This window comes from Gavia stellata, chromosome 9 (genome assembly GCF_030936135.1).
Source record: "Gavia stellata isolate bGavSte3 chromosome 9, bGavSte3.hap2, whole genome shotgun sequence".
In the NCBI taxonomy this organism is placed as follows: Eukaryota; Metazoa; Chordata; class Aves; order Gaviiformes; family Gaviidae; genus Gavia; species Gavia stellata.
In genome coordinates this window covers 22,496,597-22,784,954 of record NC_082602.1, presented here as the reverse complement: position 1 = coordinate 22,784,954, position 288,358 = coordinate 22,496,597, and the positions used below count along the sequence as shown (strand labels likewise).

The window sequence follows — 288,358 nt, the reverse complement described above, 5'->3', positions numbered from 1 at the left end:
ATTTTGATGGAGCGGCAGCGGCTCATATGGACCACATCATCACTGGGCTGTGAGACTACAAGGGCTCATTCATTTTAAACATAATTTTTTTTCAATTTTTTTTTACTGTGAGGGTGACTGAACAGTGGAGCACATTGCCCAGGGAGGTGGTGCAGCCTCCATCCTTGGCGATACTCAAAATCCCAAGGGACACAGTCCTGAACTCTAGCTGACCCTGCTTTGAGCAAGGGGGTTTGGACTACACAACCTTTCAAGGCACCAGATGTGCGCATCAACCTCAGCTATTCTATGACTCCCAAACAACCCTGGGTTGAGTAGAAGTTTGAATGAATGACTGGGACAATGAAACTCCTTGGTGCTGCAATAATCATCTGTTTTATGGCATAGGTGCAGGGGTAAACGATTATTACAATGCACTTAAGAGTTGGATCCATTTCAGAAGCTGATAAAGTAATTCTTATCTATTTTTTATTAAACCTTCTCAGAAGGAAAGGAACAAATGCAAGTTTATTATTTATTGTGTTACTTCCTTTGCACTAGCTTATATTAGCTTTAATTACTTTATTGCTAGACAACTTAAATCCTGAATTAAGATCTTAAAAGCTGTTTTACAGAATTAGCATTTTTACAGAATAAAAGCCATCAATATGGATTTCTGGTTTGATTTAAATCTACTTTTTTATAGCTTAAGCAGTACATAACTGCTGGCACAGCTATGTTAAGATCAAACTGGGATAGACATCACCAGGCTGTTCCACGTGCAGTACCCAGGAATCCAGACTGACGTCTTTTCCGCCTGGGCTCTGCAGAGCCCTTAGTGCTGCCCTTAGGTGAGGCGAGGAAGGGCTGGTTCAGTTCCAGGGCTCCCTGGGTTTGTATTACTTAGTTCTCACTAAACCTCCAAGAGGCAGCGGTGTTTCAAAAAGCTTATTAGGATATCTCAGTGGTGGATAAAAGAAATGATATGATAGTGGATAAAGTTCTTATAATCTCATAGAAAACTCCCACGGTTCTCCACAAAACTCAGATAATCACTTTGTCGTTTGTGCCTGTTTCTGTTAAGAGTTTCTGAAAAGCCACTCCAAGGAGTCAGAGACAGCATGTGCAGGCAGGGAGATGGAAACCAAACTCCAAAGGATTTCTCACCAGGCACACAGACCCAGATCAGTGACTCATTACAGTACTTTACTAAGTACCTGTCAGGTCTGTATCTCAACCTATGATGAAGCATTGGCTTGTTCCTGGCATTTATAATGACAAAAAACATCTGCCTAAATTCTGGATGAGGATGAGAATATTCCTCCTTTGAAAAGAGTAACCCAAGACCAAGAAAACTCTCTTTGTGGAGAGTGGTGACTATGCAGGAGAAGGTGGCTCCCTCTCTGTGCTTAAGATATTACGGAAACCAGATAAATACCATTCTAGCTGGTGCTGCAGTTTAATTTTCAATGGTCCAATTGCCCCAGTTCACTAAAGCTTTTTCTTACGGACTTTGCACTCAGGGAAGATACTATAGGAGGTCCTTACTGCTCTACTGTTGGTTGCAAGCTGGCAATGTGCTGGAGACAGGAACAGCTAGTTCTGTGCACAGTATTACACAGACGAGGCTTAATCTGTACTTGAAAGGGCTGCATAAAACATTGACCTGTCACATTTATGCAGCTACTTAATTTTCCAGTCTAGGGCAGCATGACTACAAATTACATTTGCCTACTGGTTAGTCTGGGCAGCTGCAACTGCTCTGTCATTTTGGAAGTGCTCTCCTTATTCAAGAAGAGGGTTGTACTTTACAAGCAGAACTTGGAAGCTCTCAAGCTGAGACAAGCCTGGCAGTTTGACCAGGAGCAAACAGAACACTTTATGTATCTTGGCATAAACAAACACTGCCCTTGGATGTACAAAGCCAGACATGGGGGTGCACAGAGGGGGTGGTTGCAGAGTCTCTTTGAAACTCTCTACAGCACAGTATTTGGCATTGTGGCACTTAAAAATTTTACTTTGGGTTTCATAGTGGCAGTATTATAAAATAATCTGCATATTTTAACAAAGTATAGAAACAAATGGCCAGAAATCATAGGAACTCACTACATTTTGTTCTGTGTCTGTACTACGGACTAAATGTTTTGGCTCTGGTTTTCTCCACTGAAGACTCAAGTTATCCAGCTGCTTCTGCTGCTGCTGTCTACAGAAGTAACTCGCCTAGTGACTGCGAAGATAGGCCTTTTTGTGGGTGCATGCGCTCTGCAAGCCTGCTTCACGCTTGTTGGCCAGCGGATGTGCCAGGTCTTCCTCCTAGAGACCTGCAGGATTGCCACCCCAGGATGGCTGGTGAGAGGCAGAATTTCCACTGCTGTCTTTCACCAAAACTTCTCTGGAGAAGGACAGCTCTAACTTTGTATTGGTGACTAACGGAACAGTGACCTGTAAAAGATGCCTTGGAGTACAGAGAAGTGGAAGTTTCTTGGGAAAACAGCAGGCTGCCTGGTTTATTTCCACCTCCCTCTCTAAATTAAACCAAAGTCTGAGGGATAAGGAAGTGCATCAGGCAAAAGCAACTTCTTAATTAAGGGTGTCTGTTTAGGAAATTTTGCTGGCCTGATGTTCCCCTTTGTGGGACATGCAGCTGCCATTGCATCTCCACAGAGGAAAGATTTAGTAAAGCTTTCAATATAGACTTTGAAGAGGACTATGCTGATAGGAGCTTTAATAAAAGTAGTTTATATCTAGTACAGCAGATATTTACTTATTTTCTTGGGTTATAGCAAGAGTTGAGATAATGTAAATCTTTAGAAAGAATTAATCCTGATTTCAACACAAACTTTTAAATTTATTTATTTTCTCTTTTTTAATAATTGATATAACACATCTGATTTTTAGTTAAGAATAATTTTTGAAATAATTCTGGTCGTATTAATCAAATGCTGGCTCCAAGATAATGAAATACTTATGGCCTCTGGTGGGTTAGCATGGACTATAAAATGTGCTAAGTCAGAGGCAAGGAAAGCTTGAAATAGCTTTTATATGGTGGCTTGAGGGAAAGCTTGAAATCATTTGTGTGAAATAGCTTGTATTTACCATTTAATACTCATTTTGCTAAAGCTATAGATCACATTTCCCCTTGTTAAGAATAAACACTGATTAATTTATGCAGCGAAAAGGTTAGTGTGAGCATAAATCTTCTGTAAATAGAAATTCCTCCCTAATTATTGATTGATAAGCTCAACTTGCTCAAATGGGAAGAATTTCAGCATTTGAAATTTATTCTGCTTCTTTTTCTCTGTACTCCTTGATGGGTAAGGAAAAGGGGCTACTCTGTATTTCTTTGCACCAGCTCCCCTTTCTAATTCCCCTGCCCAAAGACATAGGCGGCATTGTTTAAGGAAAACATACCACGAGAAGGTGGTTAAATGATTTTTGTACCCTACTAACAATCCTGTAAGGCTTTTCATATGCACACGGAATGACTAAATCGCCCACCAGGTTCCCAGCTCCGTTTTGACCTCTATGAATGCAGTTGGTGCAGGCAGCAGCTCTTACACAGAGAGATGCTGCTGCTGCCACTGCTGACATGGCAATTAAACGTTAATGGCCCCACTGAAGGAAAGCCGAGCTATTTAAATCGGTGAGGAGATTGGACCAGTAGGATTTCAAACTGTGACACACAGAATACGGAGAAGCTGTAATAAAAGCTCCATTATCTCCGTGCAGATCCTGCCTATGAACAGGCTGATGAGCCGATACCGTGAGGTATCAGTCCCGTGTACAGTAACAGCTATGTACTTTTATTTCAGGCGCTCAGATGACGCAACAACTTAGCGTCATCGTTTTCCACAGTTTTATTTCCTCGCAAGCGCAACACCTCAGAAAGTTGGTCAGCAGCAGCCGCGGCCTGTGCCGCCCCGCAGCGCGCGGGCCGCCGAGCACCCCCACCCCCGGCGGCACCGGCCGCGCCTAACGGTCACCCGGTCGGGACCAGCCCCGCTCTTCCCGCCGCTGCCCCGCGCCTCTCGACGGCGAGATGAGAGCTCCCCCTCCCGAGGCGCCGTAGCCTCGCTCCTCCCCGCCGAGCCCCGGCGCGGCCCAGGCCCCTCGCCCGGGCAGAGCTCTCCGCCGCCCGCGCCGCGTCCCTCAACAAGGGGCCTCCGCGGGCTGAGGGGACGCCGGTGAGGAACTAGCAAGGTGCTGCCGCCTGTCCTGGGAGGGGCGTTTGGCTCTCTCTTTCTGGGCGTTCAGGCAGGTATCTGCCGTGGCAGGGGGACTGTCACACCGGCTGTTTCTAGGCGGGACCCTGACTATGGAGGTGTAAGCCGCGACCTGGTACAGCCCCCCCCGCCCCGCGGGTGTAGGGCGCTCCGGCGCGGGGGGGAGGAGGGAGGGAGCCGGGCGGCACTGGGCGGCGGCACCGCATGCGCAGGAGGCCAGGTGCCTGCCGGCTTGCGAGGAGCCGGTAGCATCGCTGGCAGCCCGGCGTCCTCATGGTGCTGTGTCAGGGTGGCGACGCCGCCGCTGTTCCGGCAGCGGGCGGGAAGGAGCCGGAGGTGCCGCTGAGCCGGGAAGACGGTGCGGGTACGGGGCCGCCTTGCCTGTGCCCGGCGCCCGGCATGGAGGCGGCGGGCGCCGAAGAGCGCCGCGTTTGTGGCTGCTGCTCGGGCTTGTCCTGGCCGCGCTGCTGCAAGGCACCCGGTGAGGAGGGGCGGTCTGACAGGCGGGGCGGGGGGGGCAGCGCCCTGCTGGCTGGGCTACCCGCTCTCGGGGTCACATTGCCGGCGGGGCGGAGGAAGAGGAGGCGGCCCCGAAGGCGCCGGGGCTCACCGCACGCGGCGGCGGGGCGCGGAGCGAGCCCGGGCGGCCGCAGAGGGCGCCTGGCACCTGTGCCGGTCCCGCCGCCGGCTGCCTGCGGGCGGCAGGCTGCAGCCTCGCCGCCTCCGAGCCCTCTCCGCCTGCGGCGGCTCCCACCCGGTGCCCGGCCGGGGACACGGGGCCGGCCCCCTGCGGGCGTCTTCGGCCTCGCTCTCTTCGACCCCTCCGCTTCACCGGACAAGCCGGACCCTGGTGAAGCGGCAGGCGCGACTTCCTCCGTGGCGCTAGCCCTTCTGCTTGTACGCCGGGCTCGGCTTGGGCCGGGCCCCCGGTGCCCGTCGCTCCCCCCCTCCGGGAGCGGGCAGAGCGCTCGGGGCCGCGCACCGCTCGCTCCCATCCCGAGGGGCGGGCTGCTGCTCGGTCCCTTCTACACGTAGGGTTGTGAGAGCTTCGGTAGCGATTATCCCTCGGGAAAACAGTACTTCCTGTTGTCAGAGTTTTGAAGTAAGACTGGACGTGTTTGGGTAGACCGAGGTGCCTTCTAGCAGCGTGAACTTCTGGCACTGTAAATGAGAAGGGGCATGAGTGCTGTTCAACAAGTCCGTATACTTGCAACTATGACTTCCTTGGTAATTCTTACCTTGCTTTAGTGTGAGTGTGCTCTTTATTTTGTCTTAATCTGTGCTTCACTTCTTGGACATTTTGAATTGTTAAAGCCACAAACTTACTGTAAAATATGCAATGTGTTTTTGTAAGTTTAATGTGGCTTCCTTTTAAAGTATAAATGCCATCTTAAAATAATTTTTTAAGTTGTTATCTGAAGTACTTCAGCACGTGTATTTTTTAAACAACTTCACTGAAAATGTGTTTCTCATTAAATATGGACTGTAATTGATTTTCCAGCAGAAAATGGATAAAATGGCAATCTTGGTTAGCTGTTGAGCCATGGAGAGGCTAAAAGAGTGTACTTCACCAGTGAAATTCACATCAGTATCACGTCTGAGGCAAAGCTTGGGAAAACCCCCAATATTTGAAATCCTTAGAAACTTGCATTTATTCACCAAAAAATACTTTATTTTTTGTTAGTCTGTCTAGCGAAATGTTAATTGAGTCAATGGCTGAACTTTATGAATCATGCCTAGATCTTGTCTGCACGATCATGGTTAGTTCATATGCAGGCTGTTGTGCTCCTGGCGCTTCCCTGAAGTCTGAAAGCTGTTCTTCCTATGGTGTGAAGAATGGATCACCCTCTTCTGGCTTTCCTGAAGGTCTGGGAGAATCATCTTCTCACTGACCACCGTCCCCATAGCCAGTACTCTTCTGCCTCTGCTGCTATGCTCAAGATGCATGTGTGTGAGAAGTGTAATTTTCTTCACTCTGCGTTTTGCAAGTATAAAAACTGTTTGCAAGAAAGCATGGCATTCAAATGCAAACAAAAAGAATTTACACATAAAATGGTGTGCAGTGGGACGCATTTCAGTAGGACTTAACAACAGGAGTGGAAGATTGTTTGAAAGCCTTACTTGTGGACTTAGCCAGGGAATAAAATTGGAAAACCAAATCTCAGATCTGTAGCCACTCAGAAAAGAGGGCTTGGGCACTACTTGAAACTTTTCAGACTGCTACACTTTTTTAAAAAAGCATGCGTGCTTGAGTATTTTGATGGCATTGGGCTAGTGTTTGGAGGCTTACTATTTTGTGGGGTGGGAATGTTATCTTAACCTAACTTGCCCTTAGAACATATTTTGAAATAAGTACTCTTCAGAACTGCAGTTCTTGGTTTTGGTGGAAGAACTTGTACCATTTTATTTTTGAAAGGAAATAAAAAACTTTCTTATTGCACTGAGTACAGTGCATATTTGGCAATATGAGATGTTGATGGTTTAAATTCTAGAATTGCAAGATGCTGTTTCTGATAGGCATGGTGTATCAGGTAGCTTACAAAAATTAGTTCCTTCTGGTTTTTCTTTTATTCCTTGAAATCCAAAGCTTAGCTCTGCGTATAAGATCCTTTCAGTTTACTTTGCTTTAATTTGATTGGTTTTCCATTTCAACACTTCCATTATTTAGATTGGCTTTGTTCTGTAGTAATCAGACAAGCTATCATGCCTGAAATAATAGTTCTGTTTGTGCTGTGTTCATCCATAAGCCAGCCTGGGTTTGGATTTCCCATTTCAGTTATAGGTAAGCCTGATTCTTCTTGCTTTAATATTAGAGATGTTGTTGATTTTGTAGTTCTGTTGTGTGACTGCATGGATTAGGACATCATGTAATTCATGAACATTTTTTAAATCCACTCTGTTTCATAGTTTGTGGATGTCCCAGTCCAGTGTTGGTTGGGGGTAGTTTTTATAGACACTTTTATGTAAGTGGCTGTTGCTAAATAGAAATATTTCTACCTAGTAGAAACTGTCATTCATTTTCAGCTGTAGTGTGGCTGGATTCCTTGAAAAGCAGGCCTTCAGCCTACTTTAAATTCCTATGGCAGTTGTAAAGCCTGGGTCTCTAGAACTGTTGAAGCCAGAACCAATGCTATACACATGGTATCAGCCCACAGTCTTAGGTAGTAAGAAGCAGTTTCTCAGCCTTGAGAGCTGATCTCAAGGAGGATCGAAATGGTTTGTGACAAGTTATGTTAATTTTAAAAAAAACACACACCCAAAACAAAACAAAACCTCCCTCAAAACCATATTTAGTTGCTAAGCAACTTACAGCAGTGCCCTGCTGATTATGTTTTAGAGGATCCATAAGGCTCACAGGCTCCCACACTAATGTGAGACGAGGCACCCTTTTATCAAAACACTATTTCAGGGACATGGAGTTCTCGCTCTTATCTTTAGAGGGTGTTGTAGAAGAAAAGGTAACTCCCAATGTTTTATGCAGACAGAAATAGATAGTGAGGTAACATTCCACTCAAATTTTTCATGGGTTCTCTTTTCCAAGGTGTTCACCTCTAGGTCCAGTGGCAAGACTGTTCCTTTTATGCAGCAATGCAATAACAAAAAAGGCTGGTTTCTTTGGAGACGGTGTTGAGCTCAGCAGCAGTTCACCCTCTCTGTTTGCTTTCCTTTTTTTTTTTAATAGTTGAGCATGGAGAAGATGAGTGGAATGAGGAAGAGTATGTCACTGAAGAGGGCCTAAGGCAATGGGGGAGCTTGAATAGAAACCATTAGACTTGGGAAACTACTTCAGGAAGAGAAAGTCTGATAAATGAGCATAAACTAAGGTGAAACTAAGGTCTTCATGGAACTGTGATAGGTATCAGTACTTTACACAGGCCTAGGTGTTTTAAAATCAGTCACTTAAATTTCTGCTGCTTAAAAATGTGTATTTGATGTTTATTTGAAGAAAATGTTTATTTTCTTACAGCAAGATAAAAACATTATATAAAACTTCTGTAGGTTTAGGTCAAATTTAGGGTGATTTAGCTGCAAAATAAACATGAGGTATAACACAAGTGAGGTTCTGTACACATTTTCTACGTGTGTGTGTTTGTGAGAAAGGAAATTAAATCGTTGCTTAGGAACCTTAATTAACTTACTCAATAATCAGATGATTCCCAGGTAATAAGTTTCAGTGTTTCAGAATCTGACCGTGGACCATTTTGCAGTCAGTTGTATTTATTGGTCCTTCGGTGGTGGTCAGAATCATACAACTAGTCTGATGCCTCCAAGAAGTAAGCCTAGTAACTGTGAGAAGTGTAGGAATGGTTTTGTATCCAAAGTGTTAGAGTTCTTTTCTTATCTCCTGTTTTAAGAAAAAAAGGAGAGTCGTGGTAGACAGTGAAATGTATTTTCAAGGTAGGTCTGGTAAATACATGTGGTATTTGCATTTGTTTCTTTTGCTTCCCCTGTCGTCTACCACAAGAATATCTACAAATGTACAGAGCACTGCAGTATGTAGAGCCGCCTGATCTGAGAAGTCTAATAGATCATTATTAACTGTAGTTTATCTGTTGCAGGAACAAAGAAGAAAGCTGCCTGTCCAGGACTTGGTCTGTTTTATACTGTACTGTCTGCCTTCCTTTTCTCAGTGGCCTCTTTATTTCTTAAAAAAATAGAAGATGTACATTCAGTGGAAGTGAGTGCGTTTCGATGTGTTTTCCAAATGGCATTTGTTCTTCCTGGTTTAATATACTACAAGTAAGTGTAGCAAATGTTTAAATTTAAAATTATTTATTAAAAATAGATCTAGAATTATCACTCACTTAAATCAGATTGCAGTATTATTTTAATTCAGACTTCAATTGCATAATGGCATTGTTTTGGATTACTTGAGAGTTTCTTCATACAATTCAAAAAACTGAAAATCTTTGACTCCTTGAATTGCAGAGGTTTCTCCAGGAATTATATCAAATGTATTGATTTTCCATGAAGTGGTGTTCTTAACAACAACAACAACAACAAAAAAGTAATGTGTAGATACTCTTGGGTTATTTTGCAAGGAAGAGATTCATAGCTAGAAGAATAGGTTCTGGACTCTGAATGTGATTGGGGGTGGTGATGGGAATAAGTTGGTCTGTGATAAGTTAAAAATATTTTGATATTTGACATAAGTCCCTTATCTAGAAAGGTGTGCACAATTAAATGTGATTGGATATTGGTCATGAAATAAGCAAGCCAGTGACATTAATGTGACATTTCTGTTTTTCAGAACAGGGTTTTTGGGACCAAAAGGTAAAAGAATTTTTCTCTTCTTCCGAGGATTCCTTGGCTCTAGCGCAATGATTCTTCTCTACTATGCTTTCCAAGTCATGCCACTAGCTGATGCCACTGTTATAACTTTTAGCAGTCCTGTTTTTACATCATTGCTGGCATGGATCTTTCTCAAAGAGAAATACAGTATTTGGGATCTTCTGTTTACCCTCTTCGCAATCACTGGAGTGATTCTTATTGCCAGACCACCGTTTCTGTTTGGGTCAAATGTTACGGGGATTGAAGGAAGTTACACAAATCACCTTAAAGGAACTGTAGCAGCAATTACAAGCACAGTATCTGCAGCTTCGACTTTTGTTATACTAAGGAAGGTGGGAAAATCTGTGCATTATTTTTTGTCAATTTGGTATTATGCAGTCATTGGTTTAATTGGATGTGTTATAGCATTGTTTGTTATGAATGAATGGCGTTTACCATATTGTGGTAAAGATAGGGTTCTTTTAATATTAATAGGCTTGTTAGGGTTAGGAGGTCAGATATTTCTCACAAAAGCGTTACAAATAGAGAAAGCTGGACCTGTAGCCATAATGAAAACAATGGATGTCGTGTTTGCTTTTATTTTACAAATTCTTTTTCTCAATCATCTACCAACTTGGTGGACTGTGGGTGGTGCCCTTTGTGTAGTAGCTAGCAGTTCTGGAACTGCCATTCGTAAGTGGCGACAAAGCTTGAAAAAAGCTAAGCAAAATGAAATCTAATAATACAGACACTAATTCATTACAGAAACAAGCAATCTTGAAATATATATACAATATTTATTTTTATTTATTTTAAATATCTCATTTACCAAATTGTAGTACCAAGTTATATCCAATAAAATAAGTTGATCTTTTAAAAAAATAAAATTGGAGATGTTTTAACAACTGATTAGGTATATGATTTTCTTTCTCATATTTAGGCATGCAAATATGAGAAGTAGAAAGACATTTAAAAACTGCTTGCTTCCTGTCAAAAGTGGACAATAGTTTTTTGGCTTTTATTTTCCTAAAATTCCTGATTTCTCGCTTCTTAGACCCTTTCCCTATTCTTCTGAGCAGCGGAAATCAGTCTCCCAGGCTTATTTAATACTATTCTGCGCTTGATTACCAGGGGGATTGCAGTACAAAAGTTAGAAGGGAATGAAGAGTTATAATCCTGTAAACATCCAGCTTTTCTAGAACAGCGAAAGCTTGCACATTTGCAAGCTTTCTAATTCTTTTTTTTTTCACAAAACAGATGCCAAATGGGGATTTGTTATTAATTTGGATTCTAAAAGAACAAAGGCTATTTCATGTTTCCAAGTAATATAAAGAGAAAATTAGCTTGTGAAAATCATCTGTCAGCTTTGCTTTCTTTTAAAAAGAATTTTAAATGTTTGCACTTGCTTTACAGACATAATGAAACAACCTAATCCCTTTTTTAATGTGATTTTCCCAATAAACATGTCTTTAGTTGCTGTAGTCTCAGTGATGAGAGACGACAGTTAATTGTATACCACTCGTAAATTAGCCATTTCTTGTGGTATGGAATGTTATGCTGTAGCTGCACTTTTCTTTATTCTATGCAAAAGATTATATTTTTTAGGTATTTAATATAGGTTATTTTAAATGCTGCTTATGACCCTTTTGTTTAGATTCTTTTGTACAAAAGTTCTTTGAGACCAAGTTTAAGTCATCTTGGCCTTCGTAAAGTTGGGAGGATTTACAATAAAGCATTTGCCTATTTCCTAAGAATTTACAAGAGTGCAGAGTAATTGCAGTTTCACAGAAAATGCAGGTTGACCAAGGTCATAACAGAGATTATACAGAACAGGTTTGAGGAGAGCTTGGTGGGAGGGTGGAGCTATGCATACACATCTCGTGACATACAGGCATCCACACTACATCAGGAAGTGCTAGTGGGCAGCTTCAGCCCCATTTCTCCAGCTGGCCCTTTTAAATCTGCACTTAGTCACTTCTCTTGCACATCTTCTCACTTTTATAGGCTTTATCTTGTTAGCAACAAATACTAAGAAAAAAGGCTTGTGTCATTGATCTTGGCGTCCTTCATGTTTGAGGAGGAATATACATTTAGTATCAGGTAGGGGGATTTTTCCAAATGGAGTTTTGGGTCTTGTCTTGGTAGTGCTTAACAAAAATTTTAACTTGGATCTTTATTTGGTCCTTTGTATCATGAGGCGGTTTTCAGTTACTTACCAACTCCAGTATTTTTCTAAAGGAGAATGGTGTGTTCTGTAGACTTGATATGTGTTTTTTTCAAAATCATTAAAGGTGGTGGATGTTTTCTTATTTTGATTTACAGATGTATAGTCACGTATCTTTTCTTTTGCCAATAAGCATTGCATCCTGGCAGGAAGGACTGGAATGTATATAGTACTTTGGGATGCATCTGGATGTGAGGAGCCATCTTTGTGCAAGATTCTGTACGTAAACCAGCAGTCTGAATCCATATATGTTTATGGACACGAGCAGATTCTACTTGAGTGAAAGAATCAGTTCCTGCTTATAGCTGCCTATTCTCTGCTTCTCCTGAAAGCTGAAGTTCAGCTACTGCTGACAAGGTCAGGAGTAGTATGAAACTGCTTTCACATCTCTTTAAAGCCTGATGTATTAATAAAGTTCCAGTTTGGCACCCATTTCACTTAATACTTGAAATTGTAAACTGGGATTGTTTCTTCTGCTGCTCAGCCATCACTGCTGTTGAGCAACAGCTTTCAGGGGGAAGGAAAATAGACTGCATTTTTTTACTGCTTCACTTCATGATTCATATGCATGTCTTTGAATTGACACTTAACAAAGGTGTGGTTCCAAAGCAGTTCATACTGATGTAAACTTGGGTTGTCAGCTAGTCCTGCTCCCTGCCATTGGCTCAGTGCTCCTGCTTGTGTGGTTATGCGCTGAGCTGGCCCTGGGAGCTGATCCAGCTACATAACTTTTTTGTAAAGTTGTTGGAGAGGGCAAAACCAGAGTGGCCTGAACTTGATGACAGTGTGAAAACATTCAGAAGGGGAATTAGATAATAGTTTAAATTACAGCATATGAATGCTGCTTTGTCAGTACAGAATAAAAATAACGTGGAAGCTTGTATTGAAAAATCTTTAGGTCATATGATCTCAGTGAATCTTGTTTACACTTAGTAGAGAAGAACAGATGACTGAAGGAAGGACTGTTTTCTTGCCCTTAACACATAAGTAAGTGTAGAAAATAAGCTGATCTGAGATCAACAACCTGATACAGTGATTGGTGATTTTTCTCTCAAGTTCTTGCAGAAACTCTGTTGATACATTTCCATACCTGCAGTGCCAAAAACCCCAGATTATTATTTTTTTTCCCAAACCTATAGGGTTTCCTTATGGTTCCATCTACTTAATTCCTTTTCTGTTCCTAAACCTTCCTAAATATTTAAATTGTTAAAATAATAATCTAAACAAGATCCTATGTTGGAGACCATTGCGTTTTTTGGAACATTATTTTGATTTTGATCTGTATTTTAGAGAATTGTTTAACTAGTGTAAGAATGAAGGACTTGGTCTCTAGTCATAAAGCATGACAAGCTAGCTTCTATAACTAGCTTTTCCAGATGATTTTGGGAAAGGAAGACATTTAAGCTTTAAGTTTTTTCAACAACCTCAAGTTTTTAATTTTTCTTCCTCTCAAATGTAGGTTGAAAAACCTAAATTTTAGGTGGAAACCTTGAAGAGAATGAAATTATACAAAAGTATACATACTCTAAAATGTTTTGGGGTGTTTTTAATTAAAAATATTTCTTACAATTCCTGTTAAGATGGTAAAACTTCTTTTTTCTTCCAGAGCTTAGCAGTTTGAGTATCTGAAATTAAACTGGCTGAGCCTTGATTCTTTCAGAGTCTTGATTTTTTTCCTTTGTTCTTTTTTTTTTTTCCCCTTTCCTTGGATAGATTTTTACTTTTGAAAGATTTTTTAGGTTTTTAAGTTTTAATACAGCAAGTTTCTCAGGGTCAACTGTTATTTTTCTAAGCTTTGAGTCAGAAATACATTATTAATGTTCATCACCTCTAGTGTCCTCTTGTCATCTTTACAGTATTTTTAAGTTTGATAAATGTACTTTTCTAATAGGAAGTCCTTCCTTTGTAATATGATGGAATATTGTTGCATTGCAATTGCTGTGCTATAAAGTTAAGTTTCTCTTGAATTGTAACATACTAATTCAATGTACTGATTTCAGTGGATCCTCAATAGAAAGAGTAATAATTGTTGGTTGTTTTGCACATAAACACAGGGTAAAAAGATTTAGTTGTTACTGATGCCTCATAAGCATGTTTCTTATGTTCTTTACTATGCAAAAACACTGTAATCATCTGTTGTCTTCAGTGGGTCTTTAGAGCCTTAAAGCCTTATGTACCTGACTCTTCTATATAAAGCTGATAGCTGAAAAAGCTATCTCCTATCACTGTGCAGCAGCCAATTTCTTTCAGGTTAAGTTGGTTGTCAAAGTCTGCTCTAAAAGCTCTCAGAATACATCTACACTAAGATTTTTTACAAGCTTATTGTGTAGACAAGGACAGTCTACATAATTAAAATTGATTTCCTGCATTTGTCTAACACTAGGCATTAAGTAACAGTGTAACAGCATTGGTGAAATAACTAGTTCAATGTGTCGTTTTTGTTCTGAAACCAGGCTCTTTCCCAATTCCAAAAACTGTTCTAAGATGGCTCTTCCTGTAATTAATAATGACAAGATGGATAGTACTATCCTTGATCATCATTTAGTATATTCACTTCCCTGCCCCGCAGTATTTTCTCTTCCTTGAGCTTTTGTTCAAAAGCAGTCTGTTGGAAGAAAATTTGTTTCTAGAGAGGCAGCCTCTTAAAAGTTATTTCCTTGCTAACTAGCAGTAGTTAACCAGGAAGAGTCTGTTTTTCAGTTCTCTAACTATGGTAACCATGGTAGGCTCATCTGTGGCATCAGTCCCACAAGGGTTGTAGAAGCATGATATCTGTACCTGCATGGACTCAGGGTTGACAATGCTGACAGCAGATGTGCAACACTGATTTCAGCAGGACGTTGGCAGTTACCAACAGAATGTTTTTGTGGTCGTAACTGTCTGTCCATCCAAAGAAAAGTTGTGGCTTTATGTTCCTGCAGATGCAGGTAACTTCAGGGTGGAACATACATAGAATTCTATGGTGATAACACTTCTGTATATCAGAATGAGTAATTTCCTATGTTATGTGAGTTATTGTTTGACAAAAAGGGGGTAAAAATACCCTCAGCATTGATAAAGGATTTTTACTATGTCCTATATATTGTTATATATATGTTGAATTATATGTTTTGTAGAAGTTACTGGCTTTGTTATGTAGTAGTATATTTTTATAGACAATTCTTATATATTGAAATGTTAAGAATATTTTCGTAAGAGATTTATATTCATCATTGCTAATAAAATGACCTGAAGAATTAATCTCTGGTTTTGCATTGATTAGTAGAACATACTTGAACGTAGTGATTGTAAAAGCTTTATGAAAGAACTGTTAATCAAACAGGCCCTGTTAAATATGAACATACGCCTCAAATTCTGCTACTATTAGCATGCTGTGTCACTTTTTATGCCTTGCAACAAGCTAGAGATGAAAAGAAGCTCCATCAGCTTCCATACAGCAGTTTCTCAACTGGAAACACTGTGGCATTGACAGGTCAGTAAAGTTAAATTTTCCTGTGTCTAAATGGCAATTTGTTTTTGTGGGTTTTTTCTTTTTTCTTTTTTTTTTTTTTTTCTATACATCATGATGTGAATTCAAGTCTTCTCCCTTCTGTCACAAGGTGATACTTAATTCATCCCAGTCTTTCCCATTATCTGATGTTTGAATAATTAACTTTTCACCAAAGAGGAAAAAGCAGAAAAAAAAATGATTATATAATTTGCAAAACCACCAACATTGCTAAATATTACAAAAAGATTGTAGCAATTTTTTTATTATCATTGTAACAGTGCTTCCTCCTGCAGTGGTGTCTGGATTTGTAAGAGCAGAGGATAACAGAGCTGGACAAGGGTATTAACCTACTTGAGTGCTTTGTGCACGTAATGAATACTTATTTCTGGGTGTGACTTGACTTAGCATTATAGAGGGGAAAAATAGATGAGGGAAGATGAGTTACATAGTGGGGGAATTACTAGCAGTGTTAGCCTTCTATCCAGCATCCTCTTCTTCACTTTATATGCTCAAAAATTAACTTGTTGTAGGATGACTTGGCACCATCTGTTTCTTGGGCTCTAAAGTAAAGAAAAAGCAAAGTACTTCCAAGAGAGCTTAGTGTGCCAGGCATAGGCAGGAGAGGATTAATTGTGACAGAATTTTGTGGAGAAACTTTGCAAATTTCTCTTGGCAGTTCTGTAGGTTCTTTGGAACATCTATAAATATATAGAAATTTAAGCTTAAAGGGGAGGGGTAAAAGAGCTTTTTAGATAGGCAACATTAAAATCCTCCTTATTTACAAATGGGCAGTGACATAACACACAAAGAGATGAGGACTATTATATATTATATATAATATAAATACTAAGACTCTTGAAACAAAATTCTAGACTTATGTCTACCCACTCAAAAAAAAAAAAAGGCAAAGGGAAAAGGGATCAAAGGATTTAAAAGGAAAAAGCATTTCCGTTATTACTTGGAAAACAAACTTCATTAAAGTCGCAAAATACGTAGGGGATAACTTGCACTGCTTGTTATTGACTTGTTAAAGCGTTCTTACAATCCTGAGCACAGGAAGCAGTACATGCAATATGATATGCAGATGAACCATTCAAACAGGTTTCAGCTGATTCTTTTGATTCCTCAATTAGCTTTGTATTGAATTTTATTTTCTGACACTACTGAATGAAGTTCCTCCATTATCCTGTGAAGTAGCAGTAAATTCTGGACAGGATAATGAGAAACTACTTTGATCTTACCTACTGAGCAAAGGGAAAATGAGATTTGAGTTCTTGCCCTGCTTAGTATAAAGTGATTCTGAGGTCTGTGTGAGAGGTGGAAAGAAAACCCATGTTTCTGGTCAGTGAGTATCAAGTTCTTCGATTTTCACTCTGTACTGTGACTGTTCTGTCAGTAGGTGGGGCTATCTTTCTTAATTTATTCCTTAATGTGTAAGATTAAACCCTGTTAAAAATCCAAATCCACAGTTTTAGACAATAAAAGTTTCAATACAGTGTGATGTACACAATGTAAATACCTGAATTTAAATAGGAGTCCAAATGCTATTGAAGCACTTCAATGACTATACAGAATGCTTCTCAGCAGACCCCTGAATAATCTCTTAAACTCTTCTCTGATGTTTTAAACTACATCCTGCACCCCTTCTCGGAGCAAAACATTCTAGAGGGTACAGCAGGACTTCAACACTGCTCTCTCTGAAATTCTGTAAGTTCTGTGTTGCCCCAAAACAACTGGGAAAGCCAGGGGAGAGTGGGCCTGCCACCTTCATGTGAACGTCAGTGAGTTGGGAGGGGATGTAATGAAATTGGACCTCTCATCAGTAATGATGTTGCTGGATGTGATATGGTCTGTGTATCTAGCGTATGTTCTAAGCATTCTCTAAAAAAAAAAAAAAGGAAAAAATATGACAAGTACATTCTTTCTATTAAATTCTTTGAGGTAATTTGTGATGACTTAGGATGAATTTAGGCTAATAGTTCTAATTTTGCACAAAAATAGAGTGCATACACTGTCTGAGCAATGTTGTAACTATTGCCCCTTGTTTTCCTCCTGTTTGACTGGGGGATTTACAAAAATATTTTCTGTTCCACTCTGGTTTTTATTTTGGGGCTGGGGTGAGACCCCTACGTAGTTCTTGAGCAGGTTCTTGATGCAGGTGCTGAGGCAGGGAGGCCCTATACATCTTCTACCACCTCATCCCCGGGGCCCTACTGCCAAATATTTCCCATGCCAGGGTTTCCCAGTAACTGTGTTGCTCTGGTCACCGCAGCACAGGGGTATGGACAGGACCAGGTGTGCTGGAAGACCCTTCTCAGTCAGACCAGCTGATTGAATGGGGAAGTTGTGCAAGTCTTTGAGCATAGATGTACCACGCTTGAAGCCTGGTGGAGTTGGGAACTATTGTTCAAACTTCAACTTAATTTAAGGGAGGGAAGTGTTAGAAAGGGAGGAGGTGATACATGGAACTACTACAGGGACCTAGAAAAAATACTTGTCAACTTGTTTTCCATTGGAAGGTTGGCTGGAGGATTTTTTTGCTGGTGTTAGCTAGCACTGGTTCGTGTTGTTTTATTTAATAGGAAGTACTGGACAGTTTTTGGGAAGCTAAGCAATGTTAAAGGAGAGAAAAATCTTTTTAATATTACTTGGAAAGGCTATGTGACTAATCCATTTTATTTCATATAAAGTGCACTGTGAATCAGATTTTAATATTTACTTTCTACTTTCCCATTTGTAATTTATTTCTTAAAACAAATATTCCTCTATATTACCGTAAAAACTCTTCAGTCACTATTGAGTTTTGATCAGGAAGTGAAGGCAAAAGCTGTACGCTTTTAAAAAGTAATCCTGATTGTGTCCTTTTTTCACTTTACCAGAAATATTTCATGCCAACCAATGCCTTGTAATAGATGTGTGTTCAATTTCTTCATTAAACATCATCTTTATATAATATGAATAAGGCCCTATGTTCTACTATTTGTAGTAACGTATGTAGGAAGGCCATATGAAAACACTTAGCCGACATTCTTGCCATATGGCAAAACATTTTCTTCATTATTAAAAATGGAGAGTGGTAAAGAAATACTACGATCTGAAATCTTCTATGGGAGGACTACAAATAGCAAGGTAGCCTTTCCTACCCCAGAAGCCTAGTTTGCTCATGGGATTCATCTCGCTATGCTGCTTTACTTGTTGGAATCACACAGCTGTATTTCCCTTGCAGTTCGTTAGTTCTTAATCTGTAATAAAGGTGACTAATTTCAATTTATGATGTTATCAGCACTGTTAGGCTACGTTGTATTTTCAGGGAAGGAAGGAAGGTGTGAAATATTTATTTATTTATTTTTAAGCTATGCGACCTGTAAAATTTACAGATTAATCATATTTCCTGCATCAGCAGAACTTGTAAGTTTTATTGTACATGTCTGTCATAAATCATCTCGACCCAACTTTAGAGAACAGCCTCTTGTATCACTGTTCATGTGGAAGGGGGAGGGGAGAAAAGGGAAAGGAAAAGTGTGGGGGAAAAAAATCTTTGTTCTCTCACTGGCAAGCACGCTGTAGCAAAACTGTCCCGATGAACCCTGTCCATGTGATTGGGTACAGATTTAAGGAAGAGAAGGAACAGTTTGTTCTCTGATGATTATATAAGAATACCCTTGACAGTGTGTTGCTTGCTTCAGATTACAACTTGTATCCCAGGGTTAGCATGGAATGAAATAGGAAAACGGGTGTTAAACCCACAATTTTATTTCTTTAGTGTGCCTTTATTGAAACCTGGAAACCTTGGTTTTGGGGTAATGGCTGCTTGTTTATATTAGCCTGTAGCTCTCTAGATGTCAAGAGTTTTGATCAACAAACTTACACACTGTTTTCCTTGAGAAGAATATACTTGCCAGTTTGATTCAGTTCTCTTAAATTTTCTAGAGGACTCTTTGCTGTTGCCAAGTTTTGTGATTCCACAGATATTTTGAAGTGTGTTTTTCTAATTTGCCTTTTGTCTCCTTTTATTGGAGCTTCATTTCAGGATTGAAAACATTTATTTGCAGTAATCGCTGATAATTTTTTGCGAGAAGACAGATTTCCCCTTTCATATGCAGACTTACAAATATGTTCCAGGTAGGTAATTGATGAAAAAGCATTATTCACATTTAATTTCTTCCATTGAAATGTTCTTAGTGCGTTTGGAACTTCTAGACAGAAGCATGAAGGACTACGCTGCACTTCTTAAAATTACAACCTAGTTCTCTGTCTCTTGAAGGTAATGGATATTTTTAGGCCCCCTAATTTTTATATACATCGTACTATGCTTACATACAATTTACAGTAAAGAACAGCGGCTACCGTCAGTTTCTCAGTTGTGCTTAGACTGTCATCTGTCAAACGTGGAAGTGAGGGTGGCTGCTACGTTTGTACCCTCAAGGGGACAGGAGTATTGGGTGTGCAGTGACTGCACAAAAAAGGGAATACACCACTACAGATTGGTCAGGACAAGGCAAAACTCTCCTAATCCTGTATATAGTGAAGATTAATGTGATTTGGAGAACATCCATCTTATGCTCTCTGTTCCCTCAAATGCTCCCATCGATGGACTGGTCACTGGAAAGCCAACGACATTGACGACACACTAGCAACTTACAAACTCGAAATCAGGAGGAGATACCAACACAGTACTACCTTCAGAAATACTAGAAATGTATGTTTTGGACAAATGGTTTATCAAGCTCTTCTCATACCAGCCCCTTTCCCAAACAATTTGGTTCTTCAGCAACAGTTTTACTGTCATAATCTGGATGGCAACTTTTCTGCAGGTGTTCTTAGTTCATTAGTTTAGAATGTGGTGGTGCTTGTGTTTAATTTTATTATTTATAATTTTTTTCTTTACCACTCAATTTTATTTTTTCAACTTTTGTGATAATTTCAGGTGTATTTATATTGGTATGTTATCACACTTTGAGGAATTTTTGGCTAGGTTCCTCGTCTTTTCAGTGTTAGATGCCTCATAACCACATGTATTTATTTTCTTAGCCTTAGCATATGATTCCAAGTTGTAATTAGTGACTCAGTGTTAAAAGTGTACCAACATGTCTATAAAACACAGCATATGGATATTTTGATGAAAGGAAATTGAAAGATACTGCTTTTATAAACCTGAAAGCTGCAGAGCAGATGTGGAAGGAATTACTGCAAAGAATCTCAACTGGCATATAAAACAGAAGCTGAAGTTTATTTTGCTTTTATTATAAAAGAGAACACTGTACTAAGGTTCTGTTGTATTTAAGGTTACACAAAATCGAGCTGTTCAGGACTAGCTGTGAAACTTTGTGCGCTGATGTGATACTTAATGGAACAAGGCAATTTTTTTTTGCTTTAAATATTTAGTACTAGAACTTTATGTGTTGGTTGTAAAATATGTATTTTTAGAATTTACGGTAAATTTAATAATGTTCCCTTTTGGGGAGAAGGCTATAATAGACATTGCAAAGTTCATGTCCTTTTTTTAATTTCATGAGCAAAGAGCAAAATAATGATTACCCTTTTTGCAGTCTGATTGTCTGGCTTCTTTCGTGGAAAGTCCTGGTCATATATACTCATTTCTGAATAACTATTAAGATTAACCACAAGTATTCCCATACTCTGACATTTTCAACACTTAATCAGCCAGCCTCACTTTGTAGAAAACAGTAGATTATTATTTACTTATCTTTTATAGATGTTAATAAAGCGTTGAAGTCCCTACCAGGCTAAAACATGGGTGCTATAACAGCTCTAAAAGATTTTTCTTACTTTATTTTCCTTTTCAATCAATTTGTTAGTGTAATGCTACATTAGAATTGCAGTGAATTACTTTTCAGTGTGAAATGCTATTCATGACCTTTCAGAATAATTTGGGTGGATAATGGACTTATTTCCTTTTCATAAACTTACTGTTTAGAGCAATATGCTCATTATTTTTTCATTCTATTGTTAACACTTCTAAAAAGAAAGAGGATGTGGCAAAACCACATACGTCTTTTATGTCCCTAAGTATCAAAGAAATTATGTTGAATTTATGTATCAAATGCTGCTGGTAGTATAACTGTATGTTGCTATGACAAACAGCATGTACACAAGCACAGTGTCAGCAAAAGTCAATATATTAACAGAACTACAAAGAAATTTAATCTAAAAAGTGGATTGCTTTTAAATGTAAAATTACAGAATGTAGTCTTCCATCATTGATGGAAAAGATGGATCCTTCAACATCTTAAGTGTCAGATGCTTATTCTTGAGCTTTTTTTTTTTTATAGTATCAAATGTCGAAATAGTGGGCAAAGCGAGACCTTTTGTTACATGTCCAGAATTCATGTGCGCTAGCAAATGCTAATCAAAGCTGGCAAAAAAAAAAAGGTAATCGGTTACACATTGGAATATCTGAATAGTCCAATCATGAGTTTTCTTTTATAAAATTGATTCAGTTTTATTTTTGCCAGATTCAATAAACTAACAGTTTAAATACATGTTGGAATCTACTTCAGTTCAATAGCTTTTAATGAGAAAAACATCACTGAAGAACTACATTTGAAAAAGACACACGAAGGGCCAGGCTCTTTTAAACACTGTTGTATAACCAAAACTGCCTTGGTCTCCTGAACATTGTCTGAACTATACTTTCTATTTGGAAGCCATCCATCTGCAATAGAACTGAGGGATCCCAAAATGCAAGAGTGACAAGGATGAAATTGCCTCTGTGTTATGTGACATGGGAGTGAGGCTTCTAGCCTAAGGTAACTCCTCGTAAGATGTACTTCACGTATTGCCCAGCGAAGACTGAAGATTGATCTAGCCTTATGAATGATGCTCTCACTTTCAACTCTCCTTTAAATTTAATCACCTACTACTCACCTTGTCAATGTATTTCCTTTCCCCTGTCTAAACACTGTTTTGTTAACAATTGTACAAATCTCTGTGTGTGTATTACCTCTTTTTCTAGGATACTAGTTCCCAAAAACAGTTATTCAAGTTTTGTGTGCTGATTTCTGAGTGCCCATATTCCCGAACACATCCATTCCCCAAAATCAAATGCATTGTTAGGAATCCTTCAGCCAACTAGTGGTGTTAGTAGCAGATCAAATTGCGTTACATGTAAGGTCATTCCTCAAAACTTGTAAGATGTCTTCTTGCAAGTATTTGCATAAGGTAGGGGAAGATAATAAATATGAAACAAACACACGATGAAGACATTCGGAGCATGTGAATTCTGAAATACGTTTTTACTAGATTGAACAGCAAAAGTTGCCAGTTATTTTTATTTAAACTCTACCCTAATTAATAAGAATGATCTAAAAGCTTATATAACTCATTTATCTTTAGACTTTATCACAGAAAATATAATGTCCCAGTGTTAGACTGTAAAAAGCACTACCTAAATGTCTACTTTCACGATGAGGCAAACTTTCAGTTGAATTGTGTATGCCAACATTATACAAAACTTTGGTCTGCAGCCTTTATACGTTAGTAATTCCAACAACTTGAGGTTTTTATTGGAAAGCTAGAAGTAACTTAGATATGCTTGGATTTTTTTATAAGGTTTATAATGTCTCTTCTCAAGTAGTCTTGGAAGAATCAGGTAATACCCAGGTTTGTACTTTGAAACAGATGTCAGTTTCTGCAAAATGTACTTTTATTGTGATGTTACTAATTTCAAGAAGGTTGTGTATTATACACATGTAAAAATCTCATATTTTGATGCTAAGACTGTATAGCATTAGGAAGTAGGATTTGCTTATTTCAGGCATTAAAATTGTAATTAAATATTAATCTTAGTCTTGAGCTGATAATCTTTCATGTACAGGCATATCCTGTAAGAGTATCTAGAGAAGCAGCAGAAAATAAAATGGCTGTGGACATTAAAATTTGTATGTATGTGCAATAAATAGATAACACATAATATGGCCTCATTTGGCTACAGTAAGAATACATGTTTTCTGTAGCACAAAAGACAAATTATACTAATATCAAATAGCAGAATTAAGTCCTAAAAGAAGAGCAGCCTATTGGAAAAAGGCAACAAAATTCTTGGCAACTTTATGCAATTCTCTCCCCATATCCTCCATGTTTTTAATAATTAAATCTCTTGGGGTGTGTGTGTATAATGTGTCTGTGCAAAGGAACAATTTTTGCCAAACTTCACTGCAAAGATTTTGAGTTAAACTTTTTATGTAGGGGGTACTTTGAATCATCCAACATGAAATGAAGTATCTTAACAAAAATACTAACATACTTTGTTATCTATGTGTTTTCTAATATTATTGCCCACTGTGTTGGCACCCAAATTTTTCAGCCATTAAAAGAAAAATAAACAAATGTTTAAAATATCTTATGGCTTTAACAGTTCTGGTCAGTTACCTAAACAAATTCTTGTGTTGGTTCTTGGATTTGGTCAAATGTATACTATGGTGCCCGTAAAGGAACTGAATGTTAAATTGACCCTGTAGACTGGTTGTTGTTTAGACACGAGCACTAACGACAATACAGGTGTTGCAATTTATTACATGAATAACTCATTGTCCTGGCTGCTTGTTTAAAGTGATGACAGAGCACGGGTAAGTCAGCTCATTTGTTGGTTTGTGGAGGAAGTGAATCCCCGAGTACAATAATAATTTGGTATTCAAACTAAAGGCACAATTCTGAGAACTGCCTTTTGGTAAAGCTTCCTTGAAAATGTCAATCAGGAGAAACAAGCCTAGAAATCAAATACTGTTCAAGAGGATTAATCAGGTGAACCTGAACAGTTGATGGGATTATGCAAAGATAGATACATCTAACGAGCTTAGATAAATCAGACCTTATTGTTTAGATGCTCAGGACAATATTCCATGCTGGTTGGACCATGTAATTTCATTCAAGAAACAACACATTTTATCATTATAATGTATTAAAGATTTTACTGTGCACCTGAGGAACTTTAAATCTGAGACTATACGAGGAAAGAAATAAAGCAGGCTTCTCAATACATTTTCATTATGGCTGTATAATTTGATTTGGAATGTCAGTGTTTATTACTTGCCACTTTAATATTGCTAATATTTATGTACTATTCTTGACACCCAGATTCGCATAGATTAATTCATTAATAGATATATATTTTCCATCTTCTGTTTTTTTAGGGAGAATTAACAGAAAATTATGGTGTAGTATTCAATTTTATTCAATTTATTAACTTTATTAAATTACTAGTATTAATACTTTGTTTGACTTCCATTGTGCCTGAACTGTAATATTAAGTAAACAAGAGTTACTCCTCCAGTGTTTTGAAGACCTGCGTTCTAATATAGTCTCTAACTTTTAATAAACAGTCATGAAATAATGGTGTAGCAAAAATCGATACTAAAAATATAGCTAAGTTTTATGATGGGAATGCAGTTGAGGCATAAAAGGCTTCCTTTAATTTGATCTATATCAGGGGTTACTCCACTGAAATATGAAATTTATCAAGACTAAAAATTGTATAGCCAAAAAAGCAATAATGCAATTATTCCATATTTATAATTAATTATCCTTATCAGAAATATTCTATCTTAGAGATAGTTGAAAATAATGTACAGGGTTTTTTTAAGTTTACTCCAAAACCTTTTGTATCTCTTCCATAGACTAACTGGAAGATGACTTTACTAATGATTTGAAAGTTGAGCAGCTGATGTCAATTCTAAAACTGTAAATTAAGTGTTTCAGCTTATTAGTCTTTTTAGACAGTTATTTATTTTATCTAGTTTATTTTTTTATTCCTAATTGAAATGTCAGGAAGTCTTTGAGCATGTTCATTAGGCTTTCAGAATTGCCTCCATGACTGCTGGTGTTTATAATAGTCAGATGCGCAAAATAAGACTTCACATCACATAAAGTGACTTTAAATCTTTAATATAGTTACAAAGCCCCTGGAACATTTATAGAATAGCAGGCTTGATAAGAAACCTCCAGTCCAGAGTTAATAATTTAAAAACAATTTCTGAAATTCAAGTAGTTTGTCTTCCATATGTTTATCATTTTGAATCAGTACAGAAATTGTACTGGTTTTGATTATTTATCTAGTAATCACAATAAAACAGTCTCAAAATCGGGCTTTTACTAAAATAATAGTTGTCTTAACTGAAACTGCCTCTCTGTAAAAACTCTTCTCATAGGGCAGAATCACCTTATGATTGAAATATAATTGTGCTTTATGGGGAGAGCTGAGCTGCCCGGACAGAGCAGTCGCTACCCTACATCCACAGGCTGTACTTGTGTAGGATGATAATTGGTCTAATGGAAGGGAGGAATTGCAGATAAGGCCTATGTGTTCTTTCACAAGAAAAATTGCTATCCATTATTAAATCAATGAAAATTTTGCTGAACTGAAACCAGACTGCAGTTAAGAAAACACTCTCTGTCCTTATTTTCATGTGTTTCTGATTTTCTTTTAGAATTTCTGTCTGCATGTGTGTGAGCATGCATGCATTTTCTTCGTCCTAGCTGAAGGGTGACTTTTGGAGCAAAGCCCAAGGAAAAACCTTTTGGCTATTTTTTTAAATTAAAAGCATATTTTAAGTGTTTTATGTAATTTGTTAAATAAATTGTTTGGAAATATTGCTATAGAATATCACGATTAAAGACAAAATATTCCTTTATACATAACACTGCAGGGTTTAGGGAAGTGATGTATAGCTCAGACTGAGCGCAGAAAAAACCCCAGGTATTCTTGTGTACTGATCCTACCATTGGTGCTACTTTTTCTTCCTGACATTGGGAAAATTGCCCGAGTAAACTCACATTGCTTTAGTTTCCCCATCTGTATAATGTGGATAATACTGTCTTGCAGGAACGTGTGGAATTTAATATTTACGCATCACTTTGAAATTCATCTCTAAATCAATTTTGTAACCCAAACTCCAAAATCCATGGTCAGTAGAAGACTGTTAGCTGGTAAGAGCTAAAAGACACATCAGTATTTTCTGAAAGTTCTATATTTTTCTCTACCTATGAATACTATATGTAGAATCCTAGATTAGTGAGACTTCCTATCTGAATCTCCACCTTGAGCTTATCTGTTCACTTTGTGCTGCTAGTCAATCTAGCAATATGGTAAACTTAGAGCTGGATGTGTTGTCTTTCTGTATCGTCAAGTCTGATGGAGTAGGGCACAGTGTGATGACTAACAGCTACTTCTCATGAAAACACGGTGGACACTGATGTGCAACGAGAGAGAAAAGAAAATTGAAGCATTCTCCAAGCACTTTCTGCTTGGTCGAGAATGTTAAAAAAACCCTGTGACCCACGAGTCAAGTCCAGTGCAGCAAAAAATAGTTTCTTCATCTGTATAGCGCTGAGGTCATCAAGCAGCTCAAAATTCACTTCTGCAAAACTCAGGCCTCAGAGTCCCCCGTGGTGAAAACGGAGTCCTGGATGCTAATGAGTGCCTGCAGGCTTCTCCCACCTCGGGAACAAATTAGTTTTGAAAGAAGGTCAGTGGCAGAGGAAATGGCCTCAAGTTGTGCCAGAGGAGGTTTAGACTGGATATTAGGAAAAATTTCTTTACTGAGAGAGTGGTGAAACACTGGAACAGGCTGCCCAGGGAAGTGGTGGAGTCACCGTCACTGGAGGTGTTCAAGGATCGTGTGGATGTGGCATTGTGGGACATGGTTTAGTGGGCATGGTGGTGTTGGGTTGATGGTTGGACTTGATGATCTTACAGGTCTTTTCCAACCTTAGTGACTCTGTGATTCTGTGATTCTGTGACTTTTGTTGAAGGGAGTTACTTTTGTTGTGTGTACAACCAGGAAGAGAGGTCCAAAACCGATGAATCTCACAGTCATGGAGGCAAAGAGATTACCCGGGTAACTATTCTAACAGGCAGCTTTCCATCATGTCACCAAGGAAATGAGGTTCTTCCCAAGTAAATTTGCTTGTAGCATCTCAGATGTACTTCTGTTGGAATGGAAAGAAGCTGGCTTGTCTCAACCATAAATGTGTAACTCGGATGCAATTTCATCTGTCTCATGATCTGCGTATAACTTCTGACTTGTTTTTAAAGAAGGAAATCACATTAAAAATACTAAGTAGCAACTTATTTTGTTAGATATAGCTAGGCACATTATTCCTTCATATTGAAATTTTTCTCAGTCTTCAGTGCTTCTCAGGGATGCTATTTCTGAACTATCAATTGCATAAATACATTTTAGGAAGGCAGCAGCTACGTCAGCAGTCCTGCAGCTTTGTAATTTTGGTAATTTCTTCTTTCCTACAGTATTCAGAGCAAATGAGCATCTACTTATTTTGTAGAAAGCACCTGTCACCATTGTATCTGACTTATAACTTTCACATTGTTATAAATTGTTTTGTATCTTCCATCATCATAGTGTTTGAAAATCTTACCGTTATTAAATAATCTTCCAATGTTCTGCTGAAACGTGGAAGTCTTCAATTTACAGGTGAGGAGCTGGATCTCAGGGATGAGATCCTTAATGCAACAAATTGCTTGAGCATGTTATTGATCCCTGGTATGCTAAGTTGTCCCACTGATGTGTGCCTGAAATTAGATAGATGCCTTAGCCTTTTGTTGAGTCAAGGATACGGTGATTTCTCCAAATTTTCCATTCTGTAAAATGTATCACTTTATTTTCAGTACAGGATACCTTTCATTGTTGGAGTTTTGCAAGCTGAAAAAAATAAAGTGTGAACACGTTGTGAAGGAAAATTTGTATATATTTTCCACTGGAATAATGTGATAATAACTTTCCAGCACTCTTTAAAACAGCTGGAAAAGCAGAGAGAAACTGGAAAAAGCTTCCGTGGAAAGGTTCCTGTTGCCTGTGTGTTTAGAGGATAATTAATTGTCACTGTTGTAGTGCTGAAAACCTATTGCATGATTTGTTATGAAGTAGTTACTATGCCTCAGACACTAACAAAATGTAAAGTACACTGAAGTATTATTAACTGCCTGTATTTTGGGTCAATTTTCAGTATATGAATATATGGAAGTACTGAAAAATAGACAGATAGACAGAACATGAATTGGAAAAGAAAAGACTGACTACTCAAGTTTTACTTTTTGCAAAATATTCTATTACGGTATTTTTGGGGTACTACATGCCATGAGTGAAATCCAGGCCATGCTGGAGGCAAAGGGAATATTACATTTTCTGTAGGACCCAGATTTTATCCAATACATACTGTATTTCAATATAGAATGATCAATATTATGAGTTAATTAACTGAATTAGTTCAGACTGGCCAAGACTCACGTCTCCTAAGCAATAAATTATTTTGATGTTGCACTGCTAAAAAGATCAAGGTGCTTTACCTTAGTGGATGTATTTTCTTTCACTACTCAAAACAATCACAACCTGTAAGCCACTGAAAGAGCCAGAGTAGATACTAAATGTAAAGCCAGGAAGTAGTAGGTGAATAAATATAATATATATAGCACTGTATCTGACCCAATTTGTTAAAAAAAACCCTCAAAATACAACTTTTTGAAAATACATAACTTCTGTAGACTTTCAGTGAGTAACTTCATTGACTTTCTTGATGTATTTGTTGAACTGCTAATAGACTTTCTCTGCTGTGATTACTATCTACAGGCCATCAATACTGTTTATTATCCTCACAAGACAATTATTGCAATGAGGTGCAGAGTGTTTGCTGAGGTAACAGCGTAGAATATATAGTAATAAATCTGGCTTTCAAGCCTTTGGATTTGTTCTTCCCTTAGAAAATAGTACGACAAGTTCCTTACGCTGGAAGAGAATGAAGTAAATTAACTCGTTAAGTTTTACAACGCTGTACTGGGACACAGTCTCCGCATACCTTAGTTATGAGAATCGGTGCCCTTCACATAAAAACGTCCAAAATAAACCCTGTTATCTACGGCCAACTTTTGCCTGCTTAAAAAATGCGAATGCTTCCTTTAAGATGAAAGTTTATGAGCCCGCTTTTCTTCTTGTACTCTGCACGGAAAAGATGGCACGCAAAGATGCACAGCTGAGTCCCCCGCAACCGCCTTTTTCCGCAGCGCCGATGGAAACTGCGCAGCATTTCCCCCTGCCCTTCCACCGGCTCCGCGCCCTCTTCCCAGCGCGGATCCTGGCTGGCAGCGGGGCAGGGGTTGTGCGCTGCGCGCCTCAGCCCGCTCCTGCATCGAGCCGCTCTTCCCACCGCCGCAGCCCGCGCTCCGCACCGCGCAGCGGCGAGGGGGCTGCGGGGCAAAAATCACCTCGTGCGCCGCCGCTGCCGGGCGGGCGGGCGCGGAGCGGCGCGCGGGGGGCGCGGAGCGGCGCGCGGGGGGCGCGCGCCGGCATTCCAATGCGGTGAGACAGCCGCGGCCCGGCCCGCCCCCGCCCCTCGCTCGGCGGGCGCGCGCGGCGATGGCGGTGGCGCTGGGCCGGCTCCCGCTGCGGGGGACGGCGCCGTTACTCAGCGGAGCGGAGGCGCGGGGCCGGGGCGCTTAGGCGACGCCGCCCGTTGGCGGGAGGTAGGAGGAAGATCTTCCGCGGGTGACTCCAGCTGGCAGCTGCCCAGCGGGGAGGCGGGACCCGGGGTGCGCTCTCCGGAGTCGGGGGTCTCCTCTGCGGGCGCCGCCTGGTCTTTTATGAGCGGTCACACACACACCGGGGGGGGGGCAGTGGATTTTGTCGTGTAGGGGCACCGCTGCCGGCAGGGTCGCCCGCCAAACTTGCAGGACGTGGAGCAGTTCAAACGCCGCCCGCAGCGGGCGGAGCGGCGGTGGGTAGCCGCCGCGGACCACGCATCCCCCCGAGGCGCCGGCAGGCGCGGTGCTGCTGCGGGGTGCGCGCTCGGCGCGAGCGCTTCGCCTGCGGAGGGGCTGCAAAGCCACCCGCGCCCCCCTCGCCGCGGTGCCAGCGCGAGCGCGGGGCTGCCTCGGGGCAGGACGAGGAGGAGCTGCCCGCGGCGGGCTCGCCCGCGTCCCGCCTGTCTCGTGTGTGGCGGATGATCCCGCGGGCCGGCTCGGGGGCAGCCGCCCGGCGGGAGGATCCCCCTTCCCGCCGCCGAGGAGGGGCGGTCCCGGGGGAACCCGCCCCGGCGGCCCCGCGCCCTCGCTCCCGGGCTGAGTCAGCCGGCGGCGCTGCCCTCCGCGGCACCTCCCTCCCTCCTTCCCCGCTTCGGCCCGGCGGGGCGGTGCGCGCCCGCTGCCCCCGCCCCCGGCCCGCGGGGGTAGGCGCTTCGCTCGCTCCGCCGCCCTGAGCAGCGGCGGCTGTGGAGCGCTGGCGAGGCGGGGGCCGCCCCGTCCCGCAGACCGCTTCGCCGCCGAGGCCCCGCCGCTGCTGGAGTCACCGGCCGGCCCGGGGAGGAGGATGAAGATGCCGGGGTGACGCCGAAAGGTGCGTCCTTTGCTCGCCCCCGCCCGCTTTCACGGGCTCCTTCCCCAGCTCCCGAGCGAGGCCGGCGCTTCCCCCGGGGGGTCGCTGGGCCAGGGCCCCGGCAGCCCCGGCGGAGGGCGTGGAATGCTGCCCGCTTCGGCCGTGCCCGGGGGCGGGCGGGGGCTCAGCTTTCGGCCATGTTCCGCAGCCGCGGGCCGCCGGCGGCAGGACCCGGTGGCCCCCGCTGCCCGCGCCCTCCTGCGCCCTCCCCGCCTGACCTTTGCTTCGGGGCTCCCCCTCTTCCTCCGGGAGAGGTCAAGACAGTCCCAGATGCATAAGCAAATTGGAGTGGGTTGCCCTTATCCCACGTGCCCTTATCCCACGTCCCAATTGCTACAAATTCATCCCTCGCTTTCCCTGTTCTCTTTTATTACCCGTTGTGACTGTACAAGCAGTTATTTTTCTACATTAAAGCCTGGCTAATCGTAATCTGACAAAAGCGGTGTAGTTCACGGGAGATTTGGCGTCGGAAGGAGGTTCTGGTTGTAAGCGGCAGGGATGACGCCGTTTCTCCCCCGCCGCTCGGTGGGTCTCGGCGAGCTCCTCTTGTGGCTTCTAAGCACTCTTCGTGGGCACTGCAGGCCCTGGCGCCCGGGCGCGGGGGGCAAATGCATTCCTTCCAGCTCCAGACTTCTCTTTGGCCCGCTCGATGAAGCGTAGTTGAGTTACAAAGACTCCTAAGTCTGTAAACACTTAGAAAAGTAGTTTGACTGAAGTGTTTGTAGGATCAGGACCAAAGTGACTGGGTGCGATGCTTATCGGTTCTGCTGCACGCTCTTGGGATGCCACCAGTACAGGCGATAACAGAGAAGAGCCGATACAGGTGGCTGCGAACTAGGCTTCTGATAAAGGACCTGCAAGAGCTGTGCAGAGTGGTAGAGAACTGCATGAAGGATCAGCTGGACTTGAAGGGAACGGTCAAATGTTTCGTGTTTCATAGTGAGGCACTTGTGTGAGGAGCAGAATTTGGCTTGCTGTTGTATTTATATGACAAAAGTTTGCTAAATATTTCAATCCTGTATGTTTTATATACTTGTGTATTTGAAAGGGGATCAGAGAACCTGCCAATTATGAAAAAGCCATTTAGCAGCTATTGCAAAGCGGTGAACATTATGCGGTTTAAGAAGTCATGCGTTTCCAACTACAGATAATCATCTTTGATCGGTGGTATCTACTCCTGTGAAAAGTCAATGGCAAACAACCGATGTTTGTTATCGTTACAAAAATAAAACAAAAACACCTAAACAAATCTGGGAGCAACGAAACGAACGAGGTGAAACCAGAAACAGACGCGACATTTTGTGTATTAGGAAGTGCTTCAGAGGGAAATGCTCGTCATAAAAGAGCATGTCCAGTCTGTACATAAATTTGCAAAGGATTACTAAAATCTTTCTTAGTCATGTAAATAGAATTTATTCATGTTCTGCCATATTGAAGTATTAATCTAGTATACTGTAATGAGTTCATTCCTATTTTCACACATGCAGTGTGTGAAATATAACAATTTAAGACTTTGTGACTGCAGACCAGGCAGCGCAGTTCCTGCCTTCTTGATTTGCATTAATTTAATGTGATGCATCTTAACCAATAAAAGTGTGGGGTTCAAGCCAGACTTCCAACAATTTAATAAGGAAAAAAAAAAAGTTTAAGTTCAAGAAATGTGAAAACTCTACTGCAGAATAAAAAAATTCTGAAAACTGTATTTATTGGAAATCGTAGAACAAGTTCATGAAAGAGATGATACGATAATGTGAGGTTTGGGAGATTTATAAAATGAGAAAAAGAAATTCTCTATGTTTAGGTTATCCAAAAGAATGTTGTGAAATAATTTGAGCACTATTTGTAAGTACCCATAGAAGAGAGTATTTCTTGTATCAAAGGGCTGTTCTATTTAAGAGAAAATGTATTAAGACCCAGTGACCAGAACCTGCACCAAAATCCAGTTTAGAAGCAAGGCACGTATTGAAAAGTGACAGTGGTAACTGTTCATGAAGGATTGGGGTAGATTATAATGGTTGGAAACATTTAGCTCAAGTTAGCAGCTCTTCTTTTTTGGAGAAGAGCAGCTGTAATTTAGCAATAGTTCTTGGATTTGAAACAAGAATTAGTTAAAGGAAGACTTGAGTTATAAAGGAGGCAAAAAGCAATTAATTTATTATTTCCTTAGAAGTTCATGATTTGCATAGGGATTTTTCATTAAACGTGACAACTAAGGTTTTTTTAGCGATCAGCTTAATTTACTTGCATATTTACAAAAGTATTTCTTTAAGATTTTCTTCTTCTAAAACACTAAAGACTGCACTTTGGAACAAGGGTTGTCTTGTTTTGTTTTCTGTTTGCACAGCACCTACCACAAAATGGATATTGGCTCATGACTATGAGCCCTAAACTTTATAAATGACAATGATAGTGTTATTAGAAATAACTCACATCTCTCTTGTTTTACCTACTTTTTGAAAATACCAGTAACTGAAACATTGGAACAAGTCACGCAGCTCCAGCACGGACACAATGCAGCCATTGATGGTTTCATTTGAGTAATGGGCATCATTTGATTATGCAGACAGCAGGTTAATGGCTGTCTGTACCTTTACTATGCAGCCTGATTAATTTTTAAATAATACTTTTCATCATGGCTCTGTTTTAGAAAGCTATTAGTATGCTAACCTGAAATGCGTGTTTTTCCTTGGGTTAGTTCTGTCCCTTCTTGAGCCTTCTTAATCTCGTTTAGAAGAGAGTTGTTGCACGTGTACTTGAGGGCCTACATGACTAAGTACATATTATATGAGAGCAGTCCAGCTTACTCTGCATACTGCTTTATTTGTCTTGGCAAACCTATACATATATCTGCCTGTGGGTGGGGTTTCCATAATCATGGTTCTGCCAGATATGGGTCATATTTCACTCTGATTTTTTTGAGCAAAACTGAAATGTTTAAGAGCTGAGGATAAAGTGGTGACAGTTTTTCTTTGCATTTCCTATACTGGGAGCTCTCTAATCTTTTTCTTCTGTTATTGAGGCACAGAATTTTGATCTTACTTGAAACAATGGAGTTAATTTGTACATATGTTGCTGTGGGATCAAAGTCTGGTCCTTGCTGGTTTCATATACTCTGACCTACTGACAACTCTGTGCAAGACTTTAATTAATGTCACTGATTTTAAACTAGGTCATCCACAATACTCTCTTCTCAACTGCCCGGTCGTTCATAAATAATCCAACATGTTCAAAGAAAAGCTAGATGTACCATCGGTTACCAAAAACTGGTAAACTACAAGAGCTAGAAGGAATGAGCTCAACTCCCCACCAGAATTATCCTTCTTCCAGAGCCTGCTACATTTCTCCAATTTATCAAGTTTCACTGATGGTGCCACAGGTAATACCAGCTCTTTCAGTGAATGATTTAAAGTAGCAGGGACACACACCTTGTGGAATACGTGATGTGCCGCAGGGAGCTGCCTCCTGCGTTCTTTGCGTCCAAAACTCTTGCACACTCCAGCATAACTTTGAAGTATGGAGGCAGTGCAGGCTTGAGTCTTGTACAAGGAAGTGTATTCGGTAGGCCAGTATATTTACCATAATATTTTACTCACAGTAGTCAGAGGCATATCATAATAGTTTAAATAGGCTCTCCACTCTGGGATACTTTTATTCTACATTGCTATCAGTAAGTAATATTTAATAATTTGTTATGACATTTTCAGTGGAGTCACCTCATTTAAAAAAAAGTAAATATATTATTGTATTTTTCAATTGTAACATTTCATAAGTAATTAAAAATTAAATACTCAGGTATTTTCAATATTCTTTATGTTAACTCATTTGAATATTTTAAATGAGATACAAAAAGTGGAAACATTGAGTGCAAAGTTGAAGCTACCATTTGAAAACATTTATTTTTGGGGTAATGGTTTTATTCTATTAGTATGCACAAGTGCTGCATAACTTGCATCTAATAATAGTGTGTTTTCTTAAACAGATGACTCTCCAGTTGCATTGACCTTGCCTTGTGTAGTAGGACCTTGCTGTCTGCTGTTTCAGACAATGCTCTGATGTGAGACCTCTCCTCCCACAGTATTTTTCTCTGTCTGTGCTGCAGCATACAGCAAGAATGCTGCAGTGATCTCTGGTATTTGAGGTTTTTGTTACACTGCATCTTCTTTCTAACATTTTCATAATGCATTCCTTTACTCAAGTACAAAACTCTGTTGCTTGGAATAGGTTAATTTATTTCTGTAGCAGTGCAAGTATCTTTCAGCAGTATTTGGGGAAACCCAACTTGGTTTCCCTTTGGAATCTAGCAAGATAAAAAGGGGCCATGTAGCAGAGTAGCTACTGCTTTGTGCACTACCAACAGTTCACATTAAAGAACAACCTGTAGACGTCCTCTTGAGGAACTTTATTGATGTGAATGCCTTCTTTTTCATTCCTTTAGGGTTGCTACGATTGTTTTGGATTACAGCTATGTACCAAATTGCAAGGGAAAAAGAGAACCCAGTGTTTTAATATCCAGGCTGAATTGCCTTCTGAAGACAGAATTCTGCTTCTGGTCTAATTTTAGGTAATTTTCATACTCTGTTATTTTTCAAAGACATATTTTCTACCAGTTAGTTATTGTTCAGTTAGGGCAAGTGTGTTAAAATGCATTTATAAGCAGACTGGTGGGCAGACATTTCTAAGAATTGGTTAGTATTTTTCTAACTTTTACTAGAAAAAACAATCACACTTTCAGTGACTTTCAAATATATCAGATGTTCTGTGAGAATATGCATTGTTTCTACTGAAAGCTGTGGAAAAATAATCTAATTGCAGGTATTTCTTGTGAAAGCTTCAAGTTTCTGCTCACTCTATGTGCAGCTGTTTTAGTTCAACAGGCTATTGGGAAGCAGTAAAAGTAGAGGAGTATCTATCCAAGGCTGCAACCCCCTAGATTTCTGACTGTAGGAGAGGCTGACAAACCTGCCTCCCTGTTTGGTTCTGTAATTCACATTTGCTCTTCAGCTATGCCAAGGGCTGCTTTTCTGTAACATCTTGAGTGGCAAAGGCGTCAAAGAGTACCAGGTAGATAATGCTTCTTGAAGTCTTCTGTATTGTGGTACTTCTGCATTTTTTAGGTGAAAAATATTTCTTAATGTGGCTCCTTTAGAGCCCTTGAAATTTTTCAATGTAGCTGTTACTTTTGTGAATAGTCTGTTGTTTGCATTTTTCCCCTAAAGAACAAAGTGGACATACAAAAAGGGGAGAATCTTGCATAATTACCTTTGCTTTGTTGTGATTGCACCTTTTTTGTTTGTTTTTGCTTTTCTTAATAGTGAATTTATGGAAGAGACAACAAAAATAGAAACAATAAAATCAAGCAGTTGGACAGCTGCTTACGTTGGAAATATTTTAATCTTAATAACCACTGAAAATGTTGCTATTATAATTTGAATATACGTCTGCTTTTATTTTGTGCGTTAATTCAGCAAAGTATAAACAAGAAATCCCACTTTGGTGGTGGCGTTCACTCAGTAGACATAGAAATGAGATGTGGCGAAACTTATAAAAATGGACGGTTTTATATGTGTCATTAACTAAAGCCTCCGTGGCAATCCCCTTTAGAGGCATTCCCAATATCATTAGCCTGGGTAATTTAAATATTGGTAAGTCCAATTATAGGGCTTTTTTCTTTATTTATTTTATTTTTGTAGGACAAATTTAGAAAGTAATTATCACTACTTTGTCATCCGTCACTGTTTAACAATGCCAACAAGTTATACCATCCAAATTAAGTATACTGTTCCTTTGAATAGTTTTGATATGTCTACCAATATGTAATAGGTACACTTAAAGGTTCCGTTCTGTGTGTTTGGTTTTGTTTTGCTGGCTTTCAAAATGATCCGTTTTTCTTGTAAGATATGGCTGTTGGAGGACACTTTTGGAGGACGGTAATTACTGTTCACTGCTTCCTGCCCACCAGTAGTTCATCCAGTTTCAAATTTTGCTCTTGCTCTAGATGTTTTCGAGTTTCCTCTCCTTCTCCATAGTGTTAAGTCTTGCGTGCTCTTGCCTAGAGTTAGGTTGTAAGAGGGAGTGGTTGATACTCGGGGAGGGTGATACCATTTCATTCTTCTATGTCTTTGGTACTTCTGGTTTGACATAACTGTGGTATGGTATTAGCATATTGCCAGTTGTTACCTGATACTGTAGTATGTGGAGTTACAGATTGCATTCCACTAGAGAAAATTCAATGGTTGCATGCTTTCAGTTCCCTGCAGTGCGAGTTTATGTGCATGGAAGCAAGGAATATCTCTATTTTTAGGGTGTGTTCCTATCAGAGATACTTGTCTCAGTGAGAGTACCCTTGTATTCCTGCAAACTGGACACCTGCTGAAGCTACGTATCAGCTGAAAGGGTCAAATCAAATAAAACGTTGACTGTGTTTACACACATCAAAGTATACTCATCCAACAAGTGTATTGCTTAACAATCCTGTTCCCTTTCTCCCCACCAGACCTCTTGGTGAGCAGGTCACTCATGCCTTCTCCTCCAGTGTTACATGAAGTCTGCAGTGTTTCTCAAAAAGGAGAATTATTGTAATGTGCTGATAAGGGAAAACTACAGAGTTTTTTCTTTCCTAAGAGTTAAAACTGCTCTGTCTGTACTCCTGACTCATACCTAAAGGCAGTTCTTTGTCTTCTATACCTTCGAAAAGACAGGCTTTTCTGAGTATACCATGTCATAGAAACCTATATACCTTTCCTACATTTTGGTTATATATTTTATGTAATATGCCTCTGTTACAGATAAAATGGTGCAATAGTTAACATAAAGATGTTACCATGCAACTAATTAAGCGGAGATTTTAAAAAGTCAGCTGCATGTATAGTGTTACCTCATATTTGAAAGGTTTCCTAACTTTGGAAAAGTCATGATGCTGGCTTTATCTTTTAAGGAACAGTAAACCTTGGATCTGAAGTATATCTGTGAGGGTATTTCTGGATAGATTCTTCTTCCTTCTAGTGAAAATTCTATTAACTTAACCCAAATCCATGTAACATTGGATGCTGTTGTTTTTATTGCGTTACTTATTCCATGTTGGCAGAAATATGATGTGTGTAAAAATATAGATTTGCTATCCAGTTGCCTTTTGGTCCCCTATTAAAACAGATTTCAGAGACTGTATTACAAGATTCTACTACATGGTTGAACTAACTTGCAGTATGAAACATAAATGTTTATTGAATTTTTTTTTTTTTAAATTTTTTTTTTAAGTGTGTGAAGTTGAAGGAAAAGGTTTGGTTGGTTGGTTGGTTTGTTTTTTTTTTTTTTTTTTTTACCTAAGCCAAACTAGCCTTCTTGGTACTTAACCAGGAAACATTTGTAGATGAAGATCTAGAGTTTAAACTTGTTTGGCAATACAGTTGATTCCCAAAACGCACTATTCAATTATTTCCATTCTCATCTAGCTTTCCTGAAATAAAGTGAAAGTTAAGTATATACACAGTACCCTGGTATCGGAACGTTGTGGTCATTAAAAATCTAGCTTTAGTGGACAATTTTGCTATAGAGAAAGAGTATAATGTTAATACTGTTCTTTCTTGTTTGTGTTAAGCAGATATTGTCAACTACCAATGTAGTTGCACAGGTTAAATTTGTTTCTATGTAGTTATGGAAACATTTTGGATTTGCTATAAAGAAAGAATATTCTTTTAAAGTGTTAGTTTAGGGCCATGAGTAAGAGGGGTTTATGAGTCTCTTAAATTATTAAATGCCCTTTTTTTTTTTTTAGTGGTCAGCTGAAATTTTTCTTGTTCCAACAAATTCTGAGCTATAGAAAATGTTTTATTTTTAACTGAATTTGTGTGTCATTCAGTTGTGAGCATTTTTTGGAAGAAAGTTTTGCTTGTTGTGATTATGTTCGTGCAGCAAATTCTGGAACTCTGTCTTAAAAGTTCTTACTTCTGTGTAATAGGAAATGTAATGACTTGAGGAGATCAGGGAAAATAGGAAGTCTTCATTAAATTTTTGTAGATTCATTTGTATAAAGGAATAGGGATTTCTTGGAAATCAGCAACATTTTGGGATGTAAATGGTCCTTTCTACTTTTCCAAGATAAGAAAAGACTAAAATTTTAGATAACTCTGGTAGAATCAGAAAAAAGAATGGGTAATTTGTGATATTAATAAATGGATAATATCTACAATTGACATCTATTTTCACAGATTTTTCTAGTCACTCTAATCAAATCCATTCTGGGGGCATGCCAACAAACTGATTTTATTATGAAAACTGTGTTGTCAGCACCAACTGTTCGGTGCATCAAGTTCCAAATCCTCATTATCCTCATTAAGACCAGTTGTTCTCCAGGTACCCAGCCCCCTGAGCTGGAAGACAGGGTCGGGGAGCGGAATGAAGCCGCCACAATCCAAGGGGAAATGGTTAACGGCCTGCTACACCACTTAGACACCCACAAGTCTATGGGGCTGGATGGGGTCCACCCAAGGGGACTGAAGGAGCTGTTAGAAGTGGTCACCAAGCCACTTTCAATCATTCATCAGCAGCGCTGGCTAACCAGGGAGGTCCCAGTTAACTGGAGGTTAGCAAGCGTGATGCCCATCTGCAAGAATGGCTGGAAGGAGGATCTGGGGAACTACAGGCCTGTCAATCTGACCTTGGTGCCGGGGAAGGTTATGGAGCAGATCATCTTGAGTGCCATCGCGCAGCATGTACAGGACAACCAGGTGATCAGGCCCAGCCAGCATGGGTTTATGAAAGGCAGGGCCTGCTTGACCAACCTGATCTCCTTCTATGACAAAGTGACCTGCTTAGAGGACACGGGAAAGGCTATATAGTCTACCTAGATATATACCTGGATATATAGTCTACCTAGACTTTAGTAAAGCCTTTGACACCGTTTCCCACCGCATTCTCCTGGAGAAACTGACTGCTCATGGCTTGGATGGGCGCACTCTTCGCTGGGTGAAAAACTGGCTGGATGGCCGGGCCCAAAGGGTTGTGGTGAATGGAGTTAAATCCAGTTGGCAGCCGGTCACAAGCAGTGTTCCCCAGGGATCAGTATTGGGGCCAGTTTTGTTTAATATCTTTATCAATGATCTGCATGAGGGGATCGAGTGCTCCCTCAGTAAGTTTGCAGACGACACCAAGTTGGGTGGGAGTGTTGATCTGCTCGAGGGTCGGAAGGCTCTGCAGAGGGATCTGGACAGGTTGGATCGATGGGCCCAGGCCAATGGTATGAGGTTCAACAAGGCCAAGTGCCGGGTCCTGCACTTGGGTCACAACAACCCCATGCAACGCTACAGGCTTGGGGACGAGTGGCTGGAAAGCTGCCCTGCAGAAAAGGACCTGGGGGTGTTGGTTGACAGCCGGCTGAGTATGAGGCAGCAGTGTGCCCAGGTGGCCAAGAAGGCCAACAGCATCCTGGCCTGTATCAGAAACAGTGTGGCCAGCAGGAGTAAGGAGGTGATCGTGCCCCTGTACTCGGTGCTGGTGAGGCCGCACCTTGAATACTGTGTTCAGTTTTGGGCCCCTCACTACAAGAAGGACATTGAGGTGCTGGAGCGTGTCCAGAGAAGGGCGACGAAGCTGGTGAGGGGTCTGGAGCACAAGTCTTATGAGGAGCGGCTGAGGGAAGTGGGGTTGTTCAGCCTGGAGAAGAGGAGGCTGAGGGGAGACCTTATCTCTCTCTACAATTACCTGAAAGGGGGTTGCAGAGAGGTGGGTGTTGGTCTCTTCTCCCAAGTGACTAGTGACAGGACGAGAGGAAATGGCCTCAAATTGCGCCAGGGGAGGTTTAGATTGGATATTAGGAAAAATTTCTTCACCAAAAGGGTTGTCAAGTGTTAGAACAGGCTGCCCAGGGAAGTGGTTGAGTCACCATCCCTGGAGTTATTTAAAAGACGTGTAGACGTGGTGCTTAGGGACATGGTTTAATTGGACTTGGCAGTGTTAGGTTTACAGTTGGACTCAATGATCTTAAAGGTCTTTTCCAACCTAAATGATTCTGTGATTATCCTTCCCCTTCTATGATTAGTTTTGCTTTAAAGTGATAAATGTGGAACCTTCCTTTTTGTCTTAAAATTCTTAAGCCTTTATTGTTCCTGTTTTCCTCTTGTTTTTATAATTAAATGGTCTGTTTTTAAAGCTGAGATTATGAGTAATTATATAATGGTACAACTAGGGCCTTCTAGAAAAACAGTGCCTTTTCTGAGTACGTGACTGTAAGTATTAGCAACACTGTGAAGTCTGTTTAGAAATTAGTTCTCCATACTATTTGAACTGTGATTCTAGATTTGCAAGCCAGGTTCAGTAGTAGTTTGTAGAAATAAACAGTTCCCTAGACAGCAGGCTATAAAACAGGTCAGCACTAAAATATGCAGTAACATCTTTCAAATGGCTATATAGTATTAGACTACTATGCCTGCCGAAGTTGTCTTTCAAGATTCAGATCATAACATCTGTTGGAGTTTTGTTACCTGATAGACATAGGAATGGTAGAGACACGTAGACAGTAACAGGTTTTCAGGAGGTCTTCACGTCCACCCTTCCAGAAGAGGCAAGTTTGTGTATTCTCTTAAAATTTCCAAATGTCATTCTACTTTGCAAAAAGCTTACCTCCATGTTTGTGTTATAATTTTGTTCCATATACTCTTTATTATATTATGCAAATTGATAATGTAAACGTTCATCCTTAACAGTTAGTTGTCCCGTTGACTAGGTACATAAGTTGCTGAGGCTAAAATTTCTGAAGACAAAAGGTAATGTACCACAGTTATAACGGTACAGCACAGTATTATCCTGTATAACATCTACACCCCCCTGAACTTCATCTCAACCGCATGCTTTATTGAAAGCAGTATGGAGTTGACTTATGAGTTGGTGGGAGAGCTGTAAAAATATTTGAGGAAGGTGTGTGCACAGATTTAAAGCAAGGCAAAATTGTTTGGCATAACAGTATTCGAACTATGATGGCTAATAAAGTATCTAATCTGTACATGAGTCACCCTGCTCTAAACTTGTGTGCATTCCTCTGACTTGACATGGTGCTCTGATTATTTTCCTTTTGCTTTATAATGTCACTCTTGGTCTTTTATCAGCTTTTCTCCGTTCCCTTGAGCTCTGAGGACACTATTGAGAAGAGCAGAAAGTCCCAAACAAAAAATAAAAATGAGCCTTCACTTGCTATTCTTGCTTGAATTTACACTTACCAAAACTCTCCAATGTATTGCAGGTGCCTTTGACTTGATGAAATCAATGGATAATTTTAAAAAAACCCAATAGCCTCTGTCTCCTGATTTTCCTCCTTACCCATCTTGCTTACAGTAAAGCTGTACTCTGTTAGCAACCATATGCATCCCAATAAAGGTTTTAAAGTTTGAATTGAGACAGAGCCTGTCTCAGCTCTTGGCCAGCAAATGCAAAGAAAGTTGGCCATGTTCCCTCTACTTGCCAGAAAAGCATGAAAGCTGGGGCCCTTCCTCTGTCAAAGAAAAAGGGAAGCTCTGATCTTTCTGCATATAGATTTTTGCAAGTATTGAGTCCCTGACCTATTCTTGGAAGGACTTGTCTGTCTCTTGCTTGCTAGATGTGGCCCAGAGCCCCCAGAAAAAGATCTCTAATGTGCAGTGAACTTGTATAGATCAACCTGGGCTTTTTCCTCTGATTATCAGTTTGACTGTACTTTTTCCCCTCTCTTTACTGTCTTAAATAGCAACAAAAAAATCCCATCTCTACAGTAATACAGTGGCTTGTCTCTGTTATTCTTTCTACTAAATCTAAAGACCTGTTTGCTTAATTTTTAAAAATATTTGATGTACATAGAAGTGTATAATTAAAAGAGCATAGATGTTGTTGTTGTCATCTAGTATTTATCTATTTATTGTGTGTTTGGGTGTAGGCACTTCCAGTACTTGGTCCTCTCATACAGGGCTTTAAAACTTTTAGTATTCAGATAATCTGACAATCCATTGAATGATGTGTGACTATATAAAATAAAGTAAGAATATTAAGTTACGAAGGAAATTATCAGTAAAATTTACGCTTCTTTTTAATATGTACTGGTACAGTTTTACAATATTCTTTATTGTCAAATAGTTGAATTTAAAGCATTAAAAATCAGAATCTTGAGTTTAAAAGTAGTACAGTAATAATACCTCTTGCACATTCTTCTTACCATAACTGTACCTAAGACTATATAGAGGTTGCAGTGTAATTTTTTCTGGTGAGTGGATCATGAAAACCAAGTGTTTTGGTTTTTATGGTTATTATAGGCAATAATTATGCACACCTGAATTATGTACAACTATTATACAGTTAGGTAAGTAATGTACACCTGACGGTTGGCTTTTTCTCTATAGTTACGGTATATTTTCTGAAGTGGGTATAATTTTTATTTTTCAGAAGGTCACATGTAAAATAAGAAGTGATGAAAAGCATATCTTGTATTTTCAAAACTATGTTGAAACATTATAGTACTATTAGCATTATTGCTTCCATAGCTGTGCTTTTATAACAGCGTTAGAATGCTTAGATAAAAACAGACAGCATTAGTGAACAGTTAAAGCCAGAAAACTATACAGAATCCATGAATACCTTAGTGTGGGGAGTGTGCTGTCTGTTTCTAATTTAACCTGTTCTCAGATTACTCTCAGGAACCGTTCTAAGTTTGTCAAATACTTTGAGAGGTCTACAGTAGATTTTGCTTTTGAAGGTAGAGCTTGCCTTTCCTAAATTAAATGTCAATTCTACTGATTTTATGTTTCTTAAAGGTAGGTAAAAAGGGAAAGAAGTATTCAATAAATAATTTTTGATAGCTTTGGAAGTCAGTAAAAAGACGTTTTGAATATAAAGGGAGTCTGAGTGTGACAGAGTCCCTGCTAAATTAACAGGAGCAAAAGAGCAGGTCTAAGGAGGCACTTAACAGTTTGCAAGATAAGTTCATAATAAAACAAGAGGACTACTGATTTAAAAAAAAAAAAAAAGCCCTAGAACTTAAGGGATGTCGATTGATTTGGAAAAGACAGAAATGAAAAAGATCTGAAGGAGCAGGAGGTAACTGTTCTGAGGTGTGGCAGTAGCATACCTAAGAAGACGGATGAACAATATTTGACTTGAATTCTCAAAGGACAGGTTAGTCTGCTTTCATTTATGTATGCTGGTTTTATATGTTGTTTCTTCATAGGTCATCTACTCTTATCAGTGCGCTTTATTCTATGTGTGTATGTACTATTTTTTTTTTCTCCTCACCTCAGTTCTCACACATGATCTGCTTCTTCCTTGTTGGCTTCATAGCAACCAGAAAGTGACATACGGGAAAGCAATACCATCCACATTAGAAACTGTTGTTATTTAAACAAAGAACTCCATATAATATGCAAGATATTACTTGGGAAAATGGAGAGCTTCAGACTGCCTGTTGCACCTTCTGAGTCCTGGTACAGGTGACGATACCCTTACTGAGTTACCATTTAGAAATGCTTCCTCTATGTATCGTCAGTGAACTTGACCAGTTGTGGCAAGCCACTGATACGCATCGCCTTACAAACTGTCTTGAAACAGTTTTTTGTTTTCACACTGTTTTGAAACATTACACAGGTTTTTGTTGTACGCAGAGCACCGTTGCTAGCATCAGCCGTTGTTTTGTTCAAAACTCTGTAGATTGCACAGACTATTAGTTTTCATTGCAGCTTTGCCTCCCCTCAGGGATCTTTTCTCATGCCAGTTATTACTTCATAACACGCTCAGCTGCCTGCTAAGGTCATCGTTGAACGATCAGTCCTGCAGGTGAGCCTCTTGCATCTAGTTTACAGGTTTTTCCCCTCAGCAGGATGAAGTCAGTGTTGTCATCTTGCCCAAGAGAAGCCTGATTACAAGACCTTGGGCTGCTCCTTATCTTTCAGTTTGCTGCCTCAATACTGGCCTGATAGTGTTTGATTCAGCGTTTCAGAGTAACCTCCTCGTCCCTGCTCTTGGCCTTTCTGGCGACATGCAAAAGTCTATATTCATTGTGCTGTTCGGGTGTTACTTGATCATTAAATTTCCTCAACTTCTTTTTATCATTTGCGGTGAGAACGTGGTCGTGGCTGACGGTGAGGCCAATGATCTCCCTCGTCGGGGAGCCGCAGGAGGGGGCAGCGGGAGGACGAGCCAGGGGCTGAGGCTGTGCCGCAGCCTACTCATCACAAGACCGGCACCAGTGGATGAGTCAGGTCCAACGTCAATCTGACGAGTCTGGTCATAAGGTCAGGAGCAGCGAAGGACAGGGCCTGGGCCCAGAGCTGTCAATGATGTAGCTCAGCCCAGGACTGGGGGGACAGTCCTGAGCTGAAATGGCTCCTGGGCCCATTGGTGGGGGTTGCAAGTGGGGCCAGTTATGGCATTTAAGGACTTGGTGTCCTCAGGGCCCTGACAATCCTTCTGAGAGACATCTGCAATGATCCTGTCCTGGGTTAACATTGCATATCGTTGTGCTAGTTGCAGCATTGGTTTGTTGTATCATGCCCAAGTACATTACAGAAAACGGAGTAGTTTCATCTTCAACTGTTACAGCAGAAATAACCTTGAGCGTTTCAGCATGCGTTTGCTGGTTCGTTATGTTTTACAGTCCTTTTGTGGTTGGGTTCTTTGGCTTGTTTAACTGTGGCACTGACTGTTTCCTCTCTGGTGCTTTCCCTTCTCTGCTCAGTCTTAGGGTATATGTCAGGCATATGTGTATGCTTCCTCCCTTCTAGGACCTTTTTGAGCTAAATAGAAGGATAACAAGTAATGTGATAGCAGCAGGGATGAACAATCAAACGTATGCAAACTCATCTTTCTGCTTGACTGAGAAAGTGTGGCCTGGATACGTAACACAAATTTTTACATAATATGTTATTACTGAGGCATATGAATATTGGAATGTATGTGTATCTAGTTTAGGGTAAAAAAACCCAACAAGATGCCCTAGTAGCATTTTCAGATTTTAATGAAGCAGTGTTGTTTGGATACTAGCAGAGTGTCTGGCACATACTGTGGCTTATGTCAAAATAAAAAAGGGTGTTCCAGAGAAGGAAGTGTCCTTTTCCAAATTATGACTGCATTTTTTAGCCTGTTTTCTTATGGAAACGACTTTGCCAAGTCCCACTGTGTGTCTGTATGTCTTTTCCAACTTGGCCTATAGTAGAGCAACTTCTCAGGTTTATTACAAAAGTGCAGATCTCAAAGATGCTAAAGACGGAACAAATTTCATGGAAATGTTACTCAGGTACAGAAGAGAAGTTCTGTAAATCGTTCTGGCTGTGAAGAAGTTGCTCTGCAAGTTCACACATTAGCAGAGGGTCCATATAGGAGAAAGTCCTTAGTAATACCCCAACTGCAAGAAAAGCTTCAGTTGGAACTGGCATCTCCTTAGACATCACAATTATTCAGAATTTATTACTTCTAGGAGTAACTAAGGTATATAATGCTTGGTTATCATGTGTTGCATTGTTTTTCAGTGTACCTTTAGCTACTAAATACTCCACATGGACGTTAAATATCCTCTGAAATAGTTATCCATTAATTTTGCCAACAACTTAACGGTGTTAAAATTGCATTCCATCTATTCAACTGAAAGTACAAGAACTTTTTTAAGAAATGTAACAAACTTGAACAAGTGATTGTTTACATTAGATAAGTATAGAATTAGCATTTATCACACATTCTTGTCCCAATTAACTATATTGTGAAGACTGAAGACGACTAAAAATCTGGGATAAAGTCCCGTATTATCAAGGGAGCAGATTTTCATGTTTCGAATTCCAGATTCTTACTATTCTTGAAGCAAGGAGCTCGACCGTACTACCTAAGAGTGAGTTGTTTTATGACGACTGCACTTAAGTTGAATACTTGCTGAAGGTTTTGTCCCAAAAGAAAGGGTACAGTCCAAACGCACAGTTATAAGCCACAGGTTCTAAACAGGAATTTCACAAGAAATGTTTAATGAACTGCTTTCATAGAGGCTCTGAAAGATAACCAAGAAAAGCAAATAAATCTGCATTTGCTTAGCAAGGATATACACATTCATTGCAATCATTTTAAAGATCCTCAAATAAAGGATTGCCTAAATGTGTCATAATCATATATGGAGACATGCTATGTTGATTTTCAGGCATGTTTCTCCTTCAAATAAGTTAAGTTGTTAAAGAAATGCAAGTGGAGCTTAAGGAACATGGAAGTTGCTGTGAACATACAGTTTTCTCTGTGTCTGGTTCCATTGATCTTAGAAGACATGACAGTATCTTATAAAAAAAACCTCCTAATTTTGACCCTGGGTGTATTTCCATCCTGTTTATTTATTGAATAAGATTGAATTACTAGTATTTATAATGTGAATTACAATGATGCCTACAAGAGTTTTAAAATATTAAAACATTTAATTTAAAACGATCACTTAAAATCGATTATGTTGGTAATGACCTCTTATGTTAACATAGTAAATATCTTGCAACATCTCGAAAAACTAATTTGCAGTTATGTGATGACTTGCTGCTCACACATTTAATTCTGGCAAGAGCCAACATCGTAGAGATTACTTCATGGCTTGAATGAGTCAGATCTCTCCCAGAGAATGATGCAGTTGATAAAGCCATCGTAGGCAAAAAAATGAACATATTGTTGATTTGCTGAGCAAATATTATTTGCTGTATTTGATTAGTGCTGTTTTCAATGTCACAGTGCTTAATATCTAGAATTATTAGAACAGTAGTAGTAGTGTAGAAATTTTTTCATGTATTTTCAGGGATGCTTGATCAATAGTCTTCTGAAAATGACATATTTCTCAAGCAGATAATTAATTACCCTCTAAGCAAAAAAACCTGTTTTTTTCTCTTGCATTCTCTGTTACACATGATAATAAAATGCAGATGAAATAGCGTAAGTTTAAAAGAGAAAGTAAAAATAATAAGAGAATAAATATTATGATTCCTGAATGAATGGTATGAATAGGTCAGGAATGTTATACAAAGAAAATGTATTTTGAGAAAGTGCAAGAGTCGTGCAGTAATTTAATAATAGTCTTCAGCATTTGAAATATTTTTCTTTCCTTTTTTTTAGTTCTATAAAGTGTAAATTCATAGATTGACAAATGATCAAACTCTTGTTAACATACAGATTAGCTTTTCATTTTTATTTGAAACATATACTGGGGTTTCAGACTTACTCTTGTTGCAGTTATGACAGCTGAGCAATAATGTATAAGTTATTACTTAAGTAATGTTTTTAATAGGACTACTGTGGTTTAGCGTGTTGTGAATAAAAGCGTTAGCTTGGGTTTACAGAAGATAAACTTGCAGTGATGTATGCGCCTCTAACATACCATCAGACATTTTAGTAGTCAGAAATATTTTTATTACAGGTTTGTTCTGTTCTCACCAGCGTGGCTAGAATTACAGCTAATGCCGGACAGTGAGAGAGAGGGAAATGAGAGAAGACTTGGGTGCTCACACAAGAAAAATGCCGTGAGGAAGAATGAACAAGACAAGGAACCTGAGGTGTTCTTGTTGCTTATTGTGCGACCTGGTTCGGAGTAGTTTTAAAACTTTGGCGAGGTGACAGTTTTTTATGGCAAGGTGCAATGGCAGTTTGTTGAAATATATGTCAGTGTGCCACTTTAAGTCCGGTAAAGGCCTGGTTTCACATTGGGCAGAAATGTTAGATGTGGTCAGATGGAAGGCTGCCTACCAGTGGCGCTTTGTTATTAACTGGAACTAGGTAAGAAAGGGGATTGCCAGGCCTGGAGATTGCTGCTGGAGGGGCAGGGATTTCTGCCTTGTGATGCTAACCTCTCTAGTATTAATTTAGGAAAAGGGAGAATGAGCGGTAACGGTGTTAGGATATTTGGGAAACGGTTCTTCACCTCGAGGCTGAACTGTCACTCAGTTACAAGCTGCTGAGGTAAGGTTTGTAGATCCTCCGAGTTAGTACTTGTTACTGCAGTGTCCAGGTAAATAAACCTACTTCTGTAGAAACTGATGTGCTGGTTTCTGTCACTGCTGAAGCTTGGATCCCAATGCAGGGAGAGAAGCCTTGCTGGGAGGCATAGGCGGTGCTTCAGGTAGGGCATGGAGTGTGGTTGGCATGCTGTGATGTCTGAGCCCTGTCCACTAGTCTGAAAGGGTCAACCTGCTGTAGGGCTGGGCCAGTGGCTGGCTGACCAAGCCTTTAACTTCTAAAGGCTTGAAGCAACGGCCTTAGACAAACAGTATCCCTTGGTCAAGGTAGCATCTCTGAAAGCATCTTTCACAGGTGTAGTAGGAAGAGAATGGGATCAGAGCATGAAACACCCAATTCTGTCAGTGGTGTGCCATTGTGAATCTGTGGTTGGATGTTTTTTTGCAAGTGAAGGCCTGCAATCAATTTCCTACTTTCCCTTTGCATTCAGTAACTCTTCTGGCTTTCAAATAATGTAATTTTTCTTGCTTACATACCGAGTTTATAGGTGATAATGATTCTTTGAAGAGAGAGTTTGATAGAAACTAGAATGGAGGGAGTATACCATGCTTACAAATGACATTAGTATGTAGTGCCGGGTTACTGTTGACTTTTTAGAGCCGTAAACAGTTCATGTTTCAAAGTGGCAGATTTTGAATGTGATAATGAAGTTCTCAGAACAGTGACATTTGTATGTAAGCATTCCATTTTGTATTAACATTTTAAGGTCACAGAAGTCATTGGCAAATGACAGGAAATGCATACAATAATTTTCCCCGTATTTATTATTTGTATTTTGATGACAAAAATGATTTTCATTCATATTTTGACAGAAACACAATTTGCAATATTTTAAAAATTATTTTTAATTTAGATTCATTGTGCACAAAACCCCTCCACTTCTGCTTCTTTGCTTCTGTTTGTGGGACCTAGAGTCCTGATTAGCAGAAGATCCTCCTGTTATTTTCCAACATACTTAACACTGGGCGGCCTTAGTGAAGGAACTTAGTGTGCTTTATCGACTGAGGAGAAATGGCATAAAATGACTGAGGAGAAACCATGTGAATGAAGATGTGTGTGTGTAGAACTTGAGAACTTGTTAAAGGATAAAATGAAGGTATGAATGATGGCATTGAGTCTAGTGGAACTACAAAATCTACAAAGGTGGACAAAGCCTTGAAATGATGGATGGCTAAATCATTTCCCAGTTTGAAGCTGTAGGTGATTCAAAGGGTCTGAATGATTGATTGTTGGTACTCAAATACACACAGAACATGTGGGCAGTGCTGTGAACATGCTATTTGGTGTTCACTGCAGATCTGTACAAAATCCTCGGTGGGCCTGAGTGGTGCAGTTCTGACCTTGTGGGAAGAGTGATGCATTACTAGGCTCAGTTAATCCCCATATTCAATACTGAGCTACCTAGGTGAACACTTGCTTGGGGATGGAAGAGACAAACCTGTTACTTGCCCTTGTCTTTTCATGTTGTGTCCAGTGCGTATGTTCCTTCATAGCAATTCAGTTCAGGGCTAAACTGAAGCTAGAATGAAATTAGAAAAAGGTAGTTTGTACAGAAGCTGGAAAGGAGCATTGGGGTTTCTGGTGTTTTCACATTGAAAAAGACACCCTCCCTTTCCTTAGGCTGGTAATCATGCAAAGAAGGAGGGCAATGAGGACCCTCTAATTGGTGTAGGGATCAACTGCGGAAGGACAAATCACCATCTGCATAGTGCAAGTTATTGCCAGTCATTGCCAGGTGAAAAGGTTAATAAACTGGCTACCCAATTAAACCATGTCCCTTGCATCTTGTTTTTTATTTCTGCATGTCTGAGACTGGTTTCAGCTGCTGCTTAGTTGCTTGATCTCACATTTGACTTCAAGGTGACTATATGGATGGAAAAAATAGGTATTTTTTTAATCCTGGTGGATATAGTGACCATAAGATATGGAGGGTGATGTAGGGGGTGTTGACCAAAGCTTTTCTGAACAAGTCTTGCTAGTTGACTAGGTGAAAATGTGTTTGTGAAACTGTAGAGAAGTGGTCCTGCTCAGCTGATACTGCTTAAGCTGTTAAAGAATTCAGCTCTCTCATCTAGGATTCCTTTCTGCCTTTTTTATCCTTTGGTTTTACAAGACACTTTAATTTTATCATAATTCTCACTGTTGATCAAGAAGGTTACTTTGTTTATTTTGCTTTACTGAATGGCATTTTCTGTTTTTATTTGTTTGTTGGAGGTGTTTACAGCCTTTGTTTCTTTTCTTCTAGCAGGAATTCCCTACATCTTGATTTTTAAAGCTTTGCCTGGCTTATGATACATCTTCCCTATTATGTTTTCAGCTGAATTTCCTGTAGTGAAAGTGCAACCTTGTAAGAAAGTTAGAATTACAGTCTTCCTTTTGAGGACATACTCTCTTTGTTTAGATGATCAGGTACTCTTAAATCTGTGCAGCAGTTGCACTAGAGAAATTTTGATGATTAAAAATCGAGAGAGTGTGGTTAAGCTGTGTAATTCTTTTATGAGCTTTAAACAGATTTAGCTCTAATTTAATGATGATCTGTAAGGAGCAGAGAAAGAATTGATTCATTTAGTGACTATACTTATTAACTCTGAAGAATGTAACTCTGGACAATTGAGTTGATGCTCCTGGTTTTCAAGATCACAGTGGTACATATTTGGTTTTGGTAGTGGAGTTTTCAAATCTCCTTCAGAGCAAGATGATTTTCTAGCTGTGTTGAAACTATAAATAATAACTTCTGTGAGTAATTCCAGTGAAGCAGAGGATAACATCTGAATTCTGAAAAATGGTTGAACATTTCAGCTAGTACCAATCTTACTGTTACTACATTTAAGTAATGGAACTTTCCTTATGGTCTTTGCTTTGTTGTGTTTTATCTTATTTGTTAGCTTGTGTTGCCTTAACCTCTTAGATTTTTATACTTACATGTCTATGTTCCTATAGATTAATTTTTAGGATGTATTTTGATGACTCATTAAAGCATCTCAATGTGGGATGCTGCAGATACGTTTCCACTTTGGTCTTGGATTCTCCCTCTGGTCTCCACCCTGCTTTGTGCTTGCGCTGTCTTTGTCAACTTGTATGATTGTGTTGTGAGTGGCATCAGATAATCCTGCCTGAAGACTAGTCTTTCCTTTTTCCTGGGTTAGTTTTGCTCTGGATCAGTTGACTCCCCTCCCTGCAGGAGTTCCTGTTTGGGAAATGGTGAAAATATCTCACTGAAGGTGACAAGGAATGACGGATCAGCTACTTTGGCTGCAGCCGGCCAGTAAATTGGCTTAAACCTCAAACCTCATTTTTAATCTTGTCCTTTTTTGCATGGTTTGTATGATTCCTTTTTGAATTCTCAGGTTTTAAAATAAATCCTGATGCACTGTTCCATTTGTCTTTTACCTTTTTTTTAAATGTTTATTTCTTACTATATTTCCTATTTTTCTTCTGCGTAAGCATAGTCTTTGTCTTTTATATATATAATATCTTTTATTAATTGTTAGTTATTTTGTGTTCCTTTATAGTTTATCTAATCTTTCCAAGAGATTCTACTTACCAGTATCAAGTTTGTTGAATTATGTACTTTGAAGATTTTTTGTGCTCCCTTTTCCTATGAGTGTGAGACTCCGTGCTCCAAAATCTTTTTCACCCATTTAAGACAGTTTTCACAGTTCTTCAAAAAGTTATGGAAATTATTGCAGAAGTACTTGTTCAAAGATGGAGAAGGATAATCCCACCTTTAATGGTTAGAATTGTCATGCATCTCAGATAGAAGGACTTGTTTGTCTAAGTGTCAGTGATGAAATTGCAGCTTTCAGATAAGGTCACTTAGCATGAAATTCAAATAACCACTGAACAGAAAGTTTATTTAAACAGCTTATTGCACATCAGATCTAGAAAGAAATAAAGAACTGACCCTGAAAGTAAGATAAATTCAATATTGGGTTCTCTCAGTGCATCTCATACAGAAAATGATTTTTTTTAAAGAAATGAAGAGTGGAGCTGGTATCTGGCGGTAGCTTCAGATTCTGCCTGATGCAGTGATGAATGATGAGGCAATTGAGAGGGTTCACGGTCTGACAGACATTTGCATAGTTTGAGACATCTAACACTTGATCATGTTTAGATAAGTATTCTAGAAATTAGAAAAAGGACTCTAACTTGACAGGATATATAAATACTATCGTTATCTTAGTTATCTGAGATTTTTTTGTTGTTGAAACACAGACACTGGTGGTACGTCTGAGGTTCCGCATGATGCTCTGTGCCAAATAAAATGTTGTTAAAACTTGCTTCCAACTGTTCAAATAGGGTTTGTGCACATCTCGAGTGATTCTTAAGAGTCTGGCTATTTCTTCCTTACTGTTTGCCCATGGTTCCCTGGGCAGAAGAAAGTTTTAGAAAACTGATGATGACACATTGGTGCCCTGTTCTTGTACTGGTATTTTCTGCTTATTTCTGAGATAAGGCACTGTAATGAAGAACTAATAATGTGCGTGATACAGGATATAAAAAAGAGGAGTTAATAAATGTGGGTTTCTTATTCTCTTCAGAAATTGGTCTGGAACAAACTGTAGCTTATTTACTAAAAAAAATGCCCAATAATAAATTTTTTTTAATTGTAAATGGTTAGTTGTAGTATACAAACAACTTTCCTCATGGATCATTTGTTTCCTTACTATTATTGTTTTTATATTGTTTAAACACAGTTGTTGGGGTGACGTGGGATGATCGATAGTTTTGTATCCACTTACTGTGCCAAATTATTTCTGTAGTTTACTGTTTCCCAAGAATCTCTTACTTATTGATTGCTTATGCCTTAGATGCTGTGTAAATATTTATTAACTTGAATTAATTAATATAATTATTTGGTTGTTGGTGGTTTTTTTGTGTGCTGAAACGTATTTTGTTTAGGATAGATAGTCACCATGTATATGTAGCACGTAGGATGAAAGTTGGAGAAATAGATGTCCCAGCGCAGCCAGGGAAGAAGGGAGGATTGTCAGGCTGCCTCCATTTGCCCTTTAGGTGTCTTGAATTACCTTCTGTCCCAGTCCAAGAGCAGTTGGCCCTTGGAAGCAACCAGTATGTGTTTTGTAATGTCATATATCTGTTTGTCAGTACCCCTCATTCTTTGCACCCGTAATCTTGGCCCCTACCGGATATTCACCAAGTTCCCTGTGAAGCTCCCACAGCATCCTACATACTGAATTGCATTTGGCATCTCTTGCAGCATGCCACTTCTCTAAATCCCCATCTTTACCATGAGACCCATCCCTTACTTGCCCCTCATACAGTTGCTGCTTCTTCCCACAGTCCAACCAGCATCCTCAAATATTTATCTAATAATCTTTTCCTTGACAGCCTAGAGTTGAAAGGCTTTCTAACTTACCACATTGTATGATGGTTCTGATCCTTCATATGCCTTTCCTTAGACTAAATAATAGTGTAAGTCTTAGCAAACTCTTTTTTTTTTTTTTCTCTGAAGCAGAATTCCTGCTGGCTTCAAAAGGAAATTAGCCTGAGTAATGAATTGTAGGTTAAACTGATACTAAATTAATACAGTTTTATAGTCTGTGATTATGTTGGATGTTTTACACAGACTGTTGTAGACTTTAATCCCAGATGGCTGGGGAATAAGGAATTACTAAACGTTATTAATTATTATTATTAATACTAACTAGAACCAGCTTGCACTTTAGGTCTTAAAGTATATGCAGCAGTGTAAAAAAAAAAAGTGGAGAAACTAGTTTTATGTCACATGTTTTCAGACTTAATACTTTTTTGAATGTGTGTGCTGAAAGGTTGCCAAATGGTTTATTTTCATTATTCGTTTGTCTTTGTTGGCTGACCTCTGCATCCAGGATGATTCACTAATGCTGGATCTGGTTTCTTATATTTTTACTTTCCTTTACTGATAGAAGGAGCACATTACATTTCTGACATAACTTAAGCCTTGTAAAATGAACCAGTGTAGTTATTAATGGATTTCATCAGCTAATCTAGTGGCTTTAGAAAATGTCAGCATGTGTTGAATACAGTGCAGGCTTAGCTGTCTACTTCACATGCTTTTATATTCAGATTTAACTGTGAATCGGTGTGGTTTGAGTTGAATGTGCAACAGGAAGAATATTATTTTGAATAATTTCAGCATCGTTGTTATATGCAAATGCATGTATATGTTTGTATGAGGATTTTATATGAGGATCTAGGCTTTGGCCACTCATATGCAGATAAGCAAGTAAGGGAAGCCACAGGGAGTGATAATTCTGCGATTTTACAGTAAGTTACAAAATACTGTTTTATTGGTTGAGCTTCTGAGTTTTACACTTGATAGCATTTATAACACTGTGTTAATGCACTTCATAACATGTCTAATGAATTCCAACAGTTTAAGGAATTTGCTGGGCACAGTGAATTGAAATCTGTTTATTACAGTGGAAAGCAGAGACTGAGAAGAGTGTAATGGGGGACACCTGAAACCCTTGTCATCTGTTCAGCAGAGCCACAGCTTCAGATATTTTTGCAGTGTTCCATAGATCAGAGGCTCTACCACCATGGTTTTTACTTGCTATTTCATGAGATTTTAGCATACTTGTACACTAGATAACTTTTCGCTTAGTCTGTTATGTTCAGGGTGCATTTAGATGTAATAGCAAACATGATCTAAACTGAAGCTACTACTGAGACGTGTGGTCCCTACCAGGCATTCCTAGTATTTCCTTTTCATGCAATATGGTGATCACGTGGCCACAAGGTGAGTCAATTCATTTGGATGAAAAGAATAGTTTCCTGACAAATCAGCCAGCTGAATCAACTTTGTGGACTCATGATCTCTAGATGCATGAAATGGGGACCGAAGATCAAGAGTGAGGGGAGGAGGAGTGAGTCTGCCAGCTTTGCTGGCAGCTACCTGCTAAATTGACATAGCTGAAACATCAAATTACATTTGCATATTGCAGAAATGTGTAAACCAACTTAAGCAGCATTTTCCTCCCTTCCCCATGCTGCTCATTTTCTCCCTTATGCTGTTGTAGCACACATGTTAGTACAACCATATATGAACTGGATTGGGAAAATGATCTAGCTGTGAAGTAACTTGAGCAAAAAATTCTTGAGATGGATCAGTTCCCTATCACGTTGCAACAGTCATTAGAGGATGGGAACAGCTGGACATAGACAGGGAGCTTCTTAAGCAGACATTATTCTTGATGAGATGGATTTCAAACGTAGGCACGGATAGATAGAGTGATGCTGTTAGAAATGGGCAGGCATGTAGCCTCTGGAGCTGAGGAGAGAGGTGACCAACAAAACCAGTGATGGGGAAGATTTGAGATACAGTTTCTAGAGAAAAGAAAAAGATCTGAGAGAAGCAGTTTGGGGAGGACACGTGTGGAGACACTTTGGTGTAAGAGAGAGGTGGGAGAATGATATTGAAGGAAGGAGGACTGTGGAAGAGCAGTCCTGGCCTCGGAATGAGTTTTGCGGCCAGTCTTGGATATAAACGGACCTCAGATTTTAGCAGCTTGCTATTTACCTAAGCAAATCAGTGATACTAATTTTTTTTTAAAGTTTCTCCATAAAGAACAATGTAAAAAAATTATGGTTAACATGCCAGTTTTGTGATCTCAAATTCATTGTATGATGTTAAAGTTGCATAATGATATTGTCCTTTTTGCCTTGTGGAGTGATGTTGTTTTGTAAGAACTTCATTTGGCGATCAGTATAATAAGCAGTATATTCTTTGCAGTGACAATCCATTCCATTAATTTTTATTCCTGGCTTAGCAATATTACAGGGAGTACATTTATGAATATATTTTGGTGGCTTGTATTATCATTGGATTGCCTGGAATTTTTCTGATGCAAACAGGAAAGATGAATCAGTAGACTGAGATGTTTTGATAGATGAAAAAAAAAATCAGTACTGAAGACTATTACTAATACATGTACGTGTTTTATACCTTTTACAAGGTTGATATAGCAACAAAGAAACTTAAGAGTAAAAGAACAAGAAAAGAACGGCCACTCCTCCTTCTAGCTCCTCCTAGATCTTTCTCCTTTGATCAGCATCATCGTACGTAGGTTTGGAGTCAAAGGCACAGAATGATTGCCAGAAGAAATAAGATGGAAACATTTCTAGATGGATTGCTTGCAGTTTTCAAGTGTGTAGTGGCACAAAGTTACGTAAGCTGTTATCTGGGGATTTGAAGAGGAAGTAGGACAGGGAAGAGGGATAGGAAATAGCAGAATAAGGTAATCGCTGAGGTACTTGCCTCTTTTGTGTGCATGTGTGCTTAAGTGTGTTGGGTTTTGGTTTTTTGGTTTTTTGTTTTTTTTTTTAAAGTGAAATAGTTAAGATTGAAGACAGTGAACTAAAATGAACTTCAGGGTACAATTTAATGATATAGGGACTATCAGGGACTATGGACTTAAAGAATTGCTTGGGTGTTGGTTTCTCATTGTATCTCCTCTACAGTTGTGCTGTTGCAGTGTTTTCTAGGGTGCTCTGTGACCTGTGTTGGTAGCATGACCCCAGTTTAAGTCCTGGCCCTGCCACTCTATCCAACTACTGCATTCTCCTTCTACACAACTTTTCTAAGAACTGTGGCTTTTATTTTCCTTTCTGGTGCTAAATCTCTCTCTGTACAGGATCTGAGTTTCCCACCTTCACTCTCTCGCTGCTCTTGCATGCACATGCATTTTGTAATGCATGGAGAATGTAAAACTTGTGGCTCTTTGTTCTGTCACTTTCCTTTGCGACCCTCCCTGATCGCTCTTCTGTTGTTAAACCAAAAAATTGAAATATTAAATTGCTGTTTTGTTTTTCATGCATTTCCTGTAGTTACTGTTTGAAGAAAGAATTCTGTTCACTCAATAGCAAACTTTTAAGCCATGGATTTATAGTGAAATGCAACATTTACTAAATTTGTTTTTCCTTTTTGATGAGCCTGCAGGAAAAATGATACATTTAGTTACACTTAGCATTTCATTGTGTGAGAAAATAGCATATTAAATATCCTATTAACTAAAGAATGTGTTTTACCTTTCGATTTTTGCCAAACTGCTTTTGGATGAAGATTAGTAATCTATAAAAATGAAAGCCGGCACTCTAAAATGGTTTAAAATAAAATTGTTAATCATAGTTACTTGAGAAGAGTATCAAACCAAATTTTACACTTCAAATTACTTTCATTATTAGGCTTTCCTGATTTTTATCCCTCCCATCATTCCTAGTTGTTTTATCAACTACAGATGATTTAATTATTATGCTTAGCTAAACTGCATGAACTGAATTGAAGAAGGTAGTCCCTTCTGCTTGTGTAGATAGTGCCTGGGTCAACATTTAATTGATCAGTTTAGTAATCAAGTTGTTGTACCTAGCCAGTAATTTGCTGCTGAAGTTTCAAAGTCATACTTTTTTGCTTGTTTCTATTGAATTTAGACTGTTTTAGTAAACTTAGGCCTTAATACAACTTTCTGCATTTCCCACATTTTTAGTAATACACTTAATGTTTTTAAACATTAAATATGATAAATTGAAATACAAGCATATATTTGTTTAATTATAATTCACCATGATTTATCTGGGTGTATCTCTCTTATTTTTCCATTTCCTTTGTTGAACTACCTGTAACCTCTTATATTCTGAATACAAGATTTACTTCTACCTTGCTGTTTGCAGGGAAGAAGCTGAGAACTAATGGCAACGTTGAAGGGCAGGTTAACTTTTTAGCTTAAGGCATATAAGTAAAGGGATCAAAAAGATTATTGATAATATTTCAGTCTTTTGTCCTACTCTGCCTTCATGCTTTTTCAGTCATAAACTTCTGGCAAAAATACTGTGTTTTCTTCATGCTTGCACGGTAACAACATAAAGTTTAATGAAAACAAAATCCACATGACACCAAAACAATTGTAGTTGTGACAGAGTTCAGTTCTGAACAGGAAACTAATTAGTTTTAAAAGACAGTGTAGGTTTAAAAAAGATTTTGTTCTTCCAAATGTTTGAACTTATCCTGGCTATGAGTTGGAAAAATTATAGAAAAGACATCTCCTTTTTTTCTCTTTGTGTATATCTTGTATGTTCAATTTCAGTGTTACAGCTTCAGTAAAATTAGTTTTCTGCAGTCAGGTAGCTTTCCATACTGAAGTGAAGACAGCTATTTAAATATGTAAAACATGACTGTGATTTCCGCAAATTGTAAAGTGAGACTTTAAGACAGATTTAAATGTGTATTTTGGAATTCTCTAGGTCTCAGTATAATTAACTTCTGTTGTTTTGTGTTCCTTCTCTTTACATAAAAAAAATTTCTTTCTGTTGTAGTTGTGATGGTGGATTTTGTGCCATGGATTCTGTTCAATATTTTTTTTTTTTCCTTTTCTTTACAGAAAACCAAATTTTTGGATGCCCTATGGGGAGATGCATCTTTGACATGGATTATGTGTTTGGTAGTCTTCTACAACCTGAGGCAACAGTGTGTGTGCTACATGTAATGGCATAATTAATTGTGGGAAGAGACAAGCCGAACAGCTATATCACAATAAGAAGCTGGTTTGAAAATGTTTGGATTTCATGCCAGTAATCCAAGGCTGGGAAAGCCTAGTAGCCCACCAGTCAAAAAAATTACTTTTTTTTAAAACCCAGTTCAAAAAGAACAAGTAGTCAATGTATATTTTATCATGCGTTCCCTGATTATTTAACACTGAATCTTTTATTATACTGAAATCATGGTGTGAGGCTTGGTAGACAACGTGCCCCCCTCCCCAACACACCTCTACACAACTAGAGACTGTGTCAAGATGACCTCTGAGGAAATGACAGCGTCTGTTCTTGTCTCTGTGGTACAGGGTAAAGTGATACCTGCTCAGTCAGCTGGAGATGAAAATAGTGAAAATGCTTTGGACACCAGTGTTATAAAAAGACACACTGCCAGTCCGGGAAGGCAAACCACACACGCTCTCTCATACTTACACAGACTTGAAGAAGAAAGTCTTCAGGGCTCAGTGCCCAAAATATTCTCTCTGGCGAAAGAGCAACTGACTAATGACAATAGTAATGAAAACTTCTGGGAGAGGAACAGCTCCATCCCTGATTCAGTGGAATTTCTTAACATTAACTGTAACATTTTACAGAAAAACTACAAGAGCAATATCCCGTGCAGCCAGCTGTATAAATCTTGTGATCCTTTAGCAGGGAGAGAGGCATGCCTGGAAACTGGAATTCCTGTTTCACTGGAAAGAGCCATGCTTGCTGAAATTCAGTTGAAAATGAATGGACCTTCGTTAAGAAGCCAGACAGCAGTAAATAAACATGACAGCAATGATGCTGATAAAGTGGCCTTTTTTCACTTTCATTGTGCTAGTGAAAGGAATATATCAAAGGCTTTGTGCAGTTTACACAACGGCTTCATTTTGGATGACTGCTTGCAGCCAGTAAGCGTTGGCGATGGTAACACCACTGGTTCCCCAGCCTGTACTTGCAGACTAATGGAGTTGACAAATAATTGTGAGAATGAAAATGGGCAGCAGTTGTATGAAAATGCTTTAAGGGATAAGTATTTGTGTCTGGAAAGAGCACCACGAAAGGTTAAAGTGGCATGCTCAGGTCACAACTTCTGTGGAAATAACTTTACTGGAAGAATGCCCTCAAAGCCCTTTCTGAGCCATTTTGAAGACTGTAACGATAACTGTGAAGAAGAAATGGAAGAGGATTTTTTTAGAAACAAAAAGGAACGTTCTACTTTATTAATAAGACGTTTCTGTAAAAATGATAAAGAGGTTAAAAAATCAGTTTATACTGGAACGAGAGCAATTGTTAGGACTTTACCTTCAGGGCACATAGGAACCGTTGCTTGGAATTACATTGAGCAAAGGAGAAACAACAGTGGCTTGAAGCTTTCTAGGATTACAACTGAACAGCTAACTATAATTCAGTCCTTAATAAAATGGGAATTTAATTTCTTACTTGAGAAGTCTTTATGGTATGAGGTAAGCTTTTCATAATGGTTTTGGTTTTTTTTTTTTTTTGGTAAAAGCTTTGATACCTGATGACCTTTTCATTCAAAAAAAAAAAAAGCCTTTGACTAGTAAACACGTAGTAATACTGAATAGGATATTTCACTTAACCAAGTTGAACCTCATGTTGAACACTGCGTTTTAGAAGAATGCATTCTCATCCTTTAAAATTCGTTTTGCTTTAAAATAGGCATGGGGTAAAATGTATAATTTTACATCTGTATAAAAATCTATACATACATTTGCATGTATATACATATATATCTATATAAAATGTATCTAGGTACATATTTAAACATAGATGTGTGTATAATTTTATATCTTGATATATATTTATATATAAGAATGTAATATACATATATACTGATATAAAAATAGATACACATTTTATAGATATTTATATTTTAAATATGTGTTTATACATATATATGTTAAAATCGGTATTAATATATATTATAGATAAACATAGTTGAATATATATGGCATATATGTGTATATAAACATTTGATGGATATATTAATGATAGAATAATTCCATGGAGTAAATTGTATAAAATGGTAATTGGCAGTATTGGATCACAGTGAAAAATTTTGTTGCTCTAAAAAAGAAAGCATAGTATTTTTCCTAAGTTACCGATATTTATAACGCTTCCACATTTGCAAATAATTAAAAAAAAGTCATAGCTGAATAATGTATATTAATGTGCTGATAGTGCCCTGATTTGTATTCTCTTAAATTAAAAAACAAAAAAAAAATCTAAGTTTAGAATGAAATCATGAATGCATAAATTATTATTATAGAAATGACATAGCACATCCTTAATAAATTATTTTAAGTAGTAAAAGTTTTTCTGTGATGGTAGAAATTAAGTAGTTGTCTATGGAATTTATAAAAAAGATTTTGACACTGATTCTCAAGGATTCACCTGAAATGTGACTACTGAGAAAGAAAGGCCAGCAGGATGATCACAGCAAGAGAAACGCTTTCAAGAAGAGAAGAGAGGTTTACTGAGCTTAGTAAAAAAAGGAGGTGTGATGTCCGTCCCCCCCCCCCCCCCCCCCGTTAAAATGTGTGAATAAGCTCTAGGGAGGGGAAGGTAAAGGAGACTGTGGTCAGATAAGGTATGCTTATTAATTGGTCCTGAATAAATGTAGGTTGAAAACTGGAAGAAATTTCTGGCAGTTAGTGCTCAGACTTTGCAACAGCTTCCAGTAGGACTGAAATTGAGGAAAACTTACTTGTATAGAATCATAGAATCATTTAGGTTGGAAAAGACCTTTAAGGTTGTCGAGTCCAACTGTAAAAACGTTGAAATGGATTATATGAAATTTTGTCAGTGATAACAGAAGAGTGGACTTGGTGGCTCAGGAGCTCCATGACAATTGTGGCCTCCAGTAGTATCCTCATATGCTTCTAGAAACTAGTATTTTTTCTGTTTAAATAGTTTATTGATGAGTTCCATGAACCTGTGTTTGTCAGGTTTTTGTACTAGGTTGCAAAGCTTTGTGGTGCTGTTCATTATTGTGATATTCACTATCCTAGTCAGTGGAAGTACAAACTTGCTGGTACAGCACATGCCCTGCGTGGTGCATGGTCATGCTCCCATGAATGAATGAATATGATGAATATGAGCCATGTATTTACCTAACATGGTATCTGCTCAGTACATTTGTATTATCTTTATAAGCTTTTTTGGGGGAGAAAAGGGAGAATGTTTTGTAGCTGAGGTCTAGCGTAGTTTTCATTTATATAGGTATGAAAAGGGAAGGATGTGTTTAGGTTCTTCATTGGTCATTTCCAATTTGACTGGAGTTCCTTAGCTTTTAACATGCATGCCTGTTTCACCACTTCGCAGCACTGCTGCATAGTAATGAATGTATAGCATTTTGGGGTGTGAGGGCTTTAATTTGAAGATTTTTTTTTTTTGTAGTACATATAGAAACTCAGAAATAAATGTAATTTATAAGCATTATAGATGGTTTATACACAAACATAGAAATTAACTCAATGAATGTGACAAATACATGGACCTGTTGAACGTATCCACTGGGTTAAAATAATTTAATGAATTATGAGCATTTGTAGGAAGCTTTCATGCTAGTAATCAAAGAAAGAAGGAGAAAGTAGTAAATCAATGTGGTAATTTGTTCTTTCTTTCCCCTTATCTCACCCTTTGAGCATGCACTCTGTTTGGAACAGCTAAGTGAACAGTAGTTCTGTTCTTCAAGGGGAAAAAAAATCGGAGAAATTAAGTTTTCATAGCAGTGCTGGTGTAACATGGAACAATAGAGACCTTTATGTTTTAAGTAGGAAAATGTGGGTCTCATTTGTGCATATCCCTTACATAAAAATTCTAGTGCTAATAAAGCACTGAACTGTTGTCTTGCTGAATATTTTTTTTCTTTCCCTACATAGGAAGGTGGGACTGAGGCTTTGGATTATATAGAAAATACATGAAATTATATATTTTTAAAGTAGCATATTATTACTGTTTAGATATGCAGATTTAGACTCTTCTGCTCTGCATTTAATGTATGTGTTGTATGAAGAGAGAAGATTTTTATGTTGAATATTTTTTCTAATTTTGCATGTAGTTTTTGCAGCTATATACAGTGCAGTATTTACCCGTATCAGATGGATGTGTGTAACATGGCTGTTGTATCTATTAATGAGAAATTTGCTTGTCCGTGTTGGAACAGTGCAAGCCCCTCACATTGGCACATATTAAAGATGTTGCAAATGCAAAGAATTTGCCACAGAAACAAATAATGAGAGTGCAAGCTTTGGTGTTGGCTTTGCTTGGCCTGGCACAATGTATCCACTACTTGGGTTCAGCTCAGCTGCATCATATTAGCAATCTGACTAATTACGAAAGTCAGAGTTTCTGGAATCATTGAGCCACCTGTGTCTGTGAGATATTAGGTTCATAGTGCTGAAGTGTGCTGCTTTTTTTCCTGGTATCCTGGTGTTTCTGCAGTTGTGGTAATGAAATATGACAAAAGTAGCCAGGTCCACCTTTGACTAAGGTATTAAATTTGATCAGCTCACTAGACTACGATGGGGTGATTGTCTCAAACCAGGTAAGTGACCTCAGGATCTCCAGATGACAGCTCCAGTAGCATAGTTGCAATGCATAGTAGCTGAATTCTTTAGGTAAGCTTATTTTGTAGGCATCAGTACCATTTTTGCTGTGTCATTACATTCCTGCTGCCAGTAGTTTAATGATTTGTTGTAGTAATTCAGGATCTGTTAGCATCAGGTATTTTTTCCGTGTAGTGTCCATAGTGTTTTTATGATTCATGTGTAAAATCAATGTAATGCAAGGATTTTTGATTATGCATGGCTAATGTAAGGAGTCTTATATTAAGATTTCTTGATTTCCATGAAGTTGAGCTATAGTCAGTTGGTGGCATCTGTTAACAAACAGTTAAGGAGAGAAAAAAGATTTGGAGGTAAAAATTTTTTACTATCCTGTTTTATTAATGTGATATCTAAAATAGTCATCTTGGATAATATTTTTAAAGAAACAGAGCCAGGCACAAGTAGTTTTCTGTTTAATAGTTGGTATTTGTCTGAATCTTTTTTTTGGTTTAGAATTGATTATTAATTCTGAATACATTCAGAATTAAAAATAATATTTTGTAATTAATATAAATGTTAATTATAATTCTAAACCTACAGAGAGCTTGATTTCCTCTGCCGCCCCCCACCCCCCACCCCCCCCAGCTCTAGTCAGTGTATCTTTGTGTTGCATGCTTTTGTGGCATTTCTGAAAATATAGATAGATTGAGTATTTCAGTGTCAGTCATGGACATAACATCTGCTTCGACTGTTTTGACAACCAGTTGCACTAACTAAATACAGGAGCACTTTACATCAAGTGCTAACATGTGTTTATGAACAAAAGAAGGGTTAGTAATGCTGTATGTTCAGAACATTTTATTGGTTGCTTTTCTCAAGTGTCGGGTTAATTGTAACCTCAATATTTTGTCAGAATGAATAGTATAACCCTCTTTTTTATCTAGTAGTATCTTGGAAGATAGACTTTTCCAGTATATTCAAAACATAATTTATATAATAGAGGCCTGCGTTGATTCTTAAGAAGTGAAACAAAAACTTGAAAGCATCCGAGTTCCCCTCTGTGCTAACGATAATAATAATAATAATAAGCATGAGAGTCCTTGGGTATATGCTGCGTTTCACTCAGCTGACTGATCAGATTTGGCAGAATAGACACAAAGCTGGTTGGAGTGGCCACATGAAATCACCTGGCAATAGGAGTCTTACTAGTGAAGTTATGCGGCCAAACTCTGTGAGAGTCACAACCCATGAAGCAGCCTAAAAAATTAAATTCTTACAGGCTTTCCTTCTCGGTTCTTTTTAATTTAATGTCTTTTTAATTTCTGTAGGAATTTCAGGTCTATATTTGCTGTGATATCATCTTTCTGTTAGGATTATGTGGTTTTCTCACAGGTTTTTCCTTCTTGCTCCATATTTAAAAAGATGGAATTCTTTAAATGGACTTTTACTCTCTTCCTTAGTTTTGCATGCTTACCTAAAATGTAACACTGCTCTTTATGCTAAAGTTTATGCTATACTTGTGCTGTTATTTAAAAAAAAAGATAGTTTGTGTTTCTATATTGTGGGTTACAGACAGATTTGGTGTTTGAGATTTTTTTGGTTTTCCACTTTGAAATAAAATTTCTAGTCCAACACACTGAAAGGAATTTACAGGAAAAAATTACATAAAGCAAATAATCTGCAAGTGGTTGGGGTTCTCCTCCACTCTAACAATAATTTTTTTTATCTGACTGTGCATGAGTATTTTGTGTGTTGCTAAGGTTATCATGTTTCTAGACATAAAGGTTTATATTCATATGTTAAAGTAGTTAGTAGGTATGGATGAGCTGTTTTTTGTTCTACCTGGACCCTGTGTTTCTTGGTTTTTTGCATAAGAGTTGCAATCTTTTGCTTAAAGAAAAAGTTCATGAGCAAAATTGACTATTTGGAAAAAAATCAGGGAAGCAAAAGAGAAGCCAAATAGGCATGAAGTTATGTTTTTCCTTCAGTAAGTGCTGTAAAAATAAATTCAACTTTGTTAAATGAAGCTCTATACTTATATTTGCTTTGGGTTGAGTTACTCCAGTTTTAAAGGCTAGCTTTAAAAATAGAAATTTTACCCTCTGTCTGTAGAAGTAGTCGGGTTCATTACCATAATGTGTGATAGAGTTAGAGATAAATCTCTTAATACTTTGTATCATTTTGTAGTTGCCTCATAGCTTTAACAATTTTGGGCCAAATTATGAACAATAAGTTTTAGCTGTGAGCACACTTAGGTATTTAGAGCCAATAGTGTGGGAGTCTTGGCAAGAGCAATATATTATGCCTTCAGTTTTTCCACATTTTTACTTTCCTTCTAGTGACTGTTCATTAACTGTAAAGAAGCATGAAGATCTCACTGCAGCACATTAAAGAGTTCATTTTAGAGTGTTAGAGTTGGACACACTTCTAAATACTTTCTCAGTTTAAACTAAGTTATCTCCATTACCTATATGAACTGTTGAAAAGTTTGCGTTGTTTACTCTGGTATGAGTGAATAAAAACTGTGCCATATAAAGATCGCTCTGTTCATGAGTGAATAATTAAAATCTGAATTGGTGAGATTTCATATGCTTTTTAAATTATCTTGCTTTTCTACAGTCTTTCAGGATCTTTTAAAAAGAAGGTTTTCTAAAATGCAATAAGCTTGCGTTGACAATAATTGGTAGGCATACATCTTATTGCTATGGAATTTCAAGAAGGACTTACAGGAAAAATCTCTACTGTAAAATTATACTTGTCACAATATCTAAGGCATCCTCCACGAGATACGAGGCTATTTGGTTTCTGTATTTGTGAAAAGTGATTTGATCTAGTATGGTTATGAGCCTCTGGCCATGAAAAATTTTGCTTGAAAATACACACTGGTGACAGCTTAAAAAAAAAAGGAATAACAATTAAACAAAATACAGCTGTTAGGTACTGTGCAAGTACATATGAGCTGGAGTGTCAAGGGACAGGAGAGCTCTGAGGGTGCTCCCGCACCAACCAAAGCTAATTACATCAGTGCAGCAGTTGGAACCAGCGTGACTCAGGGCAGTGTGACAGCATGCAGGTTTCATCAGGAATGTCAGAAGTGGGGCAGTCCTGGAAACATAACCATTCAGCACTGGCATTTGTAACTACTTTCTTCTTTTTTTTTTTTAATTCTCCTAATAATTTCCCTAGAAAATTATATAGTTAGAAGCTATTCCTTACCTGCAAAACAAATATATCAGACAGTGCTGGTATTGTCCTGCAGATTGTGTGAAAGTATAAATTTTTTAAATATTTTGAACTGTAACCAGATATGATAATTTTTGAACTGAGATTGAAGACTCACTTTTGAGATGCACTCATCAATCTCCTAGCTGAGTATGAGAGAGAAAAAGATGTTGGATTGGCTTGTGATCATTCTTACTTACAGATAATATTCTTGCCTTCCCATTTGTATGAAGTCTGAAGAGTCTTTTAATCTCTGGAATTCTAACATTTATTGTAAAAACTTAAGATTTCCTTAGTATAGCAAATACTCAAAGATAGATACCTACAGAGAAGTCTGCTGTCATAGTATGAGAATGTGCAACAGTGATGACAAAGTTTGTTTTTATCTTGCAATCGGGCACGTGCACTTGTTGCAGGACTCTGAACAACCTAATTAACTCTTGTGAAAACAGAAGATTTTTTTTTTTTCCTCTTAGCTTTTCCTCTTAGCTAGTAACTGTAATGCCTGTTGACTGCTGCCAACATTTGGACTTTGAATCCACAGTAAAATAATGTGAGCTTCTTTTAAGATGATTAAAAGTGATTCCTATGTACTCTTCATTATTATTTTCATTTTATTTGTTTTCAAGAAATCACAACAGATACAGACCTTCATTAATGAAGTGTGGGCAAAACAAAGGATGTATTATTAGCTGCTCCAGTTTCATGTTACAGCAGTCTTAGTTCTTAAAGTGTTTAGAAATTCCCTTCAAGTATTAGAGAATGGGTGAAATCCTGGTCATACTGTAATCTATTTAAAATCTCCTATTGGGATAATGTTACTTGGAGGGAGAAAAAGAAGCATGTGCAAAATGGAGCTATTGGCTTCATGGGAACCATAATTTTACATCAGACATTTTAATAAAGAGACATAGGCCAAACTTATATTAAGCAGTTTTAAAACTATAGTTTTGAACTAAAAATATTGTCTATATAAATGCGTATAATGCATGTAATTCAGATGGGATCATTAACTTGATATATAAAACTTCCTTCAGTACCCTTTAGTTGCATAAGCTGTTACTTACTGTTCATGTTACCACACTGCTTGGAAACCCTACTTCTGGATTTGAATCTGTTGTCCTAGCTGTTTTACAAACAAGTGATTATCTAATTTGTTCTATAGACTTAGAAGCAGTTAGTTGCTAGTGAGCTCACTCAGGTTTTTGCAGAAGATAAACTTCTCCCAAACACTCTCCATATGCTGTGGCTAAATTTTCTTTTATCTCAGCAGGCTTAGTAGCTGTGTGCTGCACTGTAGTCTGCTGAAGAGACATATCCTAAGTTTCCAGTGGGGAAAAAAAAAAAGAAAAACATTTTCCCACCAGTTCCAACTGTTAATATTAGGTAATTTTAGAGTTATATGCATCAGAGCAAAGGAAAAACAAGGTTATTTTTTTAATGTATGTAGCCAATCAACACTGAAATGCTTCTAGGCTGAATAAAGGTCTGAATGATAATTCTGAATAGTTTATCTTTCAGCAAAAACATAAGAATGTATCTGAGCCACGGAGGATTGTTCTAAATGTGATTGTGAGTTGGATCAACAAAAAGACCCCTGAGAGAAAACTGTCATCAATCTTCTCTGTTTTAAATCAAGAATTTATCTTGAGTAACTTTGCAGACTTAGAGCATCATGCTACAAACTTGAGGCCATTATAGTTCTGACCCTGTGCATATGTGAGATATTTTACATTATATAAGCACATTATGGTTGCCCTGGGAACCATAACATTGGACTTCCTGTCTGTTTGCAGTCTTGGGATTGCGCTAGGTGGCTTGTGTGTGTAAATGTAAATGCATATACTTTAAAGGGAAAAAATATTATTTCATGAACATTCAGAATATTTCCCTTTTATGAAATTAACTTGTATTCTGGCTCACCTGTGTGTCCTTTTGAAACTTACCTTACTTAAAATACAGTCAGGGAGAACCACAGGTGTGCAAAATCTCTTCCTATGTGAAGATTTCATTGTCTTCTAGTGATTGGCCATCAGCATAAAGGAGGCTTTGGGCTATTAACACCAAGTCACTCAACAGGTTGAGGCTGTAGAAAAGATAGGTAGAGGTTATTAACAAGCAGGAAACACAACATGGATCATATTTAAAACAGCAGCATATTAATTTTCTTATTCTCTGGCAGTCCAGAAATAGAGGGGTTTTTGTTTCTTTCCTTTTTTTTCCTTTAACCAGCAGGTTGGAGATGGACTTTTGTAATAATTTGAATGCTTCCTTTGATCAACAAAGTTCTTCAGGCTTTCATCTTTAGCAAGCATTTGTGAATCACTGCATATTTAGTTTAGCTTGCACAGTGTTTCTTTGCCATTGGTTTGGAAAAGCTGCAAATCCAGCCTTTGTAAATGATGATCAGTTTTGAGTAATTTTTTTTTGGTTTTGAACACATTTCTCCTCATACTTTAGCTTTGACCAGCTGTTTCCTGTTTTTCCTCCCAGTGGTTTAGCTGCTGAGGAGATAAATGCATCAATGGTTTGTTTCAGAATTAAATTACCTTTATAAAATGATGGAAGATTAAAACAAATAAGTTGGACACCATAAGGTTATGGTGAAATTCAGAAGATGAAATATTGTTTGCTGTACCTAGATATTTCATAGATTACAAAGCTTTTGCTACCCAGGGAGCTCTTTTGATACAAGAAAACTAATCTAGCATCGGAAACACCAGGGTGAAGCTTTGTGTGGGGAATTTGGGTGTGTGTGGTGGAATTTTTTAAGCAGTTCCAAGTTTTTGTGTTCACATGAGACTATTTTGATTTATCCGATCTATGATTTACATAATGACCTGACCATTACATCATATTTGTCCTGTTCAACCTGCCCCCCAGTTTTTTGGCTGATTTTAATAGAGTATGTGTTCATTTTTGTAGTTGTAGAAACTATTTTGGAATTTTAGAACTGAGTTTGTGTCTGTATTTTTGCAGAATAAAGCAGGACAGGTTTACCAGGGAAGACAGGGAAGCGTTGGCATATTACCTATTAGGAGTGGCTTGTGCAGTACACTTTGTTTCTTTTTGTTCATGGTGAACTTACTCCACATCCACACAGCAGCTACATTTTCGTCCTGGCTTCAGACAGCTTTCTTCAGGACCTTTAAGTAAGTTATTTACTAACCCAAAAGGTGTTTATGTAGACAGTAATGAAAATACTGCCCTCTGTTTTCAGGATTGAGGTTGTCACTATGTAGAATTGTGGAAGGATTCTACACAATTGTGGAAGGATTCTACAACACTTGTTGCCCCTTCTTTTTTTATCCTAGTGTAGCAGGCTGTTCTGTGGAATCCAGCATCACCTGTCCCTTGCTCTGCTTTAGTCCTCCCTGTGCCCTAAGTGGTCAGATCTTATTTAGTCTGCACCCTTTTGCATGATAGAAAAGCACACAATCAGAGACAGTTGATAGCATGTCAACTCCCATGGCCAGTGATCCTCCCTGGATTGAGGGCTTTAAATATTCCTTCCCTGTTAGGTCACTGAGTTTCTTATCACCGAGTAGCAGAGGAAGGGCTGGGGTTTTGTCTGTGGTGAAGGTCTCAGCTCCAGAACCTTAGAGCATGCATTCGCTCCCCTGGACAAGGTGCTTTTTATCTTTACCCATTTATAGGCCTTATCCCATACCATTTTTAGGCCCTGCAGACTTCTACAGATGTCAGCCTTAATAGCATTTACCTCAGGGTATGGTCCAGCTGTTGCCGTTTGAAAAAGACTCACCCCTGCAACTTGTGCTCTCTTAATTTCCCTATGGCTTTTCCAGGCTCCTTCTCCCCAGGTTCCTTTTGGTGGATGACTCCAAGATCTGCTCCCTCCTCCTAGGCTTCCTGACCTTGAAAGTCTCCATGGGGTTTCTCATTAAATTCTGTGAGGGGAAGGGGAGAGTGTTCCCCTCTCTGCCTTGAAAACTAGTTTTTTGTAACTCCTCCTAACTAGTTTTGCTCTTTTTACTTCAAGTCTATGAGTAGCTGTCTGTTCTTGTTCCCTAGTGCCATTCTTGAACTTACCTTCAGCTTGCTTAGTATTCCCTAGGCTCATGGTCTTTATGGAACCTTCTTTATCCTTCAGTCTTATATAGAGAACAGACTTCCCAATATATTTCCCTTTAGTTCTCTACTACTAGATAATATTTTTCCATAGTATTCACAATCTACTCTTCAGCCGAGTCTAATAGTTAAGGCTGAAGTTCCTTCTTCATGCAATTGTATGGTCTTAATGGGCACTCCTGCTTTTATTAGCCCTATGTCCAGCTTTGTTGAGCTCACACAAATTTACTTGTGGCATCTGTACCATTTATAGCTATTACATTTTGGTTTTAGCTTTCTTTTGGTCCTCTTCCTTTCCATGTTCTTTTTGGGGATTTTTTTTTTTTCCAGTGACGTTTAGTAAACAGCGTTTAAACTTCACATTGGACGATTGATATGCACATGGTTGTAGTATTACACTCTTAAACTGAAATTGGCTTTCCAAAAGAGCTGGGATTTTTGGCTGAAGTTTAATGTCCATTTCATCAAACTATCATAGAGAATAGTACATTTGTAACTTTTTTCCTGTTGTACTCATCAGGAAAAAAGAAGTATTTGCTAGTTAGTATTTATATTAGGCATTAATGACCAGATTCCTCTGATCCTTGCTTAATTTAAATTTCTCCAGTCTGCAAAGAAACACAAGGAAAACAACAGCCAAGATTAAAGCAGATTCTCAGAAAATACCCATGTGGTTGTGACTCAGTGGATCCAAGAGAATAAAAAACAAAAAAGACCCTTTTTCATTAAGTAAAAGAAGTGGAAATTGATTTAACAGTACTGGGCAGAATTTGCTAATGAGATATGAAAGGTAGTTAACTGAAAGAACTAGTGAAAAAGAGCCAGTGTTCTATGAAAAACTTGGAAGGAAAATAAAAGAGATAGTTGACAAAGAGTTCTTTGAGTTTTGGAACTTCAAAAATGTAGAGAGCAAAAAACAACAACAAAATCTTACTTCCAAACCTAACCAGAACTAAAGGTTTTGCTGTTATTCTGTGGAACTAAGACATATGTAAACCAGTGCTAGTACTATCATGATGGTTATGTACAAAGGTTGCACTTTCAAGTAGAAATATAAAGAAAATTAAAAGAATTTGGAGAGGGACTTTTAGTCATCATCTGATTTCTAAACCATTATGAACTGAGGCACTCTGGCAAGGCTTGGTGTGACAGGGCCAAGCATGTGTGGCAAAGCTCAGTAGTTGGGCTATTTTGCTAGCTTCTTGGGGTTTTAATTAGGTGATGTTTTATAGTTTGGTTTTTTTCTGGGAATATTTTCTGCTATGGAAAGTATCTGATGAAAATAACATGCTTTTTTGAAATGATTGTTGGTTTAAAAAATCCAAATCTGCAAGTAGAGTTACTGAATCTCAGGTTTGATAAAAATCAGTTTCAAATTCTTATCTGGACAACAAATGAAATTAAATAATGAAATAGAATGAAACTTAATTTTGGAAAGCTTAAAATAACAAAGTTTCTTAGAAGACTAAGATGAGGCATATCAGAAAATTCAACACTGCTATTGATATCTTGAGTCTCCGTGCTTTCTAGAGACTTAAAGATTTCCACCTCTCTCCCAGAGAGGAGGGGCAGAGCTCCCAAATTTATCTTGCCGATATATTACAATTATCGTGGCAGCAGCAGTACTTAACATGTGCATATGCAAGAAGAGTTGTTTGGTTGCTTATGTGATGTTTGTGTATCATTGATAGTGTGTGTACCACAGCTTGGAAACCCATGACTGAGTCCATGATTTGGCTGGATGAATTTTTGTAGTTTTTGACTGAGATGAGATTATTTGCTTCATGTTCTGTTGATAAATACTGTGTTGCCCCAAATCTAAGACAATCTAGACCATAAGTTGGTTTTGTTTTTTGAAGAACAGAAGAAAAGGTTGACGTTAAATGTAATTTTTAAAAGGAAATTAAAATGAAAAGCCCCATAAGCATTGTATCGTCATGTAGTCTAGCTCATGCCACTGCCCCAGCCACGTCTATATTGTCCTGTTCACTGCATGCCTCTCCTCTGCCCTACAACCTGCAGTGTAGATAACTTTCAACTTCAGATCTTAAATTGCTACCTTCTTTGCAGTTCTACCATTCCTCTTGTCAGGCATACTGATTTCTTTCAACACTGTGAGTAGCCTGAAGACATTCAAGCCTAGGGTCCAACCCCACTAAAACTATGGTTTGCTGAAACCTTGCTGACCTGGGCAGAGTTATTGCAGGGGCATATGTAAATGCACACACACATATACGTACATAATCAGATCATAAGTAAATGTGAATATCTGATACCATACCCATAATGATAAAATCTTTGTCTTGCTGCAGTCCTTTTGACAATACAACTTCATTAGAGAACCTGGACAAACTATAGCGGTAGGAGAATCCTTATACTATATTTATGCTGGCCCAAATCTCTGCAAGGATAGTTATATAGGTATAATTTTTCTGGTAGAACTGTATTAGCATCTCCTTGCTAGGAGAGAAAAGGCTACAGTTTCAAAACAGCTCACAGATGACTCTGTATTGTAAGTGTGGAAGTGCATTCATTTTTCCATACCTTGATTACAGCACATATTTGTTCATATGTTGAAACTATAAATTCTAAACTACTATTGAAATTTGTACATTAGAAGAAAAATAAACAGGAAAAGTCTGATCTTCTCCCATGTCACCAAAGTTTGACTAGATTTGAAGCAAAATGTGAGGCATATGCCATCTGGTGGATAGAATTATACAGTTTTATTGGTAATCTTGATATATTTAACGTGCAGCTTCTATTAATGTTTTAAATCTGTTTCTGTTCTATGCTTCATTATAACTTTTAATTGGCATTGGTGGATATTTCTTTAGTCAGAAGTAAAGGGAAAAAAAATCTGAAAACTGAATTCAAGACAAAATGGTATTCCAAACTTGGCTTTGGTGTATGATTAGTGAACTGGATGCTTGGAAGAATAACCCCAAAACCCAAATGGAAAAGTAACCATTTCCCTCCACTTAAAATATTAATTTTAAGGTTTAAAAATGTGTGCCAATTAGTCAAAGATATTTTCTGATACACCTTTCTCAAGCCCCTGCCTTATTGCAAATTGTGATCTGTTTGACATGGTCTTTACAGAAAGACTGGGTATTGCTCTGTGTCTGCACTGAGGTGGCAGGTAAGACTGGAGTAGCCTTTCAGAGGCCATAGGCTCATGTCGTACAGCAGCTTTCAGTTTCCTTTGCCTGTGGGTCAGAATTGCTTTTCGCCAGCCATTTGGGGCATGGTTTCATCAATTATCATTTTGTTCAGAAAGCCATGCTTTTAAAATTGTTAGACTGCTAGTAGATGTGAACGTAGACGTGACTTGAGTTTTTTAAAAAAACTAGGTTAGGTAGACACAGTAAAGAGTGTGGCCAGTATTAAATATTTTTCTTTTCGCACAATGGTGCATGGGTGTATGGATTCAGGACATACGTTTCAGGAAATTTTACAGAGTAGACATACTGTGGGATAACAAGTGGAGCAGTCAATGTATATTGACTCTGATAGAGAATTTATCTTATGCTGGTGGATAGTTTTTATTCTTTGCTCTTTTAGTGGACATGGAGGAATCTAACATCCTGTTATCTACTAGAAGACTGATATTGCAGCTCCTTCATTTTTTCTTTAGACTGATCAAATCTAATAATTTTTTTTTTCTAAACTTATTCTTAGCATATTAGAAAAGAATTGAAAAAGTACTTCAATAATGTCTTTCACACTGTGATTTACTACAGATCGGATCAAATAAAGGCAAGTTTGTGCTTATAGTCTGAAAATAAATGAATTATTCAAATACATTGTAATCTATGCAAGTATGAAATGGAATTGTCACCATGTTATGTCATCGTTCCATTAGCTAATGTAATGGGAAGGAGAGAGCTGAAATACAACACAATGGAAAAAACAGGTAATGCTATTGCTTCCACATGCTTCTGATTTCAGAGAGCTAGTTCAGGTGTCTGCACTGTGCTGCACCACATTCCCAGCTCTGAAGGTTTATTAGTTCAGTCATGGTGCACAATCAAGATGGAGATTTAATTGCACATGGAAAAACATTTGTGGTTTGTTTTATTACTAGAAGTAACTGGCTACTTTAGAAGTATTTAAAAAGATTCTTCTTGACAGTAAATTTACTTACAGTAGACTCAACAGACTTACTATATGTGACTCCAAACTTCGTGGCTCTGTTATTCTTCTTGTGACTAATTTATTTCTCAACATTCAAAGATAAATAATGTTTAAAAATCCAAAAGAACAAGTGTTCACATTATTTGCAAAAATTACAGTTGAAATGTTTTTGCACCGTAGTATAACAGGGCTTCTTTCTGAACTAAGCTGCTTTGGCACTTGTGTGTCAAATATTTCATGAAGGAACAGCACGTACAAGCTCACCTCCCTTTTAACTGTTTCACTGGTCGGGAAGCACATGTTCAGTAGAGCATTGCTAAAATGGCTACAGGTTTATACTTCTTCACATGGTCCTGTATTCTTTTGGAACCATACGTATGCTACATTGGGAGTAAATTATCTGGTTTTACTGTGTCTAAAATGTTTTATATGATTATTTACCCTAAAAAAGCCCACGGCACTTCAAAAGGTTCAACAAACACTGGTGTCTAAAGTTGCTTTGAAAAGATCCTTTCCCATCAATTTTTTAAGCATTTTCCACATGCTGCTGTTGTCTTCCCATGAAATGCCGAATTACTCCAATCATATTATGTTACAAAAAAATAGTATTTTTCCTCATCTGATTGAATGATGGTCAGCCAAAGGAGAAATATAAGTGAGTTCTGGCCCAAAACAGGCCAAGAGATTAAAAAAAAGAAAGGGGGGAGGAGGGGTAGACATATTTTCCTAATGTTTGGTGGGGGGAGGGAAGTGTTTTTATGGTATTTAAAAGGTATTCAAGGATTCCTTCAGGCAATTTGTGGTGAAGCCCTCCTCCACTTTCAGTGAAAAGCTGGGCAGAAATTTTCTTGTTTTCATTTCCAACTTAAGAGCACAGTTAGGGAGGCAGGTCTTTTTCCAGCCTGTGGGGCCAAGCAGAAGAGTTAGGTCTTTTCAAAGGCTTTATGATGTCATGTAGGTCATTAGTCTAAATCCCACTTTTTGTTTGGAAGAATAAGGTCCATGATGTATATATCAAACCTTATTTTTCTGAGGGTTTTTTCCCTCCCTTTACCAGCTTGTGAGTTCTCGCAAAATGGTTTAAAGTTGGGGTTTGGTGTTTTGCTGACTTTCTTCTACAAACCAGACAAAATAATCTTTCCCTGAGGTGTATTTGCCCATCATGGAGCCAACCTCTCTGGCTTTTTGTGCTTATATGGCTTGAACAGAGATGATATTTTTCTCTTGGATAGTCTTATGTCATGACAGTTATGTTTATACGAATATAAACAAAAAGAAGATTTATTCTGGGCAAATTATCTGAATATAAAAGATTTATTCAGTTTGCTTTGTTTTGTTGCTTAAAATGTCCTCTGTGTTCACATATATATTTGAAAAACATTTAAAAATCTGTATTTATGAAAATGTTGCTCTTGGCAAAATGATGAAAAGAAACATTTTTTCATGTAAAGAACAGTGCAAGCACAAAATAACATAGATTGTATAAAAGAAAAATTTAAAATTAAATTAATTTTTTTTCAATCTTCACTGCTATGCATTTCAAACATGTTTAGGCTTTAAAGTCAAAATGTTTACAAAAAGTTAGTCAGGCCTCAATACAGCCTGTGAATTTCAAAAAACATTGGAATATTACTTCTTAAAGTCTTCACTAGCAGATTTTTAAATGTTGGCTATTAGATTCCTTGTTGGGAAAACCTGATTGCCCATTTTATGTTCTACTAATTGAATAAGATTGTGGGCAAAGCTTTTTTGCTTGTTTGTACCATTGTCATGGCTATAGAAAACAATTTTCCTACCAGTAGGTGGAATCAGATGAAAATCTTAACTATTAAACACAGTGCATAGCTGTGTTTTCTGATTTGGCCGAAAGAAATCATCTGTGTAGCTCGAGTTTTGAAGTTTGCAAATAACAGCAGCTTTCTAAAAACCATGTAGCTGAGCAGAATACAAATTAGGTAGATATAAAGTTAGCATTTATATTTAAGAATAGTATGGCTTTGATACTGGTTCCGTATGTGCAGTTTTGGAGAGTACTCCTGGATGGGTTAAAAATGTTCTATTATATGATGTTTACCACTATCAGACTGTAAAAGTTCCTCCTGGATGTTGTCTTATAGTCATGTTCTGTTATTTTTGCATTGTCTGAGTGAACGAAAATCCTGTTATTTGTTAATATCCATAGCTGTCCAGTAGGCAGTTTCTTCTAGGCAACTTTTTTTTTTCATAGAAATTTAGAGTTAAAATCTTCAAACTACAAATACTGACCTATATGATGCAAAAAATAAGGTGCCAAAAACTAAGGAACATGTGATCTTTGTGGACACTATTTTAGAAAATCATTCTGATCCTCTTACTAATTTTTTAGAATTAGATTTATTTTCAGACCTCTTCTGAAGAAAGTTGGCACTGTAATTTCTTTTCTTTATATGTCTCAGAAGCATTTGTAAGACCAAAAAAAAAAAAAAAGGAAAAGGGAATGAAGGTTTCCCAGTTACATTGCGTGTATAAAGTTTTGGCAGTGTTGATTCTTTGTTAATTTTATGTATAATTATTAAGATAACAGGACTGTTGTATATTTGTATCTCCTCTGAAAAATCTGAGTTTGTGCGCAAAACTCAGTCTGAGAGTGACTGATTCATACACCAATTCATCTTTACCCAACTCATCAAAAGAGGTATGTAATCCCTTGGAAGGGCCGGGCAATACACAAAGGTTTGTCTGGCCTTGTAATTGTGGCGGTTGAAGGAGAGTTGTTCAGTGAAGAGGGAGATACTGGAAGTTAGAAGTTGCAGATTCTCCTTCAGACTCTTCCTCTGAATACTTCTTATTTTGGAGATGTAATTTACATTCTTATTTTCTCCACTTTGCTGTGTTTGTAAAACTGTAGTACGTACTTATTTTGGGGTATAGTTTTCCCTCCTCCTGGGCATTTTGGAAAGTAAAAGAAAAATTCACCTACCCAGTACTAGTAAAACTTTTCAATAAACTTTAGAAATTAGGAAATACACAGGAAAGAAAATGTTAAGGTCTTTAGTGATGGACATTTCTGGGAAGGCTTTAACACAGACTCTCCAGTTGGTCTTTGTCAGGCATAAAAAGTCCAAGCTAAGCTTCAGTCTGTTTTTCTGAATTCCTCTAAAATGGTCTCCTGAATTTTTGTCTTCCTTCCTTCTTACCAGTAATGTTATGAGCTGGAGAGTTCCCATTTTATGTTCTTGGAGGAAATAATTTTTCATGGGAATGTTTTTCTCCTTTCAGCGAGGAGAAGCTTTCCAGGGATGGTTTGGATCAAATCATTCAGAATATTTGTGATGAAAAGCATAAGTTATTGGAGCTCAAAACATAGCTCACACTTTCTCGGTGAAAGGACTGTAGTACTTAATGTATTGCAAATGCATGTCTTGGTACAGATGCAGGTTCCAAAATGTCTAAGAAGCTAAAGACCTTTGGGACAAACCTACACAGACAAATTTCATGAAAGGTATGCGGGAGAACTTGTAACACCAGAGTTCTGCATCTCGGTTTTTCTGCTTTGGGACAGACTTGGCAAGCAGACCAAAGAGGATATGTTGGATGTTGTCTTAATATTTTTTTTTCTTTTTTCTTTTTTTTTCTTTTTTCTTTCTTTTATTTTTTCTTTTTTTCTTTCTTTTTTCCTTTTTTTTTTCTTTCTTTCTTTTTTTCCCCCCCACCAGGCTGTATACGGTAATACCATTCCTTGCAGATATATGGTCTCTCTAGTTCCCTTCGTGCGGAGAAGTGGAAAGCTAGTGAGATATATATTTAATGATCTGTAGGAAATACAGAGTTTCCTTCCATGCTGTAGCACAAATTTTCTGCTCTTTGCAGTGTCAAAGAAGGTCACTGTGAAATTAAAGCTATTTTATAATTGACAGGCTCTTAATTAAGAGGTCATATAGTCAATCTTCTGTAGAGATGGTTTGTTCTCTTTGGAAGGAGAACAAAGCTGAGTAATAGTGCACCTTCACCTTTTTGTCAAGAAAGTCCTGCAGCTGGGGAGAATGTCGTCTTCTGCTAAAGCAGGTTGCACCATTTATGCCTCATGTGCTGGCAAAATAAACTCTACACTTTCATCCCTCAGGCATTTTGCAGTGGTTTGTTTACCTAAAATTCCTTGACATTATTGAGAAAACATAGCTTTTCTTCCTTGGACTGGAAGAACAACAAATAACAAAAAAGCTGTTGATGTGGGTTAGAGGGAACAACATTGTTCATCTGTTGAATTCCACAGACGAGTGGAATCTCTTGTAAATCTTCCCATGCTATTAGGTCCATATGTTGTGGCACTGAAAAATACACGAAAAGTGTATTTGACAGGAAAAGCGTTTGCTTTCCTTGCTAACCCTGTGCTAAGACGAAGAGAGCAAGGATGTCTTGTGCCTGACTTCTGACTGGTTTAGGCATGTCAACATTTACCTTGTGTCCTGCATGCGACACTTGGAGTTCCTGATGAAATCTTAGAAACAGCTCAGGCCTGAAAACTTAACTGAATGTAGACTTGTCAGCCTCCTTCTCCCAGTCTTTCTTTTTTTGTGTGTAGGGAGGCACTTTAGGGTGCTGTGAATTTGGTTAGTTCGACAAGCCTGTTTGTGTAGAAAAGAGTATGTTCAGGACCATGGGGACATGATGATCTTGAATTCAACTGACAGAGCGCATTACCAAACTATACATGGAATTTAGATAGAGTTTTGTTCTTCTGCACAAAGCTTAAGTCCCCAAAGAGGAAAGAGAATTTCATTGTTTATCTGCCAGAAGTGCACTTAAATTGTATTTGAACAAATCTGTTAGATTTTTGTTTTGTTGGGACTGCCAAGAACAGATTGGCTGTCTTGAAGCATTTCTTTGCATAGTGGATCATGCTGCACATAAAAGAAGCTTAAAAGAGTAAAGCAGTTTCTGTACTAGATGGTATCAGGGTTCACACTATTTGGATAATGACGTGGTCATAGGCGCTTAGAATGAAGATTTTTATTATGGACTCCAGGAGTTAAGAATTTTCAGTTCAAATTATATCTTTCGTTCAGGTGCTTTGTTCTAAATTTTCAAAGAACGCTTTTGCAGCAATTGCAGAGTGGTAGCTATGAAAGAATGTGAAGCTTAGCAGCTTATAATATATAGGTAAAGTTACAGATTCTAGAGCTGCTTAGCTAAATCCATTGCATATTTTTAACTTTAATTGTGTTTCTTATCAACTACCTTTTTTCAAAACCATTTAGCTAACAAATAATTAATGTGTTCTTTAAAATGTCCATAGACTTGAAAATATCAATATGTTATGAACTAAATGCCCATAGGTGTTTGCCAGCAAATTTCAAATCTGTCTTGGCATAAATTCTCTTGTAGTTAAGAAAAGCAACTACTTACCCAAACTTTATTATATTCCCTAGTTTGCTTAATTCAGAACAATTGTTGTTCCCCTACTTTACAGTGGAAATAAAAGCTGCTGCTGGGACTGGAATGATTACAGTAAAGATGGGCATCTTTTCATTAACATCTCCCATGTAAAAGTGGGGCTACCCATTATGAAGAAAGTGGTTTCAATGAAATGAACAGGTTTGTTATGCAAGATGTCCATTTTCTAAATATTAGCAGGTAGAACATCTGTAGATGTTTCTCTTTGTTTCCACTAAAACATTTGGCAGGCCAGCTAAGGAAGAGTAGCTGGTTTTTGTAACTTGTAGTTGCAAGACATGTATAATGATAGGGGATTTCTCTGAGGAGCTAATCTGTGTTGCAAACCTCAGCATGGTTAGAAGTGTATCCAAAATGTTTTCTGCAGGGGAGGTATCTTTAAATATTTATATAAGATGTCTCTATCAAAGACTCTCAATTTTGACAGCTGTTTTTCAACAGAGTTAATCAGTAGCTAGAAAACAGAAAGCAGAGTGTATGTACCTACTACGTTGTCGTTATACCTAGAAACACACTCATTATTGGGCATAAAGTAGACAAAGAGGAGACTACAGCTGTCCCTCTCCCTGATTACCCAAACGGACTCTCCTTCCAGCCTATTTTTTCTGTTGCTCTTTTGCTCAAATGTCATTGTTCTATCCCTGTTTCCAAACAATGTAATGAAATTGGTGTATGTGGAAGAGGTGTTTACCCTGTCTTTTCATGCTTGGGAATTCCATGTAAAGACTATGTCAGTATTGATACCATGAAAAGGGGTTGTCTTCTAGATGCAAATCCTTACAGGAAAAAAGAGCCGAATTTTAGAATATCCTGTAGTCATGCCTTGTCAAGCAAAAGTACGTCTTCCCTGACAATAGCAGGTAAGAAATTTCTTCTGGCTTCCAGCACTTGAGGAAACCAACCACAAATTGGTATTAAGGAATTCTAGGTACCAAAGCGGGTGTTATAATTTCAAGGCAATACCAGAAAATCAGTGATTAGAGATAGACAAGAACTGTTTTCTAAAGAACAGTTCTCCACAGGTAGTTTTTGTATGATATTTCATTACTTTTAGTAAAAGTAAAGATTCTGTAGAAACACAGATAAAACGTATTCCAGAAGGTCTTATTCAACAAAAACATGCATGTGAAATTGTCTTTGCTTCAGTTCTGGAAGAGTGAGAAAACTATTGTAATGCCAGAGCCTACAGTACTTAAAATGGCTGTAATGTACTGATCTTTGGAGCATTTAATGACAAGGTTTTGTGAATTTTTGTAGAATTTTTTTATAGAACTCAGCTATTTCCCGCTATTTTTACATTACTTGCTAGATGATATTTAATAATGATAGTATCTGTTTTCTGTGGATAGAAGTAACGAACAACGGTCTCTGCCATGTACCCTTTTCCTGTATTTGTTGCTGTCTGTCTGTTACTGGAAGAGGACACTGAAGGAAGCTCTCAGTGATAGTTGGATGTTTTGCATGTTGTTTACTTGCGCGACACTCTAGCATGCCGCTGTAGCATATCTTTTCACAGTTTTTCTTCTGTGTTAGTTTTTCCATAACTGTAAGGGAAAGTATTTTAAAGACAGTAAGGTGTGAGTCATGTTATTTAAAATATGTTTTCAGAAGATACGTAACTGTCACATTTACTGCACAGTTTCTGCTACTCAGTGGCTTTCCTACTTTTACCTTTATCATCATTATCTTTATCACACATTTGTTTTTGTACCTTCTGTGACTGGCTATTCTCACCTATTGTTGCTTTTCAGTCAGTGTTTGTCCATAGGTGAAGTTATTCAAGAGCAGTATTTGAGGGTAAACTAAATAGTAACAAGGCCCACTTCTGAGATAAAGTTACCCAGGTTACCAGATACGGATTTATTCAAGTTTATTTGAAGTGTGACCCACTTTAAGGAGTCTTCCTGAGGAGTGTAAGGCCATGAAGCCACAAAATACCCAGTGTGGTGTAGTACTTCCATGTTGGCTCCTTCATCTATGCTTTAATTTAAAAGAAAATGGATTTGTAAGGCTGCTTATTTCAGTTCCTGCACTAGGAAAAATGCTCTTTCATCCACTTTATGTTCCTCTCTGACCCTCTTAAAGTAGCATACAGTCACCCTTGGAATTTTTAGGTTTGCAGAAATTATTTGTAAAACAGGCCTTTTCCTGTCTAAATTGTGCCCCCTTGTGAAAAAAATATGGTGGGTCAACAGAAGAGGACATCTGCAACATTACAGCAGAGCAGTGTGCAGCAACCTCAGCAGTATGCTTGGGAACTGTTTCAAGAGGACAGTAATTAGAAATAATCTTCTTGTGTTTATATAATTTAGCTGAAAGGTTTTTTTCCTATTCATCTGTATATTTTCTCCAATAATATAATTGTATTAGTAGCTTAGAGATGAGAAATCTAATGTGGGAAGAATTATTTTACTTCTGCTTATGGTGAGTTTACATCATGCCAGTGACATTATTGTCTGTATTTAGAAATACATTTTAGAAATTACTTAATTGCTAACATTGTAAAATATTTTTCCTACAAATTCATACAATACCAGGAGTCTAAGGCAGTGCTTTCAGATAAATTTAGCATTGCATCATTTCATTTGCAGTAATGTAAACACAAACTCCAGTATGTCAGCAAAATTAAATATGAAATATTTCAGATTTTATTATCTGTGTGTCTGTGGTTAAACTAAAATGCTTATGGAGTTTTTACAGTGAACAGATTTCCACTGACTGTTGGAAAAGTAGACTTGTAGGAGCTACAGAGGTGAGGCAGCACCATGTGAAATGCAGTGACAGGATTAAGATTTGGCAATGTACTACTTTTCTCTCCAGGCTCTTAGGCAGTCTCTGTAGACGAGAACAGACTGTCATCTTGTATTGCTGAAAGCTAACTTGCAGTTTCTGCTTGTTTCTGCTTGTTTCAATTTTTATACAATTTTGTCATTTTTCCTCCCAGTTGATATGATATGGAAATGATGAAACACAAGGGGAAAAGGTACGGTTCATGCAATATAAAATATAAAAAAGTTTTTCTTACTGCAGGAGTAACAGGAAGGCTTTCCTCCTTCAGAAAGAAGAATGTAATGCTGCAGAAAAATATATTCTTGGTATATTAAGCAGGATATTTCTTACTGGAACATGCTTCTTTTTCAGTCAGTACCTACCCTGCAGATGTAAACAATTAGTAATTTCTAAACGTCTGTGTTGTTTCCTTTTTATTTAAATCAGGCATATTGCATGTGAATGTTTACTAGCTTGTTGTGTTCAATTGATTGTAAAGCCACTTACAGAATTTTAGTACTTAAAGTTATAAAACTGGGATGAACTTCTTGTTTGCTTAGTATTGGGTTCTAAAAAGTAATATAATTACAGGCTTTTTTCCTTACTTTGTTTTGATAAAATACTTAGACACGGTTAATGAAGTCGGCATTAAAACCCCCAATGAATACCTCACTGTTACTGTAAATTGATGAAGAAATATTGCATGTACAGCAAGGATTTATAGAAAATGCTTGCTATTTTTCAGTAAAGTGTATTGAAATCATAAAGTGAATATGTAAGATTTGGTTTTTTGAATATTCAGTAAGAATATAAATGACAGCAAATTCTGTACCTATCACTTCATCCAGTGTAATCAATAGAAAAATGTTCAGTAGAAATACAATCAGGATGACATTAGATTATTATGTGTGTTTTTATCAATACTAAAAATATTGTTTTGTCTTACTCTTCCATCATATGCACATGAAACTAAAATTACAGGCAGCTCACTACACACTAGTGATGACAGTGAGAGAATTGTTCCCTTTTCTCAAACGTATGTTGTACTTTTAAATAGTTGAAAAACGTGAAAATTGTGTAATGTTCAAGTGTACTGGACTAATCTTCCAGTAAAGTTCTATGTTTTGGGAATTTAAACTATGAACAGTGCTTTTGACTTGCCCTAAGCAATTTATTGTGTAGGTTGGTTAATGAGGAATCCAAGTACCTACTTTTAAAAATAACATAATAATGTTCTTTTTTGTATGTAAGCTCTGATGATTAGTAAGAGTAAGTTGTGATGGTTATACTTAATGAACAAAAGCTCTGTATCTCTATGACAACTTGTCTCATTTTCACTTGTATAGCGGGAGGAGTTTTACCTTTCTGATTCTTTTGTAGTTTAGTGTTGTAGCTTTACTATGTTGAAAGCAAATAGGCTGTGCACCTTATGACAAAGCTTTGAGGTCTTCAGTAAAGGGCCCAAATATCTACTTTTTTCTTTGTGCTGCTATGAAGTGATAAAACAAAAGGTAACTGAAGGTTGATAATGTTATGAATAGTGTTAAGTCACGTATACTGTGATAATGTCTGGCAGCATTAGGCTGTGGGACTTATTTTCCAAGGAGCCAAATAAACGCATAGGAAGATAAAATTCCTGTTTTAAAGTGTGTACACAGTGACAAAAAAGGTGAACTGTGGATATACAGATATATTATTAAATGACCATATTGATAAGTAGCATGTATGTGAATATGGGTTTTCATTGATGTATTAATAAATTCAGAGGAGTAATGCCCCCTGAAAGAAGTAAATACATAAATCTTCATAGGCAGGTTTTGTTGTAGAAGAATGTATTAGTACAGTTTGTAGAGTGACTTTTGGAACATAAAGACTCAATTTTAAAATAGATTTTAGAAGTACATGTCTCAGATGGAAATTACTTTTTTTCACCACAGCAATGCCTTTTTCTATGCTAGTATTATAATAGGTTTATATATTTTATGTAGATTTGGGGTTTGATGAGGCCTCTGTTAGTAAAAGCATATGAAAACTTTACCTTCCATGGGAATAGATTGTCCTTGATACGCTACTGAGAAAATAAGGGTCTGGAAGTTATCTCTGCTTGTTTATTCTGTACTACACTAAAGATCCATTAGATCTCTATAACCTTTATAAAGTACTTTTTTCTGGTTTTTGTCCCTGATGCCATCTTATTGTAGCACTATGTGAATAAAAAAGCTTTCTGCTTATTCTCGGAATTATGCTACTGTGACAAAAATGCCCTCTAAAGATCTTAACAGTGTACTTGTCATGTTTAGAGTATTTGAGACTTCAGTAAAATGTTATGCTACTACTGGAGTTTCATGGAAACATACAGTGCTTTCAAGGTTTTTCTGTCCTTCTATGATAATTATTTAAAATAAGAGAGCAAACAACCATTTTTTGCTTGGGTGTTAACAGAAACATCCCCTACAAATTTTCCTCCCTCAAGTACATGAATACTTTATTATGTATGTGAAAACTTGGTGCAGTTAATTCAAAACAAATCTGTACTCAGCTCTCCCAAAGCTATTGAAGGGCACTATTTCTCACTAAGATGAAGCTTTTGAAAAAGTTTAAAAAATCCTAAATTGTGCATGTGTAATTATGGATAAACTAGTTTTTTCAAAACTGGTGTGATGGTATGAAAGAGAAGCTTATCATAGGAATCTAAGTTTTATCCTTCATTTTGAGAGGTTAAGCATATACACAGGTCACTTACATATGCAATTCAGTGTAATATAATTGCAATTTATAAAAATGATTGCTCTGAGCAGAGTGGCTATGAATTTTCATCAGGAATCTGTTGTATATACAAAGTTTAGTTGAAGCTAACGCTAAAGCAAAATAAATCTCATGGATGACTAAACTGTAGTCCCTGGGTCTGTAACAATCCCCAGAGAATACGGAAAGTTAATTTAAAATATTTTTGTTCTTCTGGTCTTAAGCCAGATGCCTTAAATTCTGAAAATCAAGCCTCAAGTGACATTCCGCTCCAGTGGGAAAAGAAAGGAGAACATATACTCTGGTCCTGCAGAGTCGTATTTACTTCATTAATAATTAAAAAGTGTAGTTTAAATACTGAACTAATGCTGTCTCATTCCCACTCCCTTGTTCGGTCACTCTCTCACTAACTCTCATTCTCTCTCTCTTAAAACAAGCATATTTACTGCAAAAACCATCTTTTAGCTGTAGTGAAGGAATTAGAACTTTTGAAAATTGCAGCACATTGGATTATATATTTTGTGTATTTCAGGCAAGTAGAACTAAACGGGAAATACAATTAATGAACTAATGAATTAATGAATCATTGTCCTATGTTTAGATCTTGGAATTGGCTTCCAAACTCTATTTGGAGACAACAAGATAAACTCATCAATTTTAACGTAATCATAGTGTTACCATCATTTCATCTTTTTAGCAGATTTGGATGAAACCTTAAAAACTCTTCCAGTAACAATTACTTCTGTAAATACAGTTTTATTCTAGTCTACAGTTGTCTTAATATGAGTATGACTATTAGTGTATATTAGGTATCCACCATCAAAGTTGTGTCACATACAAAATAAAAATAGGATGTGAAAATTGAACATACTAGGACAGTTATTTAAGTTTTAGTTAGTCAGTTTAAGGCAGCATTTGAACACACCAGCTGAAAACAAGAAAAAGAGGAAATAATTTCTTTAGGTCACTGCATTGTGTATTACCTCTTCATGCTGTCGTCTTATCTTAAACTTTCCTAAACTTTAGATACTTTCTAAAGATACAGCATGGTCTTCGTAGCAGCTAATGGCTAGGGAAGCTGAATAGTGTTGAAGGTACTATGTTACTGATTCAAGATACCAACATCAGTAAAATTGCGTCATTGTACCGTGCTGGATTATTGTGATTGCTTAGTTCTAGCCAAAAATTTTCTTCTAAAAATTTACAAGATTCCTTTTTTTTTTAGGATTGTTACTGAATGTTCATTGTGAGCAGTGATGAATGAAGACTCACTTTTTATCAGTAAATTAAGATTAAATGTGTCATTTAAAAATTAAGTTCATAGTATCTATATTCTGCTGTTACTTTGGGCAAGGAATGGTGCCTTTTCTATTTCTAGGTAATTAAAAAAAACCCTTAAAGTGGAAAAATGCCTCTTTATAGAACAAAGTTATTTTGTTTCATGAAATCATGTTCTATAGCCTGACCTAAAAGTCTATTAAACAATTCAGTCATGAAAACTCTGAGAATTTCCTGGCCCCTAAGTACTATCCAAAATAATCTTATAATTATTCATGTGACCCTGTGAACCCAACAGCTGAAGTACAAGCAAACAAATAGGCATGGATTCAGTGTCTATAAAATTAGAAAATGAGAACTAGATTTCCTGTGCTAAGGAAAATGCTCCAAGTTGTTCCGTTATTAGCTACATGTCATGGGTAGGATGCATAAATTTTACAGCTGTAGCCATATGCCTACTGATCTTTTACAACAATATCAATTACAATTATAATTGGTTATAATGAAAATATTTAGAGATACAGCAAGGTTCTGTTGCACTTTACGTTTATGTAACAGTTAGATCTAAACTGTAGACTGTTTCTGATATATTTGAAAAGAGCCGACTTTCAATGTAAATCCACAATGTATAGTATAATAAAATCCCAATACGAGTCTTTCTTTGATACAAATAATAATAGTGATTGTATAAACATGAAGACAGTTTTATTACATGTACTTTGTCTTTGAGCTTTGACACGTTTAGTTTGAGCTTGAGACCTTCGTAAGCAATTCTAAGCAGTTCCTTTAGTCGCAGGGATGCAACATTGCACTGTGTGAAAACTGAATTAGCCAGTGCTGTGAACTTTAACCCCTGCCATTGATTATCATTTGACTTTTACTATCAGAGACAGAGGAATGGAATAGACTGTATGCTTTCCAAATCAGTTATGTAAGTATATGTATTAAAATAATATTTAAAAAAACCAGGTAAAGCTAGAGTTTTGCAGACGTGGTTATAGTTAACTTTGACAAATAGTTAAGATTGTGGGAAGAGGATGACAGACCGAACATTTAAGGGCTGGTAAGACATGGTCTTCAATAGCCGTAATTTTTAGGTTTTCTGTTTCGTTCTTTGTTTTTTAAGATGGTCTTGTTGACAGGAGATATCTTTTTTTTCTGTACTGTGGGTTACCCCTCAAACTTACTGTCAATTTGTAGTTCAGAAATATGCAACTAAGCTCATCTTTCAAAGTTGTTTAAATAATCAGTTCACATGTGTGGGGATGCAGTTATTTTCAAACGTGTAAGTTCCATGGAAGCCTTTCCTCAAACGGGAAGATTACAGTTGTTTACAGTAAGGTACAAAACCGTACAGATTTCTGCCTGATGCGCGTGGAGTTTTTTGGGGGTTTTTGTTTGTTTGTTTGGTTTTTTTTTTTGTTGTTGTTTCTTAGATAAAATCTAGACTGACTATTGCTCCACATATAGAATAATAGTTGAAAAAAAATAGACATGTGGGAAGGGGGCTGTTTAACTCCCTTGATGTTCCAGATGGTAGGTTCCTCTGCACTGAGTACTTGGTGTTCACTTATCTTGAATGCACCTGTCACACTGTCAGTGTTTCAGAAATGAAACCGATGAACATGATGCCTGTTTGAAACCTTTAATGACCTAATTAAAATAATTAATTTATGTCTACCTTTGAAGAAAGTAAGCATTTAAGGGTGTATTAAATAAAGTTTGTGGTGGCTTTTGTTAGTATTTCTTACTATTTTTTACTTGTATTTGGAAAGCTCAGAGATCCCATTTTAGTAGTAGCATCGCATTACGGTTTGATGTTCCAAAGGCATACAATGAAAGGTGGAATTTACAATGAAAATGTGCATCTTTCTTGAGTTGAAATTATTCAATCATGGCACATCTAATATTCTAACATCTAAGCGGTTTGACTGTGAATTATTTCAGTCTGCTTTCTGACATGAAGTTTTAATCCTACTTCCTGTCTTTTTTAGATAATGTACTTAGCTACAGTAAAACTTCTATTCTCTATTGAAAAGTCAACTTGTTAGTCTTTTTCTTGTTTTAAATACTTTTTATGGCACACCTGAGAAGTTTTACATGAATGGAATATCTTTGTTTTTCATCAGTAAGAGGTATCAAAAGTCATTATTAAAATGTATGTATGCTTTTAGAACAAAAGCATGTGTGGTGCTTATACTTTTATGTTAAAACCTCAGGAAACAATTTTGAAAGCTGATAACTCAAGGAATTCCAGTCCATGTGATCAGGTGTTCAAAGATGTGATCCGCATCAGACTAGTAAAAGTATCATCATCTCAGTAAATAAATAAATAAAGGTGTACGTTAGCTTAGTAGTTATGTTTAGAATAGGTAGTTACTTTTAGAATAAAGTTGAAATAACACAGATGTTTGCATAGAGTATATTGAATGTATTTAGTTACTAAGTCAGCATATTGTTTGTAAGTGAATTTGTTAATAAAAGTTTGGAGGAAGTAAATAAGCACTCATTTAGAAAATAAAAAGAGAACACTCGCTGCACAAAGAATTGACAGGAATAGAGCACTTAACAGAAATTTAGCTCAGAATACTAAGTTTAGAAGTACTAGAAAAGTACAAAAAATGTGATTAAACCAAAGAAGTTAGCAAGAGAACTTAGTAATCAAAAAATTAATAACTGTTAAGAAAAATATTTTTTCACATATACTTTTGTGCCAACAGAAATATAAATAGCTGACCCCACTGACCAGAAAGTGATATTTTTTGCCTTTTCTGGGTAAGATTACAGAAGTCTCTCTCACTGGCAAGAGCATTGTTTCACGTTGCTGAAAAGTGGTGTGAAGAGCTCCTATGTTGTGTTTGGTGTCATCCTTTCATTTTCTTCCTAATCAAATTGAAATTTCAAGTACTTATGAACAATCTTTCAAATGACAGTTAATTGATGTCTTTTGTAAGCCTCTGTTTTATATCCTAAGACGGTTCTTCTTAGTAGTTATTTGGATCTAAAGTGTATTACCTGCCATGAGAAGTAACAAGCACTATTTTACTATTCCTTCTCCTGACGATTCTTTAAGAGCAGGACTTTCTGGGGGTGGAGACGCTGTGGTAAACATGTGCCCCATTTGTATCACACTACTTTTTCTGTCTTCCAAATCTGTGAAGTCCCATTTTTCCTTCAGGAATGGCTTTTAAAATAATTAGTGCTGTTGCCTTGAAAGAAATGGAAAATTAGTAAGTAATAGCAACCCAACTTTTATCAAAAGTGAAATGAAAATGACGATTTCTTAGAAGTTTGGGCCTGCTGTTAAAATTTCTGGTCATAAGTAAATCCAACTCTCAAATGAATTTGTTTTTTTAAAAACTGTTTCATTATTTTCTCATGGTCACAAATGAAAAGATTTCCCTACTAAAGCCATTGGTTATATACCAGCACTGAATGGGGATGGCTGATACAATTTCTGAAAAATGTTGAGTTACGTTTAAGGATTGCTTCTGAAGACGGTTTGATACTCATTAAATTCAGTTTCTGCTCCTTGAAATGATCTCATCCTTAACAGGATGCAATTCTTCAGAAATATTGGCTGGTGAGGTAATGCACATTCTGTAATTGCAATTGAAGTTGTAGAAAGTTCACAGAACATCAGTTAATGAATATTAATATTTGAGCACATCTGTGCTTGTTCACTCTTTTGGCAACCTTCCAGCTGCCATCGATACTGCTCCCCCTGTTACCAGGGTGAACTCATCTGTTTTCCTGTGTGTCCTCTGCTGCTCTGTGCCATGTTGCCCGGTTACAACTTACCGTGTAAAATCTGATACACAGCAAAAATTGCTGTTGAATAAGTGAGCATTATTGCTCTGTAGCACGGTACTCTGTTTTGTGCTCTGTCCTGGCACTGTAAAGATCCACATCTTCCTAATCATTGAAGAGAGAGTGAAAGTTTGAAAAGCCTTTGAGAACAAACATTGCAACAAGGATATTCACAAGACAAATGTGAACAAAGGGGACAGGTCACTGCAGTGTTTTATCTATATTGTTAGAAACTGAAGCTCATTTACAGAAGACCAAAGGAAAACGTGGGCCTCCCACAGTGACTGCAACACTAGTCATTACTAGAAAAGCCATGAGTGAATTAGAATTTGTTGTGCGTATGCTGGAACAAGCATTGACTCCTGTGATGAAGAGGTGCCTGAAGACCATTATTCCTTTCCTGTGATGTGTTCTTTCCTTCAGGTGTGTAAGGGAACTGGACAGACTCTGGTGCACACACCAAATCTGCTGGTCATACACACCCTGCCCCAGGGCGGGCAACTTCCTTTTGACTCAGTAGATTTATTCCTCTAATAAGGAGAAAGTGATGGTGTATGCTAGACTCTATCTTGGCATTGTCCCCCGCCACAGTTTCTGCATGGTGAGGGCATAACATACGGTGTTTGCTTTTACTCACTGCCTGCAATTGTAAATTATGCAAGCAGAGACCTTCTTTTAAAATCACAGTCTTGTTAAATGCATTGAAAAAATGCACACAATGCAAAAACCCCCCACCTTACTTCATTTTACTGCGTTTCCTTTCTTTCCTCTTTTACCTGCTCCTCCTGTTGACTGCATTCAAAGCATCCTCAGTGAAGTGACCTTAAGTTCTTTCTACCTCAGCTATCTACTCAGCAACCCTCCTCTTTGTCTTTCCTGATGCTTCCACGCTGGGCTGCTGCGGCAGTAACCAAACCTTTCCATTTCTTGCGTTCTCAGAGTAGTTCCTGGTTTTCTTCTTTATAGTGTCCCAGACAAAAGATGAACAACACCTGTGAACCACAGCACTCTGAACATGCCTGAACCATCCTATAGTAAATAGTGCGTTTGTCAAGTACTGGGCAAAATTGTAGCGGTATTGATTACTGTGTTTATGTATTTTGAGCAAGGTTTTCTCCCTGCCTCCCTCAAGACAACAGTATTCCTAGTATGTTATGAGGTACGCTTCAGATTGTACTGTGGCACTGTATTCTCTTATTTTTCCGGCATTTTTTCAAATACAAAGCAGCATTTCAGCAGTCTAGGGATATTTTAAGGAATTTTTCCATTACGAAAATTAGCATCTCAGCAGTCAAGAAATTCTGTTTAAGCACCATGTGAAAATACATAGGGAGAGCAAGATATGAGCAAATTAAGATGTAGAGGACACTGTTAACCCCTGATGTTCTGAACAGTCTTTGCACAATTGCATGTATTTCACTGCCAATGTTTGTTTATCGTTCCAGCTTTCTTGCTGATGAGTTGCTACTGCAGCTCTGAGATCACCTGCATACAGATGTCCTGAGGCTATTCTTTGTCATCCTGACATGCTGTAGTGGATGGTGACCATGTCACACTGTGCCAAACCAGTCCTTTACTGCTGTTTCTTGAATACAAATGCAAACCTGTACCAAATGGCTGTTTTTCAGCGAAAGTTCCTTCAGGTGATCACAATTCTTTTTCTCCTGTTGCTAAAGCTGCAGGCAGACTAGATGGCAAGTGCCATTGCTGCAACGGCTATCGGTTCTGCTTTGCAGGGCTGTCGTTGGCTTGCAGAGCCAACTGAAGGATGAAATTCAAACACATATCCAGAAACTGTTGAGTATGAAGAAGGGCATCATGATATGTAACACTTTTTTTTTTTTTTTTAAATCTGGGATGGTTGTTAATACTTTAAGAATGTTGCCCGTTAGCCAAAAAAGATGGATCATGAGATGCTGTGAGAGGATTCGTGGGAATTTCTGTGTTTGACCCCAACTTGCAAAACTGCAGTTGCTTCCACATAGCTGTTTCCATATTTGCCACAGTGCACCTACGAAGAAACTCTGCAATAGAAAGAAATCAGAGAAGCTTGGGATAGGTAGTGAATCTCATGCAAATCTGCGTGGCAGTACAATTTACTAAAGCTTGTGGATGACTATTTGTCGTCATCCACTTCATCTTGAATAGTAAGTTAGGAATGGAATTTAAATGACCACAGATTTTATCCCTTGCCCTACTTTTTTTTAAAAAAAATTAAAATACTAGAACTTAGTAAGACATGTAGCCAAAAGATTTCATCGGCTGTTCTGGTGTGTGCTTATTTGGTCACAGGCTGCCGAGTGCCACCAAGAAGATAATGTTCTAACTGTCTAAATGTCTAACTTTTGTACTCCAAACGCTGAAAAATACTTACAGAAAAGCTCAAATTAGTTTAATTTCTCAAAAGGTTTCTGAAGGCCTCACCTATTTGATGGCTAATGTGAACAAGACATGTCAGTGAACAGAGCTAAGAAATAGTCCTGACAGAGCAGACCTTTTTGCTGTTCACAGCATCATCTCTGTGAAACACAGTAACATCCTTTAGCTTTGAACAACCTGCATAACTGTTTGAGATACAGGGCTCTGGTATGTCTTCTTCAGAATCTTAAGTACATGATAGGAAGAAAGACGCATATATACACACTGTTCTAGACATAACAGACAATGCATTCAGTGTTTAATGCTTTTCAGTTCTCATCACCGATACGTTAATCAAAAACAGATTCATGTTTTAGTCCATGAATTAAAGATTTCCTTCTTCCTGAAAATCAGAAAGGTATGCATACTAAACTTGTGGCACCCTATTCTTTTTCTTCTATCAGTCATGTAGGGGTGGTCAATCTTTGATCTTTTTGAGTGCAGAACATTTGAACCCAATACTTGATCACCTCCAGTCTCTCCCGCTGTTATTTCCTTTATTTTTTAATTGTAATTTTGTAGTTGGAACCCTTGGAATCCATACTTAATGCATAGTAACATGAAGCTTCTGTCCTGAAATAGATTAACTGTCCTGAAACAGACAGGTGGTGTAAAATTGTCCAAAATATGGTAAATTTATCAATTTGTTAAAAAAAAAAAAAGATGTCTATGTTTGCAATTTTGCCAAAGATTTGACTTTTTGCAGGGGAAGTTTGAGTTGTAATGAAGTTGCATACAGATGTTTGTTAATTTGCTGTTCAATATTAAATATTTTTTCTTTTAGGCATGTCTTTCATCTGCGTTTTCTTGCAATTTAAGTAAAATATTTTCCAAAATTTTAATGGATGACTTCAGCAGTAACTATAGAAAATATGATACAACCATTATTGCTGTAGCTTTTAAAGTTTTCTTTTATTGAAAGAGTTTCTCTCCCTTGGCATGGCAAACATCCATCTGTACAGAATCTGATTTCTTGCTGTCGTCTTAACCAAATTTTGTAGTGAATTTCTCTGCAGAGATGCCTGAGCTTTATGAGAGCACAGAGAGGAAGCTGATGAAGGAAGCACTGTAACTAGATTCTGTAGTGCTGGAAGCAATAATCATGCACAAGCAAGTAAGCTTTCTCAGAAATGGGATCTCTGGCAAACACAGTGCTGAGAAACGGGTAATTTGTTTGGAGCTAGCTTAGGTCAGAAAGCTGCAGTGCTTTTCCGGAGTTGGCCTTCAGAGCATCGTCCAAGTGTCTTTGTACCGGTAGTGTTTATTCAGACTAGATAATTGTAAATGAAAAGTGGAGAATTGACTGTACAAAATAGTGTGATTAATTTCTATTTATGCACAGCAGGAATTATTTTTGAAAGTATGAGCTAGATTAAAACCAAGGTTGGTAATTATTCTGTATTGGCTTAGAAATCTGTATGAGTTCAAATGACCTGACTTTAAATCCCAGATCAGTGGCAGACGTCTTTTCATAGATTGGTCTGATTTTCAGCATTTCTGCAAATCCCACTTGGCAGTTGTTTGCTCCAACATCTTTGAAAATCAAGTGGTTAGCAACTTCACATTGTTCGGAGAGTAATTAAGTGACTGGTTCTCTCAGAGTGAACTAGATCAAGGGACAAGTGTTAAAAATAATTATGTCCAATATGGCTTTTGCATTTGTAGCTAAAAGAAATGTTCCTCGGACTATGGCCTCACTCCTGTTTAAACAGAATAATGTTGGGTGGTATTTTGAGATTAATTAGGTGAACAATTTTTCAGGTAAGAATGTTGGGAAAAGTGATTTATTAATAGAAATTTCATTAGGAAATTTGTTTATTTCCACTTTTAAAATAATACCATTTTTTCAAAAGGTGATAATAGTAAGGAATAATAGGAGACTATTCTTTCATTTTTGTTTAAACCCTCCCCCCTGACCCCACAACATCCTTAGAAGAAACTGGCGAGTGACAAGTGCTGGCTCTAGGAGGGCAACATCTTTACAAAAAAGCATTTCGTAATCTATTCTGCATTTGTACTTTAGAAGTGACCTTGGAATGTCATGGGCTAATCAGTGGGGGTATGGTCATAACCTGAATGGAATAAATCTGAGAAAACCCAAGATCCTTCAGAAAATGATGTGACTATCAGCATCACCTCTTTTTGCAGTTTTATTAAATAAATGCTCTGAAGTGTGATGCTGGAGTGCCATTTTTGAAGACATAAAACTGAAGTATTGACTAACTGTGCACTAACGCCCGATTCTTTCGTTCTGAGCAAATTCTTATTCTGGTGTGTTTCCTCTTTCAGCCCCCCTGCCCTCCACCTCTTTCAGCCCCCCTGCCCTCCACCCAACTTCATTTTACATACTCCTTTCTTTCTGCCCAAAGTGCTTTTTTCATAGCAGACTGCTGTCTTATTGCGTGCTATAGATATTTGAATTACACTGTTGTGGAATAAATACATGTAAAAGCGATTGGATCGGTCCTTGGTCATGACTTCCAAGACATCACTGTTAGCTTCATTTGGCTAATGTTAATGAAGGTTTTCTTCTGAAAAACCTGCAGTGCCAAAGTGAAAAATCATCATCAGAATTTACTCATTTTAATTAAATTTTTCGTGGAACAGACCAAATTTGGAAAGAGCAGCATTTCCTGTGATGTTATTAATTGTGTTTAGGCTCGTATGTTCTGTAAAACTTTTGTGTTTGCAAAGGAGATGTCTAAGTCATCTTCAAGACATACTGTCCTGAGAGTTATTACTTCTTAAAATACCATTCTGGTTTACAGGCATTTAAAATTGCTTTAAAAACGTGCAACAAATGAAGGGTTTGTGTCGCAGGAATGCTGCACACGGGCTGTCAGCAGCCCTCCGTAATAGAAATGCTGTGTAGGTAAACAGCCAGGAAATCAGACCGGAATGTATGGTACCAACTGAGCGTGCATATATATATACACAGACACACGTCCTCCATTTCAGTGTTTTATTTTAATCATTCAGGATATAGCGATGGAAGTTTTTTAGAAAGAGTTTGGACAGAAACAATGCGATGAATTATTAAAGCCCCATTAGGGCCTATTTTATGTTATTTTTATATCGTAATAGCAATAAGCATTATTTTTAATGGCTGTTCCTTACAATGAATTTTTTGGGTTCGCATATTCTTTATTACTATAATAAAGTTGGAGTAATTCATCCTGCTTCCTAATAACAGCAATCTTTGGTCCGTTCTTAATTCCAGTTTCTGGGTTTCATATGCACCGAGCAGCTGCTAGATGTTTGGCAAAATGATAACATGCCCCCAGGTTCTAAGCTAAATACCTGAGGCAGAAAAAACATGAAAAGAGAAACAGATAAAAGATTACAGTGAACAGGAGGAGATACATGCAAGTTTAAGTAAGAAATCAGAATAATTATTTTTATGAACTTCTATATCCAATATTTCCAGTACAGCAGCACCCGTGAACTCCAGCTTCATTTTGGGTGAATGTTATAACTGTAGGGCTAAGAATGGCTATGGTGTTTAGATTTCTGCCACTTTCATGCAGTAAACCTACAGTAATGTGTGTGGAGAAAAGGACATAATGCAATTTGCAATTGTAGTGGTGATTAAACAGAAGAAAAGATTATAAGAGAAAAATGCGGAATAGTTTCAAAGCCAGCATGAGTTACTTATTCTTTAAAAATAACTGTAAGAACATCTTAACAAAATATGTCTGTTGTCAGTGTAAGAAAGTTTTATTGCCTGAAGGTTATCAATAAGTTAACTTGCAGATACCATTCTAAGTTACTAGAAGCAAAACTGAGGTTTTTTTAAAGTTTTGGTGATTTATTGCATACGTTTTTAAGAGCTGAAAGATCTATTTTGTTTCCATTTATTTTCCAAATATGGACGTGGTTGTAAAACTACAAGGATGGAATTCTGCCTGTATTTAATCTTTATTTTAATGCTAATTTTCATTTTTGAGTTGGAGGACATGGTTTTTCTTCTGTAGTCTTCTGGAAAATTTTATGTTGCAAGTAATTTTTATATTCTTTTTAGTTACCGTTAGAATCTGTTTGAAAAATAGAAGAAAATAAATATCTATCAAATCCATAGTATACTTTCAGTGGAATAATGCTGTATTAGTATATGGAGTGACCTATTTCAGCTCATTTCTTATTTTAAATGTATCGTGGGGGAAAAAAAAGAGAGAAAAGAAAAAGTATTAGAATGTATGCTTTTATTGTCTAAAGTAAATCTTGAGGTACTGTAGTTGCATATAAATTCTACCATTTACATGTGTGCTCATTACAGTGGTATAGACAAGAAAGTTCACCTTAAACTCCTTCCTGTAAGCATCAGTACTTTGCACTACGTAAAAAGAAATTTGAAGTACGTTTCATATTGCAACGCTTTTAGATCCAGATACTATCCTCAGTTTCTTGTGAATTGCTGCTTGATACGTAGTATGTGGGATACTGCAGCATCAGAGTGCAGGTGGCTTTGAAATGTTTAATTTGATGTGGAAGACAAAAGTGAATCAGGAGCGATATGCCCTTGTGAATCATTGTTTTTTGACAGGTAGCTGTCAGTTTAGTGCTGTATTTTACTCTTTTTGGTTCACATTTATTTTTAATTACATTAATCATTCTTTGGTAGTGATACAGATCAATATAACCACATCTGTCAGGATGAACTATAAGCCCTGGTTTGGAATTAACCTTTTTGTCTTCCAGGCAAGATTAAGTTTCCCCAATTGTCTGGTGCAATCGCACTGGAAGGTGATTTTTTCCCTATCAGTTACCTGAGGGTTATGTTCCCATTCTGATTGTTTTAGTTCTTTTCAGTGGCTGATAAGTATACACATTGTAAGTCTGCATTTTTTCGTAACCTCATCTGTGTGCAGCAAAAGTAACACATTCAGAGCTTCAACGCATCAAAACAAACAGTATTTGAAAATGTTATATGAAGGCAGAGTCTTTGGAGACAGTTAGTGCCCTGAAGTCTACTTTATACAAAAGAGATTAACACCATTATTCTATGTATAATCTCTCCAGCAAAACACTGTCGCCTATTTCTGTCAACAAATGGATTCTTTGCTTTGGCAGCTGAAAGAAATTTTAGTTGTGTAGGCAACAGAACATGCCTTTATAAGTTGCAGAACCCAATTTTAAAAATATTTTGGAAGGTAACTGCAGTTTTGAGAAGTTAGATTATTTTCAATAACTAAATATTTTTTTAAACAAGCTAAAAAGACTAATTATGTCTGCTACATGTGACACACTCATAATCCACGCATAAGGCAGGTTCACTATTTTACAGTACACCTTTTGGAAAGGTGTGTCATATACACATCCCACTGTTTCTTGCAGACGCTTACCTGATTAAAAGCTCTGCACATATCCCATCCAGATAACGTGCACTCTAACAGTACATTTTCTTTCTGAATAAAGGTGGAGATGAGCAGTGTTCTTAGTAGAGAGTCTACGAGTCCATAAAAATGTATACCAAAGAAAAGAAGATAAAGAGGCTTAAGTAAAGGCTTAATATTTCTAGGAGGCTCAGACCAAATACATTTTGGAAAATTTGCAGGGAGGGGAAAAAAAAAAAAAGAAGATAGATACCACAGCATTTCACTGTGTAATGAATCACAGAAGCCATATTTCTAATGGAATTGAGTTATGTAAGTCATAGTCAACATGTGAAAGATTTTTTTTTTTATTTTATGTTAATAAATATGTCAGTGCTCTTTTTCAAATCATTGAATTACATTACTAGTTAATAAATTATTATATTTTGAATAAAATTTTAGTTTTCCCCAATACATTTTTAATACAAGAACTAAAGCTAAGAAATATGAACTTTAAATATTACATTGTATTTGATTTTCTGGTTTATGGAAAAAAATAAGAAGTAAACAATTTTGAATTTAGTAGCTGAATCAAAGCTTTTGCTCTTCTCTGTTTCTTTACCCTCATTCACAACTTCTGTTTGTGGAGGGTGAGATACCTCGTGGGAGGAGGGCATTTGAACGCACCTCACTTACAGGGCAGGGTAAATGCAGGCCTCAGGGCAGAAGTGGACATGTGTGCAGATCTCCATGCCGGGAACTGCTTCCCTGCATGGTTACATGGCTGGGCATATATGTGTCCTGTGGTCAGGGTGCCGGTGCCTCTGACATGTGGCGTGCACATACTGTGCAAACAGTTTCTTATCATTTGACTGAGCACATGTGTGCTTGCATCGTAGGACTGGACGCGATTTCTGCAATGTTGATGGATAACTGTATTTTGTTTGTATGTGGGGAAGGATGGCAACAAGAAACAAGTCATTAATCATAAAAACTGGTCGTTACACCATCAGCTTATTTCTTGTGCACATCTAAGGACTGATGGGGAACAACTGCATGAAAATTGTCTCAGCACTTGTCCTGGTAACAGTTATAATGATATTTCCCAATGTTAATTTTTAGTTTGGTAGTTTACACTCTGTAATTACAAAGCACAGATCATTGAAACGAATTATTAATGTTAATCAGTAAGTCAGCATAAAAGAATGCAAAGAATCAAGTCTCTCCTTGTATACTAAATGAAAAGATTTCTTCCAGATTCTTGCTTTGATCATTAGACTCTTTTAAATAAGCAAACATTACTTAGTTGCTAAGCCACAGACTGAAGTTCATTAGTGTGTTAGCACAAATATTGGAAAAAGAGTACTAAACCAATATTTGATAGAGGACCTGTGCGTAGGCTGGAAGTAATGCAATGAACGTGACACCAGAACACTTTGAAAGACTGCTCACAGTGATTAAAACCATTTCTGTTTGCAAAAACCCGCCCCACTCAGCAAGAAAAAGTGCAAACCCTGAGTAGATCTGTTTTTCTGCTACTGATATCTGTAAGACTTTACTGAAAGTACAATAGATTTAATAGTCTTATGAATAATTTTGTGTATATTCTTTATTTTAAATGCTGACCAGATGTATTGATGTGGCATCTTTTTGTCTAATGGTGATCCTTAAAACTGGTTTTCATTAGAATGTTTTTAACCATAGACTGAAAGCCGGAATGTCATCTTATTTAAGTAGTCTGTGTGGGAATCCAACTCAAAATCTTCACAAATCAGTTTTGGATTCATAGATGTATCAGGTTTAATGCATAAATGCAGTGTTTTAACACAGTGCCTTTTTGCAGAGGCTGTTGAACTTTACAAGACGTCATGCTAGTTTGGAATTTTTTGATGTTCAGCTTATTATCTTAAGCAAATGAACTAACAATTCATGCTTTTGCATTCTTCACAGATCTTCAGTACAGTGAGAGAAGAAGAAGGAGCAGAATATATTTTGGAATATTTTCCTCATCTTCTGAGAAAGCTCCCAACATTTGCTGCAGACTGTATATGCAAAAGTGATGGGTTTTGTGTAAAACCATGTGTAACAGGTGCTTACTGCCAATATCGTGCCACTTTACAGAGGACTGCGCTCTCTAACTATGTAACTGGTGCTTTACTAGAAGCAACTACATCATTAGGAGCAAGAAGTGGTCTTTTAAATATCTTCGGAGGATCAACTGGAAGAACAATGCTCAAAGGTAATGAAGATTTTATTTTTTGAACCCTGTCCACTTTAAGTATAGGGTGTATTGCAAAACATATAATATTATATAATATTCTGTAGTTTATATACTCATATATGAAATTAACAGATAAAAAAGGTTTTAATGTTTTCAAAGATTTTCCTTTGCAGTCATTACGTGTCATAATGATTAGCCATGTTGGTTTAATAAAGTAAAATGCATGCAAAACTGAAAAGATTCTTATTACAAAACAGACATCTTTTCAGTTTTTTTTCTTTTTAGAAATGTTCCTGTCTGCATCCAAAATTAATGCCTAAGCCATTGTTGTTAGGGTGTTCCTTTGTATAGTATTTCTCATTTACCACGCACTCCTGCTCATGGGCTGACTTGGTTCAGGACTTGAGAGAGGAGTATATACTCTAATTAATTATTATTGTTGTCATTATACAACCAACTGTCAGCGTAGCACTGTGTGGTAAGTATGTACAATTCATTACTGATTTATTGTTGGTCTTCTCCCGGCTCCATCATCTTTCTAGTATTGGATCATTTCAAATAATGTGGGTATTGTCTATGCGGAAAATGCCTATTGGAGGATGGATGTCACGTACTAACTTTCCATGCTGATCATCTTCATATGCAATAAGAATTATGTGATTTAGTTTGGTCAGTTTTGGAAGTTAAACAAGACAAAGGCATTCTTGGTACAAATTCATTGCATTAAAACAGGGTTTTGTACAGAATAGTAACTGCATTTTAAATTCATTTTTAATTAATGCCTAGAATATTTCCTAAAGTACTCAAGCATTTGGGGATTTATCGTCATCTGATATACTGTAACAAAAGGATATAGTATCTCAGTTGTACAAGTGTGGAATTGAAGCACGTGGATATTACGGCTCATCCAAAATTTTACAGGAATATGACAAAATCAGTACAGAATTCTCAGTGCAGTTCCTTAACTAGTGCAGATACTGACCTCATTTTTACAGACAAATAATGATGTAGTTTGTGATCAGATCAGGTAGTCTTATTTTTATCCCAAAGAGCGGCCCTTTCTAGTTTAAATTAGTGTCTCGTTAGGTGAATCAAATGACAGAGAGAGGCACTAAAATGGTATAACAACAACAGGTACAGATGGCAAACTGGAGCATCTGAGTGAATTTCAGTAGTACATTTAGCAACATTACTAAGCTTCACATACCCTCATTGACTGTGAGAGAGATATGTACAGTACAGTGTCCTATTTTGGTAGGGTTTTTCCTTTTTATTTTGTTTGGGTTTTATTTGTTCTGGGGACATGAGTGCTTTAGAAAAGTAAACATGTACATGCCTGCAACAGCTCTGGAAGGCAAGGTTAGAACTGAGTTGTGTACTTGGTGGTGCATTGTGGTGGACCTTCTTCCTACAGAGTGGGAGAAGAGAGCACAGCGTTTTGGTGCCCAGACCCAATAGAGACTCCAAGGATGCTCTGCCCGCTGAGTATAAATGGCAGCCTCCCATGGGGTATGTTGCTGCAGTGCCTGAAAAGTCCAGCTGGCGACTGTCACCATAGAGCTGCAGGCTCCGACTGAGTTCTGAAACAGGAAGCAGCAGCAGTAATTAGCTCAGGCTCACTGACATGCTAATATGGCTTTATTTTTTTATAGAGCCTGCGCTAGTGACTGCACATGTGTGCTCTGTGTACCAGCACACTTTGCACTAGTTTGGGGATCTCCGCGGTGCCCGTATTGTATGGTGTATGCTTCTGTTCTTGTATTCTGAGCCCAAGCAGGTGAGACCTTAAAGAAAAGGCGCAAAGGTCTTGAACTTGATTTGCAATTCCATAGACAACCTGTGTAGATAGTAGAGATTTGATTTACTGTAGTAGTCTAGGTATGACTTACTGTAGTGGTCTCTGAGGAAGAGATGTGCTGCAGCTTTAGGATATTGAAGTTTTCTGGGTGTGGAAGGTTCATGTTCAAGTCACAGTGATTCACAGTGGTTCATGTTCATATCACAGTGATTTAATATATCTGAGAAATTACAAAGTTATCAGGAACAGAGTCCTCTCTAAAAACATTTACAGAGTGTTACTTGGCAATGTTATTATCTGAGACATTACTGTTAGCGAGGAACCCAACAGTATTCTGAATTCAGAGCTGCAGTTAATGTTCATGGGTGTGTACCTTTTAAGAAAGAAAATCGTCCTGTCCATGCAGACTGATAAAAAGGTTATTTTCATCTGTCCAACATCCTGTCTTACTGCTGGATTTAACTTCAACCATAAGCTAATTCATCTAAACACGAGAACTTTTAATTGACATCGGTAACAACTCTGTGGTCAAATGTAATGGAGGATTTATCACTGGATACAGCATGTCATCAGAACATTTAACTTAGTAGTTGTTTGGAGGTGTTGAAAAGGGAATATATTGATCCTGGTGTGGTTTAATAGTTGTTGTGGTTTAACCCTGGTAGGCAGCTAAGCACCATGCTGCTGCTCACTTACTCCTCCCCAGTGGGGTGGGGGAGAGAATCGGAAGGGTAAAAGTGCGAAAATTCATGGATTGAGATAAAGACAATTTAACAGGTAAAGCAAAAGCTGCGCATGCAAGCAAAGCAAAATAAAGAATTCATTCACTGCTTTCCATGAGCAGGCAGATGTTTAGCCCTTTCCAGGAAAGCAGGGCTTCATCACATGTAACGGTTACTTGGGAAGACAAACACCATTACTCCGAATGTCCCCCCCTTCCTTCTTCTTTCCCCAGCTTTATATGCTGAGCATGACGTCATATGGTCTGGGATACCCCTTTGGTCAGTTGGGGTCAGCTGTCCTGTCTGTGTCCCCTCCCAACTTCTGTGCACCCCCAGCCCACTCGCTGGCAGGGCAGCGTGAGAAACAGAAAAGACCTGATGCTGTGTCAGCACTGTCCGGCAATGACTAAAACATCCCTGTGTTATCAACACTGTTTTGGTCACAAATCAAACATAGCACCATGCAAGCTACTATGAAAAAAATTAACTGACCCAGCCAAGACTGGTACAATAGTGAAGGTGGTATTTCCATCAGCACTTGTGGTTTGTAGCCCTGCAGAAACGGTTCAGGCTGTCGTACATTGCATCAGGGCCCTACCAACCTTTCGCAGACAAGATAGCAGTATATCTGAGTTAAGAATATCATATGTTGCAGAGAGACCAGGGAGATGAAAATAAATATTTGCTTTGACGGTCAGAGGTTGTGAGTGCCCCTGTAGTAATTTCAGCACTGTGCACTGCCCTGAATTAGTATCAGCAACAGGAAATTAGCATTATATCTTTTAGGTTGGGTTTCTTCGTGTTGCTCAGCCTGTTGAAGAACGGAGGGGAGACCCCTTCTCTGATTTTTTGTTTCTACTGTTTTGGTCAAGAATAGCAAATGTTTCTTGTCACCGTGTTTCACAAGCTGTGACAGGACAGGTTTTCAAATGTTGGCTTGCTTCCACAGAAACTTCAAGCATAGGTTCTCAGGTCTTTGTACTTAATTTATTTATTTTTAAATTTTTGTATTAGAACCTGTCTTACAGTTTTTCCTTTAAAATTGTACTTGAAAAAGGATTTGCAATGTAGGAAGACACCAGAGTACAATCAAAGGTCCAAGCATAAAGATCCTGATGGAAGTGTGGGAGAGCACTGATGTGATGTTGCTTTCTTTCAGAAAGAAATTACAGATGTCTGGTTTGTGCAGGATAGCGCAGTGTAGAGACAGGACCTGCTGCTGACTCGTTCAGATTTGAACTGGAGTATTCTCATGATGCAGGGAAATCCCTTATAGTAGTTGGTTTGAAAACAATATAGGCAGCCCCAATTAATAATCCTTCAAAATATGACTTTTCTGGGGGTGGCACTAGCTGAGATGGTGGTAGTCTGAGCATCATTGCACCACACTTCACTATACAGAGGTAGGCATGCCCAAAAGCAGCAATTATATTGATTACTTTAAATAAATAAAAGGAACCACTAGCAAATGAAAATGTGAACACCAATAGCACTGACATAGGTGGAACTAGAATGCATTATGAAAACAAAACCACCAACAACAAAAACTTATTTTAAAAGATCTTCAAAAGTAAGTTGCAATGTTCTATAAGCATAAATAGAAGAATTGTTGAACTAGCTAGTTACTGTTCTGCCACTCAGAAATTTGAACTCAAACTTCCTTTGTGTCCTAAAAATGTTGTAATACCTAAAAACATTGTAAATAAAAGCTGAAAGAAGCAGTGAATTATTATGAAGTAATTATAGTACAACATTTTCGTGGTGGATCCAGTTCAACAGATTTTTACCTTGTAAAGATGCACTACATAAAGATGCTGTTGAAGACTTGCTGTATTGCATGTTACTATTTACAGTGTCAGACAATGACAAACACTCTTGCGTATTGAAAGTTTACACATCTGAGGCTCTGAACTGATGGTAAGTGGCAATGCCAGCATCAGCTTTCATCGCCTCTCTCTTCCTCCTGGGTTCGTGTTCCTAGAAACGGATTTCACTGCAAAAAATCCTGTAAAAGAGAGGAACAATAAGTGGCAAAGTCACCTTGGCCTAGTCTTGCCACTGAGTGCTTCATTTTGTCAAATCGTGTCCTGAGTTAGAGATCTATAAATTGCCTTGGATATTTGTATATGTATTATGCGTTTCAGTTCAATGAGTTAATAGGACTTCATCAAAATGTTTACCTGTAACATAGGCAAAATACAACTGTGTTTAAAACATGATGTGATTAATATTTTAGTTTTTAATGCCGGTATACATTGTCATGTATTTTATTTAAACATATCATTACCTTTGTGCAGGCATTATGCAAATATATTCTTAAGTGTAAGAGGATTCTATTTTTACTTGATTGAAAAATATGGGTTATCTGGGTAATTCTAGTTTTATTTTGTAAAACGTTTGGGAATAGGCTGGTTGTATATGCATCTTACTCTAAAATTACCAGTAACAAATGATTTGAAGAAAAAGGTCTTTTAATAACGTATATGAAACAAGATTTCGTTTAAATGAGTTATCTTGCAAGTAAACATAAAATTGTAGGCTTCAGTTTACTGGCTTTTAAGACTTTTTTTTTTTTTAAAAAATAAGTATAGTTCTTTCTGTTCCAAATTAGGAGACAGCTTGGGCAAACCTTATTTTCAGGGGAATATTGTCTACTGACCATGTTCTTTTGGAAGTTCTTTCCTTGTGCTGTCACAGAAACATGACATGCTGGAGGAAGCAGAAACTAACAAATGTGTGAATGTACTGAAAGGAAAAGTTAAGTAATCTACCTATGCAATTTTTTCAGTAAGGGTGATAGCTCTCTTGAGAAGTTGTTTCTATCTGAACCTGAAAGGTAGGGATTTTATTCTACTTTTAAAAATAATTATCAAACAAGTTAGCTAATCTTTAGTGGTTTAATATGGAGTTCATTTATAGGCTCAATGTAGTCATGCTGTTAAATGCATGATTGTAAACTGTAGAATAACACTTAATGGGCAGCAAGTATAAAGCCTGGATGCTTCCCCTTATGCCTTTTGGTTTTACGGGAACTGCATTTTTAGTGCCTTTTTTTGGTTGTTGTTTTTTTTTTTTTTTTTTTAAACTCAGTGGTACTTAGAATTGCACCACAGTGCTTCTCTCACGCAAGCTTTTTACTTATTTTTTTCTGAAATTGTGAAAATATACAAAAGTGTCCCAATTTTTTGCATAGAGCATAATGACTTACTTTATCCAAAACAGTTAAAACAGCCAGCAGAGCACAAAGCTCTTTTCCTACCTTCTCATCTAGTCATTGAAGCCCTCACAGGAGCACATGGAGCATGGTGTATGGACCTTTACTATTCAGACTGGGAATAAATGCTTTTTATAGAGGTGAGAGGCTCCCAGGGAAAGTGCTTGAAACCCTTCCTTTTCTCTTTTCTCTCTCTCTCTCAAAAAAAAAAAAAAAAATCTAGTTTGTACACCTGTGTTGATCACTAGTACACCCGTATGAGGGAGAATGAAGTTTTTCTAGTAAGAAGGTCACAAGCGATTTAGAAAGTTACAGCTCAGACCAATAACTTCAGTTCAGTCTTAAAACAGTAGAAAACTGATGCACAAGGGACATAGAGTGGGTGGACTACTGAATTCCACACTTCATGATGTCTCAATTGCTTTAAGGGGCAGCCCACATACAGATTGTGTTGCAGTATATCCAGCCTTGTGCCGAAGACATGTAACTTGCTGTCAAAGTCCATGTCAAGCAGATGTATGTCTTCCACAGGTAAAACCATTCCTCAGCTTTGCTACAAGTTAAACTTCAGTACAGGCATGAAACTGTTGACACAATTAGGTGGTTGTCAACTCTAGAGTAATTATTACTGCACTTGGGATGATTTTCAAGACAGTTCTTAAAAAGCTTCAAAAGTGGAAGTGAAATTGTTTATTAAAACCAGTCTGTATCAGCTAGTCTTGAAAAGATCTTAAGGGCTGTCGGATTTATGTTTGGAGGACCTCTTCTGGACCAGATAACATTCTACTATTTTTCCTTCAAAATGTTTGCAATTCCTGGAGATAAAGTTCAGCACTCTCTTGCATAATCTGTTTAAAGAGGAGCCCATGACTTTAAAGGGGAGTGTCCTTTATGATATAAAAGGAGGACTTCTCAAAACCTTTATATGCTCTGTAGTTAGGGATTTTATTTAATATTTGCCCTGGAAATAGGGATCCTGCAAACACAGAGTCCCTAACGCTGGGATAGTCTTCTGGTTTTATGTCTCCCTACCACTAAACACATTGTAAGCTCTTAGTGTTCAGTCCTTCAGGAGTTATTTAGTGACCTGAGCAATGAACCTTACAGTCACAAGTAGTCCAACTCCAGGAAACACTGTTCTAAGGTTGTGTTCTGTAGCTAAGGACCCTAAATGCTCTGAGTCCCCAGGGCTACGATGGTCTTGTGGGCAGATCAGCTGCCAGTGTTGTTAGTTCCAGAGAAGGCTTCCAAACATACCAGACCTCCGAAGCCAGAATTCCCAGTCACGTGCAGCTGGGACTGAGAGTCTTTAAAAACTCATGTAGGGCCTGCTCTGTAGGAGACTCATCTCTTGGGTCTGGAGCAGTGAGCCTGCAAGCCCTGCTCTCAGATGGCTCACAGAGCTGTCAGGCTCCAACTGAGGAGCTGTGACTCTGGTCCTGGTAGCACAGGGACAGTCTAAGAGTGGACTCCCGGGAACCACAGATGCCTGGAGTTCCCACAGCTGGTCAGTGACATTCACATCCTTGTCAGAATCTTTGTTACTACAGAGAACATAATTTTCATATGAACACTGAAGACATTTCAGCTGCACTGTTTTAGCACCTCTGTGTGTAACTCCAGATTTCAGGTTAGTGAGAAGTTTTGAGAATGTCTTTCAATGGGATTTGGATTGAAACCAGATTTCTTCCCATAGAAAGGAAATCCTGCTTCTCAGCCTGTTTTGTTTCTTACAAATTGATTGTTACAGAAGTTTGTTCATAGTTGTTAACGGGCCAGAACTTTCACTGGAATCATATTTGAAGACTCAGTCATTGTCACAGTTCATGTGGTGTTGACAATTTTTTTACAGAAAGTGGAAAAAATGGTTTGGGTCTTTTTTTAAATATTAAGGAAGTAACTAGGGTATGCGAAAACGTTTGTGGTTTGTATTTGATGCCTGTGTCCAGAGTCATTGCTGGAAAGAACCTTGTACCCTTCCTTCCCTGCATCCCCACCCGTGAATCCCATTACGAGGAGAATTTCTGTAGCTTTGTAATCTAAGAAAAACAAAAGGAAAGTGGGAAGAGGTGTCTGAGGATGGAGCAGACAGCAAACATTTCGTATCAATAGTCTTTTCACTTTAGCATCTTTCAAAGCTGTTTATAAGTCTGATTCCACTTCCTTCAGTGATACATATCAGACTACATCTTTGATTACTGTTGTTCATCTCCCATGGAAAGGTTACTCGGAACTTGTTGAAAAGACAACAAGTTTTGACCAGGAATAGAAGGAAACTAATTTGTCGTGAACATGCAGGCAGACTATATCGATTTTAAGAAAACCTACTTCATTCATCCCTCAGTAGTCAGAGATTACCCTTTTTCTGTAATCAGACTTTGCCATCAGCAAAGATTGGGCAGCAAACAGGACCCAAGTTTCTGTGGCTTTTCCCACCGATGTTTCTTGTACCCTTTGCACAAGGCTTATTCTTACAATATTGGGGAAATTCCAATCCCTCAAGCTGGGGCAGTTGTCTGACAGCTATATGTCAGAAGTCATGTGTGAGACAAGCTTCATGTGCACAGATTGAGGAAGGCCAACATGATTTAGCTGGTCTGTGGTCTGTGTAACCTTTCAGCCCAAAGGTTAAGACCAGCTAGAGTGAGGGATAAACCCAACTGAGCTGAGATTAAGACCTGTCTCAGGCCGAGAATCTAAGGTAAGAAGATGGGTCAGGCAACTCACTGTAGGAGAAGAAATCAAATCCAGGAGATAGGTCAGACAGTAAGGAGATAATGTGGCCTGAGGCAAGGGTGTGGGTCAAGAAACCAAGGGTTTCATGCTGCCTGGTTGGCTCCAGGATGTAGATCAGGAAGACCAGGAACAAGTGCAGGTCATCTGGTCAGGGGCAGAATTAGGAGTGACATGGCAGGAAGCACAGATCAAGGCTGAGATGGCAGAAAGAAGGAGAGCGATTTGGGAAGACAGTTGTAGCCAAGGGACACCTGGGACTGTCTGGAGCTGGCTACAACGGCTGTCTCCGTAAACTGGCAGAAGGGGAAGATCACCGCAGTCAGTCTCCCGGACCTGTCACCATCTGGTCAGGCCTGGTTGCATCCAGGTTGGTCACAGTAAGGGCAGTAGGAGAAGGGCTTAAGGAGGATCCTTGCCAACATTAATTTAACAAAAACGTCCTTCAATCCAACGTGTTTAATACATCGTAGGCACAAAGAATTGAGCTCTGCCAGCACAGCTTGCCTCATCCTTATAGGCCTCTTTCTGTGTTCAGTAAGGTGTATTAACTGCAAGATGAAAAGATACATAATTGATCCAGGCAGTAGATTGAAGTTAACTAGTGTAAGTAATCTAACTAAAAAAATTAAAAATATTTTCATCTGTAAAATTGCTCCTTTGGACATAACAGGCATCATACTTATGGTACAGGAAGGTACATGTTTGTATGGATCTGGATATCCTAACCAGTGTACAGAGCTAAGCAGTTACGAAACAGAACTGAGTTTTGGATGGTTTTGTATAGATTTTAGTTCCAATAATATTATGTGGCAGATTGGTACACTGATGATCCTTTAACTTGTATAGCCAAGTCTCTGCTTACAGCAATATTTTTGCTGGTAGTCTATAGCTGTTGTTTCCACCAACAGAAAAAAGAGTTTAATTCATCAAATGAGTCTGTACTATTAGAGCTTTGTTGTGAGGAAGGGAGTGAAGGACATACTAATGTCTGTGGATGAAGGCTGAGAGCACAGAAGTTTGTGCAAAGTGATGTTAGTTTTAAAATCAAACTTCTTATTTTTTTATGAAGAGTAATTAGTCTTCAGAAAAAATGAAATGGGATTCTAAGGGCAGATATTTAATCCCTAAACTGCTTATTATTGTTTATTATTTTAAAAGTCTGAACTTTTGTTTGAATGGGCCTTGTAAAAGTAGCGTCCATGGGAACTTTTAAAGTGTAGAATGGAACTTTTTCAGTATGTTTATGTTAGCATGTCAGTCATAAGCAAAAAAACCCCAAGGACCTCAAGCCTCAAGATGACTCAAGTCATCTCTCAAGATTCCCTTGAAGTTTTGTTTCTAGGAAACAAATTAAAGAAAATCAACTTTTGTAGGATAATGCTGTTTTATTTATATCCAGACACATTTTTTTTTTGGGTTAAATTCTGAGATACACTGTACAGTTTTCTATGTAGAATCAAGAACATTCTGATTTTTTTCCTTAGGTTTTCAGATATTTGCTTTTATAATTAGTGGAAAATTCTTTAGTATTGACCCTATAATGATGAGAAATGTTTAATCTGATGGTTTATTTTGTATTTTTGTAGGGAGATGGCATTAATAAAATTGATATTTATACATAAAATGAATTTTAAAATTCTACACTGTATCCCCATGGGCATCCTTACATTATCATATTTAACATGAATTCTTCAGAAATCTAAGCATCCTAGTTTTCAGCTGGAAGTTGTCATTCTTCCCATTAAGAAAGAATATGCTGGTATTGTCAATGAAAAAATAATGGTGTGTTGGCTGGGTTCCACCATCGTTCCTCCAGTAGAGGTTTTTCAGACAAGACATATATTCACCGTATAAACAAAGTGACTGTAAGTGTACTGCTCACATTCCAGTTCTGCACAGATTGCTCCCTCAGACTTCCTGGGGAAATGGAGGGAGGTTTCTTGGGCAGTGTATTGTTTTTCAGTCTTGTGTACTCTAGCAAATTTCATAACTTTTCACTGATGTAGTCCTGCTGCTTGTAAAAGTGATGTAAATGGTGTGTAGACAAGGTTAAGGTTAGAATGGAGAAAAGAAGTGATAAAAATGCCTGATACTAACGGCTGCTGGGATCAAGGCAGAGTTTTGGTGTCTGTGTAGTTTACTAACATAGATGCAGCCTTAAAGGCTATGCTGTCTTTTTAAGTCCCTCTGTTTGGAATTTCTTTAAATTAATCACACTTCTGGAAGCCTTGGGGAGGTTTTCTTCTTCATTGCCTCTCAAAGAAACTTTTTTGGATTGTTGCCTAAGCCATAGCCCTTTGTCCCGTTAAAGCTAATGCTATTGTCTTTTATTAGAGACTCTAGTGCAGAGTGCATAATAGCTGTAAAGGTAGGGCTTTTGCTAATAAAGAAACCCATGTTGCGGTTTTTGTAATGCTTCAGCTGAAGTTTCCTAAAACAAAACTAACTCCGTTTATTGCTTTTGGCCTGTTCAAACAACACTGATATAAATATAACTTGTACAAAAGCTTGGGTGTAGGCTAACTTATTTCTTAATATATTTAAAGACAAAAATCCAGCAGAATTTAAATCGCTCTTGTTTATAACTCTGCTGTCAAAATCAAATGCTTTTTGTCTTAGCAGGATGTATGCTCGTCCTTAATTTCTAAACTTCCTTCCATTCGAATCCCAGTGTTTCAGCTTTTATCTGGGGAGGTGGGTAACCTGACCTTCCAGTGAGGCAGCCAAATGCATGTCTTCTTCATGGCTTACGCAAGGCATGTCAGTTATGCATTTTGCCACAGTTTGTAGCTTTAAACTGAGCAGCTGTTGCCTGACTGTTAGTTTGGACAAGTGCAGCGTGCAGACTTTCTGTGGTATTGGAAGTACCTGCTCTTCTGGCATTTTAGGAGGAATCTAAGATTCAATGGAAGACGTGTTTGCTGGTAAGATTTGCACAGTTCTGATTATATGTAGGTAGTTAAAACAAAGTGATAGTTTTATTTCCAGAGCTAGAAGTAGATTGGGTAGGGGTTTTCTAATGTCATGTTGGATCTATAATGTCTGCATTTAATAACAGTGCTTTAAGGACACTTAAAACCGTTGCTAGGTGGGAAATGAAGTGGGGATTTAATATAAACAATAGGAATTTAAAGTCCTCTCTCAGTCTTAAGTGTGTGTTTTGTATTTCAACTTGTTCGAAAGGGAAAGGAATATAAATATTTGTAAGTAATTTAGGGATACTTTGCATTTATTCAGTTCACATTGCAACTATTCTGATATCAAATTATGTTGTGGGACTTCCCTTTGTTTCTTATTCTACAAAAATAAGTGACTGTTATGAAAAATGCTGGACAAAATATGAATGAAAGTTTTCTTAAAAAAACTAGAACCAGGTAATTATGCTCTTCCCTGAAGTTTGTAAATGACTCAAATGTTACAGGTTAGTAACATATTTTTGAATTTAAATCCACTTCTGGTTTTTTTTATTTAGCAAGGTTGTTCTTGGATCTTCAGTATACAAGTTTATAACTTGTAATCAGTTTGTGTTTTGTGAATGCTTAAGTCAGTTGAGTTTTTTTTCTCTTTCTGAATGACACGAGTGCATAGCAGCATATAAAAGAAATGTTTTGCTACTAATTGGCTATAAGGAAACACCTATCTTTACATTTATTTTTTTAAACTGGCATGTGTAACTTGAATGAATGTTCATAATATTTTACTCTGTGAAAGGAATGTCTTTTATGTGCTAACCCTCCCATTTCCCTAATCTGGCTGTTAGCTAAAGGCTATGACAAACATTCACCATTCAAAGAGATTGTATCCCATTGCAATAGAAAGACTGTATTGGTTGTCAACACCTTTATTTTCACCTCAGTGGTTTAGACAGCACAGAAAAAAAAAAAAGCCCTGATATCAAATGTATCTGTATTAATTGCAAAATAATGGTATCTTTAATCCCTTTATTCAGTCAGTGATAACCAATCTGAGATACCTAGTAGAATTACAGGAAAAGGAGGGAAAATTATGTTAGTTAATTTCAGAAATGTTAAAATTATAAATTCAGCTCAGACCCTGCCTTTGATAGGCTGATTTGTGATGTTTTTAGCTTTGAGTGAGGTAGAATGATGCAAGCATTTTCTAGAAAATAAGCTGATAAGAGAATTTTTGTTAGTGCATAATTTGTTTAGTTTTTATTTAAGGGACTTCATTTTGACATAGTTTTCTAGTGTTTAAGTATTTACTTTGGAAATAGTTGTTATGTATAAAAATGCATTACGACATATTTTAATAATTCTGAAATAAGTAAATTACCAGTGAGATTTATCAGGTGCAAATTGAAAATATTTTGCCTACAAAATACTAAAACAACAATAAAAGGACTAGAAATACAATTTGATGCTAAAAGTACCTTTAATTGCTGCTTGTGATTAATTTTAAGGGCTTTGCACAATTGTACAAATTAAGTATTTTTATCCTTCATTTCCCATGGACGTGATACAACAGATTTCATGCACATTTTCAGCTTTAAAGTGTTCAGATCTTCTAGAAAGGAGATAGATCTGATGCTGTTGCATTAGGTCTCCTCTCTTCCCTGCCCTGATCCCTAGCCACCATTTCAATTTCTCTTTCCTCTGATATTTTGGAGTAAAGCACAGATGCATACCTTTTGACTTTGCTTCTGCCTGTGGCAATATGGTTGTGTCTTCTGAGAGTATTTTTCTTTGGGGGGGGGAGGAAATCTCAATCTAGAATAACTATAGTTTTGAATGCCTTTTAATATGTTACTCTTCGTTTTGGAGAAGATTTGATCTGAAGTTGTTCACCTGTATTTGTTTGCTCAGAATTACATTGCAAAGATCTGCAAAGAAATTGAACAAAGATTTCTTTAACATGTATATTTCCTTATAAAAGTGGAGTAGTTATTGAAGTATCATAAATATGTATTACCTTTTCTAAAAATTCTTTTAAGATTTTTTTCAAGTAAATTGCTCTTCTAGTGAGTTACCAGAAGTTTCAGATTGGAATTCAGAAGAATTCAGACGGGAAACACTGTCAGTCTTTGGGCCCTGATCCTGAAAATAGCTATACCTAAAGCCATTAAACTACATGGGGGTTTTTTTGACTACACTTTCTTTTGTAGAATATTTGTAGGTGATACTACCAATTCCTACTACCTCCAGCTATGAAACTGCAGCCTCTGGAGCTTGAAGAAGATTTCTGTAAATCTCAGAAGGGCATAATGTACCAAACGTCCGAATTTATTTTCATGTACTTAACCATCCTGAGCTGCACAAGGTCATGCTAGAATTCATAGGTTAAAGACTTGATAGATCTTTTTAGAGAGCTTTAAAATGTTGTTTTTATTGGTGAATAAATTAAACAAAAATAGTGTTAACAAAAACCACAATAAACCATTATGGCATTAATAATTCAAGCTAAGAAACCAGTACAGTAACTAATTTGAACTTTAAAAGCTGAAAAAATGGTTAGTGTGGTCAGAAAAGAATGCTTTTGCCATATTTGCTGAGAAGAGTTACATCATAGTAATTAGTTCTGGTTTTGTGTCAGTGTAGGCACTTTTTTGACTGAGAAAATGTAATTAATATTTTCTGAATTTATTTGTGGTGTCATATATTAAAGCACCATGAAATAGTTTTGTTATTATTTAAGCTTAACAGCATCTTCAATTTGAGAGAGAAAAATGAACATTGAAAGTAGAACTTTCTTCTAGGTTTCAGATCTTCGTAGTATGCTGTTCTGTAACTGTCTTGAAGTAGAAAGGATCAAATCACATAGTTCTTGTCTACCTCATAGGTAAAGGATTTGTGAATGTAAAACCTCCTAAAAACTGTGAACAAAACATTCAAATATTTGCGTGGAACATAAAAGAGAAAGGTGTGCTGGCTTCAGGTAGTGGTTGTCTTGAAGATGGTGGTAGGAGTTTGCAAACAAGCTTGGTGTTCGGGAGGAAAAAAACAGGAATTTTCAATGACCATATATAGAGTGAATTGCTTTAAAAAAGACAACAGGGAAAAGCTAAAATATATTCAAAATTCCTGTATGCAGAGATACAACTAGAACTATGTCTATAACTAGGATTTCTATTTGCTCCCCAAACCAAAAAATACTAGACTTTTTTTTTTGTGCAAAAGAAACAGCCAACCCCCTCCCCCCCCCAAAAAAAAAAAAACTTCTTTTCAACATCAAGAGGAAAAAATAGTCTTGTTTTGTCTATGTGGAATTATATGATTTAAAAGGAACAAACACAGATCAGCTTCAGAATGAAAAGTTATACTTTTTATTTTGAGAATCTCACTTTTGTAAAAGCTATCAACTGAGTGGCCAAAACATTTGGATAAATGCAATATAAATTAATAACATTTTAGTCACACAAATATGAAATAATTTTATCAAAAATTTTATGCAGAGATTTGGCGTTTAACATGCTTGCTTTTGCAAAAATATGTTCTTTTAAAAAAATATTTCTTTTTATGTATAAAATGCCGTCTCTTTTTAAAAAACGTAATTGTTTTCTTCGCATTTTCCATAAGCCATGTAAAGAGCCTGAAAATGGTAGTTCTACATTTACATTTTATTTGACTTACAGCAGACTCTTGTAGACTATGTTCCTGCATATTTGATCTCTCTCTCATATGATTGAAAGTTAAAGAGCTGCAAGCATGTTGGGTGTCACAAACAAAACAAAACCCCAATATTTGCATAGTTTGGAAATTCTTTGCATTTTTTTAAAAAGAGAAACAAAATTGGTCTTGTTCCATTACTTTTGGCCACCACAATGAATGGAAGTTACAGCCGCTTGTTTGGTGGTAGAATAAGGTTAGTATTATAATATTTTATTTCTCAGTAATAGCTACAATAATAAAATTGAGAGGGTCATGAAAGTAACAGTTTTCTGATTCTACTGGGCAGAAAATTAAATCACTTTTTATGTCAGCATGGGAGGACTGGTGAGAAACAGCCTGAAAAAAAGCACTTGTTGGTTACAGTGCATCACAAGCTGTCTGGTTAAATATGCCTTGTTGTGGTAATATGTTTGCTGTTTTACTGGGTGGCAAAAATAAATCAGTTGTATGTAAAAACCATGCAGTAGTTCTCTCAGTTGTGTCATTGCTGACTGTCCAGCTTCAAGCACTTTGTACAGAGAGAAGTTCAGAACATACGCAATAACCTTCAGATAGATAATAACTACTGTACGGAGAAAGTAAGCCGATGTCTTTTATGACTGCTGGGAGTGGGACAAAAAATGGATCTGAACAGCAAACACCTCACTATAGGTATTGTCATAGAAGGGGGATTTGACAGAGGAGGGGTCCAGTCAAATGGAAGAACTTCTTTTAAATGTCACTTGAAGAAAATGGACACAGGTGATGTTGGCTGGCATAACTAGCAGGACAAAAGCAGCAAAGGTGATGAGAAGAGAGATGTATGTGACTGAATACAGAGGGACTAATTTCAGAAAGATCTTACAGGAAAGGGAGAGCTTGAGAGGCAAAAAAAAAATAGTGATTGCTTGGATGATGGCACATCAAATTTTAAGACAGGAGGGCAATAATGTTGTTTTCGAATGTAAGACAGCTCATACAATTGTAAAGCCTAACGTCAGTGGAGACCTCTAGGTATGGTCTGACATCCTTTTAAGATGTCATTTACTTAAACCCAGTTGTCTCTATTTTAAGCTCAGAAGTTGAAAGGTAGCAGTGCTAATGTACAGCCTTCGGAGGATGCCTTAGAACTATCATCCACGTGCATGGCTTTTTTTCAGTGGTCAGTTATGCTCACAGTCAAAGGGGTGTGACTTATTTCTAGTTTGAGTTTGTCATCAAGGACCAACTGTTTTTTATTGTTATGCCTTTTTTCTGCTGGATTAAAATCTTTAAAAAGTGACATATTTCCCCTGTTGGAGATGCCTACATATGTACTACAGTCAAGTCACTTCTCAATTTTCACTTTATTGAACTAAAGTTAAGCATTTCTGATCTAAATCTGTCCCTCCAGGTCTCACTATTCAAGCCTGGAATAATTTTATAGCTCTCTTCTGCATGCTCTGGGGTTTGTCTGTGTCTTTAAAAACATTGAAAAGATACTGCATTATTGGTGTCATCAGTGATTTATGTAGGAGGACCTTTTTTTGCCACCTCCCACTTCTAAAAACTCATAGAAAACATTTGTTTTTAGTGTCCCTTCTTATTTTTTCAGAGCGGTTGCCTTTGTGAAAGCAGAACTCCATTGCATACACAGGATCTGCATTTCTTGTGTCTAGAATACTTCCTATTTCCAACAGATCTAAAAAGTGTATGCTAACATGACTATTTTTGCTTCACTACTAAACTGATACTTAATGGTTTGTAAGGTAAAATGCTAAACTGCTGTGTAACAATCCTGGAATCATTTGGGTTGGAAGGGACTGTGCTAGTCATTTAGTCCAACTCTGCTCAAAGCAACGCTAATGTGTTTTATTTTCGTAGTTGTTTTGTTTTCTTAATATGTGAACAATATTGTTGCCAAAGTTGGCCCTAATTCTAGTTCAAACCTTAACCCCAGTACAGGTAACAGTGGCACTACAAGGAAGGGAAAGAAAGAGAACTGTTAGTTTTTACTGTGTACTTTTAGAGAAGGAATTAGTTGCTTTTGAAGTCTTCAGATTAAGGAAGATACCGTAAAATCTGAGGAAGTAATCTCAGAAGGCCAACAGCATCCTGGCCTGTATCAGAAACAGTGTGGCCAGCAGGAGTAGGGAGGTGATCGTGCCCCTGTACTCTGTGCTGGTGAGGCCGCACCTCGAAGACTGTGTTCAGTTTTGGGCCCCTCACTACAAGGAGGACACTGAGGTGCTGGAGCGTGTCCAGAGAACGGCAACGAAGCTGGTGAGGGGTCTGGAGCACAAGTCTTATGAGGAGCAGCTGAGGGAACTGGGGTTGTTTAGCCTCGAGAAAAGGAGGCTGAGGGGAGACCTTATCCCTCCGTACAACTATCCTAAAGGAGGTTGTAGTGAGGTGAGTGTTGGTCTCTTCTCCCAAGTGACAAACAATAGGATGAGAAGAAATGACCTCAAGTTGTGCCAGAGGAGGTTTAGATTGGATATTAGGAAAAATTTCTTCACCAAAAGGGTTGTCAAGCATTGGAACAGGCTGCGCAGGGAAGCGATGGAGTCACCATCCCTGGTGGTATTTGAGATGTGTAGATGTGGCACTTAGGGACATGGATTAGTGGTGGACTTGGCAGTGTCAGGTTAACGGTTGGACTCGATGGTCTTAAATGTCCTTTCCAACCTGAATGATTCTATGATTCTTTGATTCTAGGTACTAATTTTGAGTTTGGTTTTGGATAGCAAAATCATTAATTTTGGAAGTTTTCATGTTAGAAAAGGACTGCAAACACCTTTTCCAGTATAATCTGCTAAAGCTAATGACAAAGACACAATTCATTAAAAAGTCTTGTGACTGTTTAGAAGAGCTTTTATGTAGCAAGTGTATTAAACCTTGTGATTATTGTGATAATTGTGAAAACCAAATGGAATAAATACTTTCATTTTTACAAGATAACTAGTTACAACAGTATAATACCTACAGCTATGCTCTGTTTGTTTGAACGCAATCAGTGTTAATGTAGCTTACACTAATTCCCAAATGACATGAACTAAACAAAAACAATTGCAGAAAAGGTTGTAGCAGGATTTAGTCTAGCAGAGCTATAGCAGTTCACTAGTGAGGCTGTAAAAAAGCTTGCATGGATAAGTAAGTATTTAAAGCATGTATATCTGAGGTAGGAAGAAATGAGGGATATTGTGGCAAGTCGTAGATGTTGAAATCTCTTTTACGAAGTTAAGGTTGATTTAATAGTTTGTGTAGCCTGTTGTTTTACTTCTTTCAGCTTCTAGACATGTGCCTGTCCTGTTCTCTGCAGTTTGCTGTATTCCACTAATCCCTCTATGGCTTAAACTCCTGAGTTGTTAAGCAGATTTGACTTCTAAGGCTAAATCACGCAGGCTCCTCCACACTGTAATTTAAATACACCTGAAGGGAAGAAACAAAATCTTTTCAGCTTTGACTTCTCGGCAGTTCTTGTTATTGTGCTGAGTGCTTTTCATTAAGCTACATAATATTTTTGCTGTCTCAGGAGTACAGATCCTTTCTTGGACTTCACAGTTTTATTAAGTACACCAGCACTTCCGTTGAGATAGATGCATGCTTTAGAACAGCTTTTGAGAGCATCAGTGAATTTCAGCGGGCAACTTACTAGTTTATTTGTTTTGTGTCTGTTGGCCTGGTTAAATCATGACTATTGGAATTAACTGAATTGAGAGAGAATTTACTGAATGGCAATTTCATAAGCCAAATAGGCTATTAAGAAGTGATAAAAAAATGGCGGTGTCTAACTGCTAGATCATATTAAGAAATTGTTATTAATCTTGTCTTAAAAATGAAGAAATAACAAATTGAGAGATTAAGACATTTGCTGTAGTTTTTCAGGAAATCTGTCACATTCTCTGAGACCAGGCCTATGCCATTTACTGTAAGACTCTACTGTTCAACAAATAATTAAGCTTGAACTATGTTTTTGCTGATTCTCTTAATAAATTTGCAGGTAAATTTTTGCATACTGGTATATAGCTGTAGAAACAAGTTAACCAAAGAAATTACTTAAATTTACTGGATCTGAATGTTAAGTAATCAAAGAAGCAGTATCCAAAAGAGCTAATGGGTCTTTCATGTTCTGCTCTCCATTATGAGTGCTTTATATGAGTCAATGCATGTCCTTAAGTATATTTGGAGCAGCTGAGAATCTTACGCATATTTTGTTGATTGCTATAATCTACATGAATTTGAGGATTTATTTAAATGGAAATTTTATAAATTCGTACACAGTTGTACATCTATTCTGTCAATAAGTTCTTTGCTTTCTGGTACAGTTTCAAATGTTCTAGTTTGTTCATACAGCTGTGTTTTTCACTTAGTGAGGTTTAGCTTTTTGTATAGGAGTAGCAAAAGTTTCAAGAATTTCTACTAAGCTTAATTTTAGGTCCCACCAGTGTGTTCCATGGAAGTTAAAAGACGCCCTAGCATTTGCAGACTTACATATACAGGTGAATTTTCCACTTGACTTTAGTAATTTTATATGTTTATTTATGAAGATTTACCTGCACATGAACAGTGCATGTTTGCTGACTTTTTTTCTGAGAATATAGCAGAGAAAGCTGGTTTACTAGTTCATCAAGAAAGATGTACAGAAAGATTTAAAGAGTGTAAGACATTGCATTATATATGACGTGGACATTCAAACCAAATGGTATTATGAAGTGAAATATTAGAATTTTATAGAAACTATCTTTTTACTAGGCAAAACATTTATTTTTTGAGTTACTTGTTTGGAATACTGATTATTTCTCCTGGAAATGTATTTTAAATGTATAGTAAGAGCTTTAATTTTATACAGAATACAGGTAATAATTTCACAAATAGAGAAATCCTTTTGACCGGTTATATAATTATAAAGAATAATACATTTTCTTAATGTTTGCTATGTTTCCATTTCTAGACTTCTTGGCTGTACTGTCAAGAACAGTATTTGGTTTGATGAATACTCTTTCTGTCATAGTTGGACATGTTGAACATGAGAATCTGTTGCTGAAAGCATGGATGCAAATTTTGCCTTTGACCTGACAAGTAGCTAGCTCAGTGAGTTACATGTTAACCCAGCTAAACAGCTTCTTATATGAAATTTTACAGTCTACACTAAATTCTGGGTTGCCCTCAGTAAATTCCATGCATACCTGGTAGCTCACCTGGCTGCATTTGTACTGCGTGGCAGTTGTGGCTCTCATTGGAGCGGTGAGGTAGCTCTAGATGGCTAGATTCTTGTCGTTGGTATAGCCACTGAAATTAAGCGACCTTGCATTTGATGTCTTCTGTATGTCAGCAGAAGGACTTTGATCATATTGAGTTGTGTTTTGCTGAATTTTATTTCTCTTTTTCCTCTTAAAATGCCTCACAGCATCCTTTAAACTGGGTTCCTGGCACAGTCTTTGTCATTCCAGAAACCTTGCTAAGAATAGCTGGTTAGTGGCGATACTTTCATAAAAGAAATACTGGCATGCTGTGATACTTATATAACATCACAAACATGACTTACTATGATGGGAAGTTGTAAAATCATGTTAATCTTTTTTAAAAATAGTATATGAATTTCCTTTAGCTTCCCATCATCCTCCTCATGGGAAAAATGAGCTTGTTAAGGGTGCCTGCTGTTAAAACCCTTTTGAAAGTTTTTTGGTAATTGGTGTAATTAGATGTTTGCATTAAAAGATACCTTTTAAAATTACCTTTTAAAATTTTGAAATTGCATTTTAAAATGAGGAATAGCTTCTTTCATTTAGTTTTGTAAACTCATTATGCAATCTTTTTCTTTACTCAGTAAATTTAGCTATGGTAATTGGTCTTTACCAAATAGGTATTGTGCTGCACTGGAAACTTGCATTCATATTGCAACTTAGGAAAACATGTGAGACACGGGCTAACTAAGAGGATTGTTGCTCTTCTAGGCAGAGAGATTGGTTTTACTTTTACAAAGTTAGAGGGGGAAGTAGTCTGCACAAGAAAAGAGCTGAATTGCTTCCCTTCTGAAACAACGCTATGGCAAAAAATAGATTTTATTCCTCTGTAGTTACAGGCTTTCCTTTTCTCAGGCTGGGTTCCTGTGTTACAGTTTAACCCTACAGGAAAAAACCTAATTTGACCTTTTTTTGTACATTTACAGTAATCTAGTTTTAATAGCTACTACCTATTCACCAATGAGCTTGGAGAAAAGACTATGTCTGGAGGAAGAAAAAAAGAACGTACACTAATCCATCGCAAACTAAACAATAAACACGTATTAGGAAAGATGGCTGTGCTTTTCCTGCACTGATCCCTTTGCATGTTGTGTCTTGTAGTTTTATACATGAGATACTCTCCAGGAGTCTTTTGCTGCCTGGGTTGGCAGACACTCGTCAAGGTTCCCACAGCTTTCAGCTAGCGTGCAGCTCCAACTGCTTGTTACTGTGATATTGCAAAATGTATGTCAAAGAAACATGTTACATTACTGTGATATTTTTAAGTTTTTCTTTTACAGTATTTGTTAAGTAACAAACTTTTTGATCTGAGAGCACTTGTAGAACTTAGCCTGTGGTTTCGTATTTCTCAGAGAAAGAGTGAAACCCGTTTCTAGTTCTTTGTCTTCACTTTATAACCTTTTTATTGTTTTCATTATGTCTCTCCATCACAACCAATAAATGTTGAAGACATTTAGCAGTTGTTAAAATCATTTTTAAGGCAAAGTACTGCCTCCAAGTACAGACCTTTGAAACATACATGCTTAACTCAATGAGACTATGCCTGTATAGTCCAACATTGCTTTTACGGTAGTTCATAAATGTGACTGTATTAATACTAGCTTTGAACATAGTCCACACTTAACTCCAACTGCAAGAAAAAAATTTAAAGAATATATAGCATAGAATGGTTCAAAATAGTTCAGTTGGAAGGGACCTACAACAGTCATCTAGTCCGACTGCAATAGCTAGCCTTATAATCTTTTAATCCAAATTTAAGAGATTGTACCTGTGTTTATCTAGAAATATATGTAAGGATTACAGCAAGGACATGGGCTCTGATTTTTCTTCTGTGGTTTTGCGCACTCCAAATAGGACACAGACAAAATAATATTTTGAATGCAGAAACCAAACCTGGGGTAGCATAGCTCTGGATGTGCAGGGGTAGAGGTACCTGACCACCATGACAGCAGACTGTAGCACATGTGAGAAGAGCCATACATCTGCTGCACAGCATTCCCAGTGGATAATGTGGCTGCAGCCTGGTTACTGAGTGGGTCATTAAAGACGACTGAAATTTCCAGGGGTTTTCTTGTCAGTTAATCATGTATTAATTTTCACACCTTAAACGTCCCCTTCTCTTTTTGACCAGTTCCAGTGAATACTCTTTTAGTATGTCTTAAAATACTTGTATGCCATTTCTTTAATAATGAAGTGCAAGTGCTAAAAGGTTGTGATTTGAGAGTATTATCTTTGCCCTTCACACTGTTGTGAAACCCATCAATTTATTTCCAGTTCATCATCATTCTCCATTTTTGGCATCTTTTTTAAACATAGGTGCCCTTGGATCATTCATTTATTCTTGTATGAGAGAGTCTTTTCATTTTTTCCTCTACATGGTGAATTTTGAACTCAGAGGTAGAATTACTGCACTGTAATAACTATTTCTTTATAGCAGTATAGCATTTGCTATTCTTACTAACTCTTTGTTAAGTATCTTTCTAAATTCTGATACTTTCTATAACAGCTCTTCGAAAGGCCATATTGTTCTTGGTAGTTTATTTCTGCTGTACACTGCTGGCATGAATAATATATAAATATTATCACAATAGTTTTGTGATGTTCCAATACATTTTTCTGACTGATGCCTTAGTATATCATGCTGCCTTCTCTGTTATGTCTCAGGGCATTTCTTTGTGTATGTTAAATTTACATTTTTGTTTAAATGCAGGTATATTTCCTGGGTTTTATTTTCATCTGAAATCGAAAAATCTTGGATATAAAATTAAATAATAGCTGATACAATAATTCTCCCATTCACGAAATGTTCTCATCAGGGAACATTCAGTAGAGTGAGTAACAGAACCCTCACCAAAGCTAAGTGGCAAAGGTGTAGATTGAAGGGTTTCTGCTACAGTTATGCAGATAAGAAGTGGGATTTGTATTATTCAAAGTGTAATATTAAAAAAGTGAACAAGGTTCCTTAGCAGATCACACAAAAATATTTTGAACGCAAGTGCACGATCAACAGTATTTGCTGTTAGTGGTTCTATTTGCTGTCCTTTTTCTGTGAAATAATTATATAGAAGACAGGTCTCAAACAAACTAGTATTATGATCGGATTCCATTTAGGTAACTGCTGAAAGCAGGCCAGAATGATGAAACCTCTGAATTGATCAAACAATTTTCAAGTGTATGTTCCTTTCAGATTTCTTCACTGCTAAGCTTCAGGGCTTAAACCGGGAACATTTAATCAAGTGTTGTTGTTTTTACTGGATGTGACTTGGATTAATTTTGTTCCGATAATCAGTAGGAATAATAACCAAAATACCTTATGCAGCAGATTTGCCTCCTTTGGTTTATGTGGAAAATCTGGTAGCATCTTTCATGCACAGGATTGTCTTTTATATGAAGATTCAAAAGGCAAGCGTCATTAATAATAAAGACTGTACGCTTATCAGATCTTTCTTAATTCTTATGTTATTCCTTGACATAATTATACTTAAAATTAATTTCTCAGATTGGCATCTAGTCTTCATCTTGCACTGCTAACATCAATGGCAGTTTTAGTATTTGCTTCACTTGGTATGACACGGAAGCCACAGTGAACGTTCTTATCGTTTTTACCTTAAAGGACTAAACTTAAGGATTCTTTTCCAAAGTGAAACAATTACCATTGAAATAGTTCTTTGAATTTAGGAATTCCTATTCTCTGCAGTATTTGGGTAACTGGACAAGATGGGAACAGACTCCTCTTTCCCCCTATCCTTGAAGGGTCTCTTGTCACATGTGATCTGGCCTTCAGGGTGAGACCAAAGTAAACAAGATGATGTTTGTTACAAAATGTATTTCTGAGGATCTTAAAGCCAAAAATGAAATTTGCGTTTGTGGTAATTGTTAAAAGTTGTGCAGCCGAGGAGCAAACTGCAGCAGATCATTAACTAAATGCAGGGATTGCTGATGTGGAAGACCGCTGCCCTCAGGCTAGAAAGGAATGCTTCAAAGCTGAGGCTCTGAAATATTGAAAATGTCTGTTGTTGCAGTTTTGCAGTTATTTGCATTATGAATGCTATATTTTACTGCAACTACAGTTTGTATAGTCTTTCAAATTTAAAAACTGCCTAACACAGAAAAAGAAAATATGAAATATTGATATCATGAGCCTCTGCTTTAATGGGTACCTAACTTTATATACATGTTCTTTTTAACATACTTGTTTTCCATAGGTATATATGTATTCTCAAATTACTTTTTTGTTTCACTTTTCTCCTATTCTCACTGATTCATAACAGAGTTGTTTTAGTCTTAAAACTGAAAAATTACTTAATTTTTATTTTATGTAAATGGAAAAAAATTAAAATAAATTTAACTTTGATCCGTCTTGATCAAAATACTCACATATTGGAACCTCATCTGAGATTCTTGCACTCTGTTTAACTACTGGATATTTCTTCATTGCAGAATTAACTCGAAGTTGTATGTGTTTTAATTTAATTTTTTTCTGTCAGTGCACAGAAACTCTTGCTTTGATTTTGGACATGCTCTGTATCAATTTTTGTGGGTGAGGTTAAAGCTTAGGTTCTGCTTTAACTCAGGCAGTAACTTGTTCATTTTGCAGTGAGAATTGTACAGTTCTTTTTCTAGAACACTCTCTTCTTCCAAAGTCAACTCATAAATCTTCCCTTTTGACCATTTCTTTCTTATGTGCTGGAATTTATCTGGTAATTTATATATACATTTATTTAGCATTTGAACTTAACATTCCATCTGCTATGCTGTATTTATATCCAATATTTTAAAAGGTCTTGAATACAGATGCTGCATAGAGAATCCTCCGGCTGGTGTGTTGCTCAAGTCAAGATTCTGGTAGACTACCACTGTGACAACCTTTAGGAGAAAGATTTATGAAATGTATGAGAAAGTAGAATATTTCTGAAAACATCTCCAGGAGATTGGCAGAGGAGGGGATTCATTAGATGGGTTTCATTGCAGGAAAATAATGAAAAACCTGAAAACAGTTCAACAGCAAGTGTGGTGGTGTCATAGTAACCTCTTTACAGCCTTTCCACATATCTGTTACTGTGATGTAAAGGTGTAGATTTACAAGTCAGCCATTACTTCCCTTAATTCCTTCACCCAGCCTTCATGATAGTTGCCTCTGAAGCAATAAAATCTTATGTCCGCTCTTACATAGCGTGGGCTGCAGCATGCCACAGCAAGACAGATGGCATGTTGGTATCAAACAGCTTTTGAGATCTAATTTTCAACCAGCCGATCGGACACTCACTGTCCATCTACCAAACTTATAATTAAACCACCTTCTGGCAGGTGTTCTGAAATCAGGATATAGTTTCATAAACTGTAGCAATAGGTGAAGGTCCCCGAAAATAGCAGGGCCCAGGTGGCCCATTGCCAAACATGTAGACTGGAAGCAATAAGGCTGCTTTCTGACTAATCTTGTAGATGGTGGATCTCTTCATACTTTTGGCAATACACACCACTGATTCATCTCTCCTCAATGTCTTTGAACATGTCTATGTTCAGCCAAACCTTGCATAACACTAGGTGCCCTTTGTAGCTGAGGTATCTATTTGCTACCGTAGTAGCCTCAGGGTCATTTGTTAGGGCACAGCCTTCAAAGCCTATTATTGCAGGTGCAGAAGAAATGTTTGCTGGCTGGGGTTAACCCTCAATATCACGCTGATTCTTATGCAGCTATTCTGGAGGCGTTGCTAGTCACCCTGTGTCTGCATGAGGGTGCAGTCCCAGCTCTTTGCTAGTTGCCCTGAAATGGAAAGGAATTGGGAAAACAGCATCAAATGGGATAAATTTTGTTCTGAGATCTGCTAGTATATTTGCAGAGTCAAAATTACTGTTACAATGCTACTATCTGCATCTTTTTTTCCGGTGAGTATACAGCCAGAAGCAAAACCAACGGATCCATTTATTGTGGACAGGCCTGTGATTGTTTCTATCAGCTGTAGCCAGTACCAGCCAAACTGCATACAGAGCAGGAAATGGTTGGTTAAATGTGTTGACAGTATAGGGTATTTCAGAGACAAGCAGCCAAGTTCTTCTTTTGTACGCTGCAAAATATTTCCGTGAATGACTCAGGCTAGTGGAGTGGTAAAAGCCCTGGGATACCCTGCCAGAAATCTGAGCAGCAGTGTAGATGTAATTACACAGGACAGTATGTGGCTGTATGGTGGGGATGATGGGAGGCATGCAGGGCAGTCTCAGGTATGGTGAAATCATACTGATACTTCAAATTCCTTCCATATTTTATGTCAGTGCTCATATATGTAGTTTACAACCAGGATCTTCTGAAACCAACCACAAACAGTTTAAATGGGTTTTCAAGTTCATACTTAGGGGTAGGAACTTCTGAAAAATGTAAGGATTGCTATGTAATTGTTAATTTAAAGTTAACAAATCCTTCATGTTGATCTTCTTTAACTCAACTTTAAAATCTGAATGAATGTTTCTCTGTGCGTAGGTTTTACCCTGTGAGAATGTTTATCCACAACTTTTGTGGTAAAAAAAAATAAAATTCTTTCCCATGCCTCTACATCTCAACTGTCCTGATAAGTATGTCATTTGTTTAGTCAACTTAAATTTGTTTCAAGTCAGAAATTATATAGGCAGGTTGTATCTCTAACTATACAGTACTTTTCAGGTTTTTTTCTGGGATTTCATTTGACTGATGCTATAATTGCAAAAGATTAAAAAAAAAGCACACAATTCAGAGTCTGGTTTTCAAAACTGAACCCTTTGCCATTTCCTAAAGCAAGAAGTGATTTTAGGAGTAAGTGGTGGTTGTTACAAGAACTCCGTATCTTTCTGTTTGCTGAATTCCACTATGCTGGTCAGTTCATGAGTCAGGATTTTGTGATATATAATAGTAATTTAATTCAATTATACCTCAACATGATTGCTGCTTTTTAAAAACATCTTCTCCAGAGGTTTCGTAACTCTATTCAACAATAAAATGTTGGCCTTGGTAGAAATATCTGTGTGTTATTGTTTCATAATGATGTATTTCCAGCAAAATTCTGTTCTACAGGTGATTGCTACCTTTTTCTTTTTTCCTTTGTACTGTAGAAATTATTGTTCTTTTCACCTGGCCCATTGTGATGCCTTGCTGCTGCTCCACCAGAGAAGATAACCTTCTCCAATGTCTTGCTATTACCATAATCAAATTAAACTCAAAGCAGTTATTCTCAAACTAGCTGTGAAGTTTGCTGTTTCTATTCCAAACCTGAAAAAGAACTTGTGCCCCCAGAGTATGTCTGTAAAATTACTTTGTCTAATAAAATATTATTTTCCATATGGACCCTGGCTAAATTAATCTTCCCTTCTTCAAGTCATCATCTGGGAATCTTCCTTTGCTCAGAGTACTGTCTTCTGCTTACTGATGCTCAGGTCATATTGAACTCAAATTTTATTTAGTGCAAGTACCCTGTAGCTCCAGAGCTCCCCTCCTAATAATTTACAACACATGCTGATAGGCAGTTTTAAGAGATAGCTCATATTGCTAGATTTAGGGATATGGAGAGACAGCATGTGCGTCTTCTTATTCTTTGATTACTGGACTCATAAGTAAATTTGAAGAAGAAATGGGATCTATTAATTTCAGTGATTTCTACACTGAAATTAAACTGGAACTTGATCCTGTTCTTGGCAAGCTTCCCACTGAGTTTAATATCAGGCCCTTTGATACTGGAGTGAGTTGTTTGCAGTCAAAATTGATAAAGGTGAATTCATGTTCATTAAAAGAGAGAGAGAGAGATGTTTTTAATTATACGGAAGAGGAACAGGAAATTAACAAAAGCTTGTTGGTTTGGTTATTGTGGTACTGAGATATGTCGCATCCAAGGGACAGCAAAACAATGCTATCCCGGCTATGCTGATCTGTATCTGAAGCTGGCGTTCAATTAAACTGTCATATGTTACATATGTCAGTGTATTCTGTTTGTTTTTTTTATTGTATTCTTCCTCTTTTTTGAACAGAATGCTTCTATATTGTATATGTTGACAGTTGTTCACCTGTGGCTGTTTTTCAAATTTTTTCCATGGTCTGCTTTTATTTTCTCACTGTAAACATAATCCATATGTTCTCTTAAAGCATACGAACAGTTTGTATGATGTCTGTAGCATGGCTTGTTAAAAAAGGCTTCTATTGTAATCCATTTATTGCATTACCTTTTAATAGCAGCTGAGAAAAATAATAGCCCAAGATTTTTGTGTAATTTCAGTCACAGTCTGTTATCAAAAAAGCAACTGAATTATATATATATAATTCTATTCTTACAACTATTGTAATCTGTTTTCTGCTTTAGAACACACAGTTTGTCATAATCACAGGATCTTCCCCCAGCAGCCTTCTAGAGAGCGAGCACTTTTCTAATGATTGTAATTTTCACTTTACTGCTTTCAAACTGCTGTTTTTTGAACGTATAGAGAGAATACTTTTTTTTCTCAAAGTAAGGTAGAAAGAAAAGCAACCTAGAAATAAAACTAAGACACAAATCCGGTTATCTCATTTGTCAATTCATGAAGCTTTGTTGAAAGTCAATCTTCACCTCTTTGGCAGGTTTAGTCTTTTGAGATTGTGCTCACTTAAAAACTACGGTGACTTTTCCCTGGGTGTACTCCCATATGCATGGCACATTCCTACAAGTATCAAACGGTTGGACTTGATGATCTTGCAGGTCTTTCCCAACCCTAGTGACTCTGTGTGATTCTGTGTGAAATGTAAGAGGTTGTTGTGTTTGGGTTGGGATAAAGGTAGTTCTGTAGCACTGTCCTTACTTGGTCACAATTCACATGGAAAGCAATGTGATTTTATCAATGTACAAATTGCACGGTTGGCAACTGTAATTTTACGCAGGATTAGCGCTTTTGACATTGGTGTCATTACAGTCAGGGCTGTATTTATTTTCCTCTGTCTTTGTATTAATTCCACTTACTTTGCTCAAACCCAATCCTGAATTTCTGTTTAGAGAAAATTGATGGCAGCAGCCCAACATTTATATCATACTGTATATTAATAAATTATCTGTGTGCATGATGAAATAAAATTTAATAAATAAGCACCTTTTAATTTTAGCTTTACAAGAAACACGGTAAACATACAGATAATTTTGCTTTTATTATTAGGACGTATCCCATATGTCACATAACTACTATGTTTAGCAGAACATACAAATGTGGAAAAATTCTATGAATGATTACAGGTATTTAACACTAGTCTTCTAGCAGTATTTTTCATGGTTTTATTTATAAAAGTTTCTTTGCATTTTTCTTGAAAGTGAACTCCCTGTTTTTCATATTAAAAAAATACTGAATCAACCTCTTGCTGATATAGCAAACACAAACATAATATGGTTCAATAGAGAAAAACACCAGAAAAAAAAAAATTTTCAAGGCTGTCTTCAAATTTTTTTGTATACACACAAAAATGCACACGCAGTTTTTACACAGTTACATACCTGAAATTTATTTTTTTAGTACAGCTTTTATAGAGCCTATACATAGACAAGATGTATGGAAATTCTAAGTTTTATAGTAATAAAAGCAGAGTTAATTTGAAGTTAATCTGTTGATAGAAAACCTCCTTACTAAACCCTGTAGAAAGTTTTTAAATAAATAAAAATGAGAAATTCTTCAGACAGTGTTTTTTAGAGTTTATGATGAGCCTAGACTGAGTAATATCCTGAAGCAGGCATTCTGTATTTTTCTCCCATTCTTAAATATATTATTCTTTTGTTAGCAAAGATGAGACCTTTTTGTTCCCATGTGTATCAGCAATGATTAAGTCAACCATGAGTCCTTTTTTTAAAAGCTAGGCAGAGGTTATCTTGTTTTGTTTAATTAAAAAAGATTATCTGCTTCAGCTGTTTATCAGAAGGGTAAGCAAAGCTATCAATTCCAGCTTCAGACAGCTTGCAAATGAACAGTCAGGGTCCTCATTTTCTGCCTTAACTCTAATAAAATCTACTGTGATTTTGGCCTGAAAGCAGTTCCATTCTGCAAGTTAATCTAAGGACCTGGTCTCTCTTTGAAGCACAGAAAGATATGATCTATTTCCTGAAGAACATAAGCTGACAACAGAAAACTAGAGGACTTGTGGATGAGACTGGTTTTTAAACTGGGAGTTTTATAGCAGAAACAGAGAAGTGCAGATCAGTTCGTGACGTGAAAAATTATAAAAGTTTTAGACACAAAAAAGAGACAAAAAGTAGTCCAGAAAAAGGACTCGTTTAGTAAAGTCAAATAAAAAGTGAGAAAGAAGAAGGAGTAGACTGTTGTGCAGAGTATAAATCATGGAGGGTGGTGAAACTGAGAATGAGGATCCTGGATTTTCTGTGATACAACACAGAAGACTGGAATGAGGAAAGATAAAAAATCAGAATCTGGAGAGGCGAAATATGTCAGCAACCAAGACTTGCAGAGATGTGAATTATAGATGAAAGAAATACTTATAGGTGTAGAAATAGTCAACAGAAATAAATTATATTTCCACTTCTGCAGTATTTATATCCATACTTTAGCCATGAGTTGTGAGCCTTTATAATTCTGTTTGGCCTGTGCGCCTTTCCTTGGGTATCAGCTGCACTCTTGCTGCAGCAGCTTGTTCTATGGACTCTTACATTAAAGACTTAGTTCTTCCAGTTTAATGGAAAATTGAGAAATGCTAGTTTGAAATTAATTTTTTCAGATCAGGAAAAGTTTTATTTATTTTCTATCTTCTTCCAAATCTAGCAATACCAGTGGCTGATCTTGTTTAGCCTGTGGCTTGAATCATCTTGGCTTAGCTTCCACAAAAAGATCTTCTTTTTGGCAGCTTCATTTTTCTGTTAGAATGAAGCTGGTTTGTGAAGCCTTCCTTGTGGATGATGGTGGTTTCATTAAAGGTAGTTTCATTACAGGCTTTCGGAATCCCTGTGTTAGCTTTCTGCTGGACTTGATCAATGGGCAGTCAGTCTAGTGAAATAAAATTAAAATGACACATTCTTCGTAGTTTCTGGCAGTCCGGAGAAACACTGTAGAGCCACCTTCTTATCTCTGGTCATTTCAGTGTGTTGAGCCTTGTTCTTAGATGTGAGAGGTTGTAATAAGTGGAGCCTGAAGGGTGATTATACTTAGGCAAGGCAGTGTGCAATAGAATCATGAACAGTGCTCTAGCCTCTTGCAAATTCAGTGTCAACTTTTGCCAGTTTTTGAGGTCTTTGAGCAAAGCTGAAGTTCTGAGACAATGTGTAATGTAAATCTGTTGAAAGTGTGAATGTGGGTGGGTTTTGTAGTTGATATTGTAATGGAGAAGGTGAATTATTGAGAATGCACCCCTGAATCTCATCAGCGAGCAGTGCATTGGGAAATAGCTCATCTTCACTCATGTGTTATCTCTCTTCCATCAGTCACTACTTGACTGGGCACTCCTTATGGAGTTACACCTTCCTTTCCTACTATGTTGATAGATACAAGCTGTTTGTAACTGTCTTTACCAAATAATGTTGAATTTGCAAAGCACCAGTATTTCTGTGGCATTGCGTTGTCCATGCTACTTGCTGTCTTGTCTCCCGCATTATGTGATCACCTGCAGCCGAGCCACAATCTGAGCTGTCTGGTCCAACTGTCCTTTCCTGACCTCGGTGTCTTCTCCAGAGCTCAGATGCTGCTGACAGCTACAGCTTGTTAGCAACTGGGATGTGTTGCCTTCTGGGAGTGCATCTTCCGGTGCAGTTTCATCTGAAAAGGATCCACTTTGCGTGCTCCAAGATGGTAAACTAAAGCACAGTAAGAGGATGTTTGGGAGATTCGCTGCAGAAGTGTATTTGTGATCTAAAATAAATTGACAAAACAGGCACAACCTGTACACCCTCAGTTTCAGCAGTGAGGCACAGGAGAGGCTGGTACTGGCTGTGCTTTCTCTGCCTTCTCCTGGCTGGGAGGGCACCTCATATTTCCCAGGAAAGTCCTTGAGTGAAAAGAGCTGTCATGCATGGGGGCTCAGTGAGGCACTGTGACTTCTAGGGAGCAAATGGGTGGTAGCGGATGTTTGCATCATGCCTTCCGTATCCTCCTCTTTCTGAGAGAACGCTGGTTGTGACAGTTAGGTCCATATATGCAAAGCACTATGCAAATGTACAATCCCTGTAATATAAAATGAACATTATATTTTGCATTGTTTTTATTTTGACATAAGCTTATGCTCTGTTGCAAAGTCAAGAACAGTGCAAATGAGCTTTAAGAGCTTTTTCTTACAAAACCTTTCAGAATTGTTCCGCGCAGATTGAAGTAGGAAACAGTATTGGAGTCTTGTGTAGAATCAAAGCAAACAAGACTGAAAGGAAGCCCAGAAGCTCACTGTGCTTCATCTGCTGCCCAAAACAGGATTGACATGTCAACATGGTGTTCTTTCCCCCCGATCTTTCTTGCAGGAGTTACAGTGACAGAGATTTCTTGATACCTGCAGATATTATACAGCATTACTTCACTATACTTGAAGTTATACCTGTTTCCCACTATGTAACCAGGATATTGCTTGTTGCAAATAAAGTCCATTACCTTTTTCCTCACCAGTCTAGATACAGAAACAATTACTCTTTGGCTCTTTCAGAGCCTTAAGAATTGCCTTAAGAAAAAGCAATTTTCTGCCTTTTTAACTTCCCACTGATTGATAAGAGTTTGCATAAAATTAATGTAACGAGGGAAACCTCATATAGCATATTTTATGTTTATTATAAGAGAATGAATTGTAATCAGTCGTTATGAACAGAAAGGATATTTGCTCCCTCTATGAAATGAGAGTTTATTGATATAAAAGAAATTGAAATAAAAGATAGATGTGGAGTGTACCTCCATTATGTGTTCAAAACATCTCTAAATATATTTTGTGAAGCAATGCAAAAAAATAAATTCCTTTTCCTGGGAAGGAAGAAGAGTACAGAATATACCACTATGACTGTTCATACATTTAAGTAATTCTTGAAAAATTATTGTTCAGAGAACCCATTCTAAACTTACCTATTCAGAAGATTCGTACTCCCTGTTTCGGAATCATTGTGTTGATGTTTCAGGCTTCCCACATAGTCTTACAAAGCTTGGCTTCTTCCTTCTTAGGAAAAGTTTTATTTTTCAAGGAGCATCACTGCTAGGATGTTATAAAACTACCATGAATGTTTTGTAATAACGGATAAAACATGCATACTCCCAAACATATGCATTTTCCCAGAGGAATGAAGAAAGTTTTCTTAACTTCGGACATGTAGTTTCACAATGCAGTGAGCTCAGATAAATTGTATATTATAGCAAGAGGAATATGAAGAAAAACGCTGACCCACATGGGTTTTACGTGGTTGTTACACATTATTTCTTGTGGCAGTAGAATCCCGATGCCCCGGTCAAGGCCTCAAACCCCTTTGTACCGTGGACTCTAGTATGGAGGCAAAACAGCGATACCCTGCCCAGATGATCCTTTCATTTAAAGTTTTGACAAGACTGCAGGTGACTGAAGGAGGCATTTGGATAAGTCAGGAAGCAGGCATGTTTTGTCAGGTAGCTTAACAATCTGAGAAGCCGCGGTTTCCAGCTATCTAGCTAATACCAGATACAGCAATACGCAGAAAGACCCCAACTAAAAGAATATATTAGGTTGTTTAAACATAAAGTAGTTAGGTTATAGGGTACTGCTGAATAAATGAATGAACAGTTTAACAGAACAAAAAGAACAAGTTGTCTTGCTTTCACACAGCCCAGTCCAAGAGTTAAAGGCGAAACCTAATAAATTTTTTATTTGTTTTGTTTTAGAACGTCAAGCGTGTACATCTATGGCAGGCTCCAGCGTCCTTCCCTCCAATGTGGCTGGTATCAGCAAAGAGCTGATCGAACTGCAGCACCTCATCCAGTTCCCGGAGGAGGTTGCCAGCATTCTGACCGAGCAGGAGCAGGAGCTCTACCAGAAAGTCTTGCCCATTGACTACCTCTGCTTTTTAACCAGGGATTTGGGTAATGCTGAATGTCAAAGCAAGCTGCCATCTCTTAAAGCTTCCATATCTGCTACTATTCTTTCTTCCCCAAATGGTGAACATAATGCTGTAGAAGATCTTGTGACAAGGTTTAATGAGGTAAGATAAAACTTTTAGATTACTTTTCGTAAGGGTTATTACCTGATTTGTGGGTTAGTTATTTCCTTTATCTCTCAGAGCTGAGTTTAGCTGTAATGACAGCTTTTTAAAACATAAATTAAGATGACCAGGGGATTACTTAAATATTCCACTGAGTTTAATAGGAGTTATGTGACCAATTTGCTCAGTGAGTTTGGAGAACTGCAAGCTAAGTTTTTCTTGCACAGTAAAGTAAACAGGAAGAAAAAAATTACAGACTTGTATTTCTTTGTATTTATGATGACAGTATGGAGTATACTTTGAGTCAGTTTATTATTTTGTTCAGGAGCTGGAGTTTTATTTATTTGTTTTGGATTTTTGTAGACTAAGCATGATCTTAGGAGTCAGCACAGAAGTATTATAAACTAGAAGTTTCTGTATTCTGTATAATATAACTACACTAATCTGCACTATTTATTTATTTATTTAATCACTCTGTGTGTCTTGAATGTTGTTATACAAAGAAGTGTCATTTGGCGTGACACATTTCCATAAGCCAAATAGTGAGCTCTTTACTAAGATTTTACTTTGTTTTTCGTAAGGTGATCTTCTGATGAGTTTAATAGAAAATTCATCAAGGATTGAGAAAACTGTAGGAAAAAAAACACCCCAAAAACCCAACCCAAGACAAACAGAAAATCCCCCTAAATAAAACCTGAGGTTTTAGCTGGAGAAAAATGGAACAATTTCTTTCTTCCTTTGTCTGTGTGAACCATATGCAATGTTAGCAATTTCTAGACTCATAGAATTAGAATAAAATGAAGATAGTCTTGACTCACGCTCTTTTACTTTGTTATCTGCTGCATTCTTACGCTTTAATAAGAGACGAAAATTGTGCAGGTATCAAAAAGACAGCACAAAATTAAGTAGATAGAGCAGAATACATATTAACCCCCGGTGAACTTCCTGCTTCCTGGGCAAATAAGAATCAGTGACTGAATATTTAGCATGTTTTGAAGTGTTCCTGTTTCTTGCATGTTGTTGAGATTTAGGAACTAAAATAGTGTAAATATGTTGGCTTCTTTCACCTAATTCTATTATGGGAACATAAATAAAAGTTGCAACTACAATAGTCGATCTTTAGACAGAACCTCAAAATTGTTTAAATTAGCTTTAGTTACTGTATTTAGGAAAATACTGTGGCTGGTGCATAGCTGGAGAGGAATCTAGCTCCTGACCCAGCCAGGGTCCTCCTTCCTGTGGTCTTTCTCTCACGGTGATCAGCACAGTGAGGGCAGTGGGAAAAAGGTGAAGTGGTCAAACTCCAGCATGACCTGGTGAGGCACAATGCCAGAGCAGTTTGTTAGGACATTTTGCAGTTAGCTGTACAAATCAGATTGACCGTCATGTGTTCTGACACTGAACAGTCACCGGATTGAAGAGCAAGTGGGTGGTGAAGAAGTCTTGTCAGAAATGACTGAGACTGTTCCTTATCAATGAGAATTTTAACATTGAAGTTGCCTTCTGGTAAAATAGTCAACATTAGATTTTAGCGTTAGAGGTTTGTGACTTCGCAATTTTTGTAGTCTAGCATTACTTGTTTGGTAATGCTACAGGATAATTTTTCATATAATTTGAATTAATTCTTGAATATCTTGTGCATAGATTATATAGTATTTAGCACAATGGATTATTTTAAGTATAATCTGGAATAACTTTTTTAAACATAGGTGTTATAGATTTAAATTGAGTTACTGTACAATACTTGCAGCTTGTAATAAATCGCTATATTGCTATCTGCTTTATCTTATGGTGGAGTATATCAGTTGCCGTAGCCAATCACAAGCGTGAACTTTAAAAATGTCTTTGTTTATAAATGGCAAGAAAATTCTTGTGCAAAGAGTCATGCTTTTGTTGGCAAAAGTCAGTGAGCACTTGCTGATTTTTTTTGGCATTGCCTGTAGAAATACTGAAGTATATTTATAATGTGGGAGCCAGAATGACTTTAGGATGATAGGCTTGTGATACATAATGGGAAAAAAATAATTTCATGCCATTGTTCTGTTAAATGAGCAATTATAGTATATAGAGGATTTTTCATAAAGCAATATGCTTTTTAGTAATTTTTCTGATACTTATTACATATTAAGGAGGAACACTTTATAACACTTATTTAAAATGACAGTCAATAATTGCTGTTTTGTTACACAAAGGAACTTCCTCATTTAACAGAAACAATACTGACATTTTCATGGAAGCTTAGATTGAATGAGGGCTGTTGGAGTATTATAAAATAAATAATTTAAAATAATGAAGATTAAAATATTTTCAAATTATTAAAATATCTTTTAAAAAGTGAGTTTAAGTGAAAATGAGGGAAAAAATTTGGTCTTACTGAGGTAAATTTTACTAGTATTATTTACTGTTTAAATTCCAGTAACTCCCAGAAACCCCTGTTCATGACTGAAGTTGCAAAATCGCATTGACTGCAGAGTGCAAGATCAAGCGGTAGATATTGGGAAACATCACATGGTTCCCTTATACTTTAAGTATGTTTGCTGTTACAAAACTGTTGTTTTCTAGATGTGAATGATTTAAATATTGTTATTGGCGAGATACATGGGGTATGAATATCTTCTAATCATTTGTCTAAACCTTTCTATTTACTATTGGTTAGTGTTGCTTAATACAAATTACAGTATTTAGACCTCAGTGGGGTCTAAAAGGTATGGGAAAGACTTACAGAGGAGAAAGCACTTACGGTGAGTGATCTGCCTTAAGCATTTGGTGTGGAAATGGTCTATGAAGAATTGCAGAACTGAATCAGGAATCAGTTGCCCTCTGCAGTAAGTAAAATTGGTACTTGAAGAAAATTAACATGACTGAATGTGCAATAAATCACTGCTGTTATTTTTCCTACTCAATTCTCATTTGTGGAAAAGCGTAATAGTGGGCATACTGTCTAACACTGGATGAAGCCTGTAATAGGCATTTTCTTTTGGTGTATTACCTGGGTAAGGTGTTCTGACTTAAAGTACTGGAAGTGATTCAGTGATCACATTAATGCTGATGATCCGTTTCCTAACTTTTTTTTTCTGTAGAAAGGCAGGATGACAGTGGCTGGAGCTTTTCCCAACTTCAGTGTTCTGTTATATCTGTAGCTTGTTTTAACATCTTGAGAGTCTTGCCAGATTTCTGAAAATTATGGGGTCTCTTAGTATGATAATGGAAATACGTTTTTGTCAGATACTCTTGTTCTGAGATCACAGCATTGTGAGCATGATGAGAGGAGCTGAAAAGTTTAAAAAGGATTAAAAAAAATTCAGAAACCAAGTTAGGAAGCATATAGTGAGAAATCTGGATCACAAGTAACTTAACATGCAAGGAGAAAAGTTGTGGTTGTGCCTCAGGCCAGAAGGACTTTGCATTGAAGTGGAATGTGTGTGCCCGTTCCTTGGCGAAGGTTAAATAGGCTTTTGGCCAGCCAGACATTAACCAGTATCTTAGTGTTACCAAGTGACAATGCAAAAAATAAGTAGTGATAGGTGATATAAATTTAATTTGTGGGCCTGGCCTGATTTTTTTTTTTTTTAAATACGAGTTCTATTCCTGCTTTAAAGGCAAGGTAACTAATTTAAACGTTTAGGAGAGCTCCTTTGTTACTGTTTTTGTGGCAACGTTTCCACAGCCTGCGTACAGCTTGCCTGAAGAGCCACACAATTTGTTTCTAACCTGCAACAATCTGAACATAGTTGTCATAATGTCACTGTCTGCTCAGGGTATCAGTGGACTCAGTGAGTCCTCCATACTATGGAAGAGGCACAATTCTTTTACTTCTGGGAGCTGTGATAACTGCTCACCTTGCCCTGTTTTGCATGGCTTTAGTGAGTCCTTTGACCTCAAATACAGGGGTACCAGCAAGGAACTCTACTGCAGCTGGAGATAGCTTTATTTGTCACAGATGCTGGGTGAAACTAATAACTGGGTGGCTTTTGTTTCTGATATATGAAGATCTTCAAAGAGTAAACAACAAAGATTGGAGAAATAGATTACGTTTATTAATATTCACAAAAGATGGAAATTAATAGCACTCTAGATCCTCTTCATGCATACATCTTTTCTTTTCACTGTCAAGAATGATAGGGAAGAAAATTGTAGAAGCATAAGTAGTGTAGAGACGTGAAAGATGAATAGCTTGGATTAAAGCTACTGTCAAGCACTCCACAAATAGTAGCACAAACATGCAACTGGCAAATCCTGCGCTGCTGAGGCTGGGAAACAGAAGCAGCCTTTGTTTAAGAGAGCATGATTATGGTTTAGACTTGACATACAGTTACTAGAGGGGATTCAGGCATTATGTATTTCCCTGTGTTTTGTCTTGTCATGGGTTTCCAAGTATCAGTTTATTCCCTACTGTGTTAATCAAGGTGGCTGCCATGACAAGGAGCTTGAACACCCAATGACTTCAAAAATATGTTGTGAGAAAGGTCAGTCATCAATGATCTGCTTGAATCCCACAAAATGGGATGGAATACATTCTCGGATTTTATTTCATTTGTATTTTAAAAGTTTTGGGTCATTCCAGCTCTCACAGGAAAATAAGAATCTTACAATCTGCTAATGTTGCAGTTTGTCTGCGGGATTTACTGTCTCTGATGGAATTTTCAGACAGATAGAAGTTCATATGACATATAGCCCAGTCACTAAAGATTTGTAATGTTTACATATATAGACACGTTTTTTCAAGCTTCGCTTCCCTAGAGGTACTGTAGAAAGATGATAGGCACAGTGGAGATTGCTGCTGAAGTTTAAATAACTTCTGTAGTGCTGCTAAAGAAAGCCTGGTCACTACTGTTTAAGAAATAGTTCATAAAACTAAAGTTAAATTAAAAATTAATCCAAGAATTAGAGGACTTTTCAACATGTGGAGTAGATGCAGTATACTTAAAAAAGGAAAAGTTAAAAATGACGGGTAACCATGGAAGGATGAGAGATGCAGACAAAAGGTATTACCGAATCACTATGACTACATACTACACTGCAGAAAGAATACAGATTACTATGTAATAATTATCAGGTATTTAATGAAGAACTGAGATAAATTATACCATGCTCCTAATAGATTTGAAATACCCATATTTCAGAATTAATGAAAATAAATAAAGAGGTTTATCTGCTTAAGAAGAAATGCATCCTGCTGTTCTGCAATTAGCAAGGTGCTAATTCCCATGTAAAGAACAGATCCAATCAATCACTTCATTGGAGTAATAGAATAGTGTGGCATCAAACACTGAAAACCAAACAAGGAATTTTGTTGGATTCAGAAAAAAGGAGAGAAAATTATATTGCGTTCACCAGCATCTACATTCTTCTAGGCAGTACATGCACTATCTTAGACATCTAAATGTGGCTGAAATTGAAACTTTATTTATCAGAAATATTCTTTTATAATACTATGATTAAAACACAGCTTTTTTCAGTTGTTCCTTGATCCTGAAGTTTAGATCAGATTTAACAAATACACAAAGTCCAAGGAGAAGTTAAATTACTAAAGGGGAAAAGTTTAACTGCTACACTTTTAGTGGTCATCCTAATTTTCTAGGATGGCAGATTGTAATCTCAGCTGTCATAAAGTTTCTGTGTTTTGACCTCTTGTCTCTGTATTGTATAGAAAACAACAAAAATTCTTTGTAATATTTCAGAAATGAGAAATTGAAAATGTGGAAAGTAATTTTGTTTTTTACTTAATGTATTGCAGGAAAATTGGGCACTAGAATGAATGGATCCTGTTGTTTTTTCTCTCACTTTCTTCTTGCAACAGCTTGAGATTTCAAATGGTCTCAGAGAAAGGGAATGACATTTCTGCCCCTTTAACCTATTTGACCTGAAATTCTGTTTGTGTTATACATTTTGTTCCTATGGGTTGTCTGTTTCCTTGCCTGTTAGTATCAGTAGTTCTGTTACTTCTTCATAAATGTTTTGAAGAAAACATTGTTTCAGATACTCTGAATCATTTGATTCAAATTTTCAACAGCGGGTGACTAAATAAGATTTTTATGAAATAAGTTTGGTAGAATATTCTGTTTGTTCCAATTCTGTTTTTATTGCCAGAAGACAGTAAGGGAAGCCTTCTTTAAAATGATGGATGACTTCTGTCTTTTTAGAAAGTGTATAGCTCCAAACTTGGAAGTGTTGCAATGTAGGAATTAATATCTCTTTAAATCTTTTTTGGGTAGAGAAGAATCTTTCTGTGTATTTTAAGAATGCATAGTATCCCTATATAAATAAGGATAAACATATTGCTAAGCCAGATGCATTTGGAAAAAATCTGTGGGTCTGTTACATGTGCCAGTTTCTGGCATGTAACTTTGATTCCGTTATTAATTCAGATTTACAGGAGTGGAAGAAGCAAATCCACCTGTAGATATTTCAAATATGCTTAAATGTTGTGGCTTTTTTGCTTTTGTTTTCTTTTTTTTTTACTGTGGTAGAAGAATTTAATGCTATATTGTAGCCTGTGCCATATGTACTCAGATAATTAGAAGGTATTTTACTGTTCGGTTTTTATTTATCATGAAGATTTTGGGCTACACGCGTTCACTATCACCAACTATAAATGAAGCCCATAGTCTTTAAAAGTTTGATTAAAACTGTAGTTATATGATAGTGGAGACTTGGGCACAACATGTCCTCATCAGAGAGAGACAGCTGATATTTCATTTGCTTCTAATAATATCAAATTGATCATAGAGTCTTGTAAGAGCAAGACAGTGGATCAAGCTAAAGACAGATATTCTTTCCTGTTACTAAATGTAATTAAAAGCTGATTCTGAATTAGTGGCTAGCATGGGAGGAGGAGAGTGAAATATAGTAACGTCTAGCTTCGCAAAACTGTTGGCTTTTGGGTTCTCTAAGACTGTGCACATAATAGTAGTAGCAATAGTAGTAATATGTTTTTCTGCTCTGATAGAGCACTGACTACCAGAAGTTTAGTTTTCATGGATGTATAAAAACTGGGGGAGGAAACTATTAAGGAGATTCTGCAGAGTTAGCAGAGCTCTGGTAGCTGGGAAGAGATTAGGAAAATGGTACCTAAGTGTGTTTTAGGACCCTGGGAACTGTAACACCGTACTTTTTTCCATCTCTCCTGGTTGTCTGCTGTGTCTTTCTCTTCTTCATTTAGTTCTTTTCTCTAATTCCTGTATGCTATTATGAGTTCACCCTGCTTCTTTACCTCGAGTGCCATGTGGTCCTTGCTCGGTATCATACCTTTATGGTATTGCCACAGTCTTGCTGGGCACCTGTTTCTTTTCCTGTGTCGTTACCTTCCCAGACTCTTGCATGTTTGTGATTTTTACTTCCAGACTCTCTTCTGCCTCTCGCCAGCAAAGTAACCACAGAAACACAAGTTCAATGTACATCTTGTAAACATTTATGTTTATGTAAACATTTTGAATAATTTCAAGCCTTGCTTTATATAAACGTGAAAAGAGTCTCTTGTAACTTGATCTTTCTGGCCACAGCTTCAAGTAAAAGCAAAGCAATAAAAACTTAAAACAAAGTGAAGCATTAAATTTTCCATGCTGAGATATGCATAAAAGCAACTGTGATGTCTTAGATTGAAAGTTGCACCAGATTGAAAGATCATTCAAACAGCTGTCTGAATGTAGTCCCACTATACAACTGAAAATGCAAAATAAGCAGTTTAATACATAAGGTGATTTTTGGGAAACACTGCCAAAAAATAAGCTAAGAAGGTAAAAATGTTTGAACTTCTCCAGTATAGCACTGCTACTGGGGTGGTTTCATCATTCACTAAGTCATCTTATATTCAGTAAAGTTAATTAAAAATATGTCTATTTAGGACACTAATTGATAATGATAGTTTTATTTTTAATGGTTTAAATTTGTAAGTTTTCTTCATTGTTCATTCAAAACACAAATTTAAACCCTCACTAGCAAAACAGAGACATATCATTTTACTGAAATAATGGAATGTAAATAAATATTGCACTCTGTCTTTTAGTTCAGCATTTTTCTGCAATGCCTAAATGGGTTTGCATAATACTTTAAAAAAGATTGTGTTTGTACAAATATCAAACTGTTTCCAGTCCTTGTTTGGAATAGTCTTTAATCAGATTTAAAATGGTAAATGTTCTTTGTAAGGTTATATAATCTCACTCAAGCATGTAAAGTGAACCATCTGTTCATAAGATACGCAGTTTAAAAACCTCAGATATAAAAAATTATGTTGCATATTATACCAAAAGCCAAAAAATTTTATTAATGAAACTGCAGTGAAACCTGTGTAAAATAAACCAATTCTGTGTTATATACTGTGATCCTTATATTCATCAGCATTCACTGATGGGTTTGTGCAGTTAGCCATGCAGAGGAACTCACGGTAGCCAGCTATTAGTGCTAATGCTGCATACTGCTGGTGTTTTAAAAAGCCTCATAAATACGAATCCGGTCCTTATAGTTTTATAAGAATAATATCCCTCAACAACTCTTTTTTACTTTGTGGAAAGACCATGTAATCTTGTGAAAGGTGGATTTAATTTATTTTTTCTTAAAGAAGGAGAAATCAGTGTACACTGATATACTAAGAATTCTGCTTTTAAACAAGATAATGTATGTTTTTCCCTCTTGCCATACATACTGCATGATATCTGATGAGGGTTATTGTTTTACATGGATTTTTCATATTCTTCAGATTTTACTTAAATGTCTTGATTTTTATCAAACAAAATCATTAAAACCAGAATGGCTTGGTTAAATGGGTTACAGATTGTCATGCTTATCCTTTGGACACCTGAAAAATAAATTTCTTGTTTTCTATTCGGAGACTTCTCATACACATACTTTATTTCATCAGTATTAAAATTGCTTGCTTTCTTGCTCCAGTGTAGGCAGTAGCTACAATTTATTATAGAAATATATCTATGGCTAATTTTTATAGGTTAGGTGTTAGAGAAGGTATGTACTGTAATCTTACTTTGTGGCAAGCCAAAAGATTTTAATTGCTAGCAATGGTAAGTGTTAAGCTTCAGGCAGACAGCTGCATTTGCTAATTTCACCTCTTAAAGCTGCATCTCTCAAGTATTGTGAACTTCCTAAAAAATGTGATATAAAAATAGAAGACATAATTTCTTCCATGTAGCATCACCCACTGAAGTATGTAGCTTGGGAATTGCCGTAAAAGCCTTATAAACGTAAGAGCTGGGGAAATGAGTGTAAAGCAGTACAAATGGCAAAACACTGGGCTTCGCAGGTGGAGATTCTTAATAGTTTGCTCCCTCGCGATCACCTCTGCATTTACATTCTGATAAAAGATAAACAGTAAATTAATTCCCATTAAAAAAAAATCGCAGAATACATTCTCTAGCAGCTAAAGGATAGTAAATAATTTTATATATATATGTGAATTATTATAATCGTGAGTATTAGAAGAAAAGGAGTAAAGTAAATCCATGGCAAATTTAGGGATACAGTTAATAATTCAACATGCATTACGTGCTGTTTCATCCTGTGTACTGTATGGAGCAGGATTCACATTGAGTAAATGATAAACAGTCCTGTAGTTTACACTTGTAAGGACTTTAAGGTCATGTGCCATACCTTGAGGATCAAGTTCCATCATGGGTGTCTCTTTTATGTCCTTCATATTACATTAGAAAAGCCTCTGAGCATCAGTAATAAGCTATATTGCTTATCTATAAGCAATATGTATATTGCCCCTGACAAATTGGGAGATTTTTGCCAACGTATAGACATGACTTTACCTAATCACTGAACTACCACTGATTTAATCAAAAACATAGGCTCATATTATTTTTTGAACGGTTGATATAGATTTTTCATGTTTAGAAGTTGAGGGTGGGTTTGTTTATTTTTTGTTAATAAAATGCTATAGGTTTAAAAAAATATATTCTTACTATTAATTCTGATAGTTGACTTTCTGTCTATTTAATTGCCTTTTTAAGAAAATACAAATGAAAAGGGGGTTCTGAAAATCAGAACAGAACTCTCTGGAGCCTTTTGGGAATGTGATGTCCTGAAAAAAGAAGGTTTGTCTATGCTAAATAAAGGTCTGTTATTGCTACAGTTGTGAAAAATTCCAAGTTAAGTAAGTTGAAACATTGAATGAGACTCAGTCCCTGACTTAAAAATATGCACAGTATGTTTGAAGATTAACACTGAGTTATAATATGCCTTTCCTAAATGCATTAGCGATATCTAACTTGAATTTATTTGAAAACTTTGATCAAAGTAAGATAAGCCTAAAAACCTTTACAAAAAAGTTTATTGAAAAGAATAGATTTCAGTGCAATTAAAATAGTAAGAGGTGATACAAAAAGATAATTTCAAAAACCCTAAAACTATACAGATTTTTATGTACTACTGTTCTTGAGATCATTGCTCAGCTACAATTTGTATTGCCCAGACATCTGATGCAGATCCTGTGTACTCAGACTCAGATTTGAAGGAAGCTCCTGTACCTCTAAAAATTTCTGAATGGGGCTGCTTTACAATAGATCTGAAATTAATTTGGCACAGTGCTGTCAGTGCTTCTCTGTATTTAGTCACTAGAAAATATTTAAATCTTAACTAAGTATCTATTTGATTTGATTTTGTTTGTTTACTACTTAATATTAGTGCGCAGTAATCCTGAAGGACACTCATTTTTAGCCATCTGAATGAAAGGACGGATGTTATTATCAACTTGTTTGAGCGGATCATGCTTCAATTTATGACTTTTCTTGTGTCTTGCAATCACGTGGATTATAGCCAGGATGAAGCCAGGATACATTTTCTCATACTTTTCAGACTCATCAGCAGTGCAGCGGAAATCTAATTATAGGTTTGCTGTGGTGATTTCTGTTCTGAAGGGAGTTTAAAATGAGTTACGTAAACAGAACTATGTAAGTCGAGTGTGAAAAAAAGTAAACTAAGGAAATAATGGTTAATATGTTGATGTGTAGATTGTGATCTGACGTTAAAGTGATATCTAACACAAAAATTTGGTCCAGAAAGTGTTACTGCTCGTTCTGAGGAATACTCGCGATGTATTTTGATCTTCTTGGCAAGGCTACTACTGCGTGCTCTTTTGGCTGGGGTGTGCTGTCTCTGGTCCCGGAGCTAGCTGGTTCAGGCACTGCCAGAGCTGCGGAGCCCTCACGCTGCTGTAGCGGCAGCCCGATAACGAGGCAGCTGGCTACTGCTGGTGCTTCATCCTCGGGTTAGGTGCTCCTCAGGTGTGATGCAGCTGGGGAGGTAGCTCTGCAAGCCGTGCAGGAATGAACTGCTGGAGGAGGAGGTGCCGTTCTGTATCCAGCTGGCTGAAGTGTCCAGAAGTCAGTGCCCGCTTCTGGCCAGGATGGAGCCTCCCTTTGCTCTGGTCACCCTGCTGGAAACCCCATCCTGGAGGTAGAGCTCACACCTGGTTTTGGTGACAGAGAAACTGTGCCACTCCAGAATACTGTCTGTGCTACTTGCTTGCCAAAGTGCAAAAACCAGGGTTTTCAATTCAGCTTCCAGGTGATTTCCATAGTCACCAAGAAATACGTGCATACACAGAATTGTTCTCTGCTTTTCTTTTGTGTGAGGTGCATCTGGCCCAGATGTACATAGACAACATCTGAGGCATCCCAATTCTGAACTTTCATTTGAATGAAGATCTTGAAAAGTTTGTTATGTCTTGAACACCATCTGTGCAGAGGAAGCTTTATGTATCCCAGGCAGCAAAAATGTAGAATATGCATTATCAGGTATTTTGGGGATCCAGTGGCAGCTATACAGTCATTTGAGAATGTCGGTGATTCCTATGGAGGCATTCCTTTGAGGATGTACTCTGGACTGTTCATATATTTATCAATAAATCACAAAATTCATTAGTATGTTTACTGATTATTGTTTAAGCAGTGTATGTTTCAATTAATATACTTAAGTTTCCTCTAAGCTGTCATACATGATGTTTCCTGAAGATTGCAGTCCTTTCAACTTACCTGCATTTCAGTGTTTGTACGTTGTTCATTTTAGCTATGGCCATTATCAAAAAACATCTCAAATTAATGCCATTCCCAAGCTATTTCAGTATGCATTTATTTAAGAGCTTTAGAATATTGTTCTTCATATAAAATATTTGGATCCATCAGTTCAATGTGCCTGGGCAGAATAAAATCTTCAGGGAGTTCAGAGCTGGGAAGTGACTTCAGTCAGCAGAAGTTCAGCTTTGATTTTCTGCTCCTTTACAGCCTATTGATTCAACCAGATCTCCCAAACTTCTCCCAGATCTTCAAAACTTCTGTGAGAAAAATCCTCCATGGCATTTTAAGTGGATAACCAATAGTTCTGCTTTTTAATTCTGTGTTTGTTTCCTAGCTGGGCTCCAGGACCACGTTTAATTTGGGGGAAATGCCCCCTCAGCTCTGTTATCTGACTGAATTCTCCTCCCTTTCTTGCTGTTTTCACTAAAAAAGCTAGAAGTAGAAAAGTTTTGCAGATATTAGGCACAGGACTCAGCAAGAACCTCACTGAATGGAGACAGCTCCTTTCATCTGCTCCCTCCTTTCTGACAGTGCTGCTGCATTTTAATCATCCCTGTTCTAGTCTCAGACTAATGAAACCTTCCAAGAAATTGGTTTTGGGGTACCAGGCTATTATGTTTTTTGGGAAGCCCATAATCCCCCCTTCTGGGGGCTGTATGATGCATTCAGATTAATCAACCAACAGTCTCTGAGTAATTCAGAGAAAAACTTTATGGTGCCCTGATGGTATTCAGAACCGCCAGAAAGGTCAATTTATACTCCTGGCTACTGCTAGATCTGACGTGAACCATAAGTCAGAACAGTCTGTAGCATACGTAGAGGAACAATTCTGTTTCATTCCTAAGTTCATCAACATGTAAAATGATATGAACGAAATTTTCCATTATCTGCATCTGACTGAAATATACCAGCTTGCTCCTCACACTTCTACTGATCTCCAGGAAAAATGAAAATTACTATTTTTTGGGAGTCGGTGGTATCTTTAGATGCTCAGTTCTGTCCCCTGATTCTGCCCAATCCATTATATCTGCCTTTGCCCATTCTGTTTAAAAATTTAGAGATTCAGATGATTTCTTTTTCTTTCTTGTTTAGTGAAAGATTTTTTATGTTTTCTGCTCTTCCTGTAAGTCTATTCTTGTCCTGCAAAAGGATGAGCATAAACTTCATGGGAGACTACTGCCTTTTGCACCCTTATTTTGCTTTTACATATACATATGCCATCTCGAGGCTGCAAAGGCTTGTTCATGCTGACCTTTATCATTTTTTGTTTGCTTTTACAGAGTGTTTGTAAGAGTTCATCATAACTGTTTATAGCAGTCCTAAGCTCTGCATTAAATAAAATTTCAACAAGTGATTGTCCTAGTTTCAAGGTTGCTTCTTAGGGGGGAGTCTGAATTCAATTGCCTTTTTAGACATTCTTTATCAATTTTGATGCTGTTTTCTCCTGACAATTACATCTTTACTACCTTAGATTAAAACAAATCTGTTTAAAATTATATTATTCTTTGAAATGTTTAAACACATATTAATCAAACTGTCATTACTACACTTGGTATTTCATACAAAACAAATATTAAAATTTTTTTGTGAGATTGCATGTTTAGCGTTTGCATTCCCTAACAGAGCCATTTCTGGAAAATGGGAATAATATCCAAAAACAATATGTAATTTTATTCCAGCATACACAAACAAATCTATGACAACCTTGAATCACAGATTTAACTGTTTTGTTTCACAATTTCTGATTTTTTTTTAATGCATTTACTTTACTAACTTTTGTTTTGTATTTACCCTCCCTTGACCTCAGTGTCATGAAGTGCTCTGGGGTTTTTTGTATTTTTCTGTACCTTCATGCTCTTCAGATATGCACTTTGTTGATTCAGTTTTTACGTTTATCAGTTGAGCGCTTCAGATAAAATTTCAGCTAAATTCAAGTTCTCATTCAGACCTGGTGCAGCGATTAGATATATCACATATAGGGCAGCCAATATGAATAGTTTTGATTTATTTATTTTTATATTGTGGCCTCTACAGCAACCGTGCATTAAGGCTGTGTTTGGGAAAGCTTCTTGAGCAAGTTCACATGTGCGACATTGGACCCTGGTAGTTGTTCTAACCTTGGTTGAAAGCTCTGTACCCGTTATCTGCTCCTACTCTTTTCTGTTGTTACATGTTAGTTATAGAAACATACAGTAATTACTGAAACAGTAGTTAACCTGTTTTCTTTTGATTATCACTAGACTTGAAGTGGGTTTCTTCCAGCTCTTGCCCTCCATACCTAACTTGTTTGATGAGGGCTAGAGCAGGTGGAACGCCGTGTCTTAATAGGTCCGTTGTCCTCTGATCCTCACGTCCTGTTAGAATGTCCCTATCCCTGTGGTACGCACTCCTGAGTATGTCCTCACTGCATAAAAGACAGAATGATTTTATAACCTCATTTCTTCAGGAATTCAGTCTTAAGAATGTGATTTATTTTTTTTTTAACACACACACACACACACACTCTCTCTCTCTCTCTCTCTCTCTGCATATATTGGAGCTATGGCTTGTCTTCTCATCTGCACATTTCTCATTTGTTGTTCGCGATTGAGTTGGGCATCAGAAAGATTAAATAGTAACTTCGATTTTTCATATTCTTTGACTGTTCTCCCTCAGGAGTGAGAGGCTCGGAACACTGTGTCTGTATAGACTTGCATAAATGGAAGCCCTATATATTTTTAGTGTTTTTTTTTTTTCTTCTTAGTACTAATGCATTTACATTTTATTTCTCATGCTTGGTTTTTAAAATAAAAGTCTATGCCCCCTGAGGGGTGAACTAACATTTTCTAATTTTTATAAGCCTCTCCTCACACTGGTATTGTCTGTAAACACTTGAATCCTTCAGGACCAAAGAATGGAACTCAGTATCAGTAAACAAATCACATTTATTGCTTCTTAAGTGTTTACACAATGGCAAAAATCAAGCCCCCAGGGAATCATATTGTAAAAAGGGACATTTGGTTTAAATTAGGTTTCCATGTGAAATATAGCTACTTTTTATGGATGTTGTGGGAACATAAACTAGAAAGAAAATCTGCACACTGTTAAAAAGAAAGTTTGATTTTTATTTTTTTAAAATACAAACAGAATCATGTACTAAGTTACTTTCTGATTCTGGCATTAATTAATCACCAAACAGAAGTTGGTAGTATAGTCCCACTTAGAAAGGTGGGATTTTTTTTTTTTTTGTTTACTTCATTTGTGATCTTGCCAATAGATAATGTGAATTATTTTAAATGTTCAGTGCATGTAGGAATTAGCAAATTTGTATATTAAATACACCTACCAATTTTGTGAAATTAAGTGAAAATAAAAATTCCAATTTATCAACTTTCACTGTCCGTGTTGTAAGAACAAGGGTTATTCAGTGTGTCCATTTTCTTCTGTGGCCTGAATGCATATTCAGAATATCTTATATTAAGATACAGTAGTTTTTTGTTTAATGTAAGTATTTCTAGAGTAGTTAATGATTTAACTGTTGTAACCTGAGTATGTTTGTGTGTAAGGTGTGTTTGCAATGCATATGTGATTTGGCTGTGAGTGTATGAGTAGAATTTTGACTCATACCTTCCTGACTGAAAGAAAGCAAAAAACCCCACATTATCCATCAAGCATGCATCAGTGCTCCAAGTGATGTTGCTTTGGCTGACTGTACTGTCCGTTTTATTTTACAAGGTGAGCTCGTGGGTTACCTGGCTGATCCTGACTGCAGGTTCTATGGAGGAGAAACGAGAAGTCTTTTCATATTTAGTACATGTGGCAAAATGCTGCTGGAATATGGGCAACTACAATGCTGTAATGGAATTTCTGGCAGGGCTAAGGTACTGGCAACTCTTTTTTTAAATGACTTTTCAGTGATAGATTACATTGCAGCTTCTGTTAAGCAGATGTCTCTGGAGAACAATGCACTAAACAGAAATCTGTGGCTAAATCACATCATCTCACCCTGTGACTTTCTAGTAATACCTTTTGGAAAAATAAAGCACGCTAAAAGCCATTTTTTTCAAAATGCTCTGGAGACACCGTTGGTTTTCCTGGTGCATGCCAAATATGTTACATTAGAAAACATACTTTTTTTTTTAAAAAAACAGAAATTTTAAAAAAGTGGAAAGAAGATGGTGAGATAAACCACAACTGCTTTCCCAACTAAAACAAATGTAACTTGGGGTTGGAGTTTCCAGAACACAAGTGAAACATTCTAAATTGTGGTAACGGTCTAAAAGGGTCAGTCTCAAATTGTAAAAAAACCAAACCAACCCAACCCAAAACAACAAAAAATCCCCAACAAAACCAACCAAACAGCTAAACCTGGTTTTTTAACCCCTCCAATTTGCTTATACTGACTGATGTTGGGATCTCATGCTGTCATGGTCTTATATAGCCAGACCTGCAGTGTCTCCAGCAGAAAGACAGAGTATGGGGTTAAAGACAATTTGTTGCTGGCTTTCCTACAGAATAGCAGGTTTGTACAGGGCCAGATGAGCAGGAAAGCAGTGCCTTTGCATGGGCAGTTAGAGGGCAGCAAATTGGAATGAACAGGGAAGAGTTAAGATCAGATTTCCCTTTTCTTAGCTTTGACCCTCCTTGTATATCGTGTTTGTGTAACAAAGCTTTAAAGTCTTTGTATTGTCGCTCTTTGTGGTTTAGTAAAGATTCTCATTGAGCTATTTGTTTACATTTTTGGTATATACAACACATTTGAAACACTCATAGACACGGGGAGTCTTTTCGAGCAGAATGCTTCCACAGTCTGCAAGCCATGTAAGTTGTGAGGGAAAATGCAAAGCCAATTAAGGGCTTAATTTTATCTCTAATGCATCTGCACAGCACAAGGGAAAGAGAGTAGAGGAAGGCTAGTGGAGATTAGCAGTGTTTCTGGGACAGGGACAGAAAGTGGAGTTAAGGACATCCTACTGTTAGCATTTCTACAGACCTTTTGGTATGTCTGGGGCCAGAGGTGGATAGAAAGGCCATACCATTGCACAGACATACAGCTCAGAAGGTGAGAGACCTCCCAGCGGTACTCCCGGTCCTTGGGGAGCATTGCGAGCTATTTCTGTTTTAAATCAAAGATTCTTTTCATCTGTAGCACTGTATTGGTGCCTGAGAGCTGCAACATAGTCCTGGTCTATTTATTTCCATGAAAATAAATAATTTATTTTGAGAGTGAAATGGGGAAAAAAAAAAATCAATGTAAATTTTTTAAAATTAATTTGATTTTTTAAAAAAAAGCTTTTGCTGAGTTTATGGATTGTTCATAATACAACTAAAGGAATTTGTAATAAACTGTCTGGTTTATCTTTATGCCGTTTCCTTAATCTTTCCTTATTTCTTCCCAGGCCCTTAAAAATTTAAGGCAATGACACAATGAAAATGTTAGAAAGCCTGCTTGTATGTCTTATGCAGCTGGGCTTTTATTAAAATGGCAAATGTTACTCCAGTAGATCAGGCTGTTTGTTTCTCCTTTTTAGTTTTGCTCTTTGATAATTCAAGGGCGGGGTGGGGGGGGAGGAAATGGTCCGCCAACCAGAATTTTTATAAAAATAATGATCTTGATTTCATTCATTCATTTCTGACTAATGATGATCATTTCCTCTATTACATCTTTGCTGCAAGAGTTGAACTTGAATGTAAATTGTTTCAAATTTTTTTAATAAATATTGTTATCTCTTTTTGCAATAGGTCAAGAAAAGTTTTAAAAATGTGGCAATTTATGGACCAGTCTGATATTGAAACCATGCGAAGTCTGAAAGATGCTATGGCACAACATGAGTCATCATCTGAATACAGGAAAGTGGTCAACCGGGCACTCAATATTCCAGGCTGTAAAGTCGTTCCTTTCTGTGGTGTATTTTTAAAAGAGCTTTGTGAAGTTTTGGATGGAGCCTCAAGCCTCATCAGACTCTGTCCACGATATAACTCCCAGGATGAAACATTAGAGGTAAATGAGATTGATATTCTAAGACGTTATGTTTATAGCCATCCAGTGCTTTATTTTATATTACTTATTATTTTATATGAAGGCATCATCTAATGAAAGTTTTCTAAACCAGACTGTTACCAGACTGTTCAGTTACATGAACCTCAATTTAATTCCCGTAGTTACTGTAACAATTTAGATTCGGTTGTTTATACCTAGTTCAGTATTGGAGTACTGAGAAATTAATGTTAGTACCAAAGGCTCATGTTTATACATTGGGTAAAGTAAGTATGTAAATCCTTAAAGATGTAACTATTTTCTGTTAAATGCTCTGACCTTCCACTTAACTCATTGGGAATTGAAAGGTTTTCAGTTCCTTAAAAATGGAATTCAGAAGCTCAGTGGGTCAAGCTTTTCCTCTATGAAAAGAAGCAATTCATTTGAGTTTCATTGTTTTGGTCTTAACATAAAAATGCCCCTGGTTACATGAAAAGATTAAGACTGAGGCTTTTAAAAAGTTTGAGGGAGTTATTGTAACTTATGTTACTTGATTTATGCAGTGATTGGGTCTGTGTAGGATTGGAAGTAGGTACAAGATCCTATTAGAAGCTAATAGGAAATACATGCTAAATATTCTTGTAAAAATTTCCCCAGTGAGAAGTAGATGACACAATATTCTATTTATTGCTATACTAATCTTTTAAGTATCTGTAGTTTGTTTCAGATTACAATGGACAAGATAATTTCTTGCAACGAGTAGGCCAAGATGGTTTAAATAATCCAGAAAAAGAATCAACAGCAAACAATATCTTTCAAACTATTCGGAGCTGCAATCGCAGTTTGGAATCTGAAGAGAGTGAAGATAATTTTAGTGAAGGGAGCAATTCAAGAAAAAACTCTTTGAAGGACAAAACCCGGTACCAGTAGGTCTCATTTTATTTTCTATCGTCACCTGTATATTTCATGTTTTTAATCTTTAATTTCCTTTTAGCAAGGCTTGCTTTTAGAAATAAGGGCAACTTTAACATCTTCCCTTGTATTTATCCTCTGCCATTTCAAAACGTTTACCCCCTGGAGTTATGCTAAGTATCTGATACTCAAATGCTTGGAAACTCTCTGTATAGTTATATTTTCCCTCATGATGTAATTACTTCCTCTCACGATAAGGGTAAATCCTTTTCGTCTTACACATAGAGCTTTAAAAATCCACAGTTACGATTACAATTTTCATCTGTGGTGACAGGAATAGCACCAGGACATATCTGTTATCAGAGCTCAGAACATTATATTCTGCACACTTGGGCAGCGTTCTGCCCCCTTCAAAATAAAGGTTATTTATTATCCTTCAAAAGACCTCTTCTTTTAAGGACATGTTTATTTGAGGCTTTTATGTCCAGAAAACATTTCTGTCAGTACACATTTTGAATTTTCAGGTTGCTGTAGTCCTGCTATTTTGCACAGAAGTTTACTTAACTTGTAAAAGTAAAGTAACGTAAGTAAAACTTAACCCATGTAAAAGCCCAGTGTTTAGTAATCTCAGATTTTCACTTCGAAGACCTGGTATATTCTGTACCATTCACCAGCAAGAAATACGGTAAATGCAAAGTTTAAGACATCTCTTGATCTTCTAGAATGTTGCTTTGTAGTGAAGTTGCATCCCATATAGACAAAGGTGGGTCAGCTTTAAACTAAGTAACCGTGTTAGAGTAACTTCAGATTAAGTAACAGAACTGTACTGTTCAGAGGTGAATTGCTGTAAAATTACATGAGGGCTTGCATAAAAGAGCATGCTTAGGTCACTGCTTGAGGTATTTTATTGATAACGTGTATCAGAAATATCCATACGTTCAGAAGTATCCAACATATTTCAGCTACTTACACATAAAATCTAATAAGTGACTGCCTGGGAAGGAACTACCATCTTCCTGTTTTAAATGCATTTATTTCATTAACATGCATTTCTGAATTTCATTTCAAATAAATAATCATTATTTCCTGAAATAATGGTTTCTAATAGAATTATTCACATCTGGCTTTAGTTGCTTCTGGAAGGTGGAGCAGTAGATTAAACCCAGAAAGACAGTCCCACTTCTCTGGCCATTTACATTGTCTCTTGACTTAATTCACTTCAAATGCTTTCTTCCAGGAATCATTTTCGTTAATTAATATGCTTTAAAATCAGCTTGCAACTCACAGTCACAACCAACATTTCACTTCGATGAACAAAGTAGAATTTAAATATAGAAGAACAATATGAAGAAAATTAAGTTCTCCTTGTTATGTGTTTAAGAAATCAGTTCTTGGTAAATTAGTTATTTATGCTTTATATTTATCTACAATCTAGTAAATTCCACTCTAATTAAAGTGGGAATTAAATGCAAATAAAAAAAGCTAGTATGACACTGAAATGAAAGTTTAAAATTTAAATGAACAAAACTGCAGATAGGTAATTAAAGTTGTGTCCTGATTCAGGCCACTAACTACTCAGTTATTAGTATCTGTAGTTCTGGTGCAGTAAGTACTGTTTTTAACAGTATAATGACTTGTAGAAAAATACTTCTGAAAGTATTAATTCAGCTCAAGTACCTGACAGACTTTGAAAATTCCTTATTCACCTGCCATCTCTTTCCTGGGCATTCAGGGTGAGGCACAGGAGCAAATTGCTGCAGAAGCAGAAGGGCCGTGTTCTGTTGTTCCTGTTGTATGGAGGCTGCAATGTTTGGTTTATTTTTAATGCTATGAACAACTGAAGAGTTCTAAGGAAGAAACTTAGGTCTCTTTCTTCTGAGACCCAAGTCATATTTGCATACAGTATTATAAAATCCAAATTATATAATAATTATGTATTACCTGATAATTGTAGTATTGTGGTCATAAAGGCAGAAAAATACACTGTTTAACATGTTTCTTGTTACTTTAAAATTGCAAGGAAGATTTTCAATTAGTTTGCCTTTTGCTGATTTGGATTAGTATTGTGGAACATGAACCCACCATAGCTGGTAGGTTAGTTTGATTTGAGGAAAATTAAAGGCATCTAATAAAATCAGTAGGTAGTGGGTATAATTGCTTTTCCAGTTGTGTTAGCAAATAAACTCTGTCAGCCTGTAATCAGTGACCTGTCTCATCACCCTGAATTTCTGTACATGCCATAAATATCAAACTTTAATCTTTATTAGAACTCTGTCTTGCCAGTTCTCAAATAAATAAAGGTAGGTAGGAAAAAACAAAAAAATTTCAAATTTGAAATACAGTTTTTATAGATGCAATTTTCCCCTTTAATACTGCAATCTGTTTTAATGTTTCATTTATCCTTTCTTTTCATTTCCTTGCATCTCAGTGCAGCACATGTAAAGAAAGCTGATTCAAACAGAGTTCTGTAAGTGTGTTCTCAATAATTGATAGCTGTGTTGCTTTTGGCAGCTCGTGTCAGAGGTTACGTTTCTGTATATGATTACCTGTGTGTGCTTGGCTTACCTGCTTCTTGTACATTTTAACCTGTAGCATGCTGGTGCTATCAAATGTGAGTAAGGCATAAACAAAGCTCTGCCATTTCTGTCTCCACTATATTAGACTCCTCCAGCCATGCACATCTAGTCTCAGAATAAACTTTCTAGCATTTTTTGGAGAGTCTTATTTAATTGTTTTGAGGGCATGAGGGGAAAAGAGCTGCTTTAGTTGTTTGTTTAATTTGAAAATCTTAATCTCGTATAATACAGGTAAATATTTTAATGTACATGTGTCTGGTAAGACTCTGGTAAGACAGTGTATACCAGCTCAGTTATAATGCATGATCTTTATTTTTAGGAAGACTTCATAAGGAAATAGAGCTACAGTTAAGGCTGATACAGTTATTCTGCCTTTGTTTGTCAGTCCCCTCACCACAAGCAATAAATCCTCAGCCTGTTGGCTACTTTTAGCTAAATTTGGCACAGAGGGGTAGAGGTGTCACTGACTAATAAAATAATAAATGAATCATTAGAATTGATGTATGGAATAACGGAAAAATTCAAATTAATTAGTGCCCTGGGGAGAGAAGAGTTTGAGGAAGAGCTAATGGTTATCCATGCTGTTTAGCTTAGGGAGATGGTATATGTGACTTGGAGCAAGTCGCAACATGAATCGTCTTTTTCTCAGCTGGTAGAATATGGGTAGGAGCTGAGAGTACTGTGGCGATATGAAGGGGAAGCACTGAGGGTATTAGGACAAGATGCCTTGAAGACTATGCAGAGGAAGCTGGTTTGCATTTTATTGGCCAGATATCCTTAGGAAAATGTGCTTCATTAGTCCTACTGTACATGGAACAGTTTGCTCTTTTTCATGTTCATTAAAGCAGCGTCAAAATATTGAATGCTTGTTCATTCGTACGTTTTAGAAGCTTCTGTAGGGAAGAAACTTTATTTGAACTACCTCATTTGTTAGTTCAGTATTGTTGCTCTGTATATACTGTTTCTAATTATGGTAAAAATATTTCAAAAATTTTCGTTGCTGCATACAAGTTTCATGTTAATATTTTGCTTAAGTAAAATTAAGTTTTCTAATGGAAAGTATCCGATAAAATTCTCGCTGCATTCTTATGAGGAGGGCATGTATTTTAACCACTATTTAACAAGTGTTAATCAGAAAATTATATAATGTGAAAGGTCTGCGCATTAAATCAATAATAGAACAGAGATTAGAAGTCCTGTCTTCAGTCCACTAGATCCTGCTAACAGTTTCCACATATGGTACATGATATTTCAACTTAAGCCATCTTATGCTGTGGATTTAGAAACTGGAATCACTTGGCTTTAAGATCCCAATGGACGGGTTTTATTGTTAATGTAATGTTTGGAAAGTTCTAAGAAAATATATTGTTACAGGAGTTATAATTAATTGTAGCCACATCTATTAATTAATTCAAAACTGCAATAAATTAGTTGTAATATTGTAAAAACTACAGATGTTCCTGTAAGTCCAAATTATATAGTAACAATACTATTCTTTTTATTTAAACTACAGCAGAAAAAATATTCATCAATCATAGCATAAATCAGCATGTATATCACTAAATGTAAGTCTGTCATCTTTGTTCGCATACAGATTTATAATTGGAGATCTTTCAGATTCTGAAAGTGATATATTTGAGCAGTTGAAGGAATGGGACACAAATTCAGCAGAAGAGCAACAAAAGGCTTTCTGCCATGGGATAGAACTCATTCCCTGGTACGTGTTATCTATCAGGGCTGATGTCCATCAGTTCATGCAACAAGGGGCAACCGTCATTCATTATGACCAGGAGACACATCTCTCAGTGCGTTGCTTTCTTCAACTTCAGCCTGACAATAGTACTTTGACTTGGACAAAACCCACAACGGTTTGCCCTGCAAATGCTAAGGCAAAACTGAGTGTGCTGGGTAATACTGCCGAGCTTGGTAAATACCAGTTTCTTGGTAATACTGGACTGGTGGAAGGTTTTTTGGACTTGTTTTCAGCGAAGGCTGTATATATGGGACACTCTGGCATTGATATGCACACTGTGTGTGTTCAAAATAAACTTTGTAATATGTCCCTTGAAGAAAATGGTATAACACTACTTTATGGACTTCAGACTACTGATAATAAGTTGCTGCACTTTGTTGCTCCAAAATATACTGCCAGAATGCTGTATGATGGGTTGCTGGAATTGACTAAAGCTGTAAGAAAAATGAGAAGATTCCCTGATCAAAGACTACAGTGGCTACGGAAACAGTATGTCAGCCTTTACCAGGTAAAAGATGCTGTGATTTTGTGTAAGAAATGTTCAAAGATGCCAACAACTTAATGTAATGCAATTAGTTTCTATTATAAGTAAGCTAAGATTAAAGACGAGCACCAACTTTGTACTGTGGCTTAAGTCAATAAGATCTGATTCTCCACATAATGTTCTGTCAAACCTTGCATGTTTTCAATACAGTGAAGTTAAATCTTTTTTTATTATGAAGTTCTTCATATGTTTGGAGTTTTGGAATAAGTATTTTATTAAAGAAAAAGCAATGACTGTACTTGAAAAGGGTGCTGAAATATTGACTGTTGAGAGTTAGGGCCAAAAAAAACCCAAAATAGCAAACAAAATAGCCCTTTGGTATTCATTAAAAATTGCCTCCTCTCGATGTTTTGTCTTTCATTGGTCCTTAGAGATGTCTATATTACTGCTTAAGAAAATGTGTCTGTTCTTATTCTCCTTGTTTCATTAACGCTGAGAATTTTTGTAGGAGGATGGAAGGTTTGAAGGCCCAACCTTGGCTCAGGCTGTTGAACTGTTCGGAGGCAGGCGATGGAGTGCAAGAAACACAAGCACAGGAACTCTCACCAAAAGCACCGAGAAACCTAGTGTACAGAGAAACAACACTCTGGGAATAAGCGCAGCTAAGAAAAAGAAGAAAGTACTCATGAGGGTAGACCATTTTGTTATTCATGTATTTTGTTGCTTATCTGGCTGATTTGTTTCCTTCCTACAATTGCTGTGTAGCTAACTGTATTCTGAACCAGAGAAAAGAAGTTAGATCATAATTTTAAAATTGCTTATTGCAGTTTCAGGTTTTGGGCTTATTGTTTTCCATTAGTTTGGGTTTCTTTTCTCATGCTTGAAGCATTCTCAGGACATGTGGGTGCTGGGGCTAGCAGAAGGGGAGAGAATCTTGTCGAGACCTTTAGGTGCTGTATAAAGGTAAAATATTGGTAATAAGAAGAATATTAACATGCGAAGTGATGTTTGGAGGCTGGTGTCAGTTTCTTTGCTCCTTTTTGCTTTCATGTTCCCAAAAACATCACCACAGTTATTCCGCCTCAGGTTGGCATGCAGTTTTACCTTACGTGGCTGACAGGAACACTGGACTTTGTCTGGCAGACTCCTCTCTTTTCCTGGACTCAACCACTTTCAACAATAGCCAGGAGAGAGGAAAATGCAGGTCTAGCAGCTCTATGCTATCCATATGTTCTAGTGGGCAGGTAGGGGAGATCCTCAGATGACAAGATCTATCCTCTTTAGGGCTCCTATGCACCAGCGGAATAGTGTAAAACCAGCTGCACCACTTTAGAGAGGCATGATCATTGTTGTCTTCTGTGTGATGTCAAACTGAGGTAACACCTAATGGTCCCACACTTCATTATGTATCCTGTTTAAGTTGTCTCTTTTCTACTTAGATGGTTTCACTGGCAGTGCAGGTATGAACCTTACAGGAGCCTGTTTCGCAGGGAATAGCTGATTTATCTCATGGTTTTTTTACAGATTGCACTGATACAAAGAATGGGAAAAGTAGTGGTTTCCGGATGTTTATTATGGTACTCGTTATTTCTAGGGTGAAAGTGGAGAGGCCGCTGATGACGAAATGGCAACACGGAAGGCAAAAAGCTGTAAGGAATGTCGTAATAGAAGTGGTTCAGATCCTCAAGATATTGATGAACAAGATGAACCAGGTAGATATATGGCTCCAGTACTTAAAAGTCCCTCAGGGTTTTGCTCAAAATCTTTTTATACAGGCACTTTTTATGGTGTTAAAAATACATTTATGATATAAAACTACTTTTGCAGTTGAAACTCCAAATGCTATAAACTTCTAAATTAATTCCTGTAGCTGTTCATGATTGTTCTTTCATTTAGTTTCAGTAGCACTTCCTTTCCATTCAGATGAAATGGGTATATAAGTGTTGTTCAGAATGTATCTTTTTGACTGTCTTAGGACAAATCTAGAATCCCTTTAGTGTCTTACTACGCGTTAATGAATTATGATATAGATCTCTTGGACAAAAGCTTTTTTTATCGGGCCAGATATTGTAATTGTGCTGCAAACTTTTGTTTTCTCCATAGATCAAAATATTATTATTAATGCTTCTCCATCTAATAATCTGCCATCAAGAAGAGCTCACTCTCTGACAGCATCTGGATCCCCTAATTTAGGAGCTACAACACCTTCACCAGCAAGACCAGTCTCCTCTCCTGTAATGTCTTCAAGCAAGAGTCAGTCTAGGTAAGGACAAAATCAATGCTTTGATTTAAAAAGAAAAAACATTACCGTTACTTAATTACCATCAAACGTGGTTTTCGTGCCAACCTGATGAAATCTGACAAAAACAATGCCAGAAATGTCATTAGCCTTTTGATAGACATCTAAACCACATTGTAGAACAACATAGGACATTTAAGCTGAAATACCATGAATGTGAGGCTGGCTTTGTAGCAAGTCCCTGAGCAGCATGCTTCAGTTTGTCTGTTACAGAAGTAGATTGGAATGCTGTCCCAAAACTACACAAATATGGAGTTTAACTCTTTCTCCAGATCTTCTCCAAAACATAGTTATACATGTCTTCTGTATAATGAAAATCAACAGAAATCTTACAGAAGCATGAACTGAAGTGCTGAGGTTTCTCAGCACGAGTCATTTCTACCTGGGGGAGTATTAACTTTTGCTGACAGTCCTGGCAATGATTGCAGTACTGTCTCGGGGAACTGGAGGAACAGATTTGAAGTCTTTCTCTTACAGGCCTCTCCTCCTTGAACATTCATCCTTTTTCTGTCACTTAGGCAGTGCAAAAGGTCCTGTTGTGATTGTGCAGTGACATAGCGCACTAATGTATTAATTCTATAAATAGTAATAATGGTGGTGGCGGTAGTAGTAATAATAATAATATAACAATGATGATATGTCAGGGATGTGGATGGTACTTTATGACATACAAGAAGACAGTCTCAACAGAGGCCTTCCAGTGCCTTTTAACAGAATGAATACTGAGGTGTGGTTATGAGTATGAATCTTTGGGTTTCCAAGAAAGCAATGGTAAACAGTAGAAGAGATTACTGCTGCTGGTAAAACATTATTTTTGAAGAGACATGTCTCGTGTAATGGCTTATGTTCTGTATTTCTTAGGGATTTTTTTTACACTTAAAACAGTTGGGTTTGGCAATAGATGTGAGTAGTAGAGCCACCTGTGGACATCTGTGGCTGGCTGCTTCTCCTTTTAACACTGCTTTCTGAAACTCTTACTATGTTCTTTACTTTTTGTTCTTCACTGTCATTCACAACCATGGGATGAACATGCCAGGCTAGGATTTATGTCTGAACCGAAGAAATACTGCTTTACCACCTCTGGAAAATGCTTGTCTGTTTTGCAGATCTGCTATTTGCTTTTATGCCAAAATAATCGTTGTTCTCTAAATGAGATTAAAAGACTCAATGGAGAACTTGCATTCCCAGGGGAAGGACAGCAAATGTTCCTTTAAATCCTCTCAGTCCTGGGTTTCTGTACAGATCCCGACACAGCTTAGCACTGTGGGCCTCCCTGAGTTATGACAAGTTTTCCCCGGCAAAGTTGTCTGGAAACTCCGCAGCGTCGCTTGGTAGAGCTCGCCCCAACCTGATAGAACTATTCTTGATAGAATTTGCTCAGGATACAGCTGTATGGCTGTTTCATCTGTCCTGAGGAAATCTTCCTCAGAACAGAGTTACATGTTTTATCCATTACCCTGACCTAGTTTTCATGAGCTGTTAAGAGACTTGGAGCACTGGAGAGAGTCTTATTCTTGTTATTTACCTTTTGGACCCTTGATAGGTCTGAATTGTGCTTGCCAGTTTTCAGTACCTTCAAGCAATCCGCCCACAGTCATGGCATGTCCTACTGCCTTGTGTTACGTTAAATAAATGGCAGTCTGTCAGGCAATAACATATGCCACAGCTTACTTCAGCCACTTCAGATAGAACACACACCAAAAATGAAAATGATGTCTTAGAGACAGGCAAGCACCACGGGGGACCAAACGAGAGCTGAGCCAATTGCTGAACAGTGCAGAGCAATGTGAACTTGAGCCTTTCGGCCCCACTCAGAAGAAGTGGCAGATGGATGCCTCTAGCAGTGGAGCTATAACTGATGGAGAAGCAGACTGGGGCAGTGGTCCACAAGCTGTGGTATGTATAGACTGCAAGCAGTGCAGTATTCTTCCTGGAAGCTTCTGCCCTTAACAGCAGTGGTACACAAGCAAAGTAAGTTTGGGAACCCACACAGGCTGAACACAGACATCTTTTGTTTCTTCTTGCTCCATTTTTGTTGTTGATTCTGCATTCTCATAAAAATCAAGTTACATACTTAGTTATACCCAAACAGTTTTGTCAGTAGCATCATAAATTAAGACAAAATGAAGTGTCCATTTTCCAAAGTAACAGCAAGTTGGAATGACCTGGGTAATGAAATAACCTAGGAAATACAGGATCCACTGGGAGTGCTTGTCCGCGTTTGTATGGCTCTGCACAGATTAGAGCCAATAGAATTTATTAATTCAGAATAGCATCTGAATTTAGACTCAAACGCTGACAAGGCTTAGTAGTTGCAGGCATTGTTGGACATGAGCTGGGTGTGCACGTTAGATGAGTGCGTGATCCCTCACAGAACCCAGCACTTAGGAGAGTGGGGAGCACAGAGTCCTACCAGGCTCCACAGAAACCTTTGCAGCACAGAAAGCTTAGCTGGTAACAAATGATGGTTAGCTGCAGTGTAGCAGCTAGGAGGAGAGCAAGAGAGATTTCTAATTCTTTTTCTCTTTCTCTTGCCATAGAATATGTGCATTAACTTTCCCTGATCAGTCACTTAGATCAGTGTCTCCACCAAGTGAGAAGCGCTAAATAAAATACAATTTCTTAAAATGAAAAAAAAAATCTAAATATAATGATAACAATTTAAAAAGAGGAGGACCTGGCTATCTTTGTACATTTTAAATAATAGTAATTCTTACAGGTAGAGATATTTTTACATATATAACTCCCAACCTTGATATTCCTGACCTCCTTACATATAATTTACATTAAGACTAAATCCTTGTACAATTCAGATGTCCAGATAATTTCTGAACACAGGTAGCCTGCAGCAGTTTTCTGTCATTCTTTCAAAGCAGATGTGCATCTAGCAAATTCCCAAGTTCTTTGGAAATCTAGTGCCGCCTGTAAGGTGGAGGAAGCAGGGGAAAGGGTAGTAATGCCACTGGGAAACAGATAACAGGATATGGAGAATTAGAGATGAGAGCTGTTTTGTGAAGAGAGAGTAAACTCTCTCTCTCTCATTAGCTGTATACAGGTATAATCCAGACTGCTACGAATTACAGTTTTGCTTGGTGGTGGTAGTGGGGTTTTCTTGGGTTTTTTGGCTTTTTTTTAACAACCTGTATTTATTACCTGTGGAATGATTGTGGAAGATACTCTTTAGTGATCAGATCTGGTGAAATGCTGAACATTATCATCTGCTGCTGGTCTTCAGTTCAGTACTCTACAGTTCCAGTCTGTTTTCTAGAGTCAAGAGACTTTCCTCATCGTGGTTTATTTTTCTTGTCTGATAAAAATGTTGGGAAGGATTTTGGCCAAAAAGTTACATGCAGTATGTCAATACTTGCCATAGTGATGTCAAACAAATTGACCATTATCAACTGAAGTAGGTGGTATTTTTTAATACTTTTAAATCACATTCTGTTTTCAGTTGCATGCATCCATCCCAGGCCAGCAGTGAACTGAGGAATCCGATCTAGCATATTTATGTAAAAAGTTGTCTGCTTGGAGCAAGTGGACAGGACAACAAGCTGGTCCTGTTTTTCCATCACAGCTGTTGAAACTATGGGTTCTGAACCGATGGCAGAATTAATAGATTAATGGATTTGTAGATTTGAATCTAACGGAGCAATGAAGTCTGACACACGGTCACATAGTCTGATATTTTGAAACAAATACTGTAACTTCTGGAGTTAGTTATGGTTTGAACTAGACAATTCTTGATGTTTGTGCTGGCTTCTTAGATCCCTCCCTTTCCAGGGTGCTGGTACTGGCAGATCCCATTCTGCAGTGTGCGTTCATTGGTGTTTAGGCACAGGAAGGGGCTCAAGAGCTTGGCCCATCTTGCTGTCATCGTTGCAGATTAGTACATGAAATTCACTACGGACTTGTTTATACTACTCAAGGAATAGTTCAAGTCAGGGCCTAACTACACTTACTAGTGTAAATCCTGTAGTAGCCTCAAGATTTTGGGATGTGACTTCTGGAAATGTACTGGTTCTGCTTCAGAAACTTTGTTCAGCTGCACAACTTAGGTTAACAATTGCTGTTACAAAGAAATTGGCTGGGCTTCATGTTACTCAAGTCCACTAAAATAATTAGCCTCAAACAGCTAGTCGTTTCTGTGATTGTTTTCTGGTTTTGCTCTCAAGAAATTCCAGTCTGCTTTCCTTCCTTCAGCCCATGAAGCTGAAAGGAGGAAACCTTTAGAACCTCATTTCTAGAAGGAAATGGCCTCCAGAGGCTACTGTCCAAGCCTAAAAGAAGAGGAGGACTGTAGTTTGACCTGTCTTTCAGGATTATCATCAGATACCTCACTGTTCTTGGGCAGTATCCAGGAAACCCATGGACTAGGAAACAATGAGAATTGAGTGCCAGGAAAGGGGAAGGGTTATCCTTGTTAAAATCTGCACCTTTAATGTTCCCAGATATAAGAAACCCCAGGTGCACAAGGACAATATTTGTTTTTCTTGCATATCCAGTCAGAATATTACTGTTTTATTTTGACAGCGCAGAGCTTTAAGGAATTATACATCCCTTTTATTTTTCCCTTAGCAAATCTTCAACGAACCTCATAAACAGCCTGCGCTACAAGAATACTGGCATTGTTTTCTTTAAAGAGAAAATGAGAATGCTTTCATTTGTGCCATTTGCATCAGGCCCTTTTGCACATGGAAGAGTTTTAAATAGCACGCATATACATTACTAATTCTGGCAAAGCCTGCAGTTGTCTTGAGGGAAAAGAATAGCTGCTATAAACCGAGAAGGTACAAACTGTCGTTATGCATCCTATAAGATACTGCTTTATTTGCTTCTTCCAGATATTGGTAATAAATGCATTAAGGAGAGCACAAATGAAGTGTTAATGCAGTAATGCATAATATTTCAATATGTGGAAATTTAACATAACCAAACTACAGCAGTCTCTTTCTGATTTAGCACATGGAGCAGCAGTAGCTGGCATGGCCGTGTTAAAGGAGGAATGAAGGGGTTTCAGAACTTCATGGTGTCTGATAGTAACATGACTTTTGTGGAATTTGTAGAGCTCTTCAAATCTTTCAGGTAAAATATATTTTTATTCTGTACTGATCTCATTTGACCAAGTTCATAAAAGAGCAGAAATTGAACTTTTAAACTTTTTTCACAGTGTTCGTAGCCGCAAGGATCTTAAAGACCTCTTCGATGTCTATGCTGTCCCTTGCAATCGATCCGGTTTAGAGCCTGCTCCACTTTATACTAATTTGAAGATCGATGAAAATAGCAGTGGATTCCAGCCTGATTTAGGTTTGTTAAAGAGGAAAATACAGCTATTAGACTGCTGAACAGCTTCAGTTATTGGCCTTAAGAAAAAGTGTCCCAGTCAGTCTCATAGAGGACAATCAATTATAAGTTTAGGTAGAGGATTGCTGCTGTATCTCCACTAACACCTAGCTAGCAGGCTATAAGGCAGGTTCTTTGTTCAGAAATGAAGGTGAAGAAATGCATTCCTGCTTTACATTAGCCAGATATATTTGTAACTGGTATAGCAGAGACATAAAACTTGTTGCTGAGTGGCTGAGCCCAACACAGGATCTGTATCTGGTTGTAGGAGCTCTGGAATCTGCTGTACGGCTAAAACAGCGAGGAAATGTAGGGAGGATAAATGAAGAGGCTGTACTCTGTGTCTCATTTGGTTGGTGTTTTCCCATTTGGTTTCCTAGTGGATCTACTTTATGTGGGACGAGAGGGAAGGAAACCTCTGTCCCCCTTTACATTCCCCACTTACCATCATCTAAGTCTGGAGCTTTAAAGAACACAGTCTGCCAAGCAGCCTGTGGGGAGGGTGCAGTACAATTGGCATCTGGGACTGGAAGAAGATAAATGGTGATTGCACAGGAAGGGTATGGGGTTTTACACAGTGAAAGAAAAGCTTTGAGGCTGCATGTGGTGGTGAGAGGAAGCTGGGAGGTCCTGGGTGACAGTGAGTGAGACACTGTGGATCCATGTTAAAGGTTCCAGGATTTTATTTGTAGTAATTGAATACTTATATAGTCCGCTCCCACTGTTTCATAAACACTTAATGCTCTTTCTTCTATTAGTGAATAGAAACAAGATGGTTTTCTAATTTACTATGTCAGTGATAAAATATTCAATCAGGTATTCATGTGTATTATATATTACATTATATTCTATACAGTATATACAATATACATAATTATATTGCTTATATTTATATTTCCTTTTTTTTCTTTTAAGATTTGTTGACTAGGAATGTTTCAGACCTTGGTTTGTTCATTAAGAGCAGACAGCAGCTCTCAGATAACCAAAGGCAAATATCTGATGCTATTGCTGCTGCCAGTATCGTAACCAATGGTACTGGAGTTGAAAGCACATCGCTGGGAATATTTGGAGTGGGAATCCAGCAGCTAAACGACTTTCTAGTGAATTGCCAAGGAGAACACTGCACCTATGATGAAATCCTCAGTATTATCCAGGTCTGTAATACAAACATCTTGCAATTCCTTTTACTTGAACTCTTGTTACTTCTGTTTTCCCCACCACCTTGTATTCAGAATAGGATATCTGTGTGGGTATCTCCTTTCACACAAATGTTGTCAGTACAGTTTACTTGAATTTAAAATTTAATACTATCTTTATTGTGGGCTATAAAATTGTGCAGATGTCCATAAAAAGAAAAAAAAAAATGCAAATAAACAGTTTTATTGGCTATGCATGCTTTACCCAGAAAGGGATGTTACCACTTGTAATCATGACAGTGTATTGTTTTCTCCTTGTCTGTGACCACCTTTGATAGAACTTAACCCTAATTTGGAACTTTAAAAAGCACCATTTCCACATATATTTATTTTAATATAAAAATTTTCCAGAGCAAACATGGCTATTTTGTTCCTATACGTACAATGGCTGAAGTGATTAGAAAGTATGTAGAAAACTCTGAATTCCTCCAAACATGCGTAATTAATATACTCCAAAATTAAGCCCCCACTTAGCAGTTAACAAAGGCTAAAAACTGTATATTTCAACTATCAACATGTAATATAAAATTGCAAAGTGTAAAAGACAGAAATTCTAAACAAACATCACGTTAGCATGCCACAAGTCTCTAATTCCAGATGGTGGTATGTTGTGTTTAAGCACAATAGATAGAAGGATGCCTGATTATAGATCCTTTTTAATTTCAGCTTAAGTGTTGACTCTGCTTTGAACAGGAGGTTGGATTCGATGACCTCCCAACATCTTTTCCAACCTGAATGATTCTATGATTTACAATTGTGAGTTTAGTATGCTTGTTTAGTGATTTGTAAAACAAGCATTGAGCATATTGCAGGCACCTAATTACTTTAGCCATGAAAAGGCTGGTTTTAGATACAAATTGGTTAGTTCAATGAGCAGACTACACTATGAAAATATGAAAAAGCCATACTTCTAAAAATTGTTATTATATATCTCTTAAATTTCTTCCTCTGTATAGAAATTTGAACCCAGTGTGAATATGTGCCAGCAGGGGCTGCTATCTTTTGAAGGATTTGCAAGGTAACTATTTATGTGTTAATTTTTATATATATAAGAAAAGATGACACCAGTGTACTGATGTTTGTATGACAGTTACAAATTACTTAACGCAGCATAAAATTTCCTCGCATCTTCTCACCTCTAGATTTTTGATGGATAAAGACAACTTTGCCTCCAAAAACGATGAGTCACAAGAGAATGCTGAGGACTTGCAGTTTCCACTGTCGTATTACTACATCGAATCTTCACACAATACTTACCTTACTGGCCATCAGCTTAAAGGGGAGTCCTCAGTAGAGCTCTACAGCCAGGTATGCAGGATCGGATCGTTGTGTAGTTTTCAACATGAACTTGTTTGTTTAACTGGCAGGTCACAGAAGCATGACCTTTTTGCTTTGAAAATCTAAATGTCGTAAAGCCCTGCTTGCAAAAAGTTGGAAAACATGATGTGTGGGAAAGCTGCATGTAAGCACAGTTGTGCTCAAATGCCTTTTCGAAGGCAAAAAAACGGTTTTAGTTTGAGATTCATAGCATTTAGACACCAGTTGGTCTGACCCAACCTACTAAAATTAGACTTTCCCACAGGAAAGACTGATCTAATATTTTAGTTCATTCAGATGTCAGAAACGCTGCTCAAATACTGTACATTGCACTGCAAAGACAAATTTCAAATGGAACTATAACTTCTAAAAACATTACTTCTAGGAATATTCTGTGGTGTTTTAAATTTTATGCCTGATTGGCGGTGAACAGGAAAAGAACGATTTCTCCCTAGGGCTTTTGATTCTGTGCTTGTTTGAAAAAAAAAAAATACTAAAAAAAATATATATATATTTGTGTGTCTGTATTTACCAAATGCTAGAGAAAGCATCAAACTTCCTGCGAGTAGTGTTTTCATTACTCTAAATGTTAATGACTCACTATTGAGAAGGGCTCATCTGGTGTCCCATGTGCTGCTTCGCCTGGAGTTGTAAGACAGAGGGGTGAGGCTGTGTTAGGAAAGCCAGAATAATAGGATTGCATTGAATAATGCAATTGCAAAGGAGGTTCCTGTAGTAGCACTCCACAGAGTGGTGTGAGTATTATATTTGGAGTAGATGGGAAGTGAGATAGAGCTCAGCTGGCTCCAAAATTTGCACGATGCAGAAAAGCTTCTTCCTGTCCCTCAAGAAGCTGTCACCAGAAGAGAAGGGGCACTTTGTTCTGGCTCAGTGTGTCTGGAAGTGGTGGTGTGCCAGCTATGGACACAACTGCCTGAAATCTAATTATTCAGGTTTTGAATAGGAGAAGTAATTTTTTCTTTGTTCATTAATGTTTTTACTGGAAATTATTTTGATTGTAGAGATCTTTGTTTTGAGTAAAATATTTAATTGTAATACAGATAATTCTTTCAATGATAGGCATGCTAAATATTGATAGCAATAATAAACTGTGCTGCCAACAGATATATTAGCTTATCTTTCCCTCCATCCTTCCTCTTTGCTTTCTTCAGTCGTTTTCTAGCAAGTAGGGCTTTCTAAAATAAATAAATGACTAAATAAAAAATGGCTGGCTGGCTGTAAATTAGCCATGTACCATTATATCATTAAATATCAAGAATATCATTAAATAAGATGGCCTGGCACATTTCCATTCTAACTATCCTCATGGAAGTTGTTCATAAGACATTATTTTCAGACCTTCTTCAATCTAAAAAACTAACAACAACAACAACAAGAACCAAACTGCAGATGCTGTGCCCATAAGCTGTCATGGTAGCAAGCTGGAATAAATTGCCATGTTGCTTTATAGCTGCTTTTGCAGGCAGAAATATGAAAATGTTTCTCTCACTCAGAACATTAAGCTATACATTAAGAACCACTTTCTGCAAACAGATTCCATGTGTCCTGTGAGATACCATGAATTTCAAAGCTTTATGGTACTTCCCCTAAGAAAATAAATGCTTTCTTAATTTTCCTACTCTTTCTAAACCTAGGGAATGCAGTTAGCTGGGGACTGTAGCTTCTGTGGGCTATGCCTACTCCACAGAGATTGCTCATTCCAGCACTTTTGCTGAATCACTGGGCTTCCGTTTAGCTCTGCACTGTCTTCTGCTTTGATGGCACGAGACTGTGGCTCATACATGCTTACACTGTTCAATTGCATTGTAGGTTCTTTTACAAGGCTGCAGAAGTGTAGAATTAGACTGCTGGGACGGTGATGATGGGATGCCTATCATTTATCATGGGCACACCCTTACTACTAAGATCTCTTTTAAGGTATGCTGTTAATTGTACATAGAAACAAAAAATGAGACGAAAATCAGTAACTTTTTTTCTAATGAAGTAAAAAAATCACCTACTAGGAAAGTACAAATCCTAATGGGCTAAATCCTAGTAGAATATGAACTATGTACTACATCAGACATGAACTCCTCAGTTGTGAATGTTACGTTTTTCAGATTAGTTTTTTTAGCATACGTACTGTTATTTTCTGTCTTTTTATTGTCAACATAACTATAAGAAGATGTTACCAGTCCTGTTGTAACAAGATGCTATGTTGACCTGTAGGAGCTTGTTTTGAAAGCAAATTGTGGATTATTTCTCCTTAGAGGGGAAAACAGATGCCTGCCTTTCTCCCCTTTCAACTAACATTAAGTTAACTGAACGCTGCAAAATAATCACATTCTTTCAATGACTTTCTTTCGCACAGGAGGTAGTTGAAGCTATTGATCGCAATGCATTTATCACCTCTGACATGCCAATTATCATATCAATAGAAAACCACTGTTCATTGCCTCAGCAGCGCAAGATGGCTGAAATTTTCAAGGTAGGCCATAAATTGTGATACGTTATTCTAAGCATATGCCTTGGGATTTTCCATACATCACATGTTCTCGATTATTTCAGAATGTATTTGGAGATAAGCTGGTAACGAAGTTTTTATTTGAGAGTGACTTTTCTGATGATCCCATGCTTCCTTCACCTGGCCAACTGAAAAGAAAAATCCTGCTTAAAAACAAGAAGCTGAAAGCCCATCAAACACCAGTGGATATATTGAAACAAAAGGTAAAGTCCTTCCTTAATAGCAAGCAGTGAGACCTAACTTTTGTTAGAAATAATTCATTTGTGTTTGAAGTTTTTGCTATTCCAATATGTACAGCAGAATAATCTAATGCATATTCATGCTTGGAAGACTCACAGTGGATTGCAGCACTTTCAAATAAGTAGATAAGACATATAATAAAGTATAGATACAGCATAACAAAATGTTAATGTATTTTAGTTTTATAATACTTCATAATATTATGATTAGCACCGCATGCCCTATGTGATAAACATAATGGAAGTTGCACTCCGAGGCTGTAACATTTGCTATTCATGGTTGTTGAGAAACAGAGATAATGCATTGAGTACGTGTGCCTATATACAGTATGTAGTGATTTTTAGCAGAATACTGCTTTGTTTATTTCTCATATTCAAGCCAGGCAAATACTCTCTTTCCTACTTTTTGGGGGGACAGCTATTCAAGTAGTGCTTATACATATAGGAGAATTTTTTGGTTTCTAAAAAAATTAGGGCTGCATCTCTGGTAGCTTCAATTTAACAGGGTCTATGTTTAGTCAGCAATTAGAGTGAAACCTTGAAAACTTAATTGCTTTTACCCAAGATGTAAACACAATTGAATTAGAATTGAATTATTATATCGGAATAAGTAAATCACACTGATCATACCAGTGTATGGACATTCTCCATCTTCTAAAAAAGTTTTAAACTGTTTCCAAAACAGCATACCTCAGACTGGAAAAAGGCAGTCTTGCTCTGAATAATGTGCAAAGTGGACATTTTCTCGTAATTAATCAGGTTTCATATCTTACTGGGTGGTTTTCTACCAGTACAAGTTTTCTTTGTATTCAAACCCTTAAAATGGTATTTTAGTCTGATCTGAACAAGCTTTCTTATGTCTTATTGTATCTATTCAGTGCTTTCATATAAATAAAATAAGATGCAAACAGTGATGAAAACTCTTTTGCTTTTTAAAAATACTTACCAATAATGTAATCAGTGGTTCTGTTGCTGTAGGCTCACCAGCTGGCACATATGCAAGCACAGGCTAGCAATGGTGCTAGCAACCCCACACCTACCAACGAAGAGGAAGAAGATGAAGAGGATGAATATGACTATGACTATGAATCACTCTCTGATGGTAACCATATATATTTGTTTATTTATTACAGTGCTGTTGTTAGAACTGTAGCAATAAGGCATGTAAATATTCTAGTTCAGGAATGATGTAGCTAAGTTGATGTTAGCTTGTGAGAGAAAGATTTACTAAATATCCTCAGTGGCCCTTTGGTGTGGTAGTCTATAATACTGCGAAAATAATTTGACTATGGAGGGGACTGGAGTGTGACTTTAACTTCAGTCATTAGATGTTTTATGTGTGCAGTGTATGCTAAATTGTTGTGTTTATAAATTATATCTTATGTTATTTTTATTATGCAAAAATGATTGTTTTCATAGTGTACTCTACATTCGCTTGTATGGCCTTCCCTAAGGAGTTTAGACACCTCAGGGTTCACAACAGGCTTAGCCCTTGTATCTTCATGACTGCCATTAAATTGACCTAAGATGCAGATTCTCCAAACTCCTCCTTGGTTACTGTCTAATCCCAGGGACCCCTGAAGTACCTATTTTAGTTACGCTTTCAGCATCAGCTGTTCATTTCATGCGTAAAGGTAGAGAAGCCACTGAGTCCCTGGCTTGTTCAATAAAGATGGCTTTATTAAAGCTTTAGCTGCTCAGTGGAAAAATGGCAAGGCATGCCTTCCTGACATGCTTTGTAAGTTCGTGTGCTGTCTACGCTTCAGCTATCCTAGCCTTCAGGATCTGGCAGCTTAGCATAAATCCACCTTTAGGGGCAGTTTATAGATTGGATATAATGATTGGCACGCCAGAGGTGATAAAAAATACTGCAGTTAGTATCTTGCACTACTTCCTTAGCTCTCCAGTTGAGTCAGACATGTTTGATTTAACTACAGATGAAGGACAGAATGTGCCAGACTGAGGTGGCTGAGCTGAAGTCATGCATCTTGCTTCTCTTGCTGTGGGGCTGGTAGATTCTGGTAGAGCAAACAGCTGGAGTCAGAAACATTTGATCCTCTCAAGTTTTGTCAAAGGACATTTGTCAAAACCCCCATGCATGGATTGAACAAACTGGATGCATCTAAATGGGTTACTTGTTATTTTTCATCGGTAATTTTCAGAGAATATATCGAAGTAGATCATAGCGCATTTATCCAATGAGACAGCAGTGATGATACAAGTCATACCAAACTCTTTGGGTAGTTAAACGCTGCACCATTGTTAAACTCCATAAATGGGTCACAAAATTGACCAAAGGGACAAAAAAGTTACAGATGTGCTTCAGTGTAGATAAACATAAGGTAATACATATAGGGGAAAAAACTTAAACCTTGCTTATGTGATTCTAAGCTCAACAGTGGCAGTAACAATTTGGGAGATCATGGAATTCTTGAAAGTTCTCTGAAATCCTCAGCTTGGTGTGCAGTGACAGCCAAAAGATGGGTATCATCAGGAAGAATATTGAAAAGAAAACATCTTTTTGCTTCTTTATAAAATGTTAATGTGCCACAACTTGAGTTCTGTGTCCAGTTCTTGCCTCCAGATCTTGAGAAGGATATGGTGGAGTTAAGGAAGTTAGAGAGAAGGGCAACCAAAAAGTAAAGGGAGTGTGGTGGTGGCTTTGCACAAGTCTGAAAAGGCTGGAATTCTCCAGCTAGTAGAGAAGAGACCTGAGGGGTGAATTTGAAGCAGGTTTACTAAATCATCAAGTGGTGGATAAGAGGAGTACAGAACCGTTACTCGTTAGATCTAGCAGGTGCTCAGTAAAACAAGTGGAAGATCAGTCTAAAACAGGTAAAATAAAGTATTTCTTTGTGCAGCTGGTAGTAAACTTCTGGAATTTGCTGCCATGGGAAACTGCAGACACCAACAGTATCCGCAGATTGGAAAAAAAGGAATGGACAAATTCATGGACAGGTTTATAAGCAAATGTTATAGGTAGAAATGAATGGTCCAACATCCCTAATATTCAACAATTGTGGATGTTGGGTGGTACAAGGGAAGTGGACCATGACTAGTTGCTGGATGCTCTCTTTAAACACCATCTCCGATTGCCACTGTCAGAAGGAGAATGACGAGCTAGATGGTCTGATGCAGTTGGGCATGTTCTCCTAGGTAAACAGTAAAGTACTTTGCTCATTGAACCTTGAAGTCTAATGGGTACCTGTTTAAGTTCTAGGTACCATGTTCAGAGAAAATGTAAGGCTCGAGCATGTCCTGCAGCACAGGACTTCTTTCCAGTTGGTCTCTTATTTACATTACTTGCTTCTGTGTTAATGATTTAAAAAATAGTCACAAAATTAAGGACCTGACACTGCTTGTGGGCTAAGTATTATTTATGCTAATAGGAAAAATTGTGAGTTTGGTGCTGGTGCTGCCTTCAGTTGCGTTTTGCTAGAAAGTTGGCCTAATGGGCTACTTGAGAATACTCCTTGTGTGGGGCAGGGTCCAGATAACGTAGATGTAAATTGCTGTGAAAAACTTAGATCTTTGTTAACACACTTGCCGGGAAAACATTGCAAGCTAACTGCAGTAAGTGATGTTTGAGCAATGTTCTAGTTAAGAGAAAGTTTGAGAAATCTGAAGCTAGCAATATTCATTCAGACCTTCCAATATATGAAGGAATCTGCAGCATGGTTTACTGCTTTATTACAATTATTATTCTTTGGGATCTTTAATTATGTTAATATTTTGGCAAAACTAATCTAAATAATAGTCTGTAAACTTTCTGAAATATTTTCAGTTTTATGTTCCTTACTGATACATTAGGTTTGCGTAAGGCTAATAGTTTTACAACTGACACTTAATTTTCATTTCTCTGACTGTAAGTCTTAATTTCCTTTACTCTTATTCCCTCTCTGACTCCGTTTCCCTGTAGCTGATGTCCTTAATGCTTCTCCTGCTCCTAACAGCCAGGAAGGTAAAGGCCATTTGGTTGAGCATTTTAACTGCATGAAATCAGCACTGCATCTCCAGCCTGTTAAATGTGACAGTATGAATATATGGTTTCTACTTCATATTAAAAATGGTAGCAGATATTTTTATATGGCATTGCTAACTGGTCAGGAACTGTTAGAAGGCTGCATGTATGACACTGGTTATGCATAAAAAGAATACGGTCAAAGCTTCAGGAGTATCAGGAATGAAATAAAACCATTCCTTTTGTGACAATTACAATATTTCGGTCCAGAAAGACCAGATTAGTAGGTATATTATTCTCTGATAAATATGTAGCTTTGAAGAGGAATTTCTGTAGATGTAAAAAATACTTGTTCATGGTGAATGTAAGGAGAGGAAAGACATAACTTGCTGTACAAAGACGTGTACATGTTTGATTTGGTTAATTGTGTTTGGACTTGAGCAATTCTTTGTTGTTCAGGAATATCAGTTGTTTTTACATGGCAAGCTTAACTCATTAGATGATTTTGTTTTAAGCATCTTCTGAGCACAAAAGGATGGGCTTTTAAAGTGGAACATATTAACCAAAGCTGAACATTAAATTTTTAAAGAAGAAAGTTACTACTAAAAGAGAATGCTTTGACCAGCAAATGCATTGTTTTGGCATCTGGTTATTCAGATAAAATTCACAGATTGTCCACAAATATTGCTAATTCAGATTACATTTCCAGTTGAAATAGTTTGGCTTTATGTTTATTAAAATCCCATTAATTTTTAGATAACATTCTTGAAGACCGACCTGAGAATAAATTATCAAGTGATAAACTGCAGTTTGAATATAATGAAGAGACTGCCAAACGAATAAAGAAGGCTGATTGTGCTACTTACAATAATAAAGGAAAGGTAGTTCTGCTTTTTCCCCCTTTCTTCTCAGCCACACTTTGATACATAACCAGCTTCAAAAGGATTTGAGCAGTTTAGGTAACTGAGACATCAGATGGCAGATGCGCTTTAATGAAGACAAACAGTAGAAAGCATGGAAACAAATCAGAGAAAATAGATTAAATATAACAAACACTCAACATACTGCTCAAGAAAAGTCCTCAGAGGTTATTGTATATACAGGCTGTTTGGCTGAAAAGTTTAACTGTCATTGGTCTCAATGAAAGACTTCATTGAAGCTAAATCCAGAAGTTTATTTAGAGATCTGATTTCCATTGGCATCAGTGGAACTGAAGATTTCATCTGAACCTTCAGCATCTTTTGTGTATATATAACTAACTTTAACATATCGCACTGTGATATTAGATAGCCACACTACCTTTTATTAAATCATCTGACAACTGAACCGTTGCATTGCTGTTCAGTAAATTGTAGCTTCTCCTGAACAGTGATGTGTTTTGTCTAAGTGTTTGTAGAACTGACTCTGACGGAGGCCTTTGCACACTATTCCAGTATCAGTAACAGGTATTAATGCATAAACCCGCACACGGAGGTCTGTTAGGTGAAGACAGCAAACCGTATAGGAAGAATGAGATAAATAATTTTAAGGACGTAAGATATGCAAGAGTACTTTCACATTCAGTAATTTTATTATTCTATGTTCCTGGAATTGTCAATTAGGTGTATGATATGGAGCTGGGTGAAGAATTCTATCTTCTGCAAAATAAGAAGGAAAGCAGACAGATAGCCCCAGAGCTATCAGATCTTGTCATTTACTGTCAAGCTGTAAAGTTCCCTGGTAAGTACACTGCCCTGATTTATTGCTTCAGGCTTTCTAATTTCTTGGAGACATTATGTTTTGAATTAGTACAAGCATTTTCAAATTGAAGTAGTTGAGGAGCTTTTTTCTTGATGATTTGGTACTCTACGTAATAATAGCTCCTGGCTGAGAAGTAGCATACATAAATCATGTGAAGACATATTGTTTGTCATATTAAAATGTTTACAAAAGTGAAATTTGCCAGTCTTCACAACTTAAGACAACTGCTTCATTGCCAAATGGCAGACAACAGAAAGCTTTATCTTAAGAGCTCTGAGTTTCCATGTAAGGACGTACTGAATTAGGGAGGAAAAGATTCTTCAAACCTTGCAGAAAGAGCTTGTCACATTTCTTTAAGTGACCTCAGTTTAGCGTGTTTCACCTTAGCCTACAGCTGCATCTTCTGTTCTTTCCTAAGTGGATAGGAGGGGAGCCATGTGAGGGGGTAAAGCAGCCTTTTCATGGGGTGGGTAAGGCGAGCTGATTGCACACTCACACACGCTCTTTATGGAAGGGGTTAAGGAAATAGGAGGGTCGTCTTTTGTACAGTAGGAAGAATAATGTTTGCAGAGGAAAAGGGGAGGGAGTAACTGAAGAGGAGATCACTGATAGTTACTTGTTCAGTACTGAAACATGAGGTTGAGTTATGTTTTGGCTCATACTGTGTACATAAATACTTTTAAATTGAGAATTTATTGTTTATTGATGTGTTTAATGTTTTGAATGAAAAATCTGCTTTTTAATGGAGTGGTTCTCTGTGGAAAAGTTAGCAATTCTGCCAAATCATGATCTTATACAAATAGAACTATAATCAGATTAGAGAAGCTAACTAAACATAAAATAGTGTCAAATAGGCAAGATAAACATGCTGAAAAATGGAGAGACATTCTTTTATAATCTTCTATAACTTTAAGAATTGTAGGTGTCACTTGTAAAAATAATAATTTATAAAAAATCAAATCTGATACTCTTTTCAATGAAAACTGCAATGAGATATCTTTCAAATAAAATATTTTCTTTTAAAGAATGATATTCAAGAGTAAACAGAGATAGTTTAAGTTGTTCCAAGCATTTTGACACACAAAGAAGTTCTGATGTTCTAAGAAAACTTGAAAATAATTCAATTTTTTAATGTAATTTCAGTTATAAAGGAAATACCTGTTTTTATCGGTTTTCTTCCTCTTGCTTTAAAGGGGGCATGAATAGAACAATTAAGAAAATGAGTTCCTTTTGCAGATGAACAAATAAAGCTGTAGAAATTACTTTTCCAACAAACTCTGTCTCCTTGGAGACAAATACTGCCTTCTCTGTAAGATACTTCCATGACCACCATGCTACTGATTGGATTCCTCTGCTGAGCTGGAGGGCACAGACATGGTGCGCTGCCATACCCCAATATTGTCCATTAATAATGAGAACAAGGCTGGTACATCCATGACTCTCTAGCTCTATTGACTGGGTTCCTAACCAACTCAGAAATGCAAGAGTTTTGGAAATAGGGAGGACAGAAATCATGTCAGTGGCTGATCAATGGTGTAAATACTTTATTTCTCCTGACTTCATATATTTCTATTCTGTGTTTACAGTTGCCTATGTCCCTGAATGTTAATCACTGATTTGTGACTGTAAGAAAGGACAAGGACCATTATGTTCACTTATCCTAGCCTACTGAGTAACACAGACTTCCCTAAGTGCTCCCTGGTCAAAACAGAATTTATCATGTGGGGAAAATAACATTTCTTGTTTATAAAATCTCTGCTAACAAGGAACCCACCACAGCTCTTGTTATTTCAGTGGTTTTTGACCCTTACATCCTTGCTTAACTTCAGTTTCAGTCCGTTGGATATCATCATACCACTATGTAAGAGGGTGAAGGTCTGTTCTGTTGGGTCACCCAAAATGAGGGCAGTGAAGCATACCTGAGCATAGTACTGCTATAACCCACTGGCACATGGTGCTGAGGGTCCTTACACAATGAGTAGAGAAAGTTGAGCGTGTAAAAACAGGATCTGCACAATCAGGTGCAGGGAGTTACCTGAGGTAACCAGCATGAAATTCAGTCACCATCTCCATTGTATCAGACTATCTGCCTCTATGGTATCACTTTTCAAGAAGTCAAAATGAACATAAAAAAGGGCACCCTACACACAAAAGTACTGTCAATTCTTTTTCAAGGTCTGCAAACCCACAGACTAACTGAGTGTTGGTCTGAAACACATGCTGAGAGAGTGACAATTACAGTTTAACCTGTTACTTTAGCGTAGTTAGAATCAGAAGGGCAGGGAAGTTTGCCATCCTCTGGATTAAAAATCTAAAAGCAGTACAGCAATGTGGTTATATCTAACATAAGAGACGGGCGCTAAATTCTGTAACTCGAAGGATATAGCATAGGGGCTGTAGGGAAATACAAAACATTCACTCTGTCATTATGGTAGTATGATAGGATCTACGTGCAGTACAGTGGGATCTAAGCTGGTCCTGCTTTGACCAGAGGGTTGGACCAGATGAATTCCAGGTCCTTGGCAACCTCCATTACTTTACGAATTTATGATTCTGTGAAGAGGTGATGCTATACTTTGGAGTCAAGTTTCAATTGGAAGGAAAAACAGAGCTTGCTGCTGGAAGGAGGTGTGCCACATGCAAAGCACGGCCATGGGAAAGACTGAAGACTCCCAGCGGCAGCTTACCCTCTGGCCGTCACATCGGCTTCGCTTAACCCTGGTGTTTTGCATTGCACTCTCTGGTGATTTATGCGGTTACTTTGTTTCCTCAGTGACTGTCTCCGCAACAGGATTTTGAAACCTGGATCTTCTTTGCCAAATCCATTTGATCCATTGAAAACTGGGGTTAAAAAGTGCTGGAATCACACAGTCCATAACTCCTCATTCTTCTAGTCAGTTCATATTCCTTGATCTCAGCTTCTACCATCTTCTGTGGTTTATGTATATGCTTTGGCCCAAAGAGACAGTACGTCTCCAATGCTGAAAACATTCATGTATATCCTAAATTTTACTAACCCAAGCAGTTACATTGAAACTATCAGCACAATTTTACCAAGTACATGTAGACATGCTGCAAAGATTGAGAGCTGAAAACTTGCAGCTGTGGACAGACTTCAGTAGCAGAGAGTTTAATGTATCCTCTTTGTGATTTACATGTTTAGTTGAAATACTAGTATTAAATCCAGAACTGTCTTTAGGCAGATGTGAATTGATGTGAGTTCATCAGGGTCATTTTATGAGTCACAGTTAGTCAAATAACAGTGTACTTGCTTCATGCTTTGTTATATTTTGTATCACAAGTACACGTGGGGTCTCTGAGAGCATCCTGCACCTCACTGCTGTGGGTGTCAGAATAACTATTGTGCGTTTTGACTTACTTTAATTTTGGTCTGCCACATGGTCTCTCCGAGTCAACAGAAAGAAACTGACCTTAAGGGGCATTAAGTCTGTTTACTTCACTGGGATTTAGATCATGATTTTAATTATTATTTTGCTGGAATGCATATGTTTGAATAATAGCTATACTAGAGCTTTCCAGCTCCACTTCTAGTACATATTGGCCATTAAATGCTTAATGGATTTTCCACACTTACCGTATTTCCCGTCGTTGAAATACAAATTCTAAACAGAAGAAGATAACTCTGAAAGCATGTTAAGGTTAAATTGTTTAACGAACAGCATTTGGTCTTTTTCCTTTACATTATATATTTAAATCATATTTTTGCATTTATTTAATTATGTAGGTATCCTATCCTAAATGAATTCCATTATATTCACTACTGTACAGATTTATTGCTTCTGTAGAAGGGATTTATTTTTTTTTAATTATTGTAAAGATGACTACATTGGGACTGTTACTGCAGAATTTTGTAGTATTAATTAGGACCATTTGCTAATTTGAGACAGAGCCACTACCTTCCTCAAGCCAAAAAGTAAAATGGAGGAAAGTTATATCACAGAGAGTTAACTGTATATCTGTATTGCTTCATATAAGCTTTTATATACATTATATGTATAAACATATATAAGTGTATAAAGGCATGTATGTACGTAAAGATGTTAAAATTAAATTATGGAGAAAAATACAATACTTGCCCTGTGTACTATATAACAGGAGTATTCATGCCTTCAAAAATAATGTAAAACATGACGGAAAATGTCATGCCCTCTTGGTCATGTTTTTTGGCTCATTTATTTTACATTTATGGGAACAGGCTTGTCAACTCTAAACCCATCTGGCTCTAGCAGAGGAAAAGAAAGAAAAAGCAGGAAGTCCATTTTTGGCAACAATCCTGGCAGGCTGAGCCCTGGGGAGTCAGCTGCTCTTGCCAAAGCATCTGGAAAAGGTAAAGTTAGCATCTTCTTTCACCAGTCACATGGAGTCACTCTGTAATCCGACACATGTATCAGACCAAGTTGTTAAAGATCAAATACTTTACAATGTGTAAGATGTTGAATTTTGGAATGGTTTTTCGTTAGCACAGCAGCTATTACAGTATCACTGTTATAACTGAAGTGTTGAGTGTGGAATGTTAAAATAGGATTACTTGGTGAGGAATATGAAGACCCTAATTCATAAACCATTCAAAACTAACATACATTTTAAGTGATGTATCTTAAAGTTTGTATTTTAAAAGGTATGAATGAATATTTTCAAAGTACAAATGGAAGGCAGAACTGTTGGGCTGGATCCAGAAAAGGATTTTTAGTGTCTGCAGTAGGACTTAGGTGCCTAAAATTTAGCCAAGTCCAAACGTGTAATCGTGCAAACTCCCATGTTCCACCTTGGAGGTATTTAGACTCCACAGGTGATTCAGTTTGTGATCCTGGAAATTGTGCTTCTGCATATGAACAGATGTAAAGGAATACAAAGAAAGTACAGAGAAGGTTCTGGAGCAGGGATGAGACCCAGATCCCCTGCCTTTCAGGTGAGTGCCATAAACACAAAGTTACAGAGTTGTATCCTTTCTTGTACTCATTTTCTGGCTCAAGGAACATATTTCTTTCAGCCCAAGGGCACGGCTGCAGCAGACAGGTTAAATTCCCTTCTAGAGGCCAGTGTCCTAAAAATGAAGAAGTCTAGCACCTGATTCTAGAGGACAGAAGTATTTTGCTGGCTTTGTCCCCTAACTCTTACAGCACTCTGTAGACTGCCTATTTGGAGACATAGCAGATGAGTTTCAATCTTGCCTCCCTTCCTCATGTAAAATGTATAAATGAGAAGAATGGAATTTAATTCCATTATTTTATTCAGGCAAATGCCAATTAAGTATTTATTTATTAAAATGCTTGTTAGCACATCTAGTCGTGGTATCATTTCAATACTTAAACATTATGTTTCCTCTCATGGATTGTTCTTAATGGGTAAGAAGGAATGCGACACTTATACTGAGTAGTGTCATTTTCCAGGATCACCTTTTTCTACCATAACCAAAGTATGCACACGTACTTCACTAGAAAACATTGAATTCTTGGAGTCTCTGGATCTGCAGCTGTAACTTGAAGGTACTGTTTATTTTCCAGGTCCTTTTGATGTGATGCGGCAGACCTGGGAAGATCCTTGCTCTCCTTACAACTCTCCAGCTTCTCTCAGTGCTATCATAAGGACGCCCAAGTGCTATCATATCTCCTCCCTGAACGAGAACGCTGCCAAGCGGCTGTGCAGGCGGTACTCTCAGAAGCTGATCCAGCACACCACCTGTCAGCTCCTGAGGACCTACCCCGCTGCCACGCGCATTGACTCCTCAAATCCCCATCCACTCATCTTCTGGCTCCATGGCGTACAGCTCGTGGCTCTTAACTACCAAACAGATGGTATGGGTATACGAACGCACGTTTTAATACATTTTAAATGTGAAATAAGTCCTTAAACTTGTATTTGATATTTGCTTTTACCTGCTGTCACGAGGGGATGTACCTGTCTGTGCGCCCCAGCACAAGCAGGTTCATACCATGACAATCTGGTCCTTGAGAGTAGCGATCCCAGAGTTCAGGAGCTTTATGCCAATGCAGCAGATCTCCTGATAGCACAGAAGTGTGTGAACAGCAACACCTTCCATTTTTATTTTGTTGCTGAAGGTTGTTTTTTTCCCCAGTTCAAGTAGCTGTTATCCCTTTCTGATAATTTCAAGTATTAAAAGGTAGTGAACTATTTTTTTACTTAGAAGTGCTGCCTTGGATGCTGATTTAATGTTGATCAAAACGTTTTTGGGCCATTTTCTGTCCTATCTTGTGTTCCTTCACCTTTTCAATGGGGGATCCATTAGGTCATCTACAAAGCTACACAGTCAGCAGAGAATAGGTGTAGGCAAGCCCTACAGTTGCATAAAGACAACAGGAAGGGATAGAAAAGAATGAACTGTGCTTATAGTTTTGTATAATTAAGTATTGGATAGATTGGATATATAAAGTACAGCTATCTCAGCAAACCAAGAATGAATTGATAGTACACAACTAAAATGAAAAACAAAAGATAATTAGAACATGTCTTTGTCTTCACTGTTACAGTTTTTCCGTGGTACCATTGCTCTTTGTCACGTTTGGCTGCCTTACTTTCTCAGATCTTCCTCTGCAACTTAATGCAGCAATGTTTGAGGCTAATGGCGGCTGTGGATATGTTTTGAAACCTCCTGTTCTGTGGGATAAAAATTGTTCCATGTACCAGCAGTTTTGTCCGTTAGAAAGAGATCTTGACAATAAGGAGCCAGCTATATATTCTTTAACAGTAAGTACACTAAAAGGGAATTTCATGCAGCCAATAGACAACATTTAACTATAGTCTTTAACCAGCATTGCAGATAGGCTTCTGTATGAAAAGGTTGAACCTTCCATTGTTGCTTGTACTTCTGCAAGTCAGCATAACTAAAAGAGCAAATAATTGTCTTTATTTTCTTTCATTGGCTGATTTGTATCTGTAGTTACTGTCACTGTTTCCTTTACAATATCTGTCGAAACCCAGTCCTGAAAGCGTTTTTCCCTGGGACTACACAACTGTGTATAATTATACATGTGCCTGGATGTTTCACATATTTGTGAACACTTGAGAAGCTACACAAAAAGCCATCATGAATATTAAAAAAGTATTTCTTTAAAAGTTATTTAATAAGATATATCATTCATGGATTTATGACCCAAAAAAATGTATTCTAAGAAGCTAGTCCCTTCCAGGAAATGTTTCAGAAAAGTGAGATTCATAAGACTCAAAATTCTCCCAGCTGTGGTAATTGCACACCTAATTCTTGTGTTGTGTGTGCCAAAGCAAGCCAGAGGTCAGTGCCATCACCCCAGAGTAACGGAGAAGAAAATGTGATCCTTTTTGACTATGTTACTGGTACATTCCTTTTGGAATAACTTTCAGATGCCTTGAATGGTTACGCTCATGATGTATAGCGTATTTTTTTCAGACGAAAGATACTGTAGCAATGGCATGGCTGGGTTGAAGCAGCTCTGCTTCTGAAATTACTGCCCTGGCAATTACAAAAGTAGGGGAGCGTTGTATTTAAATCAGCATGTTAACAAACTGTGCTTCGGAGTGTGATAAACAATATTTATCTCAGAATCATGACAGTAAAAGAATTACTCCACTAATTGGTTTCTCTGTGTACTCCTCGGCTTCAGATTGTGTCTGGACAGAACGTCTGCCCTAGCAATAGCACGGGCAGTCCGTGCATTGAAATCGATGTGCTGGGGATGCCTCTGGATAGCTGCCATTTCCGGACGAAGCCCATTCATCGCAACACTCTTAACCCTATGTGGAATGAACAGTTCCTTTTCCGGGTTCACTTCGAAGATTTGGTCTTTCTTCGGTTTGCAGTTGTTGAAAACAACAGCTCAGCTGTAACAGCTCAGAGAATCATTCCCCTAAAAGCTCTAAAAAGAGGTACAGTATAGTTTGTAGTGACACCCTATGCCAAAATGGTCCAGCAGATTCCTGGACTGAATCCTGCTGGAGGGATATTTTTAATCAGCTGGTTGCATTTTTCTAGAGGAGACAGGGAGCAAATATCAGACAACATACTTTGCCCTGGCAGTACGATGCTGATCTAATTGAGTCCCCGGGAGCTGGAGGCTGCCCCAGTGACTTGTAAAAAGTCAGGTCCTGTGCTGTTGCAGAGACTCGGGCATCTTGTATGCAGTTGCTCCGATCCTGCACTGTGGCTGTGAGGTTGTGTTCACCTTGAGACTTGCTGCTCCCTTAGGAAGCATGGAGTGGTTTCACTCCCTGCCTTGTCCTTTGCCTAAGAAACTGCTGTAACTGGTGATCACTGGGCAGAGGGGAGTTGCACTTCTTGCAGCCATGGCTGGAGGAGAGATGAAGGAAGGGTGAAAAAAGGTGAGAGAGAGATGAGGAAGCATCATTAATTCTCTGACGCCTGGGGGAGGGAGTTTCCATATTGCCAGCAGCTCTTCAGCAGAACAGTAAAAATACTTTACGTTCGCTTCGTGGCACTGTAACACCACAAAACAGTCTTAGCATATGAGGAGATCTGGCCATAGACATGCATTTTACCAGTGAGAATTTGTCCTTGTTTCATTCATATTCTAATATTTGGCTATTTCATGTATGAATATATTGAATAATATGGCAAAACAAAGATAAGCAGCTATGTGAGCCACTCAGGAGTTCACAGCATTTGGGTTACACTGTTGTACAGACAGAGTGTTAATGCAGTGTTACCACAGTGCTTTAAATCCTATAGGTGTGGCAAATTGTAGCTACAAATATAGCAAATCTGAGTTTTCCATTTATGAGACTTGTGTCCTAGGATGTGGCAAAGTACTCACAGAAGGGTTTTTTCTCTTTAGGCTATAGACATGTCCAGCTCCATAACCTGCACAATGAAGCTTTAGAAATTTCTAGTTTGTTCATAAACAGTCGGAGAATGGAAGAAAGTCCCTCCGGAAACGCTCTGCCTGCATCTATGGTAATTTAATTATTTTTCTGTGAATGCCATGTATTCTTGTCTTAATGACTACTGTGGTCTGAAGACTTCTAGAACCAGACTATTCAAAGATGTTAGCTCCTAAACCACATTTTTCAGAAGCACATTTTTCAGAAGTACCTCGATGCCTAAGTCTTCTGGGCTTTGGTGGAACTAAGGTTCTCCCACCTGGCTGAAACTGTGGGAGGGTAAATCTTTTCAAAGTCTGGCTTTTGGTGTATTTCGGTATAGCACAAGAACTCCTGTGCTGGAGGAGGAGTGTGGTTGAACAGTGAGGTTCAGAGCTGCCTCATGCATTCCTTTATGCATGAATCATAAGCAAGGCATTTGGGCCAAAAATGAAAGATGCAAATTGCCAACAACTTTGGAATAATGAGGGTAAAATTGAATTCTATTACAGGAAAAGATGGAGCCTGTATTTACATAAATACATATTTATGTATGTGTGTGTGCACATCTATATGCTTACATGTACAAATATGTATACATACACATACAGATGTGTGCGTAATAGATATATGACAATACGTATGGATGGATGTGATGTATTTTTTTTTAAATAGCCCTTAATGTGAGGTTACCTGGGTTACTTGTGTTTTAGAAACTTTAAGCATGTATATTATAATTTTGCTGATTCCTAAAGTGTTAGATAAAACCTCCTGAGCTACCCTGTGTGCAGCAGATGTGTTGCAGACGTTATCCTCCTGTGAATACATGCCAAACACATACCTTGGTGAACTACTAGAGCAGAAAGGAGTAACATAAATGGTTTGGAGGGTAAAACAAAGCTATATATTTTCATCCAGTAATTCGTACACTGAATCCAAATAGTCTGAGCTCAGCTAGAATGCAGATAGTGAGCAATGGAGGTCTACCCTTTGTTCGGTGGCAGTTTATGTACTCTCACTGGAAAACTTCCTCTTTCTGCTTTCTCTTCAGCTTCAAGGTAGGGTGGGGTCTTTTAGGGGGTTGGTTTGTTGGGGTTTTCTTTAATGCCTTGATCTGTAGTGTAAGAGACATGTATTGGCTGGATGGCTTTGCTCTGTCAAGGTCCTTACAACTTGTGCGTACAGTTTCTTTTAAGCAACCTAAAAATAACATGCCTGTGTAAAAATATTCAGTAACTTGTTGAATGTTGTCTGAACAGTTGTTTAGCATGGGGGAAAGAAAAGCTGCTGTGACTTACAAAGTGACAATTCATGGAATTCCAGGCCCGGAGCCTTTCACTGTTTTTAATGTAAGTGGGGGGACCACGGCTGCACAGCTTCTTCATCAGGTAAGTTGCCAGCTGAATTGCAGACTGATTGCAAGAATCCACTCCAACATCATTCTGGACATTGATCTCCCTGCATTTCTCATGTGCATTGTAGTCATGGGTCATTGTAGTTCATTCGTCACAGCAAGGAAGTGCTTTAGAAATGTTTTACTGTGGAATTAATTGCGTTGCAAACACAGACTATCATCAGTGACATTTTCCCAATCTTGGCTTCAGAGAATGGATTTCTAATCTTAGAACATATTCCCTATTAGTTTTTTAGCATTTGGGCATATGCAGATGAGAAAAACAGTCTTGCTGACCGACAGAGGCAGTGGGCTGTCCTTGCAACAAGGGCAAACGTTTCTGCGCAATTCTTTGAACTTGAGCACCATAGGAACACAGAGTAAAAGTTAGAGGGCTAAGTTCATGAGTAGAAAAACCAGTTAACTCAACAGGGATTGTTATTCTAGCAGTGGGAAAAGACTGTACTGTCCTGGGATTATGAATAAATTGTCTGGCCAGCCAAACAGGACAGAAATAAGCTTAAATAGTACTGCCTTGTCTGGAATGGTTGAACTGCTTGGCTAGGCTAAAGAGAACAGTACATTACCCTGGAGTAAAATATCCGAGTAATAAATAGCACATCAGAAATCTTGCCTACACTATCAGAATAGTTATCAATTCTTAGAACTTCTTTATTCATTCTCATTTCTAACTACTAATTATGCAGTGTTTATATTTAGCATTCTAATTGCTGTGTGTTTATTGTGGTCTGTCTTAGCTCTTGGCTACCACAAAAGGCACCGAGTCATGTGCTGCAGACTATTTTCTAATGGAAGAGAAAAGTTTTATATCTAAAGAAAAGAGTGAATGCAGAAAACCACCATTCCAGAGAGTGATTGGTCCTGAAGAAGGGCTAGTGCAGCTTTTGAACAGTTGGTTCCCAGAAGAAGGATATGTTGGACGGATTATCTTTAAAACCCGAGAGGAAGTAAGTCTGGTTTAGATAAATTGTTATTTACAAAGGTAGCTAAAATAGCTGTTAGGACCAGGAAACAAAACAGTGCAGTATTTGTTACACTACTTGGTGAGTAATGTCAATGCTGTGTACATCATTTAAAACCAAACATAACTCTTGAGTGAGCACAACTAGACTTTACACACCTGTGTGACACTAACTTGACTTCACTCGGCTCTAGGATCAGCTATGTGGTGTTTAATCATTACCGCTTACTCAGCAGTTCAATGCCACTAGCTTACTGTTTTGACTGATAGTTCTAATTTAATGTAAATCTAGATTTTGATGTGATAGGATATTAATATAAAGAAAGGATAATAGTTAATACCAAAGGATCATAGGTAACAGAACTCCAGACTACAATTATCAATCAGTTTAGATGACAGCAACTTCTTCTCTGTTCAGAAAAATCAGAAAACATTTTAATCTTAAAGAACTCTAAAAACCTCAAAGGATGATTAAATTATCAATGATAGCCTAAAATAATGAAATATGTGATTTATTGAAATTTAAAGGAGGTAGATGGAGCAGTTACTCCAGTTTAAACTATGAGCAAAACATCCACAGCTTGAAAATATGCTCGTGCCCAGGCTTGTGAGAGAGAAACAAAAAAGCAGGAGAAAGACACTTGATGATCTCATTTTCAGAGGGACTTCCTTTGGTCAGTTCAGCATATAATAATGCTTGCTTAGCCTGAACATAGTAATATATGTACACATATGTTTATATACACAGATCTTACATACACAAATGACAGATCCTCTGGGATCCTTTAAAATGAAAAAATACATTTTTAACTGATTATTTTGACATAACTTTTGATAAAGCTTCAATTTGAAAAATTACCATTGTATTACACAAATCAGTATTTTGTTTTCCTTTATTTCTATTATTTGGAGCAAAAATTACTAGGTAGAAATTTGCTTGTGGAAATAGCAGCCTACTCAGTTCAGTTGACTGCAACACTTTGTAAGTGTGCGCGACCACAAATGTGTCACTGCCAAACCCCATTTTTTGGAAGACATGGGTTAAAATCTGTCTTAGCATATGTGAAAATTATGCTGTAGTTTTGTCCTATGATGCTAGTACCTCAAAGCATAATCTGTAATTTCGGGCCTTTCTGCAGATAGCAGCCTGAGATTTTGAAGCTGCAAATTTGCATGGAAAAACAAGGAGTGGGTCCACTTGGAGGGTGTGATACACAGCCCCTGTTTACAGCTTATGAATTCAAGATATGTTACAAGGGCTCGGAGAGAAATGCATTATCTGAGAGAGGGTGCAGGGAAGAATTCTAAAATCTGCAGTAGTCATAGAGCCTGAAAGACAGAGAAACAGCCTTCCTCTTGCTCCACAGGAAAGTGTTTGCTCAGACTTCTTGCTCTCTAAATTCTTTTGTATTTAGTGCAGGGACAAGGAGAGAAAAGGACACTTTCCACCATCTCCCATCTTAATGCCACATTAAATGACAAAACATAATTTTGCATATATAAGAAAATAAAGGATTTAAGTGATCATTTTGGTGTAATATGGTACTATGCATGTCTCCATTCCTTGCCTACTATGAAAGGTATTTCAGACACCGATTTTAGAAACACAGGTTTTTATTATTAGCGATAGTGGCTTGTCAAAACTCTCATATAAAAAACTTGCATTTAATGAAATAGAGCTGGGGCAACAGCAGTCTCCGATTTTCATGCAATAAAAACGTTTCGTAACCATCAGCTATTAGTTACCTCTCTGAAGTAAATTAATTTGGCTCTCCTTTTTTCTATAGAATTTAAACGAGAGAAATGTCTTTCAAGAAGCAAAGGAAGATGCAGCCGGCAGCTCTGAGGATGACAGTTTCTTTGTTCAGGTACACGATGTCTCCCCAGAGCAACCGCGCACCGTCATCAAAGCTCCCCGCTTTAGCACAGCTCAGGATGTCATACAGCAGGTAAGCAGCATGTTTCCATTTAGTAGGTCTGTAACGTGTAGGGCGGCGGCTGGTCTCATACAAGGTAAGGTGGGGTTTGTCCTCAGCACTAGCTGAGGAATCAATTTAGTAACCTGAATCTGAGGGCATGTCTTCTTTTTTTCTGCTTTTAAACAGACTCTTTGCAAAGCCAAATACTCCTACAGCATTTTGAGCAATCCAAATCCAAGTGATTATGTGCTCTTGGAAGAGGTGATGAAAGAGCCGGCTAACAAAAAGTCCTCAACATCTAAACCATCTCAGAGGATTCTCTCTGATCAAGAATGTGTGTTTCAGGCCCAAAGCAAGTGGAAGGGAGCAGGAAAATTTATCCTTAAACTCAAAGAACAGGTTCAGGTAAAAGATTAAATACTTTGCAGCAGGTTTTACAGATGGTGGATCAGCTCAATGGGAACATATTTTCAATGGGAGGGAGACACAACTGGCATGAGGCTGGGTGGGGAGAAGACACTACAGCAAAAAGCAGATTCCCCTTTTTGCCACATCTCCCTTACTTCTTTGCAAAATTGCATCAGTTACATCCAGCAACACGATTCCCTCACAGCCTGCAAATCCTGGGACCACCTTTATCTTTTGCTGCCAGCTTTGTTTTTGAAAATCTTCTGCTTGTACATGCCCTGCTCCCCATCGTAGTAAAGCAGGACTACTCAAATGAGCAAAACGTAACAACTGCTGGAATAAAATCCCTTTTACTCCTGCCCAGTGAAAAAGTTGTTCTGTTGCTTTATCTCAAGCTTTGGAAAATGGCAGGAATGAAATACTTGCCTGCTGGGAAAAGGAGCTGCATTCTCCTTTCCAGCAGATGCTACCGATCCACAGCAGTTGTTGCTTTAAAGTAACTGTGTCATAAGCACAGATTTTTATACAAGTTTATACCAGATTTGCTAAACAGATCTTTGACAATGCATAACTTTAAATTAATTTATTCAGAACAATCAGAAGAACATGCTTGGCTACAAAAGCACAGCGGCACTGAATTTCAAAAGGGAGGCCTGCTTAGAAAGATGTTAGGTGGTTTCATATTAATTCCGTATTTATTTCACAGCTAACAAACAGCCTGTTAAACCACTTCTATGATCTGGCTTATTTTTTTCACAGGCAGCACGAGATGACAAAAGAAAAGGCATTTCCTTTACCAGTGAACTCAAGAAGTTAACCAAGTCAAGTAAGCAGTATCGGGGATTCGTATCACCACCTCTGCAGGTCTTGCCAGACAGTCCACAGAGCAAGGATGAAAGGTCTGCGTGCAGTTTGACTTTTAGTGAGATTATGGAATAATAACCACCACCACCTCCAGTACAGTCTGTTCAGGTATGAGATGTTGATGCTAATCATTTAATACATGATTTACAGAGTATTTTTTCCAAAGTTGTTGTATTTGTCTAAACCATAGTGAGATGCAAGGGACTGACAGAAAGATCTGTAAAAGCCTTACACACATTGGTGTGTGCAGGCACAGTAAAATCAGTAAGGTCTTCAGTTATTTATTATGGCACTTGCTACAGTGAATCAGAATGGCGTGAAGCTGGAGTTTCACCCACTTTCTTTGCCCATTTACAAAACAAAACCAAAACATTGCATCCAGGTTGATTTTATAGTATGCATTTTAATCAACTGTGCTTAATTAACGATGTCCTGTTACTCTTCTGCTCTGGGTCAAAGTAAATAGAGGTATCCAGTAGAGCTTTTGTTATTTTTTATTACATGCATATAATAAAATTATCAGGATTGATGATCTCCTTTTTAGCTAAAACAAGTTTAGTGTTAATTTCTCTTTGTGGAAGTTTTGCCAGAAATGTTTAAACATTTTTACTGCCTTTTCTGTATCTCTTCAATCTTTTCCATCTTGCTTGACTTAGAACAACAAATGAAATACACAAGGTAAGACTGTTCCCTTTGTATGAATGGTACATGTAACTTGTCCACCGATGTACACTAACCAGATATTTGCATAGTACTACTATAGCATTAGAGAAGTTACAGCTCATCATTGTAAATGAAAAAGAAATCTTTCTCAGTGTTGATAATCCTATCTTGCATATGGCCAATTTAGTATTACATTTTTCTTTCCACACACACCTAATTATTAAAGCATTATTTGACATGCACTGTCACACTACTGCTAAATCATTATATTAACAGAATTCAAATAACATTTTCATTTGCAAAATACTTCAAATATGAAGGGATAAATTTGATACCTTATTTCTAGGCTACTATAAAAACCCTAAATCATCAAACCAATCTGAATTTAAAAAAAAAGCAAAGTAAATTATGGAAAGATTCCAGTCACATTCCCTCTTCATGTGTTCTTTCCTTTTTTTTGAAAACTGGAATTTACATCACTGAATCCCTCTGCAGTGCCTTTGAAGGAACCTGAACTGGTCAGCAATTGTGTGCCCTGTGCTATAGATGCTTAATCCAGGCAGTGCTGCTGGACTAACATCCAGAATCTGGGAATCCTAAGTAGGATGCCGTAGCTTGGAAAGATGCCTGTCAGCTATCGGAAGATTCTCCTCTTCCCGTATCTTCACATCTGCAGATTCTTGATAGGCGGATGAAGAAGGTTTCTTGGACTGTATGTTGTAAACGAACGTGTCATTGCCGTCTCCTTTTTAAACAAAAGATAATTTTAGCTAGTTGCCTGTAGGGAAACTGAAGGCAGAGAACCAGAGAGTGTTCTTTCATGTGTATTATATCAAAATAATGCACTTTTACCTGAAGATTTCTGTTAAACACTGTGTTAAGCGATTGTAAAGAGATTTAAATATACTGTAACTTCCTTCGCATACCTGTTTAACACAAAACGCTTGAATTATTTATGGATTATCTACTTTAACAAAATAATGTACAATAGCTAAATACACCTAACTAGTAGTGATACTTTGACAAGGAACAACATTTTCTTCTTATAAATTCTAGTTTTCCAGGCTTGTGTTTAAAGAAAGAATATTTATTATCATGTTCCAAAATACATGCTATTGTATAATATATTTATCATATACTACTTCTTAGAAAATGCAGAATTTTTACCTCTCTCTAGAGGAAAAAATGTTTGAACTTTACTGGTTGTTTCTTTTCAGCACAAGGCGTTTAATACCCAAAACTGACCAAACTCAAAACAATGCATTGATAAATGTAATTAACATTTCAAATTTTTTAGTTCAAAATACCTTTTTGCATACAGTCAGGAAATGTCTTTTTACTTGTCTGTTAAACCTGGAGAGTATAAAGAACTCTTACACTATAACTCCTGACATTTTTGTTTACATAGAAATGCTGTTGTAAAGTTTTATGTTTGCTGAATTCATCTTTTGATATTTAAGAAAGTTAGATGTGGTTGTCTCTTTTTTCCTCCATGGGAGTTACTAATGTGCTTAGTTAGTTAAAACAATCCAAACCAACTTACAGGGGCACAAAGGAAACAATTGCTGAAAAAGGTCCTTCCCACATGAAGTGTATCTATGTGTGGTGCATATTTATATTTATGTGTGCTCTGCACACATTTTGTCTCCCTAGAGCAATCCTTAAACAAAGCATTTCAGTTACCTGGTGTGACTAAATCAAGAAATCCATTAATACAGGGAGTGATTCATGCACTCAGTTATTCCACATCAACTTTAGCACTCCAGGACAAAACACTGCTGCTCTTAAGAGAGAAGCAGCATCAGGCAAAGGCTAAAACAGCAGTGTAACTAAAACAAGGCCTACTTTTGATAGTGCAAGGACAAAAGGGAAAGAAGTTACCAGCAGTAGTCCCGTGACAACCATCCTCCCCCTCCCCCCCAATAATTAGAAAATGAAATAAAAGAAAACAAAATCATTAATTGGCATATAAACAAGCAGACAGAACCTGCATTCTGTCACCAGAAGCTATGAAGTCTTTTGCTACACACTACAGAAAATGCCTATAAAGTCGCCACTACCAAAGCAAAGAAGTGCCCTCTTGAGGTCATTTCCAGCTTCCAGGGAAAATAACCACAGACACAAAATGAAGTCAAATTTCCCTGTGGCTTATCCTCCCAGAGACCATGCACTTCCCACTGCTTATCGTCAGTACTGATGCAGAAAAACAGCATCTTGCAATTCAGCAATCACGATCCAACTGAAAACCCAACCACCTCCTAGCTCAGCCTCTTCACTCATGTATGACCAATTCTAACTACATAGCCAGTAAGATTGAGGTATGCTCTCTCCCTACCCCACACCCATGGCACGTGCATAATGCAAGACTGATACGGAGTAAAATGTCAGAAGTGACAACCTACTCCATAGTTTTATATGCATAGTTTGTTTTGGAATATTTTGGAATTACTGGGAAATACTTACATCATCCTACTGCACAATTCAACTGATTCAACTTTTTGTTGTTGTTGTTAGTTTCATTCTCTCTGTTATTTTTAACACAGTAGCAGTTTCCCATCACAAAAATTTTTTTCTTTCTGTGTTTTTATGGCATTTTAGAAACAATACTTACTTTCTTAGAGAGTCTGCCCTTACCTATTCGGCTTTTTTTGTTATATTCAACAGCACTGAAAATAAAATTAATACCACCTGTAGTATTGTAGTCATCTGGAAGACACAATTGCTAATTCATTAGATTCAACATAGAAAGCTATTACACCCATGTCATCATCCACTAATGGTTTTCTGTCACACAGATTTTAAAAAGAGAAAAAACCCTTGGGACATTAAGGGACAACAGTACCCCTGTCACATTGTGTAACACTGGTCTAACACTAGCCTGCAGTCTAGTGGCAATTTAAAAACAGTAGTTCTTTGTACTATTTCTACAACACAGTAATTTTCTAGCTGTGGGAATAGTTTATTAATACAAGCATCTTCCTCATCAATCAAGGTCTAAAGCTGCTTTTGCTGTTGTTTATCACAGCGAAAGAGAACAGCAAAATACTTGACTTCCTGTTAAAGAAAAACCCCAACTTTATAGGCATGTAGACATTATACTCTTCCAGTATTTTCATTAACGTACATATATCAATCACTTAATTTCAAGTTTAGGTATTGGTTAACATCAGAGTAAACTTTCGCTGGTGAAATGTGGTACCTTTTGGGGTGAAGCTGGAAAGGAATACAGTATCCTTGTTTGTGTTGGTTCCAAATATCCTAATAATGACAATACAACACCACTTGAAGCATTAAACGGCATTTTTTTGTTAACTTTTGTGAAAGCCCCATTAGCCAGATTTCTTGTGCTGAGTTATTATTGTAATAGGAAAGTTTATTCTGCTTAGCCACAGATTTTATTTCTGCAGGAATACCTGTCCACACATTCCTATGCCAAGATTGACAAAATAACTTTGTCCTTTTCTGTGCTTTTGGCTAGGTATGGACACCAATTAGGGAAATAAGTTTCATTTTTTACATTACAAAATATTTACAGGAAGCAGCTTCCAGGATAAGGTTTGAAAGAAAGGAATGTAAATAATCAACATCTTCCAGAAACATGCAGTCTGAGTGGTAGCAGGCCTCACAGCGGACAGTTCACAGGTGGAAATCTCACGCTCTGTTGCCTATTGGCAAAAATACGGAAGTATTTTATTCTATACTATTTTAAAACCACTGTTACTTTTCTACCAGTTTCTTATGTTTTCCTTGCGTAACAGGTGCTGCTTGCAGCAGTGTGACATGTATGGTACATGGGACAAAAGCTGGGCAGCCACAGATCCTGGTTATGTTGCAGAACTACTCAGTTTGCAGTAACTGGGGCATGCCAGGAGGTGTTCCTGTCACCTGAAGGGTTTCCTGTTTCTATTTTACTAATCCCAAGTTTAGCAGTTAGAAGAATAAAAATACTACATCAGTTTTAATTTTTAAAACCTAGTCACATTATTGCTACAAATATTACTGGATGAAGTATCTCAATAGCCATCTTTAGAAAGCTATCTGCTTCTAGAAAACACGTGCTTTCAAGAATTAAAGACTTCAACATAGAAATATCTAAGTATTTCAAGAACACATTCTCTTACATTTATAGTTGGGCTTTAAAAAAGAACTTCTTGCTGGTAGCTTTACATTTCAGTGAAAGGTTGAGTCTGCAGCTTCTGAAACTGAACTGTCTGTTCTGCTCTAGCTCTCTAAATGCTTCAGCTAACATTTGGGTTTTAATCACTGGCTGTTACCAGCCCACTACAAAACTCAGTTTACTTTTAGGGTAGCCCACTAAATGTAACAACAGTGGCATTTTTCCTGTCTGCGATAAATATTTTTAACTTCAGTAGTGGTAGACATTTGGCAGAGTTAGCAAATTAAACACAAAAATCAATAGCAGTAAACAGATTTTGTTCCAATACATGTATAGCATATTTCAGAATGACTTAGTTGTACAGTTGTCTTCCTCTGCCTTTTAAAGCATGTCAAGGTATTCTGACAATGCAACATCACTATGTGCCAGTCTTTATATTGTTTGGAAACTATGTAAAATGAACAATTTTAAAAGTGACTTTTCCACCTGGACTATTTTCTCTCTGCTGACTTGAAGAATAAACCTGTATTTGTATATGTTGTAAAAAAAAATAAATAAATGGTTTAAGATGTTGACTCTTCGCTTTGCCTTCCAGAACTGACAAATTACTGGCAAATGGCCCCCCTTGGAATTTTCAGAATTTAAATTGCATCCATATTTGCAACCACTTAACAACTAAAAAGAACTACTCAAAAGCTATGGAAATGGCAAACTAAACAGACAGAAACACATGTATTACCGTCAGTATTATGCAGACAGTTTTGTAATCTACGTAGTAAAAGATGTATTTTCTAATCCATTAATAGATGTCTATTCCAAAAAAGTTTGTGAATTTATGTTTAACTACTAGTCTGATGAATACGAAAAACATGTATTAAAATAAAAATAAATTACTTCTAAAACTATCTAAGAACCATAAAACAGGATAAAGGACTAAATACCCTAGAGAAAAAGAAGTATTTTCTGATTATTGTAAGGAGGTAATGTGACTTCAACAAAAGCTTTGCAAAACTTACAACATATATCATTATCGCATCATAGACTAAACACTACACAATGTATTAGCCGCCAGCCAGGGGCAGCCTATCACACTCCCCTGCAGAATGGAATTCACATAAAGCCAATACTCGCTTTTAAGTTATTTCATATATTTTACTCACTGTTTGCAAAGCCAACATCCAGCTGAAAGTGGATTCTAAAACAATAGGCAATAACTAATATTTGAGGAATGACGATTAAAAAAGAAGATTTAAATTCTTACCTTGAGTTTGTCCAGTACTCTTGACAGCAGTGGTTTATTGAAGACATTCTAGTAGACCATTCAATCATGGTGATAGTTCAGAACTGGAATTGAGTAATCTCAATTTGCCAATACCAAGATTCATTGGAGGGAAAAAAAACCCCACCAAATGCAAAATCATTTCAAGGTAAGATAAATGGTTAGGAGACTTCAGAAGAAAAACAGAAAAAAATGCAATACGTATTCCAAATCTCTAGGTATCTTAAAGTCACTATTACATTAAAATTTCCAAAATATTTATTAATTTATCAACACAACCCGGTGATTTCTGAGAAACACATATGCCTATATTCGGTTATAAAAATTAGAAAATATATAAACAAGAATACTACAATGCATGGTTGCATACAATTTTAAAATGACCTGGTTTTGTATCTTTTAAAATTACTGATGGGACTGTTCATTGTGGTTCCCAAGCCCTGAGAACATGGGCTTGGTAGTTAAGTGGAGAGGCCTTGTAACTGTGTGAAAAAACTGCTGTAACATTTTTTGTCTGTTTCTATATTCAAACAAAAGCCTACTTGAATTCCTTTAACGATAAGCGGTAATTTCTTTCAGCCAATCTTTCTCCATAATTAAGAAGCCAACTGAACATGATTATTTACTGCAAGGATGATTCCTTCAAATGTTTAGCAAAATCCAAGGGTTTGTGAACAACAGTCTCACTGATGTGTTGTTGAAGTTGTTTGTTCAGCTCTTCATCTATAAATGAATCCATTTGTGAGAAAGTATCCTGAAAATTACAAAATATTAGTTGCATTACTAAACAAGACCAGCATGTGTTTTCCAGGCATAGCTTAAATTAGCAGTCCTGTTTCTCTCCCATGCCCCCAGTCATCTAGACCAGACCTATGGAACTGGCTCACGCCTACCTGGCCTGCCAGTAAGTTTCACTTGCCTAGCAACAAAAGCAATGTGTCGGGAAGTCCTTCATCAGCTCATGGTTTTGGTGAGGATTTTTTGTTTTGTTGTAAACTGGGCTTTAGAAGAATACCTACTACACATAGCCACAGCCTCCAGGTCTGAAGGAGCTTATACACTGCTTCCTGTTGAACACACCTTATAAAAATAAATCAAGCATCTCTGATCAAAGGCTACTGAACACAATATTGCTAACAGCAGGAGTTGTGAATCAGAAAGGAATGCCCTGAACCCTGCCTCACGAGATCCCTTTTGGCTGCCGCCAGATCGGGAGCCCACCACTCTTTCCTGGTGCTCAGATGAGGAAGGCCATGCACATGGTTTATACCTCCCTGTTAAAGTCTTAACACTTCCACAGTTGAGTACTTTGTGCACTCGGGGACAAATGAGATCCTCTCTTTAGTTGTGTACAGGGAAAGGAACTCCAATTCAGAGCTTCTGTCACAAGGGGAGGGGGTGCTGACAGACAATGGCAGCACGGCACCCAGAGAAAAACATGCAGGACAGATAGGGTAAAACTTATAGATACTGCCAACATTTTTTAAAATGAGCCAAACAGCCAGAGAGTAGGCAAGTCCCCATGGTAATTTTCCCAGTTATGTCCATTATAACCACCTGTGGACAGTTCGTCCTCTCTGTTATCTTCCTCTTCCTTTGTTTCTGCTACCTTAAAGAGCTTGTGCACTTCCTTATTCAAGCACGACACAATCTCTCTCCTATCTACTGTTCCCAGCCTTGTTCTGTCAGAGCTGCTACTGTAACACCCTAGCAAGACAGACACGTCAAGAAGTCATGTAAAAGGACGGAATAAGTAAATACAAACACATTTCAGAAGTTGCTTCTCTAAAATAGAAAAAAAAAAATTGTGTTCTCAAGGCCTTAACTGACGTCAGTGAGTTACAAATTGGAGGCACTAACAAGGTTAATAGGTTGTAATGTTTTCATTAGGAAGAAAGAAAATTAATTATCACATTTTAAAGGACACACCACTCACCAGACATTTAACAGCAGTTGGCATCTGGAACATATCCAGCACTGAGGATCTAAAAAGTGTTCACCCATTTCTCCTCTTTATACACTAGCTCTTTGTTCCCTTCAAATTTACACTTTAAAGCTATAAACTGACACTAATGGGGATCAGCATCCTTCTACATACTTAATCAAAGGGTCTGGAAATCCAGCTGTCCTGCCAGCTACCCACACTGTGGAAAGACAGCTGGCTTTTTATTACCGCTTTTTTGAACACGTTAGTTCATCGTTACAAAAAAGGGACAAGAAACCTGCACTGAACCACTGCAAAGTGCAAAAGATAAGCATCACAGAATCACAGAATCACTAAGGTTGGAAAAGACCTGTAAGATCATCAAGTCCAACCAAAAAAAAAAAAAAAACCCCCAAAAAAACCACACCACACAACAACAACAAACCACAACACACCAAAAACCAACCCACCCAACACCACACAGCTCCATGCCCATCAAGCTACATCCCACAATGCCACATCCACACGCTCCTTGAATACCTCCAGGGAGGGTGACTCTACCACCTCCCTGGGCAGTCTATTCCAATGTTTCACTACTCTCTCAGTAAAGAACTTTTTCCTAATGTCTAGCCTGAACCTCCCCTGGCGCAACTTGAGGCCATTTCCTCTAGTCCTGTCACTAGTCACTTGGGAGAAGAGACCAGCACCCACCTCTCTGCAACCCCCTTTCAGGTAGTTGTAGAGAGCGATGAGGTCTCCCCTCAGCCTCCTCTTCTCCAGACTGATCAACCCCAGTTCCCTCAGCCACTCCTCATAAGACTTGTGTTCCAGACTCCTCACCAGCTTTGTCGCCCTTCTCTGGACACGCTCCAGCACCTCAATGTCTTTCTTGTAGTGAGGGGCCCAAAACTGAACACAGTATTCGAGGTGCGGCCTCACCAGAGCCGAGTACAGAGGCATGATCACCTCCCTACTCCTGTTGGCCACACCATTTCTGATACAAGCCAGGATGCCGTTGGCCTTCTTGGCCACCTGGGCACACTGCTGGCTCATATTCAGCCGGGTGTCGATCAACACCCCCAGGTCCTTTTCTGCGGGGCAGCTTTCCAGCCACTCATCCCCAAGCCTGTAGCGTTGCAAGGGGTTGTTGTGGCCGAAGTGTAGAACCCGGCACTTGGCCTTATTGAACTTCATCCGGTTGGCCTCAGCCCATCGATCCAGCCTGTCCAGATCCCTCTGCAGAGCCTTCCTACCCTCAAGCAGATCAACACTCCCTCCCAACTTGGTGTCGTCTGCAAACTTGCTGAGGGAGCACTCTATCCCCTCATCCAGATCATCAATAGACATTAAACAAGACCGGTCCCAAAACTGAGCCCTGGGGGACTCCGCTTGTGACCGGCCGCCAGCTGGATTTCACCCCATTCACTACAACTCTCTGGGCTCGGCCATTCAGCCAGTTTTTTACCCAGCGAAGAGTGTACCTGTCTAAACCACGGGCCGCCAGCTTCTCTAGGAGAATACTGTGGGGAACAGTGTCAAAGGCTTTGCTGAAGTCCAGGTAGACAACATCAACAGCCTTCCCCTCACCCACATTCATCTTGCTACATTAACTGATGCTGTAGGAGGTGGAACTATTCATACAGCTTTTCTTCCTTCTTTATAGTCAGTACTATCTTAATGCCAGTTAAAAAAAAAACTTGACATAGGAAGTACAGAAACCAGAACACCAAACTAAGTGTGCAAATGCCTGGGCACTGCATAGTGAGCCAGCAGATACAGGTTATATTGGTATATCACATAGTTAAAAAAGGACAGAGAGAAATGAGATGGTACCTTTCTTCTGGGTGTTACTGATGCAACAGGAGGATTAAAGGTCATTCCTCTCATACTGTATGCCTCAAGAAGTTCTGTAGCAGGCCTACAGCAAAAACCACAGTGAAAGAAAAACGGCATTAGATAACCTTTCTAAATAATACATCACCAAACCAAGAGCAGCTTCTCCCCACACACACCCTTCACACCCTCCACCATGCTTTTAAGAGAACTCCTCAGAGTAATGAGCACCACCTGGAAAAGACTGGAAGCCAACAGCTGGGGAACAATGCAAGTAAAAGCAAGTAAAACCTGTCTAAATACTCAGTTGGGGGACAGCAGAAGAAATGGGAGACAAGGAAACTCTTCTGTTGGCTTGCCAGCGCTCCAAGCACTCACTGCTTGCCCTGCACATATTTGAAAAAGTAAAAAAAAAAATGTGGATAAAGGTTACCTAGCTGATACAATCTGCCTGAATTTCCAACAGTTCCTTACCAAAGGGTTTTATGAAAACTAAGCAGCCATGGGAGAACAGGGAAGACATCACATGGGAAAAGAACTGTTTAAAAGACAGGAAACAGAGGACAGGAGTCTATGATCAGTTTTTGCAATGGCAGGAAGAAACTATGGATTTCCACAAGGTCTGTGCCAGGACCTGTGCTTTAAGCTGGAGAGTACCAAGTTACCTGTGATAGTAAGAATGAGCTGCCTGTGAAGAACTGCCGACAGACTGTATGAGATGGTCAGTAAAATGGCAAATGAAATTTAGTGGAAAAAAATCAAACATAGAGAAAAGCAATCTCAGCACCACATAAAACCAATAGGCTCTGAGCTGACCACTATCACTTAAGGAAAAAATATTGTTGTTATGACAGATACTTCCGTGGGATTGTAACCTGAATGCTGTTTGGAGTTGGAAAGAAACTGAGAACAGAACAGAAAGTAATTACATCAGTGTATAAATCCACATCTCAAATACTGTATTTGAGTCCCCAGTTCCCTCATCTTGAAATACTTGAATTGGTAGAAGTTCATGAACAGGCAACAAAGATGATCAAAAGTATGGAACAGCTCCTGTCTGGGAGAGATCCCTTCAGCCAGAAGAGATGGTAGACAGAGGGACAACATGGTAGAGGTCTGCCAAGTCATGTGATGCACAGAAAGAGTGTATTAGAGCAGACTGTTCATTTCACCTCCCAGGGCAAGGACCAGGGACTGTTAAATGATGCATACTGGCACCCGGTTCAAAACAAAAGAAGGTAGGTCTTAACATAATGAGCTGTGAACTCATGGAACCCTTACTAAACAGTGCTGTATTTGCAAAATGTGTGCTTTGGTTAAAGGGACACTGAACAGTTTTGAGAGGAATTCCATGAACAGGTACTAAACAGAACAGTATCAGGTTTAGGAAATCCACCAGGCTGAAACCAGTCGGAGGCTAGGACACTGCTCAGAGCATGTGTCTTACATGCTTGCCCTGTTTTTACTCTTCCTGAGGCACCTGCTTCCAGCCACTGCTGAAGACAGGATGCTGAACTAGATCCTTAGTTAGATCCTTAGGCTGAACCAGGATGCCTGTTCTTACCTTTTAACATACTATGGACCTTACACTGCAACTTGGTTTCCAGTTTACACTGGACAGCCACAGTTCAGGGATCCTGATCCATATTCAGATCAGGGCTGCTGATGCAGGTATTTTGCTCCCGTGGGAAGAAAGCACACTGCACTTTGAGATTTTTACTCCTGTCACAGCCTGGCAACAAGCCTCAAAAGAAAAAAAAAAAAAAAAAAAAAAAAAGGCAGCCAACATTCTGTACTGGCAGGAGAACAAAGAAAGTGGGTTTGAAGAACAGAATCTTTTAATTTTATGGATAATTATTTTTAGGGATTCCTTTAATAAAGTACGTGCAACAGCTACTTTTCAGGGCACTATTTTTAAAAACAGAACTCTTTGATAACTCACCTTTGGCTCAAATCAAGTGAAAGAGCTCCTGAGCCTTCAGTTGGAGCTCCAACAATAAGGTGAGATGCAAATTTCTGCACTGTTGGATGATAGTGTCTCTGAAAGAAAGGAAGAAACAAGGCAGCTGACTGAGGGATAAGGGATAATGTATTTATCTATGGATTCTCACATTTATTTCCATTTCAGTAAGATGGAAGGTTCTGCTTTTGTTTTAGATAGAGAAACTGAGCACTGGGGTTAAGTGAATGAGAACACCCAGTCATACATTTATTCACTAGTATGTCATGCTGTGAGCGTAACTCTCCACAGTTAATCTAACTCCTACTCCCAGAAGGCAGGAGAAAGGGCAGAGGAAGCCCTCCCCAAGCCCCAAACTCTAAACCCTGGCTGGAATGACAGATCAAGGTGCCAGTTGCTCCCTGGAGAAGGGCTGAACTGCTACGGAACTTAACAGATTGAAAAAGCCTCCAAAGGAGCCTTATTAGGCAACCTGCACTAAGATCCAGTGTGGTACTAACATACAGAATATGTAACATCCCCTTTTGACCTCATTCCTTCCCTATACCACTGTGCTGCTGTTCCTCTTTGAATGGAATAGGCTCAGGTGGGCCAGATTTGATTGATAAGCCTGAAGACCTCTGTTCTCTATTTGTGTAAAGCATATAAACATTTAGCAGCTATTTACTGCTGACTTCTCATATCACTCAGTTACTCACTAACCTGCAGTAAATGCAGCTCCCACAGAGCTGTGTTCTGAGCATTGCAATGCTCTGGTTCATCTAGTTCTGGTAGATAAACTCCACTGCCTTGAGATTCGTTGTCTAGTAAGAGGTCCATCTTTGGGAATGTCTACAACACACAAAAAAAGGACTGAGTTGCTTATATTACATGTCCAATTACAACATGGTTAAGTTCAGGATTCATTCCATGTTATTCAGTCTCAGCAGCATTTAAGGGTACTCTGTTTTCATCATTCTTAAGATGCTTCAAAATATTTTGCACAAAATCAATTTGTCAAAAAATTCAATAAGCTTTAACCAGTGAGCTAAAAATTCCAACAAGTAAAACTTACTTGCATTAATACCCTGTTTGTTGCCAAGATCCCAACACTGGAGTTTGGAAGTACATGAAGAGCAAGCGTGGAAAGTCGCTTTAGGAAAGCAAGAGCTCGTTGCCGGGAAACTTGCTTTCTCCGCTTGGCAAACATGACATCCAAGCACTGGAGCACAATCCCTATATCATCATTGGTACCACCTCAAAAGCAGAAGTTCATACAAAGAGTAAATAACCATTCTGAGGAACATACAGCTAAATATTCTGCTATTGACTGTAGACTGGAACCTGAAAAATAGCATGAAAGCTAAGAGGTTCAAACACAGCACTAATGAGATACAGACATAAGCATCCATCCTTTTTTGGTAAAAAGAGTCCAGCTTTGAACAGAAAAAATGTATCATTGTTTCTGTGCTCCTTTCTATGAAAATACTTTTTCCATCAAAAGTGTATAAAAATTAGAAGCAGTTGTGTTTTAACCCTAAGTGCATTCATTACATCATCTTTTATAAATTGTTAAATGGTGCAAAGATTTAGTCTTTTACCCATCCAGAATTGTAGAATGTTTTTTCTCAATCTTTCCTCCTTAGTGAATACAAATTTATGAATTTAATTAAAATTATGTTAATTTCAAACTTTGTAAGTATTTTTTTCCATAAACTATTCACCTTCTCAGAATTATTAGAAAATTTAGATTAGAAAATTAGAACATCAGAATTATAAAATTCAGAAATATAAACCAGATTTTAGAAAACAGAATTTACATTGAAATTACTTTAAAATTTGCATTAGAAAAATTAGAGATTTTTCTCTATTAGAGAAAGTATTAGAGAAAAAATAGAGAATTTTTAAATTGTCACTGAAAGAAACAATTATAAGGAAGTCAAAAAACGTAAAACTGAGGACAGGATAAACCCTTATCCAAGATCACATACTCGGCATTTCCTAATTAAATGACATGATTAGAACCTGTTACCATGGATTGCAATAATACTTCTAGTATTTGTATTGCAGTAAGGCAATGTGCAACTTGAGAAAAAAGTAGATTAAAACAGACAGTAATCTTTCCAGAACTCAGATATCTTAAAACAACAGTAGTTTATGAACACTATATTAAGGCTATGATACCAAACAAGCAGAATAAACATGATCTAGTTAAACACTGAAAATAAGAATCTGGAGTTACCTGCATGTAGGCTGAACAGTGTCTTGTAAAGATGTGTGTAGAATTTCATCGGATCAATGTTAAGAACATCACCTATTAACACAATCCCAAATAAATACATTTACTCCATTAATTTATCAGGCAACATTAAACATAAAAGTTTGTTTTTAAAGATCTCTTACCTTGACCAGAGAGTATATGAAAAGCACTGAGAACGCAATGAAGACTCTCACGATAGCTTAAACCCTAAGAACACAAAACTGATTAAGTATCCAAAAGAACATAATTTTAAGAAAACTGTAATAGAAGTAAGCTCAACTTACCCCAGATGCAATAAGAGAATGAAGGACAATCAACAGGTCATCAAAAAATTCCACGTTTATGAGATGAGCAAACCTTGAATCAAAGAGATTTTTATTTTTAAGCTACAGACATTATCTGCAAACTCAGTTCAAAGTATTTTGAATTGCCACCTTAAAAGCAGAGCTAAATCAAATGCTGAACATCTGTTATCTTCACATAGATGGTTGATTTCAGCCCCCAACTGCTAATCATGGCTTCCCTATAGCACTAGAGACCTGCTCGCGTTCTTCAGGAAGTAATCAGACAAAATAATGGAATCACATCACACCCTGCTGGGTTTGCATCACATCAATTCTATTATGGGAAATTTCACATCACATTGGAATGTTTTTAGAAGTAGGTGAAAACTTCAGCAGAGAAATAAAAGCATTTCAACAAATTTGTCAGGGACAGTCTTCTCTCACTGCTTATAAATCCCTTTGAAAGTAAAAAATCCCTTTAGTGCTTTATGTCTTTTCTAACACACAAAAGAATGTAGACTCCGTTCTTACTTTGCAAGGCCTTCTAGCACAGCTGGCAAAAGTGGAGACTTCTGAGCTTTCTTCAAGATTCTAAAGTAAGTTACAAATACAATATTCAAGGTCTCTGTGTGCTGAAGGAAAGAAAACAAAACAAAATACTTAGCATGGAAAACAGACATTTCTACTTCACTTAAGCGCAACTGAAAATGCTCCTCTCTGTCCAAGCCTGCACTCAGGCCTTCCAAATCAGCCCTGGCATTGTGTCATATGTTACATAGTGTCATATGTAACAGGAACAGGGCACCTCGAAGTCATATGTCAATGGATTCAAATACCTTTTTGTGCAGAGAACAGAAGGAAATAGGAATGGCTAAGTTGGCTTTCCTGGGTAAACTGAGAGAGCTTGGTTTTCTAAAACCAAGACCTCTGGCATAGGCAAAATGTTTGTACACTGCCAACATAATCTAGAGGTGTGGAACGCTGACAGGTTGGGATGGAGGGGTTACAAAAGGGTTAGGAGCTGCTATTTTGCAAAAATAGGAAAATAATCTCTAAATTACTTACCAACTTCAGTTTTTTTTCTTTACTTTCTGACGCTTCTGCTTCCAAGAGTTCTCGTTCCAGTTTCTCTTCTGCTTTCTTCCACTGAAAACATACAGTTGATTTTAAGACAACAGATTAAATGTTTCCAACCAGCCTGGATATCCAGGTTCCAGAAGTACCCAGAAAACAAATCTTCCATGCTTGGTGAGTTGCTTAAGTCACCCTGTGATGCTACAGGGTAACCAACTTAGATATATTCTTTCCTATCAGAAACAACCAATCAAAGGCATTATCAACACCAGAAAGAAAAAAAAAAGCTAGGAAGATAATTAAATTCCCTGTAGAACCTCACAAATATTCAAGTACAACACAAACACTAATCACTGATGTTGACAGTTAACAATGGCAACAGGAGAAGCGCAATCATTGCTAGAACAAATTGCTACATAAAGTCACTGAAGTAGAGCATGAGAAAGCACATGTCATACCTTTCTTTGCATTCTTGAAAGATTTTTTCTTTTCTCTTTGTAAGTCATGAACTTTTTCTTTGGTGCAATGTCTTCGGAATCTTTTTGTAATTCTACTTCCTTAATTCTTAAGTGAAGAAATACTTTTAACACCTATTGTAAAATAAAATAAATACAATGAAATGTGATCCACAACAGAGGAACGGAGAGGGTAAGAAATCCTGAATTCCATTCAGGCTAGTGGGCTCTGCTGGTCAAAGGTTCTTCTGTTTACTCCCCTCTTGTTCCTTCCTATCTGCATCTCTCATCTCTGCTCCCAGTTCCTTCCCCATCCAGCACTGTCCATTTCTACCCATTCATCCATTTGCCCCTCTCACTTCCAGTTTCTCTGCCTGACTTAACCCATGTCTCCATCGAGAGCTGATCTCCTCCTCCCAGTCTCCTTCCCCTGGCCCGTATCTCTCTTTCTGACCCTCTGGCTCAGCCCACTCCTAAGCTGCCTGTGTTCTGACAGAGTGAGGAAATTCTGCTTGTCTGTAGCCAGCAGCTGCACTAACTTTAACTTTCAGATGTCTTTTAAACCACTGACAGAAGAAAATTGTGTAGTACAACAGAAAGACTCTTACCTCAGGTCTGACGTTGTAATTTCTACCCCTCACAAGGCCAGAAATGACCTTAACTACACCGAGTGAAGCATAGCCTAACTTGTCTTGTTTAAAGAGCTTCTTAACTGCCTCAAAGCACAGTTCAGAAATCTGAAAAGTGAATTCAAACAAATTCTTCTGTAAAGCGAAGCCTATGACAACAGCTAACTGATAATACTGATGGTATTTACTAATTAGAAAGTGGACACAGCCTGTAAAATAGCAAAAAGATATGGCCACAAGATCTGGATATTGTGCAATAAAGCTCAGAAATAGATTATTTTTCATACAAAACAAGAACTCTTTCCCTAATCAGAAAGTCACTTACCGTTTTTGATGCATCATTCATGAGTGGAACAATAAGAACAATAATGTTGTTGTGGAAGTTAAAGTGGGGCAGGGCCACAAGCAGCTCACACAGACACTTCACTGCAATCTCTGCTAGACCTTTATATGCTTTTAATGAGATGACATTGCTTTTCTTCAACTTCCTTTGTTTCCAATCTGCACAAAATATTATTTTTAGTGATTACTGTTCAGAATGTAGCGAAGCTTCTAAATATTTACATTTTTAGTTATTGCAGGCATTCTCCCACACGCTTACATGAAACAGTACTTGCATGAAAGACAGGAGGTAGCATTCAACCAGAGGAGGTTAACTGTGATGCTGCAAACAATTTTGCATTTACTACAAAAAAATGGAAAGTGTTGACTGTACCTTTAATTGTTTGTTCCAGATTCTCCAAGTAAAATTTATACTGGCTCACAAGGCCTTCTTCAAATTCTCTCAGTTTCTGAGTTTCTTTTTTAACCTGTAAACATAATACACATGAAATTTTATTTAGAGAGCTAAATCCTGAAATTAGCCAGTGGTGAAAAACCCTGAAGTTTTAAAACAAATTATCAGATACCTAAGTAGTTTTTTCTTCTAGACAGACATTCCTAGAAATGTATTAAAAATAAAATATTTCTACATATTTCTCTACATGTTCTTCTGCTCAGAGGACCTTTTCCAACTAGGCTGATTTCATTTATAGGTACTGAAGCGAACTTTGTAACTAGATGTTGTTTTAAAGCCATGACTCTAAACTGCACTACCTATATTCAAGAAACCTTCTAAATAATTGGTTAAAAACAAGCTCCAGAAAACAAGTTACTCTGCATTTGTGTAGCAAATTATTGAACACATTACACAGAAATCTGTGCCAGTTAGGTGACAATGTTTCATAATTTGCTTGCTTTCTAGTTCCCTTCAGTGTGACACAAAACACTTATTCCAAGGTTTATGATGAAAGTCACACAGGTTTGGTATGCTACTTTCATATACTATTTTTTCCCTCCATTACCACCAGCATGTCAACTACTTATTGAAGGAAGTACCTAAGAATTAAAGGTTCAAAACAAAAACCTCTGCCCCTGAAAGTGTCACAGTTTCAGAATTTCAACAAGTACTTGTGTATTTGTCAACTTTTGCTCAAAAATATAAGTTCATATTAAACAAATCAGTTATTAGAATTTGGCATAACTTAAAAAAATCAGAACTACACACAACAGTCTATAAAGAAATTTGGTATTTCACCTTGGTAGCCTTTTCTACTTCAGTCAGAGGCCGAATTTTGTAAGAAGGCACAATATCTTTGAATATCTCCATCAAAGAAACCATAACCAGCTTCCGAACAATCACGGCCACATTAGGATCCTGTTCCATCAGCATGGCACGCAGCTCCTTCAACTTTTTAATCTGATTAAGAAAAGAGGCAGACAAAGTCAGCTGAAGGTCACCCACAAACCACTGTACAAGCACAATGTACATTTCAGCAAAAGTTTGCCACAAGAAATGTGCCTCATTTTTAAATATTAGAAAGAGAAAAAAAATTAACCCAGCAGTTACTCAGACTTTACTTAGCACTACATGAAGACCCAAGAAATGCTAGATCTCCGAACAAAATTTTTATCTTGGGAATGTTCAAGCTACCCTGCTATTACAAACTTGCACAGAATCATAGCAAATTACTAGCATATCCTAAAACATTGAGAAATACCAGACACAACCCCGAAATGAGAGCTTAAATAAGGGCCATGCTTAAGGAACAAGGTAGTTTGGACAGGAAATACCACAGACAGTATTATTCCTAAAACCGCAAGGATTCAGAGGGACAAATTACAACTGAACAGAGCAAACACAGTCACCTGGATCTTCACCTGATTCAAATCCTTTGTACCAACCTATGGCAGCAGTTTCACTGTTTGCCACCCCGCGAGAAGTGATACACCACCTTCTTCCTTGTTCTACTCCTGTATTTTTCCGCTTTTGCTATTGTTTGGTCACTTCAGATCTTTATATTGACTTACTGCACAACACAGGCACACATACATGCATGTTAAGTAAATGCTACCTACATTGTTGTCTGGCTCAGAGAGAATGGCTGATGCTAAGGCAGCTATGTGCATCTTCCTTTCCTGCAGCTTTTGTCTCCTTTGAGCTGCCATTTCCTCAGGAGTGAGAACAGGCAGGTGTTCTTCATTAAAGTCTAGCACAAGGTGTGAAGAGTTAGAAAGGAGGGTCACTAGGGAAGCCACTTAGCAAATACTATACTGCAAACTACAGTTCTAGATACTGCACTTCAGATGCGTACCATGATAACACCACACAAGAGTAACACATGCAGTTCCACAGTAAAAGAAGCTTTAAGAATGACCTTGCTAGAGCTTATATTAACCCAGAGATTAATTTTTGCTCCACTCCAAAATCTTACGCTTGCAAGAAGAAACGGACCAAATGTTTTTGAATCTGCAAATGGTATTCCCTAAGTACAGTGAGAACATATAAACTCAACATACGACCCCAACTCTGCCAAGAAACTGCAGTGCTCTCCAATTTGCAGCAAATTATTCACCATTCACTTTTTATTTTAAAAATACAATTCCTTTATCTGCATATTCTGAGCATTATTTTGCTGCAACTATGTCCTTCCTCAACTTCAGATTATACTTAGAGAATAATGACCCAGAAGTGGCACAGTTACAACTGCAACTGTTATTTGAACATGACTCTTAACTGGATAGCAAACTGCAAATCAAAATCTGAATTTCCTGGTATTCTGATGTTTTCAGTAAAAAATTTCAAAGACAAAGACAGACACTCAAAAGCCTACAGAAGTCTGTGTCCTGAAATGCATTTCAAAATAGTCTCAGAGTAATCAAACTAGAACCACAGCATATATTCTTTAAGTAAGTCCAAGACTTCCCTTCTCACTAGAAAAGATGACACAACTGATATAAGGAACTTCATGCAAACATCAGTTCCAGGTGAAAATCAAAATAATTTTGAAGAAAGAAATTCTGAAGCCAGCTGTTCGTCAGGTCCTGGGATCCTAACAGGTAAGAAAGCAAGCTCTGAATCACTGTTATGCTTTGGGGGCAACATGGTAAGGAACATATTCAATGACACCCTGAACAAAATACACTTAAATTACAAACTTCCTCAGGGAACAGCAAAGTACTCTTCAGATATGTCAGTGATTTGGAAAAAACAAACAAACAAACAAAACAACAAAAAGCAAACACGATGTTTTATTACCCTCTGCTTCCTCCATTTCTTCTGTATCCTCTTCTTCATCCTGTGCGACATTGAGAACTGCAAAAATACAGTGTCTAGTGTCAAGCATGTAATAAACACCGTGGAATTTTAAGAGAATAAATAATATATACCTTGGCTATTATACTGATTCTGGAATCTGTATGTTACCTGGCTTTTCCATAGTCTGGGGAATAATGCCACCTTTGTCTTTGATGGGGAGCAGATGGATGAGTTCTTTTTCTGGCTCAGTCTGCATACGTCTTGGCACCTTCTCATACTTGTCAATCACACTTTCATGTTTTCGTTTTTTGACGTGAACAGGTTCACTGAAAAATACAAGGCAAACTAAATGAATTAGCCATCTAATTAGACATGAACCATGTATGACAGTATACCAGCTGGATTAAGTGTCTGCACTCAGAAAAATAAAAAATGGCTGATCTTATTAAGTGGAATGTTTGAGTGTGTTCACCATTGACAGCACCAGTCACCACTCAGTCAAACAATGTTCATGTGGATCTGTACAGGATCTTTGAATTCAGGACAATACAGCTCTTCCCATCTCCTTTTTATAGGAAACTAAATGTGAAATGAGCGAAGACAAAATGAGATTTAGTTAATCTGGCAGGCCAGCCAACTTCGTGAATTTTGAAATGTTGGCATATGAGTGTAAACACACACACACGCGCAAAATGCTTGCATTGATTTTGAATTTACAAAAAAAAAATCGATTAAATGGTGTAAACAGTTATATTACAGGCACACTATGAAGTGTGTTATCTGTTCATCTTATTACAAAACTAAAAGCCAGGGATAAAGAATCACATTGTTGAAGGCACATGGTCTGTCTTGTAACAGGAACACTGCTTTTGTTCTTGTAAGGGGCAGAGTTTCAACTATGGACACCTGAAGGACTCTGAAAGCTCTGGGCTCAGAGGCTGCTAAGCTTCAGAAAGTAAAAATCACTTGTATGAGAAGTAGTTTTATGTCCCAGACTCTACCCACATTCCCTGCTACACATGACACAGTGACCCTACACATGCATTGTAAGGACAGTGCACCAGCCTCAGCCTTGCTGTCCCTGTGCAGATCAAACCTTTCCTGTGTACCCAAATCCTACTCAACAAGCACAGGCATTCTACACATCTGTGATTGATCTGTTGAGCGTGAAGAAGATACCGCTGCTGTGAAAACAAGGGATATTCTGGGTCATACCAGACATCTGGAAACCCTAGTACTAGCTGATGGGTTTTGAGATGGCACTGCTCCCGTTCATGTAGCAGTAAGGGACTCAGGGACCCTTCAAAGTAAGGCAACAGTGAACAAATCAGATAAAGATTGTAAAGGCAAACATCCTTCGGAAACATGATTTCAGCCCTAAAATATTAAAAATTCTGGACAAGAGTAAGTAAAATACAAAGATGCAAACCAGAAACTATTAAGATCTCAGCACAGCCTGTCTCTCACCTAGGCCAGAGTGCTATTTTACCTGCCTCCCTCCCCACTGTGCTCCCCCACTGCATGAGCAGGTGCCCTGGCATGGCTGAGGCTCACTAAAAACTTAACCCTGAGCAGTCCTGCCATGAAGGACTCCACCAGCAAGCAAGCAAGACTAGGATCCTCTCACTGGACAAACAGTCCAGTGTCTTCCTTAAGATGTCCCACAGCCTCGCTCTCCCCTACCCTGCCTTGACTTCCCAGGCAACGCTTAACCAGGATGTGATAATGAGTGGGTCAGTGCACATTTTTATTTATCTGTACTCCACATTAACTTTTACCACTACTACTATCACTTTTCTACTCTGCTTACTGGGAAAGCCTGTGTCACACCCCGCTCTCCAAGGATAACAGAAATAATCCAGTGTGGCGTACCACCCTTTTGCAGGATATGTTCCTAACCTGCACATAAGAATGTAAGTATTTAGTCTGTGCTAATATGAACATGTAATTTGTAAGTCAGGTGATATTTGACAAGTTCTTAAGAATTATTATAGTTGATCAGAGTAAAGCAGATTAAAAAGACAAATTCTCCAGTTTAAGGGAACACTATGAAAGAAGCTAAAAGCTAGTAACAGTAAAACAGCTAAAAGAACAACTATCCTTCTATGTACTTCATTGTGAACTCTACCTAACACCTTGCTCCAGAAAACTGGTAACAAATTTTTTGTATGAATGTTTTGGTGTTCCATGTGTTTACAGACATGATTTCCAGAACCCTTGGGGTTTTTTCACAGCAATTTTTTGCAATGCAATATAAAATTATAGTGGCCCAAAGTCCAGAGAATGTCCTGAATACTCTATACAGAAAAAAAGACTCTGTATACAGATTAAAGCATTTCTTTCAGTTTGAGGAATGCTACTCATCTCACAGCCAGGGACCTCACGGGAAGGAACACTGCAGAAACAGTATCCTGAAGATCAGGCAGAGCAGGTGAATGTACTGATACGCATCAATACATTAATACTGAATGTACTGACAGACTAAGGAAACACTAAACTGGAAGTGCAAAGAAACACCAGACTGAAAGTGACCTCCTGATATATGTATTACATTACATATTAGTTACATATTAACCACACAAAGCTGAATTAATGCAAAAAACAGACATCACAATACTCACTCAGAAGAAAGATCTCTGGTTAAAAAGGATGCTTTTTGAGCCAAATCCTCCATTAATTTTAAGTCATCTTCATCCATCATGTCCAGTGGAAGAGCATCTTCTTCCTCTTCTTTCCATTTTTCAGCTATTTTAGAAGATGATATGTACAGATTAAGATCCTGTATGTATATTTAAACTTGAAAACCTAACCCTGCCTACACCAGTCAGACCATTTTACACCTTACTTCAACCTTGAGCTCATCAACCTACCTTCATGCATGTGTTTTGTGTTATCTCAGAAAACTGCCCCTTTATTCTGACATACAACAATGATTTGAGCAAACACATTTCTACTATCTCCAACTGTTGGATATTGTTGCCGCAATGGCTACATTTTATATTTTTCATAACTTTCCCTTTCTTTAAATAAGAACAGCAATTATTTGCACACAGAAAATGAAATGTTGTTTTCTTGATACATAATTTTACAACGTGAAGCAGGATATTTGGTAACCCTTATACCTTTCCACTTACAAAAATAACTCTGAGCAAACACTTACCAACTTGTTTTTTCTTGCATTCTTCCAATGGAAAAGGTTTTCTAGAGATAGCATCTCTGACAGCCTCCCTTAGCTTCTTTTGTTCTTTTCGATACTTCTTAGCAGCGCTTTGCTGCTTGTACTGTTTATTCTTTAATTTGTTGTCAAGTTTTATTTTACTAGTTCTCAGTAACTTGCGAAAACTTGGAACTCGTTTTGTGTTTTTTCTCTAGGAAACAAACAGAAAGCTGCAAGTAACTGACACGTTCATAGCCTTTGTGAAATTTATTTCACTGTTTCAGATCTCATTAAGTTCATATTTCTATCAGGGCTGAAGAAGGTGTTTCTTCCAGATGGTATCACCAGTTAGCTCCAAATTTACCCAACTTTGTTAAATTTTTGAGAAGAGAGACATACAATTTTTTTTTATTAAACCCTATGTCCACCACTTTTAGACACATGAACACTCAAAGTATGGTAATCATTGTTAGGGCACAGTTCTTTGCCATGCGTGCTCCCAAGCACTCTGTCTCCTCTCTTCACGATGCTGTTCTTCCCCAGCACATAAGGTTAGGAGGAGGGTCTGGTACAAGGCCACAGCCTCAGGCAACTCTCCTCCTGCAGCACAACTTCCCCATGCTGAGCTTTGGCTCTCTCCTGCCCGGAACTCTCCACGACAGTAGCTGCACGGAAGACACAAGGCTGCCCGCTGCAAGGCTCAGAACAGCGTGATGCATAAGCTCTGTACGTGTTACAGGTGCCAAAGCTCAGGGAGCCACACCGGTCATGAGAAAGAGGGCCCAGGGAAAGCCCAGAGGCGCAGATCAATAGACACCCTGTACCATAACCGCAAAACGCTCCCAGGAGTGTTCAGGATGGCAACGGAGGCAGCACAGCTCACCCACCGAGGGGCATGGGAAGGCAAGGGCTGCCGAGGGAACATGGGCCGTTGTATTAAGGGTCCTGGGGGGGGTGTGGGGGTGTCCCTTCGGTAAGGGGAGCGGTGGCTGGACCAGCGTGGGGCTCCTCCAAGCTGCAGCTGTTGCCAGTTCACCTTTATCTTCCCTTTTTAGATTTGGCTACTGGCAAAGCGCTGACGAGACAGAAGCAACTGATGCTTGTCCCTATGCCACACACACGGCACCGTGAGCTACAACAGCTACAGACAGACAGCAACGACCCTGCCTAGAAGCCGGCTCAGGCTCTGCCTTTCCCCTCCCGATGCCACCTCACACCCCGAGTGCCTGTGAGCAGGACGCGCTGCAGACTGCCCCGCTCTCTGCTGACCCTCAACCTCCGACGCCACGCTCCTCAGCACAGCGAGCAACGGCGATTCATTCCTTCTTCCAAGCCTTAGCTCCGGCAAAATCACCCTCCAGAGGTGACAGACGAAGGTGTACGTTGCGGGGGACCCGCCGCCGAAGGGCGGGCTGCAGCCCACTCTCGGCACGCCGCATTTTACCACCCGTCCCCCGACGCTCGCAGTTTCGTCGTTTCCTGCAGCCCCACGGCCGCGGCAGCACAGGACAAACCCGCTCGGCCCGAGGGGAGGCGGAGCCAGCACAGGAGGGCCCTCTCCTCCCGAGGAGCCCGCGGCGGAGGCCCAGGGGCCGCCCCCCGCACCAGCCGGGCCGCCGCCGCGTCAGCACAGCCAGGCCCCGCGGCACGGGTCAGCGGGAGGCCTGGGCACCGCTCCCCCGTCCCGCCCAGCCCCACAGCCCACCAGCCGCCCCCCACCGCAGCGTCCTACCGACTTCATGGCGGCGGCCCCGAGCGCGTGCTCTGCCGGCGACGGGCAGCGGAAGCGGCGGGGCCGAGCCCGTGCCCGAGCCCGAGCCCGCCCCCGCCCCCCGCGGCCGCAGCCGCAGCGGCCCCTGGCGGCGGAGGGCAGCAGCCGGCGGTGAGCGACAGAGGGGCGCCTGCTCCGGCGGGGAGCTGCTCCCACCTCAGAAATAAATCCATCTTCTCTTTTAATGCTCCACCCTCTGCCCCGCACCAAAACACTCCCTCCGGGAGCGGTCTAGCCGCCTCCGAGCTCACCCTCGAGCCTCAGAAAGAGCAAAGCTAACCCCAAAACGTGCTACGCTGCCCTTCCCCTCAGCTGCTGAGGGAGGCCAGAAAGGCAGGTAACAGACCTGTGTTGAGGGAGGCGGCGGCTGCACCGCGTGTTCATCAGTACACCACCCCCCTTGAGGCACGCTCTCGCCTACTTAGCAGCAAGTTATGGAGGAAGGGAAAAGAACCACACCACAGCTTTGCTGTAAGTTTTATTTACACAGGAATTGTTACTAGTGGTCTTAAAGGAAGGCTTGATCCTTCTATTTACAGTTATATACAGATTTATAGTTGAAAAGTAAGAAAACTGTACAAGATAACACAAAAATATAAGACAAATTGGATCCAATTAGAGTAGTGAATACATAAGTTAAGAAAAATCTGACATTTAAATTTCAACTTGTAATGTTATGAGTAGTATATATGTTGTTTTTAAAACCAGATAGCAATGTAAGTTACACCACACTAAATCTTTACCCCAATTATGTAGACTCTGCTTTTAAACGCCAGACAACTGGAAGCCTCCTGCACTTAAAAATACATAATGGTAATTTTGACTTGATTTCCACAGAGGGACCAGTTACAAAAACCCACATGTAAGGAATTTATTTACATTAAATATTAGCAAAAATGGACCAAGAAAATGCAAGTGTTCCTCACCTGCAGTGCTATCCATTTTGAATTTCCATCCCCTACAATCACAAATTGTTGTACAGCATCTTCGATAACAGGAAATGTTTGAAAATATCTGCCGTGACACATACAATATGAGCTTAAGTCACACAGTTAAAAGATGTTAAAGAATTAAGTATCACGAAACCAGATGCTTTTTGGATTTCAGTATTGCACACTAATAAAAGAGTTTCAAAAACGATTCTGTGTTGGCATTATTCCAAAGTGTTAAACGTGGCTGCTCCTTTGACAACACAAAGTCTGCACATAGCTTTGTCAGTTTCTAGTGTTCACCATTACATACAAGTATTTCTTAGTTGGAAATGGCTCAACAAAAATAAAAACTTCTGGTGGCAAAACCCTTTCACAGAATACCCACTCCATTTTTAATAAGCTGCACAACCAATACACCAAAACAAATGCTTAACACCACTCGCGTTGAAAGCTGTACACTCTGAAAATAATAGCCCTAATCTTACCGCTGTTTAAAATTCAGATGATTTTTGCTCTAAAAGATTTGGGCACAATACTTCCACAGTTCCTGAGTTAATTACATTTGCCCAGACTGAAGAATGAAGCTGCAACTTAAAAAAAAAAAAGACAATACCCCGTCCCAAATTTTAACCATCTTGCACATAAACATACCAAACAACCTTATTTGGTCCTCAATACTTTCAAATGGTTAATTTTGGAGGTAATATTTGTACCAAAGCATTTGGTTTGGATAGCAGTTTTGGGGCCTTAAGATTTAGCATTTCCCTCATCCCCCCCAAAAAGTGCCTTTGTGGTATTTGTAAAAAAAGTTATGCCTTAAAATTTTGTTTAAAGTACCAACAGAAGTTATTACAAATGTTTATTGCATCGAGCTGATTCTTGTGAAGTATTAAGTATGAACTCCCCCGCTTCTCAGTTTCACAGGTTTTAGTATTCTGTGTGAAAACAAATCTTCCCACGACAAAAGCTAATACTGGCAAAAGGGTGACAATTTCATCAGTTCATTACTCTGCTGAGAGCTGTATCGGTTTTCCATCTCATTTTCACATTTTCTGTAGTGCTTTTCCACATAGAAGTGATGTGAAAACTCCTTTGTCATCAAGTGGTTTTCCACATTTTCAATTGACCTCAACATTATGATGATTAGCTTTTCAGTGCTGGGCTATGGTTCTTGTCCCCTTCTTTGTTGTCCTTCATCAGTGAGGCAAACACCTGGAAAAGTAAATTATTTAATTAATATAAAAAAGCCAGTCTTATAAAAAAAGCTTAGTATTAACCACCACAATATTAGCATGGAAATTAATTTCTAGAATGAGACACCAGTAAGAAGTGTCCATTGCTCAGAAGTCAGACATGCAGCATAGTCATTAAATGACCCATTACTCATGTGCTGACATGTCTGTTTTGAGGTGTGTGTATACACACACACACACATATATATACACACACGAAACTCACCTGCGCCCATTTTTTGTTACTATTCTGCATCTGAATAGCTGCAATACAACTAAAAAGCTTTTCTGATGTAATGTCTTCTGGAAGTTTTGTTAGAAACTGTGCTATATGAATAAAGTCCATCTGTAGAAGAATATCTTCATATAAACGAAGGATTCCTAACCCTGTCCTAAACAAAAATTCTTCTCCATCTCTACAGAAAACGTCCCAGACACGACAGGCCAGATCAAGTGGTAATGACTTGCTGTAGAGTGTAAAAATCCTACAATTGAGAGAAAAAGGCACAGTTATAACTAACTTATTTCAGAAAGATGAAAATACAACCTCCTTTAAATCTCAGTTATGTTAGCTGAGAGTGAGCAGATGACATTTTCATGTTCTTATTTTTCCCGTATTTCAAAGACCCACAAGTCTCCAGTTTTTAAAGTCAGAACTACTCTGAAACCCATTTCTTCATGCTACAGGAAGTCCTCCATTTGAAAGCCACCTCCTTTAGGAAGGTCTGGCTAGAGAAGTTACAAACATCTTTACATTCAAACAGGGTATAATATATAAATAAGAACTTAACCCTCCCCATTTTTTAAGCCATACAGCTTTAACAGCTCTGTTCATCACTTGTTTTCTAAACTAAATCTAAAGCCACAAATCATCAGTAGAAGGCTACATCCCACTAATGTACTAATGAGAATTCAATAACCACATTTCCATGATACATTTTGAATTTCTAGTCATGTTAAAAATTGCCAAAACCTAAAGACATCCTCCTTTTGCTTGAAGTCTGTATTCCTATATTCATACTTTCCTCAGTAGCTGATTATGTTCATTTCATCAAGTCACTTACAATCAGTCGTAAGACAACTACGGTGTAGTAGCCTCCTCTCTCCTACTTACGTTACACATGGCTGACACTCACCTGCAGCAACAAGAACAGGAGACACATAGGACTCCTGTGTGTCTCCTTTTCTATCCAAATAGATGTTACTTCTAATCCCAGTTCATAAAATTTGAGGTACATGATGAACACCTACTGAATGCTTTTTTTATGCTGTATTTCTATTGCTGAAAAACCTACAGCAAAATGGAAAGTGTTCTAACAGTTGTAAGGTTAGGTTTGCTATGTTCTCTGAACTCACCAGTCTATCAAATATATGTCTGGAGTAAGACTGTAAGATTTGAAATGAAGAAACAATTTGGGAAGATTTTCTTCAAAGAATACTTCAAAGGCTGCAAAGTATTTCAGCATCTGTAGAGATAAAGCGCCTCATAAGCAGTCATCAAAAGAATGTTTAGCTGTAAAATAACACAACCCCACCGAGAACTGAGGATGTCAACATAGCACAGTGTGACTTCTTAGCATAAATGCAACAATTAAGTGTTTCTAGAGGAAAAATCAAAACAATAGAATGTGTTCTATGGATTAGTTTCTGGTATTCTCAGTTTCGTAACCACAGGTTAAAGTTCTCCATCATTCAATAGGACAAAAGGAAGTCATCAATAAATCAACTACTCTTCAAGTCAAAAGAATGTTATGGTTCAAAACCAGAAAACTCTGTGCATACCATGCTGTGATCCACACGGAAAAAGGCCAGCTGGCATGGCTTGTTTAGAAGGTTAGCAAAGGCAATGAAAGCATCTGCCTCTTCCAGATTGAGAATGAGCACAGCAGCAATGAAGGACATCCCTTGTACCTTCAAGTGGGAAAAGCATTGGGCAAATATAGATGAGTAGGTTCAGTACATCTTATATCTTTGGAAATGCAAATATTTACAGTTTGCAATATATCAAATACCACTGCATAACATTTCCAGATGAACAGAAACAATACAGATAAGTAATATTTATGCATGCAGTCAATTTGATTTCAGCAAGACAGAGTGTTTCTTCAGATGACGGGTTTAGGTGCTTGATGGAAGTTCTGGGAGGTCTTATGATCACAAGTCCTTGGGACTTGGAATGCAAGAAAGTTAAAACCACACAGGCAGGACGCAGAGCTCATAAGAGAAAAAAAATTTGGCCTTAAGTTCATTGTTAAGCTATGGGAAAAGCAGACGTGGAGAAAAACCTCACATATGGGACAGTTTAGACCCAGACAGATATGTTGGAATTGAGACAAAATTCTGTTTCAGAACAGTCAATACGTATCTTTCCACTTGCCAAACAGTATTTGTTCACATACATAAAATTACTTTTAAGTGGTTAGCTACAATGCAAGTTTACATTTTTTCATGATTACTCTCTCAAAAACACTTTAGCCTACAATAAGAGCATTATTCTTGTAGTTGTTAACTGATGATCTAAATACTCATAAAAAACACTGAATACTCATTATATTATAAAAAATAATTTTACCAATTTCAACTGCAATGATGATTATTCTGCTGTTTCTAGGCATTTATGCTGCCTGTTCCTCATTTAAAAAAATGCACCCAGTATTTTAACCAACTAGGGAAAAAAGTATTGATATGCATTAAAACCAGACCCGCAGCTTTCCATTTCTGTGTGATAGATGGGTGTGGAAATAAGATTACATTAAATTTACTGCCATATTAACATTAAATAAAAATCCAGGCTAGCTGTGTTCCTAATGAAAAAGAGAAGACCTATCCATGACAAATTACTTTATTTGCCTTTTAAAACTCCACCCTGGGAACAAGCAGTCTCAGAACCTGCAGAGTTCATAATCACACTTAAAGAGTATGGGAGGCTCTCCAAAAATGAGGTCACAGATGACAGAATTCAGGGCTAAAAAACATTTGAACGTGGACAACCAACTAGATATTGATGCAAAGTCCCAAGCACGTCTGATTTAGAGACGAAAACACACCCTGTGCTAAGTAATGCTTTTTTGCATGGATCAGACTTAAAACTCTTCTTTTTAGCCCAGAAGCAATTAGAGCTTGTGAAATGTATTCCTAGTTACCGCCAGGAACAAAGAAAGAAGAAAAACCATCCATTTGTTATTTAACGGATTCTGTAAGCTGACACCATTCAGAGATGTTAGGTTTAGCTGGTTTGTGGGTTTTTTGGCAGTTTTTTTATGGGTTTGTTTGGGGGTTTTTTGGGTTTTGTTTGGGGTTTTTTGTTTTGTTTTGCTTTTTTTTTTTAAACAGTAATGTTTGCTGCAAACAATCTTGCCTTCACTGAACTGAGATGGAGTGATTAATCTTTGACAACAGGACACTAGTAAGGGGTTTCTAGATTTTAGGATGTGCGGTAGTGAAGCAGAGAGTATCACTATGGAAATGGCAGCAGTGGGAGCAACGCTAGGGCAGAACAGGCTAAGTGCTCACTGGAAGTCCACTAGCATTTTGGTTTTTTCCTGTAGATACTGTGGGTCTGTCAGAACTATAATGCCTTGTGAACATACCCATTTAAAATTTTCCACACAAGCCAGATAGTATATTCATCCTTGACATCCTGTACATTTTTAGCTATTTAATTATCTTTAAGAATTACCGTCATTGTAACTGCTATGAAATGAGTAAGTGCCGAAGTTGAGTTCGTTTTTTTTTTTTTTTAAGTGATAGTAGCATAAAGTTTAGATAACCTACTTATTTTATACACTCTAATACATGACATCTTAAGCTATTTGCCATATTATAAACATTTTACAGCAAATACTTACATAACCCACATCCGGTCTGTAACATGTATATGCTCCTAAAACACTATGCAGGAGATCATGATAAGGACCACCCTAATACAAGGGGAGGGAGGAGGGGGAAAAGGAAAAAAAGGGTTTTTTCAAAATCACTTTATAAATATAGGAAGGTTACAAGCCAGTATTTTAAGATGTAAGCCAGCCAGTGAATTATTGCTTTGTTCACATCTAGAATAGCGCCAGTTTTTACTCTAAGCATTACCATGTATCCTTTTGAGACGTTAAAGGAAAAGTAACAGACCAATAATCCTATGAAATAATTCAGTGGAAATCAGTACATAATAGAAAATAAGGATATCTGATACACATCCAGGGTTGGCTTTTTCCTTTTCAGAGACAGTGGATGTTTTAATTCTTAGTAACACAAGTTACTGTATTACAATAATGCATGCTATTTTATATACATGTGTATACATATATTATATCTAAAAATCATAAAGCCTGAAAATGTGTACTAAAAAACATCAAGATTTCTGTAGAAGCAATGAGAATATTCTCATTTTTGCATGTAATTTCATAAACATTAATAGGAATCACATGCAATTTTTCCAGGAGAAAAAGCATTCTAGTCCATTTTAAGTGTCCCTACTTTATTCTCATTAAAAAAAAACCCTATTTGCCTTTGTAGGTAAAAAAGAACTAATTTGTTGTTTTATACAAAAAAACTTCTAAAAGTTATTCCATATTTAGCCAGCTAGGTTTTTTTCCTTGTTTTAACTACTCAGAAGTTTAAAGTTATCATAACTAAAATTACAGAAATCTCACCTTCTGGAAAATATACAGGGATGGAAATGTGCGTGATATATCCAACTTAATTAGCTCCAGACTGGCCTCACGATCAGCAACAGATGCACCTGCATCTGCAAGCAAAACCAACACTTACTAAAATTGATAGATAAATTCTACAGGCTTCAGAATAAAACTGCCATAGGCACATAAAGACTTTTATGAGCTAAAGAAAAAAGTTACCTAGATCTACTTTTTGAGTGCACTTCTACAGTGCTATACTTCAAGAGCTAAACCTGTCCATTGATACCTGGTATATGCCATCAACTCCAAGAAGCGAGGGAAACGATCAGTAGTTACTCCCTGTCTACTCATTCTTTTTCAAGTCATACACCTTTACACCATTCAGACTTAAAACCAACAGGTTACCTTTTGCTTCTATATAACACTCTATCTAGGCCCAGACTGGCCCTGCACTAGCATTTGAACTTTGCCCAGCCCAGTCCTCAAAGCCCTGATTTCTTTCTTATCTTCCACTGTGACTTCAGTTACTGAGTCTGTGCAAGAGCACAGAGTGATAGCACTGCTCTTGATCTAAACATGATCCAGTGGGATCTCATTCATATTTTTCATTCCTAATCAGCTCATTTGGTGGCTCATTTCAACCAGCAGCATTGAAATATACTCTGTATCCTAGAAGAAAAAGATGAATTACATCATTATGTAATCTTGCCCTCAGGACAAGGGGAAATGGCCTCAAGTTGCGCCAGGGGAGGCTTAGACTGGGTATTAGGAAAAATGTCTTTACTGAGAGAGTGGTGAGACACTGGAATATACTGCCCAGGGAAGTGGTGGAGTCACCATCCCTGGAGGTGCTCAAGGAACATGTGGACAAGGCATTGTGGGACAGGGTTTAGTGGGCATGGTGGTGTTTGTTGGTTGATGGTTGGACTTGATGATCTTACAGGTCTTTTCCAATCTTAGTGATTCTGTGTGTGATTATCACAAGAAGCCAGCACTTCTTCACCTGCAAAGTCAAGCATATTACTTTTGAAGTCATGCTCTTCTCATGTCCCGCCTTTACTGAAGCTAACTAAAATATACAGAGAAACTTCACTGAAGTTTCTAGAATTGACCACACAGTTATGATCTGCAGAAGTTACATTACTTCTGAGCTCTCATTTGACTTAGATTTTTTTGCATCCTTAGGAGTGGCATTCCTCAAATGGCAGGAAAGGCGGCAGCATTCACTCAAGAATCTCCAGAAGAAATTCAGCTGGCCCTTGAGTTCTCTCTGTCCTGTTCTCTACATAGGGACATGATGCAAATACTAGTGATAGCAAGGAGAAAAATACACATGGCACTTGGGGAAAAGGCTCTTTCAGAAGGCTTAAACCAGCTGAGTCATCTGGGAAGTGGCAGATTGCAGAATTTGATGAATAGGCTAAACAGAACCTGCTCTGCTGAAGCCTGGAAAGCAGCATTTTTTTTCAGTCCTCCTAAAACTAAGACAATTGCATTGAGGAGTGAGTGGGACTGCTGCAGGCTATGTTAGGGGAATTTTGGAGAAAGAAGGCAATTATTATTACAGAGAAAGAACATATGCAATCTAAAATAAAAAGTTCAAGAACTGCTGCTTAATCTCTCCTTTCTCTTTCAAAAGGAACAGGTATTTTATTGGTTAATTTGGGATCATTTCATTTGGGACAGTGTCCCTTTAGAGTATTCCCACAGAAGTTTATAATCTATGGTATACAGCATAAGAAACTCTGGATTTATACAAGAAATTCAGTTAAACTCCAAAAGTGGAGTCGCTGGGGGTCTTTTGAACAGATAGGACAGATAACACATCTTTTGATGAATGTCTTGTCTTCAAGATACAAAAAGATACTTTTCATGCTTTAATCTTTATCGGCAAAATAAAGTGTTAAAGATATTTGAACAGGAAAAACCTTCATAACTACTCAAATATGTTAAATGAGGCTAAAATAATTGATCTTCCAGACTTTGCTACCAAAGATTAATAATAAGCACACTGGGCTGGCTTGCTTTTCAACCAGAGATGAAAATCCTATTACTCTAAGTTTTCCCTTATTACTACATTTCCCAAAACATCTAACACAATCAAATTGGACCCTTCCCCCTTTCATTCCCATCCAGAACTACTACCTTTCCAAAATAAACAAGTTACCTAAGCTTTCCCCCACACTCAGCCCACACCCCCACAACAAAACAACAAACCAACCACCACCCCACAAACCAAGGGGCATTGCAAACATGTTTTCCAAGGATAAGCTTATTTACAGTCATGTACATACACAGTTGTTTTTTTATACAAGTTTCAGATGAGTCACAGAGGTAGCCTAAAGACAACCTGAATAATTTATAGGCAAAGTAGCCAATTAGTCAGGATGGGCTATGACAAGTGCAAACAAAATGTACTTCTTGCATTACAATGGCATTTGGTTTCCCAAAGAGACCAACTCAAAACAACATAGTTATTTCATAGCAGCTGATACTAACAGTATCACAGAAGACAGCATTTTAAAAAGTAACTGTTAACAGTACAAGGAGTTGATGTTTGTAACAAGGATACCTCCACCATTCAAAACATCACTATTTTTAACAGGGAGAATAGCCACAGGAGACAGCAATATGCCAGTGATAGAACTCCATTATATATACAGGTGTGCTAACGTCCCCACTTAATAGATTAGGGAACAAAGGCCATCTGGGCAACCAAGGAAACCCAAGTGGGATCCGAAATGCGTAATATGTTATATATTCTTCACCTTCCAGTTCCACAATCAAAAAATAGAGAATAATTATTTTCTTCCCCAAAATTGTGGAAGGGATACCAACATAAGAACCATCTAAGCAGAGCTAAGCAACAGCACATACTGTAATTTAGTTTTCCATGTCTTCTTTTTGTATTTCATCTAAAATCTTCATGCGAGCTTAGTTCCAGTATTTCAGGAATTCAGAGGAAAACACATTCATTTGAAAGTGAACTAGCACATGCAATATTTCAATGCATCTTTCATTGATACAGTAAATACTGTTAAGCTCCTCACTCACAGACTTGTTATAAGAAAAACAAACATTAAGTAGGAAATGACCCAGAGCACTTTTAACAAGTATTCATAATGATGCAATTGCAGCTGAACTTGGGAGACTTTCTGGGTTTATAAAAGCAAATAGGAGGCTGCCTAGCATTCGGGAGATCTCACCTTCTATGTCATTCTCAGAACTTGTCTCACTGAAGCTTTTCCATCGTTCCTTAGCTCTCGACAAGAAGATTTCATAAAGTTCTGCAAGAAAACAAAACAAAACCAACAACAAAAAAGGAAGAGATAAGTAAGAAAAGCACCCATCCAAAACAAAAACACACCAAATATTCTTGGCTTTGGTTTTGTTGCTTGGTTTCATCTTAACCACTGGGGGTGGGGGGGGAATCTATTAGATGGTTACCACCAACCACTGGAGTGCCACTATACACAGTTTCATGGCATGCGCTGTATTATACTTTCTTCTGTGGTAAATATGCAAATTACAAGAAAGAAATCATGTCTTAAATTCAGATTTTTATTTTTGTGAATGGGCTAGAACACTTCCAGTTCATCAAAATCATTAGTTACGAAATAAAGCAATTCCCCCTTCCACCCCCTTAAGAAAACAAAGCTACAAAGTCTCAGTTTTAAACATAAAAATAATTTTTTTGGGCGGAGCGCAACCTTAACTCTTATAAGACTAAGATGTTTTCGTAAGCAGTTTTTGAGCCTTGCTTCCATAATTTACCAGGCTATGATGACTAATTGTAAAAAACACCTGTTCCTAAGGTTGTGAAATAAAGTTCTTCAAAAAGCAAATAGACCCTAGGTTTGTTTTTTTTAAGTTTAAATTTTTCTTTGAAAATAACCAACTTAAATTTGCATTAAAACATGATCTGTTAAGGCATACCAGGAGTGATATTTAATTCGTTTCCCACAGCTAGACTCCAAACCTTCCCACGTACACTTGGGGGTAATCCCTGCCACCACAGCTCTCGAACTCTTCGGGTAGCACGCCTAGGATAGGGAAGCAGGGAAAATCAACAAAAAAACCCCCAAAAAACCACACATGCGCAGAAACAAATGGCACATATTGCACATCTTGTTTTCTAAAATCATTGGGCAACTTACAGGCAAAATAACATACTATTTCCCAAATCACTATCCAAGGATCTCTGCTTACGCTAAAGGCCCATTAAAAAAGCCCAAAGCATTAAGCTCCCAGAAAGCAGATTTCATGTTGCTCTGTAACGACCTCTCACTATATCATGGCAACAAAAACTGACTTCTTGACAAAACAGAAAAGGAAAAAGGAAAATAAGATATGTGGGTCCTCTGTTTCCAGAGGAGAAACAAGCCAGCCTTGCCTCATTTACACAATAGAACTTTACTTACATGCCTTCCCAGTTAGGTAGTATTTCATTGACCCAAATCACCATAGCACTAGCTATATTCTCTTCTTGCTTGAAACGCTCTCTCATTATTTTTTTCCTTTTATGTGCTTCTTTAATTTCTGTTAGGCATAACAACATGTTAATAATTCTGTATTAGTGCATATAAATTATGTAAATAATTCAGCTATTATCTAATTATTTAGATGTCTGAAAGACCAAGGATAAAATACAGTTGTGCATGAGCTAGCTAGTATTATTTCTGTTGATTGTAGGTGTATTTCTCAGGAAATTTTTTAGTTTAAGCTGTCTTTAAGTTATTCAAATACACAGTGATTTAGACAAGCAAAAATCTGGCTAGAAAAAACTCATAGCACTCTTTTCTGCAGTACACAGAATGACTAAAAAGCAAGCACATCATCAGCACTGTTTTTCCTGTAATTAATTTCACACCACGTTTACCTAAACCTTACTTATTATTCAAGCTAATCAGCAATAATTATAGATAAAATTATTATTCAAAAGTGCAATTCTACATCCATTTTAAAATTATTCAAATTTTACTGAAACCTCCACCTAGAAGGATTATGTATTTTCTTTTCTGGAAAGAGGGCCTAAAGATCTGAGACAAAGCCACAAAGCTGATCAAGAGAAGAATATTCTGCCTTCTGTTAAAAAAGGATCATTTGTAGACCCCTCTTATTAAAAAGGCTAAAAGAAGGACAAAGCAATGTTATCTTGACATTGCTAAGAACCACTGTGAAATTTTAAGACATTTTCTATTTATGCATGCATTAGACACATCAACAGAGTAAACACGCCATCCTTGGTAAACTGATATGGCTGACCAGCTTCATTAAGTTTTTACTGAAGCTTTGTGTGTGTAGCAATAGTTAATTTAATGAATACTAGGGCACACATACAGATGCAGTTAGAGAACATGGACCACAGATCACACCTTACAAGATGTACACCACAAGAGAAGAGCTAAATGAGTTGTCAAATGCCTTGGATTTCTTATTATAATCTTTCAGAGTAAGCTGCCGCAGATCCATAGAGGCTCAATCAGTTCAGAAGCTTATATCTCTGACAACAGCCCAAGCAAAACATGCAGCACAGATTCTTAAAATAGCTTACTCCCTGAATACTAGGCACGAGACTACAGGAAGTCCTTTCAACAACTATTCATAGATTGACACAGTACCAGATGCTATAGATATGTTTAATTTAAAAACCAGATCTAGTGGGAGTAGGAAGGTTCACACAGGTACAGCTGGTTGGAAAAAAAGAAGCAAAAAAACAGTTTTCATCTGTCTTCACATTGGAATTGATCTCAAAATCCTGAAAAAACAGATCTTTAAGGACTCAGCTTTATTATACTTTGGCTCTCAGTCGCAACTGCAGCAACAGAGCTTGAAAAAAGAGTCCAAGTACCCGGAAAGTTTCTAGCTGATCACATTACACAAGTAGTGTAAAAAAATCATCAAGTTCCTACTTAAAAATTTAAGAAAAGGTTAAACTGACTTCTGAACCTAGTTACATTCACTGTTGTGGAATAAGAAAACAATTTGATAATTGGGTTCTGTTTTAAACTGTGTGCACATATGTACCAGAGAATAACCTAGATGTTAAACAAGGTTGTTCTTTAGTGTACCTACTAGCCTACAAACCAGAAATTACTTATTTTTGCTGCACAGTTAAAAAGAATTATAGTGATTATTGGCAGTTAACATACCTCGTTTTTTTGCCTCTGCCACCATCTCATCATATTCTTGTCGGTGACGTAAAGCCTCCTCCACTGATTTGGCAGGAAGATTTCTGAAAACAAGTTGTTCCTGAATTCAATACACACAAATGACACTCTGAACCATTTCAAAACAGGTTTTAATTTGGCTTCTCTCTAAGGTGAGCTTTGGGATTGTCACACTACCAGTGTTTCAGTTACAGCAGTAGAGAACTACCAGATGTTTACTGCTTCTGTTTATTAGTTCTCCTAGAGCTTCCCCCAAAGCAGAGTTATTAGATTTCTTGAACATCTGGAATGATGCTCAAATGAAGTTTGCATGCAGCAACAAAAGGGAAATACTGATATTCCATACAGTTATTTATTCCAATGCATTTCTGCACATGCATATTTTATCATTAAATATACCTGCATATCAATACTCTATTTGTTCGTATGAAAACTCTGACGACGTATTTTCAATAAAAGGTAAAGGGCTTTATTCATTGTAGTTAGCCCTTTAAAATGCCCATAAAAGATAGGTTTACCAAAGGAAGAAAGGACAGATCCCCCATTTATGTCAGAGCTAAAGCTAAGGAAGCTTGCTGCAGTGCTACAAGTTCACCAGCTTAAAATGTGTTTAGATTTTGGCTGCAAAGTGGTCCCCTAATTGCCAAACACACACTTCCTTTGGACCAAGCAGACTCATTCCAAAACAAATCCAAACACAATGTTTGGTCTCAGTCTCTTACCCAATCTCTAGTATACTTTGGTTCAAAGTAAACAGAAGACATTTCTGTCATTTTAATATGAAAAAAAAAGTTTTCCATCTCCTCTTATACAAGCAGAAAAGATCACTTTATTAATAATTTCCAATGAAAGTGAGAGCAGAATGTTTTCAAGGATGAGACTGTGGCAACACATTACACACTTGGCATGGCAGGCACTCCAATTTGAAACAAGTGGAAGTGTTATTTGTAAAAACATACTTATGTTCATTTTGTGATTTGTGATATTTTGAAAGCACAGAAAAGCATCAGCAAACCAGTTACTGCATATCTTACTCTCCACCACAGAGTAAAAGAAATAATGCATTTACAAAAAAATAATCATAGCAATCTCCGTACCTCCACTCAGGATATTTCTGTCTTAGCACTGAATGAACTTGTATATCACTAGAGAGAATATTGAAGGAAACACTATGCATTTTATTTTCCATTTCCTAATTGGAACTGATTAAAGCAAACTTTTAACAGTGCCATCACAAGCTTTCTCAAGGTGCAATCTGAAAGCTTTGCTCCATTTGCTTTCCTTACAGCGGGTGTTCCTAGTCAGCAGGTCCTCCCCTTTCCTTCAAATTGCCAAAGACCGTAGAAATGAAAATACTGACCAATTTATTACTCATTTTTCATTGCTATTCTTATTTGTACTTAATGCCGTTTTTGTTGCATCTTCATCTGCTGTTTCCTTGCCTTCAGCTGTAGTTTTAAGGAGCCATGAAAACATAAGTGGAACAGGGGCAAGGAACAGTATCAGTGAACACTATGATCTTGGTACCAACAAAGCATTTAACTGTAGTTGCCAGATACAAAATGAGCATTCAGCATTTGTGACAGGAAGGTATTTCTTGTGTTTCAAAGGCAATTCTTCCCACTCCTGCTGTTGCCTACCTAATATTTTTTCTTTTTTTTTTTGAAAGACTCTTCTGGTAAGCCAAATCCATGTTTGCCAAAGTAACAACTGCCATGCTTAAGCCTTCCCAACTGGTCTAGGAAATTAAGTTTCCAGAACAGGGGAAGGAGAAGGGAGTGCACACTGAGATGGCAGGGAAGAAATCCATAAAAGTCTTCAGGAATTTTCCTGATTAAGGATGCCCACTACACTGTCACAGGCAGCTGTGATACACAGTAGATAACAGCCCCATTACAGCAAGAAAGACTTCCTCATATAGACTATAATATACTTAAAGGTTGTTCTGGAGGTATTTGTTAGGCTATTATCTGGGATGGAATAATCCAATGATACTTTCGTGCAAGAGCTGTGAAGTTTAGCTCATCAGAAGCATATCTAGCAAATTCAGTCACCATCAGTTCCACAGCAGAATCATACTTACGCTGGTCGATCCTCCAGAATCAAAGCAGTAGTTGAAAGTGGTTCAAATTCAATATTTTTACGTCTTGCTGATGGGAGTGGAGGTTTATACATTCTTCCTGTCCGTGCTTCATATTCCTAAACAACATTATTGATAAAAATTAAATTTCAACCTTCAGCCTCACTTCTAATATTACTTGTTAACACTTATTTAATAAGGTTAAAATATATAATATTAAATTATTTACAACAGCAAGGAGCTACTATTACAAGTTGAAATTGTTTCTAGCGAGACAATGCTAAGTAAAGATAAATGAGCAAGCAGCTTCTTGTATCAACTTAATCTTTGATCCAGTCTGGTTCAGTATTACTACTGGGCATGCAAGGACCACTTACAGTTAGGAAATCTGCATAATCTCCCCAAACTAATTAGTGCATAAGTATATTTAAGTAATCTGTGAAGTTGACAAAAAGCCAACAAAAACCACTAAGAACATGTATCTTCCCATTTCTTTCAGTTCTAGCCACCTTTAAGATCCGGTACCCCTCATGTTTCTGAAACCTTTAGCAAGACCTTCAAACCCATATTATCCAGAACTACCTACACTATACTCAGTGACAATATAACAGTATTTATCATTACAAGTCTGCTTCACATCATGTCTTTCTCAGAGGTTAAAACATGCAATCTACTTAGAAGTATTTAAGAACCTTTAATACACAGAAGATTCTGAGGAAGAAAGAATCCCATTCCTTTTTCCACAGAGCAACTCAACAAAACAGAAATATGAGACAGTCTTTAGGAAAAAGGCTAGACAGAGCCAGATGAAAACCTCAAATCTCACATTCCCTCTTTTTTAGCCTCTGTAAATAAAAATTTACTGCCAAGTTACTGGGAAATCCATTCTTAACGATCCAGCAAATCTTAAAAGGTTATCTGTGAGAAGACTTTCAACTTACTCCCAAACCAAGTTAGCTTGTGGGTTCACACTCTCCTTAGGCATGAAGGCTAAATACTAGTTTCTCTGCAAGTCTTCCACATGCTGGAATTCAAACATAGAATACTAAGAGCTGAAAAATCATCTTTTTAAGAGAAAAAATTCAAGGTACTTTAGTAATGTACTTTCACAGATCACACAGCTCTATTCTTAAGCACAGCCAAGTGAGCTATAACTTGTACAAGCTTTTTTTTATCTAAAGATAGTTTGTTCTTGTACATCTGTTGCTTTAATAATTGTGTAGGTAAATTCAGTCTCAGATTAACCAAAATATCTTATCTTTAAGTCACCAAAAAAATTGATCAATTACTAATTAGGTCATGTATCTTCCCAATCAAACATAACAATCTTCTCTAGAAACTGCTCCCAAATGAATCTCACACCTAATACACAGCTTCTTGAACATATTAGCTCTCCCAGGGAGAAACAGAGGGCTTTACACATTCAGTGTTCATTGACAGCATTATAGAAACAGAGCTGACAGCTTTAAATCTATTTTATAGCTTAAAAGTTCAGCACACAATTGAAGTTCATAAAGTTAAATGGGAAAAGACCTCTTACAAACAGGACAATGCAGCCTCAGATTTCCAGAGAAGATACAAAGGGTTTGCCCAATGCTAAGGTGGCTTAAAGCTTGCTGCTCAACAGCCTTCTTACCCTATCCATTTTAATGATCTCTAACAAAATTTCTGTTCTTCCACATTGGGCATTACATTAAATGATCCAAAAAGTATAACCTCAGTGAAGTCATGTTAATCTCATGTCAAGAGGATATTATCACAGAATCATTGAGGTTGGAAGGGACCTCTGGAGATCATCTAGTCCAGCCTCCCTGCTCAAAGCAAGGTCAATTACAGCAGGTTGCGCAGGGCCTTGTTCAGCCAAATTTTTAATATCACTAAGGATGGAGGCTCAGTCATGCTAGGCAGAGGTTACAGCACCCGGTTTCCCATCCACATACTAACCAGGCCGAATCTGTTAGCTTCAGAGGAGACCAGGTGTGTTCACAGTGGTAAGGCCATATGCATTATATGCCACTATACTTTTCAACTCCTGGGGAGTTATCTGGACTTCTTGCCTTTGAAAGTTTGTGGGAGTCAGAACAATAGTTTAACTGATGAGAAAAGGTGATTGCACCTCCACAAAACAAGGCAAAGAATGGTTTCGAAACATTCTCAGTATCTTTTGAAGTGGTTTCTATCCCCCCGCAAGTCTTCAGCTATCCTTCCAGCTATCCACCCTTTAACCACTGTACCATACTCTGCCCCATAGCAGCGTACCAAATAACTCATTTTGTTAGCGCCCTGGAAAGACAAGCACAAGTCTATAGGAACCAGCCTACTATTTCAACTACAGGAGAAGCTCTGTTGCTTTTCTCTCTTCAAGGAAAGCCCAAATATGCACCTTGTAAAGAAAACAGGTGAGCAACTGTTTGCTATCTTCATTTATACATACATTCACACTAAAACCCTAATGCTCTGTAAACACAATGACTTAAAAGTTACTAGCCAACTGTTCTAAAATACAACTTAGTTCTAAATATTTCTAAGTCTCTGGACAAGAAAAGTGGTTATACAAGTTTCCTAGAACATATTCCCCTCCTGAAGGGTAACTCCCAAAATTATTGAAATAATTTTCCAAAAAAATATTATGCATTCAACATCATTTGACACATTCAAACAAGTATCTCGAACATCTATCTGGACATACAACAGAACTCTACTAATCCTGTAACGCACACAAGCACAAGAAAAATCAGAAAACCAACATTCACTGTACGAATGAATATACATATTCTTAAGCCTAAAATTATTTCATTCCACCTAAAATGACAGAGACAATATAGGCACTTCTGCCATGCTTTACACCTCAGGCTACACCAGCACATTCTTAAGTTAGGAATGCATCCTGTGATAGCACCTGGAGGTCAGCATCCAGGCTGCAGTACAGTAGCAATGCCATCTCTCATATTCTTGGTAGAAGTTCTGATTCAGAACAGGGATTTCCACAAAAGGCAAACTCATCACCCAACCGTGTTTCTGGAAGTAAGTACACTTTACTAACAGTTGGTTTTTGCAAGAAAAGAACGCATGCACAGAGAAGGAAAACTGTAAGTATTACTAGAAGGAGTGAAAGAAGAGACCAAAAATAGCTTCAAGCCCAAACTGTCACGGCTGCACATTCTGCAAGATGAAATATATTCCGAAGTATTAGAACTTCGCAATGGAAGATGCTTCTTCCTCAAGAAGCCTGTGCTCTAGGAAACTTATTTCAAGATTAGATCCCAGAACCATCAGACATGCATGGAACTCACTAGTTTGTGCAACTAAAATATCCTATTTTTCTGGAATGTTTTCTATGACTAGATGTAAAGAATCCAATAGCCTTAACCATGAATTTGATGCAGAATCTAAAATTCTTGGCATGGGATAAAAAGCTTGAGCTGACATAGAATTTCACTTCAAAAGATGTGAGCTAATACTCTTCCATAACAAGGTAAAAATTAAATTTAAAGTAAAATGTCTTGTCAAATGCTTCACAAGCAGGGCATATGCCAGAGGACAGAACAGTTGACAGCTGAGATTCAAGACTGTAAGACCTGTTTATGTAAAAAAAATTTTGGAATTGTCACATGTATGTTTCAGTAGTTTAGGGAATGTTGTTCAAAATTTTTATTGCAGCCTATCTGGTATTTATTAAAAGTTATGGAACATTTCACAATACCAAAATAAAGAAAAATAAATCGCAGCTTTAATAGAAATTAAGAACAGTTATCTCCTTATTAAGGTTGGAATTGCATCCTCTCATCTACCACCAATAATAAACCTGTTAACAGGTTAAAAGAGTGTTTTTCCCTGGAAAACACTGTGACTATATTTAAGAGCACTTTGATATGTGGAGGGACTTGTATTTCCAGTATTTATTCCTACAGAAATATAGATAAGCCTATTAACCTACAGACAGGTAACAGCTAAATGGGGCTGGGAAAGAAAGTCTTTGGCTTATAAACTGCCTTTGTGCCTAAAAAACCCAACCCAAATTATGTCTTCTTTAAAAAAAATGAAAAACCCAAAAAAACCCCTGGTGTTTTAAACAAAAGAAAAATAATAAACCTGCACGCATCTTTATTGCCTGCACCTTTTTGACATCTACATGGAAAACATATAAGACAAGTTTCTTTCATCCGTCCTCAGAAGAACCATATAGGACAGCTAGACCATTCAGAGCTATTTTAGATATCTCTAAACAGTACTGGATACTGTTACTCTGTAACATCCGTAATTGCCCATAGCTGCTTCTTCCAGCATCTAAGCAAACTAACGCACAGAAAGGAAAACCAGCTGCATTGCAGCATTCCAAAAGCATTAGCTGACCCTAAGTAGGGTATGCTTGTGGAGATAAAGTATTTAACTTAATGTGCACATAGTGATTCAATTTTAGAAGACAAACTTGGATCTACAGCGCTCAAACTATAGAGCTTTAAAGGAATAAATATTGACCATGAAATTTAACATGCATCTTGCTGGGATAAATTTTGATCTATCTAGGATCCAACAACAAAAGCTTAACTCCTGGAAATAAGTGATAAAAGCCTTGGATTACAGGGATTGAGAAAGTCCTCACAGTCCTGAAAGTACCAATTACACAGATTAAGCACCATAGATTCAGTTGTTTTACGTATGCTGGAGGAGAAAGTGACCTGATAGGCAACACTGAATTAACTTTCACTATCTTAAGGATTGCCTATATTTAAAGTAGATGTCATGGCATACTAATACTCCAATTAAACAAAGCATGCACCCTGTGTATGACAGTTTCTTTTACCATGCCTTACTCCCCCAAAATTCTAAGCCTCATACTGAAACAGGTTTTATTCAATCAATCATGTCTTCTGTTGAGGAAACAATAGGGATTGCCATGTATTCTGCAAGTGGTTTTAAACCTTGCTCCCCTCTACACACACATCTGTGGAGCAGATGGGCCTCTAAAAACATCTATATGATTATTTTCACAATGTTGTACAGCTAACTAGAAATACAGAATCATAAAATCATTTAGGTTGGAAAAGACCTTTTAGATCCTCAAGTCCAACTGTAAACCTAGCACTGCCAAGTCCACCACTAAACTATGTCCTTAAGTGCCTCATCCACACGTCTTTCAAATCCCTCCAGGGATGGTGACTCTGCCATCTCCCTGGGCAGCCTGTTCCAGTGTCTGACAACCCTCTCAGTGAAGAAGTTTTTCCCTAATATCCAATCTAAACCTCCCCTGGCGCAACTTGTGGCCATTTCATATCAGAAAGATTATTTCCCTTCATTTCAAGCAGGGTTGATCATCCAAGAATGGAAGCATTAATAGAATTGCTTAGGAGGGCACCCACTTATATCACCTTAATAGAACTAATAGAAAATTTATGTAAGAAGAATTTCTGCTAACGCATAAGGATTCCCTCCTGTGTCATCACGTGTATGTGTGTGTCCAGGTTAAATGTTAAAATTGCTGAGCTAGAACTGGTTATAAGGTGATTAAAAACAAGAAGTGCTTATAGCAGAGTAAATGTCACTGAAAAATTCTGAGAGTCACAAACTAGCCATTTTCCCAGAACTAAGAATGCCAGATGCTATCAGGACAGACAGAACAGTACATTCTTTCCTAACTTGCAGGCTATATAGGCTCGCAACCTATATTGAAGGAGGAAAAAATACTAGTTTTCACATAGTACAAGAGAACAACCAAACAGACACTGAAGAGTTTCTAGGTCAACCTTCCAAAGTAATGCCATCCATCTTCAATTGTTTACTTTATTTTTTCCTCAATTGGATCTTTAACAAGCTGCATTAAGTTTCATCTTTTGTTGCTTATGAAAAAGCATGAAATCATGGGCTTTGAGCCCAATAAAGAAGAGCTGAGAGTGGCTGGACCGTGTAGCATGAACCACAGGTATCACATATCAACTAGCAGTTACATTACTGCTCTATTTCACAAAGCCAGAGTAACAGATCCACAGAACTAAAAAGCTAACTTGTACTATTCCTGTTTAACATAGGGTGTGGGATTACGTAAAAAGTGTTCATAGTAACAGGCATGTGCATTGGACCAATTTCAGAAGGGTACCAGTCACAGCAAATAGAAGACATAACAGCATATAACAGAAGTTTCAATAGCTACACTTTTCTAGGTTTCCAATTTCATATTGGAAATAGTGATTAAAAGCATCTGGAGTTCTGATATGCCACTATTAATAGCTTGTGTGACTTAGTGGCAGGGAAAAAAAGATTCTAGGATATCAATTTTCAAAGCTAATACAAGGTGTTCAAAAATATTACAAATTAAGCCTTTTAACAACTTCTACCATTAAGCAAGGAGACACAGCAAACATAGAAAGTAAACTACTGTCAAGCTCTAGCATTACCTATTTCCTGCTATTCAAGAACATGCAATATAAACAATAATAAACAATAACACTATCACTTGAAGTTGTTAGTAAGATTCATGTGTGAGGTTTATTTGTTTGTTTATTTTGCTAATGGTATCTAATGAATTGATGGTTAGTGCCGTAAGATATTCATGCTACTGTGAAAATGTGATGTTTGTTCTATTTTAATGAGTGCTACATAGTCCCATGCATGGCATTGAATACAACTAGGAAAAATATATATTAAATTTCATACCCCTGTGTTTAATAGACTGAGAGCAGATATTGACGCAAGACTGCCAGAACTGTCATCCTAATGAGAAAAACAGAAGCAAAGCCTTTAGTGAATAAATGAAGGAAAAGACCATTACAATATAGCAACATGCAAGCCAAAATTTAAATTCACATCGAGTATTTATACTCTAATTGTTTGAAGAAACATAGATGTGGCTGTTCCTCCATCTCCGGTCCTCAAAATACACAAAAACACATACAAAGACTTCCCCGTTATAGACATCTATTGGACTATTTTTCTGTTTTAATTGAAGTTTTGTATTTTCTACAATCAGCACCTTTGCCTGTAGGGAGATCTTTTACCACGGCACTTCAAGTGCATGACAAATGACATTCCCTGATGTACTGTCTCTCCTTGGTCCACATCACCCATGAAAGTTACACTTATTTAAACACTAGCCTTGGAAGATACACTGAAAAAGAACGGAACAAAAGATTCTCTATAGTCTGACACAAGAAGACAGAAACCGTTCACTCAAAAAATGAATCTTGAAGACCGTGCTTTCATTCAGCTCATCTTAGATTGCATCTCACACCCAACTAGATCTTCATCTATAAGCTAGTTAGCTTTAAAGCTTAAAACAAATATTCAAGAATAGTATTTGCACTGTGGAGAAAGGGAAAAGAAACATAACTGGACTTGGATAAGCATTTGGTGAGAAAAAAATACTAGAGTAACTTTCAAACAGAACTTCCACATAAGTAAGTGTTTGGGTTCTTCTATTTAACATGAGAGGGTAGAAAATGCCACTGAATAGCACAGTGGCTTAAATCAGACAATTAAGTCCACCACAATGTTATAATTAGTATTTCTAAATTGAAAGCTCAAAAGTGGACTACACCTCAACCTCACCGGTGAGCTGATGAGAACTAAGATACATTTGTATGGCTTTGAAACAGTCACTTAAATAAAAAGTAAGATTCTAAGCAGCAATCTGAAACCCCTCATATCACACTGAAGCAAGGCAATCAGGCAAAACCATTCCTGAATACAGGAGACCCTGTACAACCACAGCTCTACAGGTTTCCATTAAAAAAAAAAAAAAAAAAACAAGCTGGTTTTCTAATGGAAAAGCCAAGCTTAAAGACATTGGGGGAAAGAAAAAAAAAAGAAAAAAGAAGACACAGCCATTACTTTTAAGCATTTGATTACAGCACCTGGAAGAAGGAAAATAAGCTTTATCATGCCTTCAACATTATTTCTGAACATAGCTGCAGTGTTCTTGTACCATGCATACCCCAGACTAATAAAAAGCATTTTAAAGGCTTCCTTCTCCCTTGCCATACTACTTTCTCCTTTTCAGTACTGAAATACCATGCCGGCCTCAGAAGGATAGGGCTTATATTAAAAAAAAGCCACATTTTTAAAAAGTCCACAAAAGACAGCATCTTTACTATGTGAAACTTATTGCTAAATCCTATCCTTTTAGAATTTGATATAGCCTGCCTAAATGATGATTTTGCTGCTGCAGCACCTCAAGCTCACTGGCATAAGTCTGCTTAACCTGCAAAAGATCACTTCTTAGGAGAAGAAAAACCAATTATTTTTACCTGTGTCATCCTCTGCCAAAGAAATTCAAAGGCCCAATAGAGGGGGAGGCATCCCATCAAAAAGAGGATCCAGAAGACCAAAAAAATCTAGTGTCCCACCAAATCAAAGTAAAAGAAGTTCTATCATTTTTATTACCTCAAGATTGTTTCTATTTTCTTTGTTTCCCCAAAAACCAGCAACTACCAAGGACAGAAATGAAAATATATACAATACTTACGCTTTCTTTTTCAAGCTTTAGGAAGAGAAAGTTTGCTTAAATACTCTTCGTAGTTGACCTCAAGGATTTTTTTTTTAAAAAACAGCAACCAGAAGAATTCACATCAGCAGAGTCAACATCTCTGCGATATTTTCAAAATACTAGTCCCACGCTCCGTAGAGTACTCTCCTGAAGATACATTTGTGCCACCAGCATAGTACTGACATCATGAGAAGTTCTCCTTGACAAGTTTTCCTTGTGAAGGCAGCTGGGTAAGCCCTGGTACTAGAAGCTGAACTGTATTTTATGTCCTTTAGGCAAACAAAAGGAGAGGCATTTGTCTCACTGAGGTCCTACCGGTTTCAGTACCATTTTACTGACAAGATAATCATTGCAAAAGTCTAAAGTGCTGGGGAATGTCTTTGAAAGACTTCAACATAACACTTCGTTTTACCTGTAGCATAGCGTTTGATTGACTACATGTGTGACTCTGGAAAGATCACAGACATTTCTTGAGAATCTGACCGCTACAGTGTCTACAAAGAAAACCATCACAGCCTTCTCACTGCGTCTAGTAGACAAATTGTTATTCAAGTGTTACATGTTCCTTGGAAGACCCAATACCCCCATTTATTGTCTGTCCCGGCTTCACAGCAGTTCGTTACCAATGTATTTTTACCTATATCTGCTAAACAGGCGGGATTCTTGCCTTTCTCTCCTCTCCAGTAGTAGTGCAAGACGAGCCAACATGACCTCTATCTAGATAACTATCTGCTTAAGAACCAGTCCTATGATAAAGGATCTAGCACTATATTTACCTACTTTCAGCTGTTCAGTCCTTAGATTTGCTGACAAACACGCCATATACACTTTCTAAGCATTAAGATCTTCATGCACTGTTAAACAACAAAGACTGAAGAGAAGAGTTAATATTGCAAGTTAGGTCTGCATCATATGAAAACCAATTCAAAAGGCATCTGTTCCTTTGAAGAGAAGCCTTGGACAACTCTTGTCCCTGGGAGACCATGGGAATTCAGTGAATGCAATTTCTCCAGTAGATTTCAGACTGCAGATAACAACATTGGAAAAATATGCAAGTGAAGACACTGAGGGTTTTTTTAGTCCTCAAGTACAATGTTTTGTTTTTTTTTTATTTTATTTTTTGGGTGGCTCTGAAATCTTAAAAAATTTTTCAGAGGTTAGTTGTAAGACAGTGACGCAGTCATCAAAATCAGAATTAGTGTTTAATGAACTGTCTAAAATTAATACCTTCCATTTTGTATACAAGGTGACAGCTTTTGGAAGAGATGGCTTTACTTCACTTCTGAATAAGCAAGAATTTCTAAATCACTGCAAGCTTTTCATGGTGTGTTGGATTTAAACAGAAAAGAAGCTCCCTTCCCCCATTTAAGGCTGTTACTGACAGTACTTTGTTAAAACTCATAAAGTGAATTTGGTGTATGTTTTACTTTCATTTATCCTGCAACGTGTATTTCCATATTTTGAGTTTATTTTAATTCAGGCATATTAGGAAAAAAATCACCATATTTCTTTAAACAAAGTAAAAATATTCAAAAGTGCTCCAATAAAAACAAGAGCTAAACTTAATGACTTGATATTCAGAATCATAGATTAAAAGCTCTTCTCTTTAATCATAAGCACAAAAAAGAAATTGAGCTTGCATTTTTAAACAGAACTTGTACTTCAGTCAACACACACCAAAATGTTATGCATCAGCACACAAGTCAGTTTCTGCTTTAAATGCTTCTGTATTAAAATATTTCAGCAGTCTAATTTAAAGCAGGCTTCTGTACAGACAGAAAAGAATTTACCAGACTGATCATTAATGACCACATACGTCTTACAATAGCTAGTTTTATTAGCTGCAGTTCATGGAAAAAGGCACACTTCCTAAACCCATCAAACGCATTTGACATTTGCAGTCCTAAGGAGTTGCTGTCTTCCCTTTTTAAAAAACAGCGAAGGAAGGAAGCCCAGAGGAGGGAGATGTCCAGCAAAAGAGTTGGCCTCAATCACATCCTGCTTGGGCAGCTCTAAGTCCAAGGAGAGCCGAGCGTGCCAGCAGCTGCAAGCGGGGAGATGCAGCTGCCAAGAACTTTCAACCTCTGACCCAGTTTGAGCTAGAGCATCTTGCCCAAAGCATGCTGATGGCAGCACAGCTGCAGGGGACTCTGCCATCTCCCCAGCCAGGCCAGCCCTGCAGGTTGCTTTTCGACAAAAATATTTATCTTCCTCTGCATATGCTAGGAAACTTGCAAAGAAATTATTTACAGTAATATTCAATAGACAGTCTCTGAAGGCAGAGCTGGCTAGCATCGTTGTCTGAAAAATGTCTGAAACAGTGTCCCAAATTAAGTTTCCAGATTTTCTTGGAAGTTATTCAAGATATTAGAATCACTACCTGACTTCCCTGCAGAGGCATATATAGCAACGTCTGGTTGATAGACAGTGACTGGGAGACACAAGCATTCATTTAAATGTCATTATCAATTTACTACATCATCCTTATCAAAACGAAGATAACAAAGGAGGCTTCCATCAGCCAAGACGGAAACAGGGCATGTGAGCTCTACCATCCTTTTGACTATAAATCTACAATGATGCCATTTTTTTTCCTCTTTTACTAATAGGAAAGTCCTTTAGGCTTCGCAATATTGCCATAAACCTTTCATATAAGCATTACCCTCACCCAAAAAACTTCCTCCTTCTATTAATTATGAAGTTTTTCCTGTCGTGGGTTAAGTTTTCCTGCAAAAGGGCTTAAGATCTCATTTTTTTATCTGAAAGATGCTGTGCTGACTCATTACTGAGTTTCCTTAATCAAGGGCTTATTTGCACCCTCCCAAAACTGGCCACTGGCATCAGTAAAGTCACAAAACTTTGTGTTCAACCATGGAGAATGCCATAGCTGTTCAGGAACAGCAAAATTTGTTGCTAATAATAAACTACTGTAAACTCCCTCACAGGCAGCTTGCCTACAGCTTAAGCCCATTCTGCTTGCATAGTCTTACACCTAGAAGCTCATTTTACAAGAGCTGGTAAACAGTGAGTAACCATTGTTCTGACCACAGATGGCTAAAAAAAACCTGAGAAAAAATGCGGGTTTTGTGTTTCAGATCACACTTGATCCCTTGACTTCAATTTACAAAGTCAATGTGGAAGTTTGAAGAGACATATCCTACATGGAGTGAAGTATTCTGCCAGGTTCACAGAATTACCTATGAACAGAACATATTAAGCTTTAATCATATTTCTATCAACTTCTTAAAGGCCTCATAACTGTATTCTTGCCTATATTCTTTTCACTCACATGTCCTGCATAATGAGGAATTTAGTCTAGGGACTTCAGTCAGCCATTCAAAAGTGAAGATACTATTTTCCACTGATCTTCAACAACGAAGTGTGCCTATATTAATTCTAACCCAGCACCAGCTCAGCAAATTTGAACATTTTTGAGAAAAGAAACCACTGGCTTTTCTCTAAAGGCATACGCACAAGGAGCTATATGGTAAATTTTAAACACACAAGCAAGACATTTGACATGCTAAATATGGAGACTTATGGTCACCTCTCAATTTAAGAATCAAATTTTCCTCAGGCATTGTAGATCTAACCTGTGCAGAGTATACGGTCAATCTGGATCCCCCTTTGATAACTTAGCTCATGATGCTTTATCTAAAGACCATACATGCTTTCGCTAAAGACCATACATGCTTTAGCTAAATTAGAAGCTAAAAATATTAGCTATTACTGACACATTACTTAAGATTATATAAATCCAATAGTGACCCTAATCTGGCAACCATTATAACACAAACCACATGACTAGTGGCTAGGACCAACTCAATCATGTTTAAAGACAATACATTGTTTTAATATATTTGCTTTTCCGCCACTTCAGAGAAGTTAAAAAAATGGGAACACAACAGCTTAAAAGAAAAACAGTCACTCAGAGACAACAGGGTTAGAAAATAAGACTATTTCTGCAGATCATGACTTGGTCTCCAGAAGAAACATCTTCATCGCTAGAACAGGGGAAGCAGATGACTGGTAGCATTGTGCACATTCTCCATTTCTCAGGATGGAAGAGACATCTGGATTTTTACCACAGTATTTTCATAGCAGATGAATGCTGTTGGCCTTGTGCAAGTAAACTAAGAATGAACACTTGCTCTCTCTCACCCAAAAAGGGAAACCATTTAAAACACGGAAAACTGTATTTGAAAGAGCACCCAGTTTACTTCGAGTAAATAGCACTTGCTGCAATCTCATCATTTTCCTACAACATTTCCTTGTGTGACAAGTCCCATCACATTGAAGTCCTTCAAAAAGAACCTCTTGTTTTTCACTTTAGTTGTTCCCAAAAGGCCCTCCTCACCACGAAGCTCCTTCTAGAAGATGGCTGAACACTGCTTCATTCACAGCCATTTGCACCTCCCAAACACATCAGCTTATATGGAATTTGAGAAAGGAGACAAAGAGAAAGCAGCTCTCAAGAGATTCAAGTTACTGTTTTCACCAACACATGGGACATTCACATTTCTTAGGTCAACAAATCTTTCAACCTCAGGACTGCATGTTAACATTAACTTAATGATACATTACCAATTGCTCATCTTTAAAATAATAATAAAGTGGCATAGTCTTTACCAAATTGAAGACAGATTCCACAGGAACAAATATATGGAAGTGCAACTTGGTATCAGGGGAAGGAAAACACAATTACCTTTCTGTAGCACCCCAGTACCTCCAAAACAAGTTCAACTTACAGTACTATTTTGAAACAAAAATACCTTGAGTGAGATTAAAAGTCTAAATGAAACAAGATCATGTTTCAGAATTCTAAGCAATTTGTCACAAGTTGTCCAGACACTAAGACTTCCAGGCAAGAAGAACTATGAAAAAATGAGTCAGATTAAAAAAAAAAAAAAAAATCAGTTTTATAATACTAGAATATCCAAGAATGCTTTAAGAGGATAAATTTTACTAGATTAGTATCTAGTTTGAAGAAAAACTGAATATACATGTATGACTATGGTTTTATTGCACAAAACAGGCAAAAGTAACTCAGAACTGAACTTCATAAAGGAAGCCTAGAGTATTTCACAATCCATTAAAAAAATTTGTATCATGTTATATAAGGCAAAATTTTATTCATACAAGTTCTGAACATTTTGACCTAAACAACTTAAATACTTTTTGAACATGTATCACCTTTTTATAAGCACTGAAATGTACTAAAAAATGTACTAGATAATCATAAAACTCAGACTCTTTCTCAGTAACTACTAATCTTTAGACAAAGCCCCAAAAGTCTTCCCAGAGCACTCTATGGTTGCACAGTAAGAACGTGGAGATAACAGCAGAGAACTGCAATACCTATGCACTAAATTTTTACAAGTTTTGTACCTAGAGTTGTCTGATGTTTACTCACCTGCTGAATAATTTTGGAATCTTTTGGAAGGTTTTCCCTGGGTGGGACTTTTCCAAACAACTTCCAACCAGGAGCGCTTTGGACAGCAGGTTTGAGTTCCTTTGTCCTTTTAGTGAAAAAGTTTCTGAAAAGAGAGGAGGGTTTTCTTTTTGTTTATTATAGGCATATAAACAAATGACATTTGTACCCACTTACATTTCTTTCAACCAAGTTCACGGCCATAGAGATTTACTGCTCAGCAAATGCATAGTGCGACACCTTAGCTTTCTCTTCTACTTTAAAATAATTCACTTGAAGTGGAGCAGCTTTCATTACAGGTGCTTTGATGCTAATACTTACACTCAGTTTTACCTCTGAATTCTAAGCTACTTTATGCAATATCAGAGCTCTTTCACTAATACTGGACACTTTCTTAAATCTAAGTTAGCCACATGAAACAGCTCTCAGACTTTTGTTTGGGGTTTGTTTTAGCATATTTTATGGAGCTATTTGGAGACTGAAAAGGACACAACTGGAAATCAGTGTGTAACTTATAGATTTAAGAAAGAAATTGGTTACTTCTACTAACAATTTCTGTAACTTTCACACCTTCAACTTTCATAACATGGACTAGAAAAACGGGGAACATGCACACGGCTTCAGTTTAGCAGATAACCTTTGCCAGTGCCTAAAGCAATTACACTCAAACAGGCAGATGACTGCATTACTCTATTACTTCTTAGAAAGCCAACCATCACAAGATCATATTAGCAAGCATTTGTCTAGATGCAAGGCTGTACTATTTGACTCTAATCACAAGCTCCCACAGAGCATGCTATGTATGAGTGCTTTTTAGATGAAAGTGCATTTATTCTGAATATTGGAAAGTCACTTTCAAGGAACTTATGAAAAACACAGAGGGATTAAAAGTTAAGTTGTCTGTAAGCATCTCAGGATGCTTACAAGTTGACCGAACAGAATATGGAGTACTTTTATTGGAAGATGGTTTTGTGCAGTGCTAACTAGCTAACCTTGTACTTTCACATTCTTCCTGTGGAAAGAGACCCCCAGATTTATTCTTCACTTACAGCATTTGCTGTATTTTAAAATCCATTTCCTTCTCAAATTGAATGCATTCACATTTGTGCACAGAAAACACTCTCTTGGCTTTGCCCAGATAGAAGTAGCATGATTCAACAACCGCAATCTGTCCAAAAAGTGCAGTCGCTCTTAAATTTCAGCACTATCAGGGTCTCTGACCATGCAGCATAGTTTTACAAACACTAACAGTTCCTAATTGTAAGACATTGTATAGCTTTCAAATACAAACTAGCTTTTCAGTTCCCAGAATGTTTTTTGTTATTTGGGAAACAAGCAACGCCTGTCACAAAAATCCCTTCTGCGCAAGTCTGTGTGAATGGACTCTACAGATACTTGTGTGTAGTCGAAGACCTGGTCACCAGAAAACAGCAAGCTGGAGAGTAGAAGTAGATGCTGATAAAGTGTGAAAGTCTCCTAAGAACTGGTAAGCTCAAGACTAGTGGTCCTGTGGAATCCAGAAGAACCGAGAAACTCAGAACAGCAAGACTATGCTCAGTCTGTCCAAAGCCACCAGCACACACTACCATCAACAGCTTGTTAAAAAAAAAAAAAAGGAAAAACACTGCATTAAAGAAAGCAACAGCTGCTATAGGCAGGCAGGGAGTATGAGACTACAAGCACACCTGATGAAAGAGAGAGCACCTTGAGAGATTTTTTTGAATGCCCAAGTAGAAGCTGTTGGTGCATCAGTACACCCCTCCACTTCTGTGGAGGTCTCCCAGCTGTAGTTCCAACCCAGTAAGTGACTAAGCATGTTTGGGAATAACTGCTTAAATGTATGACTAGTTACCTGCCATTTATGGAATCAAGCAGTTGCCATTAATTAATACAAGGTGTTCAGTGCTTTACATTGTCTTCAGGACAGAAGGTGGAGCATTCAAAGAATCATGAAGAAAACAAGACAAAGTATTCTAAAGGCCAACATGTCACTCAATACTACACTACAGCCTTGCCCTTAAGTCTGCAACTACTGCAGCAGCTATATTTGAAACTTATTTGGAGGAGATTTTTTTCCCAAAAGCAGGCATGCAGGAAGATACATTCTGGAATACTGTTCTTGAAATAAGAAATAGCTCATGCATCCTGACTTCAAGGATAGCAATAACCATCTGGTCTCTGCACATACTACGGAATACTACCAGGGTTACCTGACGGTTCAGCACCATTGATTCTAGCACCTGTGGAAGCTGAAAAGATGTACATCTTTAACATGGGTGGCAATCTGTCACTGTATCAAAGCTGTCTTATGATTAACCAGGAAGCTGGCAGATTTAAAAAGGAAAAATGTGCAAACACACAGAGGTTTTTAATTAATATTTCTGTATGAAAGATTTAGGCATGCCCATGGCTCTTACAAGATTTGATTTTTTAAGATTGATTTTTTTTAAAATACAACATTAAAACAAACCATCCAGAACATAGTCCCCACCATAATGAATCTTGGGTTTGTGTTTTTTAATATTCTTTGGTGTACTGAGTTAAGCAAAGGCTTGGTTTGCTTTTTGTGAATGCACAAGTGAAAATACACAATTTTACTTTTATTGAGTAGATATTCATTGAAGTCTGTTTCTGTGAGGGCAAAAAGCTGGTCAAACTTGATATCATGTCAGAACAAACCTCACACAGGAATTCTAACTCAAGAGAAATTAATGGGAGGTTTAAAAATAAGCTTTGCTGAAGATGGAAGGACACTTTTAACACATTGTTTTGGCAGCTAACAGTGTCACATCTGATATATTGTTTACAACGGTAAAGCCTTACAAAAGCCCTGTTAAGGAACAGCATCTGTGAATGCTTACAAGTTGCATTCACTGAATTACAGGAAGTGTAGTAGATTTGATATGTTTGTTGCTGCTTAGAATATTCATGAGTTTCACTGATCCCAGGAAAAGTCATCCATTGAGATGGACTGAAAAGTCAATAGCATTTTGGTACAGAATCTCAAAATCCATTTGAAGACTTCGAAATTCCTTAAAAGGAAGCCTACACTTTAGAACTGAATAACACTTTCTGTTGAAAGGACCTGTGAGATACAAGTATTAAAATTAGTTCATTGAATTAAGTTCTCATTTACAATACCCCAGTAGAAAAGTTGCAAGTTTTTTCCCTGCTAGTTGTATATAACCACACTGGAACGCATACTAACACTCTCAAATGACACTCAAAAATGTTTCAGTAGGTGCACTGAAGAGCCTGAAAAGTAACTGAAGCATCACAGAATAAGAAACCATTACTGGCACATACCAAGGCATCCATTCCTAACATTGTTTGGATTACCCTATACAAAAAACCTAGGGGCTCTCACGATCACACAACTACAACAGCTGTAGTAACAGCTACAAGTGGCAGTTTTCTTCCTTATTTAACAACATTGCTTCAACTATTGCTGCCCATGCCCACAGCACACTGTGCAAGAGTTTCACCACGCTGATGGTACAGTAATTCAAAAATGTAAACCATTTCCACAGGTGGCTTTAATGTTCTAGTAATGCAATTGCTTGTTTCCACTCTGATTTTGGTTTTTGTTGTTTAAGATAAATTGGTGAAGTCTAAATGCAGTTAAAATTAAGTCTCAGAAGGGGATAGGTGGAACTTGATATTTTAATGGGATTTTTTTTTTGTTTGTTTACTTTAGGGTTTCAGCCTCCTCTCCCCACCATAAAATCTGAACACAAAGCTTTTTTCCACTTTTCGATCTAGCTATATGCCAGCCCAAGAGGATGACAGATTTCCAAGTTTTAGAGGAAGTTACTGGAAAATACCAGAGACAATTACTTCAAGCTTGATCTTAACCAGACTAGAAACTGGGCTGCCACGTATGCACAACAGCCACTCAAAGAAAGCTGAAGTGCTTTGAACAGCAGCAACCATGAACATCAGCAGGTAGAAAAGTCACCAGGCTAGATACAACTCCATCACTCTGCCTCTATATAATTGATTCACCTCTCCAAAAGACCAAGTAGTCTTGTGATAGTGTTCTGTTTGACCAAAAATGTCAAACTCAAATCTAGTTTCAAGCTAGATGTCATTTGCTACAGTTCTTTCAACAAAGATCACATATATGGATCTTCCCTTTCTACAACTCCACTGTGTGCCACTAACAACAGGCTATGAGTATTTTGCAGCTTTGTGCATCCCAACAAAACCTGAAGTTCCTTCCCACTACAAATGCACAACCTCGGGTCTCCAATCTTAACTTTGAGCCTCAAAGGAACCTGCCAGAAGAATAATTTCTGATGATTCAGAGCTCTAATGTTGTTGAGATATAGTTATTGGAAGCAACCAACTTTATTTACTTCTCATTTTTTCCCCCTAAAACTCCCATTTGAGTCCAGCATTCTTAACAACACTTGGAAACAGCATTCACAAGCCTATATCTGCCCTTAGTCCTTAGCTTTAAAACAAGATATAGACCCTGCCTCATCTCTCCACTCCCTCCACAAAACTGTAACTTGTAGCCTTTAAACCCATACATTCAACAACACTTGTGAAGTGCCAGCCCCAGCCTGGAATGCTACAGGACTAAAAGTCTTTCGGTAGCACAGCTATTCTAACCTGGTAGAGAAGCAGGAGCATGAACTGTGCTAGAGCCACAAAGGAAAAAGAAAATAGTAGTTTAGAAATCTGTGAAATGCAACTAAGCTGTGAGATGGCAAGCTAAAAATGCAGTCACAGTGCATATAGCTTACTCTGCATTGTTAAAGTACTTTTGATGCGATTGCCTAGAAAGCTGTCCTGACTGTTTAGCCAGTGAGTCTAGTAATGCAGTTTCAATCAGATTTTTAAAAGGCATAGCAAACTGAAAGATAATTAGGCAGCCAAAGGAGACAGGTGTCAGAACAGGAATTTGCCTCCTCCGCACTGAAGGAAAGGTTGCAGCATCATTCTACTTCTTATTAGGTGTTAGAGAATCAAATCATCAGAACTCCACCTTCAGACCCAGACTTCACCTGTGCTGCTGCTTTTAGTTATCTATATAAAAATTTCAAGTGCAGAGGAAGGTTGGATCTGACACCTGAGCCATTTAAGATGAGTATCAGTATGAAGCATATTAAAAATGAGTCTAGCTTTCTCGTTTGTTAATCCTGCACTACGAAAAGTGGCAAAAATCAAGTGGTATCAACTACTGAGACAAGGACATGGTCTCAGAAGAGAGCACAAAACACGTTATCGTCATTACTGTTCCACCTGAGCAACAAAGCATGCTTCCTTACGGTTCACTTTAATACCTAATTCAAAATTCTGCACCACATTAGACAACAAGAAACTGTGGGCATCCCTAGAAAGCAATCCTTGCAAAACTTGAAGCCTTGAAGCATGGCATCAAAGAAACAAATTTTCTCCAAATAGAATATTCAGAATTCAGGTTTATCTTAGAAATAAATGAATACTGTGTTTAAATCTTGATGTGAAAGCTAGACTACTATTCTCTAATTCATTTCCCTTGCAAGGTAACTTTGACCTTGTTCAAAATGTTTACTCACTCATCTACAAATAAAGAGGTCACTTGTTGGAACTATTTAAGTTATATTAGAGTACTAAAAATGACGTTTTTTAGAAGAAAAACAACTTACTATTAAAACATTTTTCTGACTTTTACTTTATACACATAACCTGATTTACGGTCATTTTCAGTCAACGATTATTTCTTCTCATGGCATCCACCTTTAAAGATCTATGATAACAGGGAAGTGCTAAGAAAACAAGCTTTGAAAGTCACAAGAACTGACAAAGGAGGTGAGGATTGATTATATTTTCCTTTTTATTAAGCACCTAGTACCTGTTATTAGACACTACATAAGACAACTGTCTCCTGTTAAATCCAGGGAAGCAAGACACAAACAGGAAGGAATCAGCATCACGTCAAGAGCATCCTCACTCTATCCTATGTAACTTTTCCAGCCAGAATTACAAAGGTTTAGAGGGGGGATCCAGCATGGAATTAATGCCACAAATGAGCACCAAGTTTGACAAAAAAATCTAGGTTTTCTGTTTGGTTTAAATATAATTATAAAAATGCAGTTAAAAACCCTGGAAGTTGCATTTCTCTGCAATAACTAAAGTATATTAAAAAAACCACTGATTCCAATAAAACCTCAGAATTTGTAAAATGAATATGAAGTAACAAAACTCATTAAAAACTGTATATGTATTACGATACAATTGATTTTGCATCTCCAGAAAGAACAGAGTTCTGCTTGTCCACACAGTCTATTCTTTCTCCATCCCTATGCTAATTTTGAAATAAGCTTCCTAGGCATATAAAATAGGTCTATGGTTGAAATTTGTTGAAATTTGAATTAGCCGATAGACAAACTGATAAGGAAACTACTTACGTAGTACCTAATAATCTTTATCCAGAGAGCTGTATCAGTGAGGACTTAGAAGTATGTCCCAGGAATTGTCATAGATGCGTTTTTACTGGTATAGCATTAAAATGAATCATTTTGACTTAAATTCATACTTTCAGAACAGTCTGCACAAATTCTGAAGACCCCTGCAAGCCTACAATTCCATATTCCTTCATGACTATAACTGAGTATGTAAGAATTATTATATTCACAATAGCATGTTTTTACCATGTGTAAAACGCAAAAGCTGCTTAAGAACACAACAGAATTTTTCCTCTTACTGAAGTCTTGTCCATTCTGTTAAGGTCTTATGTGCAACAATTTGGAAAAAAGACCATGAAAACATTGCTTGATTATAGACAATTAGCTCCTTCGCTTTTAACAAGACTTTTCAATAATTTACATACAGAAACAAACGTAACTCAACTCTAAGCATAAATAATGAATCTTTAAAAAGGAAATAACCTTTTTGGTTAGCCACTTACAAAGCTTGCAGAGCAACAAAAGTAGGATTCCATTTCTACATTTTAAACTGTTTATACACAGTACACCATTTGTAGGAATTGATAAAAAGTGTCCAAAAAGTTACAATGTTCAGAGTGCACACAGTAATTATTTCTTAGACCAATAGACAGGGTGTCCCCGTTATTTTAGATTTGAATTATATGACATTGTCCAGGAGCTATTTGCTCACTTTCACATGCTCAGAAATGTTTTCTCACATTATTAGTTATGGTTGGAAAAATGATATGAACATAAAAAATATTAAGATAAAATACCCCCTACTTTACAAATACAATTTTCAACTCATCCTTTACTCTCACATTTCAACCTTAATTTGTAAGTTAACATGCATGTGTTTTTAGGTTTAGTTTAAAAGTCTAACATGGAAATTTAGAACAAAACACTAATAAATTTAGAATTTATTACACATTCTACATTTTTAGTTTCTACAACTTAGAATAACATCAGCCCATTTTGATTTAATACATTTATACAGTTGCTCCGAGTGCAAGTTTCCAAGCTTAGCCTTATTGGAGGAGAGGTGACCCAACCAATTTTACAGTTCACATCTTCTACCACCTTGCTACAAGAAGCCAGACACCAACTTCTCTCTAAATTTTGTTACCCCCAAACACAGATCTATTACAGGGTATTTCTAGTTTTAGCACCTTTTAGCAGTACAAAGATATCTTCTTTCTCTCCAAACCAAGACAACCCAAAGAGCATCCCAAACCACTCTCTCCAAAGGAACTTCAATGTTTGCATCTGTAATACTCTAAAACTACAGTCTTAAGTGCTATACAAGCAAGGTTTTGGGTTTCCCCTCCTCCCCCAAAAACTTAAAGGAAACCAGGAGAACATGCATCTTCAGCAAGACCAAGCCTGAAGTGTTTTGGTTTGGGTTTTTTTGTTTTTTGGTTTTTTTTTTTTTTTTTAAATGAAACTATGACATTTCTATTGATATTACTGGTCAGCTAAAGCCTCAGCTACAATTAGGTATACCTGAAATCTAATGAACTGCCAAGGAGTAGCTGCTAAGGATTGAAGGGTAGGGAAGAAGGAGGTTTCTGGCCTCTTAGAGAGGACACAAAGATTGACAGAACTATTATGGAAGCACACTGAAGAGATTAAATTAGATCAACTCTATTGCTAGAGCTCCTAGTTGATACCAGTCCCCAAGTGCCTTTACAAACTCTGCTGGCAAAACAGTTTTACTACAGGTACACAAACACTTGGAAGTTTTAAGAGTTGAAACCGTTTAGCAGTATCACAGAACACTCTGTACCGAATGGTTACTGGTAAACAGTGTTTTAAACAGTCTACATTATACTCTTAACAAAGAGCTGTTGCACAGGTCAGCTTTACAACCAGGCTCAAGCATTCCAAAACACATGTAAACAAGCAGACACATACTCAAGGTGACAGACATGGTTAAATTTCAGAATGCTCAAGTACAAAAAGAGTAAAGGAAGATAATCAGCATGGTCTCACCTTTACTTTTCAGAGCGACCTAGCAAAACAGAGCTCTTTGTCAAACTATTCTATCATCTTCATATTTAATCAGGTAGTTCAGCAGCTATTTTGACACTACACCAAACATTATGGCCAATCTTCTGTAATAATAACCAAATGTCACTTAACCAAATGTCACTTGCCCACAGAATCTAAACCAAAATCCTAGATCACAGCTGCAAGTGGAGAATTTCTACCAGCTGACTACAGATGTTCTGCTATTTCTTGCATGGCCAGGAATATCTACTCCATCAAAGCCACAGCTGGTTAGCCAGCAACATACTCTAAGCAAAACAATGCTAGAGGAATAAGACCCCTTCCTCCCCCACACACAATGGCCAAGTGTTTCAGCCCCGCTAAGGGGAAGCCCATTTCTCTTCCTTGCACCAGTCACATTCTACACTCCCTTCTGCTGCACCAATTCTGAGACTCTTCATATCTTGCAAGTCAATTCAACTCACTAATCCCACAGAAAACGATCCACATTTTTTCACTACCCAGCTTAATAAGCTACAGCAGCTCACAGAGGATCAAATAAATACCAGAAGCAGGGAAGAGACATTCCCTTTGTTGCCTGACAACAGCAAGCTCTTCAATCAGCTCACCAAGATATCTCACAGAAGTACAACCTAATGAAGCAAACTACCTCAAACTGTTCTAGTACTAACTCACTTTCAGTTAAGGCAAAAGTCACCAGCTTTATCAGGGCAGTCACTATACCTATAGTCCAAATGTTCCTATACAAGATATGTTTTCAAGACAAAGGTGAGAAAGATTTACAGCCTTTGACAACAGCCTACAAGTCTGTGACCTGAAAGTTCAAACACGGGGCAGAGTTTTATTTTGAAGACTGTCCCAAGAGTTGGTGATGCTTACTACTCTGACCAGCCTGGTTAAATCTCACATAATATTTTTCCCTTCTGCTCCCAGAGTGCCTGTCAACTACTTGATTGTGTAATGTAGTACTACAAGGTACTACTGTACTACTTTTGTAGCCACTCAGTGTCTCAGGTTTCTGCTGTGGTTAGCAATTCACAATATTTTATGTCACTGCTTCAGTGATAAATTTCAGAAATGCTACAAAATGCAGGAATCCATTTTTGATCTGTTAGACAGCTGATATTAATATGTAAGAGCCTGATGCCTTTCAGTTTTGCTTGATGGCTTTGTGTTTTACAAAGCGAGGAAGAAATTCCCTAATCTACCACTCAGCTGCCTACAGAATTTGAGGAACAGAACACAACTTGCAAAACACCTAAAGTCTGCAACAACAAAAAGCTAGAATCATAGAATGATTTAGGTTGCAAAAGGCCTTTAAGATCATCAAGTCCAACTGTAAACCTAACACTGCCAGGAACACCACTAAACCATGTTCCTAAGCACCACATCCATACATCTTTTAAATATCTGCAGGGATGGTGACTCAACCACTTCTCTGGGCAGCCTGTTCTGGTGCTTGATAACCCTTTCAGTGAAGAAATTTTTCCTAATATCCAGCCCAAACCTCCCCGGCACACTTAAGGCCATTTCCTCTCGTCCTATCACTTGTCACTTGGGAAAAGAGACCAACACCCACCTTGCTACAACCTCCCTTCAGGTAATCGTAGAGAGTGACAAGGTCTCCCCTGAGCCTCCTCTTCACCAGGCTAAACAACCCCAGTTCCCTCAGCCGCCCAAAGTAGAGATACTTTGTGCTCCAGAATCTCCACTGCTTCCCATTCACAGCTACCAACTGCCCAAATACCTTCAGTAGTTCATGGTTTGTTTGTTTTTTTAAAGCATTCTGGCATCCAGCATACAAACACTTCATTATTGCCCAGCAAGACAGATGAGATCCTACATTAATGGATATATCAGGCAGCTGAAGCAATACAGATAGGACTGAGCTTTGTAGGGTCTGAGACCTGGCCAGGGTCAAGCCTCCCCTGCTACAGAAAGCAGAGGAGCTGGCATCAACAACTCTATTTGCTGTTCTTGGAGCACAAGTAAGATGTGTGAAGTACAATCACCCTTCTCCCATAGCATCTTCCTCGGAATATCAAACCAGACTTCAGCAACAGAGGCAGCAGCAGCAAGCCTGGGTTTCAGTTGGAGCCAGCAGAGGCAGAAGGGCTACAGATGTTCTGTTGCTCTCTGTATCTCTAGTGTCTTTTCTCCTTTACTTCCAGACAATCACTTAGTTTGACTATAGATGGCCTTCAGGAAGTTTGTTTAGGTCAACAGAACTGCCCTAGGCAAGGGGAACCAACAAGGCAGCTTTTATTGTACTACCTGATCCAGAGAGACTCATTCGCTTACCAGAAAGCACATTACATAAAAGTTCCCAATATAACAATGGAAATTGAACGTGATTCCTTCTCAATAAAGGAGTACCTTGGAGAAGGATGGAGAAAAACTGCAAAGAGCTTCTTCCCATAGGCTACAGGTATTATTTTCAGTCAGAAGGAAAGGAATTTACAAGAACACCAGTCAGTGTTTGGCTCTCAGAAGTTCTAGAATCATCAAAACTAGCTTTTACTGATTAAAGTCTTAAGTTCACCCATACAACATCCATCCACCTCTCACACTGCCACCCCAATGCCAGGTCAGGAGCAATATGCTCTGCAGGTGGTTTGCACAGCTGACCAGTTTCTGCAAATATAGAGCCAAATTAGCCGAGTCTCCCTTTTGCAGGCTCTCCTTATGCTCAGCCTTCATTCAAAAACCTGTTGAATTTTTATAGTTGAGTCCTCTCAGTCTCGGAGAGGTTTGACTGAAGCTGGCTAACGGGCTGCAGTATTAGAGAGATCAGGCAGTAACTGCCTAAGCTTCACCTCCTTAGAAAGCAATAATAAAAAGGCTGAGAAGCACAGCACAGTATGAGTTTGAAAAGCTTAAAGCAATGCCTACCACCCAGTCTAACAAACCTAGTCCCTACCCAGCTGAACAACAAACAAGACCAAAAAGGGATAAAAAAGGAAAGGCTTTATATCATAAACATCTCAGCAGTTCCCAGAAACTGAAGATACGAATAACAAGTTTTGCATCCATGTGAATGAAATGTGACCAAAATCCTTAAACTCCTTTTTTATTCTTAAACAATCAAGACAAAATAGCCTAATGAATAATTGAACAGCCAGAAGAGCAAAAGCATAAAACTATCATTTTCTTAGAGGCCAGCTGCAATTAAAGCAACCTCCTTTGGTTGTTGTCTTCCACGTAAAATATTCTCCTTTTAGTCATAGCCTATTCAGAAGGGAGGCCCCATTCACTTTGTTACACTACTCTTAATATATTGAGTCTGTAAGAAATTGTGACACAAAATAAGCAGAAGAGATAAAAAGGCCTTCTGCAAAATGAAAAGGGGGAGAAGATACTTCCAGGTTAAGTTTAAATGCCTCTGTAAATCACTCCTTAGCAAAAGAAGCTACGACTCCAACAGTTTCTTGCACACTGAACAGCAATTTCAGCTGTTTGGCTTGAAAAAACCCACACACAAAACCCCCAAAAAACTACAGCATTAGTCTGAGGAGAACTTACTTTACGAAAATTCCTACTAGGATTATAAGACTCCCAGTGCAAATATCTGACCAATGTAAAATATTACATTGTCTACCAAGGAGAGCACAGAAATTGCTAATAATACTTTGGGGAGTTTAAATTGATGACGATTATACGTATGGCTCTAAGGTCTTAGAACTGACGTCTATTTAGTCATCTTTTTAGACAAAAAAGAAAAAAAAAAAAGACAGGCTGCAGACAGAAGTTGGAGCAATATAGCAATCCGATACCTATCCAGAGTTAAATCAGCATACGATTCTTCCGCTTGTGCACTGAAATTTAACTTTGGTTTGCTACTCAACAGACATCCTAGCCAAAACAATATGGGTGCTCAGCATCTTACATACTTATGGTGAAAGACCCATTGCTAATGTTTTTCAGAAACACAAAACTCTTTAAATCTATACATCATGAGGCCTGGGAGTGAAACTTTCTCAAACAGGCATTTTCAACTCATAGACCTTGAGGACTTGCTCATTTTTATGAGCTGCTTGGAACTGGTTCACTAATAGAAACAAGGCTGTTGCCACATAGATTTAATTTTCTACAGTGGGATCCACATCTGTGAGAGAAACTTTAGATGCGCAGAGACATTTCCTCGACTTCTTTATTCATAAAAAGTTTATATAAAAATTTTCCATGTACACAGTTATTAAAAAGTTGGGAGCAAAAAAAAAAATGCTGAGCATTCATCTTCAAAGTTTGCTACAGTTTGTTTTACTTTGGAGATTACCCTTACTTAAGTTGTCATTATATTTGTTATTCATGTGACTGAAAGCCAGAAACTGGCAAACATGTCAACACAACTTCATAAAATAAATCATTCTTAGCAAACAGCAAATGAAGAACCTACAGAGAAGCTTTTCATTTTGATGATATGAATGCTTTTTCCTATTTATATCAAGTTAATTATGTCTCTAACTCAGGAAAAAAAGAATACTGTTTGAAGATAATCACAGATTTGGGTCCAGGTGCTTTTGCCTACTTTCTCCAGTCAGCTTTAATTCAAATCCATTAAAAGTATCCGCTTGTTCACTTAAGTTACAAGATTGCTGAGAGAAAGCAAAAAACTAGGCCCAAAGACAGAGGGCTGAAGGGTGCCCTTACAATTTCTGGGGGGAAGCTTTGTTTTATTTCCTTAGCTCTTCTCTCCAATTATCTTTGCAATATATTGTCAGTATATTTCCTTGATCTGTTAAGAAGCACTCTGTACCTTTTTTCCTTCTTATCTGCATAGGGAAAAAAAACAACCCCCAAATCAAAAACAAACACACAAGTCTTTCAGGATGTCAGCAAAAACTGACCAAGGTATAGGCACAGGCAATACAGGAATATAAATTAAGCACTGTGAAGTGCCCCCATCAATCTGTTCTTTGATCTTTACACAAAGAAAAGGTTTAGAAGATCTGTCGCAACCAGGACAGCTCATTCCCCACTTGACTCTCGTTTTTGACTAAAATCCCACAAAACAGATTTTTCCTCACAGATGTATATAGTACATCCCTTGAAGTTTCATGCTGATTCATGAAACAGAAAAGCTCTGTATACAAAAAGAAGCATTGATTCTGGTATTAAACATTGGCAAGTTGCAACTGTAGACTAGGTATACACCTATGTAATGCAAAGAGCTTCAAGTGCTACTTAGTAATAAACTGAAATATAAACTACAGATCTAGAGACATTATTAAGTACACAAGTAACAATACTCAGGGAAGTGAACCTCTTTGCAACCCTCCACAGTCTCTGTCAAGGACATTTGTAGGAGCAAGAAGATTAGCAGCTTTTGAAGAACTACCTACTTACTGAATCACAGAACTGTGTTTACAAAGAGGGAGAAAAAGATGCGGGCTTCAGTGATTTCTCAGTTTTTTGTTTCTACATATGCTGACTTCCTGCAACTTTCCATCATCTCCCCAAGCGAAGATCTTTCAAAACTTCTGGACAATAAGCACAACCGTTCTGGGTGAGGAAGGATGAGATTAGGACAGTTTTTATAAGCATGTGTGCCAACAGCCATGCATGCTTTACAACCCCTTACACCCATTGCTCACAGCGTATCCTAGAGACCTACAAGAAGCAGCAGTTACGAATTGAGCTCTTTGCAATTTTATCAGGAAAACTTGTTAGATGAATTCTGGAAAACAAGCATTTGGGAAAACGGTGCTTTACTACAACAAAGTAAGTATCACTGCTGTTGTCAACAGTAAGCTTTGAATGCAGGAATGAGAAACTTTGCCAACTACCAGATACCTAAATTTATCTAGTAAATACACAATTCAAAAAGGAACAATATCTACACAAGCTGAGAAGATGCCTGGTACATACATGTAGAACTATGAAGTATAATTCATCTTTAAAAAGAGGATCACAATCACCATGGCTTTATCTCAGCCCTGGAATACTTTCTGCTGCTTGCCATTTTTGGTTTACTGTTCTGCTCCATACGTGCTGCTTTGGGGGATAAAGTATACTGCAATCAAGGTAATCATCATGGCTTTAATTCAACTGTCCATGCAACATTCCTGCTCACTGAACCATTCCATACCAAATAGCAATCTACTGGGGCTAACCAAAAGTGATCCAATAACCAAAGAACAGAGCATTGCGCCTGTGAGCTGCTATTTAAGACCACAAACCATAAGAACAGTGCCTATATATGACTGTATTACGAGTCATACACAGGAGTACAAAGCAGTGACAGGTGACTTTCAAGAAGCCACTTAATGTTCTGACCATAACAGTAGCACAGTGGAGACAAGTGACCATAGTCATGCAATTTTCCTTGCCACGGCACTCTGCTCCACATACCTCTGATTTACTTGAGGCATCCCACTTCCCGTGCTGAGAGAAACAAAGAGGTAGAACAAAAAGACAGCAAAAACGATTATTTTTCAGTTAATAGTTGTTAGCATTGATTTGACAGGCTTAGTATTTTGGTACAAATACAACTTGAGATCCCAGGGCCAAATATTACATCTAATGCTTACCCAAAAAAAAAAGCTTTAATCATTCATGTAAACTTTCCCATGATCTTGAAATAATTATTACTGACAATCACGAGGGCACAGCCACTCTTCCTGTCACAGAACTTAGGTAAGATGCTGCTGTTGACAGCTGCTCGCTTTTTTCCTCTACCTCACCTTGTTGGTTTCTCCTCCGGTTCAGTGAAATGAAGACAGACAATTAACATGGATGATTTCAAAGAACTGCGAAGGCGGCCAGCCTGGTAACTAAAGAGATGGGAACAAGCAGCTGGAAAACCACAGCCTCCTAACCCAGGTCTGCCATGACTGAACAGTTTGTCTGACTGGGCAATTACAACAATGAAGCTTTCACACTGAAGGCAGCAGGACTTCCCCCTTGCCTTCTCTCAGTTCTTAAATAACAGCAAGAAGTGTCCACCTTCTTTTAAAAGAACTTCCATATAATTTGACTATTAAAAAGAACAATGTGAGCTACCAAATTTTAGACAGTTTGTAAACTAGACAAAAAGCATTACAAGTGTGAAACATCCTCTATAAGATGCTCCAGACGGCTGAACTACCTGTGTTTAGCACATCCAGTACCTTTTCTTGTACACTATGGGAGCAGGTACACATTCTGACAAAACTCAAATGAGTTGTTCTCTCTTAGCAAGTACTTTTGATAGAATATGGCCACCTGGTACAACTTAAACTTTGGAAAGCAACATCATTTACGGCTCTGTGCTCATGCAAAAATACAAGCAACCATCTGCTGAGAAGCTTCACAGGGAGGTATAGTTGCTACCAACATTCAATCACAGGCCCATTTTTAACAATTTGAGTCCTCATTACTGAGCACTAAGGTATTTCTCTTTCTAAGAACGGGAGAAAAATCCACTCACAATGGCAACTGTCAGTTTTGCATGAATCTGAGCAGTTTAAAAAAAAGTGAAAAGTCTAAGCTTTTAAAGTATCAGAAATAGTTCAGATGACAAGAACTAACTAAAAAAAAATGATGAAAAGAAAGTTTTACTACCACTTTTCTAAGCAATGGAGACCACAAACTCTAGTGTTACTGTATCTAGAGACAAATCTATCAAGGAAGAGAGGTTTGGGTTTGATTTTAAAAATCAGTAAAAGTGTTTTTGATCAGTAGATCTCATCTGGGCTGCTCAGGTGAAATCAGCTGTAACTAAAGCACTTTTATAAATGTATAGGCAGAGCTGAAGGTAAAGTCTCTGAAGCCAATATTGCTTACCAGGCAAAATGCACAAGAGGCACAGCCAGCTAGACCAGTCAGGGGCTATGAAATTTGCTCTCAGGCAAATCCTTTTTTTTTCCACTGAGGTATCAGTACTATAGCTTTTGCCAGGATAGAATCAATTAAGTTTTTCCATGTATTACCCAAGCCTTCACTGAAAACAGAGGGTGTCAGTGTATATTGACAACTTCTACTGCACACCAAGTTCTGTCTTTCAAGCTATCGCTCTGAGACAAAAAGCAGCAAGTACCAGTGTTACTGGTCAAAGTATTCAAGTAATGAGGTAAAGGGAAAGTAATATACCACAGTCCACATAACATGAGAAAAAATAAAAAGGGTGTGGGAGGGAAGAACACTAATAGGAAATTGTGGGGCTAGAGAGACATCTCTCAACCCATCCTTGAAACAAAGTGGAGGCATCAAACTTACCCTGCAACTGCCACTATCCTTATCCTCAGGCAGGAATCCATCTCCTTTTCCTGACGGTTGGCAGAAGGAGCCTGTTTCTCAATTTGGGATCCTGCCTTGAGATCAGACCTTTCCTCTTCTGTATCAATTTTTCAGTTAATAGATTTAATCTTATTCAGTCTTCTCAAAACACTTACAGACCCACTGTGCTACCAGAGTGTCTGTCACACAATAACTATAACCCTAGGGTTTTGGAGAATAAAACCTGTTATCAATCTGGAAATTAAACTCCCTTCTTCAAACACAATAAAAGCAATATAGAATATGCTATAAACTATTATAGTCAAGATGCATCTCCTGTAGTATGTTAAAGACTGAGCGATGCTACAGAGTCCCCTGGTAATGAAGCTGGATGTCCTGAAGTTTTTGGTTTTGTGCTAGAAACTTCACAGAAGCCCAATTAATTTGAGCACAAAGCCTAGCCCTTGAAGCTTTCCACACCACACTTTGGCATAAATAAATAAGATGTATCTACACTGTCAACAAGTAGCAAAAGCTTTATGAGCTTTTGCAACTTCCACAATGATTCTCAGAATCACCCAAAAGTTGCTTCCAGTACCAACAACTTTCACCTTATTCCCCAAGCAGTTTAATCAGTACCACTGTGTTCATACAGACAATAAAACGCTCTGTAACAGGAAGCAAATTCCAGTTTGAAGTCCACGTAGTTTGCAGCAGCAGAAGTACCTTGACCATCCTACCCTCACGTCCAACGCAAAGCCTCTTTCTTGCTGCAGCAGTATTTACTCGGTGGCAAAAGAGCCCGTCGGGGCTGGGACGGCTCATCGTCCGACCAGCAGCAAGACACTGCTGACGCCGAGACACGCTTCTTAAGACAACCCCCCCGTGAACCGGCGCGGCAGACCTTCACCCCCGCCTCCAGCGCGGCCAGCCTGCGGGGCCCCGTGGGGCGTCCCCCCCGCCCCAGGCTCCGGGGCGGGCGCTGCCGGGGGCGCAAGTACCGGCCCCGCCGCCGCCCGCTCCTTTACCTGCTGAAGAACTCGGCAAAGCTGCTGCCGGCGCCGGCGATGCCCGCCCGCCGGGCCCTCTCCGCCGGCTCCTGCGGAGGCGCCGGGGCCGCGGGCGCCGTCCCTCCGTGGGGCAGGTGCTCCGGGGCGCTGCGGCGGCGGCTCACCTCGTAGGTGTTGCGGGAGTTCAGGTTCACGTCCGTGAAGCCGAGGGGCTCTGGGGGCAGGGCAGCGGACTCCGCCGGGCCCCGGGAGGTCCGCACGCCGGGGGCGGCCTGCGCCCGGCTGCCGGCGTCGTCCCCCGGGCCGAGGGGCGGCGGGGGGCTGCCGGCCGCCGCCGCCCCCCCGCGCCGCTCCGCCTCGCTCCGCAGCCGGCAGCTCCTCAGCGGCTCTTCCAAGGCGGTCCCCGCGGGGACGCCGCCGCCCCCCGGGCCGGGCGGGCAGGGGAGGAAGCCCCCGTTCTGCAGCTTGGCTTCCTCCTCCCCCGGCCCCGGCTCATCCCGCCCCGGCTCGGCCCGTCCTGCCCGAGGGGGCGGCGACGGCGGCGGCTCCTCCGGCGGCGGCGGCGGCGGCAGCAGCAGGAAGCCGACGTCCCCGTTGGTCATCCTCCCGCGGGGGCCCACGGCGTAGGCGGCCCCGTTGGCGGGCTTCTCCGGGCAGCGCTTCCCACCCGCCGCCGCCGCCGCGGCGGGGCCGAGCGCCGCCAGGTACCGCTGCAGCAGCCGCTCCTGCGCCGGCCCGCCGCTCCTCCGGCTCAAGCCCCGGCTCCCATCCCGCTCCCCGTCCTCCTCCTCCTCCGCCGCCTCCTCCGCCGCCGCCTCCTGCCGGCCCGCGGGAAGCACGGCTGCGCTGCCCGGAGCTCCGGCATCGTCCGGCCCCACCATTTGCCGCCGCGGAGCCCCGGGGATGCCAGCGGCGCAGCGGGGCGGGGCGCGGCGCGGCCCCCCTGGCGCGGCGGGGGCCGAGGGGGGCGGGGCGCGCGCGTTCCTCCGCACCGGCGGCGCCGCGAGCGCTGGCAGCCGGCGCCGCTCACCGCGTCGGACAGCGGCCTCGGCGGGGGGGCAGCGGGCCCGGCTCACGCAGGCGCGCGGCGCCGGCGGCGGCCCTTCCCCCCGGGAAGTCACCATAGAGAGGCAGGGCAGGAAGAGCGCGCCCGCCCTCCCCGGCGCAACCACATCCGGGACCATAGAGATGCCAACTAGACAGGATCTTCCCCGCCAGAGAGGTGCCTCGGAGGCCGCTCCCCCCCCACCCCGCTGCCGTATTCCAGCTAAAGGCTCGCCGCGCGCAGCTCTACCGCATTCCGCCGGCGCGCCGCGCCCCCGCTGTCACGGAAACGCACGACCCAGCTCCCTCCCCCAGAGCCGAGTCGACACCCACCGCCTGAGCCAGCGCTCCGGGCCTCGCCGCCCGCCCGCTCGTCCTGGGCTTCAGCAAGTCTGCGGGACCCTCCGGCGGCCCCAGCACCCACGCAGGCTTCGGGCACGCCGCTCCCACCCGCGCCGAGTGTCGGTAGCCGGGCGGACGCGCTGCACAGACGCGCCCCGCGGTCGCCTTCCCCTGCCCCGCCCCGCGCACCCCCGGACCACCCAGCGCCCTGCCCGGCAAGGCCGCTCTCGGGGCGCCGCGCCCCAACCCGCAGCTGCAGGCGGGCGGCGGCCGTGGCAGAGGACGCCTGGGCTTACGGAGGGGACCCGCGGGGCGTTCGGTAGTTTCACTGTTGACCTTTTTTCGAAGGAATAACAATAATAAAAAGACGTTTAAGGGCAGCGAGGGTGTTGCGAGGGTCGCCTGGTACGGCAGGTTAAGGTGCGCTTACGGGAGGTGAGGCAGGAGGGGTAAGGCGGCAGCGTCGCACAGGCAGGGCTGCGCAGAGACCGGCGGGCGCCTGAGGCGGCTGCGGCGGCGGCACGGCCCGGGAGGTCGGGAAGTGCAATCCCGGGCCTTGGAGCGGGGCGGGCTCTGAGGAGGACGGCGGAGGACCCACGGAGACCCGGCACCTGTTTCCCCGCAGGGCCGGACAGCAGCGGAGCTACCCGCTCACCCGCGGCGGAGAGGGGGATTGGGCTTGCCGTCGTTATTCACCTGAGAGCTGCGCCGGGGCGTCGCCGGGGAGGGGAGGAGGCGAGCGCGGAGCTGCAGAGGCGGGCCGGGGCGGGAAGGGGCCGCGGCGCCTCAGGCACGGGGCTGGCGGTCCCGCGGCCGCGCCTCGGCCTGGGGAGGAAGGGGAGAGGCGGCCGGGGCGGGAAGCACCCGGACCTGTCTGGGGCTCTTTTTTGAGGAGATAGGACATACTTGAGCTTTTGGGGGGAACGACAGACAGAAAAAAACAGAAATAGGGTGGGCACTTTGAAATCATGGGGGGAATCCTCTCCAGAGCAGTGGTGGGACCTCAAAACTCTTCAGGAAGGCAGGTGCCAGCACCTGTGTTTCCCACTGCATCTCTCAGAGGAAAAAACAAGTTGTTATAGTCCCCTCTGCCTCTTAAGGAAGCAAGGCCAAAAGTGACAGGCAAAAGAAAGGGCAAAGGGGCTTCAAGTCCCCGGAGCAGCAGTAACAAGATAGGCCCCGTGCAAGGTCTAGTAGGCTACCGCTCCTCCTAGGCAAGCACCACAGGTAGCACCTCAACCCAACAGATTACTTTTGTGCTCCTACAGCAAATACTCACAGCTGGTAACAAGGGAAGTACCACTCCCTTGGAAATCCTTGGCCAGAGAAGTCCTCCATTTGGTAACTGCACCTTCAAAGGTCCTGCAGCATTGTGGGGGTCCTTGCTTTTAAAGGCAGGCAAGTGGGGCATGCCCAGAGAGAGAGGCCTCACCCACCACGTGGAAATGGGGAAGGAATAGCCATCCTCTTTTAATGTTTTTTTTTTTCTTTAAAATTGTGGGCATTTCAGAAAGAAAGGTTTAAACTGGGAATCTTCATCCAAATAAAAAGTTGATGTATTTCGTTGTGTTATGACTTCTCGTTAGGACTTTGCAATATAAAGCCTTCTGGGCTTTGCTTTAGTAAAGAAATAAACAATCAAATGAAGTTTGTGATTTTTTCCCCTGTTCTTGTCATCTTGTAACTGTACTTCTGAGGTCAGACATGCAACACTGGGCATTTTACATGTAACAAGCAAGTCTGATCTCACCCCTTTTGACTTGAGTAGCTGGCAAATACTTGGGATCTCAGAGGCTGGAGAAGAAACAAATCTGATATTGGGGTTTTTTGCCTTGCCTATCGATAGCAGGCATGCTGCCTCATCCAGCTACAGCTGTGCCAGCTAAAGGACCAGTGCTCTCAGCTGCTTGCAAAAATGCCCAGTAAAGGTTGCCAGGATTACCTATCCTTTGGATATGTCAGCTGAACTGCTTGTGGGAGCACTTTGTAGGCTACTTCGGTCAAAACAACCCATTAGCAAAGATGAACTAATTAAGCTTTTTGGTTAACTAAAGCTTTTTAATTAAGCTTTTTGCTGTAACTAAGTGGTAGGGTTTCTGTTCTCCACTGTGATCCAGGTCATCTTAAACATGTGGGGTCTGATCACCGTGCCTGCTGAGTGAACATACATCCCGGGTGCTATAGAGGGTCTCTGTGCAAGGAGACTATGCAACTTACATGCAGCATATACCAGGGATCCTCTTTCAGACTATGGGTCTGGGTAGGTGGCTCATCCATCCACCTTGCACTTCTGTTGTACTTTAGTTAAACTGATGCAGCAAGCAGACTATCCCAAAGAGTACTTGAGTAGTCAGCAGCCACAGGGAGGGTAGATACTGTGTCTTCAAAAGTAACAAAAAAAATGAATCTTGGTATTGTTCTACCCATCTTAAATTGGTGACTTCAAACACTGTGAGAAGGGATCAGCAGTGATTTCACTTAACATCTACAGAGTTATTGTTACCCTGGATAATGTGATATGAAGTGAATTGTGGAAGCACAGCAGCACTCTATGCCTTGCAAGTAAGGAAGGGGTGGATGCAGTGTGAATCCATAAAGCAGAAATCATCCAGGAGCTCATTCTGCACTAGGACAAAATGAGAGATATATCTGCCTTTACTAGTGAGGATTTTAGGTTTAAGGAAACACTCAGAAATCCATAGAGTGTTTGTGCTCATTTTCAACAAAGTGTTCATTGTTTACCTGGGATGTTGTATGGCAGTGTCACTCTTGAATAGACTCCTATGATTTAATTAATGCAAAACCTGCAAAACAGTACCAGATGTTAAACAAGCTAAGCAAAATGAAGACTGGCACTGAGATTGTAACACAAGATTGGCTTATGGTGTACTCATTTCAGTGGGATAGTTGGTAATTATGCCAGGGCTTCCAAAGGATAACAGGTTGTTCTGCACTAAGTAAAACCACTTGATTCACTGCAGTTGCATTGCTTTCCACGTCTAGGACTTGCTAGACAGGCATATTAATCTTCTACATGTATTTTTTAAAAAAACAAATTTCCAGATAATATTTTGGATTTTAAATCACTCCTGTAAGATGGAGTTTAGAGCTGAATGAGGATTTTGAAGTTCTGTATTGTATTTTCCAGAAATGCTCAATCCTGAGGAATACCTCAATGAACTAAAGAATTAAAAATGTGATTAGCAGGGATATGTATTACACAGTTCGCACATAGCTGATAATGAAACAGCTTTGAGCCAAGCATCTGAAAGTCAAGGCAATAATTCACAGAAAAGTGCATGCTCCCCATGGCAACTAGTTTCATGTTAGAAAGTCATTCTGATTTGGGTGAGGTAATCTGGAGTCCGTAGAGGGCTGTCAGCAATCCACAGGGAAGAAGCAGGGACTAAACAGCAGATAGGGGGTTATAAAATCCAGGAATTTTAAGAGCAGGGTTGCTGAAAGGACTAGGAGTGAAGGAACACATTTTGAGTGCACACTTGCAAGAGTGCAGTCCCATGTTACAATTACTACAGCAGATCTGTGAAATCATCTGGTTCAGAAAATAAAATCCCACATCATTTCACTGATTCATTTTCCAGCAAGGCCTCCCAAACAACTGAATGATCACAACTGAAAGAGAGTTAAACTGTGGCTGGATGTTGGGAATGACTGGCCAGAGCCTTTCTGCTCCTGGCTCTCTAAGGTGACCCTTATGAAGGAGGGAACTTTACCAAATAAGATTCTGTGAGGAAAGAGTGAGTCACATTACATAAATGTGAAGCTGAGTTCTTTTTCTTTTGCAGAGTACTTTTCAGTAGTAACAAAGCCTCTAGCTCAATTTATAGTATATCTATCTCAGCTATGGAGAGGATACTCCAGGCATTTTGGATGTCAGAATGAAGAGAGCAGTATCTTTTCTGCCTTAGAAGGTTGTCAGCTCTGAGTGCTATGCCAGTTTTGGGGTGGTAGCAAGAGAATACATATGAAACAGGAGCTAAGTGAGAGGAATCCGGCTGTTTTGTTCTCACTGTTAGTCATTGAAAGAGAAAGGAAACAATCTTCACTGGATTCATTATTTTAGAAGCAGCACGTACAACTTTCAGCTAAACAAGTCCTCACTGAGGCAGTGTACAAATAAATAACGCATGTAGACTTTGTTCCAAAGAGTTTACAATTAAAATGTCATGTAAAGAACAAGTCAGGCTTTTCAATACTCCTTACTTGAGGTTTGCATGGACTGCAACACTGCCCCTTGTTCCAGTGTGCTATGGTGACCCAGACTTGATGGCTGAGAGAGGCGGCCTTCTTGGTTTTTAAGTACATCAGCAACAGAGAACTAGACCTGTCTGTATCCTTGACTGTTTTTGACAGCTGACCTTTCAATACCATCCCTCATTAGGAATAATCCCTGTATATAACTGCACCCTTTCAAAGGTCTGAATGCTTAGGAAATGTCACACATCTCTCGTATAATTAACACAATTCTAGGTCATTAGTTTTAGCTCTCATTTCCAGTTTGATCTGTGTTGCCCCATTTAGTTACGGATTTTAGTGGTACAGACCATTTTTTACTCCCAAGTTTAAAGCATTAGGAATATTGTGCACTAACATAAGCCAGGCAATTGTTTTCAAGGAGGCTGTGACCACAGGCAAAGGATCTAATCTTGCAAACATTTATGACAAGGTATACTGTGAGCAGTGCTAAAAACACATGGTTGTGAACTCTGCATACTTTGGTGTGTGGTCCTTGCAGAACTAGACTTACACAGTGCTATTTGCAGTACTGAGAAAATCTTAAGGCATTCATTCAGGAACAAGATCCTGTTGCTGAAATGCAGAACGTAGTGATCTGATTTCCCCACCAAACTGACATCTCCATGGGGGCTCAGGTCTAGTATGATATTTTAAAAACCTTAGATGTTTAACACCTTGAGGAAAAGTATCTAGTAGTTAAGTTCAAAGGTCTGTCAGGACTGAGCCCTACCACAAAAAACAAAAAAAAGGGCTGTGACTACAATTCCGTTGAGCATCATTTTAGCACAGTGAATTTAGATCACCGAGCCTGCAAACTAATACTACCATAAACGTTCTTAGTTAGCAATAACACTCTATGTTTACCTAGACTGCTCATCAAATGCTGATACAGTGTCTTCAAGAGCATGCCTTTGCCATAAACCAGGAATCATCTTTCCTCTTCAGTGCCAGATATGTGAGATTTTCTGGACTAGCCCTAGCATTAATATATCCCTGTACAAATGCCAGCCAGCTGTGATATTGAATATGACTTGCGAAAGTCATATTCATGATCATATTCATGATCTAAGAAAAGTAAACACCTACTATTTTTCTTATCACTATCACTTTGCCATCAAGAAAATGATGGAGCTTTGTATATTGAATGCCAGCACACAAAACCTAATAAAGCAGTAAATTTTAACATCAGTAGGGCTACTGAAAATGCTAAGCCTGAAATTGTTAAAAATATTTTTTTTATATAACAGGTCTGGTTGTGAGAAGCAAAGAGAGTGTTCCTATTGACTCTAAAGTCATTACAAGACTGTCTTGGCCAGGGCTATCTACCATGGTAGATAGGGTGGCCTAAGCTCCAGCCAGCCTTCCTCTGTCCTTTATTTATGTTTCTTCAAGGAAAAGAATAGCAAATGATTTGAGGAAACAGGTGATCTACTTCTGTGTCATTAATTTCCTATGGAGTAGTGAGATATACTTGTTTTTACATATGGCTGCTATGCAGGGTCTTCAGGGGACCCCAGTATGGGGGCCAAGAGATGGCGAGTCCAACACCCAGACTCATCCTCCCTATTTCTAAACATTTGTATAGGTCCCCAAGAAAAAACTTCTCTAAAGGGCAAGTTAGCTCACTTGAAATCAGTCTCGCAAGCCCATCTGCGCTACCTACAGAAGGAGAGCACAGGCAACACACAAGCAAGGGGCATTCTCTTAGGAAAGAGTGAGAGGGAAAGTTTTGGGGCTAGATATTATGGATGCAAAACATTTACAGGGACTCAAGGGGAAACTGGGCAAGTGCTTGGCTGAGAGATCTGGTAAGGTACAGTCAGACAGAGCATGCCATTGCTCAGGGAGGTTTCAGGGATTCTCATCCATCGTTTCAAAGTTGAGGCCACTGAGATAGAGCTTGTACAGCTGCTTTTGCTCTGATGGGAATGAGCTTTCGAATGTTCTTATGTAAGTTCCTGTGCTCATCTCCAATTCCCATCTGCAGCTCACAAATCAGACACTCTCTGCAGTTCCAGAAATTATGAACAAGGAAACCGTCAATTTATAACTTGTTCCCAAGTGCTGAGAAACAACACTGTCTGTAAAAAAACAAACAACACAACTAACTGTGCAAAAAGTAAACCAATGCCCATCACTACGTTCTCCTTTTCAAAAGAACAACTAGCAAGGCCACAGATACTACTTTACCTCTTGCGCCAACGAATGCTGAAAGCTGAAATAGACATTTAATAGTTACGCACATAACCAATATGTAGCTGTTGGTTTCCCTGTGCTGTTTCATTACTTTTGTAATTAAAATACTGAATTACTTCCTCAAATCAATATATAGGAAGAAGAACGGTACTTCTATTTGCAATATAGTTGTGCTCTTTGGCAGTTCACTCCAGAGGCTGTTGTTTCTTTGGAAACGCTACTTTGGCAAGAACACCTTTGCACCCCGTTAATAGCAGTTTGCACTTTCAATACAAATCCTTCTGGGCAAAATCTCATCACAGAGTACAACTAACAATTAATTAAGATGTTCAGAGACATGATATTTGGCAGACTCCTGCACACTGCAAGCTTCTCCTGAACACACTCCCAGTTGTGCTGCAGTCCTAGAATTAACCTACACTGCTTGTGGATCAAACATGCTGTATAGCTGTATTAAGATAATTCAGCCTGTGGTGCTTTGCTTGGGTATGCTTATGCTTGCTGTGGTTTAAACAGTGCCAAAACCTCCCTGGGCACTGCACTGGGGTAAGCTCTATTTGCCATTGCTCTGCTAGGGGCTAGAAGGCTTTCCAGATTATTGACAGTCACTGGAAGACTCTCCTTCCATGTAACCTCCATGTTGCCCACTGCCAGACTGGTCTATGTAAATGACATACCTATGTAGAGACTTCTGTTACCCTCTGGATATGACCATCAAGATACTGAAAATCTAAAGATGGCTAACATATCCCAATATTCCTGGTTTAAATGTCACTAAACTCATAGGGGCAGAGAGTTATCTAGAAATCAACCTTACCTGAAACCAGGTTAACAAAGAAACAAACAGAAGTATTTATTACCACATCCAAACCAGAAATGTAATTACACTGGTTCTTAATAGAACAGAAGCGAGAAATTAAAAAAAAAAAAAAAATTTACCTGCTTCTGCTTTGATCCAAAAGGCTTTTACTTTCCTTTTTCTATCCAGCTAATCAATTAGACACTTACCTAATCCACAGGCTCTGTCCATCTGCCTGCCAGAAACCTCAGGTTGTGTTCACAGACACTGCGAGTTTTCTCTTTCTTTTTTGTTCAAATCCACACTTTGGGATCCACCAGAGGAGTAGAAGCAAGCTGGCAGAGAGTGGACACAAATGAAACAGAAGGAAAGGAAGAGATGAGGGTAAACAGGCAATACAGGATCTCACATTTCTCAGCCTGGGATCCTCACTTGCTCAGGCAGTAACCCTATGTTGTTAGTGAAGGCGTATCTTTTGGATGAAATGAAAGGGGAGTCACTGTAACGAAGCAGAGATCTGAGCCATTTTCTCCCTTCCCTGAGAATATTTTGGCTATTTGGCTGTTTTGGCTCCACCTAACCCTTTTGGGTTTGTTTGGGTTTTTCATAGGACCAACAAGAGTTCTTCCTTTGCTTCTTTCATCCACTAATTAGACCCATTTTGAATCCCTGATATTCAGCCTCAACCCTTTCCTGTTTTCAGGCAGGATATCAGCATGGTCCTTAGCCTACAGCAGTAAATATTTTTGTGGGAGCTCATTCAATTGCATGGACTTTACTTTGCACTTTTTCTACCCACATTTATTGTCACATGCAATGAGAGTGTTTTATAAGTTTTTTGTTTACTTTTCTAAAGTTAATATGTAGTTGATAAAGATTTGTTAGTCCTCCCCCATGGTGATTACAACCTTATCACAAATTCCTCTCTCAGACTTGTGCTCTGTTTGCTCACTGTGTCACTACTACTAATAAAATCACTTCTATGGCTGATAAAATATAAGCAAAAAGAAAAAAGGATTATTGGGGTTTTTCCTTTTAATTTTTTGCCAAGTCATATTGGATTTGTATTCTTAAAATAAGAAAAAAAAGAGTGTTGTAATGCACATGGGGAGCTATGAAAACAGGACTCTGTCTTTGCATTCTCCAAACACATTCTCTTTGCTTCATAAGCTAAGTTCATATTAAATATTTAGGAATAATCTAATTGATCTGATTTTATGCTGCCCTGAACCTACAGGTGCTATGTGTATATATACAGCATGACTGTAAAATGTTGCCAAGACTGAGCATCAGGTAATGGGCGCTCTGGAATTCTGTCCACTACATTTAGGGGCAAGAGAAGTCCACTAGGAAAAACAGATGGAACTTGAAAGAGTCTTTCCTCCTGAATTCAGTGAGAACTGAATTGGGCTTAGGACTACTTGCAGATTAAATCTTTTAATTGAATTTTATTATGAATTATTTTCTTGATATATGACCAGCATAGAAGCTTTCAAACATTTCACAAAAAATTGAAGAAATTGTCACAGGGTATATAAGAGCAAATGGTAGAAAGAGTGAACAAGTTTTCAGTGACAATGTTGTTGTGAACAGTCCTTCCTCTATCCCAGCTCCTGGTCATGCATTCACCGTCCTAATCCTGCCTGCTTGTTATGCCATCTCAGCTGTTTGTGTGGCAATGCAATGAATCAGACCGAGAAAGTGATACGGATGAAAAATAACTTAATTTTTTGCCATGTTACTTTACAGCCCTAGCAGTTCTGTTGGTTTCACAGCACATGAAGCGGGGGGATGCAGACACATGAATGAATAGCTGGAAGCAGGAGTTCCCTACTTCAGTTTACAAAGTGCTGCTTGTGAATGCTGAACCAGCTCCTAAATAGTAGTACACAAGAGTTTAGCCTTAAAAAAACAAGTCTCCCTTATCTTGGGCAAACAGAATAACAGGGAGTGGTTGGAAAGGCTAAGGTTCAATTTACTGCTCTGTGTTTAAGGTGTGCTAAACTGGGAGACAGTCCCTTAGGAAATGCTGCAGCCAGGCACAGCCAGTAGGACTGGGGCTAATCACAGGCAGTGCAAAAGGGGAGAAACTTCTTAAGTGTATTATTTATTAAGGCCATATGTTAAGTATATTTACTAAGAAATGTTTGTCTATTTATAAATACCAACAGGCAACATTTAGCACCACGGATAGATAGGAATGAGGAATGAGGAAAATGAGAAAAAAATTATGAGGTGTATATTTACTATGCAGAAATACCACCTTCTAGTTATGCAGTGTTGCATCCTACACATATCCTGAGCTATTTTCCAGACAGCACTGAAAGCTTATGTTGCTGAGTTATTCTATACAGTTTTTTATGCTATGCTCATCACTGTGGTGTCCCAATCCTGCACGGCATTAAGTAATGGCTATAAGCGCAGCCATTACATAATGGCTATGTCTGAATTGTGGGACAGTGGAACACCTCTCATTTCTCAGTTCCAGGGGTATAACTCATTTTATCCTGACTCAATGTTAAGAGCTAATCATACAATCATGCCTCCACTTCTCCATGCAACGGTAAGCCAAATAAAGACTGAAAGGGACCTGGTCCCCAATCTAAATGGTTGGAGTGTCTCATGGGAAGTACCTGTCATGCAGTCAAGATATAGCCAGTGCAGCTAGTATTTGTCATGTTCAACCACCAGGAAAGAAGCACATACTACCAACAAGGTTTTTTGTTTATTTGTTTTGTATTTGAACACAAATTTGCTCAGCCGTTGCTGAGGAAGAAACGTGGAGCACCAGGCGGCAAGGGGTGTGAGGTGCTGGAACCTCTGGGGTGAAGACTGCAATCAGGCAACTCCTGCAGGATGGATTTTTCTCTGATCAGGGACAGTTCCCAAGTAGTTATTAACCACGATCTTTACTGTGAACATTTTATGTGGCCTTTACCAGCAAGAAGTCTAGGAAAACCTTGAAGATAAAGAACAAGAACTTGAATCCGAATCAATTTCCAAAGTAGCCAGTGTAGGCTGTGGAGACCTTATCTGTTGTTCCTCCATGTCTGTAAGTGTCCTTGAGTATCAATGCTCACGTACTTTAAATGCTATAGTCCAGCCATGAGCTTGCAGTAAGCGGGTAAATTAGGCTTGCCATTGCTTGCCAGGATGGGCTAATAACCTAGCTTAGATAATAGAAAGTTTGTGCTGTCAAATGAGTGTTTGAGAGGAATCCAAAGATTGTTCTAAAATACAGGTTGGATAGATTATAGGGAAGTGGGATCTTCAAAGAAAGAAGATTGAATATAGGGTTGTGAAGCCTTCAAAAGGCCTTTATCTGCCTCCTGGCATCACTTCAGCCTTGCTTACATTCTGTGTACCTAATTGTTGTTATTCCTCAAACCCAGGTTATCCAAGCACCAAGCCTTACTGGTGGCAGTGGCATGGTCATCTCTTCAGGACAGAAACAATTGCGCACCATCTCTGTGTTGCCTGACCGTGTAGTCTAGCCAGTTCTGACAGTGGCTGAATCCAGACTTTTAACAAGCCAAGATGAAATGGTCCTCGTGAAACACTAAATTCAGATGTATCACATCTGCTGGGTGCTAGAAAGCTTTCCAGCTTGCTGACAGGCTCTGTTTCACTAAATCTCTAAAATAAGCAAACACAAAACAAAACAAAAAGCAATCTGTGGCTGTCTGAAATTCTTTAAAGTCAAATCATTTTGAGTAGAGATTAAATTGCACTTCTTAATGCTGAGTGCTGAGCACTGTCCCGTATAGACAGAAAATCCATTTGCAGTCTACCCTTTGAAAATATCACACATCTTCTCTCGAAAAACTATTTACACATTGTGGGGACATGGGCAAAAAAGTAAGGAAAACTCACACTGATTTTCTGAATAATTAAAATTTGCATATTTTGAAGCAAACCAAAGAGATACATTCCCAACTTAGCAGATAACTTTTTGTTGGAAGTGGAGCACAAATTATTAATTTCTATAGGAACCTGAATACGATTTGGCAATAGTCCTGCCACATCAGTTAGTAGAAGTGGATTTCAAAATTTTTTCATTCTGCAAAGTGCTGTGTGTGCCCTCTATTGGTAACATATGGACTGCATTTTGTAATCTTAATTTTAAAGCTTGTTTTAGAAATGCAATGACAGTCAATGAAGCATTCATATTCTAAAGTACACAGAGGCAGCGTTTTGAAATAGTCAACACTTTATTATAGACTGGTTTTCACATTATTATTATCTTGATTACCTTAATCTAGATTAAACACTGGTTAAAATAACATGGGTACTGATTATTCTAGCAAAGTAATGTCTCTTGCATTTCTGTTTAAAAAGCAAAGTCAAAAAGCTCTTTACTGTGCCCTGCCTCTCTGGAAAAAGGCAGCCACTCATAAAATACCCGAGCAGCTGGACACGTTGCTTCGTTCAACAGAGAAAGCGCTGGCTTTTGTGCTGTGCACCTCAAAAATGCAGCTCATGTGCAAGAGGGCAAAGATTACAATATCATACCTATAGATTACAATATCATGTACGTCTTTCTGCCTCCTAAATTATGGGCTGTGTCAGGAGCCAGCTCAACCCCAACATTACTCCAGTCAGCTTGTATGCTGCTTTGTCTTCCAGGGGTGCTTTCATGGCTGCCAGTGGATGGTGCTCAAGATCAGCATAGTCAGGAGCACTGTCCCAGGGCTGCCTGGGCATTACAGCTTCTGGTTTTGCCTTCTGTAAAGGACTGCACCTAAATGTCACACCGGGCATTTCATCCCTGCCCGAGTTGGGAGGGGTACCCGCTCAAAGGTCTTTGCCTTTGAAGGTGGTGAGTGAAAAATCCTAGTGTTCAATCACTGGCACCCTCCCAGGAAGGTCCACGCCAGTGGGCCAGGGGTGGTAAATAGCCAGCCCTGATCTCTGGTCTGGAAGCAGCTATCTAGAACTGTGCTGGGGAGGGACGAGCCGAGGGAGCTGATAAAAGCTAAGCCACTGAGAACACCAAATGGGGAAAACCCAAGAGACTCGCTTAGCCTAGTTCTGAAGAATAATGGAAGGAAGAATATCTTGATAAAAGAAAACAATAGGATGACCTTATCAGTGTGATGTCTTTAAACTAAGCCTTACCCAGCATAAAGGACAAAGACTCCTTTTAGCATTATCTGTGGTGAAATATGGGCATGATTTTTCTATTTAGTAGTAAGTTTTCACTTGTTTCTTGGCACAATAATGAACTCATTTGTTTGACTTTTTGAAGGAAAAAGTCTAGAAATGTTAAATTTCTTTGTGTATATTTATCACTAACAGAAAAGATTAAAGAGAAATTTGGAGTAAGATAGCTCAGGTTTTATGAAATGTTGCTTTGCAAAGCAAACCCTTTCGAATTAGCTGTTCTCTTTCATGCTGTTCACATTAAAGTTGTAATTCAAATGAAAGTTGATTGGACTTCCTACACTGCCTCAGTCTTCACATATTTATTTTTATAGCTTTTACAAGAATGTTTAAATCTACCTATTATTTAAAAAATATTTTAAAATAATTTTAATATTAAAAAGAATTTTTAAAACCACCTATTATTTTAAAATTATTTTATTTTATCACACAAATATACCTTGTACTCTCTTGTTATTTATGGTATCTCTTATTTAGAGTAGTCACATGCTAATCACATTAATTATATTTGAAACGGTAGAGTTCCATAAAATGACAAAACTAATAAAAATGCTCAAATAAGGGAATAGTGAAGGAGGCAGAATCCTTACACTAGTGCCAGCTATTGCTTAAGGAAACCACAGAGACATTCAAAGAGATGTGTACCTCTGAATACCAGAAAAGCAATTTGCCAAAACCCCAATGTGGCTAAATGATGAATACTTAACAACAGCTAAGCCAAAGTGCAGTCCTTTTGAATTCTGGGATCCAGCTCCAAAACTAACTACTGAAAACAGCCTCAGGAATAGTAAACTACAGCAGACAGAGGATAAGAAAGGAATTAGAAGGGTTGGTATGGCCCTAAATGCATCTGTGGCTTTCCTGTATCACCAGAGGTTAAAGGGAATAATCAAAGAAGATTTAGGCAGTCCTAGGAAGGACAATGTTGTCTTCTCCGCTTCAGTTCTAAACTGGAGAACATGATGGGAAGACAACTACCCCTGACCTAGTCTTTCCTAGTAGTGAAAATAAAGCATTCTCTCAGACTGAAGAGTAGCTATAAAATAAATCCAAGCAATCCTATAATTTTAAGAGCATATGAGTCATCGCATCCAGGCAGCATACCCAAGAACTCTGAAAGCACTTACAGATGAAGCGGTTAGGCTGTTAGCAAAAATATGCAGCTTTTGTGTGAGTCCTGGAGGGTAAAAAAGGTGCACCTGTATTTAAATTATAACTCTACAGTGCCATCTCCAGGCATTCTCAACGAGAGGGGTTTACTCAAGACATTGGATTGAAAAGAATAGCTCAGTAGACTCTCAGCCAAATGCCTCGATATCTCCTAGAAGCCACCATTGGGCCCCTAACTAACACCCACAATCTCTACACTCTAAAACTCTACAAATATCCAAACTTTTAGGTCCAGATATTCTCGTGTATACTTCCTAGACCCAGCTGCAGTGAGAGACTCCAGTGTGTGCTCACCCAGTCACTCCCTGGGCACGCTGCTGTCCACAGAAAGGAAACTCGGGTACAACCGCAGGAAGGGAGCCAGGACATGCTCTAACGAAGTTCCCAGTCTGGGTGAGGATGTTGGAGCATGCTGCAATACACACCTACAGCTCAACTTAGGCAAAGCCTGAATGATCCAGTCAGTAGAAGAACATAGAACCACTCTGTTTAGATTACATAAAACAGATACACAGATAATGCAGAGACCCTGCATCCACTCAATTTGTCAACCACACTACAATAAAAAACCTTACTGATTATGGTAGGAAAGGATCTGACCGGCAAAGTTTCTGCAAAGAGACATCATTTCTTGCTGAGCTGGTATAAAATACTGTCTTGATTTTGTCAAAATAACAACAAGGGAGAATTGATGGCAATTATTCTTTGACATTTAAAATTCCTTAAGTATTACGCTTCATGAAAGATTGCTAAAAAAACTAAGAAACATCCCTTTATCTCTCAAGGAAATCTGTTTAGCTGCTTAGTGGTCCAAACATGCAAGAGGTAGCATCTTCACTGTGGAGTACCCATTGTGTTATGATGCAAGTGTTGTGGAAAAGCCATTTACCTGTAGTTACTGTTCTCCTAGTACCCTGACACAGGAAATCCCAATTGCGAATAGGGATTGTCTTCCAGATAGATCATGTGAAAGCATCATAGCATCCCCACAGACTGGTATTCGTAAGCTATCATATAGTGATGCTTGGAGGGCCTTTCCAAAAAGTGATTTTGACACCTCTGGCCTCTATATCACAGAATCACAGAATCATTAAGGTTGGAAAAGACCTGTAAGATCATCAAGTCCAACCATCAACCCAACACTACCATGCCCACTAAACCATGTCCCGCAATGCCACATCTACACTTTTTTTTTAACACCTCCAGTGAGGGTGACTCCACCACCTCCCTGGGCAGCCTGTTCCAATGCTTGACCACTCTCTCCGTAAAGAAATTTTTCCTAATATCCAGCCTGAACCTCCCCTGGTGCAATTTGAGGCCATTTCCTCTTGTCCTGTCGCTAGTCACTTGGGAGAAGAGACCAACACCCACCTCACCACAACCCCCTTTCAGGTAATCTGGGAAAGAAGCCAGGCACTTTTCCCAGAAAAGTAATTTAGTTACATATCATATAACTTTTATTCTTCCTTACTTAACTTTTAAGGTATTCCAAACTCCAGAGCTTATTTACTAAATAACTCATAGTGAAATCACATTAAGAACCATATTAATTTCAAATGATGTGAAGAGCTACAGTGGACATTATATTGGGCATCACACATTCAAATTATTTCTATTAAGCCTGAACATATTAAACATGCTTTTGATACTTAGCTGCTGATTTTGTTATTCTTTCTTTAACTTGTCTAGACAGTTTCTGAAACAATTAATTATTCAGTGACTTTCAGTTCTATCATACAGCTAATCCATATTTCTCTAATAAAAAGGTCATTTATTTTCAACAGTAAATGCTGGATTCACTATACAAATAGATTAGGAGTCTCAGTATATGATCTAGTTCACAAAACTCACATGGCATTGAAAGCATGACTACAATATATAAAGCCAAGATGATAATTGTACACACTATCATACAGCTATACAGAGATGGGTAGATAGATAATCATATTGGTATGAGATCACAGAATCACAGAATCACTAAGATTGGAAAAGACCTGTAAGATCATCAAGTCCAACCATCAGCGAACAAACACCACCATGCCCACTAAACCATGTCCCACAATGCCTCGTCCACACATTCCTTGAACACCTCCAGTGAGTGTGACTCCACCACTTCCCTGGGCAGTTTATTCCACCACTCTCTCAGTAAAGAAATTTTTCCTAATATCCAGTCTAAACCTCCCCTGATGTAACGTTACTGCCTTCAATGACATTTTCTTCCAAGACATTTAAAATCAGTCCCCAAAAGTAGCTGTAAAAAACCCAGTTTAGTCTGATTCACATACTATCAACGGTTTTTCAGACTGCAAGAAAGACAGCTTATTCAGAGCACCATTTTACCAGAACCTCAATACATCTTTACACAGTGTGATCACATTCCATTAAATGATACTACTTCATGAAGTTGGTTATAATAATGCTCCGCCATTTGGACAAGATCTCAAAATTAAATCACAGAATCATTAAGGGTGGAAAAGACCTGTAAGATCATCAAGTCCAACCATCAACCCAACACCACCATGCCCACTAAACCATATCCTGAAGTGCCGCGTCCACATGATTTTTGAATGCCCCCAGTGAGGGTGACTCCACCACCTCCCTGGGCAGCCTGTTCCAATGCTTCACCACTCTCTCCGTAAAGAAATTTTTCCTACTATCGAGCCTAAACCTCCCCTGGCGCAACTTGAGGCCATTTCCTCTTGTCCTGTCGCTAGTCACTTGGGAGAAGAGACCAACACCCACCTCTCTGCAACCCCCTTTCAGGTAGTTGTAGGGAGCGATGAGGTCTCCCCTCAGCCTCCTCTTCTCCAGGCTGAACAACCCCAGTTCCCTCAGCCGCTCCTCATAAGACTTGTGCTCCAGACCCCTCACCAGCTTCGTCGCCCTTCTCTGGACACGCTCCAGCACCTCAATGTCCTTCTTGTAGTGAGGGGCCCAAAACTGAACACAGTATTCGAGGTGCAGTCTCTCCAGAGCCGAGTACAGGGGCACGATCACTTCCTTGGTCCTGCTGGCCACACTGTTTCTGATACAGGCCAGGATGCCGTTGGCCTTCTTGGCCACCTGGGCACACTGCTGGCGCATATTCAGCCGGCTGTCAATCAACACCCCCAGGTCCTTTTCTGCAGGGCAGCTTTCCAGCCACTCGTCCCCAATCCTATAGCGTTGCATGGGGTTGTTGTGACCCAAGTGCAGGACCCGGCACTTGGCCTTGTTGAACCTCATGCAATTGGCCTCTGCCCATCGGTCCAGAACTATTTAATTAACCACTGTTGTTATTACATTCGCTTGACAAAGCAGTAATGATTGGCAGTGAATAAATATGGCTGAAGTCTACAGTTGTTGTCTTTATGAGACCAGGAAACATCAGTGAGACTTGGCATTAGTCTGCACGCAGCTTGCAAGCACAGCGTGGACGCTGTGGTTAACCTGCTGGAGGCTCATTCTGCCCAGCCGACTGCAGCACAACAGCATAGGACACGAGAACTGCGGTGCCCTTCCAGGAGGCACCTTGAGCCTTGGGTTGAAATGTCGTGGCCTGTTGAGCACTGAGTTTTAACCTGCTTCAGTTGTCCAGCCAGTGAGCACATCAGGGACCTAGACAGAGGCATGAGCTCTGAAAGCAACCATAGTAAACCATTAAAGGCTTAATTTTAAGTTCTGAATCAGATCTCCTCTTAATCATAATACATGCTATAAATATGTGAGCACTGAGTGTAGGATGAGATAGTTTTACAAAGGAGAAGTAAGGCAAGGAGAAGAAAAGGGGAGGGAGAAGGAAACTGACTTTGTTTTTTTTATATAGGTCTGTCTGTCCAGGCTTCCTTCTTTCTCTTCTTAGAGGGAGAGAGATTTTGAATACAGTGACTGCCTTTAAAAAACAAACAATATAGAGACATTATTTACATTGCAATATGTTTTACGTATATTCTCTGTCTAAGTTTATTTTTTCACAGATGGAATGAGCTTGCAAATTTTCTGGAGTCACAAGAGACCGTTTTATCCAGTCCATCAGTATTTTTTACATTATTTTGTTCAGACCCTTCCTGTTCTATCCCGAGTGAGAGTAATTCAAGAAATAGCTACAGGCCTTAAAACCAAGGTTTACAGCATTTTCAACTCACTTCACACACTGATTTTCACACAGCATTGTGTTTTCCCCCATGTTTCTCTTTCCTCCCTCTCCAATAAGCTTACACTTCACTCCACCATGCCCAATATAGGAATAAGAGCAGGGCAACGTTTCTATTCCTGTCTTTGCCACTGACTCACTGTACAGTTTCTTAAGCATTTGCATCTTGCACTTGGATCCTCTGGTATCTAAGAAGATGAATGTGTCTGTTGATGTTTTCTTTAGGATAAGAGCATTCATAATGTCTCCCTCTGTGTGGATTCTCTTGTGTTTAATAAGGGTTGAGTCCACACTGCAACCTTCCTATCAGTGAGGATATTACTAGGGGTTCTGACTTCTACCCAGATGCCTACTTCAACTACAACTGTAGGAAATTAATTTTTTGAGGCATCTGCCTCTCAGACAGATTTGACGTCAGCCAACAGCCTCAAAATTTTGAGGTAGGGCACTCACATAAAAACATATGCACACAAAACAGCATGATCACATCACTTTCCTTTATAATGCGTGCTAAAAAGGAGCTAGAGATATTTGTAGAGTGTAATGAGATCCTGGGAACTGGAGACACACAGAGACACTGAAAACAGTTGTTTTTATAGGGATAATGCTAGCTACCTTCCGCTACAGAGCCCTATAGTACTACTATCTGCTGAATACGCAAAAGCATTGCTCTTTCCTTTTCAGTGCTGTATTGCCTTAATTCCATCTAGCATCCCATTTACAATTCTTCACAAACATATTCTCTTCTTCAGGGTCAGTTTATTGATTGTTAAAGAGTGAATGTATTGAGTCAAATTAACAAGTGTGCAGATAATTCTTACAAACTAAGATTTAGTCCTTAGTATTGGAATGAAAATCAGAGAACTACTGTGGTTTGCAGATGTTGGCAAAATCCATGCATGTGGAACTACAGGTGGTTCCAAATAAGACAAGGTGTGGAGTTGGCTCTCATCTTACAGCCTATGTTATTTTGACAGCTACTGCTGTTTTAACAAAGTATGTATTTTATCAGAGAAGAATCTAGATAAATTGTTTGAATTATGAGTTAGTCTCGTAGACAAACACATTAACAAGAAACGTATTCCAATTTTCAGTGTCACAGCAGGAATAACACAGTGGGCTGCATTATGAAGACTGTGCTGTCCAAGGCACAAAGCAACTAGGTTCTTAAAAAACATGACCTAATGTTAACAACCTGTTATGAACTGGTACAATCCAGACAGTTTATCTTAAATATGCTGATTTTTACAGGCTAAGCTGCCAGCTTTGCTGTTCAAAATCTGTTTAAAAAAAATTCCAGTCTCTGTTCTAATTGCCAAGAGTATCATAACAGTATGATGGAAATCAGATACTTACTGGCCTGAAAATTATTTGTATCGGCATTAGTGGATGAAGTAGTTTTAAGTAGAAGGCAAAAAGAAAATATAAAATACCTCATCTAAAAATAAATACCTGTTTGCCACGTTAATTACATGAGTTGATCTTTTCTATTCACATCCCAATCTCTGTTTTCTCATGACAGGACTACCGTAAAAATTCTTCCAAAATAAAGGCTTATACCTTATTTGCATTAAGATGTTTTATTGAAAGTAGGCTGTAAATATATGCAAGACATTTATATGACAACATGTATACAATTAGGACAGCAAATGGAAGACTACTGAAATACATCAGAAAACACCGCTGGCTGAAAAATAGAGGCAGGTTTTGGGTGCTTGTGTCTGAGGAAATGCATGAACAACCTTCTGCCAAGATGCAAAAAATCCAAGCTAGAGATGTCTCAGGTTTCAATGCTTTTGGCTTCTTTATATAGGATTTCAATTCAAAACAAAAAATAAATAGCAAAATCCTGTTTTGGTGAAAACCCAGCTTCTAATACCCAGATTTGATTGCATTCTCAATGCAAACAGATGCGACGTGCTATCCTGCTTTTCAAGAAACCTGAAATTGCACCGTGTTCTCCCAAAGAAGGAGAGACTTGGAAAGCGCCAGACCCTCGTCCCTGACACTTACGCCATACAAACTGAAGACTGAAAAAGGACTCTTCCCGGGGCGATGCTGCGGGGAAATCTCCCTCCGTGCAGTTCCGAAGGTCGCCTGACCCCGAGCGCTTCGCCCGCCGCTCCCCACCCGGCAGAAGCCCCGTCTGAAGGCGGGCTCGCCCCTCCGCTCCCTCCAGCTGCACGGGGAGCTGCCGCCCGCTGGCGCGCGGCACACGGAGGCCGCTGAAAGTTGCTGCTGGTCCATCCCCGCGCTCCGGGCAGAGAGCCGCGGGCCTCCCCCAGCGCGACGCAGCTCCGCCGCCGAGGGGCTGCCGCCGCCGCCGCCCGGTCCGCCCCCGCGCCGCAGCGGGACGGTCCCTTCCGCGGAAGGAGCCGCGGCGAGGCGAAAGGCGGGCGGCCCAAGCAGCCGGCGCGGTGAGTAGCCCCGAGGCAGCCCGCCCCGCCGCCGCCGCCGCCGCCGGGGAAACTGAGGCAGGCGGCGGGGGCGGCGGACACAGATGCTCCCGCGGGCGGCCGCCCTCCCAGCCCCGGACGGCGCCGGCTGCCAGCGGTCCCGCCGGCCTCTCGGGGGGCGTCCCGCCGGCGGGAGCGGCCGGGGGGGGGGGGGAGCGAGGCCGGCGCTGCCCCGCGGGCGGAGCCGCGGCGGGCAGGGGAGCGCCCCTGATGGGGAACGCGGCGGGGGGCGGCCCGCGGGCGCTGCGGGCCCTCACCGGGTGCCTGCTGGGTGCCCTGGTGCTGAGCACGCTGGTGGGCAACGCGCTGGTGTGCCTGGCCGTCCTGCGCTTCCGCCACCTGCGCGCCAAGGTCACCAACTGGTTCGTGCTGTCGCTGGCCGTCTCGGACCTCTGCGTGGCCCTCCTGGTGATGCCCTGGAAGGCGGTCACTGAGGTGGCTGGTGGCTCCTGGCTCTTCGGCAGCCGCTTTTGTGACACCTGGGTGGCCTTCGACATCATGTGCTCCACTGCCTCCATCCTCCACCTTTGCATCATCAGCCTGGACCGGTACTGGGCCATCGCCAGCCCCTTTCGCTACGAGCGCAGGATGACACAGCGCCTTGCCTGCGCCATGATAGCCATGGCCTGGGCCCTCTCCATCCTCATCTCCTTCATCCCGGTGCAGCTACACTGGCATAAAGCCGAGGAGAGGAGATACCCAGGCTCCTGGCTGTCTGGGACACCCAGCTGTGATGTCAGCCTGAACCGCACTTACGCCATCACCTCCTCCCTTATCAGCTTCTACATCCCCGTGGCCATCATGGTCATCACCTATACCAGGATCTACCGAATTGCCCAGGCCCAGATCCGCCGCATCTCCACCCTCGAGCGAGCAGGCGGACAGTGGCCAGCTCACGGCAAGGAGCCCACCTCCTCTTTGCGGAGTTCCCTGCGCAAGGAGACCAAGGTGCTGCAGACCCTCTCTATCATTATGGGAGTCTTCGTTTGCTGCTGGCTGCCCTTCTTCCTGCTCAACTGTCTGCTGCCTTTCTGCCAGCCTGAGCTGGAGAGTGACCATGAAGGACAGTCACCCTGTGTTGGCCAAACCACCTTCAACATCTTTGTGTGGTTTGGCTGGGCCAACTCCTCAGTGAATCCAGTGATCTATGCTTTCAACGCAGACTTCAGGCGGGCTTTCAGCAACCTCCTGGGCTGCCAGTGCTTCTGCTGTGGCACACCCAGATCCACTGTGGAGAGGGTCAACTTCAGCAATGAGCTGGTTTCCTATCACCGTGACACCTGCCAGAAGGAAGGAGCTGCCTCGTCCTCAGTACCTCCCGCTGCCATCACTGCCTGGGTGCAGCCCATACCCCAGGCCATAAGCCTTCAGGGAGAGGACAGCAGTGAGGAGATGTCTATGGAGAAGAGGCCTGTGACTTCTCAGACACAGGTTGCCCCTGGCAGCAGCCCCAAGAGTTGTCAGGTGCCAGCTATTTTGCAACTGAATTGCGAGGCAGAGCTGTCCCTGGAAACTATTACCCCCTGTGCCGGGCTTGGTCGGTGTGAGGGACCCCATCACCCTGTTCCAGAGGGATAAGTGATTGCGCATTTCCCACACACACAGCCATCCCCCAGGGCGAGTTCACTCTGCCCCCACATAAGGTAAGTCCGTGCCCCAGAAAACAAAGTCCCATCCCAGAGGGATGGGAACCTGCTGCTCTTACCCCAGAGGGGTGACAGGCCTATGATGTCCATTCCAAAAGCACACAGCAGCCACATATTAACCTCTTCCCACAGCCACCTTCACCCCTTACTCTCCTTCATAGTCAGTAGACATTTCCCATGCATTTGTTAACCCCCACTCTTCAATCAAACTTGTGATATTTATTAAGAATAGTGAAATAATTAGATCAAAATAAAAACAACTCATAGTTCGAGACTCTATAGTATAATCTGACATAGTTACAGCAGAATGGTATTTGAGAACTAATGCTACAACTCCAGAGCGATTTCAGCTGCTACCAGCTGAGGCAGCTGAAATCCTTCCTTTCTCCTACTAGTTCAGGCAGCAGTCCTTCCAGAAAGCAAGCTGGTCCACAAAATAAAAAGTGACCAGGTCATCTCTCTGAACCCATTTTACTACTTGTAGACATGAACAGCAACAAATGCAGAGCAAATGGGTGCTGGATGGCTTGCAGGAGAGAGAATACTGGAGGAACTTGATCATTTCTGTATGTGTAAAAGGGTTCAGCAGACATTGAGGGAATACAGTGGCACCTTGCTATCCTCCTCTGTCCACCACTTAGGAGTTCTGCTGCTGATCATTTAATACTGTGCTCCACTAACCATCATTACCCCATTTTTCTGTCCTTCGCCTATGATAGAGTTGATTGACCTTGATTCATCTAAGGAAGATGACGAAGATGCAACTGTGCAGAAAGAGACATCAAGAATGCTTACACTGCAAGAGTTTTCTTGGACATTCAGTCTCATAGATGGCACAGCTGATATCTTTCTGAACAGTGATCCATGCTGAAAAGCCAGCTGCTGAAAAGCCAGACTTTCCTCCCAGTGATCCTGCTCCTGCTCCCTGTGAATTTAAATCATGTGTAGTTCTTAAGTCCCTGTATGCATTTCCCCCCATCACATTCATTCTTATGGGAAAAATTGCTTTTGCTATCCTGCTTTTTTCAGGAATGTGTCCTTGATGGATAGTTGGATGTGACTGTAATCTGTTCTTCATGGCCCAGACTGACAGGATAAGAGGTAATGGGCTTAACTGTAAGAAAGACCAAGGCAAGACTTAGGAAAAACTTCCTAAGAATAAAGATAATTAAGCACTGGAGTAGATTGCCTAAGGAGGTTATGACATCTCTCTCAGTAGAAGTCTTTAAGACGACATTGCTAAACATCTGTCAGAAATGACATTGGCATTGTTAATCCTTCCTTGGGGCAGAGGCATAGTGTAATGGTCTCTTGAGATCTTTTCTAGTCCTGCTTCACTATGACAACACGACTCCTTAAGCATTGAGCTTAAGATGTTTGATTTTTTTTTTTTTTTG

General features: G+C 38.6%; 5 protein-coding genes across 6 annotated transcripts; 3 read left to right on the top strand and 2 right to left on the bottom strand.

Annotated features, from left to right (window-relative positions):
- The first annotated feature begins 4,406 nt into the window (after nt 1–4,406).
- SLC35G1 (solute carrier family 35 member G1) lies at nt 4,407–10,213 on the top strand. The gene is given in 3 exon segments (XM_059821473.1): nt 4,407–4,696; nt 8,748–8,942; nt 9,454–10,213. Coding segments are annotated over 3 exon segments (1,245 nt in total).
- A 49,074-nt stretch (nt 10,214–59,287) lies between these two features.
- On the top strand, nt 59,288–194,758 carry PLCE1 (phospholipase C epsilon 1). Its single transcript, XM_059821533.1, has 32 exons — nt 59,288–60,530; nt 100,802–101,090; nt 135,164–135,480; nt 151,224–151,369; nt 153,231–153,489; nt 154,183–154,391; nt 158,548–159,214; nt 159,699–159,881; nt 160,785–160,902; nt 161,294–161,453; nt 166,449–166,571; nt 166,657–166,793; nt 167,745–167,983; nt 168,982–169,043; nt 169,168–169,333; nt 171,173–171,280; nt 171,714–171,830; nt 171,911–172,069; nt 173,084–173,207; nt 176,823–176,947; nt 177,668–177,785; nt 182,023–182,154; nt 183,332–183,622; nt 184,369–184,532; nt 185,426–185,687; nt 186,614–186,732; nt 187,898–188,026; nt 188,790–188,999; nt 190,801–190,962; nt 191,119–191,337; nt 192,100–192,312; nt 192,861–194,758. Exons 1-31 carry the CDS (start codon nt 59,343–59,345, stop codon nt 192,277–192,279), a joined length of 6,882 nt encoding a protein of 2,293 aa, XP_059677516.1. The 5' UTR covers nt 59,288–59,342; the 3' UTR covers nt 192,280–192,312; nt 192,861–194,758.
- A 3,688-nt stretch (nt 194,759–198,446) lies between these two features.
- NOC3L (NOC3 like DNA replication regulator) lies at nt 198,447–217,149 on the bottom strand. Its single transcript, XM_059821112.1, has 21 exons — nt 217,128–217,149; nt 215,399–215,606; nt 214,860–214,983; nt 212,407–212,564; nt 212,239–212,295; nt 211,059–211,189; nt 210,238–210,399; nt 209,377–209,470; nt 208,987–209,162; nt 208,641–208,769; nt 208,036–208,167; nt 207,569–207,649; nt 207,035–207,135; nt 206,504–206,576; nt 206,363–206,426; nt 206,202–206,273; nt 205,035–205,216; nt 204,683–204,811; nt 203,963–204,060; nt 202,021–202,105; nt 198,447–199,017 (listed from the first exon to the last, which is right to left on the bottom strand). Exons 1-21 carry the CDS (start codon nt 217,134–217,136, stop codon nt 198,886–198,888), a joined length of 2,397 nt encoding a protein of 798 aa, XP_059677095.1. The 5' UTR covers nt 217,137–217,149; the 3' UTR covers nt 198,447–198,885.
- A 494-nt stretch (nt 217,150–217,643) lies between these two features.
- On the bottom strand, nt 217,644–264,637 carry TBC1D12 (TBC1 domain family member 12). Of its 2 annotated transcripts, XM_059821064.1 has the most exons (15): nt 264,092–264,637; nt 263,775–263,989; nt 246,107–246,230; nt 238,866–238,922; nt 232,218–232,333; nt 230,117–230,199; nt 228,386–228,503; nt 227,901–228,007; nt 227,171–227,251; nt 223,980–224,074; nt 223,179–223,250; nt 221,113–221,241; nt 220,687–220,796; nt 219,557–219,815; nt 217,644–219,310 (listed from the first exon to the last, which is right to left on the bottom strand). In XM_059821064.1, the coding sequence occupies exons 1-15, from the start codon at nt 264,635–264,637 to the stop codon at nt 219,242–219,244; spliced, it is 2,181 nt and encodes a 726-aa protein (XP_059677047.1). In that variant the 3' UTR covers nt 217,644–219,241. The 2 variants fall into 2 exon arrangements, with proteins under 2 accessions (XP_059677047.1, XP_059677046.1); XM_059821063.1 differs by having other exon boundaries at nt 263,775–264,637.
- Nucleotides 264,638–285,525: 20,888 nt separating this feature from the next.
- Nucleotides 285,526–286,893, top strand: LOC104254899 (D(1) dopamine receptor). The gene has a single exon (XM_009808797.2). It carries the CDS (start codon nt 285,526–285,528, stop codon nt 286,891–286,893), a length of 1,368 nt encoding a protein of 455 aa, XP_009807099.2.
- Nucleotides 286,894–288,358: the final 1,465 nt, after the last annotated feature.

Bases quoted from the DNA above. Each gene is read 5' to 3' on its own strand.
- TBC1D12 (XM_059821063.1), bottom strand. From the start codon at position 264,637: ATGGTGGGGCCGGACGATGCCGGAGCTCCGGGCAGCGCAGCCGTGCTT. The intron at 246,231-263,774 runs GTAAAGGAGCGG...CTCTCTTTTCAG, and splicing joins TTTGCCGAGTTCTTCAGCAG to AAACTTTTTCACTAAAAGGA. The intron at 228,008-228,385 runs GTAAGTAAAGTT...TCCCTATCCTAG, and splicing joins CTACCTAACTGGGAAGGCAT to GCGTGCTACCCGAAGAGTTC.
- NOC3L (XM_059821112.1), bottom strand. The intron at 205,217-206,201 runs GTAACTCCAGAT...TCTGCTTTTGAG, and splicing joins ACTGTTCAGCCTACATGCAG to GTGGTACCAATGATGATATA. The intron at 204,061-204,682 runs GTTAGTGAGTAA...CCTTTCTTTCAG, and splicing joins GGGAGCTGCATTTACTGCAG to AGACACTATCATCCAACAGT.
- LOC104254899 (XM_009808797.2), top strand. From the start codon at position 285,526: ATGGGGAACGCGGCGGGGGGCGGCCCGCGGGCGCTGCGGGCCCTCACC.
- PLCE1 (XM_059821533.1), top strand. From the start codon at position 59,343: ATGACCTCTGAGGAAATGACAGCGTCTGTTCTTGTCTCTGTGGTACAG. The intron at 60,531-100,801 runs GTAAGCTTTTCA...CATTCTTCACAG, and splicing joins AGAAGTCTTTATGGTATGAG to ATCTTCAGTACAGTGAGAGA. The intron at 160,903-161,293 runs GTAGATATATGG...TTTTCTCCATAG, and splicing joins TGATGAACAAGATGAACCAG to ATCAAAATATTATTATTAAT.